At 43.8% G+C, this 276,887-nt stretch overlaps 1 protein-coding gene and 1 pseudogene across 3 annotated transcripts; one reads left to right on the top strand and one right to left on the bottom strand.

The window, feature by feature from the left end:
* Positions 1 to 34,499: 34,499 nt before the first annotated feature.
* AJAP1 (adherens junctions associated protein 1) lies at positions 34,500 to 220,059 on the top strand. Of its 3 annotated transcripts, XR_012236418.1 has the most exons (5): positions 34,500 to 35,240; positions 97,821 to 97,908; positions 132,969 to 133,214; positions 172,478 to 172,610; positions 219,559 to 220,059. XR_012236418.1 is itself a non-coding variant. In XM_073603695.1 (4 exons), the coding sequence occupies exons 1-4, from the start codon at positions 34,556 to 34,558 to the stop codon at positions 219,578 to 219,580; spliced, it is 1,041 nt and encodes a 346-aa protein (XP_073459796.1). In that variant the 5' UTR covers positions 34,500 to 34,555; the 3' UTR covers positions 219,581 to 220,059. The 3 variants fall into 3 exon arrangements, 2 of the variants coding, with proteins under 2 accessions (XP_073459796.1, XP_073459795.1); XM_073603695.1 differs by lacking the exon at positions 172,478 to 172,610; XM_073603694.1 differs by lacking the exon at positions 219,559 to 220,059 and having other exon boundaries at positions 172,446 to 172,569.
* Positions 220,060 to 272,633: 52,574 nt separating this feature from the next.
* Positions 272,634 to 275,426, bottom strand: LOC141110191 (ATP synthase subunit d, mitochondrial-like; annotated as a pseudogene).
* Positions 275,427 to 276,887: the final 1,461 nt, after the last annotated feature.

The raw sequence follows: 276,887 nt of genomic DNA, 5'->3' as shown, positions 1-276,887 counted from the left end.
TTCAGTTCATTTTAAACCTTTGCTGTCAGCAATGACCTGAAATTCTTCTCCCTGGTCCTTCCTTCCTCTGTACATCGCCCTTCACTGCTAGTCAGGAGCATCATATTATTATTATTATTATTATTATTATTATTATTATTATTATACACGATTTATATAGCACCAACAGTTTACGCAGCGCTTTACAATCTATAAGAGGGACGGCACAATTACTATACTGTTCAATACAGAAGGGACAGGAGGGCCCGGCTCGTAGCGCTTACATTCTAAAGGGAGGGGGTGGTGGTACAAAAGGTAATAGATGAGGGGAATGATTTGATGGGGGGTGGCTCGGGGAGAGTTGTTAGGCGGGTGTGGGATAGGCTTCCGTGAATAAATGAGTTTTCAGGGATTTCCTAAAGGTGGACAGGTTAGGGGCTGATTGGATATACTGGGGCAGAGAGTTCCAGAGGATGGGAGAGGCTCTGGAGAAGTCCTGGAGGCGAGCATGGGAAGAGGTAACAAGGGAGCTAGAGAGCAGGAGGTCCTGGGAGGAGCGGAGGGGACGATTTGGGCGATATCTGCAGATGAGGTTGGTGATGTAGATGGGGGCGATGTTGTGGATGGCCTTGTAAGTTGTGGTTAGCATTCTGAATTATAGAAATATAGAAAAGAATCCTGTCATATGGCATAAATACAGTCAATTAAATAAAGAGACATCACATATCACAGCCTGCATTTATTCTGTAGCATTAAATGGTGCTTCTATACATCCGTGTTAATCAGTGTCATATCAGAGCCCCTTGGGGGGCAGAAAGATGCTTCATCCCATATGGCTACAAACTGGAGTATGTAGTGGAGGAGAGGCGGCTACATTTGGACACATTTCACAATTCACTTCTCCTGAAAACACAGCCATGAGCTATAATGACATGCAAATAAATCACATTAGTTCTTATATAATAATACATTGTAATAAATATGAATACTGTAGATAACAATACATAGTGATACATAGTAATACATAGTAATACATAACAATACATAGTGATACATTACAATACATAGTCATACATAACAATACATAGTAATACATAGTAATACATTACAATACATAGTAATACATAACAATACATAATGATACATAGTAATACATAACAATACATAGTAATACATTACAATACATAGTGATACATAACAATACATAGTAATACATTACAATACATAGTGATACATAGTAATACACAGTGATAAATAACAATACCTAATAATACATAATGGTAAATAACAATACATAGTAATACATAGTGATAAATAACAATACATAATAATACATAGTGATGCATAGTAGTACATAACAATACATAGTGATACATAATAATATATATTGATACATAGAAATACATAACAATATATAGTAATACATAATAATACATAGTGATACATAACAATAGACAATAATATATAGTGATACATAACAATACATAGTAATACATAACAATACATAGTAATAGATAATAATAATACATAACAATACATAGTGATACATAATAATACATAATAATACATAGTAATAATACTAAGTGATGCATAGTACATGGAAAGGCAAACAGAGCTTTTATTCCTCAGACTTCTTTACATTATTACTTACTGAGAATAAAGTTATATTAAAACCAAAAACAAAAATGCTATATATTGCAGCTTACCAATTCTTAGATGTGATGGCTGCATTAGTTGTCTTATTTATTTTGTTTTCTTTATTTTAGCTTAGCGGTCCTGTTAGTAAATCTGTTATATTTCAGCTTCTTTTACCAGACCAAGCTGTCCAGACAAAGCAGCAGTTGAAGGGTTGAGACAAACCATTTGCCAATGACAGGGGTGCTTACAATGATCAGCTTTTATTTATTTATGTAAAACCCTTATTACAAAAGAAAAAAAAAAAAGATAACTGTTTGCTGGAACCGGTTACAATGTATTGGCTGGAGTTTGGCTTCAGTTTGCTAGTGTATCTAAATCTGCTAGCCCATGATCTAACACTCCCCTCCCCCCAGACTGACGATGCTGCGGTCCAAAGGTGCCCCTGTGCTCCTTCATCCAGAATGGGGGGGGGGGGTCTAATACAGGAGATGTGTAACTGGCTGGATTGATGAAAACAGAGGAGAATAAAGCTTAAAAAAGAAAACGAATGCAGCCACCACATCTATTGATTGCTAAGCTGACATATGTGACATTTTTGTTTTGGGGTTTAAAACTATTTTAATGTGTGTATGTACTGTATCACAAAAAAAGGGGGGTAACACTCCCTAGCTGGGCCCAAAAGGGGGGGGGGAGAGAGATATGCAGATGGCTGGAATCGCAATATATATAATCATTTCTTTTTTGTTATCGCACAAAATGATAAAACTCATCCTTACAGATCATATTAGTAAAGAAAGAATACGTGGATTAGATCTCACCCACCCTATTGAGGCCAAGTCATTCCATTTTAGTCTCATCTGACCACAAGACCTTATTCCATGTGGCCTCAGAATCTTCGCGGTACGTTTTGGCAGAGCTCAGTGGTGGCTCCATGTGGCCTCAGAATCTTCGGGGTTCGTTTTTTGGCAGAGCTCAGTGGTGGCTCCATGTGGCCTCAGAATCTTCGTGGTACGTTTTGGCAGAGCTCAGTGGTGGCTCCATGTGGCCTCAGAATTTACGCGGTGCGTTTTGGCAGAGCTCAGTGGTGGCTCCATGTGGCCTCAGAATCTTCGGGGTTCGTTTTTTGGCAGAGCTCAGTGGTGGCTCCATGTGGCCTCAGAATCTTCGCGGTGCATTTTGGCAGAGCTCAGTGGTGGCTCCATGTGGCCTCAGAATCTTCGCGGTACGTTTTGGCAGAGCTCAGTGGTGGCTCCATGTGGCCTCAGAATCTTCGCGGTGCGTTTTGGCAGAGCTCAGTGGTGGCTCCATGTGGCCTCAGAATTTACGCGGTGCGTTTTGGCAGAGCTCAGTGGTGGCTCCATGTGGCCTCAGAATCTTCGTGGTACGTTTTGGCAGAGCTCAGTGGTGGCTCCATGTGGCCTCAGAATCTTCGGGGTTCGTTTTTTGGCAGAGCTCAGTGGTGGCTTCATGTGGCCTTTCTTGAGTGGCTTTTTTCTTGCACCCCTCCCCCCATACAAGCCCCATTGGTGGAGATTGGGTGATCTTGGTGTCCCATGCACACAATGACCACTCTTTGTCAGAGTTGCTGTAGGCCTCTTGGTCGCCTCTCTGACCAGTTTCCTCCAGTTTGGAGTAACGTTCTGATCCAGGGAGGGTCTGGGTTCTACCAAATACCTTCCCCTTCTCAACCACTGGCCGACCAGCCGCCACAGTTATACTGCAGCAGGTTGGCTCGACTGGGCAAATCGCCGTAGCTTTACGTCGTTTCTCTAAGACGTGACAGCAGGCGCACGATCGCTGCTGGAGGCGCATGTCCCCGGAGCCGATGCACGTCCCCGGTGGGTGCGATAGCCACTGGGCTCCCGCGATCGCTCATGACAGAGCGAGAACCGGGATCTGTGTGTGTAAACATCCCTGTTCTCTCAGGGGAGAGGAGACAGACCTTGTGTTCATACTAAGTACGAACACCGATCTCTCTCCTCCCCTAGTCAGTCCCGTCCCCCCTACAGTTAGAACACACCCAGGGAACACTTAACCCCTTGATCGCCCACTAGTGTTAACCCCTTCCCTGCCAGTGACATTTATGCAGTAATCAGTGGCTATTTTTAGTTCTGATCACTGTATTATATGTCAATGGTCCCAAAATAGTGTCAAAAGTGTCTGATCTGTCCGTCGCAATGTCGCAGTCCCGATAAAAATCGCAGATCGCCGCCATTATTAGTAAAAAAATAAATAAAAAAATTTAAAATGACAAAACTACCCCCTATTTTGTAGACACTATAACTTTTGTGCAAACCAATCAATAAACGCCTATTGCAATTTTTTTTTTTTTAACAAAAATATGTAGAAGAATACGTATCGGCCTAAACTGAGGAAAAAAATGTTATTTTTTTTTTTAATTTGAGATATTTATTATAGCAAAAACTACAAAATATTGTGTTTTTTTTTTTTTCAAAATTGTTGCTCTTTTTTTGTTTATAGCTCAAAAAATAAAAACCTGTAGAGGTGATCAAATACCACCAAAAGAAAGCTCTGTTTGTGGGGAAAAAAAGGACATCAATTTTGTTTGGGAACCATGTCGCACGACCACGCAATTGTCAGTTAAAGCGACGCAGTGCCGAATCGCAAAAAAATTGCTGTGGTCAGGAAGGGGGCAAATCCTTTCCGGGGCTGAAGTGGTTAATAATAGACGTCACTCTGCTTCTAGGCATTGATGAAGCCTTTGTATCCATCTCCTGGCTTGTGCCTGTCCACAACTTTATCCCGGAGATCCTGGTGACAGCGCCACCCATAGGTGATTGCTTGCTTCAGTTGCACGACCAGGGACTGAAATGCTCCAGGAAAGCACCTTTCATGCCGAGCTAATCAAAATAACCACAGCATGATCACAGGTGAAAGTCAAATGGCTTTGTGTGCCATCGAGGAGGTGATTAGCTACACCTGATTGAGTTTTTCTGTACTTGCTGAAAATGTTAATAAAACGAATCTAAGAGCTGGAAAGCGGCAAAAGATGACATTTTGGATTTAGGTTTAGATACAACGTAACAGACTCAAAGGGTCCAATAAGAGACATCTATTGTTGGGCTGACATTGTAACAATAATGTAGCTGAGTGTGTTGTTGTCTTATCAATAATTACTTCGTACATGGCTCTTGGTCGCCGTGGCGGCATGGCGGCCATTGTCCGGATGCGGCGGCACGCCGGCTGAAAAAGGAAATCTGTGACATTTAGTCGATTGTGCAGAATCCCGATCTTCGGAGGTTTTAGAGGTTCTTTTATAGAACATGCTGTTAGCATGAAAGTGACTTTTTAAAGGTCAGCGTCTCCCATGTCAGAAGACATTTCTCATGCTTTGCTTGGCTCAGTCAGTTTTTTTTTTTTGGGAGCTGATATATAGAATCCCAAATCCCATCTCTATACCATCTCTCCTATTCTACAACTGTATACCAGAGATGAAGTGTAATCTGCTTACAGGGCCTTGAAAAAGTATTCATACCCCCTGACATTTCCCACATTTTGACATGTTACAGCCAAAAATGTAATTTTATTGGGATTTTATGTGATAGACCAACACAAAGTGGCTCATAATTGTGAAGTGGAAGGAAAATGATAAATGATACAAATAAATATGTGAAAAGTGTGGGGGGGGGATTTGTATTCAGCCCCCTTTACTCTGATACCCCTAACTAAAATCTAGAGGAACCAATTGCCTTCAGAAGTCACCTAATTAGTAAATAGAGTCCACCTGTGTGTCATTTATTCTCAGTATAAATACCGCTGTTCTGTGAAGCCCTCAGAGGTTTGTTAGAGAACCTTAGTGAACAAACAGCATCATGAAGGCCAAGGAACACACCAGACAGGTCAGGGATAAAGTTGTGGAGAAGTATAAAGCAGGGTTAGGTTATAAAAAAATCTCCCAAGCTTTGAACATCTCACAGAGCTCTGTTCAATCCATCATCGGAAAATGGAAAGAGTATGGAACAACTGCAAACCTACCAAGACATGGCCGTCCACCTAAACTGACCGGCCGGGCAAGGAGAGCATTCATCAGAGAAGAGCCAAGAGGTCCATGGTAACTCTGGAGGAGCTGCAGAGATCCACAGCTCAGGTGGGAGAATCTGTCCACAGGACAACTATTAGTCGTGTTCTCCACAAATCTGCCCTTTATGGAAGAGTGACAAGAAGAAAGACATTGGTGAAAGAAAGTCATAAGAAGTCCTGTTTGTAGTTTGTGAGAAGCCATGTGGAGGACACAGCAAACATGTGGAAGAAGGTGATCTGGTCAGAGGAGACCAAAATTCAACTTTATGGCCTAAAAGTAAAACGCTATGTGTGGGGAAAACTAACACCGCACATCACCCTGAACACACCATCCCCACCGTGAAACATGGTGGTGGCAGCATCATGTGGTGGGGATGCTTTTCTTCAGCAGGGACAGGGAAGCTGGTCAGAGTTGATAGGAAGATGGATGGAGACAAATACAGGACAATCTTAGAAGAAAACCTGTTAGAGTCTACAAAAGACTTGAGACTGGGGCGGAGGTTCACCTTCCAGCAGGACAACGACCCGAAACATCCAGCCAGAGCTACAATGGAATGGTTTAGATCAAAGCATATTCATGTGTTAGAATGGCCCAGTCACAGTCCAGACCTAAATCACATTGAGAATCTGTGGCAAGACTTGAAAATTGCTGTTCACAGACGCTCTCCATCCAATCTGACAGAGCTTGAGATATTTTACAAAGAAGAATGGGCAGAAATGTCCTCTCTAGATGTGCAAAGCTGGTAGAGACATCCCCAAAAAGACTTGTAGAGAAAGGGGGTTCTACAAAGTATTGACTCCGGGGGGCGCCATACAAATGCCCCCACACACTTTTCACATATTTATTTGTATCATTTATCATTTTCCTTCCACTTCACAATTATGTGACACTTTGTGTTGGTCTATCACATAAAATCCCAATAAAATACATTTATGTTTTTGGTTGTAACATGAGAAAATGTGGGGAATTTCAAGGGGTATGAATACTTTTTCAAGGCACTGTATATTTTTATATCTATGTAGGCCATTGGTATCAGTGGTCCCACAATCAACCTTTTATACTGATGTTTGGTTGTGTGTCCTGCTGGGTCTGCGATCCCTGGACAGTGTTTTTGATATCGCTGATCTGTCTGCATTTGCTCGCCTCCGTTGGCTGCGGTGTTTCATGTGGGTCTCCTACCCCTCTCCCTGCCCGTGGTTGTCAGGGAAGGGGCGGATGCATGGTCCTTCCCTCTCTGCGTCACGTCACATCCGCCGGTCGCAGGGCGTCCTTGCGGCGCTATGTTTCCGGCGGTGTGTCGCTGTTCGGTGGACACACTGGGGAGATGGACTGGCGCTAATCGCCCGACGGCTGAGCCGCCCAGGTGAAAGTGCTCCACTCCCAGGTGTTGTCTGCTGACTTGATGTGGGGGGCTGGGCCATGATGGAACACCTATATAGGCATCTCCAAGGCTGGCCTCCACACACTGCACTTTCCTTCCTGTTCAGCATCACACTCACATGCATGGAGTTGTCCACTCTGTGCACCCCAGGTAATATTCCTTCCTTCCTTTTTTTTCTAATTTTCCTTTTTATTTTTGTTTTTTCTCCACCCCTTCCTAACCCACTCTCTCTCCCTTTTTCAACCTTTGTCCCCACATCACTCTTTTTTACATTTTTTTCACACACCTACACACATCACTATGATTTGTTTCATCTAGATTTCCCACACGGAGGTCCGCAGCCCACACTCATTGCACCCACCAGCAATGGTTTTGCCTACGGCTGTTGTTCCCGTTCCCGCAGACCACCCCGGCGTCGGGCGGCTTTGCATTGCAGCTCTCTGCCATTCTGGATACTGTTTCACTGGATGGCTGATGCAGACGTGAGTTTGGACGCACAGCCTTTAATTCATTTTATACAAGTAAAATATTTGTATACAAAACCTTTTTTCATTTCCTGTTTACTTACTGAAAATATATATATATATATATTTTTTTTTTATAAAAATATATTTTTTAGAATTATTCCATGACGTATGCTCCTGATGAGCGGTTGCTATACCGCGAAACGCGTGGAGCTTTGATTATTACCAATCTTCACATATCATGGAATACCAAGATTTCAATGATTCCATTTACCTCCATAAGTATCTATCATGGCATTAAATCCTTTTTATTATTTGCATTATTTGTCCTAATTTTCATGGCTCTCTTTGGGTCTAATCACAGTAATAATTGTACACATGTATGTTTGATTGTTATCTTTGCTCTTTGTGTGACAATGGATCATGGCTTATTGTGCAACTTATGTGTATCTTATGTATAATCAATCCATGGTTTATTATATAGAGGCTTGATGCCCACAGCATTTTAGAGGTCCTCCTCTCAAGGCTCATCAGTCTTGATATAAGCAGTGGGATGGATCTTTGGTGGAGTTGGGCAAATATCAAAATGCCTTGATGGGTGGGTGACTATCTGGGGGAGCGAGCGTTCCTAGGTAGATTGTTTTTGCATGCAGACTGGCCTAGATAATGACCACATATAATGCTGGGCCTCCATGATCAAAAGAACTGAAATCCAAAGAATGATAGGGGGGAGCCAGGAACAGTCAGACAGGGGAAGAAAGAGCTAGATGATGCTGGACATTCTCCAGCCAGTAAATGATGAAGCGATGTTGGACTCAGGATGGGCACCAAGAAAGATCCGGCTCACTATTAGCATTCCAAAGGTGTTCAGTAGGGTTGAGGACAGGGCTCTGTGCAAGACAGTCAAGTTCCTCGACACCAAACTGGTCAAATCATGTCTTTATGGAGCTAGTCCAAACTGGTCAAACCATGGGGATGATTTACTAAAGGTAGATAGTCTGTGCACTGCAAGTGCTCTCGATCTGAGGGAAATATGCGAGGAAAATTAAAAAAAATGCATTTTTGCATGCATATGATTGGATGATAGAAATCAGCAGAGCTTCCCCTCATTTCAGCGCTTCCCTCAGATCTAGAGCAACTACACTTGCAGTGCACTGTATATTTGACTTTAGAAAACCAACCTCTGTGTCCTTATGGAGGTGGTCCAAACCAGTCAAACTATGTCTTTATGGAGGTGGCCCAAACTGGTCAAACCATGTCTTTATGGAGGTGGCCCAAACTGGTCAAACCATGTCTTTATGGAGGTGGCCCAAACTGGTCAAACCATGTCTTTATGGAGGTGGTACAAACTGGTGAACCATGTCTTTATGGAGGTGGTACAAACTGGTCAAACCATGTCTTTATGGAGGTGGTACAAACTGGTCAAACCATGTCTTTATGGAGGTGGTACAAGCTGGTGAACCATGTCTTTATGGAGGTGGCCCAAACTGGCCAAACCATGTCTTTATTGAGGTGGTACAAGCTGGTAAACCATGTCTTTATGCAGGTGGTACAAACTGGTCAAACCATGTCTTTATGGAGGTGGTACAAACTGGTCAAACCATGTCTTTATGGAGGTGGTACAAGCTGGTGAACCATGTCTTTATGGAGGTGGCCCAAACTGGCCAAACCATGTCTTTATTGAGGTGGTACAAGCTGGTAAACCATGTCTTTATGGAGGTGGTACAGACTGGTGAACCATGTCTTTATGCAGGTGGTACAAACTGGTAAAACCATGTCTTTATGGAGGTGGTACAAGCTGGTGAACCATGTCTTTATGGAGGTGGTACAAACTGGTCAAACCATGTCTTTATGGAGGTGGTACAAACTGGTGAACCATGTCTTTATGGAGGTGGTACAAACTGGTCAAACCATGTCTTTATGGAGGTGGTACAAGTTGGTAAACCATGTCTTAATGGAGGTGGTATAAAGTGGTCGAACCATGTCTTTACAAAGCTGGTCCAAACTGGTTAAACCATGTCTTTTGTGGAGGTGCCTTTGTACACAGGCGGGGCAGCCATGCTGAAGCAGAAAAGGGTCTTCACCAAACTGTTCTCACAAGGTTGGAAGGACACAATTGTCAAGATGTCTTCATATACAGTGGAGTGTGGGGGTATCCACATATTTTCGGTCATATAATGCAGATTGAGGGTATATGTGAAGACCATCGTATAGTAACTCAAGGTTAATAACTCCATAACACAACTGATCCATTTGAGGTTCCCCTTAAATATATAAGATACATTCACATGACAGATTTGTAACAGGTGGGATGCATGGAAGGAAATAAAAAATTGCAATGTATCGCTATAAAATTGGAGCTTGAAACGTTTAATGATTACTGAAGCAAGATAATTGTTAGTAGACAGTAAAAGACAGTGACTCAGAGAGGAAACAGAGCAGAGATAATGGGAATCAGCAACCTTATTGAGTCTTAACAATCAAAAACTGCAGTTCTGTCTGCGACTTCAGTGAGTCACCAGCAGTACTGCATGAGTGTGCTGTCAGTAACTATTACCCTGAACACTGATTCATGCGATCCAAGGAAGCCCGGCTCCGATATTTAGGGCAAAGTACTGTATTCTCCACTACTTCACAGTGAAATACATTTCCAGTTTCCAACACAACCTGGGCTCATGTGTTCTACGGGGGGAGTCATCGCAGGTGGAATTCACCCAGCTGGACTGCAGGGCATATTATATGAATGGAGGAGGAGGAGTCTGTAGATTAAATTACAATTTTGAATCCTGCAGACCACTAGCATGAATTATACATGGCCCCCCACCGCCCTCCCCCGGCGCACTCTGCATCACACTGCTGCCTTACACAGACTCATTATTGGATCTCACCTCCTTATCCAGCCATGTGCTCGAGCCCCACGCTCCCTCCCGCAGTCTGTAATCAGTGATGTCATTGTAAGTCTCCTCCTTCTTCACCTCCCACTCTCTGCACTACTCCCAGCACCTCCCTCTGAGTTCACAGGAGCCGGAATGACAGGGGAAGCATTAAGTATCTCATTGAGGACAGCACTAGAAACGACATTGGGTGGTTTACATCCGCCACAGTGTTTAATTGTGGCAGAACCTCTGGGGACCACCAACATTTTCCACAGACCACTGGTTGGTGACCGTTGGTCTAGATTGGAATATATGTTTTTTTTTTTTTATTTTTTTTTTTTATTGGTTTTAGTAACATTTTAAATCTGAAGTGTAATTAAAACATTTGTTTTTCTACAGCTTTAGTTCCATTACTTACCTGTAATGAAGGATGTCCCATGATGTGCAGGCTGCTGGATTCTGTAGAAATCTTCACTACAGGGCTGCCCCGTCTTCTTCCTGTTGCTGAGCTTCCAGTGCTGTGGGCTGCCCGTCCTCTTCCTGTTTCTGAGCTTCCAGTGCTGTGGGCTGCCCCGTCCTCTTCCTGTTTCTGAGCTTCCAGTGCTGTGGGCTGCCCCGTCCTCTTCCTGTTTCTGAGCTCCCAGCGCTGTGGGCTGCCCCGTCCTCTTCCTGTTTCTGAGCTCCCAGCGCTGTGGGCTGCCCCGTCCTCTTCCTGTTTCTGAGCTCCCAGCGCTGTGGGCTGCCCCGTCCTCTTCCTGTTTCTGAGCTCCCAGCGCTGTGGGCTGCCCCGTCCTCTTCCTGTTTCTGAGCTCCCAGCGCTGTGGGCTGCCCCGTCCTCTTCCTGTTTCTGAGCTCCCAGTGCTGTGGGCTGCCCCGTCCTCTTCCTGTTTCTGAGCTCCCAGCGCTGTGGGCTGCCCCGTCCTCTTCCTGTTTCTGAGCTCCCAGTGCTGTGGGCTGCCCCGTCCTCTTCCTGTTTCTGAGCTCCCAGTGCTGTGGGCTGCCCCGTCCTCTTCCTGTTTCTGAGCTCCCAGTGCTGTGGGCTGCCCCGTCCTCTTCCTGTTTCTGAGCTCCCAGCGCTGTGGGCTGCCCCGTCCTCTTCCTGTTTCTGAGCTCCCAGCGCTGTGGGCTGCCCCGTCCTCTTCCTGTTTCTGAGCTCCCAGTGCTGTGGGCTGCCCCGTCCTCTTCCTGTTTCTGAGCTCCCAGCGCTGTGGGCTGCCCCGTCCTCTTCCTGTTTCTGAGCTCCCAGTGCTGTGGGCTGCCCCGTCCTCTTCCTGTTTCTGAGCTCCCAGTGCTGTGGGCTGCCCCGTCCTCTTCCTGTTTCTGAGCTCCCAGCGCTGTGGGCTGCCCCATCCTCTTCCTGTTTCTGAGCTCCCAGTGCTGTGGGCTGCCCCGTCCTCTTCCTGTTTCTGAGCTCCCAGCGCTGTGGGCTGCCCCGTCCTCTTCCTGTTTCTGAGCTCCCAGTGCTGTGGGCTGCCCCGTCCTCTTCCTGTTTCTGAGCTCCCAGCGCTGTGGGCTGCCCCATCCTCTTCCTGTTTCTGAGCTCCCAGTGCTGTGGGCTGCCCCGTCCTCTTCCTGTTTCTGAGCTCCCAGTGCTGTGGGCTGCCCCGTCCTCTTCCTGTTTCTGAGCTCCCAGCGCTGTGGGCTGCCCCATCCTCTTCCTGTTTCTGAGCTCCCAGTGCTGTGGGCTGCCCCGTCCTCTTCCTGTTTCTGAGCTCCCAGCGCTGTGGGCTGCCCCGTCCTCTTCCTGTTTCTGAGCTCCCAGTGCTGTGGACTGCTTCGTCCTCTTCCTGTTTCTGAGCTTCCAGTGCTGTTGGCTGCCCCATCCTCTTCCTGTTTCTGAGCTCCCAGCGCTGTGGGCTGCCCCGTCCTCTTCCTGTTTCTGAGCTCCCAGTGCTGTGGGCTGCCCCGTCCTCTTCCTGTTTCTGAGCTCCCAGTGCTGTGGGCTGCCCCGTCCTCTTCCTGTTTCTGAGCTCCCAGTGCTGTGGGCTGCCCTGTCCTCTTCCTGTTTCTGAGCTCCCAGCGCTGTGGGCTGCCCCGTCCTCTTCCTGTTTCTGAGCTCCCAGCGCTGTGGGCTGCCCCGTCCTCTTCCTGTTTCTGAGCTCCCAGTGCTGTGGGCTGCCCCGTCCTCTTCCTGTTTCTGAGCTCCCAGTGCTGTGGGCTGCCCCGTCCTCTTCCTGTTTCTGAGCTCCCAGCGCTGTGGGCTGCCCCGTCCTCTTCCTGTTTCTGAGCTCCCAGTGCTGTGGGCTGCCCCGTCCTCTTCCTGTTTCTGAGCTCCCAGCGCTGTGGGCTGCCCCATCCTCTTCCTGTTTCTGAGCTCCCAGTGCTGTGGGCTGCCCCGTCCTCTTCCTGTTTCTTAGCTCCCAGCGCTGTGGGCTGCCCCATCCTCTTCCTGTTTCTGAGCTCCCAGTGCTGTGGGCTGCCCCGTCCTCTTCCTGTTTCTGAGCTCCCAGCGCTGTGGGCTGCCCCATCCTCTTCCTGTTTCTGAGCTCCCAGTGCTGTGGGCTGCCCCGTCCTCTTCCTGTTTCTGAGCTCCCAGCGCTGTGGGCTGCCCCGTCCTCTTCCTGTTTCTGAGCTCCCAGTGCTGTGGACTGCTTCGTCCTCTTCCTGTTTCTGAGCTTCCAGTGCTGTTGGCTGCCCCATCCTCTTCCTGTTTCTGAGCTCCCAGCGCTGTGGGCTGCCCCGTCCTCTTCCTGTTTCTGAGCTCCCAGTGCTGTGGAATGCTTCGTCCTCTTCCTGTTTCTGAGCTTCCAGTGCTGTTGGCTGCCCCATCCTCTTCCTGTTTCTGAGCTCCCAGCGCTGTGGGCTGCCCCGTCCTCTTCCTGTTTCTGAGCTCCCAGTGCTGTGGGCTGCCCCGTCCTCTTCCTGTTTCTGAGCTCCCAGTGCTGTGGGCTGCCCCGTCCTCTTCCTGTTTCTGAGCTTCCAGTGCTGTAGGCTGCCCCCTCCTCTTCCTGTTGCTGAGCTTCCAGTGCTGTGGACTGCTTCGTCCTCTTCCTGCCTGTTTCTGAGCTGTGGGGGGTTAACAGCTTCAGGTCTCCAGGATCAGCTGCTCTAAAGATGTTCCAATGAGGACACCCCCCCTGCGTCCACTACAGGACCGCCCACCGCACTTATTCTTCGGCAGGGCGGGCCCAACTGCGCCACATCACGCACGTCTACATGACTTTGTACTTTTGGGTACGGGGTGCGCTGCCCCGGCTGCGCGGTCATTTGCCACAGCACAAGTTAATCAGCAGGTCCCGGACAATGATATATGGCCGAAACCTGCCGTTCAAATGACAAATGACAGCAAAGAGCTCTGTGTAGGTAAACAACACAGAGCTCTCAACAGACAGCAATGATGTGCCATTTTTTTTCTCTCCCTGCAAAGCAAGTAGTAATAACTGGCACATTGCACAGTAAAAGCACCACACATTACACATAGTTACTAGTGGCGGCCCGTCCCCTTTGATCCATGCGCCTCGACCCCTAATCTACATGCGGGGGCACCGGACGCATGGATTTCTATAAGTTTTTTTTTTTTTTTTTTTTTAAGCACGTGATTACAGCCTGAGGCTCTAATTGGCTTCAAAAAAAGGGAGGGCTCGGGGTGCAGTGCTTGTGTGACAATAGAGAATTAATACTCTCTATTGTCTTCCTGATTCTCCTCCCAGCCAATCAGGAAGCGGGTCCTGAGACCCGTCTGGCAATGGGAATGTCTTAGGACTCCCGGCCAATCAGGAAGCAGGTCCTGATACGCGACTGGCAATGGGAATGTCTTAGGACTCCCGGCCAATCGGGAAGCGGGTCCCTTAGACCCAACTGGCAATGGGAATGTCTTAGGACTCCCGGCCAATCAGGAAGCAGGTCCTGATACGCGACTGGCAATGGGAATGTCTTAGGACTCCTGGTCCAATCAGGAAGCAGGTCCTGAGACCTGACTGGCAATGGGAATGTCTTAGGACTCCCGGCAAAATCAGGAAGCGGGTCCCTTAGACCCAACTGGCAATGGGAATGTCTTAGGACTCCCGGCCAATCAGGAAGCAGGTCCTGATACGCGACTGGCAATGGGAATGTCTTAGGACTCCTGGTCCAATCAGGAAGCGGGTCCTGAGACCTGACTGGCAATGGGAATGTCTTAGGACTCCCGGCCAATCAGGAAGCGGGTCCTGAGACCCGATTGGCAATGGGAATGTCTTAGGACTCCCGGCCAATCAGGAAGCAGGTCCTGATACGCGACTGGCAATGGGAATGTCTTAGGGCTCCCGGCCAATCAGGAAGCGGGTCCTGAGACCCAACTCAGGGATGTTAACCCCTTCCCAGCCAGTGTCATTAGTACAGTGACAGTGTATATTTTTAGCACTGATCACTGTATTAGTGTCACTGGTGATGTCAGTGTCAGTCAGTCCCCCCCCCCCCCAGCGTCAGTTAGTGTCAGATTGTTCGCCACAGTATTGCAGTCCCATTATAATCGCTGATCACCGCCATTACTAGTATAAAAAAAATAAAATGAATACAAATTCCAGTATATATCCCATAGTTTGTAGCGGCTATAACATTCACGCAAACCAATCAATATACATTTATTGGGATTTTTTTAACCAGAGACATGTAGCAAAATACATTTTGGCCTAAATTTAAGAATTTTTTTTTTTCTATGGTATCTGTGTTATAACAGAAATAATTTTTTTTTTTTTTTTGGTATTTTTTCATTTTTATCACAAAAAATAAAAACCCCAGTGGTGATCAAATACCACCAAAAGAAAGCTCAATTTGTGTGGAAAAAAAAAACGCTGATATAAATGTTATTTGGGTACAGGGTTGTATGACCGTGTAATTACCAGTTAAAGTAGCGCAGTGCTGAATAGAAAAAAATCATGAAGGGGGGTAAAACCTTCCACAGCTCAAGCGGTTCAATTTGAATCAAAGAGATAAAAAAAAAAAAAATGAATAAAAGTTAGAAAACGAACACTTGTGTGGCGAGCCGGGAAACTCTCGTTCTGTGTTTTTACCTTTTGTAATATTTGCAGTCTATTTTTTGTGAATGCCGTTAATCTGTTTTCTAATTATGTTTTCTGATTAAAGTTTTGTCCTGAATTAAAAAAAAAAAGAAAAGAATGCAGCATATAAAAGCGAATCAAATATTCATGAACTCCTCTTTAAATAAGTAATGAAGCAAATAATAATAATATGATCATTTATTTATCTTATTATTATTATCATTTATTTATGAACTATTTCCTGTAGTCTGTCGCTTCCAATCTTGCTGCTGCCAGTAGATTGGTCTTGGGGGTGGGGGTGGGGGTGGGGGGGGGTTTGTAGCGGTTGATGAGCTTTGGGTGGTGAATGTAGTCTGGGCAGCATGTGCCCCCCTTAGTAAAGACACTTTCCTGTTCATAGTACATATACATAAAGGAAGAAGCTGATTGGCTATTGGGGCTAATAGAAAGAACAACACTTATTTATTGAATTTTTTTCTTAGATTTCTGATTATTATTATTGTTGTTATTATTATCAGGGCCGCTGATATGGTGGTATCACCAGTCTTCCTGTACGGGGTCCAGGCCCCATCAGTTCAGCAGGGGGGGTTCAAGCAGCAAGAGGAACCGAATCATAGACAAGAGGGGGTGACTAGTGTGGTGGTGGTGGGGGTAGGGGGGCAATTACTGACACTAAGACTTAGCTCAGAGGGGCGGAGCGAAACGCGTTGGGAGGGTGGCCTGGTTGGAGGAGGATCTACACACCTCACTCTAGAGAGCCTGAGCGGCACACCGAGTTGTGTTATTAGATAACAACATCTAGATGCTCTCCCTGCAGCAGCTGAAAGCCGCCTTCTCTTTTTTTCCTTCCCGCTGGCTTCCAGCTGCTGCAAGGAGATCCATACAGGGGATCGGTTCCACTAATTGCTCCCCTGCTGAACCGATCACCCCCTCCTGTCCATGATTGGATCTCCCCTGCCTCAGCTGCCTAGCCCCCTCCTGTATGACACCCCCTGCCCCCCTCACCTTCCTTGTACTGCTGGCTTCATCTCCTGTCCCTCCCACCAACTTTCAGCTGCTGCAGGGGAAAACTACAGCGGACCTGTCCTAGCCCCCCCCCCACAGCACAGATCACCCCTCTAGTAGATAATCTCCTTCCCCCTACTGCCGGGCCCCTCCAGCAACGCTGGCGGCATCTTCTCTTCTCCCTACCGCCGGATGCTGCAGGGTACAAGGGATCGCTTCAGGATGGAGAGACGATCAGGTAGGCTGCACTGGGCCCCGTGATTTCTAACAGCAGCCCTGATTATTATTATTATTATTTGTGTTGGATTCTGGCTCACCCAAAGTATAGCTAGCACTAGATGTAACTTATAACACAACTCAGTGTGCCTTTTAGGCTCTCTAGAGTAAGGTGTGTGGATCCCCCTCCAACCAGGCCACAATACCTACGCGTTTCGCCCCTCCCTTCGGAGGTTAGTCATGGATGTTGCTATGTCCAAGCATGCTGAGTAATGTCATTGTAACACTTCCAATTTTTTTTTTTTTTTTTTTTTTTTCACATCAAAAGAAGTTTATTCAGAAAATGTAATATCATTACAAATCAGAAAATTCCACAATTAAACTTGTAGCCAAACATATGTTTCAGTAAATCGACCTGAGTTTACATTTATCTATGGTGAACTTGTGTAGAACACAACATAAAGTAAATTCTGTACTATCGGTTGTGACCATCAATGGAATGCTTTCTCAGTATTAATACACCTTTACTGCCACATCCTATCTTGTCTAAAACCTCTTAATCTAATATTTGTGTTGGTAGGATCAACCCTCTGATTTGTTCGCTATATCAAGGAAAGAGGGAAAAAAAACAAAAACAGTAACACAAGAAGGAAAGTTAGAATTTATGACCAGTGTATCTTCTAAAGTGTGTCAGTATGAGAAGGAGACCATCCACGCCATCCATCTGACCATTCCATCGCAATTCTAATGTTACACCTAAAGCAGAACTAGCTCCGACCCAGTGCCTGAGTCTGAACATTGATAATGTCGGTGAAGGTTTGGGAATATTTAAAAACAATCCATGGGCGCCAGGTTTCAAGAAAGCTTTCAACCTGTTCGTTCGCTTGTGCCAGAGTGTCTTCCATTTCATAGAGTTCTGTGACCCTATGGAGCCAATCCGCCACTCTTGGTACCCGACTTGATTTCCAGTGAATTGGAATGAGGGATTTGGCAGCATTCAACAAATGTTTTGTGAGCGAACGCTTGTATTTCTTTAAAGGCCAGCTTGATATGTGCAGTAGACAACAAGCAGCATCTAGTGTTAGAGAAGTTTCTGTGATTGTTTTTATGAGATCTCATATAATGGGCAATCAAGGGGGCAATGCCACCAAATGTGCAGCAGGGAACCACTATCACCCAGGCATCTCCAGCAACGGTCCGATGTCTGAGGGAACCATTTATTTAATTTTGCTGGGGTTAAGTACCATTGAGTCAGCAATTTGTAGGCTGTCTCTTGTACTTTGGTGCTGATAGAGCACTTATGTGATAAAATGCAAGCGTTCCTCCACTGTTTAGGGGTTATGTTTACCTGTAAAGCATCCGACCACCGCTCTCTGAGTCTGTCATCAAGGGGCGCTTTTGCATTCTGTAGCCACGCATAAATAATTGAGGTAGCTCTACTGACTGAGTCTCCCAAGTGGCACACCGACTCAAAGTCCGTTAGAGGTCTGGAAAAGTCACCCACCTTGTGATTGCTGCTAATATAGCTTCTGACTTGTAAGTAGGTCCAAAAGGGTAAGTTAGTCACGTTGTCATTCTGTTTAAGTGTCTGATAGTCTTTCATTTTGGCCTGTTGGTAACAGTCTCCTGCCAAAAGGGGTCTGTCATTTTGGGAAGACTTGAGGTGAGAGTTACTTACCCCCGGGATAAACTCCAGGCTGTCCCTCAGTGGGGTTAATGGGCCTAATGCAGACGTAATCCCTGTGTCTTTAGGTATTTCATGAATCAGTTTCAAGGTAGCCCCTGTTAAAGGGTGTTGCTTTAGATCGTCAGGGTATGTATGCCAATGTCGCCAAGGAGCAAAAGTGAGTGGTGAGGTATGAAGGTCCATATCTAGTTTCACCCAATCTTTAGTGTCACGATGGCAATGCCAATCTATGACCCTCGTTAAGTGGGAAGATCTGTAGTAGTCCCTTAAAATGGGTACTCCCAACCCCCCAGACACCTTCACTCTCTGTAAGGTTTCAAATTTGATTCTTGGTTTTTTATGTGCCCAAATGAATTTCAAAAACATAGCTCTCAGAGTCCCGAACATGACGGCCGGCAATTTAATCGGCAGTGTACGCATTAAATATAAGAGCTTAGGCAGAACTGCCATTTTGATAATGGCAGCTCTTCCGAACCCACGAGAAGGTTCCAGAATGCCATTTGCGTAGGTCGCTGTCAATAGTTTTTAGAAGAGGGGGAAAATTTTGTTCGTAAATTGCCGCTATTTGGGGCGTCAAATTCACTCCCAAATATTTCAGTCTTTTATGATCCCATTTGAAGGGCGAGTTCTCCATCACAGATGTAAGTGAATGGTTGGACAGGGATAAATTCTTGGCTTCCGATTTTTAATAATTTATCTTTAAGTTTGATACATAACCGTAATGTTCAAAAGCTTTCATAAGATTGGGGAGAGTGATATGAGGTCTAGAAATAAAAAATAGCAAGTCGTCAGTGTAGGCGGCCACCTTGAACTCCCGTTCCCCCAGCTGAAATCCTCTTACCGAGGAGTTTGCATTGATCTGTCTAATAAATGGTTCCAGGGATAAAATAAATAAGAGGGGGGAAAGAGGGCATCCCTGTCTTGTGCCATTCGCAATATGTACCCGTTCTGACAGAGTGCCGTTTATTTTTAATCTTGCCGTAGGGTTGTGATAAAGTGCAGAAATCCAAGCCAACATCCTATCACCCAATTTAATATGTCTACAAGTAGACAGCATGTAGTCCCATGCCACACGATCGCAGGCCTTCTCCGCGTCCGTGGACAGGAAAAGGCCCTCTGTGTTGTCGGAACCAATTTTGTGGATTAGTAGCAGGGACTTGGTGACATTGTCTTTGGCTTCGCGGTCAGGCATGAATCCGACCTGTTCTGGGCCAATTACTTTTTGCAGGAAGGGTCTCAGTCTGTCGGCAAGTATTCTCGCGAAAATTTTCACGTCCAAGTTCAGCAAGGAAATAGGACGATAGCCGGCACATTCAGAAGGATCCTTGCCCGCTTTCGGTATGACTGTTATGTAAGCTGAAATTAAGTCTGGAGTCGTAGCCCTAGAGTCAGACATGGAGTTCAAGGCCGCCGCCAAGGGATCAGCCAACAGATCTACAAACGTTTTATAATAGATGGCCGTGTACCCGTCAGGTCCAGGACTCTTACAAAGCTTCAGATTTTTAATAGCCAGTCTAATTTCAGTCGTGTCTATTGGGCCCTCGAGGGTGTTGGCTTCTGTGATATCAAGGGATGGGAGGCCACTCTTACTTAGGTAGTCTCGAATGACCTGCGATCTGTCTCCCTTCATTCCCGGCTGTTTGTGCTGTTGTGGTAAATTATAGAGATCCGAGTAGAACGTGTGAAAGTGCTTAGCAATCACCTCTGTGGTGACGTCTAGTGTACCATTTTTTTCGTCTAATGCCTAGAATGTTATTACTGTGAGTGTTTACTCGTAATGCCCTCGCCAGTGTCTTACCAGGTTTGTTACCCTCCTCATAATAGATCTTTTTCTTGAAAAATAAAAAGCGTTTGGCTTTTGCGTTGAAAAGTGTCTGTAGCTGTTTCCTGGCTTCTAGTAACTCCGTAGCGGTATCCACTGCGAGGGATTGTTTGTGTAGGGATTCTAGTTTATGGATGCGATCGATCAGATTTTTGGTCTCCCTTTCCCTATCTTTTTTCCGTCGGGCTCCTATCGAGATCAACTCCCCCCTCAGGGTGCATTTATGGGCCTCCCAAATCATCAATGGATCCATCCCTGGGGTGTTGTTTTGGACAAAGAAATTCGTCAGGGACTCCCTGATTTTGGGTAAGTGAATGGGATCTGAAATTATCGAGGAATTAAGTCTCCATGTCTGGGACTTTGGCGGCAACTTCGTCAAGTCTAAGGTTACTGCTACTGGTGCGTGATCTGAAATGGATTGTGTACCTATGCAAGCTTCTGTAAGAGCGGAGAGATCCTTCTGGGTTATGAAAAGGTAATCTATCCGCGTATATTTCTCGTGGGGTGCTGAGTAAAATGTGTGTAATCCCGACCGTGTGGATTGAGAAATCTCCATGAGTCTATCAATCCTGAGAGAGTGGAGAAGATTTTTAATGCCTTTCAGGGTTTTGTACCTAATGCTGGTGTTTCCGTTTGAAGTGTCTGTCAAAGGATTCAAGGGGATGTTGAAGTCCCCTCCTAGTATCAAACACCCCGTGGAAAATTCCTGCAGCTTATGGATCATCTGTTTACAAAATACTAAGTGAGCCGAGTTCGGGAAGTATGCATTTGCTATTGTGATGGGTACCCCACCCTGTATCTACCTCAGGGTCTGTCATTTGTTCTGTCAAGTTCAATGGTGAGTTCTTACTAACAAGGATTGAAACCCCTTTAGTTTTAGCATGGTCATTTGTGGCGTGATAAGCCCTCGTGAAGTTTGAGTCGGTGAGCCTAGGCACATGTCCAGTCTTGAAGTGAGTCTCCTGTAGCATTATAAAATGCGGCTTACCTTTTTTAATTTCTCTGAGTAGTGTAGTTCGCTTTTCAGGAGTGTTCAACCCCTGCACGTTGTGCGAGATTACTGTGGGATTGCGTCCTAGTAATGAGTAGGCCATGATGCAGACTCAGGAGGAGCGGTAATCTGAAAAAGAAACACTAATACTCAGTTAGAGTGCTCTTAAAAACGGACAACGTGGATGGTCAACAATCTAAATAAAAAAAAAAAAAAAAAAGAGAAAAGAAGAAATAAAAAGAGAATTAATTTCAACCTCTAGATAGGGCCCTATCTAGAGAACTGTAGTGAGTCTGTAATGCTACGTGCAATGCCAGACCACTTGTGGGGTAGGGGGAGGCGGCCGCCTGGTATGAGAACCAATAAATGCAGTATACTAAGTCTAAAATTTAAACTTAAGGAAAATGTAACTGGCAGAACCGTGCCTCCAATGAACACACAGCCTATAACTGGAAAAAATACTTTTTCTCTTATCTGATATATGATTGATCCACCCTAACGGTCAAGGGATCTTCCCAGCTCTCAAGTAAGAGGGCCAAGAATCCCCAGCCGCTACTGTCCCCTTTGAGATTGGTCATTCCATTTGGTCACCACCTCTAAAGTGTCATGACCACTTGGGTTCCCTCTACACAATGGGTGACAACATTGTTATCATTAAGTCCAATGCTCAATGCAGCGTGGTAAGAGCTGCAGACTGATAGCACGCTTATATCTGCCTGTGCATAACTTGAGTCAGAAGGATAATACACTAATAATAAGTGCATTAAAAAAAAAAAAAGGAAACAAAAAGTGCAAAATAATAAAATAAAATAAGGCAAAAAGGACCCCCTCTGATGGCTGTGCTCGCAGTCAGTCCACAGTGGATGGTTTTGAAATGTTCAGCCGAACTTTAATCCTCTGCGTGATCTTGGTCCCACAAAGGTCTTGGATTCGGTGTGCCTGATTTGGATCCTCCTGATGTGCCATGTCTCATTTTCTTGGAGAACCTTTTTTCCGGTGTGGAGAATGGCGATCCGGATGGGCTCCTGTCATGAGGTGGTAGTGTAAAATCAGCGTACCACTCAGGTAAATCCACTAGGTCTAGGCCAAGTCCTGCGCAGAAATCCAGAAGATCCAATGGGGTGCGTAGTACATGTTGGTGGCCATTTGTCGCTACAATAAGTGCAAAGGGGAAGCGCCAAGTGTACCTGAGTTCCCTTTCTCTGAGTTTGTCCAGTAGGGGACGCAGAGCCCTGCGGTTTTTAAGAGTGATCTGGGACAAGTCTTGCTCTGCACATTATGTCCTCCTTTAATTGAAAGCTCTGAAGACAACAGATTATATCACGCGGCGGCGCAGTGTCAGGGCTTCTAGGCCTAAGAGCTCTGTGTGCCCGGATGAATTCAATCACAGTCTCCTCTTGTCTGTCCAGGAGGCTATTAAAAACTCTCTGGAGTGCTGGGGCTATTTGGTCTGCCTCCACAGTTTCAGGGATCCCCCGCACCCTGATATTATTCCTCCTGCCTCTGTTGTCGAGGTCTTCCAGGTGTCTGTTTATGTCTATGAAGTGCTGTGCGTGCGAAACTGCGATCTTATCCATCCTGTCAAGGGCTTTATCCCTCTGTCTCCCTGCATGCTCCGTCGCTGCTAGTTTCTCAGTAAGGACAACAAGGTTCGTTTTGAGATCGGTAATTGCGTCTGAGAAAGCTGATTTGATGTCCGCAGTGAAACCGGACATATCCGCATAAGTCAGGGGTTTGTTGAGTCTCGATTTCCCCCTACCTGTGTCCTCACTATTTTCTGAATCGCCACTGAGATCCTCCTCGTGGAGCTCTGCCTGTTGCGTCGGCGCTATCTTGGATTCGGCCTTGCTGCTCTCTGCCGCCGACTTTTGTCTTAACAAATCCACAATATTCCTGGCTGCGGATGGCGTCAGCCCTCTGCGGGAACGGGTTTGTGGGGTGCTGTGAAGCTTTCTGGCCTGCATTGAGGGTTCTTTGAAAGGGTGTCAGGCTGTAAGGCTGTGTGTCTGACGGAGCTCCTCTAGTGTGCTGCCATCCAAGCCGCGCGCCAAGCCACGCCCTCCAATTATTTATTACCTCTCACAGAGATTACAGTATCCAACCTGACAAAGCCTTCGTCTGCTTTTCTCTCCTGAAGGACAACGCCATATTTGTTCAGGCATCATCCAGGGCCACCATCTGCTTCCTGGACTGAGATGGCGGCTCGGAGATGATGCAATCATGTAAATCCCGGTGCCTGTGCAGCTCTTGGTTGTGTTCACAAATGTCTGACACAGATTTGCAGCCTGTCACCTTGTGACAAAGTTACAATGTACAGTCTGATCACTGAGGGAGGGGAGACTAATGAAAATGTTTCCTCCTGTCTGCAAACTGAGGGGCCTCTATTACAAAGTTACAATGTACAGTTTGATCACTGAGGGGGAGGAGACTTAGGGAATGCCTGCAGTCTGATCACCAGGGTACCTACAAAGATACAATGTTGCAGGCTAATCACTGGGGGGAGGGTTGAAACAAAAGCGTTCAAAAGCCAAGTGCATTATCAACAGCACTTTTCATGGATAAAAAAGTACATTCTCACAAAGGCAATGGATGTGACAGCGCTGTACGTAAACTCAAGAACCAAGGGTCTTCAGCACAACGGAACTCCAAGTGAACATCGTGAACCAGCCTACGCGTTTCAGGTTTGCTCGGAAGAATGGGGTATATCCCCAGGCTTAAAAAAGAGGTGGTGCCACCTTGAAATGCGCAGCTCGTTTTACCATACTGATGTACAATAGGACTATGGTAAAACTGACCTGTCACAAACTGACTACACGTTTCAAAGCGACATCACTTCTTTTTCAAGCCTGCCTATCAGCACGTCCCCTCCATATATGCTTATAGGCAGGCTTGAAAAAGAGGTGGTGCTGCCTCAAAACATGTAGCCACACTCTCGGTGACTATGACAGCTCGTTTTACCATACTGATACGGTAGGACTATGGTAAAAACAAGCTGTCACAAATTGACTACGTGTTTCAAAGCAGAACCTCCTCTTTTCCCAAGCCTGCCTGTCAGCATATATAGAGGGAATGTGCTGATAGGCAGGCTCAAAAAAGAGGTGGTGCCACCTTGAAACGTGAAGCCAGTTTGTGGCAGCTCATTTTGCCATATTGATGTATAATAGGACTAAGGTAAAACCGTGCTGTCACAAACTGACTATGCTTTTTTGAAGCGGAATTTCCTCTTTCTCAAGCCTGCCTATCAGCACATCCTCTCTATATATGCTGATAGGCAGGCTTGAAAAAAAGGTAGTGCCACCTTGTAATGTGCAGCCATGCGCTCGGCATCTAACGTCACTCAGAGGTTTCCCACTCTGTTTGTGACAGCCCGTTTTACCATACTGATATACAGTAGGACTATGGTAAAAACAAGCTGTCACAAACTGACCAGCATATATAAAGGGGATGTGCAAATAGGCAGGTTTTAAAAAGAGGTGGTGCTGTCTTGAAACGTGTAGCCAGTTTGTGGCAGCTCATTTTGCCATACTGATGTACAATAGGACTATGGTAAAACCCAGCTTTCACAAACTAGCTACGTGTTTCAAAGCGGCATCACCTCTTTTTCAAGCCTGCCTATCAGCATGTCCCCTCTATATATGCTGATAGGCAGGCTTAAAAAAGAGGTGGTGCCACCTTGAAACATGTAGCCACGCTCCCGGAGTCTGACATCACTCAGAGCTTTCCCATTCTGTCAGTTTGTGACAGTTCATTTTACCATACTGATGTAGTCACAAACTGACTATGCTTGCTCTTCTGAAGCATTGCCTCTTTTTCAAGCCTGCCTATCAGCACATCCTCTCTATAAATTTGCTGATAGGCAGGCTTGAAAAAGTAGTGCCACCTTGCAATGTGCAGCCATGCTCCCGGCATCTGACGTCACTCAGAGGTTTCCTACTCTGTTTGTGACAGCCCGTTTTACCATACTGATATACAGTTAGACTATGGTAAAAACAAGCTGTCACAAACTGACTACATGTTTCGAAGCAGAACCACCTCTTTTTCTAGCCTACCTATTAGCGTATATATATATAGGCGATGTGCAGATAGGCATGCTTGATAAAGAGGTGGCTCCTCCTTGAAACACATAGCCAGTTTGTGACAACTCGTTTAACCATACTGATGTACAGTAGTACTATGGTAAAACCCAGCTGTCACAAACTAGCTACGTGTTTCAAAGTGGCATCAACTCTTTTTCAAGCCTGCCTATCAGCATTTCCCCTTTATATATGCTGATAGGCAGGCTTAAAGAAGAGGTGGTGCCACCTTGAAACATGTAGCCACGCTCCCGGAGTCTGACATCACTCAGAGCCTTCCCATTCCGTCAGTTTGCGACAGCTCATTTTACCATTACTGATGTACATAGGACTATGGCAAAAACAAGCTGTCACAAACCAACTACGTGTTTAGAAGCAGAACCACCACTTTTTTAAGCCTGCCCATCAGCATATATAGAGGGGATGTGCTGATAGGCAGGCTTGAAAAAGAAGTGGTGCCACCTTGCAACGTGCAGCCAGTAGGACTATGGTAAAAACAACCTGTCACAAACTGACCAGCATATATAAAGGGGATGTGCAGATAGGTAGGCTTGATAAAGAGGTTGCGCCACCAACCAGTTTGTGATAGCTCGTTTTACCATTCTGATGTACAGTAGGACCATGGTAATACCGAGCTGTCACAAACTGGCTACGTGTTTCAGGGCGGCGTTGCCTCTTTTTCAAGCCTGCCTATCAGCACGTCCCCTCTATATATGCCTTTAGGCAGGCTTGAAAAAGAGACCGTGCCGCCTTGAAACGTGAAGTCACACTCCTGACGTCTGACATCACTCAGAGGTTAACCACTCTCTCAGTTTGTGACAGCTCGGTTTTACCATATTCCTGCTGCTTGTACATCGGTGCCACTTATACTGAAACACCCATCAGCGGCTCTGCGCTGTTCATTTAGATTAGAACCCTCTGTTGCCTGTGACCTGGATGACTAGTTGGTGTACATGATTTTCTTGCACATCTCCTACAAAACATGAGTGGATATATTATTTCTTTTAATCACTCGATTTTCTATTGCTGCACTTAGAGGCGCCCTCTTGTGTTTCCTTAATACTTGTCTCATTCCATCACATATTCCATAAATAAGGGGCCTGTGATGGTTCCTCGGTGGTCGGTATCCTTCGAAGAGAAATAACCGTAATCTGCACATGACACAGGCATGCAGTGGGCATCAGACATTTCTCGATTTTCCCGCGAAAAGGCTTTCTATCAGCATGCGGCTGCGTCTCTAGTCATTTTTCAGCAGCTGCCGGGGGGGGGGGGGCGCAGAGGAAAGGACACATTCAGCAAAAAAGTACACTGCTGCTAAATGAGATAATATCAGCTGTTCTCTGTCGCTCCTCAGCGGCGTTTTAATACGCCGTAGGCCAACGCAATATTGAATTGCCATATACACATCATCATATAATATTACAGCAAAGAAGGTCTATGGAATGTTCAGAAAAAGTTAGACAACGGTTTGTAGGAACATATTTTTTTGCCATATCTATGTAATTCAGATGTCTATAGCCACCTATTGATCCAAATTTGTAATTGTTTATATTTCAATACATTTTGTATACTCCTTTTACACACTTTTTGTGTACTACTACTTGGCCCATTAAAGTCCCGTAAGGGGGATTTCCTTCTCCAATCTACTGTCTTTTTTTGGGATGTAGGCCCAGCCCAATCGGTCAACCATACCACCCCTCTCCTCTTTGTATGGTTCAGGAGGGAGGAGGGGGCGGGGGCGCTCGCTCGTCCTCCCCCTTTCTTGACCCGCCATGCTGCATGCCCAGATAAGAGTCTGATATGGATTTTTTTTTTTTTACATTTCGGTATCGAATTCCCCTTAAAATCCAGAAACAAAGGGCTTGGTATTGATAGGCGGACCCCCTTGCTGTTTTTAATTTTTTTTTATTTTTAATGCCGGCACTGGTGTGTTTATAATCTGCTGACAGCAGAGGAGTCATGGTTGTTAAGGACACGGCGGGCCACTCTGCTCCTTAGCCACTTCAATACCGGGCACTTTCACCCCTTCCTGCCCAGGACAATTTTCAGCTTTCAGCTCTGTCACACTTTGAATGACAATTGCGGAGTCGTGTAACATTGTACTCATATGACATTTGTATCATTTTTTTCCCACAAATGGAGCTTTCTTTTGGTGGTATTTGATCACCTCTGGGGGGTTTTATTTTTTGCTAAACAAGGTAAAAAAAATAAAAACTTTTGAAAAAAAAAAGTTTTTCTTCGTTTTGGTTATAAAATTTTGTTTTTTCCTTCACTGACGGGCACTGATGAGGACGCACTGATATGCAGACTTGATGGGCACTGATAGACGGCACTGACAGGAGGCTGTGATGGGCACTGACAGGCGGCTTTGATGGGCACTGACTGGCACTGATAGGCGGTACTGACAGGTGGCACTGATGGGAAGCAATGATGATGAGGTACAGATGAGGTTCTGCCAGGTGTTACTGTAGGGTACTGATTGGCAATGTGATGAGCACTGACTGGCACTGTGGTGGGCACTAATTGGCACTGATTGGCACTTTATTGGGCACTGACAGGCGATCCTGAGGAGGCACTGACTGGCAGCTGATGGGCACCTTTTTGGCAGCTGTGGTGGCCGTTCTGATAGGGGCTGTGCTGAAATCAATGTGCTAATTATCAGCACAGACCCTCAATATGACAGGGAGAGCCAATCGAGTCTCCCTGTCAGCGCGAAACGAGAAATGCCATTTACCGGCACTTCCTGGTTCACACGATGATCAGCTGTGATTGGTCACAGCTGATCACGTGGTAAGAAGCCTCTGTTAGAGGCTTCTTACCACGATCAGAGATGCGGCGTGTCGCGATCGCCGCGTGCCCCAATGGGGGCACGGCGGCATGTTATCCTGCTGGACGTCATATGAAGCCTAGTCAGGATAACAGAACCCCTTCCCGGCCATCAATCTGCTATAAGCTGGGTGGGAAGTGGTTAAAGTGGATGTAAACCCGGGACAATTAAGGCATGCACCTTGTACAGTATAGGATTTCATGTCATCTGTGCCCAGTCTTGCCACGAAGAGTGAATCCAGCCCTAAACAATCCTCTTATCTTTTTTCAGTGAGATAAAAACTGACACACAGAGGAATAAGAGTCTGTCCCCCCCCCCCCCCCGTGACCGACAGGTGATTTACATATCTCATGCACAAGCCTGAGAGAGACATTCCGTGTACTTCCGATCCCCTCCTCCTTTCTTCTTCAGCTCTCCCAGGATTGGCTGCTCCACACCTCATCATGATTGGGCATGCTGAAGTCATGAGGTGACTTTTCTGGGTTTTTCACTGGATGTTAGAGATCATAGCAGAAGTTCAGTGTAAGAAATAAACAGAGGAGAAAATGCATGTTGACAAAGAGAGTGTAGAGATGGGCGGGGAGTCTGACATCACTGCTCTGCCCACCGAGCTCCAGACAACAGACCCGCCCACAGAATTTGCAGTTTTTCGGGAGGGGGAGACATTTAACAGGAAAGGATACATGCAGGAGGCGTGTCTATCCTTATCCACTTCAGCCCCGGACCATTTGGTTGCCCAAAGACCAGAGCACTTTTTGCGATTCGGCACTGCCTTGCTTTAACTGACAATTGCGCAGTCGTGCGACGTTGCTCCCAAACAAAATTGACATCCTTTTTTCCCCACAAATAGAGCTTTCTTTTGGTGGTATTTGATTGTCTCTGCGGTTTTTATTTTTTGCGCTTTAAACAAAAAAAGAGCATCAATTTTGAAAAAAACGCATTATTTTTTACTTTTTGCTATAATAAATATCCCCCAAAAAATATATAAAAAAACATTTTTTTTCCCCAGTTTAGGCCGATACGTATTCTTCTACATATTTTTATTAAAAAAAAGTCACAATAAGCGTTTATTGATTGGTTTGCGCAAAGGTTATAGTGTCTAAAAAATTGGGGGATAGTTTTATGACATTTTTATTAATAATTTTTTTTTTTTTTACTAGTAATGGCAGCGATCAGCGATTTTTATCATGACTGTGACATTACGGTGGACACATCGGACACTTTTGGCGCGATTTTGGGACCATTGTCATTTATACAGCGATCAGTGCGATTAAAAATACATTGATTACTGTGTAAATGTGACTGGCGGTGAAGGGGTTAACCACTAGGTGGCAGTGAAGGGGTTAAGTGTGTCCTAGGGGGTGATTCTAACTGTGGGGGGGGCGTGGCTATGTGTGACATGACACTGATCACCGCCCCCGATTACAGGGAGCGGTGATCAGTGTCCTGTCACTAGGCAGAACGGGGAAGTGCTTGTTTACATCAGCCTTTCAGCCCGATCACACTCATGGAGGTCGTGGTGGGCGTGCGTGCCTAAGGCGGCACGCGTGCGCCTGCGCCTACGGCGGCACGCGTGCGCCCGCAAACCGCTTCTTTAAGGGCAACATACAGGTACTTTAATCTGCCTGTACGTGCCCTTTTGCCGACGTATATCGGCGTGAGCCGGTCGGCAAGCGGTTATAGATCACCACTATGGCGGGAGTTTAGAAAGGACGAGATTGGCTTTACATCCACTTTAACAACCGGCTATTCTTCACACAGAATTCAGATTGGATCGATATTTTAAAATTGATTTGAATCCTTCTGAAAAGTGGGACTACGAATAAACGAAATGAAACAACAAATCAACAAAACAAATTTAGTAACATAACAAATCTATCCGAAACGAAACAATTTTTTCCGTTCCGCACTTGTCTCCTTGTGAGTTATCGGGGGAATCCGGCCTGAATGCCGTTTTTCCTTGTTGCGTGCGGTAGGTTCGTTGGTTCCTTGGCCCTGGTATGAGAGATAGAGACCTTACCCTGTTTCCCCCGAAAATAAGACCTAGCGTGATTGCCGGTGATGGCTGCAATATAAGCCCTACCCCCCAAATAAGCCCTAGTTAAAGTCCTTGTAGGTCTTATTTTCAGGGTAGGGCTTATTTTTGGGGAAACAGGGTAGGGCTTATTTGGGGGGGTGGGGCTTATATTGCAGCCATCACTGACAATCACGCTAGGTCTTATTTTCGGGGAAACAGGGTAGATTGTAGGTGCCTTAAGGGCACAATGTGTATGGATGGACAGAGGGGGCGGAGCCAGAACCAGGGAACTCGTTGCTCGGCTATCATTCAGAACAGCGGCCGGATTAGGCCGGATTCGTCTGTCCGATTAGGATGAACATTGGCACCACTCAGCGGCTAAATGACATTTTTTGGATGACGTGAACCTTTAAGGTTAATTGAGGAGACTTTGGCATCATTGGAATGTTTCCTGGATGGCGATGGCGGCATGTAAATCCTTCTTCTGCTCCAAAACACGATGCATGGCACGCCGCATATGTCCAGCCCCTGCTGCACCGCTCGACCAGGACTGTCAGCGACGAGCAGAGAGAAGGAACGTAATTCGGGGAATTGGTCCAATATGAGGAAAACACAAAGGAGCGTGCCAGGGACATGAATTTCGAGAACAGATTTTGAAAACAACGAGCCGGGACAGCCGGGGACAATTGGCAATCACCGAATGTTCTTTTTTTCCGATCCGATAGACTGGAAGTTTGTCCCAATTTGAGGAGACCTTTGTGTAACGAGCAAAAAAATGTCCTTCTCCTTTGTGACGTGAAACGTGTTGGGTTTTTTGTGGTTTTTAGCTATTTTTTTTGTATTTTGAATTGATTTTTATACTGAAGTTCCTTTCTGCGGTTGGGCTGATCTCAGGTACCATTCGGCACACATTGAGGCTCCTGGCACACAGTACGGGTGAATTTTTACGTCGGATCTTTTTGGCAAAAAGTTTTTGAGTAAAAAAAACGCCGGTATGGTCCATATATAGTGCTTGCCTTTACGCACGTATAGATGCCAATCCATGTCACGGAATGGGCAGGCACGCTCTCCCCCTTCCCCCCCCTGAACCCTACCAGGCTTCATGCCCTCATCATCAAGCAATGTAGATCTATGATGAATGACCCCTCCCCCCCTCCTCCTCCTGACCTGCCAAAACCAAACACCGCTCCTGCTGCACTCCTAGCTGCAACTGACAGACCCCCCGATCCGGCAGCATGGTTGGGGGGTGTTGGCTAATGTCATTGTCCAAATATGATCATGGCCCCGTTTGGCCAATGATTCCAACCAGCATCCCCGTCCCTTTGTTTACATTCAGCCAGGAATCTCCCAGCTAACAGATAAATGGTGCCAGGGCTGCATCATGCGTTGCTAGGACGCTGGTGGCAGCTGACTTCTTAGCAACCAGGGACCCTGAGTGGGAAGCTGTCATGTTTAGAATGTATAATTCTTACGTCATTACCTCAGACAGGTATAAAAGGTCACATCAGGTGAGACTGAATAGATAATCAGCATACAAGAACCTCCAAGAGACCTGAATAATCGGCCATCAATCGTTATCCTGTCTACTCAATAAACCTGAAAGTGTTAAAACTGCGTTTGTGAATATTCCGTGTCCGGACTACAGATCAGAACGCAGCGCGCCAATAAATGGATTCTGCAGCTTTGAAAAATAAAACTGTAACATGCCTCAGCATGACGAGCGGATCAAAGACAATAAAAGCAAGCCGGCACGTCTCCCATCCGTATCCTGGTATGAGAACGGGGCGTAGAGGAGTGCCCAGTCCCTCCGCTCAGCTCTTCTTCTCTTAGGCATCATTTAGATACAGATCATTACTTGTAATAATGTCATTTCATTGTTACTATTTCATCTTCTCTTCTCGTACACAATGCTAATAAATAGAATATCGCTCTTCCCTTATTATGCTAATTACATGACAATGAACACTTGTGTTCTGTAGAGGCGTTCAGCTACCATTTGTTCATAAAAAGATATTTGGGGAGCCTTTTAAACAGACAGCAAAGCCCTCTGGTGATTGCAGCATTTAAGTCCCCATGTTAAAGCTGAATACAGATTTATGGGAGATATTTTTTTTTATTATTATTATTTTATATTTTATTTGTATTATTTATTTATTTTATTATTTTATCACTCATATTACTATTATCATTTTTTGCATTTTTTTTTTTTATTTTATTATTTTATATTTTATCATTTGGATTATTATTATTATCATCATCATGATTAGTATTAGTATTCTTCTTCTTATTATTATTATTATGCAGGATTTATATAGCGCCAACAGTTTGTGCAGCGCTTTACAACATCGGGGAAGACAGTACAGTTACAATACAAATCAATACAGGAGGGATCAGAGGGCCCGGCTCGTTAGAGCTTACAATCTAGAAGGGAGGGTCAAGTGGAAACAAAAGGTAACAACTGTGGGGGATGAGCTGATGGAGACAATGAAAATACACATAGGTTGGACTTGATGGACTTGTGTCTTTTTTCAACCTCACCTACTATGTAACTATGTAACTTGTTAGGTGTGGGTAGGTATTATTATCTTATTAATAATAATAATACTTTATTGTATTATTACTATTTATTTTAATACATTAATTGTATTATTTTATATTTTATCATATGTATTATTATTATTCATTTTTATTATTATTTTGTTTTATTATTTTATTTATTTTTTATGAGAGCTGCCTTACCATTTGCGATTCTCTACAGCTAATCCTGAGTTTTACACGGCTTTGCCAGGTTGGTAGCCTGATTTTTTTTTTTTTTTGTGCTTCACTTAAGGGATACAGCTTGGTTACCATCCATTATTATTATTGGGCAATAAAGGAGCAGCTGCTGTTATTGGGTAGTAAAGGAGCAGCTGCAGACTGATGAGCTCATCCTTCTGCTCTCTATTGCTGTCAGCAAGTTCCTTGACAGAAAAGGAGCACTGCACCAGAGAGCTTGGTCACCTCCAATGTTATCATTTGTATTATTATTATTATTATTATTATTATTATTATTATTATTATTATTATTATTATTATTAATAATAATAATAATAATACTTTATTTTATTATTACTATTTACCTTATTATTATTTTGTAGTATTATTTTATTATTATTTTATTGTGTATTTTATATTTTATGATTTGTATTATTATTATTATTTATTTTTAATACTATTTCATTTTATTTATTTTTATGGGAGCTACCTTACCATTTACAATTCTGTACAGCTAGTGTTGAGATTTACACGGCTTTGCCAGGTTGGTAGCCTGATTTTTTTTTTTGTGCTTCAGTTAAGGCAGTGGTTCTCAACTCCTGTCCTCAGTACCCACCAACAGGCCAGGTTTTATGTATTGCCTTGGGGGGAGATGCAGACTAGAATACAGCAATCACTGAGCAGCAAATGATATCACCTGGGGATACAGCTTGGTTACCGTCCATTATTATTATTGGGCAGTAAAGGAGCAGCTGCAGAATGATGAGCTCATCCTTCTGCTCTCTATTGCTGTCAGCAAGTTCCTTGACAGAAAAGGTGCACTGCACCAGAGAGCTTGGTCACCTCCAATTTTATCATTTGTATTATTATTATTAATAATAATAATAATAATAATACTTTTATTATTTATTATTTTATTATTACTGTTTACCTTATTATTTTGTAGTATTATTTTATTATTATTTTATTGTTGTGTTTTATTTTATATTTTATGATTTGTATTATTATTATTTATTTTTAATACTATTTAATTTTATTTATTTTATGGCAGCTACCTTACCATTTACAATTCTGTACAGCTAGTGTTGAGATTTACACAGCATTGCCAGGTTGGTAACCTGATTTTTTTTTTTTTCTGCTTCAGTTAAGGGATACAGCTTGGTTAACGTCCAGCCCCCAGCCTGTTATTGTCCCAATTTGGACATTTTCACTTAGGGGTGTACTGACTTTTGTTGCCGGCGGTTTAGACATTAATGGCTGTGTGTTGAGTTATTTTGAGGGGACAGCAAATTTACACTGTTATACAAGCTGTACACTCACTACTTTACATTGTAGACAAGTGTCATTTCTTCAGTGTTGTTGTATAAATATAAAACAGACATAAAGAAAAAATAATAATAATAAAAAATAAACTATATATATATATATAAAACAAATGCCGTTACAACATCTAAGGACTGCAAAGCTGCAATTTTTGACATTTTCTCTTTTGAGTTGAGATCCGTTTTAATAATTTCTGTTAAGATAATAAATAATTCAATGAGCTGTTTTTCCTTCTCTGGTGTAATTAATCGCATCATGGTGTAACAAAGTTTTGATTAAATAGTGTGAAATATTCATAAAAAGCTGATTTCTGTGGGGATGTCTTCAATTAATAACGATGGATCAATGTAAAGATATGCAAAAATAAAAAAGAAAAGATTTTTTTTGGACCACGCATGCTATAACCTGTTCCATGTCTCTCCGCAGATCAGGCCCTCCGATAGGAAGCCATGCTTGGATATTGATAGCCATTTTTCAACTAGCCATGGATTTTATAATTTGCGAATCGGGGTCACCGAGTACGGCCTACAGATACCTCCAGCGCCCCTCGCTGGAACGTAGGATACAAAACACAGCATTATGGAACCCAAAGGGAAGGCCAAAGCCAAGAAGTCGGAGGTATTTTTGGAGTCTGTTTACAAACTTACAGCAGGGCGGGGCTTCTGTAGAATCGCAGCATTTAAATTTGTACCACAAAGACTCGGGCAGCAGTTTTTCTAGACACGTGCCATTACGGGACTCCACGGGAGCAAAAACAGTTCCTTCAAGGCGAGGACTAAGAGACTCGCTTCCAATTCCTCATTTGAGGAGGGGGAAGAGGCAGCTCCAAAGAAGAAGTTGGAATAATGTCAGGCCTTTCTTGGAAAGTCAGCCCACCACCGTTTCGGAGTTTATTTTATGGGGGCCGACTGGGGATGATGACTATGTGGAGTCCAGCACCATCCCTGGGATTTACGAGACCACAAGAACCTCCACGACGCAAGCCAGGGCGACGCCGGTGGGGACCTTGATATCCACCACCGGCTCCACCACCACGCAGTCTAAGGACATGACGTCACAGAACCCCGTGGTACACAAGGGCAAAGTACCTGGAAGGATTAGCACAACAGAACCGTACCCTGGGAATGGGAAAGCTGCTAGACCACCAAGGATACCCAATGAAACCTCAGGTACAGTACACAATTACATGGGTTCTTCATTCTGCCATTTGATTTAAAGTGGTTGTACCCCCTCCCATATTTTCAGGCCCAGACTGGGACAAAAAACAGGCCTGGGCATTCGAGACTGAGTAACCAATTCCTCCATAGCCCAAGGGGTTAGGTGGGTTTTATGGGACACCCATGGAGCCACACACTGCCCCCCAAAAGACCCCTACCCCAATTACCGCCCCCTCCCACCACTGACAGACCCCCTCCCCCAACCTCCGCTCACAGACCTTCACCACCCAACTACCGACCCCAACCCCCACTGACAGACCCCCCAATCACCCCAAATACCAACCCCTCCCTGCACTGGCAGATCCCCTCCCCCAGCCCCACACTCAAAGACCTTCACCACCCAACTACTGACCCCCCAACCCCCACTGACAGATCCCCAACCCCCTAAATACCACCCCCTCCCACCACCACTGACAGGCCCCCTCTCCCAACCACCATTCCCCGCTCCCAGACTTTCACCACCCAACTACCGAACCCCACTGATAGGCCCCAAATCCCCCCCAAATCCCACCCCCTCCCTCCACTGACAGACCCTCTCCCCCAACCTCCTCTCACAGACCTTCACCACCCAACTACCGACCCCAACCCCCACTGACAGACCCCCCAATCACCCCAAATACCAACCCCTCCCTGCACTGGCAGATCCCCTCCCCCAGCCCCACACTCAAAGACCTTCACCACCCAACTACTGACCCCCCAACCCCCACTGACAGATCCCCAACCCCCTAAATACCACCCCCTCCCACCACCACTGACAGGCCCCCTCTCCCAACCACCATTCCCCGCTCCCAGACTTTCACCACCCAACTACCGAACCCCACTGATAGGCCCCAAATCCCCCCCAAATCCCACCCCCTCCCTCCACTGACAGACCCCCTCCCCCAACCTCCTCTCACAGACCTTCACCACCCAACTACCGACCCCAACCCCCACTGACAGACCCCCAATCCCCCCAAACACCACCCCCTCCCTGCAATGGCAGATCCCCTCCCCAAGCCCCCCACTCACAGACCTTCACCACCCAACTACAGACCCCCAACCCCCATTGACAGATCCCCAACCCCCCAAATACCACCCCCTCCCACCACCACTGACAGGCCCCCTCTCCCAACCATTGTCCCCCTCTCCCAGACTTTCACCACCCAACTACTGACCCCCACTGAAAGGCCTCAAATCCCCCCAAATACCACCCCCTCCCTCCACTGACTGACCCCCTTCCCCATCCCCCTCCCACCACTGACAGATCCCCTCTCCCAGCCCCCTACTCACAGACCTTCACCACTCAACTACTGACCCCCCAACCCCCACTGACAGATCCCCAACCCCCCCCAAAAACCACCCCCTCCCATCACTGACAGACCCCCCTCTCCAAACCACCCCCCCCCCACTCACAGACCTTTACCACCCGACTTCCGACCCCCATCCCCCACCGATAAACACCCCAAATCCCCCCAAACACCATCTCCTCCCTCCACTGACAGATCCTCCCGCCACCCAATCTTCATGCTACAGTTTCTGACTCGTGCCGTGTCCCCACCGACCATTCAGCATGTGAGGAGTTACAGTGCCTTGAAAAAAGTATTCATACCCCTTGACATTTTCCACATTTTGTCATTTTACAACCAAAAATGAAAATTTTATTGCCATTTTATCTGATAGACCAACACAAAGTGTCACATAATTGTGAAGTGGAAGGAAAATGATAAATGATACAAATAAATATGTGAAAAGTGGGGGGGGGGGGCATTTGTATTCAGCCCCCTTTTCTCTGATACCCCTAACTAAAATCTAGTGGAACCAATTGCCTTGAACTTTTTGGCCTAAAAGCAAAACACTATGTGTGGCGGAAAACTAACACTGCACATCACCCTGAACACACCATCCCCACTGTGAAACATGGTGGTGGCAGCATCATGTGGTGGGGATGGTTTTCTTCAGCAGGGACAGGGAAGCTGGTCAGAGTTGATGGGAAGATGGATGGAGACAAATACAGGACAATCTTAGAAGAAAACCTGTTAGAGTCTACAAAAGACTTGAGACTGGGGCAGAGGTTCACCTTCCAGCAGGAGAACGACCCGAAACATCCAGCCAGAGCTACAATGGAATGGTTTAGATCAAAGCATATTCATGTGTTAGAATGGCCCAGTCACAGTCCAGACCTAAATCACATTGAGAATCTGTGGCCAGACTTGAAAATTGCTGTTCACAGACGCTCTCCATCCAATCTGACAGAGCTTGAGATATCTTACAAAGAAGAATGGGCAGAAATGTCCTCTCTAGATGTGCAAAGCTGGTAGAGACATCCCCAAAAAGACTTGTAGAGAAAGGGGGTTCTACAAAGTATTGACTCCGGGGGGCGCCATACAAATGCCCCCCCCCACACTTTTCACATATTTATTTGTATTATTTATCATTTTCCTTCCACTTCACAATTATGTGACACTTTGTGTTGGTCTATCACATAAAATCCCAATAAAATACATTTATGTTTTTGGGTGTAACATGAGATAATGTGGAGAATTTCAAGGACAAGACAAACAGCTAAATGCATATAAAGTACATACGTGAGAACTGTTTTACCTGCCAAGGATTTCTGTCCTTCCAGTCTTAAGATTTACACAGCTCTGCCACAGATCACAGACCTTAGACATCATCCACAGGCAGCCTAACTCTTCAATAAGAGCACGATTTTACTTTCGATAATTGCAGTACAGAGGATGTGTTTCCAGTCTTTTGAAGTGTAAGAAGACAATGACTTTCTTAAGTCCTGTCTCTGCAAAAAACAAACACTGACTGAGGGAGCTTGGAAGAAGAGGGGAAGGTCTAGCTAGAACTGAACCAACTAGCAGTGAAGGGGAGGACATAAGAAGATACAAAATCACAGTGTAAACATGTTGCAGTGGCTTAAAACTACCTCTAGATGGCAGCATCTGTGAACTCATTTTTGGGATCTTTCGTTGGAAAACTAAAGGTTTGTACAGTTCAGGTCAAACGTGTCTGACATTTTGATACAAGATACAATAGGGGCATTGGTGTCAGTGGGAGGAATAGTGTCCCCTTATTGGTGTCAGTGGAAGGAATAGTGCCCCATCATTGGTATCAGTGGGAGGAATAGTGCCCCATCATTGGTATCAGTGGGAGGAATAGTGCCCCATCATTGGTATCAGTGGGAGGAATAGTGCCCCTTCATTGGTGTCAGTGGGAGGAATAGTGTCCCATCATTGGTGTCAGTGGGAGGAATAGTGTCCCATCATTGGTGTCAGTGGGGGGAATAGTGCCCCATCATTGGTGTCAGTGGGGGGAATAGTGTCCTATCATTGGTGTCAGTGGGAGGAATAGTGCCCCATCATTGGTGTCAGTGGGAGGAATAGTGTCCTATCATTGGTGTCAGTGGGAGGAATAGTGCCCCATCATTGGTATCAGTGGGAGGAATAGTGCCCCATCATTGGTGTCAGTGGGAGGAATAGTGCCCCATCATTGGTGTCAGTGGGAGAAATAGTGTCCCATCATTGGTGTCAGTGGGAGGAATAGTGCCCCATCATTGGTGTCAGTGGGAGGAATAGTGCCCCATCATTGGTGTCAGTGGGAGGAATGGTATCCCATCATTGGTGTTAGTGGGAGGAATAGTGTCCCATCATTGGTGTCAGTGGTAGAGATAGTGTCCCATCATTGGTGTCAGTGGTAGGGATAGTGCCCCATCATTGGTGTCAGTGGGAAGAATAGTGCCCCATAATTGGTGTCGGGGGGGGGGATGGGGGCCTATCACTGGTGTCAGTAGTAGGGATAGTGCCACATCATTAGTATCAGTGGTAGGAATAGTGCCCCATCATTGGTTGAGAAGAGCAGTGCCATATTTTTGCTGCTAGTGGGAGGAATAAGACCCCATACACACTAGATTTTTGTCTTCAGATTTACCAAAACCATATAATATGAGGTCAAACCTTAAGTTTCAATTTGTATGCAATCAGGCAGGCCCTTGCACTACATGTTTTTGGTAAATCTGAAGACAAAAATCTGCAGAAAATTTAATGGTGTGTATGGGGGTCTTAGAAATGTTACTAGTAGTTGTACAAGTTTATAAAACGCTTTCAAAAAGGATATAAAAAAAGCCATTTTACTGTAAATATAATGCATATGGACCAATGTGAATACCATTTTCCTGGAGTTTGTATTCTAAAATGTAACAAATAGTTCCTTCCAGAGTCTATAAAGTCTCTTTAGACTACATACCAGATATATTGTGTGCTTTACAAAAAATACTGAGTTTTGGGGATATTTACCTTGCAAAATATGTATTTTTTTTTTTTTTTTAATGAGCAACATTTATTTCTGGAAAAAAAAACATAAACTTCTAAACTGTATTGTATACTGTTGGGAAAAATGTTTAAATCAAGCCCTTCCCATACATACACTATGAGACACATGGAGTTTTAAAGGTAACAAAACGTCAATCACATATAGAAAACAACCAAGAAACGTATTACACTTAGAAGGACCTCATCAGGAGATACTTATAGACCTGTTGGATCATCTGGGACTATATTTGTGTCAGAAACCATGAGATCAGGCCGAGACAGAAGTACAGTTAAATCACACTTGTTTAATAATAAAAGTAAAAAAGAACAAATGTAGTCAAAACAAAGCCAAAGTTCAGTAACTGGAACGAATAGTCAGCCAGGCCAGAAGTCAGGGATCAATGTAGTGGAACAGCAAGCAGGATCTGGAGCCAGAAGGGATGTTAGCAAAGCAAGTCTTCAAACAGGAACGCAGGAGATAGTTTCTTGTGATGTGACCAAGGGAAGGCAGATCCTCTGGACTGGACGGCTTAAGTAGGCAGGACTGACGAGCAGGTTATCATCCACAGCTGAGTAACTGTGGAGAGATAGGAGCTGGCAATTAGCTGACAGCTGAGCGGCCAGCTCAGAGAAGGAAGGGCTGAGCCCAGCCCTGACAATTTGACAACTCTATAACCTGATAAACAGTTTAATCATAGTCCTTTATGGACGTGGTCTGGGATTCTATCTATTGTTATATAATACATCTGTGTAGGATACATTCATGGCCCCCTTTACGATTGTGGTATTCTTGGTGGTTCATTTCCCCATCTGCACTAGGCAAAATGATCTCTGACCTCTTTTTCCTGAAGAAGCAGATTTATAATATGGGAAACGTGTTGGGAGGCGATCTCCTCCCTCTGCAAGCATCAGCTGGAAATGTGGACAATAATTTAACATCTATGGATTAATAAATAGATGACGTGTATATGTGCCGATCTTCAGCACCTTATATTTCTATAGATGATTGAGCATCCTGAGAGCCTACATCTTTAGGCCTCATGCACACTGGGCATTTTTACAGCTGTTGGTTTGGACATCAGACTTTTTTTTTTAAATTGCCTCTAAACTCCCCTGCGTGTTATCATATGTGCTCATGTACAGCCGTGGCCAAAAGTTTGGAGAATGACACAAAATATTAATTTTCACAAAGTCCGCTGCCTTGGTTTTTACGATGGCAATTTGCATATACTCCGGAATGTTATGAAGAGCGAGCAGATGAATTGCAATTAATTGCAAAGTCCCCTCTTTGCCATGAAAATGAACCTAATCCCATAAAAACCATTTCCACTGCATTTGTGAAGAAGGCTTCAGGGCGCCCAAGAAAGTCCAGCAAGCACCAGGACCGTCTCCTACAGGTGATTCAGCTGCGATATCAGGGCACCACCAGTGCAGGGGGGGGGGGGGGCACCACCAGTACAGAGGGGGTTGGTAATCGGGGCACCACCAGTGCAGAGGTTGCTCAGGAATGGCAGCAGGCAGGTGTGAGGACATCGGCACACACAGTGAGGAGAAGACTTTTAGAAGATGGGCTGGTGTCAGGAAGGGCAGCAAAGAAGTCACTTCTTTCCATGAAAGACATCAGGGACTGACTGATATTCTTCAAGAGGTCCAGGGATTGGACTGCTGAGGACTGGGGGAAAGTCATTTTCTCTGATGAATTCCCTTTCTGATTGTTTGGGGCATCCGGAAAAAACCTTGTCTGGAGAAGAAAAGGTCAGCGCTACCATCATTCCTGTGTCATGCCTCCTGAGACCATTCATGTGTGGGGGTTGCCACTCTGCCAAGGAAGTGGGCTCGCTCTCACAGAACACCGCCATGAATACAAAATTCCTATTTCTTCCAACCATCCAAGGACAGTTTGGTGATGAACAATGTCTTTTCCAGCATGATGGAGCACCTTGCCATAACCAAGTGGCTTGTATTGAAATTTTGAGTCCATGGCCAGAAAACTCCCTAGTTCTCAATCCCCTTGAGAACTTGTGGTCAATCCTCAAGAGGCAGGTGAACAACCCCCCCACCACCACCACCACCACCACCACAAACTCAAAGCATTCATTATGCAAGAATGGGCGGCCATTAGTCAGGATGTGGCCCAGAAGTTGAGTGACACCATGCCAGGGGGGAGAATTGCAGAGGTCTTGAAAAAAGAAGGGTCACCACTGAAAATATTGACTCTTTGCATTAACTTCATATCATTGTCAATAAAAGGCTTTGACACTTATGGAATGCTTGTAATTATACTTCAGTATCCCATAGTAACATCTGACAAAAAGATCTAAAAACACTGAGGCAGCAGACTTTGCGAAAATTTAATATTTGTGTCATTCTCAAAACTTTTGGCCACTGCTGTACACATCCTGTAGGCAAAGAAGCTGATAGCTCCTCTACTAAACTTTCAAAAACTGCCCAGGATTTTTTTTCTGTAAGTGGAGGCCACCGGCCTCCTTAACAACAGGTGTCTGGAGTTCAGATTTTAGGCACAGGTGACTTAACAAACCATTATTTTTGATCAGAATCTTAAAACGGCTTGAGGGCCAACCAAACTTCCAGTTCAAACAGTGCGAGAGAAGACATTTCTGAATGATAGAACACTTGTAGTAGACATTCTACAGCTGATGTTCGGTCAAGGTCCACTGTTCTGTTTCGAATGCCACTTTATTCAATGACATTTCGATTTCAGATCACCTGCCAACATGTCACCATCCGCAGGAAGCTCAGGTCTGCGGGTCTGGTATGGATTTTAACCACTTCAGCCCCGGAAGGATTTGGGTGCTCAATGACCAGGCCATTTTTTGTGATACGGCGCTGCATCGCTTTAAATGACAATTGCGCGGTCTTGCGACGTTACACCCAAACAAAATTTTTGTCCTTTTTTTCCCCAAAAATAGAGATTTCTTTTGGTGGTATTTGATCACCTCTACGCTTTTTATTTTTTGTGCTATAAACAAAAAAGAGTGACAATTTTGAAAAAAACACAATATTTTTAAATTTTTGCTATAATAAATATCACAATTTAAAAAAATTAAAAAACGTCTTCCTCAGTTTAGGCCGATATGTATTCTTCTACATATTTATGGTAAAAAAAAATGGCAATAAGCCCTCAACATGAGGGAGTGCTTTGGGGCAGGGGGGCTCTGCCCCTTCCGAAGCACCTTGTCCATATGTTGATGGGGACAAGGTTTCTTTCCTACAAACCTGGCCAGTGGTTATGCGTGTCTCCAGGCAGGGAGCTTATCGGAATCTGGAAGCCCCCTTTAACAAGGGGGCCCCATATCCTGCCCCCCCATGTTAATCTATATACCCTGAACTGTATTATATATACTACACTAACTGCACTATATACTCTGAACTGTATTATATATACTACACTGACTGCACTATATACTCTAAACTGTATTATATATACTACACTGACTGCACTATATACTCTGAACTGTATTATATATACTATATGGACTGCACTATATACTCTGAACTGTATTATATATACTACACTAACTGCACTATATACTCTGAACTGTATTATATATACTACACTGACTGCACTATATACTCTGAACTGTATTATATATACTACACTATATACTCTAAACTGTATTATATATACTACACTGACTGCACTATATACTCTGAACTGTATTATATATACTACACTGACTGCACTATGTACTCTGAACTGTATTATATATACTATATGGACTGCACTATATACTCTGAACTGTATTATATATACTACACTAACTGCACTATATACTCTGAACTGTATTATATATACTACACTGACTGCACTATATACTCTGAACTGTATTATATATACTACACTGACTGCACTATATACTCTGAACTGTATTATATATACTACACTGACTGCACTATATACTCTGAACTGTATTATATATACTACACTGACTGCACTATATACTCTGAACTGTATTATATATACTACACTAACTGCACTATATACTCTGAACTGTATTATATATACTACACTGACTGCACTATATACTCTGAACTGTATTATATATACTACACTGACTGCACTATATACTCTGAACTGTATTATATATACTACACTGACTGCACTATATACTCTGAACTGTATTATATATACTACACTGACTGCACTATATACTCTGAACTGTATTATATATACTACACTAACTGCACTATATACGCAGAACTGTATTATATATACTACACTGACTGCACTATATACTCTGAACTGTATTATATATACTACACTGACTGCACTATATACTCTGAACTGTATTATATATACTACACTAACTGCACTATATACGCAGAACTGTATTATATATACTACACTGACTGCACTATATACTCTGAACTGTATTATATATACTACACTGACTGCACTATATACTCTGAACTGTATTATATATACTACACTGACTGCACTATATACTCTGAACTGTATTATATATACTACACTGACTGCACTATATACTCTGAACTGTATTATATATACTACACTGACTGCACTATATACTCTGAACTGTATTATATATACTACACTAACTGCACTATATACGCAGAACTGTATTATATATACTACACTGACTGCACTATATACTCTGAACTGTATTATATATACTACACTGACTGCACTATATACTCTGAACTGTATTATATATACTACACTAACTGCACTATATACGCAGAACTGTATTATATATACTACACTGACTGCACTATATACTCTGAACTGTATTATATATACTACACTGACTGCACTATATACTCTGAACTGTATTATATATACTACACTAACTACCTGCCTAATCTCCATTCATTCACTATAAATGGCCGTGTAAGCAGCAGCCTTATATAGTGTGGGGCGTGGACTCAGCCCCCTGAGCCATGATTGGCCAAAGGCACCGTGCCTTTGGCCAATAGTGGCTCTCACAGCACATCGTGCTGTGATTGGCCAAAGCATGCAGGTCATGTGTATGCTTTGGCCAATCAGCAGCCCTCAATGCACTGCGATCTCGCAGTGCATTATGGGGCGCTCTGCGGCGGGAGAGAACTGCTGATGTTCGAGTCGAGCCCATCCCTAGTGATAAAGTTACTTTTATTCAAAAAGACGCTGCTTTAAAAAAAAAAAAAAAGCGCAGTGATAAAATATTGGATGTTCTCGGTGGATGTCGGTGTTTATTTCTTTAGGTTCCGGGGATATTGTCATCCTCACCGCCTAAGTCCAAGTGATAAATAACGCGTTCCAGCAAGCGGCGTGTTGTTAATTTTCTAAAGCGCTGATATATGGACTGTCTGTGAAGCTCAACCGCTTTGAAGCTTATCAAAGAAATGCAAATTCACGCTAACCATAATTTAATAGATTTATTAATGATGCACTTCCTTATGTAATTCCGAAATGTATGCACAAGAAAACTTCTTCAAAGACACCAGCAGATACTCCTACGTGTGTCTGTACAGCGTGGCCATGGACACACACCGGTCCCACTTATCTGGATGGTCAGTGCCGGGATAAGGTCATCATTTGCGCTCAACTGGGTGGGCTCGGGGCGCAGTGCTCCGCCCCACCCCCAAGCCCACCCTTTTTTTAAGCCTTTTAGAGCCTCTGGCTCGAATCACGTGCTTCTAAAAAAAAAATATTGGAATCCGTGCGTCCGGCGCCCTGCATGTAGATTAGGGGGGTGCAGTGCCCCTGCGCCCCTAATGGATGGGCCACCATTGGTAGAAGGTCATTAAAGCAGACATAAAGGCTAAAAACGCAGCCCCATGGGGGGCTCTATAACAGTGTTTCCCAACTCCAGTTCTCAAGACGCCCCAACAGGTCATGTTTTCGGGATTTCCCTCCGATGAAACGGCCGTGATAATCACTAAGGCGGTGAAACTGATCAAATCACCTGTGCAAAATAATGGAAATCCTGAAAACATGACCTGTTGGGGGCGCCTTGAGGAGAAACACTGATCTATAACATAGCCAATAACTGATTGTTCAGAAATAAAATTCTAAATGACTGGATCTCCAGCACTTCCTGGAAAGATCATTAAAGTGGTGCAGTGCCTTGAAAAAGTATTCATACCCCTTGAAATTTCCCACATTTTTTCATGTTACAACCAAAAACGTAAATGTATTTTATTGGAATTTTATGTGATAGACCAACACAAAGTGTCACATAATTGTGAAGTGGAAGGAAAATGATAAATGATACAAATAAATATGTGAAAAGTGTGGGGGGGGGGAACATTTGTATGGCGCCCCCCGGAGTCAATACTTTGTAGAACCCCCTTTCTCTACAAGTCTTTTTGGGGGTGTCTCTACCAGCTTTGCACATCTAGAGAGGACATTTCTGCCCATTCTTCTTTGTAAAATATCTCAAGTTCTGTCAGATTGGATGGAGAGCGTCTGTGAACAGCAATTTTCAAGTCTTGCCACAGATTCTCAATGTGATTTAGGTCTGGACTGTGACTGGGCCATTCTAACACATGAATATGCTTTGATCTAAACCATTCCATTGTAGCTCTGGCTGGATGTTTCGGGTCGTTGTCCTGCTGGAAGGTGAACCTCCGCCCCAGTCTCAAGTCTTTTGTAGACTCTAACAGGTTTTCTTCTAAGATTGTCCTGTATTTGTCTCCATCCATCTTCCCATCAACTCTGACCAGCTTCCCTGTCCCTGCTGAAGAAAACCATCCCCACCACATGATGCTGCCACCACCATGTTTCACGGTGGGGATGGTGTGTTCAGGGTGATGTGCAGTGTTAGTTTTCCCCACACATAGAGTTTTGCTTTTAAGCCAAAAAGTTGAATTTTGGTCTCATGTGACCAGATCACCTTCTTCCACATGTTTGCTGTGTCCTCCACATGGCTTCTCACAAACTACAAATGGGACTTGTGTGAAATCCCCGGTGTCCCTGCCAGTCCATCTGCTTTCCTATTAAAAACTGACCACACTAAGCAGGAGAGCACAGCATGGTCAGTTCTCTAGCTATGCTGGGAACTCAGCCTGTTCTTCTCCTCTGATCAGACTGACATGCCCCCCACTGCACAGCCATTCACTGGGAAGCTCAGTGTACTGCATACCCCCCCCCCCTCAAGCTCTTATGCAGCTGAGCACAGAGGGAATGTGATCACTAATTTTAAAAAAAAAGGTATTTATAATGTTTTTTTTTTTCATATCTATACACAAATGTTTTGACTTTCACTTCTATTTTAAACTGAATGGGTTGTTTTACAAGGTGATCACTTACAATCACTTTAGGTTTACATGTTATGAGGAGATTTGGGGGTCTATTTACAAAAATGTGTGGAAGCATTGGCACAGGTATCACAAATGTGTTCCCTGTTTATTTCCTATGATCGTCAGCTCCATCTAGTGGCCATAATGCATTATCGTCTTTCTTCGTTTTTTTGTCCAGTTTGAAAAACTGCTGCACAAATATCGTATGATATAAAAATATGCAACGCTCACCATTTTATTCTCCAGGGCCTCTATTTAAAAAAAAAAATATATATATATATATCTATATATATAATGTTTGGGGGGTTCTACATAATTTTCCAGCAAAAAAATGTTTTTACATGTTGTGAGATGTTCTATGTGCCCTTTTGGTTTTGTTTGTCTTTAAAGTCCCAAGAGAGCATTTTTTTGTAAAGTTTGTTTGCTGGTGTCAGTAGGGATACAGTGGGAGGAGTCTGTGATGTTTATGTACATGGGAGGAGTCTGTGATACTTATGTACATGGGAGGAGCCTGTGATGTTTATGTACATGGGAGGAGCCTGTGATACTTATGTACATGGGAGGAGTCTGTGATACTTATGTACATGGGAGGAGCCTGTGATACTTATGTACATGGGAGGAGCCTGTGATACTTATGTACATGGGAGGAGCATGTGATACTTATGTACATGGGAGGAGTCTGTGATACTTATGTACATGGGAGGAGTCTGTGATATTTATGTACATGGGAGGAGTCTGTGATATTTATGTACATGGGAGGAGTCTGTGATACTTATGTACATGGGAGGAGCCTGTGATACTTATGTACATGGGAGGAGCCTGTGATACTTATGTGCATGGGAGGAGCCTGTGATACTTATGTACATGGGAGGAGTCTGTAATACTTATGTACATGGGAGGAGCCTGTGAGACTTATGTACATGGGAGGAGCCTGTGATAGTTATGTACATGGGAGGAGTCTGTGATACTTATGTACATGGGAGGAGTCTGTGATACTTATGTACATGGGAGGAGTCTGTGATACTTATGTACATGGGAGGAGCCTGTGATACTTATGTACATGGGAGGAGTCTGTGATACTTATGTACATGGGAGGATCCTGTGATAGTTATGTACATGGGAGGAGTCTGTGATACTTATGTACATGGGAGGAGTCTGTGATACTTATGTACATGGGAGGAGTCTGTGATACTTATGTACATGGGAGGAGTCTGTGATACTTATGTACATGGGAGGAGCCTGTGATACTTATGTACATGGGAGGAGTCTGTGATACTTATGTACATGGGAGGAGCCTGTGATACTTAAGTACATGGGAGGAGCCTGTGATACTTATGTACATGGGAGTAGTCTGTGATACTTATGTACATGGGAGGAGCCTGTGATACTTATGTACATGGGAGGAGCCTGTGATACTTATGTACATGGGAGGAGTCTGTGATACTTATGTACATGGGAGGAGTCTGTGATACTTATGTACATGGGAGGAGTCTGTGATACTTATGTACATGGGAGGAGCCTGTGAGACTTATGTACATGGGAGGAGCCTGTGATACTTATGTACATGGGAGAAGTCTGTGATACTTATGTACATGGGAGGAGTCTGTGATACTTATGTACATGGGAGGAGTCTGTGATACTTATGTACATGGGAGGAGTCTGTGATACTTATGTACATGGGATTTTTTTGTTTTTTTATTTTTAATAAATTTGCAAAGGTTTCAAACAAACTTCTTTCATGTTGTTATTATGGGGGATTGTTTGTAGAATTTTGAGGAAAATAATGAAGTTCATCCATTTTGGAATAAGACTGAAACATAGCAAAATGTGGAAAAAGTGAAGCGCTGTGAATACTTTTCAGATGCACATATATTTAGCTATTTTTGAGGACCAGGTTGAAAGACAATGACAACAATAAAAGATCATAATCGAGACAATGAGCTACGTGGAAAAATGTCCTTCCTTTATCCTCCTAACAATAACTTTCTATAAAAGAAACGCGTCGCCTCCAGCGGCTTTGGCTTGTGTCGCTCGTCTGGGTCTTGAGGAATAATGATGAATGACTGATGTGACGCGTTCTGACAAAAAGTGTATCATGGAGTGTAGATGGAGGCTGGAGGCCGATATGGATAGTGACACATCAGGACGGGTTCTGTCTGAGTCGGGATTCACTGCCCAGTTGGATGTTGGCTCGTATCAGATCAGCCATGTTTACCGTCGGAGTCAGGCAGATGTTCTGTATTTAGGAACACTCGCACTACCATGGCTGCCAGCTTTGAGGAGGAAAGGAGGGGCCATCAGAGGTTCTCTTAAGGCCGTTATGACATTTCTGTATTCTGTATAGTGAACCTGTTGGGCTGTTTATAGGAAACCCGTCCTATGACCACATGTAGGGCGCCATTGCTGACATCTTGTTTTCCTGGCTACATACATCATGTATCAATCCTCCCTCCAATGCCAATCTGTATTATACTGCAATCACTGAGCCTCCCTGGCTAACAGCTGCTGAGATAAAATTTTAGCAAAGACAGAGATTGAAGTGGCACTCCACCATTTAACCCTTTTGCTGCCAGAGTTGTTTCTGCAATTTGTTTTTGTTTTTCCACACGGGACTGAAGATTATGTGAAACTCCCTCAAATCTGATATCATTTTCTGAAAGCAGAAACCCTGGAGAATAAAATAGTGGTAGGTCCATTTTTTTGGTCACACGAAATTGTCACAATGGTTTATACAGCAGGGGGAAATACTGATTTGATCCCCTGAAGATTGTGTAAGTTTTGCCCACTTACAAAGAAATGAAGGGTCTATAATTTTTATCATAGGTGTATTTTTTATGATAGAGACAGAATATCAACCAAAAATCCAGAAAAAATACACATCATACAAATGTTATCAATGGAGTTGCAGTTCAATGAGTAAAATAAGTATTTTAATCCCCAAGCAACACATGACTTAGTAGTTGCTGGAGAAACCCTCCTTGGCAAGCACAGAGGTCAGACGTTTCTTGTAGGTGGTGTGCAAACCTGATCACATCTCAGGAGGGATTTTGGTCCACTCTTCTTTACAGATCTTCTCTAAATCCTTAAGATTTCTTGGCTGTCTCTTGGCAACTCGAAATTTCAGCTCCCTCTATAAATGTTCTATAGGATTAAGGTCTGGAGACTCCATGACCTTAATGTTCTTCTTCTTAAGCCACTCCTTTGTTGCCTTGGAGGTATGTTTTGGGTCATTGTCATGCTGGAAGACCCATCCACGATCCAACTTCAGTGTTCTGGCTGAGGGAAGAAGGTTCTCATCCAATACATGGTCCATCCATTGGCCCCTCAATGAGGCAAAGACGACCTGTACCTTTGGCAGAGAAACAGCCCCAAAGCATCTTGTTTCCACCTCCATGCTTGACTGTAGAGATGGTTTTCATCCTCCAAACACGGCGAGTTGAGTTAATTCCAAAGAGCTCAATTTTGGTCTCATCTGACCACAGAACTTTCTCCTAATTCTTTTCTGAATCATTTAGATGTTGGTTGGCAAACTTCAGATGGACCTCTACGTGCGCCTTCTTGAGGAGGGGGATTTGAGGTGTTTGAAGGAAGAAAAATGCTGAGTATGCCCATTATGCCGCGTACACACAAGCGGACTTCTCGTCGGACTGAGCTCCGTAGGACTTTTCGACTGAGTTCCGACGAAACGGACTTGCCTACACAGGATCCCACCAAAGTCCGATCGTTTAGAACGTGATGACGTACGACCGGACTAGAAAAGGAAGTTCAATAGCAAGTAGCCAATAGCTGCCCTTGCGTCGTTTTCGGCCCGTCGGACTAGCATAAAGACAAACGTTTTTTTCGATAGGAATCGAGTCCGTCGGAAAGATTTGAAACATGTTCTATTTCTAAGGTCTGTCAGATTTTTCGACAGAAAAGGTCAGAGGAAGCCCACACACGATTGGAATGTCTGACGGATTAGTTCCGTCAGACCTTTTCTGCCGGAAAGTCCGGTCATGTGTACGTGGCATAAGAACACTAAATCGTTTTTAGAAATTTTATTTTTGCTGTAGCCTGTTCTATATGTGCTACAGGTGACAGAGACCAGCGAAACCTTCATTTCTCAGCATTTCTCAGCCTATTTACCATGGGGGAATAATTGAAATAACTTTCAGATCTCGGGGGATCTCTGCTTATATTAACATATCTGCAGCTTATGAGACATTAGAGTGATCACTGAGTTGTAAATATAAGGATACATGAAAGAATAAGAAATGTATGGCTGCCCTATATGACTATATTGATTCAGTATTATTAATGAAACAGAATAATAATAATAATAAGTGCCAGAAGAGAGTGAAAACTGTAGTCACCCCTTTCTTTGCAAAAGTGGAAATGTGACCCCCTACATAGATGATTATGGTAGCATTGCTCTCTACAACTGCTGATCAGTGTGAAGAATGTTCCTTACATTGGTGATCAGTGAGAAGAATGTTCCTTACATTGGTGATCAGTGAGAAGAATGTTCCTTACATTGGTGATCAGTGAGAAGAATGTTCCTTACATTGGTGATCAGTGAGAAGAATGTCCCTTACATTGGTGGTCAGTGAGAAGAATGTTCCTTACATTGGTGATCAGTGGGAAGAATGTTCCTTACATTGGTGATCAGTGGGAAGAATGTTCCTTACATTGGTGATCAGTGGGAAGAATGTTCCTTACATTGGTGATCAGTGAGAAGAATGTTCCTTACATTAGTGATCAGTGAGAAGAATGTTCCTTACATTGGTGATCAGTGAGAAGAATGTTCCTTACATTGGTGATCAGTGGGAAGAATGTTCCTTACATTGGTGATCGGTGAGAAGAATGTTCCTTACATTGGTGATCCGTGAGAAGAATGTTCCTTACATTGGTGATCAGTGAGAAGAATGTTCCTTACATTGGTGATCAGTGGGAAGAATGTTCCTTACATTGGTGATCGGTGAGAAGAATGTTCCTTACATTGGTGATCCGTGAGAAGAATGTTCCTTACATTGGTGATCAGTGAGAAGAATGTTCCTTACATTGGTGATCAGTGAGAAGAATGTTCCTTACATTGGTGATCGGTGAGAAGAATGTTCCTTACATTGGTGATCCGTGAGAAGAATGTTCCTTACATTGGTGATCAGTGAGAAGAATGTTCCTTACATTGGTGATCAGTGAGAAGAATGTTCCTTACATTGGTGATCAGTGAGAAGAATGTTCCTTACATTGGTGATCAGTGGGAAGAATGTTCCTTACATTGGTGATCAGTGGGAAGAATGTTCCTTACATTGGTGATCAGTGGGAAGAATGTTCCTTACATTGGTGATCAGTGGGAAGAATGTTCCTTACATTGGTGATCAGTGAGAAGAATGTTCCTTACATTGGTGGTCAGTGGGAAGAATGTTCCTTACATTGGTAATCAGTGAGAAGAATGTTCCTTACATTGGTGATCAGTGGGAAGAATGTTCCTTACATTGGTGGTCAGTGGGAAGAATGTTCCTTACATTGGTGGTCAGTGAGAAGAATGTTCCTTACATTGGTGATCAGTGGGAAGAATGTTCCTTACATTGGTGATCAGTGGGAAGAATGTTCCTTACATTGGTGATCAGTGGGAAGAATGTTCCTTACATTGGTGGTCAGTGGGAAGGAGGAGGAGGACACACCCAAAGAGCTCTCTGTGAGAACCAGCCTTTTTTCAAGCCTGGGCCTTGCCTGCTAGTTTGGCCCAGGAACAATGCCTGATCCTGGGGGAGGCCCAGGGAGGGATCCCCCTGATGACACGGGGCCTAGTGAGGAGGAGGTGGAGGATCTGACTGTGGGTCCAGGCCCTGGTATGGATGCGAGTATCTTCAGACAGAAGATTGTTGATCGTTTTAGGGAAATTGGAAGGGCTGAAGAGAAACTTCAAGTTTTGAAAACTGAACATAAAAACTTTAGAGCCAAATACTTCCAGGCATGGAGTAGAAATCGCACAGCCATGAAGCCTGAGTTACAGGAATTAGAGGAAAAGGTAAAGCAGCAAACTTTATTGTTGGAGAAGTTAAAAGCCAGAAGTGGAGCTTTTAAAGAAAAGTTTGACAATGAGAAGAGATTTGCCAGCCAGTCGTCAGTAAGTTGCATGGATCAGCGGCCTCAGGTTATGGATGACCCGGGTCCATCTGCCACTGCACCTCTCCCCCCATGTAAGACCTTGGAATCGCCAGCGGCAACCAGCCAGGGGGTTGAGAGTGAGCATGGCACCCTGACCTTCATCCAGCAGATGGAGTCACCCCTGAGAGCAGACAAGGTTGCCATTTCTGATGATCCATCAGAAATCCCTGAAGATGAGGAAAAAAATAAAGCAGGGAATGAAGATGGACCTGCACCAAACACCCTGAACATGGATGTTTCTACTCCTGCATTTGCTGAGACCAGTAGTTCCTCTACCAAGTTTTCTCCATGTGTTTCACACAGTATGGCTGACACCAGCAAAGAGATTGCCTCACCTGAGCCTCCCTGTGTTCCAGCAGAGCTGATTGATGCTGATGGGGGAGGGGATCAGCACATTGCACCATGTGCAGTGGAAGCCATGGATGTGTCAGACCAGCCTGCTGAAAGTCCTGTCCTGATGGAAGAGAACAGGCCAGCTGAAGATTCCACCAGCACAGCAGTGGGAACTGACACTGTTGGGAAGACTACAGGAACTGTGAATATACCAGCAAGTATTAAGAATGACAGTAATGATAAAACAATGAATGTGGTGGGTGGTGGTGAAGGGGTTAATACTGCTGGGGAAAATAAAAATGACATTGCTCTCCCTGCTCAGCAGAGGAAAGACTCATTGATTGTGCAGACCAAATCTGTACAATCGATATCTGCTAGGAATGTGTCAGACGGTTCAAAACTCACAAATGTTTCTTCTGCTGAGAGAAATGTGGGCAGTTATGCGTCTGTTCTGGGGAGTCGCACCAAGGAGGGTGGAGGGAATTTTGTAAATATTAGTGGTCACAATTTGGGGAGGCTTGGTGGTGGGATGGTTGGTGGGTACAGGAGGAGGAATGTGGTTCAATTGAAGTGGGAGGGGGAGGGGACCCCACCAGTAAGGGGGAGGGTGGCTGAGTTGGTTCTGGAAATGGGGTTTAAAGCATCAGATATCTTTGCTTTGATTTGCCCAGTGGGGAGTTATGAATTTGATTTGTCCTTTGTAAAGCCTGAGGGTCTGGATTTATTTTGGGAGCGATATAGGAGGTGCAAGGGCCTTCCGCAGTGGAGTGGTTTGGTGCCAAAGGTGATTTCCAGGCAGCCTCCGATAAAGTCGGTGACGATCTTGGTGCACAACGAATCCATACCAGAGGCTGATTTGATAGTATGGCTACGCCGATATGGTGAGGTCCTCGCTCCACTGCGGAAGGTCCTTGATGAGCATGGGATATGGACAGGGGCCTGGACAGTGTCACTAAAATTGGGGGTGCTTGGAAATGTAGTTCAACACCTTCCCTGTTCAGCCTTTCTGGGGAGAGATAGGCTGACTATTTTTTACCAGGGTCAGCCTAAAGTCTGTAACAAATGTGGAGACAAAGGCCATTTTGCATCTACTTGTACCCGTAAGAAATGCTCACTATGCCAGGATCTGGACCATTTGGCTAAGGATTGTACTGAAATTCGGTGCAATTTGTGCCAAAAGCTTGGTCATCCTTATAGCCAGTGCCCGGAGGCATTACATAACTTGCCAGGATTGGAGGCTGAGTTGCAGAGACTTGATAAGGAGGATGAGGCCGCTAAAACTGTTATTGCCCCTCCTGTTTCTGTTACATCTGTTTCGGATTCTATTTCCCCCAGTAATGTGGTCCCTGAGTCTGTCCCCCATGTGGTGGTCCCTAATCCTACTGTACGTAGATCCTCCAGACTGGCAGAAGCTGCTGGGGGGGCAGGTTTGGCAGATCTTCCCTCTCGGCCTCCAGTCCCTGTCCCTCAGCGGCACAAACGTGGTCAGGGGAATGTGGGGGTGCTGGATGGGGGAGGGGTTGAGGGAAAGGTGTCCATATCCCATGTCTCACCCTCTGTTGAGGGGGATTCGGATGATGAGGGGTGGGAGAAGTTTAGGAGGAAGAAAAAGAAGAAGAGGAAGACAAGTAAAGTGGTCATTTCTTCCTCAGGGTCGGACCCAGGAGGGGTTCCTCTTGGTAATACCTTTTCAGTTTTGTCAGGTGATGAGATGTCTGATATATCTTTCTCTTTATCATCCATGAATGAGGGGGAGTCACGTAGTCTGAAGAGAGCTGTTTCTGGTGATGAGAGTGTGGTAAAGGTTAAGAAACGACTACCCCAATCATCCTGATGGCAGTTCCCACTCCGATAAAGGTGGCGACCATTAATGTCGCCAGCATTAAATCTGCAAGAGCTCGTGATATTGCCTTATTTTTGCTCAGCGAGTTTGATGCCGAGATTTTATTTTTGCAAGAGACCTGGCTCAATACTTTGGCCAATGTCCATCTTGCAAAAAGGGAGTGGAGATGCGGTCCCTCCTTTTGGTCTCTTGCGGCTGAGCCCTGCAGCGGAGTTGCGGTCCTTTTTAAAACCGATATGGTAACGTGCCGGCGGATAATTGAGGTAGAAATGGGGAGATGCATGGTCTTGGACGTCTCTGTTAGGGGGCAGGACCTGCGCCTAATCAATATCTATGGACCGCAGTCAAAATGGGGCAGGAAATGCCTCCTCACAGAGATCAAGCCCTTCCTTTTTACGTCCCAGCAGGTTGTCTTTGGAGGTGATTTTAACACCATAATTAGGCCTGAAGACAGGAGAGGCTCCATAGACAGGTTGGGTTATGATAGCGTTTTTCTTAGAGATATGGTGAGACAAGCAGGCCTGGTAGATGTGCATATTAAGCACTGCCCTGGCAGCACGGGATTCACATTTCAGAGAGGGAATAGTCAGAGTAGGATAGATAGGTTTTTTTTTAAAGGAGAACTCTGCTTTCTCGGCTCCTAAGTTGAGGGCGGTGGAGTTCTCTGACCACTGTATGCTGTCTGTGACTCTGAATGCCTCGGACACTCCACCCAGGGGAAGGGGTACCTGGAAACTGAATTCTACTCTCCTGGAAGATGTAGAGGTAAGACAATCCTTTGAGGATTTTTTTCAGGCACAGGTTTCTATTCTGGACTTTTGCAGCAGTAAGTCAGAGTGGTGGGAGCTTGTGAAACAAAGGGCAATTGGACTTTTCAAGGCCATAAGTAAGAAGAAGCAGCTTGGTATGTACATTGCCTACCAGCATTTGCGGAGGAAGCTTGATCGTCTTGTCTCGTATAGAGGAGATCCAGGGGAGATCTCTAAGGTGAAGTTTCTTCTTAGGAAGTGTCAATATGACCGGCATGCCTCCTTGGTTCTGGAGAGGGATTATGGAAAATATCACTCGCCTGATCCTTACCAGAACTGTAAGAAAGGCATAGCAGTTGTCATAGGCCTGAGGGATAGTACGGGTTCCCTGGTGACGTCCAGATCAGGGATCCTGGAGATCTTCAGCTCATATTACGCAGACCTTCTGGGAAGAAAGGACCTTTGTCGGGACAGGATGGAAAGCTTTCTGGATTCTACTCCAGGATTGGGAAATGGTACGTTGCCTTTGATGGATTTGACAGAACCAATTTCAGTGGATGAGGTAGTTAATGCTATAGAGAAGCTGGCTACCAAAAAATCGCCTGGGCCAGATGGGTTGACAGCTGAATTCTACAAGTGTTTTAAGTCCATTCTGGCTCCCTTTTTAGCAGAGGTTTATAACAGCTGTCTAGAAGAGGGTTCGCTCCCTCCCTCCATGAGGCAATCCGCTGTGATTCTTCTGTCAAAAGGTAAAGACCCCTCAATGATTGAGAACTGGCGCCCCATCAGTCTTCTCAATGTTGATAGAAAGATCCTGGCGAAGATTCTTTTTTGGCGCTTGTCGTCAGTAGCAGGCGATTTGTTGTCCAGTCATCAGCACTGCTCAGTCCAAGGTAGAAGTACCTTTTCAGCGGTTTTAGCTGTCCGGGAGGCTTTGGAACGATGCAGGGCTGCTGGATGGAGAAAGTACTTGCTGGCATTGGATCAGGCGAAGGCTTTTGATAGAGTCAATCACGAGTACCTGTATTTGCTACTTGGTAGATACGGCCTGAAGGGGAGGTTTATAGATTGGCTGAAGACATTATATAGAGGGGCTGAGAGCTTCCCACTGGTTAATGGTTGGGTTGGACGGCCTTTTGAGGTTGGCTCTGGTGTGCGCCAGGGATGCCCTCTGAGCCCCCTGTTATATGTACTCGCAATCGACCCCTTCATAAGAAGGCTAGAGAGTGGATCTTTGTGCGGGGCGCCTTTGGGCATTGCTGGTGTGCCGCCTCTGAAGGTCGTGGCCTATGCCGATGATGTGTCTGTTATTGTCTCTGGGACAGAGGAGGCGCAGGAGGTGGTCTCTATGATAGAGCAGTACACGGAGGCTTCTGGTTCTAAAGTCAACCATGAAAAGAGTGAAGTTTTCTGGATGGGTGAGGAGGGTGAAAGCTTCGAACTTCCGGATGCCTTCCCAGAGCCCCAGCAGGAAATTAAAGTGTTGGGCATCAAATTTGGTCCTGGTGACTATGGTCATCGAAATTGGGAAAGCAGGTTGGTGTGTGCCAATGCCAAAGTAGCAAGCTGGAAGAAATGGAAGCTTTCCTTGAGGGAGAGGGTTGACTTGATCAAAACGTACCTGGTCCCAATCTTTTTATATGTCAGCTTCGTCTGTATCTTGCCAGCATCTCTCTATGCAAGGGTGTACAGCTGTTTTTTCCAACTGTTATGGGGAAGTAGGCTGAACCTGATCAAACGCAATGTAACTTACCTGTCTAGGCGGGAGGGTGGCCTAGGAATGGTCAACCCAATAGTTTTCTTTTCTCTGCTCTTTTTAAAGTACAATCTTGGTAACATGCTAGCAGAGAACCCGCCGGGATGGGTGGGCATTTTTCAATCTTGTTTTAGGTCTTTTCTGCGATGCTGGGAAGATGGCGGGCCAGTGAAAAGTCTGAGAGTCCGACATGGCAAGCTCCCGGCTTATGTTGCCCCGTGTCTGAAAATACTTCGGCAGTGACAGGTGACAGTGGAGGATATCAAGTCCCTCCCCAGGAAGCTTCTGGAGAAGAGGATTTTGAGCTCTGCTTTCAGTGTGTCACTGGCCTTAAGGGATTGCCCAGGCTCTGTAATGAGGGAGGGGTTGCGTTTAATCAATTTAGAAAGAATTCCCTTGAAGTTTAGGGATCAAGCCTGGCTCGCTTTCCATGGAAGGCTCTATGTCAGAGGGAACTTGAAGCATCGCCCTGTGGATGATCGGGATTGTCCTAGAGCGGAGTGTGTTGGTAAAGTGGAGTCTATGGACCACTTTTTGCTGCAGTGTCCCTTTAACATAAAGGTGTATAAAAGGGTGGGGAGGGCTCTAGGCATCCCCTTTTTCTATTGCATGAGTTATGCGGAGTGGGTGTACGGGGCATTCCCGACTTGCTGGGATTTTGATTTGGATACACTGTTTTTAGTTAGTATAGTTGTCCGTTACTTCACATGGAATGCACGGTGCCAGATTACCCTGCGGAAAAAAGTCCTCTCTGTTGAGGTGGTGGTGCACGATATTCTGGGTGAGGTTGGGAAAATTCGGGGTCTTGAGAGGGGCAGGGAGCCTCGGGCGGTCTGGAAAAGGGCGTGGAGGAATATCAGACCTGCCTTTGGTGAACTGCCCATCTCTGGGTGAGGTGCTCTTTTCTTTTTCTATTTCTTTCACTCCCTTAGTTTTTGTTGGTTAGTAGCTTCTTTTTGAAGAAGGGCTGCATGCATAATGGGTGCGGGTTTGTTTCTTGACCTCACAGTTTAGATGTCTGCTGTATTAGTGTGAGTTGTAGTGAGATTATCCCCAATAATGACATGTTCATGATGAGTTTTGTTTTTGCTGTAAAGTCATTTTTTGTTTAAGAGCAGATTTGCTATATTTATTTTCATTTATGTAAATATGTATATATTTATGTATATTATATATAGTGATTTTATGCTTATTGATTGCAAGACTTTTAATAAAGAAAAATTGGGAAGAATGCACCTTACATTGGTGATCAGTGAGAAGAATGTTCCTTACATTGGTGATCAGTGAGAAGAATGTTCCTTACATTGGTGATCAGTGAGAAGAATGTTCCTTACATTGGTGATCAGTGAGAAGAATGTTCCTTACATTGGTGATCAGTGAGAAGAATGTTCCTTACATTGGTGATCAGTGGGAAGAATGTTCCTTACATTGGTGATCAGTGAGAAGAATGTTCCTTACATTGGTGATCAGTGAGAAGAATGTTCCTTACATTGGTGATCAGTGAGAAGAATGTTCCTTACATTGGTGATCAGTGAGAAGAATGCTCCTTGCATTGGTGATCAGTGAGAAGAATGTCCCTTACATTGGTGATCAGTGAGAAGAATGTTCCTTACATTGGTGATCAGTGAGAAGAATGTTCCTTACATTGGTGATCAGTGGGAAGAATGTTCCTTACATTGGTGATCAGTGAGAAGAATGTTCCTTACATTGGTGATCAGTGAGAAGAATGTTCCTTACATTGGTGATCAGTGAGAAGAATGCTCCTTGCATTGGTGATCAGTGAGAAGAATGCTCCTTGCATTGGTGATCAGTGAGAAGAATGTCCCTTACATTGGTGATCAGTGAGAAGAATGTTCCTTACATTGGTGATCAGTGAGAAGAATGTTCCTTACATTGGTGATCAGTGAGAAGAATGTTCCTCATATTGGTGATCAGTGAGAAGAATGTTCCTTACATTGGTGATCAGTGGGAAGAATGTTCCTTACATTGGTGATCAGTGAGAAGAATGTCCCTTACATTGGTGATCAGTAGGGATGAACTTCGTGTTCGAGTCGAACCCATGTTCGACTCGAACATCGGCTGTTCGATCGTTCGCCGAATTGCGAACGTTATGGGCCGTTCGCGCTAAATTCGTGTGGCGCGTCACGGCCCATAATTCACTGCGGCATCGCAGTGCATTGCTGGCTGATGATTGGCCAAGCATGCACTATGACCCGCATGCTTGGCCAATCACAGCGCTGTCAGTAGAGAGAGCTGTAATTGGCCAAAGCCAGGGTGGCTTTGGCCAATTACGGCTCAGGGCATTTAGTACACACCCCACACTATATAAGGCCGCCTGCACGGCGGCCCTGTGTAGTGTGTGTTCCGGTGTGCTGAGAGATAGAGAGAGAGAGAGACAGTGTCATTTGATTTGAGTTAGATAGATTAGGCAGAACAGTCAGTCAGTTAGCTGCACTTACAGTGTATTGTGTATATATATGCATCCCAGGTGTTGCATATATATATATACACTGTATTCAGTTTAGCTAGATCCGTTCCTGTTATCTTCTATCTAGACTATTTACATTTAATGCAGTGCGTCCTGCTCACAGTGTTCAGCTAGATCCGTTCCTGTTATCTTCTAGACTATTTACATTTAGTGCAGTGCGTCCTGCTCACAGTGTTCAGCTAGATCCGTTCCTGCTATTTACATTTAGTGCAGTGCGTCCTGCTCACAGTGTTCAGCTAGATCCGTTCCTGTTAAATTCCTACTGACCGGCAGGCTTGTCTGGTTACAGTATATAAAGCTACCTGAAGAAAATTACAGGTGTTCTATTTGATCCTATTAGTACCACGGTCAGGCAGCTAGACTATTTACATTTAGTACAGTGCGTCCTGCTCACAGTGTTCAGCTAGATCCGTTCCTGTTATCTTCCTACTGACAGGCAGGCTTGTCTGGTTACAGTATATAAAGCTACCTGAAGAAAATTACAGGTGTTCTATTTGATCCTATTAGTACCACGGTCAGGCAGCTAGACTATTTACATTTAGTACAGTGCGTCCTGCTCACAGTGTACAGCTAGATCCGTTCCTGTTATCTTCCTACTGACAGGCAGGCTTGTCTGGTTACAGTATATAAAGCTACCTGAAGAAAATTACAGGTGTTCTATTTGATCCTATTAGTACCACGGTCAGGCAGCTAGACTATTTACATTTAGTACAGTGCGTCCTGCTCACAGTGTACAGCTAGATCCGTTCCTGTTATCTTCCTACTGACAGGCAGGCTTGTCTGGTTACAGTATATAAAGCTACCTGAAGAAAATTACAGGTGTTCTATTTGATCCTATTAGTACCACGGTCAGGCAGCTAGACTATTTACATTTAGTACAGTGCGTCCTGCTCACAGTGTTCAGCTAGATCCGTTCCTGTTATCTTCCTACTGACAGGCAGGCTTGTCTGGTTACAGTATATAAAGCTACTTGAAGAAAATTACAGGTGTTCTATCCCAGCTTAGTGCAGCTACAGGCCATTAGTATGTCTGGAAGGCCAAGAAGGAGAGGCAGACAGTCACAAGCCAATAAGAGAGGGCAAGCAGGCTCTGTGTCTAGTGCTGGTCGTGGAGACGGTGCATCCTCATCAGCACGTGGCCATGGGACACGCTTGGCCTTTTTTTCGGCAGCTGGCCATGTTGAGCCGCAACATGCGGAAGACTTGGTCGAGTGGATGACCAAGCCGTCCTCATCCTCCTCATCCTCTCTCACCCATGCCCAGGGTGCTTTGTCTGGCAAAGCAGCGGCCTCTTCCCTCAGCTCAATGTCATCAGTGACTCCTTCCCTAGCTCCACCATGTCCTCATGAGGATTCCCTCGAACTGTTTGACCACAGTGTTGGGTACATGCTCCAGGAGGATGCCCAGCGTTTGGAAGGCTCTGATGACGATACTGAGCACGATGAAGGCAGTAACATGAGCGCGGACAGAGGGGGTGCCCAAGAAGGACAGCAATCTGGCAGTCATGCTCCCCCTGCTGCAGCATACTGCCAGGTTTGCTCCAGTGATGAGGAGGGAGGGGATGATGAGGTCACTGACTCAACGTGGGTGCCTGATAGGAGAGAGGAGGAGGAGGAGGAGGAGGAGGAGGAGGAGGAGGCGGCAGCACATCACCAACGAGGCAGGATGCCCTCCAGGGGCCAGCCTAAGGGCAACACATTGACTGCATCACACCCCAAAGCTCCACATGTGCAGGGCGCTGCAGTCTCTGCGCGTTATTCAAAAAGTTCTTTGGTGTGGGCCTTTTTTGAGACGAGTGCATCAGATCGCACCGCTGCTATTTGCAACATATGTCTCAAGCGTATCTCGCGTGGCCAAAATATCTCCCGCTTGGGTACCACATGCTTGACCAGACATATGTTGACCTGCCATGCAGTTCGTTGGCAAGCGTATCTAAAAGACCCACACCAAAGAACAAAGAGGATCTCTCCTTGCTCCTCATCAGCTGAGATTTCCAACCCCACTAGACCTTCAGTCCTCTCTGAGACCTGCAGTGAGAGGAATGAAGGTGTAGAATTAGGTGTGTCACAGCCAAGTACTTGTGGGCAATCTGCTTTTGGTACACCGACGTCAGATTGTACCAGGCAAATTTCCCTGCCCCAGCTGCTGCACCGCCGAAAGAAGTTTGCTCCCAGCCATCCACATGCCCAGCGGTTGAATGCTAGCTTGGCAAAATTGCTAGCACTTCAACTGCTGCCTTTTCAGTTGGTAGACTCTGCCCCCTTCCGTGAGTTTGTGGAATGTGCGGTTCCTCAGTGGCAGGTACCCAAACGCCACTTTTTCTCACGGAAGGCGATTCCGGCTCTCTACCGGCATGTGGAAGGCAATGTCCATGCCTCGCTGGACAGGGCGGTCAGCGGTAAGGTGCATATTACCGCTGACTCATGGTCCAGCAGGCATGGACAGGGACGTTACCTAAGTTTCACGGCGCATTGGGTGACTCTGCTGGCAGCTGGGAAGGATGCAGGACAAGGTGCAGTAGTGTTGGAGGTTGTTCTGCCACCACGCCTCCAAAATGCTGATTGTGACACACCTCTCTCCTCCACCCCCTCCTCTTCTTCTTCCTCCATGGCCTCTTCCTCGGAACCAGCGGTGCTCCGTAGGCGTTCAAGGGGCTACGCAAGTACGCAGGCCAAAAGATGCCATGCGGTGCTTGAGCTGGTGTGCTTGGGGGACAGGAGCCACACTGGGGCAGAGGTTCTGTCAGCTCTGCAGGGGCAGGTTCAGAGGTGGTTGACGCCACGCCAACTTAAGGCAGGAATGGTGGTTTGCGACAATGGCACCAACCTCCTCTCTGCCCTCCGACAGGGACAAATGACCCATGTGCCCTGTTTGGCTCACGTCCTTAACTTGGTGGTGCAGCGGTTCTTGGGCAGGTACCCGGGCTTACAGGATGTCCTGAGGCAGGCCAGGAAAGTCTGTGTGCATTTCCGCCGGTCATATAATGCCAGTGCTCGGCTGACGGACCTCCAAAAGGAGTTTAACCTGCCCAAGAACCGCCTAATCTGTGACATGCCCACCAGGTGGAACTCAACGTTGGCCATGCTGCAGCGGCTGCACACGCAGCAGAGGGCCATCAATGAGTACCTGTGCGACTATGGCACCAGGACAGGGTCAGGGGAGCTTGGTTTTTTTTCCCCACGCCAGTGGGCCATGATCAGGGATGCATGCACTGTCCTGTCACCATTCGAGGAGGCCACGAGGATGGTGAGCAGTGACAGTGCATGCATCAGTGACACTGTCCCCCTTGTCCACCTGTTGGAGCACACGCTGCGTGGAATAATGGACAGGGCACTTGAGGCAGAACAGAGGCAGGAAGAGGAGGACTTCCTTAGCTCTCAAGGCCCCCTTTATCCAGACAGTGTTCCTGCGTGCCCGCCGATCACACAGGAAGAGGACGAGGAGGAAGAGGAGGAGGAGGAAGATTGTGTCAGTATGGAGGTGGAGCCTGGCACTCAGCATCAGCAGCAGTCTTTAAGGGATCAGTCCCAAGAAACACATGGACTTGTACGTGGCTGGGAGGAGGTGGCTGCGGACCATGTCGTTCTTAGTGACCCAGAGGACTCCGGACCGAATGCCTCAGCAAACCTACGCTGCATGGCCTCCCTGATCCTGCAAAGCCTGCGTAAGGATCCTCGTATTCGTGGTATCAAGGAGAAGGACCAATACTGGCTGGCAACCCTCCTTGATCCACGTTACAAGGGTAAGGTTGCGGACCTTATCTTGCCATCGCAGAGGGAGCAGAGGATGAAACATCTTCGGGAGGCCTTGCAGAAAGGTCTGTGCAACGCGTTCCCAGAGACTGGGAGGTTACAAACTCCTGTTTCTGGACAACGTGTTGCTGAGGCTTCGGTCAGTCAAAGAAGGAGCGGTGGAGAAGGTGGCCGTCTGACCGATGCGTTCAGACAATTTTTTGGTCCGCAGCCCCAAGGTATGATCGGTTCCAGCAACCATCGCCAGCGTCTGTTTTACATGGTGCAGGAATACCTAGGGGCAAGATCAGACTTGGACACCTTTCCCACCGAAAATCCTCTGGGTTACTGGGTCTTGAGGATGGATCACTGGCCAGAGCTTGCACAGTATGCAATTGAGCTACTGGCCTGTCCTGCATCCAGCGTTCTTTCGGAACGCACATTCAGTGCTGCTGGAGGCGTGGTAACCGATCACAGGGTGCGTCTGTCCACCGACTCGGTCGATCGGCTGACCTTCATAAAAATGAATGAGTCTTGGATCACCACCAGCTACCAAGCACCTGATGCTGATGTAACCGAATAATTTTTTTTGAAATCTCAGATCCCTTCAAAGACTGCCTATGCTGATGCTGAGTGACTATCCCTGAGTAATTATCCTCTTCCTCCTCAATCATCACGCTGATAGCTTGTAAGAACATTTTTGGTTCTGGGCGCCACCACCAGTGCCTAAGGCACAATTTTTCAGCCCCTGTTTAACAGGGGCGTGTAATTACAATTTTTGATGTAATACTTTGCAGCAGGGCTCGTTCCTGCATTCCAACTAGAGTGTCTGTGAGGGGTTGCAGTGTTGTGGCACCAGCACCAGTGCCTAGGGCCCAATTTTTCTGCCCCTGTCTAACAGGGGCGTGTAATTACAATTTTTGATGCAATACTTTGCAGCAGGGCTCGTTCCTGCGTTCCAACTAGAGTGTCTGTGAGGGGTTGCAGTGTTGTGGCACCAGCACCAGTGCCTAAGGCCCAATTTTTCTGCCCCTGTCTAACAGGGGCGTGTAATTACAATTTTTGATGCAATACTTTGCAGCAGGGCTCGTTCCTGCGTTCCAACTAGAGTGTCTGTGAGGGGTTGCAGTGTTGTGGCACCAGCACCAGTGCCTAAGGCCCAATTTTTCTGCCCCTGTCTAACAGGGGCGTGTAATTACAATTTTTGAAGCAATAATTTGCAGCAGGGCTCGTTCCTGCGTTCCAACTAGAGTGTCTGTGAGGGGTTGCAGTGTTGTGGCACCAGCACCAGTGCCTAAGGCCTAATTTTTCAGCTCCTGTTCAACAGGGGCATGTAATTACAATTCTTGATCTAATATTTCACAGCAGGGCCCTGTGAGGGCTTACAGTGTTGTGGCCACAGCAACACCTAAGGCCCAAATTTCTGCTGAGTATATAGGGCAGGACCCTACTTTCAAACATCTAACTTACAAACGACTCCTACTTGCAAACGGAAGGAGACAACAGGAAGTGAGATGAAATCTACCCCTAGGAAGGGAAATTCTCTCCTGTAAGAGTTAATATGGGAAAACAATTTCTCCTTTCCACTGATGCTTTCCAATCCTTGTTCCACAAAAAAACCCAAATTTTCAAAAAACATTTTTCATTGGGACAAAAAAGTGAGGTGAAATCTTCTGAAGAGGAGGAAAGACAGCAAAACAAATGTCACAGGGGTGATAACCCTTCCCTATGTTTTCCAAAAAGCTTAGAAAAGATTTTTTGGCTGGAGCTAAACACGTTAAAAATGTTCAAAATTACAAACAGATTCTACTTAACAACAAACCTACAGTCCCTGTCTTGTTTGCACCGCCTGTATACTGCTGTTCAGAGTATATAGGGCCTGGTGGCCCCACACCTTTCCTTATTTTAATTTGGGTGCGGGGTTCCCCTTAATATCCATACAAGACCCAAAGGGCCTGGTAATGGACTGGGGGGTACCCATGCCGTTTGTCTCACTGATTTTCATCCATATTGCCATGACCCGACATGACATTAAACCCGCAAGCAGTTTTAAATGAGATTTTTTCCTTTAAAAATGACATTTGGTGCAGGGACTGTTCTAAACATGGGAAACACGCGTCACTTTACAGGCATACTATAGACACCCCCCAGGTACGATATTTAAAGGAATATTTCACTTTTTTTTTTTTACTTTAAGCATCATTAAAATCACTGCTCCCGAAAAAACGGCCGTTTTTAAAAGTTTTTTTGGCATTGATACATGTCCCCTGGGGTAGGACCCGGGTCCCCAAACCCTTTTTAGGACAATACCATGCAAATTAGCCTTTAAAATGAGCACTTTTGATTTCGAACGTTCGAGTCCCATAGACGTCAATGGGGTTCTAACGTTCGTGCGAACTTTCGGTCCGTTCGCGGGTTCTGGTGCGAACCGAACCGGGGGGTGTTCGGCTCATCCCTAGTGATCAGTAAGAAGAATGTTCCTTACATTGGTGATCAGTGAGAAGAATGTTCCTTACATTGGTGATCAGTGAGAAGAATGTTCCTTACATTGGTGATCAGTGGGAATAATGTTCCTTACATTGGTGATCAGTGAGAAGAATGTTCCTTACATTGGTGATCAGTGAGAAGAATGTTCCTTACATTGGTGACCAGTGGGAAGAATGCCCCCCTTGCTTATACCTGAAAATATCATTGCTGTGAGTGATAGTTATTCAGAAATTGCAGTTTGCTCATGGAACCCCCAGCAACTTGTGGATGAGCCCCTGGGGTTCCACACAGCCTTGGATGAGGCTGCACTAATCAAACCATTCGCTGTATATACAGTCAGATGAATGTCGACAGCTTTAGATCTGTATGTAAATTATCAGGTGAAGTCAGAGATTACAGGTGAATGAATTATGAATTCCCTCGGTTCAATCATCATTTGCATTGAAACTTGTTGGGGAGCCCAAAAGAAGACAAACCTCCATCTCTACATTGTAATAAAGTGCGCAATTCTAAGAAAAATATGACGGTTTGAATTGAAAAGATTCCATGTCAAGGACCTTGCAGTTTTTTCCTCCCTTTTAGTGCTGCACAAAATAAACTTCCAGATGTTGAAATGCCTATTTCAGGTCCTCCTGGGATTCTGGCGAGATCTATATTTTTCCTTGATGTCTGTCTTCTTGAATTATTCTCACTGTCATAAAAGAGTAACACAGATATCTGATGCTTCGAGGCGAGATGAAGGTGTTATGTGTAGGCTCAGATAAGTGGTAGGAACACAATCTGCTGAATTCCGCTGCCAGGGTTCCAAAAAAGACGTTCTACAAACTTTTCCATGTATTTGTCCTTAAATAATGTCCGGCTTCACATTCTGCTTCTACAATTTAAAGTGGACCTGAACTCAGGAAGTTTTTACAGAACAGTTTTTATTCACCATGACAGAGCATAAAAAGCACAAATAGTAATAATCATATCAAGTTCCACATTTTTATATATATAGATATATAGATATCGATATCTATATATCTATATATGGGTCTATAGGGGATCCAATGGTAGCACTAAGCATGTAACAGAATTATTTTAATTTCACATATCTATTTATTTATTTATATTTATTTTCAAATTATTTATTTATTTATTTGTATTTTTGTATACTGTATATTTTTTTGTATTTTTATATTTTACTTATTTATTTATATTTATGTTTTATTTATTTATTTATTTGTATTTTTAGATTTTATTTATTTATATTTATTTTTTTTATGTATTTATGTATTTATTTATTTTGTATTAGATTTTATTTATCCCCCCCCCTTTTTTTTTTTTTCTTTTTTGTGTCCATTATTGGGATTAAGTTCACGGTGATACCTCGCATGTGTGGAACGATCGCTGCTTGCGTGCATGCAGGACTGACGCGCGCATTCACCTTTACTTTTTTTTTTTTTCATTGGAAAAACAAACTTTATTGAAAAAAAGTATGCATGGTACATAAATCAATATAGACCAACATAGCCTTGACAATAGTACATACATGAATGTAATGAAATGTCTGTATAGCCAACAGTAAAACACATCAATGGAAATGGCGTTAATGTACAACATATATAAAAGAAAGAGAGAATACAAAAAGGGAAGGGGGTAAATAGGAGGTGAGGCTATTAGGTGCACGTTTCACCGTCTGCTAACCATCTGCTCCAGACCTTTTCATATTTAAGCAAACACCCTCTATGGAGATAAATCAGTTTTTTATATGGGAGAGTGTTGTTAACCTCCTTCTTCCAGCATTGAATTGTAGGGGGCAGGGCCTGCATCCACATACGGGCTACCACTTTCCTTGCCAAGAATAGCGGGGTTTGTCTGTGTCTAAGTCCGGCAGCAGACCGAGTAGGCACATTTTTGGGTCTAGTGTAGCAGGAGAGCCCATCTGATCATGCAAGAAGCGGATCACCTGTATCCAGTATGTTTGTATAGTTGGGCAGGACCATATAAGGTGGTAGAAGGAGCCTGGGGTGTGGTCGCATCGGCGGCACCCTGGATTGTACATGGGTTTAAAACACGCTATCTTCTGGGGGGGGGGGGGGGGGTCAGATACGTCCTATGTATGATATACAACTGCGTGAGGTGGTCTGATAACTTAGGGGATACCTTTTTTCAGGTCTTCCAAAATCTCATCCCAATCCTCATCCTCAATCCTCGTCCGATGTCTGCCTCCCACCTTGTCTTGGCAGCATAGGCCAAGGCCATGGTACTGGGGAGACGGATAGCGGAGTATAGAGTGGAGATTAATTTGGCAGACTCAATATCAGTGACTGTGTCTACTATAGAGGGAACTGCCAGGGAAGGGTTAAGGCCGGTAAACTGGGATTGTATAGCGTGACGAAGTTGTAAATATCTAAAGAGAAGACAGTTAGGGAGAGAATATTCGTCCTTTAGCGTTTGGAATGTTTTAAGTCCCATAGTGGTCATGACCTGATGTAAGTACAAAATCCCATGGCGTATCCACACCGCAGGGTCTGGGATGGACAACAGTTCAGGTAGATGCGTGTTAAACCAGAGAGGTGTATGGGAGTGGATCCGCGGGGTTCCGAGTTTTTGTAGCACCGCTCGCCATACCCTCCGGTGGTGTGTCAGCATGTCTGTGTTGTGGTGGGGGGAACGTCTTGTCAAGGGAGCTCTAAGGACTGATTGAAGCGGGGTGTGGGCTAGGTCATCAGGGTGCTCACATAGTAGTGACTGGTATCGAGGTCGCTCACTTTTGTCAAAATGAAAGAAATGGGACGGTTGGGAAGCAAGGTAATACTCCTGAAAGTCTGGAATGGCAGCTCCTCCCAGTGTCACCGGGTTTTTTTAAAGTTTTCCAAGATAATTTGTGTCTACTGTGCTCCCATATAAATGAATTAAGAATAGATTCGATGGTCTTGAAGAATTTTTGTGGTATGTATAGGGGGGCATGCCACACCAGATAAAGTATCTTTGGGAGGAGTATCATCTTGACTAAACTGATGCGTCCCATAACACCTAGGGGAAGTCTGGCCCAAACCTGAGTTTTGGTCTTGATCAGGGGCATTCACCTTTACTTACATTTTTTTTTTCATTATTAATTTATTTTATTTTGACACTGTTGCCTTCTTTTTTGATCACATTTATTGCTGTCAGAAGGAATGTAAACATGTATTATTTATTATTATTTATTTGTACATTTGGCACAGGAATGAAACCTGGGGGCCCTTAGGGACATGGGGCCTTAGATAATTTCCTGGTGTACCTTCTGCCTACAATAACATTTATGATGCCACATCAGTGGCGAGTGGACCAACATCACCATCACCAGTGGACTATCTTTCTTTCTTTGGAGCCCTTTGCTTTACTGCACAACAATAACATTTGATGTAAACTGTAACCTTTTCCTCGTTCTTCACAACAATCAGAAAACTCTGAGCGGGGCATTAAACGATCCCTTTTCTTGTAACGAATGTCCGATATCGAGCGGTATTTAATACAAGCCATTTATTCCACTCCGTGCATTCCGGTGGTAGATGGAGCTGTAGAACACGGTAATCTACCTGCTGACAAGTACCAGAGTGTGAAATCATTTGCCGTCCAAAGAGGTAATTTAGAAGAGCCATCTGGAAGGATTGGCACCGGCCAAAAGAGAGCCGAAGACGCCGGCCAAAATCCGTGTCTCTATGTCCCAGCCATGTGTACATCCATGCAGTGTGCGGATTTCATACATGTGGCTTTACTCTACTTCTCACCTTTTTAGTAAATCATATTCAAAACTGAAGGACCTTTAAACAATAAAGCAGAACTATACTTTTTGAATCAACATGAACTATTTTAATAATTCTTATGCTGCTAGCATTAGTAACTAGACGGGAAAGTATATTAAAGGGCCAGGACAAGGGGTGGGCGGGAGGGGTGGCTGCCCTGGGTGCAATGGTTTACTGTAAGGATGGGGGTTCCTTTCTTCTGTTACAGGCTGACAGGAGTAGTGACAGCGGCCATGATTTGTAGGGATGGGGGCGCCTTCCTTCTGTTACAGGCTGACACGAGTAGTGACAGTGGCCGTGATTTGTAGGGATGGGGGCGCCTTCCTTCTGTTACAGGCTGACAGGAGTAGTGACAGCGGCCGTGATTTGTAGGGATGGGGGCGCCTTCCTTCTGTTACAGGCTGACAGGAGTAGTGACAGCGACCATGATTTTGACAAGCGAGTGACTGCTGGGTGTGGGATCCCCTAATGCCTTGTACACATGTTAAGAATATCGGTTCTTCCAAATTTAATCACATGTGCATCTAGAGTCGAATCGCCCCACCTCGTACACACATTAAGAATATCGTACAAACGTTCTTCCAAATTTAATCATATGCGAGTCTAGAATTGAACCACCCTCCTTGTACACACGTTAAGAATATCGTATGAACGTTCTTACAAATTTAATCATATGCGGGTCTAGAATCGAGTCACCCACCTTGTACATACGCTAAGAATATCGTACGAATGTTCTTCCAAATTTATTCATATGCGGGTCTAGAATCGAATTGCCCTGCCTCGTACACACGTTAAGAATATTGTATGAATGTTCTTACCAATGTAATCGTATGCGGGTCTAGAATCAAATTTCCCGTCTCTTACACACGTTAAGAATATCGTATGAATGTTCTTCCAAATTTAATCGTATACGTGTCTAGAATCAAATCGCCAGCGTAGTATATATCCAAAAATTTCTGTATGATCTACTCCAACAACCTACGCGCGTAGGCACGTTCTGCAGCGTGGAGTCGGAAGTGATGTCAGAACTTGACCTTGTGCATGCCACGCCTTTTGGTTCGGGGAGATCGTTGTATACGGATACGCGTGTTCGTTCGCGTGAGGAATATTCATTATAGACGACAGTTGTCTATGAAAATTCACTTTTACATGGAAGACCAAACACTTCCACTGGTCATGCTTGGAGTTTTGGCCATCCAATGTTTTGGAAAAAAAAAAAGAAGAAGAAAAGGAGCACATGGTCAAAACAGAACCGAGAGAACTATTCTCATGTGTCGCTGCTGCGTGAATTACAAGAGAATAACCCTGATGATTTCAGGAATTACCTCAGAATGGATGATGATGGATGCTTACAAGCATTGCTGCAGCTTGTGATGCCAGTCATTAAAAAACAAACAACAACTATTTGTCCGGAGCAGAGTTTAATCGCAACACTATGCTATCTGACGACAGGGAGAAGTCTGCAGGACCTAAAATTCTCAACAGGAATTTCACCACAATCACTGGGGAGAATCATCCCAGAAACCTGCAAGTCCCTCATCGATGTGCTACAGAGAAACTATGTCAAGGTAACTTACCTCCATATATTATCATATTTTTTTATTTAGCAGTTTATATAGTGTGTGTGTGTGTGTGTATATATATCTATATATATATAGATATATACACACACACACACTATACTATATATACACACTCTATAGTTCAGTAATGTAGTATATAGCAGTAGTAAAGTAGACTATTATATTCTAATCCAAAGTTAAAAAGATAAAAAAAAAACAGTGTTAAGTCAAGTGCTTATTACTTAGTTTAGGTATGAAATAAATATAAAATATATTAAAACACTATATTTTTTTCCTGTTACAGTTTCCAAGCAACCCACCTGAGTGGATGAAAGTTGCAAATAAATTCAAGGACCTGTGGAATTTCCCTAATTGCGGAGGAGCCATCGACGGAAAACACGTGCGCATCGTACCACCACCAAACTCCGGATCCTATTACTTTAACAACAAGGGTTTTTTTTATAGCATCATGATGCTCGCTATAGTTGATGCCAAATATAATTTTCTATATCTGGATATAGGAAAGAATGTCCAGAACTCTGATGGCAGTGTAATCCAGAAGATGGAGTTCTATCACCGTCTGCAGAATGGAACCCCTTAACCTGCCCACACGTGACGACACATGTGAAAACATGAACTTTGCGTTTGTGGCTGATGATGCCTTCGCATTGATTGAAAACATATTGGAACCGTTCCCTATGCGTAATGTGACTCTCAACCAAAGGATCTTCAATGACAGACTATCAAGGGCCTGCAGGGTGGTTGAAAAAGCATTTTGGATCTTGGCCAACAGATTCCACCTGTTTTTAACAAGCATCAATATGTCAATGCATAAAATAGATATCATTGTGCCATGTTGTTGTGTCCTACACAATTATCTAAGGCAGCATTCCCCAGCATACATTACCCCACCTCCAAGGGATCCCAAGACAATAACACTCCCCAGTGGTAGTGGCATTGGAGGACAGGAAAGTATGGAGGAGGTGCTCACAACACTGAGCAGTGGACATCCGAGGCTGCCTACACTGAATGCAAGGCAATGCAGGCTGGACTATCTTAACTATTTTTCCGGAATTGGGGCAGTGCCCTGGCAGTCTGATATGTAAAAAAAAACAGGCTTGATGAATTGATTTGTCACATTTCAAATACCCTATCACAACTCTCTATTAAGATGTTACCGTTTATATTGTTGTATTTTAAAATGATTTGACTTGTGTGAACAATGCCATTGTGATTTATTGGACTTTAAACTGTCCAATAAATGTTATATTGTTTGTAGTGCTGTAATTGTTAATTTGTCTGTGCCAGTTTCCTCTCCCGTTAGACCAACTGAAACATTGCCTTAAAGGGGTTGTGAATTATAAACGGTTTTACTGAGGTGGCACCTCATTGGTGCCACCTCAGTGCCGCCTCATTGGTGCCACCTCAGTGCCGCCTCATCAGTGCCCATCAGTGAAGGAGAAAATGTACTAATTTACAACATTTTGTAACAAAAACAAAGAAAAACTTAAAAAAAAGTTTTGGTATTTTGTTATTTGTTTAGCAAACAATAAAAACACCAGAGGTGATCAAATACCACCAAAAGAAAGCTCTATTTGTGTGGAAAAAATGATAAAAGTTTTATTTGGGTACAGTGTTACATGACCGCGCAATTGTCATTTAAAAAGTGATAGTGCTGAAAGCTGAAAATTGTCCTGAGCAGGAAAAGGGGCAAAATGCCCGGTATTGAAGTAGTGAAAAGGGATATTAATTAACCTCAAATAAAGATATATTATACACGGATATTCTGCTCAAGTACCACGCATGTTGTAAAATTGGTTTAATGCCAGATAACAATGGAAAAGAAGGTTTGATTTGTCTCCCACGATCATTATTCACTTTTTGTGGTTTTGTTCCCGGTTTGTTCGTTTATTTCCGATCTTGCGCACTTTACTATTGATACGATGATCATTCTTTGTGTTCACAAACAGAAAAAAATTTCAATCTTGTTCCTTCTATAAATTTCGTACGACCGGATACGAAAGCCGTGTACTAATGATTATTTTATTGAACGATCTATCCAAAAGCGGTAATTTTCATATGATTTTCTCATCGTGTGTATGGGGCTTAACCCTGCACATCATGAATGGGGTGGGGGGGCGCAGGTTGGCATCTTTTCCCTGGACACTGGATGACCTTGCTCCGGCGCTCATTATATTTATTATATAATTATTAGAAACACAGGGGTAACTGGAGACACAAAATATCAGTGGGGGACAATATGTCAGTGGGGGGGAATAGTGCCCCATCATTGGTATCAGTGGGAGAAATAGTGCCCCATCATTGATATCAATGGTAGGAATAGTGCCCAATCATTGGTGTCAGTGGGAGGAATAGTGTCCCATCATTGGCGTCAGTGGGAGGAATAGTGCCCATCATTGGTGTCAGTGGGAGGAATAGTGCCCCATCATTGGTATCATTTGGAAGAATAGTGTCCCATCATTGGTATCAATGGGAGGAATAGTGTCCCATCATTGGTGTCAGTGGGAGGAATAGTGCCCATCATTGGTGTCAGTGGGAGGAATAGTGCCCCATCATTGGTATCATTTGGAAGAATAGTGTCCCATCATTGGTGTGAGTGGGAGGAATAGTGTCCATCATTGGTGTCAGTGGGAGGAATAGTGTCCATCATTGGTGTCAGTGGGAGGAATAGTGCCCCATCATTGGTGTCAGTGGGAGGAATAATGCCCCTTCATTGGTGTCAGTGGGAGGAATAGTGCCCCATCATTGGTGTCAGTGGGAGGAATAGTGCCCCATCATTGGTGTCAGTGGGAGGAATAGTGTCCCATCATTGGTGTCAGTGGGAGGAATAGTGCCCCATCATTGGTGTCAGTGGGAGGAATAGTGCCCCATCATTGGTGTTAGTGGGAGGAATAGTGTCCCATCATTGGTGTCAGTGGGAGGAAAAGTGTCAATCATTGGTATCAGTGGTAGTATATATATATATATATATATATATATATATATATATATATATATATATATATATATATATATTGTAATTAAGGATTTTTAGATAACCAATGCACACTATTGCTGCTAGATTCAGTCTGGACATCCAGGCTTCGCTGATTCCAGGACATAAATGGGTTAACGGTGAATTTTGCAGTGAAGAGCTCTGGCTGTTGCCCTTAGATGGCATTTACCGCATAGAAGAAATCTAGTTTGAGTTGCGGAGCTCTGCCTTCACCTGAACGGAATATATTGCTTCCTAATATAATATTTCTTCCAATTTTCCTCTTTCTGAACGGAGTCCAGGCATGTCCCATATCGAGCCGCTCTCCGGAATACTCCCAGCCTGAAAGTTTTCTGAAAACCTGGCTGGATCTCGTTTCGTGACTCTCCGCCAAACGCGGAAAACCGCACGCCAATTAATTATCGGAGTGGCATCTGGTCTCACATAATAATGGTGGCAAATGAGCTTTTCCTTTGATTCCTATAGAAATCGATGGGAGACGGGCTCCTTTCTATAAAATTCTCTTTTTTTTACCCTTAATAGAAAACTGTAGCAGGAGCTTTTATTGACATTAGACTTTAAAATAAGGAATGTGATTACTGGCACGGCAGAGATTGGCATTAAACCTTTCCCCGGCTCTGCGTGTCACATCCACTCAGCATTGTATGTCTGATGGAGGTAAGTCGGCTCTACCTCCCGTAGACAGATATCGTATTCCGCCGGTCTCTGCACTCCATTGGCTCTCATCCTTTGTCACCGACACAGTATGCCTCTCAAATTGCTTTCAACCTCCTCTAAACACTTTGACATAATCACAGCGAGGATGTTAACACAGGCGAGTGCCGATGAGCGCCGTGCGGCGCGAAGATGGCGGAAATCATCGTGTATTTTACAGGATCTGAATAGGTGTGATCTGGAGGAAATTTGACAGTTTAGAAAACATAAAATGTTACAAAGAGTCCATTTTATTCTTGTTTATGTAATAATAATAATCACATCTAAGGATCGTTCACACCATAAGGTGCGTCTGAGCGTGCGCGCTCGCCACGCGTCCCCGCGTGGCGAGTTTTGTTAATTAAAGTGATATTAAAGACTTGGATTTTTTTTTTACAGTAAAATAACAAACATGTTATACTTGCCTCCTCTAAAGCATCCCCGATCCTCCTCTTCTTGGGTCACCTGCTCATGGCCCCTCCCTCCTGCCGACTGCCCCTCCCAGAGCAAGCAACTCTGCACCCTGGCAGGCTTTCTTCCGAGCCACTGATTTGCGTATCCATTCACACACAGTGCCGCGGTTTCGGCCTGGCACCTTTCTCTCTTCATTGGCTCACTGGTTGTGATTGACAGCAGCGGGAGCCAAAAAAAATGCATGAAAGTAAAAAAAAACTTTGAGCCTTTAGAACCACTTTAATTCTACCTCACCCTGTGCTAAGAAAATATAGATAAATGTGTGTAAAAACAAAAAAAACAAGAACAAAATATCAAACCCTCACTGCTGCTACTCTGACTAAGCCACCCCCGATGAGGAAGTCAGAGGACGAAACATGTTGGGGAGTAGCTACATGGCAACTGGAAGTACACTCAGGAAATAAATATACAAATGTGTAAAAAAAACAAGAACAAAATATCAAACCCTCACTCTGCTGCTACTCTGACTAAGCCACCCCCTATGAGGAAGTCGGAGGACAAACATGTTGGGGGGTAGCTACATGGCAACTGGAAGTACTCTCAGGAAAAAAATATACAAATGTGTAAAAAACAAGAACAAAATATCAAACCCTCACTGCTGCTGTTTTCGACTAAGCCACCCCCTACGACAGGGGGTGGCTTAGTCGCTCTGCCCTCCAGCTGTGGTGAAACTACAAATCCCATCATGCTTCTGCCTCTAGGAGTCATGCCTGTGATTGCCAGGGTCTTGCAATGTCTCATGGGACTTTTCGTTTTAAAACAGCTGGAGGTTACCTACCCCTGCTCTACGATGAAGTCGGAGGACGAAATGTGTTGGGGAGTGGCTATGTGGCAACTGTAAGGACACATATATATATAAAAATGTGTAAAAAAAACTAAATATCAAAACCTTACTGCTGCTGCCCTTTATAGCAAACAAACAGAGTAATAAACCAAAAATAAGAAAAAAAAATAAAAATAAGAGTGAAAAACATAAAACAAAGTACCCAAAAAGTCCTTTGAAGTGCAATATAGCCACTCCCCAACATGTTTTGTCCTCTGACTGAGCCACCCCCTATGACAAAGTCAGAGGACAAAACATGTCCGGGTGTGGCTACGCAGCAAGCGGAAGTGCGCTCAGGAAATAAATATTTAAATGTGTAAAAAAACAAGAACAAAATATCAAACCCTCTCTGTTACTGCCCTATATATATCAAAACTTAACTAGTGAAAAATAAAGAGTGTAATAAACCACTACTCCCATTTTTTCAAGCAGTGCTGTGCTATATAGATACATAAAATAAGAGTGAAAACAATAAAACTAAAACAGAGTGTCCAAAAAGTCCACATTCAATAAAACTGAAAAACTTTTCAAGTGCAATATAGCTCCAATGTGTTTCGTCCTCCTACAAAGCTGTCCCCTATGACGAAGTTGGAGGACAAAACTTGTCAGTGTGTTGCTACAAGCAACTGGAAGCGCCCTAAGGAAAAAATATAAAAATGTATTAAAAAACCCTAAATATTAAACCCTCACTGCTGTTGCCCTGAGTGAAAAAGATCAAACTAAAACGGAGTGTCCATATAGTCCACATGCATTATAAGACTGAAAGACCTTTCAAGTGCAATATAGCCACGCCCCAACGTGTTTCGTCCTCTGACTGAGCCACCCACTATGACGAAGTTGGAGGATGAAACATGTCGGGGTGTGGCTACGTGGCAACTGTAAGTACGCACAGGAAATAAATATGAAAATGTGTAAAAAAAAAACAAAATATCAAACCCTCACTGTTGCTGCCCTATATATCAAAACTTAAAACTAGTGACAAATAAAGAGTGTAATAAACCACTATTTCCAATTTTTCAAGCAGTGCTGTGCTATATAGCTACATAAAATACGTGGTCTAAAAAGTCCACATGGAATATAAGACTGGAAGACCTTGGAAGTGCAATATAGCCATGCCCCAACGTGTTTTGTCCTCCAGAGACATCCCCCAAAAAGACTTGTTTCACGGTGGGGATGGTGTGTTCAGGGTGATGTGCAGTGTTAGTTTTCCCCACACATAGCGTTTTGCTTTCAGGCCAAAAACTTGAATTTTGGTCTCATGTGACCAGATCACCTTCTTCCACATGTTTGCTGTGTCCTCCACATGGCTTCTCACAAACTACAAACAGGACTTCTTATGACTTTCTTTCACCAATGTCTTTCTTCTTGTCACTCTTCCATAAAGGGCAGATTTGTGGAGAACACGACTAATAGTTGTCCTGTGGACAGATTCTCCCACCTGAGCTGTGGATCTCTGCAGCTCCTCCAGAGTTACCATGGACCTCTTGGCTCTTCTCTGATGAATGCTCTCCTTGCCCGGCCGGTCAGTTTAGGTGGACGGCCATGTCTAGGTAGGTTTGCAGTTGTGCCATACTCTTTCCATTTTCCGATGATGGATTGAACAGAGCTCCATAAGATGTTCAAAGCTTGGGAGATTTTTTTTATAACCAAACCCTGCTTTATACTTCTCCACAACTTTATCCCTGACCTGTCTGGTGTGTTCCTTGGCCTTCATGATGCTGTTTGTTCACTAAGGTTCTCTAACAAACCTCTGAGGGCTTCACAGAACAGCTCTATTTATACTGAGATTAAATTACACACAGGCGGACTCTATTTACTAATTAGGTGACTTCTGAAGGCAATTGGTTCCACTAGATTTTAGTTAGGGGTATCAGAGTAAAGGGGGCTGAAAACAAATGTCCCCCCCACACACACACACACTTTTTACATATTTATTTGTATCATTTATCATTTTCCTTCCACTTCACAATTATGAGCCACTTTGTGTTGGTCTATCACATAAAATCCCAATAAAATACATTTACGTTTTTGGTTGTCACATGACAAAATGTGGGAAATTTCAAGGGGTATGAATACTTTTTCAAGGCACTGTATATTTTGCAATCTGTAGCCATCAGCGGATGTTGCAATAGACGGACGTTATACTGAGCCGATAGAATGTAACTCTTGTAATCAATGTTGGTTGTTACCGCCTAAACGATGATTATGAGATTAGCACATGTTTGGGATGATGAATAATTCACAGAGAATGGCGCTAACGACGCTTCATTTTGAATTACAACGCGGAATCTTTATTGCGGCGCCTTTTTCGTTTTTTATTTTCTTTGGCTAATGAGTAATCATGACGAGCCTATGAAATGTTATTTCATGAAATGTTAAAGGCAGCAAGCGCTAATTAAACATGAATTATATATGATCCATAAAAAATATCGCCACCAGTAATGAATATTAACAGGAAGATGCCATTGATTATTTTTTTTTTTATCCCGTCCTGACAGCGAGGATCAGCGCTGATTTACAGCAAAATTAAAGGGATTTTTTTTTTTTGTTTTCTGTTTATATTATTGTTGTTGTGTGAAGCAGATGGCGGATGTTCAATTAACTTTTACTTTTATTTTAATGAGTTGACAACGCTGGCAAAGAATGGCATTTCTCCCTGTATGTAGGTAAATGCCCAAAGAGTACCTGTCATCTGATAGGACCAGAGATTCCGTACAATTCACAAGCGCGGGGGGGGGGGGCGAAGTTTTGGTGCTCGAAGATCAGAATTCAGTATCGTTGTGTAATGAAGGTGAATCTAAAGTGATTGTAAGGCTTCGATTATTAAAAAAAAAATATATCATACTTACCTCCACTGTGCAGTTCGTTTTGCACAAAGTGGCCCCGATCCTCCTCTTCTGATGTGGGCTCTCGCGGTTCCTCCCCACATCAGATAACCGCGCGGGCGCGCTCCCGAGTCTAGCATCTGTGTCCATAACTGCCGAATGTGTGACTCGGCCCCGCCCCCCGGCGCCCGCGTCATTGGATTTGATTGACAGCAGTGGGAGCCAATGGCTGCGCTGCTCTCAATCTATCCAATCAAGAGCCCATCTACACTGATTATCAGTGCAGCCCCATCAGTTCCAATCAGTGCCCATTAGTGCAGATTATCATTACCAATCAGTGCAGCTTACCAATGCCCATCAGTGCCACCTATCAGTGGCCATCAGTTCCACCTTGTCAGTGTCTCCTCATCAGTGCCCATCAGTGCAGCTTATCAGTGCCCATCAGTGTTCATCAGTGCAGCTTCATCAGTACCCATGAGTGCAGTCTTATCAGTGCATATCAATGAAGAAAATGACTTATTTGCTACATTTTATAACCAAAACTAAGAAAAAAAAATTGTTTTCAGAATTTTCGTTCTTTTCTCATTTATTTGTTGGACTTGATGGACTTGTGTCTTTTTTCAACCTCACCTACTATGTAACTATTTAGGAAAAATAAAAACCCCAGCGGTGATTAAATACCACCAAAAAAAATCTCTATCTGTCTCAAAAAATTATAAAAATGTCATATGGGTATTATTATTATTATTATTATTATACAGGATTTATATAGTGCCCACAGTTTGCACAGCGCTCTACAACATGAGGGCAGACAGTACAGAGACAATACAAACCAATACAAGAGGGATCAGAGGTCCCGGCTCGTTAGAGCTTACAATCTAGAAGGGAGGGTCAAGTGGAATGAAAAGGTAATAACTGTGGGGGATGAGCTGATGGAGAAAATGAAAATACAGTTGTTGGGTGTGGGTAGGGGAGGCTTTTCTGAAGAGAAGGGTTTTCAGGGATCGTCTAAAAGCTAATAGAGTAGGAGATAACCAGACAGATTGGGGTAGGGCATTCCATAGGATTGGAGAGGCTTTGGAAAAGTCCTGGAGAAGAGCATGGGGGAGGTGATGAGGGAGCTAGAGAGCAGGAGGTCTTGACAGGAATGAAGAGAACGTTTAGGTTGGTATTTCGAGACTAGGCTAGTGATGTAGCTTGGGGCAGAGTTGTTGATGGCTTTGTACGTAGTGGTTAGTATTTTGAATTTAATTCTTTGGCTGACCGGAAGCCAGTGGAGGGATTGACAGAGAGGGGTGGCAGACACGGAGCGATTGGTAAGGTGGATGAGTCTGGCAGCAGCATTCATGATGGACAGAAGAGGTGATAGACTATGTAGAGGTAAGCCAATGAGGAGGGAGTTGCAGTAGTCGAGGCGAGAGATGACCAGCGAGTGAATTATGAGCTTTGTTATGCCATTGGTTAGAAAGGGGCGTATTTTGGAGATGTTGCGGAGGTAGAGGCGGCAGGATTTGGACAGTGATTGGATGTGGGGCTTAAAGGAGAGTTCAGAGTCTAGGACTACACCTAGAACCTTGGCATGCGGGGGATGGGCTTATGGTTGTGCCATCGATTTTGACAGAGAGATCAGGGGAAGAGGCACAAGGGGAGGAAAAATGATAAGTTCAGTTTTGGATAGATTAACCACTTCCCACCGGGCCTATAGCAGAAGGTTCTTTTATCCTGACTGGGCATCATATGACATCCAGCAGGATAACATGCCGACGCGTGCCCGGGGGGGGGGGGCGCAGCACGACGATTGTGTCAGTCTGACACGCTGCATCTCCGATCATGGTATGGCTCCCTACCACATGATCAACTGTGACCAATCACAGCTGATCATCACATGAACCAGGCATTCCTTGGTTCGCACTGACAGGGAGAGCCAATCGGCGGCGGAGGGGGAGTCTGTGCTGATAATTGATGTGCCACCACAGCTGCCACAAAGGTGCCCACCAGCTGCCAGCTCTATTTGTGAGAAGAAAATAATAAAAATTTTGTTTGGGTACAGTGTTGCATGACCGCGTAATTGTCATTCCAAGTGCGACAGCGCTGAAAGCTGAAAATTGTCCTGGGCAGGAAGGGGGGTGACAGTGCCCGGTAATGAAGTGGTTAGGTTTGAGGAAGTGGTGTGACATACAGACTGATATATCTGATAGTAAATTAGTGATACGTGAGGAGACTGAGGGGGTGAGCTGAGGGGTAAAGAAATAGATTTGGGTATTGCAGCATAGAGATGGTATTGGAAGCCGTGGGAAGCTAACAGATGACCCAGGGAGGAGGTGTAGATTGAAAATAGGAGAGGTCCAAGATCAGAACAGAGATCAGATCAGAGAAAGGAAGAGGGGAGGAGGAAGTAGAGTTGTAAGTAACGCTAAAGGTGCGGTTGGATAAGTAGGAAGAGAACCAGCGAAGAGTACAATCACTGAGACCAAAGGCATGGAGTTTTTTGAGGAGGAGGGGGTGGTCAACCATATCAGAGGCAGCAGAGAGGTCCAGGAGTAGGAGTACAGAATAGTGTCGGTTGGTTTTGGCTGTTAGATCGTAGATCGTTTGTTAGTTTTAGGAGAGCAGTTTCTGTGGAGTGTTGAGGACGGAATCCAGACTGAAGGGGATCAAGAAGGCTATTATCAGCAAGGTGGTCACTAAGTCGGTTGTAGACCAGACTTTGAAGGAGTTTGGATAAGAAGGGGGAGCAAGGAGATGGGGCTAGGTTGTTAGGATTGGATGGATCCAGTGAAGGCTTTTTAAGTATGGGGCTGACAAGTGCATGTTTTAGAGAGTTGGGGAAGATGCCAGAAAAGAGGGAGAGATTGAAAATTTGGGTTAGAGAGCGTACAATAGAGCCAGCGGGTGAACGTAGCATTTGCGAGGGAACAGGATCCAGAGGGCAACCTCGTCTATAGTGGTGGGGTTGAAAGAGGGAAGTAATGGATTGTACCTGTGGGCATGAAGTGTAAAGCGTGGAGGGTACCTGAACAGTAGAGATCTCCTCGCGAATTGTATCAATCTTCTGTTTGAAGTGATTGGCGATCTCCTGGGCAGTGAGTGAGTTGGCAGGTGGAGGCGGTAGAGGACAAAGCGTTCAGTGTACATGACTACGAAGGGTACAGTGTTGTATGACCACGCAATTGTCATTCAAAGTGTGACAGCGCTGAAAGCTGAAAACTGGCCTGGGCAGGAAGAGGGTGACAGTGCCCGGTATTGAAGGGGTTAAATAATGTATAAGGGGGTGTCCTAAACCTGCCTGTGAAGGGGCACATCTCCATCATGTCCAGAAAGTGCTGCAGCAGCGCTGACATTAACAAAGTGAAAAATTGTTTTGCCAGCAACTTACATTTTCCTTCTGGCTGAAGAAAATAAAATGTCACACAGACCCCTCCAAAGAACCTCCCAAATTCATATCAGACCTATGAGAGCCCATAGATCCTTCCAGAACTGCTATGTATTTTGGGCAACCTCTGGAAGGGCCTGTGTGTTTTTTTTTCTTAAAGAAGCTGATAATGAAATGTCAATTGTTGGCAATTTAAAATGTATATATACATATTTTTTAATACAGCCAGAAACCACGGCTTCCTTAAGAACCATTGTGTATACCATACTGTACTGTATATAGCACCAACAGTTTATGCTGCGCTTAACAATATAAAAGGGAGACAATACAGTTACAATACAATAAAATACAAGAGGGTTAAGAAGGCCCTGCTCAGAAGAGCTTACAATCTAATAGGGTAGGGCAGGTGGTACAAAAGGTTGTAACTGTGGGGAATGAGCTGATGGAAGCAGTAGAAGATTAGTTGGAGACGTGATCGGCTTCCGTGAAGAGATGAGTTTTCAGGGATCGCCTGAAGGCAGCAAGAGTAGGAGATAGCCGGACAGGTTGAGGCAGAGAGTTCCAGAGGATGGGAGAGGCTCTGGAGAAATCCTGAAGATGATCATGGGAGGAGGAGACAAGAGAGATTGAGAGTAGGAGGTCATGGGAGGAGGAGACAAGCGAGCTTGAGAGTAGGAGGTCTTGGGAGGAAGAGACGAGGGAGCTTGAGAGTAGGAGGTCATGGGAGGAGGAGATGAGGGAGCTTGAGAGTAGGAGGTCATGGGAGGAGGAGACGAAAGAGCTTGAGAGTAGGAGGTCATGAGAGGAGGAGACAAGAGAGCTAGAGAGTAGGAGGTCATGGGAGGAGACGAGGGAGCTTGAGAGTAGGAGGTCATGAGAGGAGGAGATGAGACAGCTTGAGAGTAGGAGGTCATGGGAGGAGGAGACGAGAGAGCTTGAGAGTAGGAGGTCATGAGAGGAGGAGACAAGAGAGCTTGAGAGTAGGAGGTCATGAGAGGAGGAGACGAGAGCTTGAGAGTAGGAGGTCATGGGAGGAGAAGACGAGGGAGCTTGAGAGTAGGAGGTCATGAGAGGAGGAGACGAGTGAGCTTGAGAGTAGGAGGTCATGAGAGGAGGAGACAAGATAACTAGAGAGTAGGAAGTCATGGGAGGAGGAGACGAGGGAGCTTGAGAGTAGGGGGTCATGAGAGGAGGAGACGAGGGAGCTTGAGAGTAGGAGGTCATGGGAGGAGGAGACGAGGGAGCTTGAGAGTAGGAGGTCATGAGAGGAGGAGACGAGAGAGCTTGAGAGTAGGAGGTCATGAGAGGAGGAGACGAGAGCTTGAGAGTAGGAGGTCATGGGAGGAGGAGACGAGGGAGCTTGAGAGTAGGAGGTCATGGGAGGAGGAGACGAGAGAGCTTGAGAGTAGGAGGTCATGAGAGGAGGAGACAAGAGAGCTAGAGAGTAGGAGGTCATGGGAGGAGGAGAGGAGGGAGCTTGAGAGTAGGAGGTCATGGGAGGAGGAGACGAGTGAGCTTGAGAGTAGGAGGTCTTGAGAAGAGCGGAGAGGACGGTTTGGGTGATATTTGGAGACAAGATCGGTGATGTAGCTCGGGGCGGAGTTGTGAATGGCTTTGTATGTTGTTAATATTTTGAATTTAATTCGCTGGGTGATCGGGAGCCAGTGTAAGGATTGGAGGAGAGGGGTGGAGGACACTGAGCGGTTGGTAAGGTGGATAAGTCTGGCATCAGTTATCATGATAGACTGCAGAGGGAATAGTGTATGGAGAGGTAAGCCAATGAAAAGGGAGTTTCAATAGTCAAGGCGAGAGATAACAAGGGAGTGAATGAGGAGCGTGGTGGTTTCATTTTGTAAAAAGGGGTGTAATGAGGAGGAAAGGGGGACAGAGGAACTTTGTTCCAAATCAGGGACATTTGGGAGCTATGGGTTGTTGTGAGATAGAAGAAAAGCACAAAGAAACAATTTCATGAAGATTAGATTGTAATTGGCCATCCATTAAGCAGAGGATGTGTATGGATTATTTTTGACAGCTAAGGATATTGCTTAGTGTTAATTTAAGCATGCTCCATTTTTAAGTGTTGAATAAATCATTGCCATGGACCTCTACCATCCCAATCCCACATGGCATCTACTGTACATTGTGTGTACGGGCAGTTCATGCTAATTTCCTCATTTGCACACACACACAAGTATTTGCCCCCATGCAGAATGCGGGGGGGGGGGGGGTTTGGGAACCATTCTCTTGTATTTTGTGCCCCATTGCAAAGCTGGGAAGGGCTGAACATCGCTTGTCTACAGCTTAATCAGTTTATTTAAAAAAAAAAAAAAGCCCAACACACTAATAACTTATCTGCTTTTTATTCCTTTCACTGTGCTTCCTAATGTTGCTGAAAAATGCATTTTTAATCACCAATTCAAAATAAATTGACTTCGTTTGGATGAAGTTTCAATAAGGATCCTCAACATTGTAATTAAAGTTGATTGAGAATTAATTGGTGTCTTCTCTTGAACAGCAATGAGTAATTCACATTAGTTGGCTTATTATAAGAGAACGAGATGGACCTAAAAGTACAGCTGTTCTTATCACGTTGTAATTACCTGAATAAAAGGGCTCACGGCTGAACTCATTTAGCTTTAGGCTGGAGGGAACACACATTTGTTCACTATTGTAGGTTGGCTAATGCCATACATAGAGAGATTTTTTGTTCTGATACTCAGAGTAGTAATTTGCATTACTGTGGTGACTGCAGTAAGGAGGCAACTCCAGGGTCTCAAGACTGGCAGAAGAGGTGAAGGAGCTTTTCTTTGTAGGCAGGTGCAGTTTACCTTCTCCGTTGCAGGTGGCGCTCTTCCACAGCAGCACTTCATTTGGAGAGGAGGCCAAGAGGAACATGGTTCCTCCATGGTTTCTTGGGTCACTGGGAAAGCTATTCAATTGGATGCTGCTTGCCCCATGTGACTCTGGTGGCCATCTTTGGTCAGGCAGAGCCTATTTAATAAGGATTGTCAAGGCTGAAGTTTTTTTACCTTCATGCATTCTATGCTTGAAGGTAAGACATCTTCTGTGTGCTGCTCCCCCCCCCCCCCAATAATCGCCTTAGCCCCCTCTCCTCTTGTGTCAATCACAGCCAGTGAGCCAGTGATTGGGGAGAAAGGGTGGGGCCAAGCCTCGGCTCTATATGTCTTATGGACACATAAAGCATGGCTCAGGAGCAAGCATGCACCAGTGCCCCCCATAGCAAGCGGCTTGCTATTGATGGCACTGGTCAAGGGGGAGGAGCCAGGACTACTGGCGGGGGACCACAGAAGAAGAGGATCAGGGCTGCTCTGTGCAAAACCATTGCACAGTGTAGGTAAGTTTGACCTTTTTATTTTTTTAAAGCCAAACATTTAATAACACTTTAAGGCCCTGACTCTCAGGCTTGGGGTTTTGTAAGTAGGTAAACTAGGGACAGGTACCCCGCCTGGTAGGGACAGAATTAGTGGCAGGGAAAGGTTCCTGCCGAGGAAGGAAAGCATAGGGTTTGCAACTTCTCTGAACGTCTCCCCACTTAGGCATGAGGGTGGCCAGGCTTCATTCTGCCCCCCCCTCCCCCAACAGGCGCCATCAGTTTGGCTGAAACCTACTATTTACATGCCATTGGACCTGTGTTCCCTGTTGGGCTGTCTTCCCACCGGGTTTGCTGTGAACTGTCTTTGCATTATTTCAATATAAGTTCTTTCATCCCACTTGGATTGTGTGCAATGCAATCAAAATTGCACGCAAATATGCGGCCTCTTGGTGCCAAGGGCCATCCACCAGGAGGCCACATATTTGCATGCTGTTGGTGCCAAGAGGTTAAAGAGGAACTTCACTCCTCTGTACATTTTTTTAGCCCCACTTACCTTTTCCTTTTCAGTTATCTTCACACACCCATGAAACCCCACTGCTCCACTGCCACACACCTAGTCCCGTGTCGCCATCTTCTTTGTCATATCATTGGGAGCAAGCTATATCTTCCAGGTTCTTGCAGGTGGGCCCTGTTGACCAGGTTGCCTATCCAGCCACTGTGCATCCCTAATCCTGAAACCTCCTGCAATACATGACGGGGATATCCCAGTAGGCTGCAGGAGCAGGAAATTGCATTCTCATCTAAGCATGAACAGATGAGGAGGCGGGCCAGAGTTAAAATAAGAAAAAAAAAACATCTTCTTTTCTGTAGCATCCTCCTAGATAGGTTGCTACGATGTTAAGTAAATGTAGTTCCTTTTTTTTGGGCTTCTCTGTAGTCATTGCAGCAGCTTTTGTGTCAGGAAAGGTTCCACCCATTAATGACACTGTCTGACATTTGGCATGCAGTGCTGATGTCCACCAGTAGGTGTCTCCTGGCAGTCTGGAACTGTCAGGGGAGCTTTCCCCTGCTGGTGGTGCTATGTGATCTTTGGGCCGCAGTACTGGCGTCCGCCAGCGGGTGGTTCCTGGCAGTGTGGAGCCGACATCATCTCCTGCGATCAGGCGTCACCTGAGCCTGATTGCAGGAGATCTGTATAAATACCCGGCAAGCACACACACGCCTTGCCATGGTATCTTTCTTACTCACTGACCCTGTACCTGACAGCTATGTACCTGTATCTGAACCTGATCCTGATCCTGTCTGTATACCTGAACCCTGGACCTGAACCCTGTCCCTCCTGTGATCCTGTTACCCTTACCTTTGCCTTGCAGCCTGATACATCCATCCTCCCCTTGTCCTGTTTGTTCCCTGTCCCCATCTGCTGACCTCCCGTTGATGACCTTATCTTAATAAATCATAATATTTTCACTTACATACGTCTGGGTTCCTCTGTTACTGTCCACACAGTTCTGGTCACACCTGATACATGACTTTTTGATTGCTTTGGGCTGTTCTCGACCTCACAGACTGTGGGTTTGATTGTGTTCCCTTGCATTCTAGAGGCTTCCAGAACATAGTGGGTGGGAAAATCAGATGAGCGGCCTGGAATTGTATTGTGCTTCACCCAATCCCTGGGGAGGTGTGCCTAGTGGGTGGCTAAAGAGGCTGAAAAATAGTCTGAGCTATAGAACAGCAGGGTATTCCTGCTGAAGGGATTCCACCCATTGGGGTGGGGATGGCTACTCCCCCCCTCCCACCAACCCCCTATTTCCGCAGCAGTTCTACTGTTTCAAGCTGAGGTTCATCAAGGTCCCAGCTGTGGCAGACCCAGGGAGCCTAAACCTGAAAGTATCTCTGATACTCTGGGACTTCACCTAAAGGATCGATCCAGTCCGCACAGCCTCACTAGAAGGTATATGGAGGAAGCTGGATGGACACAGCTGCTCCCCTGGCCTCGAGAACTGACTTTATTACAGGATCCTGGTGACTGCGTACTATTTGGGATAGCTGGGCCAAGTAGTTCCTCTACTGAGGGGTCCCTACCTCTGCCTTTCCCTAATCACTAGCGGGGAAGAACTCTAGTCATCATCATTTTTGGTGCTGCAAACGTTACCACTGCTTGTGCTTAACCCACTTCATGGTCCCCAGCCATGAACCTGTATGACTTTTCCAAAATTGAAAAAGAAAAAAAAATTGCTGAATGTCTGAGAGTCATCAGCACCACATCCCTCAATTGATAGATGCACAACAAGAGAACAGAATATGGGATTTTTAGGGTGCCAAAACAGTGACAAAAATGATAAAATACAGCAATTTTTTTTTTATTTTAGAAACATCTAAAAATAAACAAATTGTTGTCATAAATAACCTAACCATACAATACATGGAACAGATGCAGCTGATTCTATTCCCTACATGTTTCGCCCAAATGATGGCTTCTTCGGGAGAAATTTTGTCAGGTACTGCATATATGCATATATGATCACTATAAAATGATCTACTATAAAATGATCACTAAAAAATGATTAGTATCCTAAAGATAGTGATATTTATGATAACACGTGTTTATATCTAAATATTTCTTTGTCTATATCTCAAAAATGCGTGAAGACCTGTACATTGTTCACGGGCCTCCATTACCTGAGTGTTGATGAATATTTTGCTTTAAAATCCAATAGATATTTGGCTCCAAAACCACTTTGGGGTAAACAGATATGGAGATATGGTGAAATCACAGAGGGAGGGATAATGACGCCCCTTATTGGCCCATCTGGGAGGGAGATTACAGTATAAATAATCGATAAGAAACATACTAATTATTTTCTGCCTACCTTGATTGTCAGCAAGCAGCCATACAATCCAAATAGGGAAGCAATCAAATCCAGAAATCCCCAGCTATTTCCTTTTCCCAAACTGAAGAAAAGATGGGAGAGGTCGTTTTCACCCGGACTCACTGTCCAAGAAAAACCGCCAGCATAGAGATAGGATGTGAACCAGTTATACCACCAGGACATCTACTAATAACATCAGGAAAAAGTCCCTTTTAGGTCAAAGGCTTCTTACAATACCTGATATTTTTGAGAATCCCATGCCACTCCAATCCCCCTCTGTTACAAATTCTACAAATAAAAATATTAAAAAGACATCCCCTAGACTGTTTATTAAGCCAGAGTGAATGGACTGTTGCTGTGTGCCTGGCTGCCTCCGCACTGTTCGGGAAAGAACCTGTTACATTCAGGGAGTAGCTCTACAATTAAATAGCGTAAGAAGGAAGGAGTTGCAAAGGAGAAAACGTAATTTTCGGAGTGAAGCCCACTTTGAGATAAGGAGGTATGGAACACACAGGCCCCATACACATAACACCCCGCTGGGAATCAAACCCACTCCGCTTTCTCAACAGCACTTAGTGAATGTGGTGTCCTTGGTGTGTGCGCACCATTGCCGGTCTTTGCCTACTAGACATGTGCGTTGCCATAAAATGTGTTTGTTTTTGTTTTCGTTACATTCGTTTGTTTTTTTTTCCCAGTCATTCGTTATGATCGCAATTCATAAATTAGTAAATTCGTAAATTCGACAATTCGAACATTCGTAAATTCAAAAATCCAAAAATAAGAAAGAAAATCTGAAAATTTGAAAGAATAACTAACTAATAATAACTAATTATTAAATTATAGATATTGCAATTTCCTTTTTTAAATTTGGCTGTTATTGAACGCAAGGAATACGAGTTTATCCGAAGTTACGAATTATCTGAAATAACGAATGCCGCATCTAAACAAATGGAACAAATTAATAATAAATAATAATAATAACAAGTTTTTATTATTATTGTTTTTAGTATTATTAATTTGTTACGTTCCATTCGTTTAGATGCGGCATTCGTTATTTTGGATAATTCGTAACTTCGGATAAATTTGTTACGTTCACTAACAGCCAAATTTGGAAAAAAAAATTCCAATCCCTATAATTTAATAGCAATAGTTAAGTTGTTATTAGTTAGTCATTATTTCAGATTTTCGGGTTTTCGAATATCCGAATTTCCGAATTTACAAATTTGCTGATTTTCGAATATTCTAATTTATGAATATTTGGAAAAATTCGTTCAATGGGTTTTCATTAATTCGGATATTTCCGAATTAACGAATTTGTCATTATTCTTACAAAAAAAGAACGAATTCGGAACTAAACAAGTTACGCATGTCTATTGCCTATGTCTATGTAACTACACAATGACCGCCTTCATTGATAATTGAAATATATATTTCGCTGTCAGTTTCCATATCAACAAGCATGCTAAGTGCAGTGATGTAGCAAAATCCACATTAATCCGATCTCTAATGTAAATTGAATTTGCGCTGAGGTCAGAGGTCGTGCAGCAAGACAGGAAACAAAAATTAAATTAATCTGCTTCTTAATCTCAGTATGGGTCCGTTATTATTTTTTTTTTTTTCGGTGAATAATACATTATATTTAGTTTAATGATGTATTTTTTTTATTTTTTTTTATCAGAATATGAAATAGCTTATTGTGTGAGATACAGACAGGTGAGGATGAATAGTCTGGCTCTGAGCTGTATTGTGTTAAGTTTTGCGAAATGATTAATTAAACCTGAAAGGTCAGGAGACATTGTGCAGCTGTTCATATTTTTGCTTTTATGACACAAATGCCTTTTTTTTTTTTTTTTTTTTTTTAAAGTTAGTACAACACGGTGAACAAAAGCCTAAGAAAAGATCATATTAAAGCCCAAGTCAGAGATATTGTTTTAAATGTTCCATAAGAAGGTTTACAAAAATTGTTGCAGCAATGTTATTGTTCTTCAGTCATTTAGTCGTGTCCGACTCTGCGTGACCTCATGGACCATAGCATACTGGGCTTTTCTGTCCTCCACCGCCTCCCGGAGCTTGCCTAACTTCACGTTCATTGTTTCAATGATGCTATCTATCCATCCTGTTTTCTGTCGTCCTCCTGGTGGCCAAAGTATTCGAGTTTCAACTTCAGGATCTGTCCTTCCAGTGAATATTCAGGGTTGATGTCCCTCAAGATTGACTGGTGTGATCTTCTTGCTGTCCAAGGGACTTTCAAGAGTCTCCTCCATCACCATAGTTCAAAAGCATCAGTTCTTTGGCGTTCAGCCTTCCTTATGGTCCAACTTTCACAGCCATAGATTGCTACTGGGAACACCATAGCTTTGACTATACGGCACTTTGTCGGTAGGGTGATGTCTTTGCTTTTTATAATTTTATCTAGGTTTGCCATTTCTTTCCTCCCAAGAAGCAAGCGTCTCCTAATTTCATGGCTACAGTCACCGTCTGTCGTGATCTTGGAGCCTAGGAAGATAAAATCTGTCACTGTTTCAATTTCTTTTCCTTCTATTTGCCAAGGAGTGATGGGACACTCTTGGTCACTGGAAGTCCAACATGGCACCTCATGACAAAGAACTCTCTGAGGATCTGAAAAAAAGAATTGTTGCTCTACATAAAGATGGCCTAGGCCAGTGGTGGTGAACCTTGGCACCCCAGATGTTTTGGAACTACATTTCCCATGATGCTCATGCACTCTGCAGTGTAGTTGAGCATCATGGGAAAGGTTTTTGAAAACATCTGGGGTGCCGAGGTTCGCCATCACTGGCCTAGGCTATAAGAAGATTGGCAAGACCCTGAAACTGAGCTGCAGCACGGTGGCCAAGACCATACAGCGGTTTACCAGGACAGGTTCCACTCAGAACAGGCCTCACCATGGTCCACCAAAGAGGATGAGTGCACGTGCTCAGTGTCATATCCAGAGGTTGTCTTTGGGAAATAGATGTATGAGTGCTGCATGGCTGTCATCCCAGAAGGAAGCCTCTTCTAAAGGTGATGAACAAGAAAGCCCGCAAACAGTTTGCTGAAGACAAGCAAACTAAGGACATGGATTACTGGAACCATGTCCTGTGGTCTGATGAGACCAAGATAAACTTATTTGGTTCAGATGGTGTCAAGTGCAACCAGGTGAGGAGTACAAAGACAAGTGTGTCTTGCCTACAGTCAAGCATGGTGGTGGGAGTGTCATGGTCTGGGGCTGCATGAGTGCTGCCGGCACTGGGGAGCTACAGTTCATTGAGGGAACCATGAATGCCAACATGTACTGTGACATACTGAAGCAGAGCATGATCCCCTCCCTTCAGAGACTGGACCGCAGGGCAGTATTCCAACATGATAACAACCCCAAACACACCTCCAAGACGACCACTGCCTTGCTAAAGAAGCTGAGGGTAAAGGCGATGGACTGGCCAAGCATGTCTCCAGACCTAAACCCTATTGATCATCTGTGGGGCATCCTCAAATGGAAGGCGGAGGAGCGCAAGGTCTCTAACATCCACCAGCTCCGTGATATCATCATGGAGGAGGGGAAGAGGACTCCAGTGACAACCTGTGAAGCTCTGGTGACCTCCATGCCCAAGAGGGTTAAGGCAGTGCTGGAAAATAATGGTGGCCACACAAAATATTCACACTTTGCGCCCAATTTGGACATTTTCACTTAGGGGTGTACTGACTTTTGTTGCCAGCGGTTTAGACATTAATGGCTGTGTGTTGAGTTATTTTGAGGGGGCAGCAAATTTACACTGTTATACAAGCTGTACACTCACTACTTTACATTGTAGACAAGTGTCATTTCTTCAGTGTTGTCACATGAAAAGAGAGAAGAAAATATTTACAAAAATACGAGGGGTGTACTCACTTTTCTGAGATACTGTATATAATGTTTGGGGGTTGGGTGTAATTTTATAGCAAAAAAAAGTGATGATGTTTACATGTAGGAGAGAAATGTCAGAATTGGCCCGGTTGAGAAGTAGTTACTGTTGTGATTCTGTAATCAATAAATTGTTAAACTTTTAACTTAATATGTTCATTTTTTGGTACCTAAAACGTTTCATGATAACATTTTGTTTGTTTATAAATAAATATGGTGGGGACAATGGTACCCTGATGCTGTTCAATGAGTTTTACGTTAGTACGGTAGAAGCTGCAATATAATATATTCTTGGTGTTGCGATTTAATACTGCTTTAATTATTTATTTTACTCAAATCTAAAAATTGAAAATGATAAAAAAAAATGTTTTTTGCTCTCTCTCTCTCTCTGAAAGATGATGGTTGCATCTGCAGTACTTCCTCTTTTGATGTGCATATTAAAAAAGAATTAATAATAATTAATTAATAATTAAAAAATAATTTTCCTGTATAAATAAATCTAAAACAAACAATAAAAATAATCCTGACCTCAACCCATTATAGTCTCTCTGTAAAATAAAAAAAGTCCATATCGCTATAATAACTGCACAGACCCCAGGCACAGATAATTCTGCATTTTTATCTTATTTAGAAGGGAATTTGCATAACCTGAAAATCCATTTTTACTTTTATTCATCCGGTAGAATCTCTTTTCAGAATGTTTTTTTTTTTTTTCTCAGTGATAATAGGGCCGTCTCTGGAAATGTTTTTACAGATACACGAAGCAGACTCAAAGTTCCCCCAGCAGCATTATTAGAATTCCGACCGCTCCTCTGTTTCCAGCAGATTATATCAGCGATGAGGCGGTGTATAATGGCATGTGGCACTAGAGGAGGAAATGAGATATGCCACCTCTTGTTCATCCAACGTACTTACATGGGCTGCCAATAGATGAACCATTGAAAAAAAAAAAAAATGAGAAAAGCCGGAGAGTCAATTTTCAGATGAGCTATTTATGGACTTTCATCGTTGCTTAAGAAGTTCTTCTTTGTAAATGAGAATGTAGAATCTACAAAATGTATTGGAGACTCCGAGTCTTTTTGTAACTCCTCTTCTACAAACGGATTGCTGACGATTTGCATGCCGCTGAAAATCTAGTTGAGGGCGATTCATGTTCTCAGTGATAAGGAGAGGAATAACTGACTGTACCTGCCTCGTTTTACCCCCTTCATGACCAGGACATTTTTTTACTATTCAGCACTGCGCTAATTTAACTGGTAATTGCGCGGCCATGCAACACTGTACTCAAATGTAATTTATACCATTTTTTTCACACGAATAGAGCTTTCTTTTGGTGGTATTTAATCACCTATGTTTTTTTTTTAATTATTATTATTGTGATTGTTTAGCTAGATTATACAATTGAAACGGAGCAAATTAATAATAAGTAATAATAATAATAAAACATTATTATTATTATTATTATTGTTACTTATTATTATTAATTTGTTAGGTTCCAATCGTGTAGATACGGCATTCATTATTTCAGATAATTTGTAACTTCAGATTAATCCGTATATATAGCTCAGCATTACAGATCAGGCTATACAGCTCAGCCTCACAGATCAGGGTATATAGCTCAGCATTACAGATCAGGGTATACAGCTCAGCCTCACAGATCAGGGTATATAGCTCAGCATCACAATGATCTGTGAGGCTGAGCTATATACCCTGATCTGTAATGCTGAGCTATATACCCTGATCTGTAATGCTGAGCTATATACCCTGAACTGTGAGGCTGAGCTGTATACCCTGATCTGTAATGCTGAGCTGTATACCCTGATCTGTAATGCTGAGCTATATACCCTGATCTGTAATGCTGAGCTATATACCCTGATCTGTGAAGCTGAGCTATATACACTGATCTGTGAAGCTGAGCTATATACCCTGATCTGTAATGCTGAGCTATATACCCTGATCTGTGAGGCTGAGCTGTATATCCTGATCTGTAATTCTGAGCTGTATACTCTGTCCTCTGATGCTGAGCTGTATACTCCTGACACTATTGGTGGAAGCAAGCGGAATACAGGGGACGGAGTGGGTGGATTCTATAAGGGATGGGGCTTATGAGAAGTAGGAGTGGTCAGAAAAGGGTAAGGTCTGGCGCCCCCCATCCTAAAACTTCACCAGCCATTACTGCCTATAGATGCTCCAATGGGCTCTCATAGGAGCTTACACGAGGGTGAGGACCCTCTTCCCATCCCCATGTGACAGTGGTCAGCCAATCACCAAGTGGAGTGAATCACATGTTCCTTTATTCCCAAAAAGCGTGACAGAGGAGCAAAAGAAGGGTGAGTATGTCCAACTGGTTGTAAAAAAATTGAAAATGTACCCCGTGTTTATTACATCTATGTGGTGCTGATATAATATCACGGTCAGGGGTCAGGCTCAGAGACCAGTTGCTATAGCAGTAGAGAAGCTCCCACCAACCAGCTGGAAAGGTACACAAGCAGGTTACCCTGGCAGATGGCGGGGGCTTACCCAAGGTGCGAGGTCTAAGCACTTCAATTGTAATTGGTGATAACGAGCACAGGGATTTTAGATCACCTGTTACAATATAAAAAAAATTAAAGGTACAAAAGCAGCTACCCCATATGCCCGCACCTCCCTATTGATACTTTCTTAACATCCCTGAGGGACCCAAATGCTCTGATATGCAAAAAGTGACTTTAGGAAGCAAAGTCATGGGCTGGTCATTCACATCCTTCTGTTGGCTGCAGCATATTTTATTCTTGTGGCTCTGAAAACAACTGTACTGAGGGAAATAAGGGGGTTGCCAATGCTGGCCTCTTCTTTTGAAAATGCTAAGTTTTCTGGCTGTTTTGCTAAACTGAAAAGGTATTATTACTTTGTACTGACCCCGAACCGAGAACAAAAGCTCTGAATGTATGCATGTGTTTTCTTGATCAGTGACTTAGAAGGTAGCCAGGTAACTAGAACTTTCAGAAGGAGGTCAACCATGGCAGACTAACCACAGCAGACCAACCATAGCAAACCAATAATAGCACACCAACCATGGCAAACTATCCATAACAGACCAACCATAGTAGAACAACCATGGCAGTTCAACCACAACAGCCCAATCACGGCAGACCAACCATTGCAGACCAACCATGCAGATCAACCATAACAAACCAATCGTGGCAGACCAACCATAACAGAACAACCATGGCATACCAACCATGACAGACCAACCATGGCAGATCAACCAGAACAGACCAACCATGGCAGATCAATCATGGCAGACCAACCATAGCAGACCAACAATACCAGACCAACCATAGCAGACCAACAATACCAGACCAACCATAGCATACCAATCATTGCCGATCTGAGAACAAAAGCTCTGAATGTACGCATGTGTTTTCTTGGTCAGTGACTTAGAAGGTAGCCAGGTAACTAGAACCTTCAGAAGGAGGTCAACCATGGCAGACTAACCACAGCAGACCAACCATAGCAAACCAATCATAGCACACCAACCATGGCAAACTATCCATAACAGACCAACCATAGTAGAACAATCATGGCAAATCAACCACAACAGACCAATCATGGCAGACCAACCATACTAGACCAACTATGACAGACCAACCATGCAGATCAACCATAACAGACCAATCATGGCAGTCCAACCATAACAGAACAACCATGGCATACCAACCATGATAGACCAACCATGGCAGATCAACCAGGACAGACCAACCATGGCAGATCAATCATGGCAGACCAACCATAGCAGACCAACAATACCAGACCAACCATAGCAGACCAACAATACCATATCATCCATAGCATACCAACCATACAGACCAATCATGGCATGCCAACCATGGGAGACCATTCATTTCAGACCAATCATACCATACCAACCATGGCAAACCAGTCATAGCAGACCAACAATACCATATCATCCATAGCATACTAACCATAGTAGATCAACCATACAGACCAATCATGGCATACCAACCATGGAAGACCATTCATTTCAGACCAATCATACCATACCAACCATGGCAAACCAGCCATAGCAGACCAAACATAGCAGACCAGCCATAGCATACCAACCATAGCAGACCAGCCTTAAAACACCAACCATAGCAGACCAATCATAGCATAGCAACCATGGCAGACCAACCATAGCAGGCCAAACATGGCAGACCAGCCATAGCATACCAACCATAGCAGAACAATCATAGCATAGCAAGCATAGCAGACCAACCATACCATAACAACCATGGCAGACCAACCATATCAGACCATCCATGGCAGACCAACCATAGCAGACTAAACACAGCAGACCAGCCATAGCAGACCAGCCATAGAATACCAACCATAGCAGACCAATCATAGCATAGCAACCATGGCGGGTTTAACTATCCAGCAGGCACAAAAATCCTAATTTTTAATTCATTTTAGGGCTCGATCATCTGTACACCTGCAGCCAATCAGAGCGTTAGATGTATTGCTTTAAGTACCAGGTAATGTATCTGGATGTTCACACCACCAGGTTCAGTTGTGTTATACTTTATCGCACTGTCGTTAAAAGTACATTGTTAGTTTTTTTTTTTTTTTTTTTTATCCCAGCTTTCTATGAATGAACAAATCTGAGTCATAAAAAATGATCCCAAACCATTGAGAGAGCTTTTCACATCTTAATGGCATTTCCTGCTCTTTTTCTGGATTGTTCTTGATGTAGTTTGTTTGCCCGCTCATTTATCACATTGCTTTGCTTTCTGTCTCTGCCTCTCTGTACAGGTCTTGCGGTCCACCAGATAATCACCATCACTGTCTCCCTAATCATGGTCATTGCAGCATTGATAACAACTCTCGTCCTGAAAAATTGGTAAGGATCCCTCCTAATCCTTTTATTCCTGATGGCTTTTCTGACAGTTGACATGATGGTGGTTGCTACTATTTTGTACATCGTTTTATAGAATGATATCAGGTTTATCAGTCGAAGGTTACAATAAGTTGTTTTGAAGAAAAGAGCGTGCTCCTTAGACGGGGGGGGGGGTCATTGAACAGTCCGCTTATTAGACACGTGCAATTTGTTTTGTTCCGAATTTGTTTTTTTCATGAATTTTGATAAATTCGTCAATTCGGAAATATCCGAATTATGAAAGCCCATTTAACGAATTTTTCAGAATATTCATAAATTAATAAATACGTAAATTTGAAAATTCGGAAATTTGAAAATTCGGAAATTCGAAATTCAAGAATCCGAAAATTTGAAAATCTGAAATAATAACTAACTAATAAATTATAGGTATTGGAATTTCCTTTCAAATTTGGCTATAACAAATATGGGAGAAAAGAAACAGGCGCCTCGAGGTTTGAACTGTAACATTTTAATATCATACAGGTGCAATATCCACTTACACTGAAGTTTTGAAGGTAAGGCACATGTCCATCCACACTGGCGTGGCATCCGTCCCATTCGCACAGCTAACTTAGCCTGGAGGAGGGGTATCCTGACCAGCAGGATCTCCGCAGCCGGGGAGGTGAAAACTGAGGCTTGGATTGCGGCTGGTGGTTGATAGTGAGGGCTGGAACTCGGCGCCAGGCGTCATGACATTACTGGTGGGTTGGCAGCTTGAAAAAAAGAGCGTGCCCTGTGTCCAATTGTCCAGTGAGCATGCTCCGAAAAAAACATTGTCGCAAGCCGCCAGTGACGTCATCATGCCCGACGCTGCGTTTTAGCCCTCCCTAACGGATGGTCCTACCTAGTGCTCTATCAGGTCCGGTAGACCTGTCAAAGATCTCTGTGGTATATCTGCACACGAGCCGAGAAATTAATTCAAGATGTACCAGAGAGGAGCAGAGTAGGGAGAACTTTCCAGACCAGCAGGACAATGAAACACATGTCATTTCTGGGCATGCACGAGAACCCGCGATCTGCCACCCAGGACAAGTAACCTAGAAATCCCCTGAGGCAGCAAGCAGGACCGCCCATGTGCAGAAAGGCCATAACAGATCCCAGAGGAACGTGCGGTATTCTGTGCAGGGTCAAGGCAGGGCCAGTGCTAGACTATTTTGCGCCTAGGCAAGACCAGCTTGAATAAGCTGGTGGTTAAGGAGCAGGCAGCCGCCGCGTCCTTAACAACCAATGAGTCATCAGCTGTCAGCAGGGTTTTCCGCTGACAGCTGAATCTAATAAAATAATTGCTGGCATTAAAATATCACAGAACAAAATGGTGTGGGTTCCTCTCAAAATCCGTACTAGACCCGAAGGGACTTTTGTGGATTGGGGGGGGGGGGGCCCACACCATGCCAAAATTGAAAAAAAAATGGCTTGGTGGTCTTTCGAAAACCATACCAGACCCTTATCCAAGCATGCAGCCTGGCAGGTCAGGAAAGGTGGGGGGATGAGTAAGAGCCCCCCCTCCTCCTGAACCATGCCAGGCCACATACCCTCAACCTGGGGAGGGTGACCCTGCCCCCTTACTGGTTGTTAGGGGCGCTGGCTGCCACCAACATTAAATGAACACAGTGTTTCTGTACTAAAATACCGCATCATACCGCTTTGCGAATGGAGCCCTGTGTGGGGAAGCCAGCGGAGGGTTAGGAAGCTGGCAGACAGTAGGGAAACCAGTGGCCGTGGCTGAGCCCTAGGCGGCTGCCTATATCGCCTAGCGGTAGCACCGCCCCTGGTTCCAGGTATGTCATCTTCACCTAGGTGAGAATGACGGATTTAAACCTTAGGGGGGGGGGGGAAGATGTAGTTCTGCAATACATTTGTAGGGAGGGGAAAACAACAATAAAAAGGGGTAAATGCTCATTTTCATGCATTAATGCTTATATTTAAATTGACCTTCATTTGTTGCAACTATGAGCTTACACAACACTCAGGAGACTTTCTCTACCCTCATGTGACAGCGTTTGGGGCCCGCAAAGGCAATCAGCATGGACTAGCGATGCCGCGCTGGATTAAAGTGAATGAATCACATGGTCCTCTATACCTGGAATTACTGGGCGTGTTACCAGAAAGGGGGAGGCGTGATTGGAAATTATGTATAGGAAGCTATGGAGGCCACCATGATGGTCAACCCTTTGGTTTGCCCTTCTTGGGAAGAGCATGGGTTCGCTATAGGGGCACCAACACAGCTCATAGGGGCACTTACACAGGGGCACTTACACAGCCCATATAGTAGTGTTTAGCAGTCATGTGTTTAGAGGGGCAGGCAAGGTAAGTATACTGGAGAGCTTACTTTGTTATCTTCCATCAGAAAGAAATATGATTCATTTCTGTTGGCATTCTTCTTATTTTAAGCCCTCATGAGATTTTTTTTTTTTTTTAATTCAAGTTTTTTTTTTTTTTTTTGTTCTTAAGAAGAAAAAGAAGACTTGATGGCAAGTTATTCATGAGTGCATGCAAATGCATATGGGATTTCATTTTCTCTAATCCATATTTCTTTTTCTTCCCTATTTACGCATCCTTAAATAAACCCTTTGATTTTGCAAAAAAAAAATACTGCAGGGAAAAAATAAATTATATTTTCCTCAACAGTGTTCTCAAAGACTACCTGTGGAGCTTTTTATTGGAAATTGCAGTATGTCTGCAAACATGAAAAAAAACACAACGTTACAGTAATTACAGAGCGTGGTTGGCTTGCGGTATCTGGAAGGCTTAAAGAGTTCTGTTAATAACAATAAAAAGAAAAGCAAAAGTCAATGTGGACCTTGAAGAGAGTTCACACGAGAGGCTGACTTAACAAGATCTTCCAATAAATGATATAGAAATGTTAAACTCAGAAATAAATGTGTGTGTACACTGTATACGGTTAATGATTTGTTCCCCTGCAGATTGTGTAAGTTTTGCCCACTTACAAAGAAATGAAGGGTCTATAATTTTTATAATAGGTGTATTTTATATGATAAAGACAGAATATCAATCGAAAATCCAGAAAAACACATGATACAAATGTTATAAATGGAGTTGCGGTTCAGTAAGTAAAACCTCCCGTTAGACTTGCCGGTAACGGTATTTCCATGAATCTTCCAGGACAGCTACTTGAGAGATGATTGGCTCCACCCTCTACAGGAAACACAAATCAGACACAATTTAACAGGCCCCTCCCTCTCCCCTGATCCTCAGTTGTTAGAAGATCAAGTAAACCTCCACCAAAAGCGCACTCGGCAGAGCAATAACAGAAACTCACTAAAACACCACCACCAGGTAAACAAAAGATGACCAGAGAATACAGAACAGGGTGGGAATATGGACGCTGTCCTGGAAGATTCATGGAAATACCATTAACGGTAAGTCTAATGGGGGTTCCCCCCCCCCCTCATCTTCCAGGACTTGAGAGGATAAGCGAGATTCTATACCTTAAGGAGGGACGACAGCCTGAAGCACTTTCCTACCAAAGGAGAGGTCTTGGCTGAAGAGCATCTGGACTTTATAATGCTTGATGAACGCATGAGTGGAGGACCAGACAGCAGCTTTAGAAATTTCTTCCCATGATGCTCCCGCTTTCTTTGCCCATGACGCGGCCAAAGATCTCGTTGAATGAGCTCTAACTCTGGAAGGAGGGATGTGACCTGACGCTCAGTAAGTTTCACAAATTGCTTCCCTAATCCATCTGGAAATGGAACTTTTAGATGCTTTGGTCCCCTTCTTGGGGCCATTGAACAAAACTAAGAGTTGGGAGGATCTCCTAAACTCACTAGACCTTTCTAGATAAAGCAGAAGGCATCTTTTCACATCCAAAAATCAAAATCTTTCCTCTTCTGCATTCTTGGGGGAGGAACAAAAACTAGGAAGAACTACCTCCTGGGACCTGTGAAAGCTGGAAGAATCTTTGGGTAAGTACAAAGGATCGGTCCTAATCACTACCCTGTTCTCTAAAATGCTCACGAAAGGGTCCTTACAGGAAAGGGACTCTAGATCAATCCTTCTCCCTGACGTTATAGCCAAAAGAAAGGTAAACTTTAAGGAAATCAGTTTCAGAGAGGCCTCATGCAATGGCTCAAAAGGAGCCCTAGTCAGAGCATTTAATACTGACAGATCCCAGGGAGGAATCTGTTTATTAGCCCTGGGTGTATGCCTAATTCTGGCTGAAAGAAACCTCCTGACCAAAGGGTCCTCAGCTAGTCTTTTTTCTGCAAACAGAGACAGGGCAGCAACCTGAACCCTAAGGGTGCTGACAGAAAGTCCTTTCTTCACTCCCCTCTGTAAAAAATCTAATACATAGGGAGTAGAAAAAGAATCTATTCCTGACTTCTCGTGCCAGGAAACAAAATTTTTCCAAACTTTCCCATAGATCTTTCTTGTGACTAACTTACGGCTGTCCAGGATAGCCTCAATAACCCTCTCTGAACACCCCCTTAGCTGTAGGATGCGCCGCTCAGCCTCCAGGCCATCAAATGAAAGGTCTGAGGGTTTGGATGGAGCACCAGCCCCTGACAGAGAAGATCCCTCAGCTCCGGCAGGGGCCAGGGGGGTTCTATTGAGAGAGCTCTCAGCGAGGAGAATCAACTCCTCCTGGGCCACCAAGGGGCAATCAGGATCATTTCTGCTTGATCTTGAACAATCTTCTGAACTACCAGCGGTAAGAGAGGAAATGGAGGGAAGGTGTAGGCTAGAGTGAAATTCCACGGGAATGAGAGTGCATCTGTTCCTAAGGACTCCGTCTCTCTTTCCAGCGAGAAGACAACTGGTAGTTTCTTGTTGAGACTGGATGCAAAAAGATTCACTTTGGGAACACCCCACTTTAACACGAACTCCTGGAACGTGTCTTGATTCAGTTCCCAACTGCTGGCACTGATGTTTATTTTGCTCAGATAGTCCACCAGAACATTCGCCGTCCCACTGATGTGCACCACTCTGACTGAAGAGACATTGTTCTCTGCCCAGGACAGAATCTGCTGGGTTAACAATAGAAGAATATCCGAGCAAGTGCCCCCTTGATGGTTTAGGTATGCCACGGTCATGGCATTGTCTGAAAAAATCAACAGGTCCTTTGAATTGACCCTTTCCTTCATAGCAACTAAAGCCTTCCCCACTGCTAACAGTTCTCTGAAATTCGATGAGTGGCATGCCTCCTCTGGCAGCCAGGCTCCCTGGGCCTGCCAGTCCCCTGAGTGAGCTCCCCAGCCCCACAGACTGGCATCTGTAGTCATTTTCATTGGGGAAATCTGTGCCCAGTCCTTCCCTCCCTGCAGATGTTCCCGCTGCTCCCACCAGGACAGATTTAGAAAATTCTCTCTTGGAAGCTGTATGAGCTGATTCAAACAGCTTTTTCTACGATCCCAATGATGCAGAAGAAAGGGGCCTGGAATGCAATTGGGCCCATGGCACCCCTGGAACGGCTGCAGTCATTAAGCCCAATAACTGCATGAGCTGACAAAGGGAGGCCTGTGGGAGAAACCTAAAGTTCTGCACAGAGAGAAGAACCTTTAAAATCTTTTCTTTCGGAAGAAAAATCTTTTGGGCAACAGTGTCTATTAGGTAACCCAAAAAGGACAAGCTCCGGGAAGGAACCAGGCAAGACTTCTGCTGATTGACCTTCCACCCCAATTTCTGAAAGGTCTGTTAGATCATTTGTAGATCCTGAACAAGGCTCTCTTCCTCTCGGGCAAAGACCAAAAAATCGTCTAAATATGGAACGATCGTTTCTTGCTAAAAAAATATGGAACGATCAATACCCTCTGTATCCGAAAATAGGCCATGACTTCGACCATGATTTTCGAGAAAATCTTTGGTGCTGCCGAGAGACCAAAAGGGAGGGCTCTGAACTGCCAATGACTTGGACCGTTCTCCATGAGAACTGCAAATCTGAAGAACTTTTGATGACTCTGGCAGATTGGTACATGAAGATAAGCGTCCTGAAGATCCAGGGTTACTATCAATACTCCTGGTATTAACAGATTCCTTACAGAATAAATGTTTTCCATCCGGAATTGTCTGTAGACTATGAATCTGTTCAGGACACTTAAATTGATGACCATCCGAAACCCACCAGACGCCTTCCTTACCAGAAAGATGTGAGAATAAAATCCTCTGAATTTTTGATCTTCCGGAATGGGAGAAATAACACCCTGTTTCCCACATCGCAATCAGATTCACAATGGCCTGCTGTCTCCCTTGGTCCCTTGGCAGATGAGTAAGAAAAAACCTCTGGGGTGGGGGGCTTTTGAATTCCAACCTGTAACCTCTTTCTATCATTTGGAGGATAAAAGAATTGCTGGAAATCTCTGACGATTCCTTGATGAAATGGGACAATCTCCTGCCTACCCCCGTTCTGGCATCACTGCGAATTTTTGGTAGGGGCTGAAGGAGCAAAGAGTGCCCCCCCCTTTTTGCTTGTCTTTGTTAAATGACCACTTCTACTTTGCCTGTTGTCTATTGGCCTTAAAATTGACTTTGTTCTGAAAGCCACGAAAAGGCCTCTTATTCTGGGGCTTATTCTTTTGGGAAGATGGAAACCATTTGCTCTTCTCGGAGGAACGAGCTAGGACTTCCTCTAAGTAAGAACCGAATAAGAGTTTGCCCTCAAAGGGTATGCCGCAGAGTTTATTCTTAGAGGTAAGATCACCTTCCCAAGATTTCAGCCAGATGGCCCATCTAGCTGAATTAATTAGGGCTGAAGTTCTGGCCACAGATTTTACAGAATCTGCTGTTGCATCAGCCAAAAAAGCAACTGACTTGGCAGTAAGGGGTAGAGAATCCCTGATCTCCTCTATGTGGGTGTCGGAGGAGAGAAGGTCATCCAGACGTTGGGCCCACACATCTAAACTCCTAGCAACACAGGTGGATGCTACAGCTGGTCCTAAAGAAAAGGCAGAGGCATCCCAGGCTTTCCTATCCATCTGTTTCTTAAGGACTCCGGAGTCCTCAAATGAACGATCTCACTTTTTAGATACTTGTGACATAGGAGCATCTAATCTAGGACATTTGAAAAAACTTCCTCAAAATCAGACTGAAAGGGAAACTTTCTCTTGTGTCCTCTAGACTGGAACAACCTTTTTTCCACTCAGAAAGGATCATGTCCTTGAGTGAATGATGCACAGGAAAAGACCTAGTTTTCCATCCTTGCAGACCTCTGTACATTTTATCCTGAACAGACTGGGCTTGCTGAGGCATCTCAATCTGTTCAGAAGTATATATTGACTTTAATAGTTCGTCAATATCTTCAACTGGAAAAAGATACCTAGTTGAGCTACCAGTATCCTCATCCTCTGATGCAGACTCCTCATCAGACATAGATACCGGATTCTCACCTTCTTCCAGGTCAGAAACATCACGTGAACTACTGGTCTTTGATACTAAAAGAGGTAGAGACCTACCTAAGACTGAAGGCTCCTGAGTCACAGGTTTAGAAGTGGAAGGCCCTAGCCCGGCTACTCTGTCATTAAAGGACCGAAAAGAGGCCACTACCTCCTTCATAGAAGTCATCAACTCCTTAAAAGAGGCAGTAGACCCAAAACTTGTCTTTGACGGAATACAATCCTCACAAAATTGTTTTTAAAACTATCAGAAAGCCTGGCTCTACAGTTCCCACATTTTTTTTTTTTTACAGGTTTGTCAACCTAGAAAAAAACAGAAAACAAAACCATAAAAAGGCTTATACAGACCCCCCTGCAACAGTAGCTCTTTATGCACAGACAAGGGCTTACCTTGGGGGCAGTATTGGACCCGGATGTCACCATTGGCTCAACTCGAGCGGGTTCTCCATCCTCGGTCCTGTCCTTAAGTTCCATAGAAGAGAACGTAGGCCGGCTGGTGAGACTCTGACCGCCGCTGCACTGCTAAACTAGCCTGCCCTGCATCTGAGATCCTTTAAGAAAACAGCATCCCAGAAGTGCATCATGTCACTTCTGGTTCCGGCGCCATCTTGTGGCGTCACCGGAAGTCCTCAGATGCCATTTTGGTACACCCAACGGGGGGAAGACACGAGGCAGATGCCTCTCCACACAGCTAGACGCTGGACCTGGAAGGGAGTTGCCGCTGCTAAACCACCAGGGAGGCAAGAAACCCAATACATACAGGGGGCCCTTCTTGGTCTAAAAACATAGAAAAACACCCCAGACATGGCCACAACCAGTCCTGAATATCACTACAGAAGGGGGTCCACCAACCACAGTTACCAGACCTATAAAAAACAACAAACATTACGGTGTGCCCCTGGAGGGTTTGGAAACACAAAACAACTGAGGGTCAGAGGAGAGGGAGGGGCCTTTTAAATTGTGTCTGATTTGTGTTTCCTGTAGAGGGCGAAGCCATTAATCTCTCAAGTAGCTGTCTTGGAAGATGAAGGGGGAAAATAAGTATTTGATCCCCAAGCAAAACATGACTTAGTAGGTGGTGGAGAAACCCTCGTTGGCAAGCACAGAGGTCAGATGTTTCTTGTAGGTGGTGACCAGGTTTGCACACATCTCTGGAGGGATTTTGGTCCACTCTTCTTTACAGATCTTCTCTAAATCCTCAGGCTGGGTTCACGCTGCTGTGCGGAGCGGCTCACAGCAGGGGTCCAGTGTGTCCCTATTCTCCGTTTCAGGGATGAATCAGACCCCAAACTTTTGGCTGGATTCAGACCTGAAACGGACCAGAGGACGCATAAGACTCTTCTGCAAACCGCTCCTCAGCCATCCCGGTACTGTGTGAACCAGCTCCATTGAGAGCCGGTCACAGTCTCCTGACATGCAAATTGGATGTGGGGAAACCACTAGTGTGGGGAAACCACTAGTGTGAACCCAACCTTAAGGTTTCTTGGCTGTCACTTGGCAACTCGAAGTTTCAGCTCCCTCTATAAATTTTCTATAGGATTAAGATCTGGAATCAGCATTTTTCTTCCTCCAAACACGGCCAGTCCCCCTCCTCAAGAAGACACATGTACAGGCCCGTCTGAAGTTTGCCAATGAACATCTAAATCAGGGGTCTCAAACTGGCAGCCCTCCAGCTGTTTCAGAACTACAAGTCCCATCATGCCTCTCCCTTTGAGAGTCATGCTTGTAACTGTCAGCCTTGCAATGTATCATGGGACTTGTAGTTCTGCATAAGCTGGGGGGGCTGCCAGTTTGAGACCCCTGATCTAAATGATTCAGAGAAGGATTGGGAGAAAGGGCTGTGGTCAGATGAGACCACAACTGAGCCCTTTGGGATTAACTCGACTCAACGTATTTAGAGGAATAAAAATGCTGACTATGACCCTAAGAACACCATCCCTACAGTCACACGCAGAGGTGGAAACATGATGCTTTGGGGCTTTTTCTCTGCTAAAGGTACAGACTAACTTTGCCGCATTGAGAGACCAATGGACGGGGCCACGTATTGTAAAATCTTGGATGAGAACCTTCTTCCCTCAGTCAGAACACTGAAGATGGGTCGTGGATGGGTCTTCCAGCATGACAATGACCCAAAACATACCGCCAAGGCAACAAAGTAGTGGCTCAAGAAGAAGCACATTAAGGTCATGGAGTGGCCTAGCCATTTTCCAGACCTTAATCCTATAGAAAATGTATGAAGGGAGCTGAACCTTCGAGTTGCCAAGCGACAGCCAAGAAACCTTAAAGCGGTGTTCCACCCAATAATGGAACTTCTGCTTTTCCGGTCCACCCCCTCCAGTGTCACATTTGGCACCTTTCAGGGGGGAGAAGATACCTGAGTAATACAGGTATTTGCTCCTGTTTCCGGTGATAGATTGGCGCAGAATTCACGGCAATCTATGGCATGTCCGGCCCCTCCTCCATCTCTCTCCGCTGTCTTCTGGGAGGCACACAGGTCCCAGAAGATAGCAGGGAACAGTCAGGACACGCAGCGCAACTCGCACATGAGCAGTAGGGAACCAGGCTGTGAGGCCGCAAGGCTTCACTTCCTGATCCCCTTACTGAAGATGCCGGTGCCTCCACCAGGGAGCCAAGGGACAGATCGGCTTCGAGGAAGGACATTGCGGGTGCCCTGGACAGGTGGGTTTCCTAATATTAAACGTCAGCAGCTGCAGTATTTGTAGCTGCTGACTTTTAATTTATTTTTTTGGGCGGAACTGCGCTTTAAGTATTTAGAGAAGATCTGTAAAGAAGAGTGGACCAAAATCCCTCCTGAGATCAAGAAGAAGCACATGAAGGTCATGGAGTGGCCTAGCCAGTCTCCAGACCTTAATCCTATAGAAAATGTATGGAGGAGCTGAAACTTCGAGTTGCCAAGTGACAGCTAAGAAACCTTAAGGATTTAGAGAAGATTTGTAAAGAAGAGTGGAGCAAAATCCCTCCTGAGATGTGTGCAAACCTGGTCACCACCTACAAGAAACGTCTGACCTCTGTACTTCCCAACAAGGGTTTCTCCACCAACTACTAAGTCATGTTTTGCTTGGGAATCAAATACTTATTTTACTGAACTGCAATTTAATTTATAACATTTGTATCATGTTTTTTTTTCTGGATTTTTGGTTGATATTCTGTCTCTATCATATAAAATACACCTATGATAAAAATTATAGACCCTTCATATCTTTGTAAATGGGCAAACTTACAAAATCTGCAAATCATTCTTTTCCCCACTGTATATAATGATTGGGGTTGCTAAGTAGTTTTCTAGCAAAAAATGTATGGTTTTTACATAGACTTTTTACAGAAAGATGGTGAGAGAAAATTAAGTAAAAATATATATTTATTACAAAATTTGTTAAAAACACTCATAAAACCATATAGGGAATGCTTAGTTGGATGATGTAAGCCATACAATCAAAACTGTAACAATATATCTTTGCTAGCTATTGCTGGAGGTTGACGCGTTTCACAAAAGGCCGCTTCCTCAGGACCTCATTATCTTGTTATCAAAGAACATTAGGTATGCACTCCCAAGAACCCACTATTGAGATGGTGGTATGCTGTATAACGGAACGTCCCACACTCCGCTTGAGTGCTTCCGTCATATATCGCTTTCTCCAGTCTGAATATAGATATTAGATATTATAGCCGCATATTACAACCAAGAACTAGGCAGGACTCGTTTGGCTGCAAAGCTGGAACTGTTTATTTGAACAAGAATGCAGGCTTTTATACACTTGAGAAGGAGGTTCCCCTTCCTGATCATATTATATAGCTAATTAACTAGTCATTTAACCAGCCTAGGTGACTCGGAGGTCTGGCCTTTCGGGTCAGACTTGCCGTCTTCTAGCTCAAAAGACACAATACACATTATCATAAGTATAAACATAGAACTCCCTCAGACAATAGCAGACCTACTTACAAAAAACACATTATGGCAGGGGGCTTGCTGATGACATCACAGTCTGCGATGAATCCCACACTGGCAGAGACCATCATGGCCTTTTTAATAATGTCCTTTTGCATTACATACCAGAACATCTCCCTAAATGCTTGTAGCGCCCTCAAATGCCAGGGCCCATAGTCGGTAGGTAAGAGGCTAGCATTCAGTCCCCTCCAAAAGCCTCTGTCCGGGTGAGTCTATCACATGCTGCATGGTGCAAAGCACAGATTTATCTATCACAGTGTAGTGAAATTTTCCACACAATGTAGTGCAATCGTCGTAGTTAATAATTCCTCAAGAAAGTAGCAGCCTATATAGACCACAGGCAAAGCACCATATCCGGATATCCAATTCCCACAAAAAATAATAATACAGCAATCCGTCTTCAAGAAGCTATAGTATGTAGCCAACGCAAAGCCTTCAGTTTTTCCCAGGTGCTAATTGGTATAACAATGCATATCCACAGTCTAGGCTGACCAAGTATGACAAACCATTGACGAGCTTGTAGCCGCTCTTCTCCGCCATCCCCAAAAGATGTTTTTTACATGTCAGAATTGGCCCAGACTGGAAGTAGTTAAAATATATTTATTATTAAAGGTAAAACTGGAAGACAGGTGGATGTTCCTTAGATATATCTTTAGAAAGTTACAAGGACACTGGAATTCTGGGAAGATCAACAGGTAGTAAGACTTGTGAACCTGCCACTGGTAAGAACTAATCATCAATAGGATCGCTATTCTTATTAAATATTCCTCGGATGTATGGAAACAAATAATGTCATTGGTGGAAGTACGGTGTGCAAATGTTAGTTACTTGGAGAGAACGGCAGAACTTGGCTGTGGAGAGGAAGGCTTCTTCTACAGTCCCGGTCATTTTATTGTATTGAATATAATCTAAGGAACGTCCCATAAATACCGTGTTCCCAGTACACCAGAATCTTGTCTGGATTGTTATCTCTGAGAAACAAATTCACCGAAATCCTCCATCACGTTATCCGCCTGGTAGCATTTGAGTTATTGGAGACGGATGGAGTAAAATTGCTTGTTCTTTTCTATAAATCCCCTGAGTGGGTCTCTATCCTACAGCTACAGCTAAAAAGTGACACCCGGCTTTCTTCGAATGTCATAAAGTATTTGAGGACTTTGTTAACAAAAAAACTTTAGCATATAAGGAGTAAGTTAAAAAAAAAAAGAATCTGCTTCTAGATATGTGCAGAACGAAAATATGTGTTTTGTTTGTTTCAGATCGATTTGTTAAGTTACTCATTTTGTTTTGTTGCATTTGTGATGAAATTTATTTAGTTTAGCTCCCTTTATTGGTTTTCGACCGGATTCAAATTTTTCCAATGGAGTCGAAGTATTTGAATCGAAAATATCAAATCCATTCAAATTCATTATGAAGAATAGTTGATGCTTGAAGTGTAACTAAAGGCAAAACTTTTTTATTTTTTTATTCTGTATAGAGTGGGGAAGAATTAGAACATCTGTCAGTTTTTATTGCTGTCTGTGCCCCCACTGGGGAGATTCCTCCTCTCTATTTGTCCTGTTTACCATTATCTTTGAAAGTAAAAGAAAATCTCAAACTTTGGGTTGTCCCCAGAAAAGTAATAGAGGGGCCCTGCGCCCCCCACCCCAAAGCACCTTGTTCCCATGTTGATGAGGACAAGGGCCTGTTCCCGACAACCCTGGCCATTGGTTGTTGGGGTCTGCAGGCAGGGAGCTTATCGGAATCTGGAAGAACCCTTTAACAAGGGGGCCCCCCGATCCCAGCCCCCCCCCATGTGAATGAGTATGGGGTACATTGTACCCCTACCCATTCACCTAAAAAAAAAGTGTCAAAAATAAAACACAGTACACAGGTTTTTAAAGTAATTTATTAGGCAGCCCTGGGGTCTCTTCTGACGTCTTCTCCCCTCTCCGGTTCTTCTCCCTCTTCTGGCGATGTCTTCTGCCTCTGCCGGTTCTTCTCCCCTCTCCGGTCTTCTCATCTCTCTGCTGATGTCTTCTAGCCCTCTCCGGTTCTTCTCCCTCTGTCCGCTGTCTTCTGTCTCTGCCGGGTCTTCTCCACTGTCTTCTCGCTCTTTTGACCGGTCTTCTTTGATGTCTTCTCCCTCTGTTCTTCTTTCGATGTTGACTCAACGCTCTCTCCCGCTCTAATGCTGGGTGCGTGGTGTGCCACTACTTTTATTGGCATGAGGTCACCGGAGGTTCGCGCCTTATGATGTCACCGCCCATCATGCCCCGGGTGGTGACGTCATAAGGTGGGCATGCGGCCTGGTACGGCTCAGGAGGGAGGGGCCACTTGCTTGTCCCCACCCCCTTTCCTGACCTGCCGGCTGTGTGCTCGGATAAGGATTTGGTATGGATTTTGGGGGGACCCCCGTGCAGTTTTTTCAGCGTGGGGGTTCCCATTAAAATCCTACCAGAGTGAAGGGCCTGGTATGCTCTTGGAGGGGGAACCCATGCGTTTTTTTTATTAATTTGGCGTGGAGTGCCCCTTCAAGATCATCAGAGCACAAGTTGCATACCAAAGTCGGATCAGTTAAGACGGTGATCCGACTTCAGTGATATTCAATGGGCTGAAGTAGCATCAAAGTCTGATCAAAGTATTGCAGGGACTACTTTGAAGTTGGCACAACTTGAAGTCGCACTAGTATGAATGGTAGTCATTGGAAATCATGGGGAACGACTTGTCATGCGACTTTGCAGTCCCAAATCGTAGGACAATTCATACAAGTGTGAAAGGGGCCTTAGGTCTGGACTGTGATTGGGCCATTCTAACACATGAATACGCTTTGATCTAAACCATTCCATTGTAGCTCTGGCTGGATGTTTCGGGTCGTTGTCCTGCTGGAAGGTAAACCTCCGCCCCAGTCTCAAGTCTTTTGCAGACTCTAATGCCGCGTACACACGGTCGGACTTTCCGGCATACTTGGTCCGGCGGACCAGAGTGTGCCGGACAATCCGCCCGTGTGTGGGCGGCGGCGGACTTTTCCGGCGGACTTCTTCCCAAAAGCCCGCCGGACCTAGATTTTAAACATGTTTGAAATCTTTCCGTCGGACTCAGTTTCGGGCGGAAAGTCCGCTCGTGTGTGTGCTGGTCCGACGGAAAGCCCGCTCGTGTGTAGGCTGGTCCGACGGACCAAATACGACACGAGGGGATGGTATTGCATCTCGCGCTCGCTGCAATAGGAAAAACAAATCTTCCTATTGCGGCGAGCGCGGGGCATACCAGGCCCTTAGGTCTGGTATGGATTATAAAGGGGAACCCCGCTACGCCGAAAAAACGGCGTGGGGTCCCCCTAAAATCCATACCAGACCCCGATCCGAGCACGCAGCCTGGCCGGTCAGGAAAGGGGGTGGGGACGAGCGAGCGGCCCCCCCCCTCCTGAACCGTACCAGGCCGCATGCCCTCAACATGGGGGGTGGGTGCTTTGGGGGAGGGGGGCGCCCTGCGCCCCCCCCCCCCAAAGCACCTTGTCCCCATGTTGATGAGGACAAGGGCCTCTTCCCGACAACCCTGGCCGTTGGTTGTCGGGGTCTGCGGGCGGGGGCTTATCGGAATCTGGGAGCCCCCTTTAATAAGGGGGCCCCCAGATCCCGGCCCCCCACCCTATGTAAATGAGTATGGGGTACATGGTACCCCTACCCATTTACCTAGGAAAAAAGTGTAAGTAATAAAACACACTACACAGGTTTTTAAAATATTTTATTAAACAGCTCCGGGGGGTGATCTTCCTCCGGCTTCGGGGGTCTTCTTCCGGCTTCGGGGGTCCCTCCGCTTCATCTTCTCCCGGCGTCCGGTTGGTTCTTCTCCGCTCTCCGGCCTCTTCTCCCGGTGTCGCAGGTCTTCGGCCGGCCCCTCCGCTCTCTTCATGTAGCTCTATTGCGAGCGGAGGTCCGGACTTCTTGGCTTCTTGGCTTCTTGGCTTCTCTTCTCTTCTCTTCTCTTCCCCCAGATGTTGACACGACGCTCTCTCCGGCTGGACTGGTCTCTGAGGGCTGCGTTGTGACTTATATAGGCGGAGACCCCGCCCCCATATGATGTCACAGTCCCTGGGCATGCTGGGACTGTGACGTTTTAGGGGGCGTGGTCGACCACGCCCCCTAAAACGTCACAGTCCCAGCATGCCCAGGGACTGTGACATCATATGGGGGCGGGGTCTCCGCCTATATAAGTCACAACGCAGCCCTCAGAGACCAGTCCAGCCGGAGAGAGCGTCGTGTCAACATCTGGGGGAAGAGAAGAGAAGAGAAGAGAAGCCAAGAAGCCAAGAAGCCAAGAAGTCCGGACCTCCGCTCGCAATAGAGCTACATGAAGAGAGCGGAGGGGCCGGCCGAAGACCTGCGACACCGGGAGAAGAGGCCGGAGAGCGGAGAAGAACCAACCGGACGCCGGGAGAAGATGAAGCGGAGGGACCCCCGAAGCCGGAAGAAGACCCCCGAAGCCGGAGGAAGATCACCCCCCGGAGCTGTTTAATAAAATATTTTAAAAACCTGTGTAGTGTGTTTTATTACTTACACTTTTTTCCTAGGTAAATGGGTAGGGGTACCATGTACCCCATACTCATTTACATAGGGTGGGGGGCCGGGATCTGGGGGCCCCCTTATTAAAGGGGGCTCCCAGATTCCGATAAGCCCCCGCCCGCAGACCCCGACAACCAACGGCCAGGGTTGTCGGGAAGAGGCCCTTGTCCTCATCAACATGGGGACAAGGTGCTTTGGGGGGGGGGGGCGCAGGGCGCCCCCCTCCCCCAAAGCACCCACCCCCCATGTTGAGGGCATGCGGCCTGGTACGGTTCAGGAGGGGGGGGGCCGCTCGCTCGTCCCCACCCCCTTTCCTGACCGGCCAGGCTGCGTGCTCGGATCGGGGTCTGGTATGGATTTTAGGGGGACCCCACGCCGTTTTTTCGGCGTAGCGGGGTTCCCCTTTATAATCCATACCAGACCTAAGGGCCTGGTATGCCCCGCGACGGGGCTAGCAAGGTGTCAATCTCGCCGATAAAAGCGGCAAGATTGACATCCTTCTCTAGTCCCGTCGCACCTGAGTCACGTTCAAAATGAACGGACTTGTCCGTGTGTGGGCAAGTCCGTTCATTCTGAAAGTCCGCCGGAACTCCGGCGAAAGTCCGTCGGAAAGACGGGCGGACTTAGCCCGCCGGAAAATCCCGGCGTGTGTGGGCAAGTCCGTTCGTTTTAAAGTCCGGCGCACCTGGCGGACAAAGTCCGTCGGAAAGTGTGCCGGACCAAGTAGGATAGAAAGTCCGCTCGTGTGTACGCGGCATAACAGTTTTTCTTCTAAGATTGTCCTGTATTTGTCTCCATCCATCTTCCCATCAACTCTGACCAGCTTCCCTGTCCCTGCTGAAGAAAAGCATCCCCACCACATGATGCTGCCACCACCATGTTTCACGGTGGGGATAGTGTGTTCAGGGTGATGTGCAGTGTTAGTTTTTCCCCACACATAGCGTTTTGCTTTTAGGCCAAAAAGTTGAATTTTGGTCTCCTCTGACCAGATCACCTTCTTCCACATGTTTGCTATGTCCTCCACATGGCTTCTCACAAACTACAAACAGGACTTCTTATGACTTTCTTTCACCAAAGTCTTTCTTCTTGTCACTCTTCCATAAAGGGCAGATTTGTGGAGAACACGACTAATAGTTGTCCTGTGGACAGATTCTCCCACCTGAGCTGTGGATCTCTGCAGCTCCTCCAGAGTTACCATGGACCTCTTGGCTCTTCTCTGATGAATGCTCTCCTTGCCCGGCCGGTCAGTTTAGGTGGACGGCCATGTCTTGGTAGGTTTGCAGTTGTGCCATACTCTTTCCATTTTCCGATGATGGATTGAACAGAGCTCCGTGAGATGTTCAAAGCTTGGGAGATTTTTTTATAACCTAACCCTGCTTTATACTTCTCCACAACTTTATCCCTGACCTGTCTGGTGTGTTCCTTGGCCTTCATGATGCTGTTTGTTCACTAAGGTTCTCTAACAAAACTCTGCGGGCTTCACAAAACAGCTGTATTTGTACTGAGATTAAATTACACACAGGTGGACTCTATTTTACTAATTAAGTGACTTCTGAAGGCAATTGGTTCCACTAGATTTTAGTTGGGGGTATCAGAGTAAAGGGGGCTGAATACAAATGCCTGCCACACTTTTCACATATTTATTTGTAAAAATGTTAAAAACCATTTATCATTCCACTTCACAATTATGAGCCACTTTGTGTTGGTCTATCACATAAAATCCAAATAAAATACATTTATGTTTTTGGTTGTAACATGACAAAATGTGGAAAATTTCAAGGGGTATGAATACTTTTTCAAGGCACTGTATTTGTAGTTCAAATCAACAGAGCAGCATAGGGTGACAGCACTGCTCTTCAATAGATACCCTACAGTGAGTGAGTGTTGTCACCTTTGAACAGGAAGTGTGCTACTGGCTGGATCATCAGGTGAAAATAAATAAAGGACAAAGAAAAAAACATTGCAGCCATCATATCTAAGGACTGCTAAACTGCAATATATTGCATTCAGTACTATGATTAATGAGAGAATACAGCGCCCTTGGTGGACTGACGCAGCATATTTAGATAGCATCCCATGTCTTCACTGCTACTCTGATATCCCTCAGAAGACGTTCTGTAGGACGAAACGTGTAAGGGTGGAGCTACACAGTAAAGTCATCATGCCCACCCAGACAGGCGGTGTTTGTTAGTTTTTGTGCTTATTTACACTCCCTTGCTTGTGATTATTTAACTTTTTTTAATAGATTGATTGGGAAGATTGTACACTATGTTGGTTCTTCTTTCTTCCTCTGTATATGAGACTTGCTTCTAGTATATGTGCTCATTTACAACACAGAGGAGAGGACCATCCATCTGTGGGCAGCATAGAGCCAAATTTGACCTCCTAAGCATTAAGGATTTGATTGGTGGTGGCCAGGGCACTGGAACTGGTGAAGGTGGTTAAAGGATTACGTTTCACCTTGGACTTTTTATTTGGAACTCTATTAATTGTGGATTTATTTTCACAATTCACAGTTGAGTTGTTTGAATGTTGTACCTAATTTTCAAAATTACAGTTGTGCTCATAAGTTTACATACCCTGGCAAAATTTATGATTTCTTGGCCATTTTTCAGAGAATATGAATGATAACACAAAAACGTTTCTTTCACTCATGGTCTGTGTTTGTCTGAAGCCATTTATTATCAATCAACCGTGTTTACTCTTTTTAAATCATAATGGCAACACAAACTACCCAAATGACCCTGATCAAAAGTTTACATACCCTGGTGATTGATAACATGCACACAAGTTGACGCAAAGGGGTTTGAATGGCCATTAAAGGTAACCATCCTCATCTGTGATCTGTTTTCTTTTCATTAGTGTGTGTGTGTATAAAAGTTCAATGAGTTTCTGGACGCCTGACAGACCCTTGCATCATTCATCCAGTGCTGCACTGACGTTTCTGGATTCTGAGTCATGGGGAAAGCAAAAAAATTGTCAAAAGGATCTGCAGGAAAGGGTAGTTGAACTGTATAAACAGGAAAGGGATATAAAAAGATATCCAAGGAATTGAGAATGCCAATCAGCAGTGTTCAAACTCTAATCAAGAAGTGGAAAATGAGGGGTTCTGTTGAAACCAAACCACGGTCAGGTAGACCAACTAAAATTTCAGCCACAACTGCCAGGAAAAAGCGTTCTAAATGCAAAGAAAAGACCACAAATAATTTCAGGTGAAATACAGAACTCTCTGAAAACATGTGGTGTGGCTTTTACAATAAGGAAGCACTTGAAGAAAGATGGGCTGCATGGTCGAGTCGCCAGAAGAAAGCCATTACTACGCAAATGCCACAAAGTATCCCGCTTACAATACGCCAAACAGCACAGAGACAAGCCTTCTGGCACAAAGTCATTTGGAGTGATGAGACCAAAATTGAGCCTTTTGGCCACAACCATAAACGCTACATTTGGAGAGGAGTCAACAAGGCCTATGATGAAAGGTCCACCATCCCTACTGTGAAACACGGAGGTGGATCGCTGATGATTTGGGGATGTGTGACCTACAAAGGCACAGGAAATTTGGTCACAATCGATGGCAAGATGAATGCAGTATGTTATCAAAAAATACTGGAGGAACATTTGCACTCATCAGCCAGGAAGCTGCGCATGGGACGTACTTGGACTTTCCAACATGACAATGATCCAAAACACAAGGCCATGTGGTCCTCTCATTGGCTACAGCAGAATAAAGTGAAGGTTCTGGAGTGGCCATCTCAGTCTCCTGACCTCAATATCATTGAGCCCCTCTGGGGAGATCTCAAACGTGCCGTTCATGCAAGACAGCCCAAGAATTTCCAGGAACTGGAAGCTTTTTACCAAGAGGAATGGGCAGCTTTACCATCTGAGAAGATAAAGAGCCTCATCTACAAATACCACAAAAGACCTCAAGCTATCATTGATGTTAAAGGAGGCAATACACGGTATTAAGAACTGGGGTATGTAAACTTTTGATCAGGGTCATTTGGGTAGTTTATGTTGTGATTATGATATAAAAAGAGTAAACACAGTTGATTGATAATAAATGGCTTCAGCCAAACACTAACCATGAGTGAGAGAAAAGTTTTTGTGTTATCATTCATATTCTCTGAAAAATGGGGTAGGATATGGGTATGTAAACTTATGAGCACAACTGTATTTTTAACAGCGCACCACATTGCTTGTTTGCAATATATGACTTTTTTTTTTTTGGGTTTATAATGCTTGAACATTGATGGAACGAGTATATCCTTTATCAGACTCGATGAACCAAGTGCGTCAATGCCACCGGCTGACATCCTGCAGCACATGGCAGGTGGCAGTTGCTGCCGTCCATGTAACAAGCTCCATCAGGAATGGGAAACAAATGAGCGGAATCAGGTCAGAGAGGCAGGAAACCATCGGTGGTCAGGAGATGAAGGATCAATCTATAGTGAAATGAGATCAGAGACGGGCTCAAAGATAGCGGGAGAATGGCGTGCGGCTCGGGGGGGTCGCTCTGCGGAGAATTATCCAAATAATACATGATTCTCTTGTTTTGTTGGGTGGAAATACACAGGCGAGCTCCAGGAAGCCGGAAGAGCAGGGCGCTGATCTGTTCTCAGGATAATGGCATAATTGCGAGCAGATGTCACGCAGCCAGGACATCAATCCAGTTTTACTTTACACAACGTGGAATGGAAGACGCACAGCATGACTGGAGCACAACACGCTCGGCTTAAAGGGAAACTCAAATCTTTAAAAGTAGAATCATGGTCAATGCTAAAAAGTGCCGATATGACGCCATCGGTCAGCAGTAACAGTACACCGAATTGACTTTTTTTCTGAGCCCCACCACCAACTTTTACTGCATTTTACTAGGTGTTGATGCCGACAGTAGATCTAGTGATGGGGGGAAATCTAGTCTGCTTGATTTTTGAACTATCTATCTATCTATCTATCTATCTATCTATCTATCTATCTATCTATCTATCTATCTATCTATCTATCTATCTATCATGTTATTATGTAATATTATTATCACTATTATATTATAATATTTATTTATGTGTTTGTTTGTTTTTATATAAATATTTTATTTATGTGTTATCTATTTATTTTACTTCCAACTTTCTTCAGCAACAGTGGAGGAAATTGCAGATTGTGTAAATCTGCCCACTTACAAAGAAATGAAGGGTCTATAATTTTTATCATAGGTGTATTTTAAATGATAGAGGCAGAATATCAACCAAAAAAAAAAAAAAAAACCCAACGTGATACTAATGTTATAAACGGAGTTGCCGTTCGGTGAGTAAAAAAGGTATTTGATCCCCAAACAAAACATGACTTAGTGGTTGGTGGAGAAACCCTTGTCGGCAAGCACAGAGGTCAGACGTTTCTTGTAGGTGGTGACCAGGTTTGCACACATCTCAGGAGGGATTTTGGTCCACTCTTCTTTACAGATCTTCTCTAAATCCTTAAGGTTTCTTGGCTGTCGCTTGGCAACTCGAAGTTTCAGCTCCCTCCATAAATTTTCTATAGGATTTTCTTCCTCAAAAACATGGCGAATCCTCTTCCTCAAGAAGACACGTACAGTCATGCCAATGAACATCTAAATGATTCAGAGAAGGATTGGGAGAAAGTGCTATGGTCAGAAGAGACCAAAATTGAGCTCTTTGGCAACTCAACTCGTTGTGTTTGGAGGAAGAAAAATGCTGACTATTAACCCTAAGAACACCATCCCTACAGTCACACATCATCCCTACAGTCACACACGGAGGTGAAAACAGGATGCTTTGGGGCTGTTCCTCTGATAAAGGTACAGGCCGACTTTGCCGCATTGAGGGGCCAATGGACGGGGCCATGTATTGTAAAATCTTGGATGAGAACCTTCTTCCCTCAGCCAGAACACTGAAGATGGGTCATGGATGGGTCTTCCAGTATGACAATGACCCAAAACATACCGCCAAGGCAACAAAGGAGTGGCTCAAGAAGAAGCATATTAAGGTCATGGAGTGGCCTAGTCAGTCTCCAGATCCTAATCTTAAAAAAAATGTATGGAGGGAGCTAAAACTTCGAGTTGCCAAGTGACAGCCAAGAAACCTTAAGGATTTAGAGAAGATCTGTAAAGAAGAGTGGACCAAAATCCCTCCTGAGATGTGTGCAAACCTGGTCACCAACTACAAGAAATGTCTGACCTCTGTGGTTGCCAAAAAGGGTTTCTCCACCAACTACTAAGTCATGTTTTGCTTGGGGATCAAATACTTATTTTACTGTACTGTACTGGCACTGACCTAGATCAAACCTTGACCTAGGTATATTTTTGTATTTTTTTAAAACTATTTAATTATTATTATTATTTTATGGGGTTTTTTACACACACGCTTTTTTTTCTCTGACAGGAGAGAGAGGGAGAGATACAATGTATCTTTCACCTCCATTCACAAAGAGAGAAAACACAAGGGCCGAATTCACAGTGACTGATCTCTGTGGTAGCCAATCAGAGGCTATCACAGAGATCAGGTGACTCAGAATCAGGAGTTCTGGGTCCATACGGGGCCCGGGGCTCTTGGTGAGACCCCGGTCTCTGTGCTAGGAGTGCGCCACACAAAGGAAGTTACGGAAAAAAGCCCAGTTTAGTTGGGCCACATATTTGCATAGGCTCTGTGCCAAAGGGGTTAAAGACCACCAACAAAGAATGCGCCAAGGGGTTTAATACCACCTACAAGGACTGCGCCAAGGGGTTAAATACCACCAACAAGGACTGCGCCAAGGGGTTTAATACCACCTACAAGGACTGCGCCAAGGGGTTAAATACCACCAACAAGGACTGCATCAAGGGGTTTAATACCATCTACAAGGACTGCGCCAAGGGGTTAAATACCACCAACAAGGACTGCATCAAGGGGTTTAATACCACCTACAAGGACTGCGCCAAGGGGTTAAATACCACCAACAAGGACTGCGCCAAGGGGTTATATACTACCTACAAGGACCACGCCAAGGGGTTAAATACCACCTACAAGGACTGCGCCAAGGGGTTAAATACCACCAACAAGGACTGCACCAAGGGGTTAAATACCACCTACAAGGACCACGCCAAGGGGTTAAATACCACCTACAAGGACCACGCCAAGGGGTTAAATACCACCAACAAGGTCTGCTCCAAGGGGTTAAATATCACCAAAAGAAAGCTCTGTCTCAAACAAAATAAAATTATATAAAACTCAATGTTGCATAATGGAGTCATTATCAGTCAAACTATCACAGCACTGGAAACTGGTGATGAAAGGGTATCGGCTGGTACTCAAGTGATTAAGCTGTCTGCGTGTCTGGATTGAACCTGGGACAGGTTTGCTTCGAGGACTTGTTCAGAATGATTGGATTTTAAAACCTAAATTAAAAAAATAAAAAGTGCTGCGGTACATTCTGTAATTCTGTAATTGAATTGAATATTATGGTCCCTACAAATTAATAATTTACTTGTACTGAATCCAGGTGAAGACGGCTGTTGGAGAACTCATAAACGTTATAAGGAGTATTCCTCCGAATGTTGTAATATATTAGAATATTGACTCATATATAACCTTGCGTTTCCATTAGAAGAATTGCTCGGATGTATGGAAATAAATAATGTAAGTGGTGGAAGTACGGCGCGCAACTGCTAATGACTTATAGAGAGGAGGGCAGAACTTGGCTGTGGAGAGGAAAGCTTCTTCTACAGTCCCGGTCATTTTATTGTATTGAACGAAATCTAAGGAACGTCCCATTAATACCGTGTTCCCAGTACACCAGAATCTTGTCTGGATTGTTATCTCTGAGAAACAAATTTACCGAAAAGCTCCATCGCGTTATCCGCCTGGTAGCATTTGAGTTATTGGAGACGGATGGAGTAAAATTGCTCGTTCTTTTCAATAAATCCACTGAGTGGGTCTCTTTTTTTTTTACAGCTACATCTAACATCTACATCTGTCAGTGACACCCAGATTTCCTCAAATGTTACAAAGTATCTGAAGATTCTCTTAACAACAAAAAAGAAAAAACTGTTTAAAACTTTATCATACATCAGGAGCAAGATAGTAACAGTTTCTTTTTTTTTTTGGGTGATCTTTTAATGCATTATTGCACCTGGAACTGATATGAAGCACCCCCTTAGGCTGCTAGGTAATGTAATTTTGGGCTTCAGAGCCAAACTTGGAGCAGTGATTGATTGTTTTTGTCTGTTGATGGTTCCCTAAACCAGGTGTTTGATTTCTGCCACCTGTCTTTGGGAGAAGCTTCCAAACTATAGGGCAGATGACCAGTATGAATATTTAGTATTCATTATTTATTATTATTTTTTTATGCCCCAGCCTATCCCCAGAAGGAGGTGTCCATAAGGTGGCTTGGGATGTGAATGTTTGGGAAGTTCTGGGTGACTCCTCTTCGAGGAGGTTTCCAGTTTCCTAGGGGGTTCAGAGGTGAGTCAGGAGGAAGTAGACAGGAGACATTGCTGGAAGTTGCAGCAGAGGAGCTTTGAATGGAGGAGAGTGGAGGATATCAAGGAGGATAAATATCTACAGTGGAGTTTCCTTTCCAACATTTGGGATATACTCGATCTGGCTGGATCCTCCAAGGAAAGGAGTCTGCTGCTTTGCCCATCAAGGATATTTAACAGCAGAGGGGTTACTAGACCTGCAGGGGAGCGTCCATCCCAGCGGCTCGCTGAGAGGCTGAGACTGCCATCAGTCAAGGCAGCTGGCGGATCCAGACTTCGGAAGTCGGGATGATGCGCTGCCTCGACTCATAGCAGTGATGTAAGCGGAGAGAGCGGACTTCAGACCGCTCCCCGCTGAAAATGGGTCACAGGAGTGCAAAACGAATGACTAAAAAGCTCAGGCTGGACTTCTCCTTTAAGCATAGTATTGTTTTCTTATACAGTTTTGTGGTGTGATTGCAACCTTTGCGCATGTTTTTCATTTTCATGGGCCCCTCTTATTCTCACTCTATACCTCTTCCCTGGGCCAGTTGATAACCTCCCATGGCTTCCAATACCACTTCTACGCCGATGACACCCAGATCTATCTCTCCACTCCTCAACTCACCACCTCAATCTCCTCACTCATCTCGGTATGGATGTCACACCACTTCCTCAAACTCAATCTTTCTAAAACTGAGCTTGTTATATTTCCTCCTTCCCGGTCCCCCCCCATGACTTTACCATTAAGATCAACAGCACAACCATTGGTCCCTCCACACACGCCAGGGTACTGGGTGTAATCCTTGACTCTGACCTCTCCTTCAGCCCCCACATCCAATCACTGGCTAAATCCTGCGCCTTAACCTCCGCAACATCTCCAGAATTCCACCCTTCCTGACTAATGACACCACAAAGCAACTTATTCACTCCTTGATTATTTCCTGCCTTGACTACTGCAACTCTCTCCTTAATGGCCGACCCTTACACAGACTCCTCCCCCCTTTAGTTTATTATGAATGCTGCTGCTAGACTAATACACCTCACTAATCAATCCGTGACTGCTGCTCCTCTCTGCCAATCTCTTCACTGGCTTCCCCTCCCCCACCGTATAAAATTCAAAATGCTAACCACAACATACAAGGCCATCCGCAACATCGCCCCCATCTACATCACCAACCTCATCTGCAGATATTGCCCAAATCGCCCCCTCCGCTCCTCCCAGGACCTCCTGCTCTCTAGCTCCCTTGTTACCTCCTCTCCATGCTCGTCTTCAGGACTTCTCCAGAGCCTCTCCCATCCTCTGGAACTCTCTGCCCCGGTATGTCCGATCAGCCCCTAACCTGTCCACCTTCAGGAAATCCCTGAAAACTCACTTAATTCAGGGAAGCCCATCCCACACCCACCTAACAACTGTCCCCGAGCTACCCCCATCAAATCATTCCCCTCATCTATTACCTTTTGAACCACCACCCCTTCCTTTAGATTGTTAGCTCTACGAGCCGGGCCCTCCTGTCCCCTCTGTATTGAACTGTAATTGTGCTGTCCCCCCTCTACATTGTAAAGCACTGCGTAAACTGTTGGCGCTATATAAATCGTGTATAATAATAATAATGATAATTTTCCATTTATGTGGACTGATTTAATTACCCTCTTGGTGCATTTGCACTTTATGTTGTTCATCTCTTATTAAATAAGCACCACATTATCATATTTACTCTTAGGGGGCTGCTACCCCTAGGAGAGTTTCTGAGACAGGAAATTGCAGTCTGGGTCTCAGCAGGACCTGGGCTGAGGACCCGGGAAGACTGTTAAAGGAGTATTTGCTGATCAGTATCAGAGTCACTGGCTCTCATGAAGACATATCAGCATGCAAAGTTTAGAGCTGTCAGCTGCCATTTGCAGCCACTTTTTGTTGACCCTGTGGAGGGCGTCACTAAGTCAACTTTCATCCAATGAAGAGAGCTGATGGTTGTGATGTAGGAGTCCTGAAGTGTGTATGATATTTCGGTGCACACTTCCTCGGTGATAGTTATTTTAGATGCATGTTTCCATATGTTTATGTTTTACAATGTGACAATTAAGGTATTAAACAGAATGAAATCACAACTTGATAGATATCAAATATAATAATTGTGACAGACCACTTGGCACCCCGCTTGGGTGCTTCCGCCAAACAGTGTCTCCTGCCCTTCAAACCCTTCCAGCAGAGCTAATACCACCCCTTTTACCCCAAGCATCGCACACACACACAAAATATTGGGATAGAACTAAAGGAAAGACTGTTTATTGAAAAGAAATACAGTAATAAAAAAAGAAGGGTCAGTCACCAAAACATCACACAAAGGTTAGATAACAAAGTAGAGTTGACACCAGACTAATTCCATCATGTAGGAACCTCCAAAAGTTAGCCAAATTAGCCAACAGACAGAAACAATAGATGACTTAATTAACTCAATTAACAATGGGAATGCATACCTAGGAGGCACCCAATGGGAGAGACGCACTTAATAAACAGACTATAGCAGGAGACCCCCAGCATCAGGTTGCTTGAGCTGATTATATTTCGACCGTGTGTAGGCTCCATCAGACATTTTCCATCAGAATTTCCGATACACAAAATTTGAGATGTGGATCTCAAATTTTCCGACAACAAAATCCGTTCTCGTAAATTCTGACCATGTGTACACAATTCCGACGCACAAAGTTCCACGCATGCTCATAATCAAGCAGAAGAGCCGCACTGGCTATTGAACTTCATTTTTCTCGGCTCGTCGCACGTGTTGTACGTCACCGCGTTCTTGGCGATCGGAATTTCCGACAACATTTGTGTGACCGTGTGTATGCAAGACAAGATTGAGCCAACATCCTTCGGAAAAAAATCCATGGATTTTGTTGTCGGAATGTGCGATCGTGTGTACAGGGCATTAGAAGCAGTTAGAGGGTTCAACTGCCCAAAACCGGTTTTGGGAGTGAGAGCAATATTTCTAGAGCCATATTCCTGTTTAACTCTAAACTGATAACCTGTAAAGGCTTTTAAAGTGTCCCCTATGGACAAATGTAAGTACTGTAGTTTGTTGTTATTTCACTGGCACATGCAATGTTAAATCTTGACATGTTTGGTATCAATTTACTCAACACAACGTCATCTTTTATATTTTGCCAAAAAAAAATTGTATTTTGTGCTGTACAGAATGCCAGGGACAGTATATTTCCCCACTATTTGGGTTTGGCCTCTTTAACCACATGCCGACCGGGCCATAGACGAAAGACGGCTACAGCGCGGTCGGCTTATTCTGGGTGGGCGTCAATGGATGTCCTCACAGAATCGCGTGCCCTCTGGGGCGTGCACCCGGGAACATCCGTGATAGCGGAGCATCACTTGTAAACAAACCGGCTTCATGTCATGACGCCGGCTCCTCCCTCCCCTCTCTGTACCGATCGGTACAGTGTGAGAGTAGAGAGGGAGAGATCGGTTTCAGCGCTGTGGGCACTACAGATCCAGCCCACAGCGCTGCTCAGTGCCTATACTATGGCAATACTATGGCAATACTCTGCAATACTATGGCAATACTCTGCAATACTCTGCAATACTATGGCAATACTCTGCAATACTCTGCAATACTATGGCAATACTATGGCAATACTCTGCAATACTCTGCAATACTATGGCAATACTCTGCAATACTATGGAAATACTCTGCAATACTCTGCAATACTCTGCAATACTATGGCAATACTCTGCAATACTCTGCAATACTATGGCAATACTCTGCAATACTATGGAAATACTCTGCAATACTCTGCAATACTCTGCAATACTATGGCAATACTATGGCTATACTCTGCAATACTATGGCAATACTCTGCAATACTCTGCAATACTCTGCAATACTATGGCAATACTGTGGCAATACTCTGCAATACTATGGCAATACTCTGCAATACTATGGCAATACTATGGAAATACTATGGCAATACTATGGTGATACTATGGCTATACTCTGCAATACTATGGCAATACTCTGCAATACTCTGCAATACTCTGCAATACTATGGCAATACTATGGCTATACTCTGCAATACTATGGCAATACTATGGCAATACTCTGCAATACTATGGCAATACTCTGCAATACTATGGCAATACTATGGCAATACTCTGCAATACTATGGCAATACTCTCCAATACTATGGCAATACTATGGCAATACTATGGCAGTACTATGGCAATACTCTGCAATACTATGGCAATACTATGGCAATACTCTGCAATACTATGGCAATACTCTGCAATACTATGGCAATACTATGGCAATACTATGGCAGTACTATGGCAATACTCTGCAATACTATGCAATACTATGGCAATACTATGGCAATACTCTGCAATACTATGGCAATACTCTGCAATACTATGGCAATACTATGGCAATACTCTGCAATACTCTGCAATACTATGGCAATACTATGGCAATACTATGGCAGTACTATGGCAATACTCTGCAATACTATGCAATACTATGGCAATACTATGGCAATACTCTCCAATACTATGGCAATACTATGGCAATACTATGGCAATACTATGGCAGTACTATGGCAATACTCTGCAATACTATGCAATACTATGGCAATACTATGGCAATACTCTGCAATACTATGGCAATACTCTGCAATACTATGGCAATACTATGGCAATACTATGGCAATACTATGGCAGTACTATGGCAATACTCTGCAATACTATGGCAATACTATGGCAGTACTATGGCAATACTCTGCAATACGATGGCAATACTATGGCAATACTCTGCAATACTATGGCAATACTCTGCAATACTATGGCAATACTATGGCAATACTATGGCAGTACTATGGCAATACTCTGCAATACTATGGCAGCACTATGGCAATACTCTGCAATACTATGGCAATACTATGGCAATACTATGGCAATACTATGGCAGTACTATGGCAATACTCTGCAATACGATGGCAATACTATGGCAATACTCTGCAATACTATGGCAATACTCTGCAATACTATGGCAATACTATGGCAATACTATGGCAGTACTATGGCAATACTCTGCAATACTATGGCAGTACTATGGCAATACTCTGCAATACGATGGCAATACTATGGCAATACTCGCCAATACTCTCCCATTTCTCGCCAATACTCTGCAATAAATTTTAACAGAAACAAAGATTTTTTTTTTTTTATTTACTGAATTTTTGGTCTTTTTTGATTTATAGCGCAAAAAATAAAAAACCCAGAGGTGATTAAATACCACCAAAAGAAATCTCTATTTGTGTGAAAAAAGTTCAAACATTTCAAATGGGTACAGTGTTGCATGACTGAGTAATTGTCATTCAAAATGTGAGAGCACTGAATGCTGAAAATTGGTCTGGGCAGGAAGGGGGTTTAAGTGCCCGGTGGTCAAGTGGTTAAGGAAGAGGGTTTGGAGGTAATGTTGAGTACTCGGGGGTTCTCACCCATGGAGGGTAAGGTGTTACAAGGTTGTCAGGCTGTAGAGAAGAAGACTGACTGTCAGTACTCTCTGTGTTGCTTAGTCCTTATTAGAAATTTTGGAGGTGCGAATAGTTTTGGTGGGAAGAACCTCTAAACCCTGATTACAGGTTCTCTGAGGGTTCAGGTAACCCTGAAGGAGATACCTGGAGTCCAAAAAAGGAAGAGGAAACAGCTGTCAGTGAGAGAAAATGCTGGACACACCTGAGTGAGCAGGTTGAACTCAGCTTGGGATTTCCCAGAACACACAAAAAAAATGGACCAGCGCTGTTCCCATAAGCAACACACAAAATATGTCTGTATAAAAAGTTCTTTTAGCTCTAGGTACTGCAGATCCCTCAAGAATCCACAGGGTGGCGGACTTGATCTGAAATGTACAAAGAAAAGAGAGCGCAAGGCTGCCCTAGTGTGATATTGTTTAATGCTAAAAATGTGAATTCAAGTTAAAAGGGTTACACTCACAAACACGGATCTGAAAATCGCATGTACAGCAAGGTGGATGTCTCCTCTCCTGGCCTGAATGAATGGGTTGGCTCCCAAAGGCGAGTGATGTGGATGGGGGATGTCATCGTGTCAGGCTGTGTTTGCTGTGAGACACGCGCACGGTCCAGCCGGCGCTGCGTGACGTCACTCGCGGCCATGAATGGAAGACCCAGTGAGTGAAGTAACTCCTCCTGGCTAGCAGAGCGGTTGCCACGACAACATGTTTCGGAGGCACGGCCTCCTTCTTCAGGACCTGAATTCGCATTTTTAGCATTAAACAATATCACACTAGGGCAGCCTTGCGCTCTCTTTTCTTTGTACATTTCAGCTTGGGATCTGGCTATGGTTCCTGAATTGTGAAAACCTCCTCCCTGATGACGGGAAACCCGAAAACCCCGGAGCAGGGCTGGTATGGTGGTGGTGTGCCATTGCCTTGTTTTTGGCCATTTGAACCAGACTTTCGGACTGTTTTGTGTTCATTTTGCTGCAAATAAGCTGTTTGTTTTCTGGTATGTTTACATGTTCAGTAAAGACCGTCACTTTTAGAAGCGGCTGCTGGTGAACTCAGCCCCTCCACGTGATAATGCACTAGCGTATTGTTTTCTAAAAATCTGCGTTTGATAAACGGCTGCGAAAATATCGTGTGACATAAAATATTGCAACAGCCACCATTTTATTCTCCAGGGCTTCTGCTTTCAGAAAATAAATCATGTTCCGGGAGTTCTATGTCATTTTCTACAGAAAAAAATGCTGATGTGTGTGGAAAATTAAAAAGTTGGCCCAGTCAGCATGTGATTAATGTAATCCGCAGCTGACTGCAACATCAGCCAAACCCAAAGTCATGTGAAGGCTTCATAAGGCCCCATACACACTATTAGATTTTCTGCAGATTTTTGTCTTCAGATTTACCAAAACCATATAATATGGAGGTCGAACCTTAAGAGTATCAATTTGTATGCAATCAGGCAGTCCCTTGCACTACACGGTTTTGGTAAATCTGAAGACAAAAATCTGCACAAAATCTAATAGTTTGTATATGGGGTCTAAGTACGGTCCTGAGACTCAAGCTTGAGAAATCCCCACTAGGTGCTTATATACAATTATCAGAATGCTATCAATGGTAAAGGTTTTAATATATTATTAGAGCCAATGGACATAGCGTAATCCAGGTGTCTGAATTTCAGCACCATCGTTAGGTTCAGTTACTTCTCAGTCCAGGACTATTGGATGAAACATTTAGCTCAAGGTAACTATTAGGCCAATACTTTGGATAAATTTATTTTAAGCATCAAGGGTTCATGGGTAAAATCCTACAGGCTGGTTGTACCCAAGTTGATCGCTCAATCAACTTGGTACATTCGGCCTGCCCATACATGGCTCGAATCTTGGCCTGTCCCTCCTGAACTGGCCAAGATTTGAACCGTCTATGGCTGGCTTTAGGCTGGGAGTTAAAGGTTCAGTCTACTCTATCTTACCTTGCCTTTTGATAAATGATGTAAAGTTGAACCCCTGGACATTTTATTATTTTTCACAGCTACTCTATCAGTGAGATCTTTGTGTTTGCGTGTTTGAATGAATACCTGCTGTGGTCATGGTGGGAGGTTCCCAACCCCCCTGCTGGATTTGTTATGTATTATATATGGATATTGTGACAAGGATGCAGCAGTTTGGTGACACCTAGGGTTCTCACCCATGCAAGTTGAGGAATTCCAGCATGTGTGCCTCATTGGAAGAAAAGTGACCTTTCAGTTTTCTACAATATTAGTACACTCTGGTTATGGGTCCTGCAGTCCCGAAGGCTTTATAGAGTATTGAGATTAGTAAATCCTGGTATGGATCCTGGAGCCCTAAAGCTTTGTAGAGTATTTAGTGGGGTGAAGCCTCCAATGCTGGGTCCATGTTTATATAGCTATTGCTCCATATAACTATTGTGACAGGGATGCACTGGTTTGGTAGCACCTAGGGTTCACACCTATGCAAGGTGAAGAGTTCCAGGATGTGCGCCTCATTAGAAGAAAACTGGCCTTTCAGTTTTCTCCAAGATTAGTAAATCCTGGTATGGGTCCTGCAGCCCGAAGGCTTTATAGATCATTGAGATTAGTAAATCCTGGTATAGGTCCTGGAGCCTGAAGGCTGCATAGAGTATTGAGATTAGTAAATCCTGGTATGGGTCCTGGAGCCTGAAGGCTTTATAGAGTATTGAGATTAGTAAATCCTGGTATCGGTACTGGAGCCTGAAGGTTTTATAAAATATTGAGATTAGTAAATCTTGGCATCAGTCCTGGAGCCTGAAGGCTTTATAGAGTATTGAGATTAGTAAATCTTGATGTGGGTCCTGGAGCCTGAAGACTTTATAGAGTATTGAGATTAGTAAATCCTGGTATGGGTCCTGGAGCCTGAAGGCTTTATAGAGTATTGAGATTAGTAAATCCTGGTATGGGTCCTGGAGCCTGAAGGCTTTATAGAGTATTGAGATTAGTAAATCCTGGTATCGGTCCTGGAGCCTGAAAGCTTTATAGAGTATTGAGATTAGTAAATCTTGAGGTGGGTCCTGGAGCCTGAAGGCTTTATAGAGTATTGAGCTTAGTAAATCCTAAGGTGGGTCCTGGAGCCTGAAGACTTTTTAGAGTAGTGAGATTAGTAAATCCTGGTATGGGTCCTGGAGCCTGAAGGCTTTGAAGAGTATTGAGTAGATTGAATCCTCCAACGCTGGGTCCATGTTTTGATAGTGACCAGCACCTGTTGATCATGCAGGGTCTGGTCACAATAAAAACATGGACCCAGTGTTAGAAGCTTCATCTCTCTCAATACTCAGGCCTTATGTTATTGGAGCTCTTCAAAGATTGGGGCTTCTCCCTCCCAAGGAGACTGTTGTTCTTCCAGGGAGCAACAGGTGTTTGCAGGCACACTGGGAGTCTTTCCATCTCGACCTGTCTGACCGGAGAGAGATTAGACCTGACCAGCCTGTAGCGTAAAAGTTGACTGTCCATATGGAAAACAGGCAGAGGGTCTGAGCTCAACCATATAACCAGGAGGCTGAAATCGGGTATAATGATGTGAGGCTGAAAATCACTACATAGGAGAATCATACTTTTTTAAAAATTTTCAGCTGCTTCCTGGTTTCTGGCCTAGGCCAAAATGATGTCATACATCCCAGGAGTCTTCATGGGAGGAGGGGCCTTCGCAGCTAAGCGCGCCCTCCCACATGCATGCCTGAGCTAAGGGCAGATGGATTCCAGGAAGTAAATATTACATGAATCATCTGAACTTACTCAAGATGGTTTTAGCTAGAAATGCTAGGGGGGTGTTTTTCAAAGTGATTTCAAAGCAAAATAAAGCATAGAGACATGGATGGATGGGGAAGGTGGAAGGATGGATGGAGACATGGATGGATGGGGGAATAGAAGGATGGATGGAGACATGGATGGATAGGGAAGTGGGAGGATGGATGGAGACATGGATGGATGGGGACGTGGAAGGGTGGATGGAGACGTGGATGGATGGGGAAGTGAAAGGATGGATGGAGACATGGATAGAGACATGGATGGGGAAGTGGAAAGATGGATGGACACATGGATGGATGGGGAAGTGGGAGGATGGATGGGGAAGGGGGAGGATCGATGGAGACATGGATGGAGAGGATGGATGGGGAAGTGGAAGGGTGGATGGAGACATGGATGGATGGGGAAGTGGAAGGATGGATGGAGACATGGATGGAGAGGATGGATGGGGAAGTGGAAAGATGGATGGATGAGGACGTGGAAGGGTGGATGGAGACATGGATGGATGGGGAAATAGATGGATGGATGGGGAAGTAGAAAGATGGATGGAGACATGATCAATGGGGAAGTGGAAGGATGGATGGAGACATGGATGTTGAAATGGATGGATGGGGAAGTGGAAAGTTGCATAAACACATGGATGGATGGGGACATGGAAGGATGGATGGAGACATGGATGGATGGGGAAGTGGAAGGATGGATGGAGACATGGATGGATGGGGAAGGTGGAAGGATGGATGGAGACATGGATGGATGGGGAAGTTTGGATGGATGGAGACATGGATGGATGGGGAAGTGGAAGGATGGATGGAGACATGAATGGATGGGGAAGGTGGAAGGATGGATGGAGACATGGATGAATGGGGGGGGGGTTCTTGCTTTGAGTAATACAAATGAATGACATGGCGTTTTTGGTGCTCAGATGCAGTTTAGTTCCGCTCTTTTTTTTCAGGTAATAAATAATGTTTTACTTTATTGAGTCTTTGTTGCTAATTTAATGTAATAGATGATTAAAGTTTGCTGTCTATTATTTTGAAATCCATTCAAACCCTGTCCAAGGCATGCCGGAGTTTGGGAGGGAGAGAAGGAGCACCTGGAAGGGATGAAATCTGCGATTAAGCGGTATCCTGCGTCCTCCTAATTATCCCAATCTAAGTCAGACGTAAACTGACACAGCGGGATCCGCTTATCTCTAGTAGCTGCTCTTCTGTAAGGAAAACAATAATACAAAATCCAAACTATCAACTCAGAACATAAAATGTATCCTACGGAGACCCCCTGACCCTGAGATTACCTAAAGTCACCCCGCCATCCCATCCCCCCCACCCTTTGTACTCCTCACTGTAAAAGTTTTCCTTCTAAATCATCCGAAGTTCTTTTTGTAACTATTTATTCTTCTTTTTTTTTTCCCTCTCCAGCTGCGCACAAAGTGGAAACGCTCGGCGGAACAGCCACCAGCGAAAAATTAATCAGCAGGAAGAGAGCTGCCAAAATCTAACGGACTTTACCCCGGCGCGGGTCCCCAGCAACATCGACATCTTTACCGCCTACAACGAGACCCTGCAGTGTTCCCACGAGTGCGTCCGGACCCCCGTGCCTGTATATACCACCGAGGAGACGCTACACCAAACTGCGGCGTACAAGACGGCCTTCAATGGCAATAGGTAAGAGGCTGATCGTTTGGGGCGATTCTCAAGACGTTTTTTTTTTTAATGAATCTGTTATCGTTCAGTATTTGTGTGTATTATTAAATAAAGTACGGTAGCTTTTTATAGTGTTTATAATTTTTTTTTGTATATACGGTATATATCCTCTATATGTTTGTTTATATATTTATATACATGTTATATGTATTATATTTGTATTTACAGTATATATTTATATAGTAGAATTACGAAGTAGCATTATATAGTATTTATAAGTATTTATTTTTTATATTTATATATACTCTATATATTTATTTATATATAAATATATATGTTATATACATTATAGTTGTATTTACAGTATATATTTATATAGTAGATTGAAAAGTAGCATTTTATAGTATTTATAATATTTCATAATCAGTATCATTAAAGTATGATATAAATCTATTATTTATACATAAATCTATGCAGATGAACTCATATGAGTTGATCTTAATTCTTACTCTAAACTATCTATCTATCTATCTATCTATCTATCTATCTATCTATCTATCTATCTATCTATCTATCTATCTATCTATCTATCTATCTATCTATCTAGGTACAATCTATGTATCTATCCATCCATCCATACAGGGCTGGGACAAGGGGTGGGTAAGAGGGGTGGCTGTCCTGGACACTGTGGTATCATGTGAGGTGGGGGTGGGGGCCGCAAGAAGATTTCAGGGGAAGGGATTTGTGTTGGTAGCGGGAATGTTGGGGGGGGTCAGTAGGGGGTAAGTATTGTTCCAGGAGGGGAAATTTGGGGGTGGGGTGCTAAGAGTGGTGAGTAAGGGGGATTTGTGTTGGGGGGGGAGATGGGGGGGGATTTGTGCTAGGAGGGGGGGTTAAGGGGGAATAGTGCTGGGAGGGGGGATTTGGGGGTCATTAGTGTTGGGAGGTGGGATTTGGGGGTCATTAGGGCTAGGAAGGGGGATTTGGGGGTCATTAGTGCTGGGAGGGGGGATTTGGGGGTCATTAGTGCTGGGAGGGAGGATTTGGGGGTCATTAGGGCTAGGAAGGGGGATTTGGGGGTCATTAGTGCTGGGAGGGGGGGTTTGGGGGTCATTAGTGCTGGGAGGGGGGATTTGGGGGTCATTAGTGTTGGGAGGGGGGATTTGGGGGTTATTAGGGCTAGGAAGGGGGATTTGGGGGTAATTGGTGCTGGGAGGTGGGATTTGGGGGTCATTAGGGCTAGGAAGGGGGATTTGGGGGTCATTAGTGCTGGGAGGGGGCATTTGGGGGTCATTAGTGCTGGGAGGGAGGATTTGGGGGTCATTAGGGCTAGGAAGGGGGATTTGGGGGTCATTAGTGCTGGGAGGGGGGATTTGGGGGTCATTAGTGCTGGGAGGGGGGATTTGGGGGTCATTAGTGTTGGGAGGTGGGATTTGGGGGTCATTAGGGCTAGGAAGGGGGATTTGGGGGTCATTGGTGCTGGGAGGGGGGATTTTGGGGTCATTAGTGCTGGGAGGAGGGATTTGGGGGTCATTAGTGCTGGGAGGAGGGATTTGGGGGTCATTAGTGCTGGGAGGGGGGGATTTGGGGGTCATTAGTGCTGGGAGGGGGGATTTGGGGATCATTAGTGCTGGGAGGGGGGATTTGGGGATCATTAGTGCTGGGAGGGGGGTTTTGGGGGTCATTAGTGCTAAGAGGGAGGATTTGGGGGTCATTGGTGCTAGGAGGGGGGATTTGGGGGTCATTGGTGCTAGGAGGGAGGATTTGGGGGTCATTGGTGCTAGGAGGTCATTAGTGCTAGGAGGGGGAATTTGGGGGTCATTAGTGCTAGGAGGGGGGATTTGAAGTGGGGGTGAGAAGATGTGTACTAGGAGGGGAAATTTTAGAGGTAGAGGATTTGTGCTAGGAGGGGCAAACATTTTTTTTGGGGGGGGGGCATTTGAACTTGGGGGGATTTAGGGATGGAGGGTGCATTTTGGCATGTTCGCCCTGGGCTCTTGATGACCTTGTCCCACCACTGTATTTATCTATTCATATCTATCTATCTATCTATCTATCTATCTATCTATCTATCTATCTATCTATCTATCTATCTATCTATCTATCTATCTATCTATATCTTGAGTTTAGAATTGAAGTTCTTCTTATATTTCTTTGTGAAATCCACTAGAAGGGATCTCTCCATGAATAACTAAAGGCAAATAGACGGTGCAGTTTGCAAGTGCAGTTGCCCCAGAGCTTAGTAAAGAAGATGAAGCTTCACTTTGCAAAGAACACCCAATCACACGCAAGGAAAAAAAAAAAACAGCATTCCCCTCATTTACTAAGATCTGGAGCAACTGCACCTTCTAGAGTGGGACTGCACTTGCAAAGTGAACAGTCTATTTGCCTTTAATAAATCCCCCCCTTAGAGAAGCACTCTGGGCCGTGTTTTATTTTAACACTTCAGCTCCACACTCAGACTACATTGTAATTATTATTTATCTTTACTTCCTCCCTGGATAATGACTGTATACAAGTTTTATTTAATGGAAGAAGAATTTAATAGAAGACAATTAGCATACAATTAAAAATTTGATGTGTAATTGTACTTAGAAATAGAACAAGAGCGGCTTTAATGATTAGACATTAATGTAATTATTTTGTAGCGCTTTCCTGTCGTAATTCACAAACGCTGTTTAGCAGGCAACAAAAATAATTAATTTGATTAGAAATTGTACATATACACCGTATGTATGTATATATATACACACACACATTACACCGTATATATTGCTCATTTGTCATATTTATAGAAGATGGAAAATCTAGACAATACAGCTGATCCTGGAACTAGTATTGACATTTCTTTTAAGATTTTAAATATTCTTATATCTATTTTTACATTTAAGCTATTAAATGAGTGTATGTGAATCTATGAATGGTGCATATGTAATGAAGTAATACAATTCATGTTTTTTTTCTCTTGATCAACAAATAGTAATAATAATAATAATATTAATAGTAATAACAACAATAATGATAATAAATAATAATAATAATAATATGATCATGATGATTGTTGTTATTATTATTATTATTATTATTATTATTATTACTACTATTATTAGTATTATTAGTAATAGTAATAATAATAATATGATTATGATGAGTGTTGTTGTTATTATTATTACTATTATTATTAGTATTATTAATAATAATGATAATAATAATAATTACAATAAGATGACTCTTATTGTTATTATTATTATTATTACTATTATTAATAACAATAATAACAATAATAATAATAGTAATAATAATAATAATAATAATAATAATGCTATGATTATGGTGATTGTTGTTTTTGTTATTATTAATATTATTATTTTTATTATTTTAAAAACTACATTTATTAATGCAAAAATGGTGCAACCAGAATATTCACAGCTCAGTATCGATTTTTTTTTTATACAATTTCTGTCACAATTTTTTTATCGTAACATGCATAATTTTTCACTTGAAATGGAATTACTTCTCCTTCTCATTTATATTAAAACCTTTTTGTGACTTAACTATAACACCCAACAAAAAAAACCTGATAACATATTATCTATGTTGTAAACACACTACTCCACTATTGGCATCTCTGCACTTGAGTTCCACAGGCTGCACACTGGGGTCCTTTTATAACCCCGCACTTCCTGCTGGATTTTTAAATTAATTTTCTGTTTTGTTTTTTTTTTTATTTACATTTTGAGAATGCAGCTGGAGGAGTAGAACGCTCACTTTGCTGCAGGAAAATATTAGGAACCCATAGGAAAGAAAAAAAAAGTTAAAAGGCTTTGTATTAATTTTATTTTAGTTGTAAGATGATATAAAGTCCTTTTTTTTTTACACAACAATGCCACTTAGACCTATATACAATGAACCTTTTAGTGTAGATGTACAGTATCTCACAAAAGTAAGTACACCCCTCAGTCACATTTGTGTAAATCTTTTCTTCTATCTTTTCATGTGACAACACTGAAGAAATGACACTTGTCTACAATGTAAAGTAGTGAGTGTACAGCTTGTATAACAGTGTAAATTTGCTGTCCCCTCAAAATAACTCAACACACAGCCATTAATGTCTAAACCGCTGGAAACAAAAGTCAGTACACCCCTAAGTGAAAATGTCCAAATTGGGTCCAATTAGCCATTTTCCCTCCCCGGTGTCATGTGACTCGTTAGTGTTACAAGGTCTCAGGTGTGAATGGGGAGCAGGTGTGTTAAATTTGGTGTTATCGCTCTCACTCTCTCATACTGGTCACTGGAAGTACAACATGGCACCTCATGGCAAAGAACTCTCTGAGGATCTGAAAAAAAGAATTGTTGCTCTACATAAAGATGGCCTAGGCTATAAGAAGATTGCCAAGACCCTGAAACTGAGCTGCAGCACGGTGGCCAAGACCATACAGCGGTATAACAGGACAGGTTCCACTCAGAACAGGCCTCGCCATGGTCCACCAAAGAAGTTGAGGTCACGTGCTCAGCGCCATATACAGAGGTTGTCTTTGGGAAATAGACATATGAGTGCTGCCAGCATTGCTGCAGAGGTTGTAGGGGTGGGGGGGTCAGCCTGTCAGTGATCAGACCATACGCCGCACACTGCATCAAATTGGTCTGCATGGCTGTCCTCCCAGAAGGAAGCCTCTTCTAAAGATGATGCACAAGAAAGTCCACAAACAGTTTCCTGAAGACAAGCAGACTAAGGACATGGATTACTGGAACCATGTCCTGTGGTCTGATGAGACCAAGATAAACCTATTTGGTTCAGATGGTGACAAGCGTGTGTGGGGGCAACCAGGTGAGGAGTACAAAGACAAGTGTGTCTTGTCTACAGTCAAGCATGGTGGTGGGAGTTTCATGGTCTGGGGCTGCATGAGTGCTGCCGGCACTGGGGGGCTACAGTTCATTGAGGGAACCATGAATGCCAACATGTACTGTGATGTACTGAAGCAGAGCATGATCCCCTCCCTTCAGAGACTGGACCGCAGGGTAGTATTCCAACATGATAACCACCCCAAACACACCTCCAAGACCACCACTGCCTTGCTAAAGAAGCTGAGGGTGAAGGTGATGGACTGGCCAAGCATGTCTCCAGACCTAAACCCTATTGATCATCTGTGGGACATCCTCAAACAGAAGGTGGAGGAGCGCAAGGTCTTTAACATCCACCAGCTCTGTGATGTCGTCATGGAGGAGGGGAAGAGGACTCCAGTGACAACCTGTGAAGCTCTGGTGACCTCCATACCCAAGAGGGTTAAGGCAGTGCTGGAAAATATTGACACTTTGGGCCCAATTTGGAGATTTTCACTTAGGGGTGTACTGACTTTTGTTGCCAGCGGTTTAGACATTAATGGCTGTGTGTTGAGTTATTTTGAGGGGACAGCAAATTTACACTGTTATACAAGCTGTACACTCACTACTTTACATTGTAGACAAGTGTCATTTCTTCAGTGTTGTCACATGAAAAGATAGAAGAAAAGATTTTCAAAAATATGAGTAAGGGGTGTACTAACTTTTCTGAGATCCTGTATGTAGATAACTGATTAAGCCAGACAACCCCACCTCTGTGTGGATAGAAAGAGGGAGTGGCTGCATTTTCTTGCAGTCTGTGTAATCTGATCTCCCTGCTGTAAGATCTGCTAGTTAGCAGAGCTGTAGAATGAGATGATTCTTTGATTCCATCACCTGCTGGGGTAATTTGTTGTATCAATACAGTATTTAATACAGAATGCACCCATGACACAGGGTTCCCAGAGCATTATGGGTTAGCTACAGAGACAACAAAGCGAACTTGCTAACTTTTAAATCTTCCCTCTCTGATTAAAACTTCTTATTGAACCCGCTTATCAGGCAGACGTGGAGGGGGCAGGGAGCAGAGGAGTAAACGCTCTGACTTATTCATCATAATTAATTCAGCCTGAGCTTTTGAGCTCTGTAATCAATAGACAACCCAATACAGGCTCAAACAAGTAAACATGTAAAAAATAAGCCAAGAGCTCCATCTGCTGGTTTGCTGTGAGAATATAAAAATATGCAACTGAAAAATTTTATAACTATATATATATATATATATATATATATATATATATATATATATATAATTTTTTTTTAAACTGGTAGTTATATATATATATATATATCTATATATATATATATATATATATGTATATATATATATAGATATATATATATAAATTTTATATTTTTTTTTTTTTTTTTAATGCATGTTTTAATCTGGACTATAATAAATAATGTAAAATATACTGTCCCCTTAATAAGGATGAACTTTTATCCATATTATTTTTTTCCCCCAATAACTGCTGTTCCGGGTAACTTTCAAATCACGGAGACAGTGAGATATAAGTTTGGTTGCGGAGAGAGAAGAGCGCGCCATGAAGGTTCATTTTATAGATATGATGTAGTGTGTATCTCGCTCTGTCCTCTGCAGGAAATGAGCTGCGAGCGGTGACAGGCTCATGACAGTAATTTTCTAGGATAGACAGCCGGGCAAAAAAAAAAATCAAGGCCGTTCCATCTGCAGCTTACAGGAGAAAAAAAAATCCTTTCTGACTGTTCTGACCTTACGGTGTGTTTGTGCCTTCGGTGTGTCAGGCGTTTGGTTTTCAGTATTATTTACGGTTTCTTAAACTATTGCCAATGAAATCCATTTTCAAAGCAAAGTCATAACATTGTTGCAGTTGTTATTAAAGATACTCGGGGGGGGCTTCAATTAAAGCACTACCAATAACAGTTTTCTGGCGCTATTCAAAAATCACTACCGTGGGTTTCGGTATCTTTACCAACGTGTGCTGCAGATTAGCGTAGTAATAGCGCCACTTTGTAAAAGTTAAATTAAGGTAAAAGGTCAATTATTGCATCAAATGAAAAAAATAATTACCTCCAGATCATAGAAACCAAGGTGAGGCATCTAAGCACTAACCAATATTCACCAGAGCCCCTGATGGTGGGGATGGGTTTTGCTGTCTGTTAGTACCAGGTTGCGGATATCAGGATCACCCCACCGGAAGGTGAGCAAGCCGGGGCGGGTTCAGTAGCAGATATAGCAAGTTGGGATCAGGCAGAAGCGTAGTCAGTAAACAAGCCAAAAGGTCAGTAACAAGTGGTTTTAGGTTGGGATCAAGGGGAAGCATAGCCAAGCAACAAGCCAAAGGTCAGTAACGAGTGGTTGCAGGTTGAGATCAAGGGGAAGCATAGTCAAGGAACAAGCCAAAGGTCAGTAACGAGCGGTTTCAGGTTGGGATCAAGGGGAAGCATAGTCAAGCAACAAGCCAAAGGTCAGTAATGAGTGGTTGCAGGTTGGGATCAAGGGGAAGCATAGTCAAGGAACAAGCCAAAGGTCAGTAACGAGTGGTTGCAGGTTGGGATCAAGGGGAAGCGTAGTCAAGGAACAAGCCAAAGGTCAGTAACGAGTGGTTGCAGATTGGGATCAAGGGGAAGCGTAGTCAAGGAACGAGCCAAAGTAAAGAGTGATAAGGACAGCTGCAGGTACACAAAGGAGAATATCGACTGGAGAGTGCACAATAATCTGGCAAACAGGAAGTGCAAAGGCCTTCTTTAAATAGGAAGTTGATAGGAGGAGCAAACAGTTCAAGGTTCACCAGTAACAAGGCACAAGGCAGGATTATCCAAAGGGTCAGGTCAGAGATGTCCAGGACCATGGGTTCAGTTCTCAGTCCTGACATTGGGTGTCCCCAAACCTAGGGTAATGTAATAGGTTACTCCAACTTACCCCAACATTTCATGGTTTAATTCTAATCTGTCACCACCTATCAGGTATCTTAGGTGCTTGAGACCAATGAAGAGTGGGCTTCCCTTGCAGATAAGTTCCAGACTCTCCTGGAGATGGGACAGGAAGAGTCAGGCCCAAAGTAGCACAGGTTGCCTGTACAGTTGCTTGCAGACAGGGTTCAGAAACACAACTGAAGAGCTTCGGGGCTGCTGCAGGCAGATGGCGCCTGTGAGATGTAGCAGGTAACTAGGGTCACAAAGACAGAGGGTAGTCAGTACAAGTCAGAGTTCGGTGCCAGGTGGGTAGCAGAGGAGACAAGGTCAGGCGGAAGCCGAAGTCAAGATAGGTAGCAAGCTGAGGAGATTTGCTAAACAAGCTGAGGTCAAGGTCAGGAAGCAGGCAGGTCTGGAGCAAGCTGGGTCGGTAATCAGGAATCACAGGAAACAGCAAACATGGGAATGTTGTTAACAGCTGAAGATCAAACAGCACTTCAGCCAAGGGTTGACTATCTGATAAAGGCCCAGGTGATGTGCTGGCCGAGATGCTGGGTCCTAGAGCCCCTCTCTCCTGCTCTCACAAATGCTGGGTCCTAAAGTCCTCCTGCTCTGACAGATGCTGGGTCCTAAAGTCCTCCTCCTCTGACAGATGCTGGGTCCTAAAGTCCGCCTGCTCTGACAGATGCTGGGTCCTAGAGTCCTCCTGCTATTGGTGCCCTGACACCACCATTTACTTCCAGTGAGGCAACTCAGCATCATGACGGGCCAATAGGAAGGTGCGAAAGTTGAGAGGGGCAGTCTCGATCTTTCCATTTTGCTATAACGCCATCAAGCAATTCATGATTAATAATTAATGAGCTGGAATAACAAGGCCAAAAGAAAACGTCTCTCTGTTCACATCTGAACGCCAAAAACACTATTTGTTGATCAAGATAAAAAAAAACAAAAAAACATGGTAATAAAAATAATACGTGCTCCATCTCTGTGGATGTGTGATTGTTGTGATTGGACAAATAGTACTTACCTAATGTGCAGTGTGTATTGAAAGCCTACAGTTGATAGGTGTCTGGTGCTACTTAAATGGTTTTCGAGGGAATTTACTCCCCATTTAATCGTCAGTTAATACGTTCATTAAAACTATTGTGTCTATTCAACGGAAAATGCTCAATGAATCTTCCAAATCAGATCGAAGTCAAAAGGTGTTCACAACAGCAGAACTGTTTTTAATGGTTTGTATATTTTTTTTTTTAATCTTTATTTATACATTTGAAAAATAACAAAGCAGGACAGCGGAGACACGATGATAACATAGGCCAGCCTGTACATGATCCCATAGGTGTTAGCCAACCAATCCCCCCAGAAGAATCACGTCTTCAAAGGTGCCTCGGGAGAACCACTTCAAATGACAAATCTAGTATATTGGGCATCGGTGTCATAAGGAACAATAAATAATAAACATCAGCGGAGGAACTCAAAATGAGGGTCTACGTAAGTCTCTGTAAATATAAATTGAAATTTTCATTTAAGGAAATAACAGAGACATGTGCGGTTCGTTTCGTTCCGAATTGAAATTTGGACACATTTTCATTTTTTAATTACAATGGTACCGAATTTAAACGAATCCAAAATAACAAAAAAAAATTCCAACGGAATTCAAATTTGAATAGTTTTCGAATTAATATATGTTTTCGAAATCAAATTGTTTTTCAAGTTTCCCTAGAGAATAAAATAGAATAGAAAATAATGGAATAGAATAGAAAAAAAAAAATAATAGAATAGAAAAGAATATAACAGAAAATAAAAGAATGGAATATAATAGAGTACAAAGGAATATAAAGGAATAGAATAGAAAAAAAAATTGAATAGAAAAGAATTCAAATAAGTTTTTGAATTCGGGTAAGTTTTTGAATTTGAATCGTTCTTGAAATCAAATTGTTTTCGAATTTCCATAGAGAATAAAATAGAATAGAAAATAACCGATTCCCGACCGGCGCATGCCGATGTACGTCGGCAGAATGGCACGGCTGGGCAAATGGACGTACCCGTATGTCCCTTTAAATTTGCCACCGTGCCATTGCGTGCGCGCCACCGGACGGGAGCTCCGTGAGTCAGGTCGCGGGCCCCGCGGACTCGATTACCGTGGGGATACCCACGATCGACTCACGGAGAGGAAGGACGGGGAGATGCTAATGTAAACAAGCATCTCCCTGTTCTGCCTAGTGACAGTGTCACTGATCTCTGCTCCCTGTCATCGGGAGCAGAGATCAGTGACGTGTCACACATAGCCACGCCCCCCCCACAGTTAGAAACATTCCCCAGGACATACTTAACCCTTACACTGCCCCCTAGTGGTTAACCCCTTCACTGCCAGTGTCATTCACACAGGAATCAGTGCATTTGTATAGCACTCATTGCTGTATAAATGGTCCCAAAATTTGTCAAACATGTCATAATGTCGCAGTCACGATAAAAATCTCTGATCGCCGCCATTACTAGTAAAAAAAAAAAAAAATATTAATAAAATGCCATAAAACTATCCCGTATTTTGTAAACGCTATAACTTTTGCGCAAACCAATCAATAAACGCTTATTGCGATTTTTTTTTTTACCAAAAATATGTAGAAGAATACGTATCGGCCTAAACTGAGGGAAAAGAAATGTTTTTTTAAATATTTTTTGGGGATATTTATTATAGCAAAAAGTAAAAAATATTGCGTTTTTTTCAAAATTGGTGCTCTTTTTTTGTTTATAGCGCAAAAAATAAAAACCGCAGAGGTGATCAAATACCACCAAAATAAATCTCTATTTGTGGGAAAAAAAGGGCATCAATTTTGTTTGGGTGCAACGTCGCATGACCGCGCAATTGTCAGTTAAAGTGACGCAGTGCCGAATCGCAAAAAGTGCTCTGGTCAGGAAGGGGATAAATTCTTCTGGGGCTGAAGCGGTTAATTGAATAGAACAGAAAAAAATAGAATAGAAAAGAATATAATAGAAAATAAAAAAATGGAATGTAATAGAATACAACAGAACAACATAGAATAGAAAATAAAGGAATAGAACAGGAAAAAAATAGAATAGAAAATAATAGAACTGAAAATAAAAGAACAGAATATAATAGAGTAAAACAGGACAAAATAGAATAGAAAATAACAGAACAGAATAGACTAGAATATAATAGAAACAAATAGAACAACATAGTAAGAATATAACCATATAATGAAATTCGAATTTTAAATAAAATAAATTTGAATTTGAATACATAAGAAAATAATAGAATAGAAAAGAATAGAATAAAAAAAAAGAATAGAATAGACTATAATAGAATAGAAAAGAAAAGAATTAAACAAAAAAACAATAGAATAGAAAGACTATAGGCATTTCCCAAAATTCAAATAGAATCTTTTCGAATTTAAATAGAATAGAATAGAAAAGAATATAATAGAAGATAAAAGAATAGAACAGAATAAACAAATAGAAAAAGAATACAATTAAAAAAACAATAGAATACAATATAATAGAAAGAATATAACTGTTTCCCAAAATCCATATAGAATCGATTCAAATTGGCATAGAACAGAAAAGCATTCATTAGAATAGAAAGATGAATGTTATTTTCTATACTATTGTGTTATTTTCTATTCTATTCTACTCTATTCTTTTCTATTCTATTTAAATTCAAATTGATTCTATTTAAATTTTGGAAAATGATTATATTTCTATTCTATTCTATTCTATTGTTTTTTTAATTCTATGCTTTTCTATTCTATTCAAATTTCAGAAGATGGTTATAATCTATTATATTCTATTCTTTTTTTCTGTTTATATTGTTTTCCATTCTATTTTTTTCTATTCTATTCCTTTGTTTTTTATTCCATTTTATTTTGTTTGTTAATTGGAAAATGATTCAAATTCGAAAAATATTCGAATTCAAAAACTATTCGAAATTGACTAGAAAGGTCTTCGAATCGATCCGAATTTGAAAATTTGAATGCAAATAAACTAAAGGAATTCCAAAAACAAATTCAACGGATTAAACAAACTTAACTAAACTAATTTAGTTTTTTCGTTCTGCACATGTAAAGTTTCCAGTTGCTGACTTCCCCCCTCTGGAGATGTTGGCCCCCTGGCTGTCATACTGGTCCTTTGGCTTCAATACTCTGACCTGGAACAAAGACATGCTGGAAGGCTAATTGGCTCAGCTGAGCGCACTCAAGGCGTCTGCCTCACCCCTTAAGCATTTTGGGTCCCAAGAGAGAAAGGGGTCCCAAGGCGTGCAAAGGGGAGGACGTCTATTGACGGCGTGCAAAGGGGAGGACGTCTATTGACGGCGTGCAAAGGGGAGGACGTCTATTGACGGCGTGCAAAGGGGAGGACGTCTATTGATGGCGTGCAAAGGGGAGGATGTGTATTGACAGCGTGCAAAGGGGAGGACGTCTATTGACGGCGTGTAAAGGGGAGGACGTTTATTGATGGCATGCAAAGGCGAGGACATCTATTGACGGCGTGAAAAGGGGAGGACGTCTATTGACGGCGTGCAAAGGGGAGGACGTCTATTGATGGCGTGCAAAGGGGAGGATGTGTATTGACAGCGTGCAAAGGGGAGGACGTCTATTGACGGCGTGCAAAGGGGAGGACGTCTATTGACGGCGTGCAAAGGGGAGGACGTCTATTGACGGCATGCAAAGGGGAGGACGTCTATTGACGGCGTGCAAAGGGGAGGATGTGTATTGACAGCGTGCAAAGGGGAGGACGTCTATTGACGGCGTGTAAAGGGGAGGACGTTTATTGACGGCATGCAAAGGCGAGGACATCTATTGACGGCGTGCAAAGGGGAGGACGTCTATTGACGGCATGCAAAAGGGAGGACGTCTATTGATGGCGTGCAAAGGGGAGGACATGTATTGACAGCGTGCAAAGGGGAGGACGTCTATTGACGGCGTGTAAAGGGGAGGACGTTTATTGACGGCATGCAAAGGGGAGGACGTCTATTGACAGCGTGTAAAGGGTAGGACATCTATTGACGGCGTGTAAAGGGGAGGACGTCTATTGACGGCGTGCAAAGGGGAGGACATCTAGTGACGGCCTCCCGGCAAAGTAGATCCGCTCTGTAGCTGTCATTCGGCTATAGCGGGGATCTGAAGGGGTTAAATAAATCTTTAGGCTGAGTATCCCCGCATCCAATTCGCAATAGCAGGAGATTTTGACCGGCTCTCTATATTATAACAAATAATTGTGGCGCTTTATAAATATAAAAAAAATAATAAAAATATCTAAAAACGTGCAATTAATTTTCATATCCCCAAAGAACCTAATATAAAAAACAATTACTTGGAAAATACAGAGGGAAGGATCCAAATAAATACGAACATCCTAAAAATGTATCTCTCATATAAATTGTATAGCAAATGATTAACAAACCAATGCTATAACAATACATGAATCAATGTGCAAAAACAGCATTTGGCTTTCTAAACAATGTTCAATAATGTCCTTAAAAGGTGACTATACTTCGCATATATGCAGGTAAATCCAATTCAATAATAAGTCCAAACAATGGAGGTAGTCAATAAGTGAATACAAAACATGCATCAGTGGCATAAACGCATGTGCAAAATAATGTGCAAACAAAGGTAAATGATGTGCAAAAAACAATTAATACGCAAGAATAATTGTGCAATAAATGATGGTAATCTGTGCAAATATATAACAATATAAAGTGCAAAAGGGCAATGGAATAAAGTGCAAAAAAGTGCAAAAAATAGATAAATAGATAAATATTTAGATCACAAGTTCAATGTGCATATAATCATATACACAGTGCAAAATCAGTCCAAGCAGGAACACTGTGCAGCAACAAACGTCCACAAATAAAAGTGCAATGTGCCACCATCCACAGAAGGGTCCCCACAATCCACTGTGTAAATCGTTTTCCCCAGCCTCTCACCTCATAGGCTCAGCAAGTAAGCCTTAATGATAATACCACACTGGTCAGTTGATTCCCCGGATCTCCTCAGCGTTGTCACAAGATGTACAGGCCCACAGACATGTGAAGAAGAGAGGAGGACTCCAGAGTGCAGTATAAGCAATGATAATTTTATTAAATAACAAGTAACTTACAGTTAGGTTAATAATCAGCAGCGACCGGAAGTGACGTCACCTGGCTCTTTTCCCTGACGCATTGCGTCACTGTTCACGTGACTTTTTCAAAGGGTTGAACGGTGACGCAACTCGTCAGGGAAAAGAGCCGGGCGACGTCACTTCCGGTCCAGTTTTGGGATATGAAAATTAATTGCATGTTTTTAGATACTTTTGTTAAATTTTTTTATGATATTTATGAAGCGCCACAATTATTTGTTATTTATTAGTAAGCGCCACATTACCTGCTATTACTATCAATCATATTATTATTATTATTATTATTATTATTATTATTTCCTTCTTCCTGGATACCATCGAAAATGCAGTTAATTTTTTGTATAGCTTTTTAATTTTTTTTTTACTTACCATAATATTATTATTATTTCCTTCTTTGTCTCCATTAGAGAATGAATAGCAATCACAAAGCATAGAGTAGCGTTAGAATACATTTATAGGTAGAATTTTTGTATATTTTCAATGAATAGACTTTTTGCTTCTTGTACGGTTAACCTTCAATGTGACTTTGAGTATATAGCACCTAAAATAGGAATCTATTGTTATTACATATATCTATATCACATATAGTTTTATTACTCCTTGTAGATCTTCCCTTTATTGGCTTCTTGAAAGACAGCTGAGATAAAATTAGTTGCAGGATAAATCACCTGGAAGGTCTCAGCTGGGCAGTGTAGGAACTACTAATCACAAAGCACAGGTGTATAGGGGATTAGAAGATACTATTAGGACACCTATAGACATGCACAGAAATAAGGTGCAGATACGGAGAAGGTGACTTTGTAGTTTATACTCAGAATAAGAATTGCAGACAACATTGTTGGTTCCCTCTGAATATTGCAAACCTCAATATGTGAATTCTAGAGAAGGAGCAGATAGGAGTACAGCTGGGCACATCTGGTGGTTGCATTATCACCTTCCCCATCAGAAATTCAGCAGCCATCATCTCCGACCCGCCATCTGTCTCCTTCCAGCCAACCGCTGTCACCATCATTGAGGAGATTTAGGACTCCGCCACCCCTAGTCTATAGAATGGGGGGGGGGGGGGTAATATTTTCCCCCAACACCCCGCTGCATTCAGAGATGTCTGATACAGGAATAGTCATGTTACTATGGGCACCGCCGAACGAATCCATCACCGTCTGCACCGAATATAACGGAGACAATGTCAGAGAGCTGCATCTGTGTGAGCATTGTGTGATTTTCTGATAAATCATTTACATTGTTCTAGGTGATAGAAAGATCGATTGATAGATAGATCTGAGAGAGACCGATCAATGAAAAATAGGCAGATAGAACCAAGAGAGATCTCAGATAGAAATGGATGGGATGGATGAATGGACAGATAGATAAGTATACGTTGTAGATAAGGATAGGTAGATAGCTAGATCAATAGAAAGATAGTCAGTATATCTATCATATGTAATTACCCATCTACTGTATATTTATCTAGCTATCTGCCTATCCATATCTACAACATATATCTATTCATCCATCCATTCCTATCTATCTATCTTTCTAATAGATTGTCTCTTTTCTATTTATATATATATAGTGGGGACGGAAAGTATTCAGACCCGCTTAAATTTTTTACTCTTTGTTATATTGCAGCCATTTGCTAAAATCATTTAAGTTGATTTTTTTCCCTCATTAATGTACACACAGCCCCCCATATTGTACACACAGCACCTCATATTGTACACACAGCACCCCATATTGTACACACAGCACCCCATATTGTACACACAGCACCTCATATTGTACATACAGCCCCCCATATTGTACACACAACACCCCATATTGTACACACAGCCCCCCATATTGTACACACAGCACCCCATATTGTACACACAACACCCCATATTGTACACACAGCACCCCATATTGTACACACAGCACCCCATATTGTATACACAGCACCCCATATTGTACACACAGCACCCCATATTGTACACACAACACCCCATATTGTACACACAGCCCCCCATATTGTACACATAGCACCTCATATTGTACACACAGCCCCCCATATTGTACACACAGCACCTCATATTGTATACACAGCCCCCCATATTGTACACACAGCACCCCATATTGTATACACAGCACCCCATATTGTACACACAGCCCCCCATATTGTACACACAGCACCCCATATTGTACACACAGCACCCCATATTATACACACAGCACCCCATATTGTACACACAGCTCCCCATATTGTACACACAGCCCCCATATTATACACACAGCACCCCATATTGTACACACAGCTCCCCATATTGTACACACAGCTCCCCATATTGTACACACAGCACCCCATATTGTACACACAGCTCCCCATATTATACACACAGCACCCCATATTGTACACACAGCCCCCCATATTGTACACACAGCACCCCATATTGTATACACAGCCCCCCATATTGTACACACAGCACCCCATATTGTACACACAGCACCTCATATTGTACACACAGCACCCCATTTTGTACACACAGCACCCCATATTGTACACTCAGTACCCCATATTGTACACACAGCACCCAATATTGTACACACAGCACCTCATATTGTACACACAGCCCCCCATATTGTACACACAGCACCCCATATTGTACACACAGCACCTCATATTGTACACACAGCACCTCATATTGTACACACAGCCCCCCATATTGTACACACAGCCCCCATATTGTACACACAGCACCCCGTATTGTACACACAGCCCCCCATATTGTACACACAGCACCCCATATTGTACACACAGCACCCCATATTGTACACACAGCCCCCATATTGTATACACAGCACCTCATATTATACACACAGCCCCCCATATTGTACACACAGCCCCCCATATTGACAGAAAAACACAGAATTGTTGACATTTTTTGCAGATTTATTAAAAAAGAAAAACTGAAATATCACATGGTCCTAAGTATTCAGACCCTTTGCTCAGTATTTAGTAGAAGCCCCTTTTGATGAGTCTTTTTGGGAAAGATGCAACAAGTTTTTCACACCTGGATTTGGGGATCCTCTGCCATTCCTCCTTGCAGATCCTCTCCAGTTCTGTCAGGGGGGATGGTAAACGTTGGTGGACGGCCATTTTTAGGTCTCTCCAGAGATGCTCAATTGGGTTTAAGTCAGGGCTCTGGCTGGGCCATTCAAGAACAGTCACGGAGTTGTTGTGAAGCCACTCCTTCGTTATTTTAGCTGTGTGCTTAGGGTCATTGTCTTGTTGGAAGGTAAACCTTTGGCCGAGTCTGAGGTCCTGAGCACTCTGGAGAAGGTTTTTGTCCAGGATATCCCTGTACTTGGCCGCATTCATCTTTCCCTCGATTGCAACCAGTCGTCCTGTCCCTGCATCTGAAAAACACCCCCACAGCATGATGCTGCCACCACCATGCTTCACTGTTGGGACTGTATTGGACAGGTGATGAGCAGTGCCTGGTTTTCTCCACACATACCGCTTAGAATTAAGACCAAAAAGTTCTATCTTGGTCTCATCAGACCAGAGAATCTTATTTCTCACCATCTTGGAGTCCTTCGGGTGCTTTTTAGCAAACTCCATGCGGGCTTTCATGTGTCTTGCACTGAGGAGAGGCTTCCGTCGGGCCACTCTGCCATAAAGCCCCGACTGGTGGAGGGCTGCAGTGATGGTTGACTTTCTACAACTTTCTCCCATCTCCCGACTGCATCTCTGGAGCTCAGCCACAGTGATCTTTGGGTTCTTCTTTACCTCTCTCACCAAGGCTTTTCTCCCCCGATAGCTCAGTTTGGACGGACGGTCAGCTCTAGGAAGGGTTCTGGTCGTCCCAAACGTCTTCCATTTAAGGATTATGGAGGCCACTGAGCTCTTAGGAACCCTTAAGTGCAGCAGAAATGTTTTTGTAACCTTGGCCAGATCTGTGCCTTGCCACAATTCTGTCTCTGAGCTCTTCAGGCAGTTCCTTTGACCTCACGATTCTCATTTGCTCTGACATGCACTGTGAGCTGTAAGGTCTCATATAGACAGATGTGTGGCTTTCCTAAACAAGTCCAATCAGTATAATCAAACACAGCTGGACTCAAATGAAGGTGTAGAACCATCTCAAGGATGATCAGAAGAAATGGACAGCACCTGAGTTATATATATGAGTGTCACAGCAAAGGGTCTGAATACTTAGAACCATGTGATATTTCAGTTTTTCTTTTTTAGTAAATCTGCAAAAATGTCAACAATTCTGTGTTTTTCTGTCAATATGGGGTGCTGTGTGTACAATATGGGGTGCTGTGTGTACAATATGGGGTGTTGTGTGTACAATATGGGGTGCTGTGTGTACAATATGGGGTGCTGTGTGTACAATATCGGGTGTTGTGTGTACAATATGGGGTGCTGTGTGTACAATATGGGGTGCTGTGTGTACAATATGGTGGGCTGTGTGTATAATATGGGGGGCTGTGTGTACAATATGGGGGGCTGTGTGTACAATATGGGGTGCTGTGTGTACAATATGGGGGGCTGTGTGTACAATATGGGGTGCTGTGTGTACAATATGAGGTGCTGTGTGTACAATATGGGGGGCTGTGTGTACAATATGGGGGGCTGTGTGTACAATATGGGGTGCTGTGTGTACAATATGGGGGGCTATGTGTACAATATGGGGTGCTGTGTGTACAATATGGGGTGCTGTGTTTACAATATGGGGTGCTGTGTGTACATTAATGAGGAAAAAAATGAACTTAAATAATTTTAGCAAATGGCTGCAATATAACAAAAAGTGAAAAATTTAAGGGGGTCAGAATACTTCCTGTCCCCACTGTATCTATCTAATAGATAGATAGAAAGATAGATTAGATTAAATTAGATAGGTCAGAGAGAGACTGATCAATGAGGTCATATAGAATATAGAGATATATTAGGGAGACAGCTTGATTAGAAACTTGTAATTAAACAGATAAACTAGATAGATAGAAAAAAGACATCCAATCTATTAGATAGATCACCAATTAGACTGATCATTAGACAACTATTATACTGATCACCAATGTAAGGAACATTCTTCTCACTGATCACCAATGTAAGGAACATTCTTCCCACCGATCACCAATGTAAGGAACATTCTTCTCACTGATCACCAATGTAAGGAACATTCTTCTCACTGATCACCAATGTAAGGAACTTTCTTCTCACTGACCACCAATGTAAGGAACATTCTTCCCACTGACCACCAATGTAAGAAACATTCTTCCCACTGATCACCAATGTAAGGAACATTCTTCTCACTGATCACCAATGTAAGGAACATTCTTCTCACTGATCACCAATGTAAGGAACATTCTTCTCACTGATCACCAATGTAAGGGACATTCTTCTCACTGATCACCAATGTAAGGAACATTCTTCTCACTGATCACCAATGTAAGGATCATTCTTCTCACTGATCATCAATGTAAGGAATATTCTTCTCACTGATCACCAATGTAAGGAACATTCTTCTCACTGATCACCAATGTAAGGGACATTCTTCTCACTGATCACCAATGTAAGGAGCATTCTGCACACTTTAGAATGGCCTCCTTCCCCACCTTATGCCCAGGAGGGCAAGCCCCCCCCCCAACCGGTGTCTCCTCCAGCAGGCTTGATCCAGGAACACTGCCCTACACCCACAAGCTGCCCTTATAGACTCTTCCCCACCACCTGGGCACACCTTTCCAAGGATTGGCTAAAGTCCAGTGGTGGCCCATCCATTAGGGGCGCCCAGGCGCCACCCCCCCAGACCCATTTCAGGATTAGCCAAAAGGAGAAGCGTCCTGGTTGGCCGCCGAGGAGAAGGGAGGAGACGGAAGCCACTGCTAGCCGTGATACCCTCATAGAGCAGGGGAAGGGGAAGCTGCCGGCATCGTCGTGATGTCCGCGGAGAGCAAGGGAAGGAGAAGCCAACGCCGTGATGACCACGGAAAGCAGGGAAAGCCGCCGGTGAAGCCCCGGAGAAGTGCTGCCCGCCATAGATGGGGAAAGTGCTCCGGACCTGACTGACCAGATGGGGTGGGGGGGTGGGAGGTGTCACTGTGTGCCCCCTCCCAAAAAAAATGACCACCAGCCACCACTGCTGAAGTCCTATAAATATTCAGAGTGCAGTCTCTGCCCGCCCTCCCATTATGTTCTAGAAATCTCTAGAAGACGTGGGGGAAGTAGCAGAACGGTAGCCTGTGAAACCCTGAGCAGCCCCAATTAATCAAGCCCTGCTCCACCGATTGCAGGGGAGCTTAAACTAAATTTGGCCTAGCAGCCTACCTTGTCTAGAAGGGTGCTACAGGGGCATTTTTCTCATTGACCCCCAATGAATTGGTTTGTTTAGGGATTCTCAAAGACCTGAAAATTATTTTAGGGGGTTCCTCTGTGGTAAAAAAAAAAGGGTTAAAGGACTGGAGACTTTTGTTTATGAGGATTCTACTGTGTTTTTGATTAATTAAGTAGTGGGGGGGATTTCGGTTCATTTTTGCTCACCTTACCATAATGTGTCTGATAGTTCCAAAAATACCCGTTCTGTGGATTGAAACATACAATATTTTTTTTTTAAAAATACCATTTAATTTATTTGATATGAAGAAAACATTTAATAAACATCAGTTGCTCTCATTCGGGTCTATAATTTGTCCTAATTTTCCGTTGAATAGAGTCAACAAAAGTTTTAGAATGTGAAGGAGCTGCCGTTTGGCAGCAAACAATTGGCAAGAACTTTCAAACCATTTCACACATGCGTTGGTGTGCGCCGCGGCTTCCCGGTGTGGACCAGTCACCGAATACCGGCTGTGAAGTCTTTAACATTGGATTTATTTTTTCTTAGGTCTCATTTGTGCTTCGTATGTGTATTTATTTCACTGTTACTTTATCCATGAATGTATTGCATTAGTTGAAAAGAAAAAAAAAAAAAAAAGTCATTGCTTTTTGTTTTGCCCTAAACAAATGCTTTAATGGATCCATTGGCCTCGAACAATTGACACGTATTGGAGCATCTTTGTAGCAATGGTTACTCCTCGTCCATTAGCGATTTTTCCAAACATGTATTTTTTCTTTTTTGTTAAATGTAACCTTTGCCTGGCCGCACGGTACGCCTGTAATTTCTGATTATTGAAACGCATTCAAATGCTTGAAAACAATGTATAATTAGGAGACTCAACGGCACTTAAAACATTTCATTTACGTGATTGTGATTCTGAGATTTGCTTTCTACCTACCTGACTTGTTATTATTCTTTTCAACTCCTGTCCTTACCTATTATACAATTACAGACAATATAAAAAGGAAAAATAGTCTGAGGCTTCACAACATTAGGGATGAGCCGAACTGCCCCGGGTTCGGTTTGATTAGTGTTCAGTGAACTTCAAAGATGTTTTGGATGCTGAAGCCAAACCACACTAAAATCAATGGTGACCAAGTCTGTCAAATTAAAAAATGCTAGACATGTGCACTGACAAAAAATTTGTTTATTTTTCGTTTCATTCGTTTTTTTGCTTTTTTCGGAAATTTGGAAATTTGGAAATTCGGATTTTCGAATTTCTGAATTTTCGAATTTCTGAATTTTTGGATTTTCAAATTTTTGAATTTTCAAATTTTCACATTTCCGAATTTTCGAATATTTCAAATTTTCAAATTTCCAAATTTTCAAATTTTCGATCTCCGAATTTTTGAATTTCGAAATTCAAAAATTCAAAAATACGAAAATTTGAAAAATCAAAAAAAAAAGAAAGAAAGTCAGTAAAATTCGAAATAATAACTAACTAATAATAACTATTAAATTATAGGTATTGGAAATTCCTTTCAAATTTGGCTGTTTGTGAACGAATACAAATTTTATCTGAACTTACAAATTACCCGAAATAACGAATGCCGCATCTAAACAAATGGAACGCAACAAATTAATAATAAATAATAATAATTAAAAGGTTATATTATTATTATTGTTGTTTATTATTATTAGATCGTTACGTTCCCATTCTTTTAGATACGGCATTCGTTATTTAAGATGATTCGTAACTTCGGATAAATTCATACTCATTGCATTCACCAACAGCCAAATTTGAAAGGAAATTCCAATACCTATAATTTAATAGTTATTATTAGTTAGTTATTTCAGATGTTCGACTTTTCGAATTGACAGATTTTCATTATTTTGAATTCTCAGATTTTCATTCTTATTTTCGGATTTTCAAATTTTCCAAATGTCAGAATTTTCAAATTTTCAAAATTCCAAATTTTTCAAATTTCCAAATTTTCGAATTTACTCATTTCGAATTTCCAAACTTCCGAATTTCGGAACTTCCTAATCGATGAAATTTCGAATTTCCAAATTTCGGAAATTTTGGAAATTCGGAAATTGAAAAATTTGGAAATTTCGCAATTAACGAATTTACTCATTTCGAATTTCCGGACTTCCGAATTTTGGAACTTCCGAATTGATGAAATTTTGAACTTCCAAATTTCTGAAATTTTGAACTTTCGAATTTCTGAAAATTTTGAACTTCCGAATTTCTGAAATTTCCAATTTCCGAATTTTGGAAATTTCGGAAATTCGGAAATTGAAAAATTTGGAAATTTCGGGATTAACTAATTTGTCATAATTCGTTAAAAAACAAATTTGGAACTAAACGAAATGCATATGTCTAAAAAATGCCCATTTTGGGGGCTAATAGGCAAGGGGGTGTCATAAGAATAGCTTGGGGTGAACACTGTCCCAGGGAACATGTACCAATGCAAAAAAAAATGTTTTTTGTTTTTTTAATTCATAGGTTCACATCCATGGGTAGATCCTCAGTGAGGTTAATAAAAAGATCCTTCTCCAGACCCAGGACCTCAGGACTGTGCCCTCCAACAAATACAATCCTTTAGCAAACTTCCCCAGGCTCTTAACCCAGCTTCTGCTGAGGCCCAGACTGCAATCTCCTGTCTCAGGAGCTCTCTTGTTCTCCTAGGGGCAGCAGCCCCTTAGGACACTGCAACCCTCCTTACGGAGGAAAAAAATACTAAAACATTTATCACCTCCCCAGTCACCTTCTGCATGCCTCCTTCCAGGAATTGGGTGGGGCATGATAAATATATTTATGCCAGTCATCTACATCTCTGCCCTGCCCTATATTCTGGAAGCTTCTTCCAGAAACAGGTGGGAGAAATGATAAACCCAGCTTAGGAAACCCTGAACAGACAAAAACGATCAATCACTGCTCCATTTAATATAGTGAAGCCGAAAAATACAATTAACTTGGCAGCCTAACTAGAGGAGGGTGCAACATATATTTTTCGGGGGGGGCCTTGGAGTGGTCTTTGTGCTGTTTTTTTTTTCTTTGCAGCACACTTTTCCTGCAGCACATTCAACAGAAAGAATGAATACAAAAACGTGAGGGCCCCCCCAGGAAATCCATACCAGATTCTTAATCTGAGCATGCTGCCTGGCTGGTCAGGAAAGGGTGGAATGAGCAAACGTCCTGAAACATACCAAGCCACATGTTCTCAGTATGGGGACACCTCCAGGCAAAGCGCCTTGTATCCATGTTGATGAGGATAAGGGCCTCTTCCCCACAACCCTGGACAGTGGTTGTGGGGGTCTGCAGGCAGACAGTAAACCCTCTTTAATAATAAGGGGACCTCCAGATACCACCCCCCCATGTGAATGTTAATGGGGACTTACTGTCTGCCTGCAGACCCCAACAACCACTGTCCATTGTTGTGGGGAAGAGGCCCGTGCTGCCCGCTGACAAGGCCCATCATCAATCGTGCTGCCCGCTGACAAAAGAATACAGATGACCCGCACATGACCAATCCCGATGGTACCACTATCCAAATGACAGCTGGCTGAGCATTAAAATTTATTTTTTTCTGCCCCCCCACCCAGGAAAACCAATCCAAAGGTGATTCCCTTACCAAGTAAACAGATCTGCTCCCACCACAAGGGGGTGAAAGGTGAAGGGGATCACCTGTGGTTTGGATTTCATGCACAGAGGAACTAAGCACAAGGTGGAGGAACTTGTTGCTATTGGGAACTGAGAGATACACAGAAGGAGGAAAAATTGATTCTTTGAGGGAGATTTACTAAAACTGGAGAATGCAAAATCTGGTGCAGCTCTGCATATAAACCAATCAGCTTCCAGATTTTATTTTTTTTTAAATTAAAGGAGAAGTCCAGCCTGAGCTCGTTTGGCTGGACTTCACCTATGGGTCATAGGAGTGCAATTCATTTTTCACTCCTGTGACCCGTTTTCAGCAGTCTGAAAGCTCTCCGCTGGTGTCACAGGAATCAGTCCAGGGGACCGCATCATCCCAACTTCCCAAGTCTGAATCCGCCAACTGCCCTGACTGATGGCAGTCTTATAAAGAGAAAAAAGTTTTTGCCTGGATCAACCACCAATATATAAGTTCTAGATAATTAATAAGATCAGATATTCATCCACAATTGGATGCAGTTTGGGTTGCCTTATAAAACATACAAAACAACTAGGAAAAAGAGTTTCCCCCAAAGAAGGCAAATTACCCAAACACCATCTGCAAAAAACAATAAATTTATTGAGCTACAAAACACCACACAAAAGTACAAAAATTGGGCAGATTAGGAAATATACCATAGACCAAATTAAAACAGATAACGTTATCATTAAAAACAACGGAGCCGCGGCCAAGCATACCCCATACACACACCAATCACCACAGCAGATTCCTACTATATTGGGCAATATCGTGTAAATTACATCCCGAATCAGTCCAAGTATTTAATAGTAAGGTGGTGTGAGGGCAAGGGTGGATGAATGAATGATTGAATATAAATTGCGAACTAATTCAGCACATCAATGTAAATTAAGGCAGTCCGGGAGCTCGACCCATATCATGGGTAAAGCAACAGCAGTGACCGGCAGTATTGCTGGAAATGGCAGTAGATCCAAGGCACACAAATAAAGCAGCTATATTCATAGAAAGCAGCAGGGGGAGCGGCTCAGGCTGTACTGTAAGTATAAACTGGAGTAATACTTTTCTCACCAGATTGATGGTTCAGTAGCTCTAGAGATCGTAGGCTCTACCCCCAGAGGATAACTGCAGGTGTCAGTCCGAACAGCATTAGCCGTCAATAGGAAATGTCCCGCTATGTCAGCGCCTTCGGTTAACTGATGTAAGCCGGCTGTTGGTTCCCGGTCAGATATTCAAACACCATAGGCTCGCGGCTCCGAGGTGACGTGCTGACGTCACATGCTGACGCGTTTCACCAGCCAATCACCGCTGGTTTCCTCAGAGCTTTCTATGAATATAGCTGTTTTATTTGTATGCCTTGGATCTACTGCCATTTCCAGCAATACTGCCGGTCACTGCTGTTGCTTTACCCATGATATGGGTCGAGCTCCCGGACTGCCTTAACGTCAATAGGAAATGTCCCGCTATGTCAGCGCCTTCGGTTAACTGATGTAAGCCGGCTGTTGGTTCCCGGTCAGATATTCAAACACCATAGGCTCGCGGCTCCGAGGTGACGTGCTGACGTCACGTGCTGACGCGTTTCACCAGCCAATCACCGCTGGTTTCCTCAGAGCTTTCTATGAATATAGCTGCTTTATTTGTATGCCTTGGATCTACTGCCATTTCCAGCAATACTGCCGGTCACTGCTGTTGCTTTACCCATGATATGGGTCGAGCTCCCGGACTGCCTTAATTTACATTGATGTGCTGAATTAGTTCGCAATTTATATTCAATCATTCATTCATCCACCCTTGCCCTCACACCACCTTACTATTAAATACTTGGACTGATTCGGGATGTAATTTACACGATATTGCCCAATATAATAGGAATCTGCTGTGGTGATTGGTGTGTGTATGGGGTATGCTTGGCCGCGGCTCCGTTGTTTTTAATGATAACGTTATCTGTTTTAATTTGGTCTATGGTATATTTCCTAATCTGCCCAATTTTTGTACTTTTGTGTGGTGTTTTGTAGCTCAATAAATTTATTGTTTTTTGCAGATGGTGTTTGGGTAATTTGCCTTCTTTGGGGGAAACTCTTTTTCCTAGTTGTTTTGATGGCAGTCTTAGCCTCTCAGCGAGCCGCTCCACGCCCCCTCCACAGCTCAATGCTCCAATGAGCATGGAGGATCAGAGCAGGAGAGATGCTGACTGACAAGCAGCATCTCTCCGCTTGGGGAGGAGTGAGCACCAAGCCATCAGCGATGTTCGGTGGCTCGGTTCTCAGTTCAGAGACGTTGGGGGACAGATGCAGCATTGGTCTAATGCTGCATCCACCTAGGTAAGTATTATTATTAAAAAAAAAAACCCATACTTCTCTTTTAACCACTTCTGGACCTCCCACCATCGTTATACGGCGGCTGTTTGAAGAGGAGCATCTTTGTTATGGCAGCAGCTAGCTTCAGTGAGCATAGGTGGATTCACCGCAAGATCACTTTTATCTGCGGCGGGAGAGGACCCCCCCTCCTGTTGCGCTCCGGTGCCCTCCGCCGCCTACCGGATCCGTCGGCAGCGGCGGAGGCGATCGGATCTTCACCCTGGCTGGGCATGGAGACGAGTGAGGGGAAGATGGCCCCCACCCGTCTCCATGACAATGCAGGGTGGAAGCAACGTCACTTCCGCCCATAGCTCTTTAACCTCTTGGCATCCGTGCTATAGCTGAATGATGGCCACAGCGCGGACCTGAATTTCCGGGAGGCCGTCATATGGAGGCCTCCCCTGTGCATGCGCCCTGCAGGGTGTGCGCGGAGTGCGCTGTGATCACCGAGTTACTGAGACTCGGGGTGATCACCGATCCGAGTAAGGGGTCAGAGCCGGCCCCTTACCATGTGATCAGCTGTCAGCCAATGACAGCTGATCACATGATGTAAACAAAAGCTTGGTAATCTTTTTTTTTTTCTCCTCACGCTGACAGCGTGAGGAGAAAAAAGAGCCGATCACCTGCTCATCTGAAAGGGACATCGGTCCCGAAGAGGCAATTATCATCTGTGCCACCTGCCATTGCCACCTGACAATAATGGGCACTGATAGGTTACACTGATAGGCAGCACTACTAGGTGACACTGATTGGAACCACTGGTGGGCATTGATAGGTGGCACTTGTGGGCATTGATAGGTGGCACTCATGGGCACTGTCAGGTCCCACAGAGGAAAATAGCTAAGGGGGTACCACATCCATATATAGACTGTTTAAAAGATATAGGACAATTTGAGTGGACTTTACCGGTACCAGAAAAGGAACACTACATAATCTCATGAAATTCAATTTATTACAAATAATATATTACAAAAGTAAAAATCGGTACAAGATAAAAACAAGAAAATTAGAGTTCTCATTGATATAACCGCATAACGTATATGACATATTGGATCCCTATTACTGCTGGGTCAGAGAGGTTGACGTTTCGCTTTATGCTTCCTCAGGACCTTCCTAAGGTCCTGAGGAAGCATAAAGCGAAACGTCGACCTCTCTGACCTAGCAGTAATAGGGATCCAATATGTCATATACATTATGTGGTTATATCAATGAGAACTCAAATTGATCAGCTTCACAAAAGGGATCTTCAGAAGTAGCCCCCAGCTATGCCATAGCTTGGACCTCTAAGAACAGAGCAGTTTGCTGGGAACTCCTCTAGAAGGACGAGAACCTTGCTGCTCCAAGCCCTAAACTATGTATGTGCTCTCCAGCCACCTACTAGGTATACTTCTCCAGGGATTGGCTGAAGAGAGGTGTGCCTAGCAGGTGAAAAAATGGGCAAATGCTCAGGTTGCCCATTTGCCTTGCCCAACCTTCTATGTTCCAGAAGCCTCTAGAAAACAGGGGAGACCAGTCAATCCGGCAGTCTTTGAGGTCCAGAACAGCCAAAAACAATCAACAACTACTCCACTGATTTACAGAGGAGCAAAAAAATAAACATTTGCCTAAATTCCTAGCAACCTAACTAATAGGAGGGTGCTACATTTTGTTGCAGGTCCTGATATGATCAGTCAATAAAGATTAACTCCTCTCTGTTGCTATACCCGGGGCCAGATTTGGCGGCCCAAAATATACAGGATGTCCTTGGATCTTGCATTTTCTTCCCCTCTTGTTTTGACAGAATTGGATATTTTTGCTCACCAGCAAAAACTTTTTCAAAAACACGTTCTGTCAAAGCATGAAAAGCCTTTACGTGTGCATTCGTTAATGTTATTAGCTGTTCCTTTCTATAAGTTGTCACGTTTTTGAGGTTTAGTGGACCTGCAGTAATGTTCTTGATTGGATTTTATATGCCATTTTACCTTTAAATACATTCCAAATGCACTTCAATGCCTTGACATATGCTTCCAACTTTCTCTCGTGTTCATTTTAGCATAAAGTGACAGCAGATAATTCTTCCAACAGATTGGGGGGGAAAAAAAATATTTCTGTTCCAGCGGCTCCGATTAAAATTCCAGAGCTGTGAAAGAACAGACACATTCTACAGTCTCACATACAGCAACATTTAATTAACTCAGTTGTGGTTGAAGACATTGACATTTACATTTGATCACACCAAAGTTTTAACGTGAAAATATTTATGAATACTAAAGTTTGCCAATGAATTTTATTAAGAGTGCAGCCAGTCAAACAATGAAGGCGGTTTTTGATGGGGACCTCTGATAAGAAGCTGCAGCCGAAATAATGTAATGAGGTTTTGAGAAAAATTCTGGATAGTCGCACTCCAAAAATTAGCCTTTATTCGTTCGAAGGAATCCAAAAATACATGCCACAGCAGAATGGACAGAAGAGCTGACGCGTTTCACACTATCAAACAGTGCTTAATCAGCTATCAGAGTGCGGCTGTCCCAAATTTTTCTCAAAACCTCATTGCTATATGCATTGCCAGCACCTGTGGCTTTCAAACAAGAGGAGAGGTTCATTCCAATCTGACCTGCCTGGAGCGGTGACATCCCTTTCTCAACTGAAATAATGTGGTTTACGTCTTCCCTTATAGTCTTGGGAGAGATGGAATACACTGTGTGGCCAAAAATGATGGAGTTCAGGGATCTCCAGTGAAGGGTACAGGAAAGCTACAGCCCCCAAAGACATTGTAGACAGTTGTGCTCTTCTAACCTTGTGGTAACAGTTTGGTGAAGACCCTTTTCTGTTCCAGCATTACTGTGCCCCCCGGTGTACAAAGCCAGCTCCAAAGTCTTGACTCATTTTATGTGAAGGAACTTGAAAGCCTTACTGAACACCTTTGGTATTGAGTGGTGAGCCAAGTCCAGTGGCATAGCGTGGGGGGGGGGGGGGCAGCCGGTGCTGTCGCCCCAGCACAACATTTAAAAGGGCACAGACAGGGCCGGCTCCACCATAAGGCAGCCCAGTCAGTCGCTTTAGGACGGCAGCATGGGGGGGATTTAAAATCCAAATTTACCTGCTGTTTAGCTGCTGTCACCGAGAAAACAGGGAGAACTGATCCAAGCATGCAGAGGAGGGCAGAGCCCAATCCTGAGTGTGTGCAGGCAGTGAGCTCCATGCTGTGCGCAGGGGAGGGTAAGGCCGGGGCTGCCGGCGGTGGAGGAGGCTCCACGCTGGTTGCTGCAGCTACCACCGCCACCAGGGATCCTGCTGGAGATATTCTCCGGCCTGCGCAGGACGCAGCTAACCCTCCTGTCCCAGGTGCTGCAAGACCGGTGAGATATGGGGAGGGGGGTATCTGGGGGGTGTGATCAGAGTTGAGGGATGGGGGAATCTGGGGGTGTGTTCAGAGTGGAGGGATCTGGGGGATCTGGAGGTGTGATCAGAGTTGAGGGATGAGGGGGATCTGGTGGTGTGATCAGAGTAGAGGGATGAGGGGGATCTGGGGGTGTGATCAGAGTGGATGGAACCTGGGGGGGATGATCAGAGTGGATGGAACCTGGGGGGGGGGTGATCAGAGTGGAGGGAATCTGGGGGTGTGTTCAGAGTATAGGGATGGGGGGATCTGGGGGTGTGATCAGAGTGGAGGGATGGGGTGGATATGGGGGTGTGATCTGAGTGGAGGGATGGTGGGGGGGATCTGCGGGTGTGATCAGAGTGGAGGGATGGTGGGGGGGATCTGGGGGTGTAATCAGAGTGGAGGGATTGGGGGATCTGGGAGTGTAATCAGAGTGGAGGGATTGGGGGGATCTGGGGGTGTGATCAGAGTGGAGGGATGGGGGGATCTGGGGGTGTGATCAGAGTGGAGGGATGGGGGGGATCTGGGGGTGTGATCAGAGTGGAAGGAACATAGGGGTGTGATCAGAGTGAAGGGAATCTGGGGGGGTGATCAGAGTGGGTGTATCTGAGGATGTGATCAGGGTGGAGTGGTATCTGGGTGTGTGATCAGGGTGGGGGTATCTAAAGTCTATGTGTTCGAGGGGTGCAAAATTACTTGCCCTGGACGCTAACAACGCTATGCCACTGGCCAGGTCTTCTCATCCATCATCAGTACCTGACCTCACAAATGTTCTTTTTGATGACCTGGGTTCTAGCCTTCCCATGTACTTTCAGTGTCATGGCAATGTTGGAAATGTTATATATATTTTCAGTTCCAGCATGACTGTGTACAAAGGTCTATAAAGACATGGTGTGATCCGTATGCTGTGGAGAATCTTGAGTGTCCTGTAGAGAGCCCTGACCTCATCCCTACTGAACAACTTTGAGATGATTTGGAATTCTGATTGTGAGCCAGGTTTTACGTACCTGATAGGAATAGAGCTGGAGAGGGGGCTACACTTGCACCTCTTATCCAGCACCCCTGGTAGTGATGGCAGGAGGTATGAGGACACAGAGTGGCACAAGTAGTTGACCGTAGATCAACAGGCGAGAACCAGGAACTGGAACACAGTGACACTTGATCAGCAGGGAGGAGCGTAACCCGAACTCAAGCCAAAAGGTTGTCAACAGCTAGGCAGCACGGTACAGGAACATCAGGCAGTGGCAGAGTCAGGATGCAGGTTGGGTACAGTACACAGTCAGGTAGTGAGGTACAGGAGCAGAGTCAGAGGACAAGCAAAGGTCACAGCAAAGCAGGCAGGAATCCAGAGACTGGTCAAAGGTAAGCCGGGTCATGCACGAGTAGGCAGATATAGCAGATCAAAGCGCAGGTTAAACAGGAGCTAGCTGAAGGCCACTCAGCAATCTGTTCATGCCATAGTCCAGCTTAAATAGGCCACTTGGCGCCAGTATTGGGCGTGTGTGCACCATAAAGTGACAGACACGACAAACAACATAAAAGTGGGAAAAAGGGAAGTGGAGAAAGTGCTAAGTGCCATTGTTCAATACAATGGTCGGCCTTCCGGCCAGGAATAGGAATTCCTCTGATCCTAGCCAAAAGGCCCGGCCCAAGAGGCAGCTGTGAAAAAAGTGTGATAGTGCAGTATGGGCACCCCGGTTTCAGTTGCTACTGATACTAACCTTCTTATTGCTGTTTGTGTCCCCATTGGGGAGATGTGCCCTCGTTGGGGAGATTCGCCATCTCTATTTTCCTGGTACAGAAAATGATAAAAAACTTACATTTTCTGAGTTGCAGCAGAAGGTGACGGGAAATCTTCCAATAAGGACACCTGCCATGGTGACAACTACCTAAAGAGTGGATCTCCCCTGACTTTGGAGGCATCCTTTCTTACTTCCTGGTGTGTCTCTGGAACAGGAAATTTCCCAAACAAGAAACTAGACATGTGCAATTTGTTTCGTTCCGAATTCGTTTTTTAACAATTTTCGACAAATTTGTTCATTTGGAAATATCCAAATTAACGAAAACCCGTTTAACAAATTTTTCCGAATGTTCGATAATTCGTAAATTATTAATTTCAAAATTTGAAAATCTGAAAACCAGAAAATTCGAAAATCTAAAATAATAAGTGACTAATAATAACTTAACTATTGCTAACTATTAAATTATAGGTATTGGAATTACCTTTCAAATTTGGCTGTTAGTGAACATAATGAATACAAATTCTTCCGAAGTTACGAATTTTCTGAAATAACGAATGCTGTATCTAAACGAATGGAAAGTAATGAATTAATAATAATAGATAACAATAATAATAATAATCATAAAAACTTTTATTAATATTATTTTTTTTTATTATTAATTTGTTCCATTCTATTTGTTTAGATGCGGCATTCCTTATTTCGGATAATTCGTAACTTTGAATAAATTCGTATTCGTTACGTTGACTAACAGCCAAATTTGAAAGGAAATTCCAATACCTATAATTTAATAGTTAGCAATAGTTAAGTTATTATTAGTTACTTATTTCAGATTTCCGGGTTTTCAGATTTTCAAATTTCGAATTTACTAATTTTCGAATATTCTGAAAAATTTAAAATGTAATAGTTAGTTATGTATATATATATATATATATATATATATATATATATATATATATATATATATATAATTTTTTTTTAGTTTTAAAATTTTACAGAACATCCACAATCACAAATACCATTCCTACATCCTCACATACATATAACATATAACATTCCTAGATACCCCAGCAATATTTAAAACCTCCTTTAATATATAATTGTTCCCAGCCTTCTCTCTCAGGAAAAAAAACATTGGTAAAATAATTTTTGTGTTTAAATCCCCCCCTCCTCCTTCCCTTCCATAGGGGTGGATACCAAGATGGCTGCCCATTGATATCCACCCGATTCACCTAAGTGAATGTGTCCCTTTACAAAATCTTATCCCAGTTACAATGACTTTTTAGTGAAATCCTAACACAAAAAAAGGGAGGGGGGTGGAGGAAAAACCCCCAACACCCCCCCCCCCCTTTCTCCATTTCCTTCCTTTTTGCCCCTAAACACTCCATACAATATCATGTTTTTAATTTTGTTTATTTAAGGGTGGATACTGTGACAGCCCATACAGCCCGATTCACCTGACTACCGTGTGTCCCGTTTCAAACTTTACACACACCCAAAAATAAAAAATAAAAAATAGTTCTTTATTATTAGTAGTTAGTTATTCTTTCTTATTTTCGGATTTACGAATTTACGACTTTTCTAATTTACGAATTGCAATCATAACGAATGACCCGGAAAAAAAAACAAAAACGAATGAAAACGACAACAAAAACAAACACATTTTTCGGCAGTGCACATGTCTACAAGAAACAGGAAAAAAAAAAAAACTGACATTTCCTAAAAAAATAAAAAGTTTTTTGCTCTAAATAAATAGAAAGAGGGATGGGTTAACCTGAGGAGCTACTCCAAAAAAAAATTGCCCAGTAACGCCTGTGGTGATGGAGGGACTATCTCGGTACCCAGTAATTGGAGACAAGTTATATTATATTAAAAAAAATATACATTTATTAGAGAAAATACATAAAATATAGTCACAAATATAGTCACAACAAGACAGGTTGAAGAATTGTTGTAAGCAATGGCATTGTGTTACCAAATATATGTTCTAAAACCAATCTGGTGGATAGGGACAAGTTGATGCAGGTGGAGACGAGTCCTCAACAAGTTTCGCAACGTGTGTCGCTTCTTCAGGAGGTGTCAACCAGAGCATCTAGAAGTAGACAGATACAGTCTCATAGTTACACAAGTATTGCACAGGTTTTACAACTTAATAATGGCTAAGCTACCAGATGGAACTAAATTGATGGAGTTTGATAGACAACAGCGTAGCTCACCAGTGGAAACCCCAAGAGCACCCTGAAGCGCTTCTAGTTGCTCTGGTTGACACCTCTTGAAGAAGCGACACACATCGCGAAACTTGTTGAGGAATCGTCTTCACCCACATCAATATTTTTTTTTTTGGAGTAGCTCAGGTTAACCCGTCCCTCTTTCTATTAACTTAATTAGGATGATGGTACCCACCCCTACCCGAATCTCACATACCAAGTGAGGCATCACATACTTCAACTTGCTTTAAATAAAGATAAAAAAGTGTAGCGCTTGTCTTATCTTCACTCTTACCTTGCACTTTGTTTTTAGTGTTAGCTGCTGTACACATTTCATTACTTTGGTAATGGTTTGGTTTAGCGCAGCAATTTTCCACACATTTTCACTTTTGCTTTAAATACACTTTAATGTTCAGATGGCCAAATACAAATACATTTTAAAACCTAAAGAAATGTTTAAGACGGCGAACAATTTCTTCCTTTTATTCGAACAAAAGATGTTTAAAATTCCAAAGCCGATTCAGGAAACTCAATAAAGAAAATGTTAAATTCAGCTGAAAATTCATTCATCATCACACAAAGACATTTAAATGTTTAGAAATAACTGAAGGCAAAAAATTGATTCTGCAAAAGGTTAGACAAAACGATATTGACCGCGCATTGACGCCGACAAAATACATTTATTGTTTCGGGTTTTTTGTTTTTTTTCTTACATCGGAGGCAAACGTTTTGTCAGCTAAGCCATGGCAGCTTGTAAATTCACTGAAAATAAATCATTTAGTATCGAAAGGACCATAGGTTACATTTTATGCTCCTAGAAAAGCTTTGATGTATTGCCTTAGCTCTCAAAAAAAAAAAATGGCTGCACCATGGCTTCCAATAGGACTGGTCACTGATCGTGAGTGAATGCCACACACCAGACATGTGCAATTAGTTTCATTCCAAATTCGTTTTGTAACGAAATTTGACAAATTTGTAAATTCAGAAATATCCAAATTAACAAAAACCCGATTAACAAATTTTTCCAAAAATTTGTAAATACAAGATCCAAAAATTCAGAAATTCGAAAATCCAAAAATTCAGAAATTCGGAGATTTGGAAATTCAGAGATTCGAAAATCCAAAAACTCAGAAATTCAAAATTTCGAAAATTTGAAAATCCAAAAATTCCGAAATTCGGAGATTTGGAAATTCAGAAATGAGAAAATCAGAAAACTCAGAAATTAGAAAATCCAGAAATTCAGAAATTCGAAAATCCAAAAATTCAGAAATTAGAAAATTTTAAAAATTCGTAAATTCGAAAATTTGAAAATCCGAAAATCTGAAAATTCAGAAATTTGGAAATTCGAAAATCTGAAATAATAACTAACTAATAAATAACTAAACTATTACTCACTGTTAAATTATTGGTACAGTATTGGGATTTCCTTTCAAATATGGATGTTGGTGAACATAACGCATACGAATTTATCAGAAGTTAAGAACTTTCCAAAATAACGAATGCCGCATCTAAAAGAATGGAACGTAACAATTAATAATAATAAATAATAATTAAAAACGTTTTATTATTATCATTATTAATTATTAATTTGTTCCGTTCCATTTGTTTAGATGCAACATTCGTTATTTCGGATAATTCAAAGTTTCGGATAAATTTGGATATTTTCGGATTAGTTCGTTATTTAGAATTTCCGGATTTTGGACTTTCCAATTTACGAATTTTCAAATTTATGAATTTCGATCATACCGAATGACCTGAAAAAAAAAACGAAAATACAAACAAACAAATTTTTCGGCAGTGCACATATTTTTTCGGTTTGCAGCACACATGTGAGGTAATCGCGGCGATCGGTAGCGCGAGAGAAATACTTCTAGCCCTAGACCTCCTCTATAACTCTAAACATGTAACCTGTAGACATTTTTAAACTTCGCCTATGGAGATTTTTAGGAGTCAAAGTTTGTCGCCATTCCACGAGCGGGCGCAACTTTGAAGTGCGACATGTTGGGTATCAATTTACTCGGTGTAACATTATCTTTGACAATATAAAAAAAAATTGGGCTAACTTTATTGTTGTCTTATTTTTTAAGTCAAAAACGTGTATTTATTCCCCCAAAAAGATTGCGCTTGTAAGACCGCTGCGCAAATAGGGTGTGACATAAAGTGTTGCAACAACCACCATTTTATTCTCTAGGGTGTTCGAAAAAAAGAAAAAAAAAAAAAAAATATATATATATATATATATATGTGTATATATATATATATATATATATATATATATATAATATTTGGGGGTCCTAAGTAATTTTCTAGCAAAAAAAAAAGATTTTAACTTGTAAACAACAAATGTCAAAAAGAGGCTCGGTCCCTAAGTAGTTAAGGCAAGTTAGGGTTTGCCTGAAATTCAGCTTCGACCCCTTGGTGGCGGCCACAGGAAAATATGCGTCTTGGCGCTGAGAGGCCGCATATTTGCAGTCAATATCGTTGTGCCAAGAGCGGGTGGCCGGCTCGCTCCCGGAACAGTTACCGGTCGCCAAGCTGAAAGCCCCCGATCGCAAGCTGTTTTCGTATCACGTCACCGCCGTGACAGCCAGTCACATGATCTTAGAACCTGCCTCCCGCCATCCTAAACCTCTTTGGGTACCCAAAACTTTGGGTGCCAAATTTTAGGATAGTTAAGGAAAGTGGAAATAAACATTGGACCCGTAAAGTTATCTTATTGGTATCTTATCTTATCTTATCTTAGTTATCTTATCTGAAGGTATTGATGTAGGTGATCTGGTTCCTGGGCAGGAGGCTTCCAAAAGCCAGCTGCTAACAAGACCTGTGGTTGTGATCATGCTAGAAGAAAAACCATTGAGCCCTGATTCACATGTCAAATCGCATGCCAAAAGCTATTGCGGCAATGGCCCCGTCCGAATCGGTGCGATGCCGCATCTGCGGTGCCGCGCCAATTCCCAAAAGTAGTTACTGCACTACTTTTGGTGACTTCGGGGTGCGATTTCAATAGACATCTGTTCAGAAACCCGCCCAGATGTCTCTGAAAATCGCCCCCCCCCCCCCCCCCCAAGTCGGAACTGACATGCGGGAATTAAATTGTGCAAATTCAGCTGAACTCACATGATTTAATTCCCACTGTCAGTGTGAACCCGGACTAAAGGTCTAAGTCACTTCTAGACCATTTGTATTGTTTTCAATCCCAAGCCCCGATGAAGGGGTGGTTTTGGATCCCCAAAGTGCATTAGATACTTTTTTGATGGTCCCCCCTGACCTTCATTGGAATAAAGTTGTATCCGGATCTTTTACCAGTGGTGTGGCTCTTCAGTTTACATTTCTGTTATATTTAGATTTTAGTCAGCAAGTAAAGTATCAAGATTTTTTTTTAATTAAAAGTTCCAACGTGTTTTCGGGAGGTTCCAGAAGACCCCTTCTTCGGGGCTCAGAACCTGAGAGCTGCTGGATTGGGGCCAGTGATTGCTTGGGTGATATCACCTATATTAAAAGGGGGAACTGTAAGGAGCTGTCTAGCACTCTATTCATATGTACATATATGTACCAAAACAGGTAGCTATCAGAGAATTCTTCTAACCTCCTGAGCCCTGAAGGAGAGGGAGTTAGGGCCCCTGAAACACATTAAAAATACTACCCGATACTTTACTTGCTCACTAACCTACCAATCTGGTGCTCCAAGTTTTGAGTTGATGTCCACTCCAACAGCAGCCATGGTTTGTTAGGTGTAGTCTACTAAGCCTCTTTCATACACAGGATTTTGCCATATATTATCTAGATCAGCCTTTCTCAACCTTTTTACCCCAGAGGAACCCCTAAAAATATGTTTGATGTCTCTGGGAACCCTTATAATAAAACCAATTCATTAGGGGTCCATGGGAAAAATGTCCCTTACATCGGTGGCCAGTAGGAAGAATACAACTATTACAGGCAGCTAAAAAGATCATTGGTGTTATATTGCTGGCTTTGCAAAGTGGTGTTGGTCCTGGAACTATGCAAATAGGATCAAATGGAAGGTCAATCAGCAGCAGCTCAAGGAACCCTGGTAAAACAAATTCATTGTGGTCCAATGGGAAAAATGTCCCTTACATTGGTGATCATTAGTTTGAGCTAGAGACCATGCTAGACCTGTAGAATGGTCCATGATAGATACTAAATGATGATGGTGTTGATCTCCTCTTGGAGATATGGGTTGCTACCTTGCTGGTACGACAGAGATGTGGCTTCAGCTGAGAAGATACTTGCGTAAACAGAGAAGAACATCTGGTGTCTAGAATAAGGAAACTCTTTCTGAAGAATATAATTGTTTATTGGAGGTACATGTTTTACCTCCAATGAACAATTATATTCTTCATCAAGAGTTTCCTTAGTCTGGACACCGGGTGCTCCTCTGTCCTTACTCAAGTATTGGTGGTCATTAGGAAGACTGCAATCCTTACAGTGTTGGCCCAGGAACTATGTATTTACTATAAAATGGAACGCTAATTAGCCACAACTCAAGGAACCCCATGGAAACATCTGGAAGAACCTCAGGATTCAATGGAACCCTGGTTGAGAATGGTCGATCTAGATCAGTGGTCTCCAAACCGTGGCCCAGGGACCAGATGCGGCTCTTTGCTTGCTGTCTGGCTCTTGGGGCACTATTTCATTCACTGACCCCAATGAAGGGGCACTATTCCTCCCACTGACACCAATGATGGGGCACTATTCCTCACAATGACACCAACAATTGGGCCCAATTTTTTATTTTTTTTTGAAAGCCCATGGCGTGTGAAACACACTCAAAAACTTCACCCAGTTCCAAAAAAGTGCACACACATAGGGAGTAAAACACAGAAAAGCGCAACGGGTGTACACAGAGGGCCTTGCCCTGGTCCCCCGGTGCGTGAGGCTCCAGACGGGGACTGGGGTACTTTACACTTGGTCCATCTGGCCAAAACCAGACGGACCCCTTTCTCTGGAGGGTCTGCCAAAACAGACCCACCCAAGTACTCGGTGGGGCTCCCCCGAAGGGAGACCCCATGAGAGAGGGCGAACTAAGCCAGAATGACATGTACACCCCCTCCCAAGACTTCCAGGGTAGGCCCAAGGACCTACACCGTACCAGTCATACGTGCAAAAACGTGTACAAACATAAAAATACAAAAAAAGGGGCAATTGGACCAAATGGCACCAACGAAGGGGCACAATTCCTCCCATTATCACCAACTATGGGGCACAATTCCTCCCAAAGACACCAAAGAAGTGTTTTTTCCCCACTGATGTCAGGACCTCTTCTACTCCCAATGGCCACAGACTGAAGCCCCCTGATCCAGATCAACCCTAGGGATCCAGCACTACCATTTACCTAATTTTGTGAGAAAATAATTAATAACTGATACATGAATCCCAACACGTCTGCTCCACAGCATAGAAAATGTCTACATAACTACATAACTTATGGGAAAAAAAGCAACAGAATCACATTACTTTAAAAAAAAACAAAAAAAAAACAAAAAAAAAACATTGTTTGTTACTTTATGTGCCTTGAAAATTTGAATAATGTACTATGTGCCTTTGAAAATTGGAACCAAAAAAAAAAAAAATTAGATATATGAAAAGAGGCCAGCTTGTCAATAAAGCATTGGTTTAGAGCATGTTTCTTTTAATTAGCTATTTTTTTTGCAGCAGGCCTGACTAGGCTTGCTTGTTTTGTGTTACGTACCAGCACGCGCAAGCCCTCTTTTCTGCTCGCTGCAGACCTACTTCCTCTGATCGGCACCTAATTCCTGTGGCCTTTGTGTCTGAGAAATGGTTTGAAATCTCCTGCTGACTGGCTGAAGTCTGTTTTTCTTCCTTGAGGGCAGGGCAGACGCCATGTTTCAGTTTACTGGTACGTACTGCTTTTTTTTTTTTTTCTTTTTTTTTAGAAAGTTTTTAACCCCAAAAAAAAAAAAAATATTGCACCACACAGCCTTTGACTGTTTTTGTGAAAGCATTTATGTAAAAAAGAAATTAATGACGGGAAGTAGCCACTTGTGAACTGAACTAATGTATTAGCGACCATGTTTTATCCTGCTTGGTGATGGCTGCTCGTTCCTGGTCAATTGATAAGCTGGCTGATGGTTCCTCCCTTAAAAAAGGCTCTGCTACGTCTACTGCAGGTATAAAGTAAAAGCCCCCCCAGAGGAGCATGTATCTGGAGCCGCATCCCAAGCCTTTCTTGGTTAGATCCTCTCTGGTTTTTCGACACCTCTGGGTGGTATCGTAGCTTCTATCTAAGCATTGCCTCCCACACATTTCTAATGGCCTAGCTCTATGATTGGGAGCCTCGTTGGCTAATATGAATGTGCAGGAGGCAAGAAGGGGCGGGCAAGTTTTGGCACTTTGATGAGGTGACGGAGCTTTAACTGCCTTGAAAAGAGTCCAAAAGGTGTTGTGTTCAACTAAATAGTTCAATAAAAGTCTGTGAGCCCACCCACTTTTTTCCAGCCCCCTTCACCGGGGCTTAGAAAAAAGTGGGTGGGCTCACAGACTTTTATTGAACTATTTATTGAACTATTATTGAACTGCTCTGTCACGAGCGATCGCGGGTGGCCGCCGGACATCACGGCAGCTGGGCATGCGCATCGGCTCCTCCCCTATACCACCGGGAAGCCGAGGATGTCATATGATGCCCGCCCAGGATGAGAGATCACATCTGCGGACATCATATGACAATGGACGGGATGGGAAGTGGTTAAATACAAATGTCTTGTGGGACTAGTCGCCATGCTTCACAGCAGCAGGTGGTTGATGGCAAGCATCAAAAGACTAACTTCATAGCTTTCTCCCTTACAGTCCATTTAATATTATTCAAGACCTGATGAAGGGGGATATTGAGAGCCCCGAAACACATTGGTTATGTTCAAATACTTTTATTGGACTATTTAAAGCGGAAATAAACCCAATGATTTAGCACATGCCGGGAATGTAACTGTCACATTGATTGTGCTCTCCACCAAACTGTCAAACCAAACCAATATAACAGGAGGAATGTCCATGTGTCACACAGTGTAACAAAACCCATAGTAAGAGGATGAATGGCAGCCTCGGCCTGGACGAAACGCATTGGGAGCGTGGCCATTTATCCTCTTACCATGGGTTTTGTTACGATGTACAGCACATGTACATTCCTCCTGCAATGTTAATAGTAATACATATTTATTCCATTAAATAGTCAATTAAAAGTCTATTTTTATCATTATTATTATTATTATTTTTAATAAGAAGAATAGGAATAATAATAATAAGAAGAAGAAGAATAGGAATACAAATAAATGTTTATTCCTTTAAATAATCAATTGAAAGTCTATTGTATTGTTATTATAATTACATATTTATTCTATTAAATAGTCTGTTAAAAGTCTATATTATTATTATTATTATTATTATTATTATATAGTAATAATATATTTATTCCATTAAATAGTCCATTAAAAGTCTATTATTACTATTTATATTATTATTATTAATAATAATAATATTATTATTATTATTAAGAAGAAGAATAACAATAGGAATAATAGAAATAAGAAAAAGAATAGGAATAAGAATAAATATTTATTCCATTAAATAATCAATTGCAAGTCTACTATTATTATTATTTATATTTATTCAATTAAATAGTCCCTTAAACGTCTATATTATTATTATTATATAGTAATAATATATTTATTTCATTAAATAGTCCCTTAAAAGTCTATCATTATTATTATTATTTTTATTTATCATCATCATAATATAAAATATTATTTATACAAGATAAATGTTGGACCCTCACCTTTAAGGGTGGCAGGTCCACTATCTTGTCAGCTTCTGAATTTTTAGGCTCTTCTACATGGGAGCCACCTACCAAGTGCTAACACTCCACATTACAGCATGGGAGCAGACATGTGTAGGCACTCCAGTTCCACCTGTTCATCTTCTCTACTGCACTTTATACCTGCAGCATTTTTTTTTAACTTCATTATCAGTGTCTTTTTAAGGTGAACCTTTTGCTACATTTAAAAATTGAGATGTAAATTATGAGCAGGCACCGGAAGACACCTGCTGTTTCCTGCTAATAACCAGAAATAATATTTGGATGATCATATCTGATTTGGGTTCCCCCAGGGTCCGACTTCCTCTGACATCATGGCTAAGTCCCGCCAAATGCCATTCTAGTGTCCAATGAGAATGCATCAATGGCCAGTAGAGGTGCTCTCAAAGGAGGATGGCAGTTGGTAGAGCATAACCATTAAGGCAGGGGAGTTCAGATTCTGGTACGCCAGTGAAACAAAATCAGAGAGGGACACAGAAAATACTTTCTGGCACCACAAGATGCCAACAGAAGGCATCTTGTGGTGCCTGCTTTTGGGCAGGGCTTTAACCTCTAAACTTTAAAATGAAGATCACGTTAACTTTAAGATGACCATCTCTTGGGGGATAGGTGACATCCCTTTGTAGATGTAGATGAAGCACAGGTTAACTTTAAGATGACCATCTCTTGGGGGATAGGTGACATCCCTTTGTAGATGTAGATGAAGCACAGGTTCACTTTACCATGGCCATCCTTTGGGGGATAGGTGACATCCCTTTGTAGATGTAGATGAAGCACAGGTTCACTTAACCATGGCCATCTCTTGGGGGATAGGTGGCATCCCTTTGTAGATGTAGATGAAGCAGAAGTTCACTTTACCATGGCCATCTCTTGGGGGATAGGTGACATCCCTTTGTAGATGTAGATGAAGCACAGGTTAACTTTAAGATGACCATCTCTTGGGGGATAGGTGACATCCCTTTGTAGATGTAGATGAAGCACAGGTTCACTTTACCATGGCCATCCTTTGGGGGATAGGTGACATCCCTTTGTAGATGTAGATGAAGCACAGGTTCACTTAACCGTGGCCATCTCTTGGGGGATAGGTGGCATCCCTTTGTAGATGTAGATGAAGCAGAAGTTCACTTTACCATGGCCATCTCTTGGGGGATAGGTGACATCCCTTTGTAGATGTAGATGAAGCACAGGTTCACTTTACCATGGCCATCTCTTGGGGGATAGATTACATCCCTTTGTAGCTGTAGATGAAGCACAGGTTCACTTTACGATGGCCATCTCTTGGGGGATAGGTGACATCCTTTGTAGATGTAGATGAAGCACAGGTTCACTTTACCATGGCCAACTCTTGGGGGATAGGTGACATCCCTTTGTAGATGTAGATCAAGCACAGGTTCACTTTACGATGGCCATCTTTTGGGGGATAGGTGACATCCCTTTGTAGATGTAGATGAAGCACAGGTTCACTTTACGATGGCCATCTCTTGGGGGATAGATTACATCCCTTTGTAGATGTAGATGAAGCACAGGTTCACTTTACGATGGCCATCTCTTGGGGGATAGGTGACATCCTTTGTAGATGTAGATGAAGCACAGGTTCACTTTATGATGGCCATCTCTTGGGGGATAGGTGACATCCCTTTGTAGATGTAGATGAAGCACAGGTTCACTTTACCATGGCCATCTCTTGGGGGATAGGTGACATCCCTTTGTAGATGTAGATGAAGCACAGGTTCACTTACAATGGCCATCTCTTGGGGGATAGATTACATCCCTTTGTAGATGTAGATGAACACAGGTTCACTTTACGATGGCCATCTCTTGGGGGATAGGTGACAACCCTTTGTAGATGAAGCACAGGCCATCTCTTAGTGGATAGGTAGATCCTTCATATATCTGTCATATGACTAGATTCAAACAAAGTCATAAACCTGAGTTTTTGGTTCAACTCACTCAATATCTGCCTCCTTTCCCTAGTGATAGCGTGTCCTATCATAGACCAAACCAATTTTTTGGTTCCTAATGCTCCTGTGAGGTTGCTAATTTCTAGCAAATTGTCAAGCTGCAGATTGGTTCAGGTCGCAAAATGGCTACCTCCTTTATGTATAAATGGCAGGTACAGTTATGATAATTGTGTACTTTATGATATATAGAACTTTTAACCCTGATTATTTTTTTTTCTTATATGTTCCAAGCTATAATGATTTTCACAGTTTACATTATGTACATTTTTATATATTTGTTACAATTTTATGTTTGTAAATTTGTGTATGTGATGTACAGTTTTGATTTTATACGATATGTTTTATATCTTGTGTGGAACCTGCAAAGTCTTACATTGTTCTAAGGAATTTTAAGCATGAAAAGCAAATATCGATTTTTACAAAGGATTGCTAAAAGCATGTTTACTTCCCTTTCCCACCACATACCTTTCACGTAGGACCAGGCTTAAGATCTGTGGCAGGTTGAAAACAGAGTGTTGGTTTGGTGGATTTTAATTTAAAGTGAAGCTATCACAGATCTTGGCAAGTTTAATTGAGAACATCTGGGATAATGTCTAAGCAGAGGTTTCCTTTAGTGAAATATTACATGTAAAACTATAAAGACCAAGCCATACTGTATATAAGTGGAGGACTTCAGTATCATGAGAGCTGTATATGTCAACCAAACCCAATCTATTTTAATGCCTCGACTCTATCCATGAGGGAAGCTATACAGACCAAGACATATATATGTGAATTATGTTAGCTTCTGGAGAGCCTTCTATACCAGGGAAGCCCAATCTATCTTCGTTCCCTAACTCTGACTAGCTGGAAATTATAAAGTCAACTTCAGGAGAGCTGGGTATGCCAGAGACACCTGTTCTGTTTTATGCCCCACCTCTACCCAAGAAGAAAATATAAAGACCAATAAGCAAATGGGGTGAACTTCAGGAAAGCTGGGAATACCAGGGAAGGCTAATTTGTTTATTGCCGCATCTCTTCCAAGGAGAAAAACCAAAAGGACCAAGCCCTATGTAAGTAAATGAGGTCAACTTCAGGAGACCTGGGTATACTAGGGAAGCCTGCTTGTTTAATGCTCTACCTCTGCCCAAGACATAAACCAAGTCCTAAATAAATTGATGATGCCAACTTCATGGGATCTGCGTGCTCCAGGAAAGACAGATCTGTTTCATGGCCCACCTGTACCCAAGAAGAAAAGTATGAAGACCAATTCATATATAAGCAAACAGGGTGAACTTCAGGAAAGCTAGGTATACCAGGGAAGCCTGATTTGTGTTATACCCACACCTCTTCTCAAGAGAGAAACTGCAATAACCACACTCTATATAAGTAAATGAAATCAAGCTTAGGAGAGCTGGTTGCTCCAGCGAATCCTGACCTGTTTTATGCCCCACCTCTGTTCAAGAAGGAAAATATAAAGACCAATTCATATGTACACCAAGTAAACTTCAAGAAACCAAAAGGACCAAGCCATATGTAAATTAATAAGGTCAAATTCAGGAGAGCATGTGTTACGTCAGATTAGGCAACCCATTCAGATTTTGTAACTGAAGTAAGCGGACATCATGTTACACCCACTGGAGTCTTGCATTTCAAACTCAGCTTATATAGTGAAATACAGGATTTTGAAATCCGTCAGACTGATGTTGAATTGTAAAAGCAGCAGTGTTCTGTCAGATTAGCAAACCTGTGAGATCAGCAGGCTTGCCGCTGCTTTTAAAATTCAATATCTAAACTGTCAGACGGATTTTTAAATACTGTATTTCACTATATAAGCTCAGTTTACTGTTAAAAATAAGTGTGAAATGCAAAACTCCAGGGGGTGTGACGAGATGTCCGCTTGCCACCTTCTCACTGTATCCTTACTGTGGACGAGTGCAGGGTGTAGCAAGATGGTGGCGAATGAACATCACTTCTGTTACAAAATCTGACGAAACACTGGCTATACCAGGGGAGCCTGATCTGTTTAATGCCCCACCTCTGCCCAAGAGAGAACCAATAGGGAGCAAGCCCCATATAAATAAATTAGTTCAACTTCACGAGAGCTGGGTATTCCTGGGAAGGCTCTTCCTAAGAAAAAAAATATCAAAACCAATTCATATATAAGTAAATTATGTGAACTTCAGGAAAGCTCGGTATAACAGGGAAGTTGATTTATTTAATGCCTCTCTTCAGCCAAGGAGAGAAACCATAAGGACCAAGCCAATGAGGCCAATTTCAGGATAACTGTACATGTCAGCCAAGCCTGATCTATCGTTATGCTGTGCCTCTCCACAAGAGACAACCCATAAAAACCAAGACGTGTATACGTAAATTCATATATAAGCAATCGGGTGAACTTCAGGAAAGCTGGGTTGTACCAGGGAAGCCTGATTTGTGCAATTCCTTACCTCTTCCCTAGAGAGAAACCAAAATGACCAAGCCCTATGTAAGTAAAGTCAGTTTCTGGAGAGCTGGGTATACCAGGAAGGTCTGACCTGTTTAATGTCCCACCTCTGCCCAAGAGAGAAAACATATGGAGGAAACCCTATATAAATAAATGAGGGCAACTTCATGAGAGCTTGGTATTTCTTGGAAGTCTGAATCTGTTTCATGCCCCACCTCTTACCAAGTAAAAAAATATGAAAACCAATCCATATAATGTATAAGTAAATGATGTGAGCTTTGGGAAAGCCGGGCATGCCAGGGAAGCACAATCTGGTTTATTCCTCACTTCTTCTTAAGAGAGAAACCAAAAGGATCAAGCCCTGTGTAAGTAAATGAGCTCAGCTTCAGAAGAGCTGGGTATACCAGGGAAGCCTCATCTGAGTAATACCCCACCTCTGCCCAAGAGAGAATCCATATGGACCAAGTGGTGTATAAATAAATGAAGTCAGCTCTATGAGATCTATGTATTCCAGGGAAGCCTAATCTGTTTCATGCCCCACCTGTACCCAAAAAGAAAATGATAAAGACCAATTCATGTGAGCTAGGTATTCCAGGGAGGGCTCTTCCAAAAAAAAAATATATAAAATCAATTCATATATAAGTAAATGATGTGAACTTAAGGAAAGCTTGGTATACCAGGGAAGTCTGATCTGTTTAATGCCCCACCTCTGCCGAAGAGAGAAACCATAAGAACCAAGCCCTATACAGTATAAGTAAATTAGGTCAACTTCAGGATCACCGTGCATGTCAGCCAAGACTCATCTATCTTCATTATCTACCTCTCCACAAAAGAGAAACCAATAAAAACCAAGCCATGTATAAATATATACATTCATATATAAGCAAATGAGGTGAACTTCAGGAAAGCTAGGTGTAATAGGGAAGCCTGATTTGTTTAATGCCTCACCTCTTCCCAAGAGAGAACCCAAAAGGACCACGTTCTATGTAGGTAAATGTGGTCAATTTTGGGGGAACTGGGTATACCAGGGAAACCTGATATGTTTAATGCCTCACCTCTGCTCAAAACAGAAACCGCAATAACCAAGCTCTATATAAGTAAATGAGGTCAACCTTAGGAGAGCTGATTGCTCCAGCGAATCCTGATCTGTTTCGTGCCCCACCTCTGTCCAAGAAGGAAAATTTAAAGACCAATTCATATATAAGTAAATGGGGTAAACTTCAAGAAACCAAAAGGACCAAGCCATATGTAAATAAATAGGGTCAACTTCAGGAGAGCTGGGTATACCAGGGAAGCCTGATCTGTTTAAAGCCCCACCTCTGCCCAAGAGAGAATCCATATGGACTAAGCCCTATATAAAATATGAGGTCAACATCATGAGAGCTGAGTATTCCAGGGGTGTCTAAACTGTTTCACACCTCACCTCTTCCCAAAGAAGAATTATCAGAATCAATCCATATACCATATATGTAGATAGATGAGATTCAGGAATCTTGGGTATACCAGGGAAGCCTGATCTGTTTAATGCTCCACCTCTGCCAAAGAGATCATCCATATGGACCAAGCCCTATATAAAAACATGAGAACAACTCCAACTTGAGCTGGGTATTCCAGGAAAGCTGGAACTGTTTTATGCCCCACCTCTTTCCAAGAAAAAAAATGATCAAAACCAATCCATATGCTGTATAAGTAAATGATGTGAGCTTGGGGAAGGCTACGGTATACCAGGGAAGCCCTATCTGTTTAATGCTCTACCTCTTCCTAAGAGAGAAACCAAAAGGACCAAGCCCTATGTAAGTAAATGTAGTCAACTTCAGGAGAGCTGGGTATACCAGGGAAACCTGATCTGTTTTATGCCCCACCTCTTCCCAAGAAGAAAACTATAAAGACCAAATCGTATTTGAGCAAATGGGGTGAACTTCAGGAAAGCTGGGTACCTGATATAACATACCAGGTGTGAGGCCGAGGTGCTGAGAGGGTTCCCCTTGAGGATGAGTGCAGCACACCCCTGAAAGTGGTACAGGGAATGCAGTGCTCAAAAAAGCACTGAGGTCTGATGAGCTGATCACCAGAGGGTAGCTAGAACAGGCAGGATGCACCATAGGGCAGGTGTGCTTGGGTGGCACCAGGTGTACTTGGCAATGGAGCAGACCGTGAACAGAACCAAGAGCCAGGCCAGGGGTCATACACGGTAGATCAGCCAGAGATGGATTCAGATAGCAGAACTGGAACAAGCCCGGGGTCATACATGGTTAGCCTGGTAGTCGGTGAGGCAAGCCGACAGTGGGTCAAACGTTATGAAGAAGACAGGAGCAGAGTCAGAAGTACAAGCCAGGAGATCAGAATAAGCAGGTTCAGTAACGGGAGGTCCAAGAGTCAGACTACACAGGAGCACAGGAAACAAGGGGGAGCTGACGATAATCCAGCAATGTAGTGCTCACAGCAGCAGGTTTAAATAGGCCAGTGGGTGAGAGCATCTGCCATACCGTATGCATGTTATTGAGCAAGCGCGTTCGCTTGTGTTTGTGCCGTCGCGCATCTGGGTGCGCCGGTTTGTGCTGTGTGTGCCAATGCGCACGGAAGTTCGCCAGGTGCGTCCATGATGGATATTGGCAACATTGCCAGTTCTTCTATGGCCATTTCCCTAACACCTGATTTGTGGAATGCTTCCCAAGAGGGAAAACCAAAAGGGCAAAGCCCTATATAAATAAATGAGGTCAACCTCATGAGAGGTGGGTATTCCAGGGAAGCCTAATCTGTCCAAGAAGAAAATCATAAATACCAATCCATGTATAAATGGGGTAAACTTCAGGAAAGCTAGATATATACTAGGCAAGTCTACTCTTTTTAATGCCCCTCCTCTGTCAAAAGAGAGAAACCAGAAGGACCAAGCCCTATGCCTTTATATAAGTAAATGTGGACAACGTCAGGATAACTGTGCATGTGAGGGAAGCCTGATCTATCTTGATGCCCTACCTCCCCCATAAAAACCAAACCATGTATACACAAACAGGGTCAACATTAGTGCCTAGTGCTGCTTCAAGGTTTTCAAAATACATTAACTTAGCATTATTCTTCATTGTTTTTTTTTTTTTTTTTTCGTTTTTCCAAATTCATGTTCAACGAATAGCTGAAAAACAAGAAATAAGTTGTTTTCAATACTACAAAATAAATGTTCTTTAGCTTTATACATTGTATCGATGTTACCTCCACAAATGAAAACATCTTACTTATATATTTAGCTCGCTGTTCCGTTAACCATTTTTTGCATCTAACCTTGTTTTTGTGGAGGGAAGTCCATTGTGTACACCAAGGTCAGCTTGTTTGTCTGCTGATTTTTTTGTAATTTACGATGAGTCAGACAAGCATTTATTTGTCGGGTTATGGCTGTATGCACGGCACAATGGGGCTGATTGAGAAGAATGGAGACATGCTTGTTTTGTTTGCTGTTTTTCTCCTTCTGTCAAGGCGTATTTCTTTTTTGTACTTAAGGGTCTAAGAGAAAATCGAGGCGAAGTCTGTGAAATATTACCACCGACATGGAAAGCTAACACTGGCCTCGCGGCAGCAGTCATCATGGCTGCTCAGTTGGCCTACGGAGGATCTGGGATTTCGTCCAAGTTGGTCATGCACACATTTGGCCGTCCCTGAAGGATCCAACTGTTTGGCATCCGGAGCGAAAGCGTGAAATCGCGTAGGAAACAATAGATGCGTTCCTATTATTTGCTGAATATGCCGACAGATGTGGTCCTCTTATGGCCAATTTTTTTTTTTTTTTATCGTGCCCATCCAATATATGGTTGTTGCCAGGTATGACTTGGCAGTTTTTTGTTTTTTTTAATTAAATCTCATTGTAAACATTATCGTTAGTTTATAAACTTTTCAATTTGAGAATTAAAGTGTAACTTTATGAAAAAAACTTTTTTTTTTTTTTTTAGCTGTGGCAAAGTGGAGGGATAGATTCCCAGAATGTTTTTTTTTTTTTATTGCGGAATATGTATGTACAAGAATGGGATTTTTAGAGTGCCGTAATAAACATAAAGTATTTATAAAACGTCAAATTGTATTGTAATATACAAAAATTAAAACCATAGATTCTCTAATCATCTATTACCTACTTATACCCTTATTTATAAGGTTGGGCACAAGGTTAGGCAGCCTTCAACAGGTTACTGGTTTTACATATTACAGTCCAATATGCCGTAATAGTAACTATCCCGAAATAGCCAAAATTCAGCAGGCCACGAGATGGAGTCAGCGTGGCATTACCCACCTTCGCCATATCTTTCATAATGGCTCATTGTGTTCCTTCGAGGTGCTGGATGTGAGGTTCTCCCTACCTAGGTCTATGCTATTCTACTACTACCAGCTTAAACATGCGGTTGCAGTGCAGGGTCCGGATGGTGGAGTGGCAGCTGTCCCCGACTCCGGTGTTCAATATGGTGACCGAAACTGTCTCTACTAAGGGATTTATATCCCGATGCTACGCAATGATGTTGACTAACTCCCTGACTTCATTTCCTTTGAAGACACATGAGGGCTGGGAGAGGGACGTGGGCTTTTTCATGGATGACCAGTGGGGAGAGGCCTTGGAGGCAGTACCACAATGTTCTCTCAATGTTTCGCAGAGAGTCATAAAATTGTACATACTTCTGAGAGCTCATTTTACCCCCGTTAGGCTACACAGGATGGGTATTTTGGATTCCCCTACATGTGGCAAATGCCTCAGGGAAAATGGCGACTTAATCCATCTGACCTGGAGATGCCCAAAGTTGCATAGATATTGTGTGGAGGTGTTTGGTACCATAAACCTGGTGTTTCAGATTTCTATACCATTAGACCCCAAACCATGTCTTCTGGGCATCTTGGATGACCTTCAGTTGCAGGCTCATACGAGAGAAGCTGCTACTAGAGCTTTTTTTCAAGCCCAAAGGGTTCTGCTTAGACAATTGAGGTCCCCTGACCCGCCCTCCCATAAGGAATGGCTGAACTGTGTGGGAGAAACTCTCAGATTGGAGAAATATATCTACCAGCACAGGGTTAGACTCCATAAATTTGATAACTTGTGGGGTCCGTGGCTTGTCACACCAGGTTTGAGCCCACTGGAATTGGTGTTGGACAGAATACTAATAGGCCAAGGATAACTCACTTGTTTAATACCTTTGAATATAGGACAGCTACTACATACATTGAACTATGTATATTTTGGTCACCTTCAGTACTGACAGCAAAGGCATAGCTCCCCTTAGTTTTTTATGCACATATCATTGTCTTTAATGTACATGACCTATATGATGTCATTTATCAATTTCTATGGAAGTTATAGATGCCGTCTTGGAAAAACCTTCTGTAACAATGCTGTTATGTTTTTGTTTCTTTTTCTAAATAAAATCTTTTCTGATTTAAAAGAAAAAAAAGATTCATATAAACCATCACAAAACATCTATGAGGCCATAATGTAAGTGCAGCTCAACATGTTTCATCAAACACTGACTTCTTCAGGAACCATGTGAAGCACTGCAAGAAGTATCACTACAGGTAATAGAGACAACACATAATTAACCACAGTACATATACCCATAAAATTATACATAATTTGTTATTATTGAGAATTTACTGTTATGTTTACTGTGGTTAATTATGTGTTGTCTCTATTAACTGTAGTGATACTTCGTGCAGTGCTTCACAAGTCGCCTGAAGAAGCCAGTGTTTGGTGAAACATGTTAAGCTGAAGTCACTGCACTTACATTATGGCCACATGGATGTTCCTTGATGGTTTTTATGAATCTATAATGTTACAATAACATTTTATAAATACTTTGTTGTGTTTATTATGGCACCTTAAAAATCCCATTGTTGCACATACATATTCTGGATTTAATTGGTGGGATGCGGTGTCCTGACCCTCAGACATCTGGCTGACCACATTAGCACTAGTTTTTTTTGTTTTAGTATGGTTTATGGCTCCGATGGAAAGAAATGCCCTTCCTGTCCCACTTACATTGACACCATGGGTGGGGGGACCTTTATTTTGTGGGGAGAACTCCACACTTAAGGCTTACCGCACGGCCTGGAACACCTACTGCAGGTTCCCAGCCGCTTGTCCCGGAACCACAGCAGATGACATCACTCACACCCTAGCCTTCATATCTTATTGCCATACACAGCTGGCTCTCACTCATAACACTATCAGGCTGTACCTAGCAGGTATTCAGCATTTCCTCTCCTTACAGAATCCCGGAGAGCCATCTGTGTTCACAGCCCATACAGTGAAAGCCCTGCTGTGCGGAATTCAGAAGCAGCAGCCCATCACAAGCGCTATCTTCAGGGGCATGTCCGAAATCCTCACACGCTCCCCCTTTGGGCTCTTGCCCAGCCTGGTCATCCAGGCGGCCATCTACCTCGACTTTCTACGGCTTTGTATGGCTTCCTACGACCTATCGAGTTCACCTCTGACAGACACCTGCTGACTCGCTTCCCAAACCATTATGTCCTTCATCTTACGGTCTCCAAAATGCAACAAACCGGACCTGGAGTAGATATCAACTTCTTCGGGACCAGCAGCGCCTGATGCCTAGTAACGATCCTTGACCGTCTGCTCTCTCACTTACCCAGCCAGTCAGTCTCCAACCCCTTACTGCCTTTTCCAGTCCACCCCCTGACTCAAACATGTTAGGGTCCTACTGCTCATCTTAGGCCTAGACCCCGGGCGGTATTCTGGACATTCCTTCCGGATCGGGGCAGCCTCAGCAGCATCTCAGCATGGAGTACCAGACCATGTGATTAAGTAGCTAGGCAGATGGAAGTCTGCCTGCTTCACCAGATATATTCCGAACCCTCAAGTGGAGATGGCACTAGCCTTCTCCAAGCTTGCTCAATGAGCTTAGAACCAATAAAGATATACTCCCTATACCTGCTTATTTTTGGCCCCTTGGTCATCTCTTGGCTTACCTACCAGACGACCAAAAGCCACACCTCAGGTCTATTTATGTTGTAAGTCTTGTCACGTTCTTATGTGATCCACATCTATCTCGGTCTTAGGGCCATGACTATATATTAGAAGGCCAGTATGGTGGCCTGAATTTATGGGAGAAGCCCGGCGGGTATTTAAGCTGGCCGCTCGCCCTTGCTCTCTGTTGGTTCCAGTGCGGGATACCCCCCCATTCCCCTTTTTACAGCATTTCTCAGCACATTCTCCTCCACAATTATCTATTACTTATCTTGGGTATGGCCCCCTTTCTTGGCTTACCTACCAGACGACCAAAAGCCACACCTCAGGTCTATTTATGCTGTAAGTCTTGTTGCGTGTTTATGTGATCCACATCTGTTTCGGTATTAGGGCCACGACTATATATATATATATATATATATATATATATATATATATATATATATATAATCTCACAAACACACCCCTCACATTTTTGTAAATATTTCATTCTATCTTTTCATGTGACAACACTGAAGAAATGACACTTTGCTACAATGTAAAGTAGTGAGTGTACAGCTTGTATAACAGTGTAAATTTGCTGTCCCCTCAAAATAACTCAACACACAGCCATTAATGTCTAAACCGCTGGCAACAAAAGTGAGTACACCCCTAAGTGAAAATGTCCAAATTGGGCCCAATCAGCCATTTTCCCTCCCCGGTGTCATGTGACTCATTAGTGTTACAAGGTCTCAGGTGTGAATGGGGAGCAGGTGTGTTAAATTTGGTTATATCGCTCTCACTCTCTCATACTGGTCACTGGAAGTTCAACATGGCACCTCATAGCAAAGAAGTCTCTGAGGATCTGAAAAAAAGAATTGTTGCTCTACATAAAGATGGCCTAGGCCAGTGATGGCGAACCTTGGCACCCCAGTTGTTTTGGAACTACATTTCCCATGATGGTCAACTACACTGCAGAGTGCATGAGCATCATTGGAAATGTAGTTCCAAAACATCTGGGGTGCCAAGGTTCGACATCACTGGCTTAGGCTATATGAAGATTGCCAAGACCCTGAAACTGAGCTGCAGCATGGTAGCCAAGACCATACAGCGGTATAACAGGACAGGATCCACTCAGAACAGGCCTCGCCATGGTTGACCAAAGAAGTTGAGGTCACGTGCTCAGCGTCATATCCAGAGGTTGTCTTTGGGAAATAGACGTATGAGTGCTGCCAGCATTGCTGCAGAGGTTAAAGGGATGGGGGGTCAGCCTGTCAGTGCTCAGACCATACGCCGCACACTGCATCAAATTGGTCTGCATGGCTGTCGTCCCAGAAGGAAGCCTCTTCTAAAGATGATGCACAAGAAAGCCCGCAAACAGTTTGCTGAAGACAAGCAGACTAAGGACATGGATTACTGGAACCATGTCCTGTGGTCTAATGAGACCAAGATAAACTTATTTGGTTCAGATGGTGACAAGTGTGTGTGGCGGCAACCAGGTGAGGAGGACAAAGACAAGTGTGTCTTGCCTACAGTCAAGCATGGTGGTGGGAGTGTCATGGTCTGGGGCTGCATGAGTGCTGCCGGCACTGGGGGGCTACAGATCATTGAGGGAACCATGAATGCCAACATGTACTGTGATATACTGAAGCAAAGCATGATCCCCTCCCTTCAGAGACTGGGCCGCAGGGCAGTATTCCAACATGATAACCACCCCAAACACACCTCCAAGACCACCACTGCCTTGCTAAAGAAGCTGAGGGTAAAGGTGATGGACTGGCCAAGCATGTCTCCAGACCTAAACCCTATTGATCATCTGTGGGACATCCTCAAACAGAAGGTGGAGGAGCGCAAGGTCTCTAACATCCACCAGCTCCGTGATGTCCTCATGGAGGAGGGGAAGAGGACTCCAGTGACAACCTGTGAAGCTCTGGTGACCTCCATGCCCAAGAGGGTTAAGGCAGTGCTGGAAAATAATGGTGACCACACAAAATATTGACACTTTGCGCCCAATTTGGACATTTTCACTTAGGGGTGTACTGACTTTTGTGGCCAGTGATTGAGACATTAATGGCTGTGTGTTGAGTTATTTTGAGGGGACAGCAAATTTACACTGTTATACAAGCTGTACACTCACTACTTTACATTGTAGACAAGTGTCATTTCTTCAGTGTTGTCACATGAAAAGATTTATACAAATGTGAGGGGTGTACTCACTTTTGTGAGAAACTGTGTGTGTGTGTGTGTATATATATATATATATATATATATATTATATATATATACACACACACACAATGTATATATATATATTTTTTTTAATTTCTTTATATATATATATATATATATATATATATATATATATATATATATATATATATATATATATATATGAAAGAAAAAAAATATTTTCTTTCTTATATATATATATATATAAAGAAATTATATACATATATATATATATATATGAAATATATATAAGAAATAAAAAATATATACTGTGTGTGTGTATATACTGTGTTTGTGTATGTATATATATATATATTTTGTAGTTCGATTTCAAGTCAGATTGATAAAGTCAATCAGTGGTTATTTTTACCTGTAGCCCCCATTTAATTAGCAGAACTCTCGGGAATCGGGATGACAGGTCAAGCAGCAGCAATTTCTTTTCAAAATAGAAATCTCACCGTTGATTCCCTTATTCAGAGTCAAGTAGGACAATACATTTTTAGCACTAGTCACGGATGATTTATACTTCAGCTGGCTGAATGTAAAGTGAACAGAAGAAAATGACCTTTGAAGTGTCTTACTGCAGTCTGCCTAGGACTTGAGCGGAGCATTTTTTAGGGACAGAACGAGTACAAGAGCATCTCTTGAAAGAGAACCTAAATTTAGCCTGAATCTCAGATGTTGCAGTGCTCTGTGCAGTCTCTGAGAAGACAATATGACCCACATTGTCGGAGGCTAGTAAATATATATATATATATTTATGTGTGTGTGTGTGCATAACATCATGTAAAAAAAACCCAGAAGTAACATAATTCCATATATACTGTATATATAGGACTTGCCAGGAAAATCAGTTAAAAAAAATGCTGTTTTTATTTTTTATTATTTGAACCACAATGCTGGATCTTAAAATATGTCCAGTATATTAACCATTTGTTGTCCAGGGCAATTTTTTTTAAAATTTTCGCACACCTGCTAAAAATCTGGATTTTTTTTATTTTTTTATAGAAAATTACGTTGAGGCCTTGGAGAATAAAATGGCAGCTGTTGGAATTTGTGATGTCACACAATATTGGTGCGGCTCTTTATCACACACAAATTGTCAGGAATAAAACACACTTGATTAAATATCAGTGCACACAAACACAATATTGTACCCAAGTTGTTGGTAAAATGTGAAAGATGAGGTTGCGTCGTGTAAATAGATATCCAACATGTTAAGATTCAAAATTGCGCTGCCCGTGAAATGGCGTCAAACTACGGTACTTTTTAGACAGTAGGTGATGTTTTAAAAGCCTTTACAGGTTATCCATGTAAAGTTGATCGTGAATAATGGCCCTAGAAGTATTGCTATCGCTCTCACGTTCGCGGTGACACCTCACATGTAGGGTGCACTTGCTGTTTACATACACATGTGAGAAGAGATCTTCTGGTGCTTGCCAACATCCCCCAAAAATCTCTACAATACAGTCTCTACACATATGGGACTTTTGAGGCACATTCACAGAGGAAGGATCCTACAGCTCCCATTGGGTCCAACTGGTCCAGTTTGTATGCCTGGGGCTGCCCCACACAGATTGAGACCTTGCATACTATCTCATTTCTGGTCTGGTTCTCCTGGGTCCTTCCCACCATTGTCCAGGAATCCTCAGGTCTACAGCTGAGATTGCTTTTATCATTTGGCTGATGAGTATCTATCTCACCCTACAACTACATGGTCTCACTTTAAGATAAAGAGTTATGCCCTGTACACACGACTGGACTTTTCGAACGAACTGGTCCGACGGAACAAATCTGTCGGACAATTCGATCGTGTGTGGGCTTCATCGGACCTTTTCTGTCGTAAAGTCTGTCGGACTTTAGAAATAGAACATGTTTCAAATCTTTCCAACGGACTCGAGTCCAATCGAAAAATCCACTCGTCTGTATGCTAGTCCGACGGACAAAAAAGGACGCGAGGGCAGCTATTGGCTACTGGCTATGAACTTACTTACTCTAGTCCGGTCGTACGTCATCACGTTCGAAACGATCGGACTTTGGTGTGATCGTGTGTAGGCAAGTCCGTTTCATTGGAACTCCATTGGAACTCCGTCCAAAAGTTCAGTCCGACGAAAAGTCCGGTCGTGTGTACACAGCATTATTGAAACTTGTCAGTCTTCTGTTTCCACAGATGCAGCATTGCAGCAGATCTGACTATACAATGTGAGGAAATGGATATGAGATATGAGATGTGGTGATGGGATATGGTGATGAGGTATGGATATGGGATATGGTGATTAGATATGAGATGTGGTGATGAGATATGGATATGGGATATGGTGATTAGATATGAGATGTGGTGATGAGATATGGATATGGGATATGGTGATTAGATATGAGATGTGGTGATGGGATATGGTGATGAGGTATGGATATGGGATATGGTGATTAGATATGAGATGTGGTGATGGGATATGGTTATGGGATATGGTGATTATATATGAGATGTGGTGATGAGATATGGATATGGGATATGGTGATTAGATATGAGATGTGGTGATGGGATATGGATATGGTATATGGTGATTAGATATGAGATGTGGTGATGGGATATGATGATGAGATATGGATATGGGATATGGTGATTAGATATGAGATGTGGTGATGGGATATGGTTATGGGATATGGTGATTAGATATGAGATGTGGTGATGAGGTATGGATATGGTATATGGTGATTAGATATGAGATGTGGTGATGGGATATGGATATGGGATATGGTGATGAGATATGGATATGGGATATGGTGATTAGATATGAGATGTGGTGATGAGGTATGGATATGGTATATGGTGATTAGATATGAGATGTGGTGATGGGATATGGATATGGGATATGGTGATGGGATATGGATATGGGATATGGTAATGAGATATGAGATGTGGTGATGAGATATGAGATGTGGTTATGAGATATGAGATATGGTGATGAGATATGGATATGGGATATCGTGATTAGATATGAGATGTGGTGATGGGATATGGATATGGGATATGGTGATGAGATATGAGATGTGGTTATGAGAAATGAGATGTGGTGATGAGATATGGTGATGAGACATGAGATGTGGTGATGAGATATACAGTAGACATGAGATATGAGATATGAGACGTGGATATGAGATCTGGTGATGAGATATGGTGATGAGATATGAGATGTGGTGATGAGATGTTCAGTAGACTTGAGATATGGATATGAGATGTGGTGATGAGATGTTCAGTAGACTTGAGATATGGATATGAGATGTTGTGTTGAGATGTACAGTAGACTTGAGATATGAATATGAGATGTGGTGATGAGATATACAGTAGATATGAGATATGGTTATGCAATATGCTGATGAGATATGGTGATGAGATATAGTGATGAGATGCGGTGATGACATATGGATATGAGATAAGGTGATGAGATGTGGTGATGAGATATACAGTAGATATGAGATATGGATTTCCAATTCCAATATGCTGATGAGATATGGATATGAGATATGGGGATGAGATATGGTGATGAGATATGTATATGATATATGGTGATGAGATATGGTGATGAGATATGGTGATGAGATATGAGATGTGGTGATGAGATATGGTCATGAGATGTACAGTAGACATGAGATATGGATATGAAATATGAGATGTGATGAGATATACAGTAGATATGAGATATGGATATGCAATATGCTGATGAGCTATGGATATGAGATATGGTGATGAGATATAGATATAAGATATGGTGATGAGATATGAGATATGGTGATGAGCTGGTGGTGATGAGATATACAGTAGACATGAGATATGGATATGAGATATGAGATGTGGTGATGAGATATACCGTAGATATGGGATATGGATTTCCAATATGGTGATGAGGTATGGATATGAGATATGGTGTCGAGATATGGATATGAGATATGGTGATGCGATATGGATATGAGATATGGTGATGAGATATGGTGATGAGATATGGTGATGAGATATGGATAAGAGATATGGTGATGAGATATGGATAAGAGATATGGTGATGAGATATGGTGATGAGATACAGATATGAGCTATGGATATGAGATATGGTGATGCGATATGGATATGAGATATGGTGATGAGATATGGATATGAGATATGGTGATGAGATATGGTGATGAGATATGGATAAGAGATATGGTGATGAGATATGGTGATGAGATATGGTGATGAGATATGGATAAGAGATATGGTGATGAGATATGGTGATGAGATATGGTGATGAGATACAGATATGAGATATGGATATGAGATATGGTGATGCGATATGGATATGAGATATGGTGATGAGATATGGTGATGAGATATGGTGATGAGATATGGTGATGCGATATGGATATGAGATATGGTGATGAGATATGGTGATGAGATATGGATAAGAGATATGGTAATGAGATATGGTGATGAGATATGATGATGAGATACAGATATGAGATATGGATATGAGATATGGTGATGAGATACAGATATGAGATATGGATATGAGATATGGTGATGAGATACGGATTTCCAATATGGTGATGAAATATGGATATGAGATATGGATATGAGATATGGTGATGAGATATGGATATGAGATATGGTGATGAGATACAACTTGCTGGTTGGATGCTAATCAGTGAAAACTTTGAGTGGAGAGTGAACAAGTTTTTGCTTTTGACTGCTGGTGATTGCTGGGTTTCATTTTTAGTTTCTTTTTGGGGGTTTTCCTTGCAGCTTTTTAACACCTTTTGAGTCACTTTTTAAACAGCCTTATTTTGTTTTTCTTCCTCCAGACTACTAATTAGGGGGATTGGTTAATTGGTCACAGGTGCTTGAGGCCTATATATCTTTCTGTAGAACTCATTTTTAGCCTGCCACCTATTTGCTTGCTGGAACTTAGACCAAGTGGAACTGGACTAAGTGGTGAGTTAAAAACCAGAGTTGAAAACAGGAGGTTATAACAGGAGTCATCAAACCTGTACGTAGCATATGCAATTTCCTGTTAGTAATATCATTATTGTAACCGTAGGGGTGACCGTAGACACTGACAAGCCCTGCAAGTGTGAGATTACATGGGAGATTGAGCAGAGCAGTCATAACACGTTAACATTTAAAAAAAAAAAAAAAGACTGAATGTGTCTAGTGGACGCTGTGTATTGTGGAGTAACTATTTTTGTTGAGTATTGTGAGTACACGAGTGCTGCGAGTGCACGTGGGCTGTATTGTTGAGTATTAATGTCAGGAAGCTAGTTGTTAGGTAATTTGGACAGGATAAAATCCCCAATCCTCAATAAATTAATAGGTACGATGCCCGGCGGGTGTGGAGAGGCGACTCTTTGTACATCTTGCTGCATGTACACGTTCCTTGATCATCCGATCGAGGGCGAATACTGCTGTGCAAAATGTAAGCACATTGTTTCCCTGGTTCTGAATCTGGGGAAGCAACTGTCAGCATTGAGAAGTCCCTCCATACTAAAGGAGAGCCAGGAACGTACACGGCAGGTGCCGGCAGGGGCCAGCACAGAGGCGGGTGGAGACAAAGAGGCGCAGGCACTAGCAAAGAGTAGATGGGTGACAGTCAGGAGGGGTAGAGGGGGAAGTGCCAGGGAGGCCGATCCAGGGCTGGAGCATCCAAATAAGTACGCTCCATTGAGTGACATTGGTGAAACCAGTCAGGGACCAGCACTGCTGGAGCTGAGGGACTCTCCTAGCTGCCAGGGGAAGAACTCCTCTAGTGAGAGGGGGGGGAAGCGAAGGGAAAGGAAAGACAGATTCTGGTGGTAGGGGACTCAATTCTTAGAAGGACAGAGAGGGCAATCTGTGACAAAGACCTGTGGCGCCCAACTGTATGGTGTCTACCGGGTGCTCGGGTTCGGCACATCACTGATCTGGTGGACAGATTACTGGGAGGGGCTAGGGAAGACCCAGCTGTCATGGTGCACGTTGGCACCAATGACAAAGTCAGAGGCAGGTGGAGTGTCCTAAAGAACGATTTTAGGGACTTAGGAGCTAAATTGAGGAAAAGAACCTCCAAGGTAGTATTCTCAGGAATACTACCGGTACATCGAGCCACACCAGAAAGGGAGATTAGGGAAGTAAACAAGTGGCTGAGGAGCTGGTGTAGAAAGGAGGGGTTTGGGTTCCTGGTGAACTAGGCTGTCTTCTCAGTCGGTCACCAGTTCTATAGAAGATCTGCTAGGAGTGAAGGTGGCTGAAAAGTTGGAGGGGCTTTTAAACTAGGTGATGGGGGGGAAGGTCCAGAGGTAGAGATACTGTAGTCAGCGTGGAACATATTCCAGAGGGTAGTATTGGGGACATTAGTGGTAGGTTGACTAAAGCACATAAACCCAAGATAAGTATAGTAACAAGTCCTATTTGCAACTTTGGAACACCCAATAAGAAGATGGTATGCGACTGGTCTAAACTACGTGGCATGTTCACCAATGCCAGGAGTCTGGCAGACAAGATGGGAGAACTAGAGATACTGTTGTACGAGGGGGATTTAGATTTTGTGGGAATTTTAGAGACCTGGTTCAACAGCTCTCATGATTGGCTGGAAACCATTCAAGGGCAACCATTCTTTATCCCGGGGATAGAGAAGGTAAAAAAGGGGGAGGGGTATGCCTGTATATCAAGAATAATGTACAAGTGAATGTGAGAGATGACATAACTGAGGGAGCTAGGGAGGAGGTGGAATCCTTATGGGTAGAGCTCCAAAGGGATGAAGCTAAGGGGAAAATAATACTGGGAGTATGCTATAGGTCCCCTAACCTGAGGGAGGAAATGGAGACAGATCTCCTATCACAATTTGGATTGGCAGGAAGGATGGGAAGTGTTATCATAATGGAGGATTTTAATTATCCAGACATAGACTGGGCGGAGGGAACCGCGCATTAATCTAAGGCTCACCAGTTGCTAAATGTCTTGCAGGACAATTTCATGGGTCAGATGGTAGACGCACCAACTAGAAATAAAACATTACTAGATCTACTGATTACCAACAATACAGACCTGATCACGGATGTAGAAATACGGGGCAATTTAGGTAACAGCGATCACAGGTCAATTAGCTTCAGTATAAATCACAAAATAGGAAACACAAGGGGAACACAAAGACACTGAATTTCAAAAGAGCCAACTTCCCTAAACTACAAACCTTGCTAGAAGATATAAATTGGGATAAAATATTAGGAACAAAGAATATGGAGGACAGATGGGTTTGCTTTAAGAGCATATTAAATAAGGGCATTAGCCAATGCATCCCATTGGGTAATAAATTTAAAAGAGCGAACAGAAGTCCTGGATGGCTTAACTCCAATGTGAAAATGCATATAAAAGCAAAGGAGAAGGCCTTCAAAAAATACAAGGCTGAGGGATAATCATCAGCATTCATACTTTACAAAGAATGCAACAAGAAATGTAAGGGTGCAATTAGCTAAGATAGAACACGAAAGACACAAAGCGGAAGAGAGCAAAAAACCCCCCAAGAAATTATTTAAGTATGTAAACAGTAAAAGAGAGAGGACAGACCATATTGGCCCCATAAATAATGAGGAATGACATCTGGTTACAAAGGATGGGGAGATGGCGAAGGTATTGAATTTATTCTTCTCAGTCTTCACGAGGGAATTGGGGGGCTTCAGTAACCAAAACTGCAGTGTTTATCCTCAGGACTAGGGATGAGCTTCGAGTTCGAGTCGAACTCATGTTCGACTCGAACATTGGCTGTTCGCAAGTTTGCCGAACAGCGAACAATTTGGGGTGTTCGCGGCAAATTCGAATGCCGCGGAACACCCTTTAAAAGTCTATGGGAGAAATCAAAAGTGCTAATTTTAAAGGCTAATATGCAAGTTATTGTCATAAAAAGTGTTTGGGGACCTGGGTCCTGCCCCAGGGGACATGGATCAATGCAAAAAAAAGTTTTAAAAACGGCCGTTTTTTCAGGAGCAGTGATTTTAATAATGCTTAAAGTCAATCAATAAAAGTGTAATATCCCTTTAAATTTCGTACCTGGGGGGTGTCTATAGTATGCCTGTAAAGGGGCGCATGTTTCCTGTGTTTAGAATAGTCTGACAGCAAAATTACATTTTGAAGGAAAAAACTCATTTAAAACTACCCGCGGCTATTGCATTGCCGACAATACACATAGAAGTTCATTGATAAAAACGGCATGGGAATTCCCCAAAGGGGAACCCCGAACCAAAATTAAAAAAAAAAAATGACGTGGGAGTCCCCCTAAATTCCATACCAGGCCCTTCAGGTCTGATATGGATATTAAGGGGAACCCCGGCCAAAATTAAAAAAAAAAAATGACGTGGGGTTCCCCATGGATTTTAAGGGGAACCCCGCGCCAAAAAAAAAAAAAAAACGGCGTGGGGTCCCCCCAAAAATCCATACCAGACCCTTATCCGAGCACGCAACCTGGCAGGCCGCAGGAAAAGAGGGGGAGACGAGAGTGCGGCCCCCCCCCCTCCTGAACCGTACCAGGCCACATGCCCTCAACATTGGGAGGGTGCTTTGGGGTAGCCCCCCAAAACACCTTGTCCCCATGTTGATGAGGACAAGGGCCTCATCCCCACAACCCTGGCCGGTGGTTGTGGGGGTCTGCGGGCGGGGGGCTTATCGGAATCTGGAAGCCCCCTTTAACAAGGGGACCCCCAGATCCCGGCCCCCCCCCTGTGTGAAATGGTAAGGGGGTTCTTACCCCTACCATTTCACTAAAAAACTGTCAAAAATGTTAAAAATGACAAGAGACAGTTTTTGACAATTCCTTTATTTAAATGCTACTTCTTTCTTCTATCTTCCTTCATCTTCTGGTTCTTCTGGTTCTTCTGGCTCTTCTGGTTCTTCCTCCGGCGTTCTCGTCCAGCATCTCCTCCGCGGCGTCTTCTATCTTCTTCTCCTCGGGCCGCTCCGCACCCATGGCATTGGGGGGAGGCTCCCGCTCTTCTCTTCTTCTTTTCTTCTCTTCTTCTTTTCTTCTTTTCTTCTCTTCTTCTCTTCTTCTCTTCTTCTCTTCTTCATTTTCTTCTCCAGGCCGCTCCGCAATCCATGCTGGCATGGAGGGAGGCTCCCGCTGTGTGACGGCGCTCCTCGTCTGACAGTTCTTAAATAACGGGGGGGCCCCCCCGTTATTTAAGAACTGTCAGACGAGGAGCGCCGTCACACAGCGGGAGCCTCCCTCCATGCCAGCATGGATTGCGGAGCGGCCCGGAGAAGAAAATGAAGAAGAGAAGAAAAGAAGAAGAGAAGAGCGGGAGCCTCCCCCCCATGCCATGGGTGCGGAGCGGCCCGAGGAGAAGAAGATAGAAGACACCGCGGAGGAGATGCTGGACGAGAACGCTGGAGGAAGAACCAGAAGAGCCAGAAGAACCAGAAGATGAAGGAAGATAGAAGAAAGAAGAAGCATTTAAATAAAGGAATTGTCAAAAACTGTCTCTTGTCATTTTTAACATTTTTGACACTTTTTTCGTGAAATGGTAGGGGTACTTATGTACCCCCTTACCATTTCACACAGGGGGGGGGCCGGGATCTGGGGGTCACCTTGTTAAAGGGGGCTTCCAGATTCCGATAAGCCCCCCGCCCGCAGACCCCCACAACCACCGGCCAGGGTTGTGGGGATGAGGCCCTTGTCCTCATCAACATGGGGACAAGGTGTTTTGGGGGGCTACCCCAAAGCACCCTCCCAATGTTGAGGGCATGTGGCCTGGTACGGTTCAGGAGGGAGGGGGGCCGCACTCTCGTCCCCCCCTCTTTTCCTGCGGCCTGCCAGGTTGTGTGCTCGGATAAGGGTCTGGTATGGATTATTGGGGGGACCCCACGCCGTTTTTTTTTTTTTTTTGGTGCGGGGTTCCCCTTAAAATCCATACCAGACCTGAAGGGTCTGATATGGAATTTAGGGGGAACCCCACGTCATTTTTTTTTTTTAATTTTGGCCGGGGTTCCCCTTAATATCCATACCAGACCTGAAGGGCCTGGTATGGAATTTAGGGGGACTCCCACGTAATTTTTTTTTTTTAATTTTGGTTCGGGGTTCCCCTTTGGGGAATTCCCATGCCGTTTTTATCAATGAACTTCTATGTGTATTGTCGGCAATGCAATAGCCGCGGGTAGTTTTAAATGAGTTTTTTCCTTCAAAATGTCATTTTGCTGTCAGACTGTTCTAAACACAGGAAACATGCGCCCCTTTACAGGCATACTATAGACACCCCCCAGGTACGAAATTTAAAGGGATATTACACTTTTATTGTTTGACTTTAAGCATTATTAAAATCACTGCTCCTGAAAAAACGGCCGTTTTTAAAACTTTTTTTGCATTGATCCATGTCCCCTGGGGCAGGACCCGGATCCCCAAACACTTTTTATGACAATAACTTGCATATTAGCCTTTAAAATTAGCACTTTTGATTATTCATGTTCGTGTCCCATAGACTTTAACGGTGTTCGCGTGTTCGAACGAACTTTTTTCCTGTTCGCATGTTCTGGTGCGAACCGAACAGGGGGGTGTTCGGCTCATCCCTACTCAGGACACATCACAGGAAGCACCTCCATGGCTAACAGAGGACAGAATTAGAAAAAGACTTGAAAAACTTAACATTAATACAGTAGGTGCTGCCGATATTGTGTCAATCTTGCCGATTGACACTCGCGAGCCCCGTTGCGGGAGCCAGCACCGAGCTTCGCCACCCCCAATACATTCCTATGGATACACTGCATCTCATGGGGGTGGTGAGCATGAGAAGCACAGCCTCGGAGCGGTGAAACACAATATCGGCGGCACGTACTGTAAGTCACCAGGACCAGATGGCTTGCACCCGAGGGTCCTTAGGGAACTCAGTTAAGTAATTGCCAGACCATTGTTCCTAATTTTTACTGACTGGAATGGTACCAGCTAATTGGAAAAAAGCCAATGTAGCACCAATATTTAAAAAAGAGCCAAAATACATCCCTGGGAATTACAGACCAGTTAGTCTAACATCAATAGTATGTAAATTCTTGGAGGGGATGATAAGGGACTATATACAAGATTTTAGTAATGAGAACGGTATCATTAGCAGTAATCAGCATGGATTCATGAAGAATCGTTCTTGCCAAACCAGTCTATTAACCTTCTATGAGGAGGTGAGTTGCCATCTAGATAAAGGAAGGCCCGTAGACGTGGTGTATCTGGATTTTGCAAAATCATTTGACACAGTTCCCCATAAACGTTTACTGTACAAAATAAGGTGCGTTGGCATGGACCATAGGGTGAGTACATGGATTGAAAACTGGCTACAAGGGCGAGTTCAGAGGGTGGTGATAAATGGGGAGTACTCAGAATGGTCAGGGGTGGGTAGTGGGGTCCCCCAGGGTTCTGTGCTGGGACCAATCCTATTTAATTTGTTCATAAACGACCTGGAGGATGGGATAAACAGTTCAATCTCTGTATTTGTGGACGATACTAAGCTAAGCAGGGCAATAACTTCTCGGCAGGATGTGGAAAGCTTGCAAAAAGACCTGAACAAATGAATGGGGTGGCAACTACATGGCAAATGAGGTTCAATGTAGAAAAATGTAAAATAATGCATTTGGGTGGCAAAAATCTGAATGCAATCTATACACTGGGGGGGAGAACCTCTGGGGGAATATAGGATGGAAAAGGACCTGGGGGTCCTAGTAGATGATAGGTTCAGCAATGGAATGCAATGCCAAGCTGCTGCTAACAAAGCAAACAGAATATTGGCATTAAAAAGGGGATCAACTCCAGAGATAAACAAGACTCTGGTCCGGCCGCACCTGGAGTATGCTGTCCAGTTCTGGGCACCAGTCCTCAGGAAGGATGTACTGGAAATGGAGCGAGTACAAAGAAGGGCAACAAAGCTAATAAAGGGTCTGGAGGATCTTAGTTATGAGGAAAGGTTGTGAGCTCTGAACTTATTCTCTCTGGAGAAGAAACGCTTGAGAGGGGATATGATTTCAATATACAAATACCGGACTGGTGACCCCACAATAGAGAGAGAACTTTTCCGTGGAAGGGAGTTTAACAAGACTCGTGGCCACTCATTAAAATTAGAAGAAATAAGGTTTAACCTTAAACTAAGTAGAGAGTTCTTTACTGTAAGAGCGGCAAGGATGTGGAATTCCCTTCCACAGGCGGTGGTCTCAGCGGGGAGCATCGATAGCTTCAAGAAACTATTAGATAAGCACCTGAATGACCGCAACATACAGGGATATACAATGCAATACTAACACATAATCACACACATAGGTTGGACTTGATGGACTTGTGTCTTTTTTCAACCTCACCTACTATGTAACTATGTATATTTAACTATGAGATATGGATATGAGATGTGGTGATGACATATGTTGATGAGATATGAGATGTGGTGATGACATATGGTGATGAGATGAGAAATCTGGTGATGAGATATGGATATGCAATATGCTGATGATATATGGATATGAGATATGAGATGTGGTGATGAGATAAGGATATGAGATATGGATATGAGATGTGGATATGAGATGTGGTGATGAGATGTGGTGATGAGATGTGGTGATGAGATGTGGATATGAGATGTGGTGATGAGATATGGATATGAGATGTGGTGATGAGATGTGGTGATGAGATGTGGTGATGAGATGTGGAGATGAGATGTGGTGATGAGATGTGGTGATGAGATGTGGAGATGAGATATGGTGATGAGATGTGGTGATGAGATGTGGATATGAGATGTGGTGATGAGATGTGGTGATGAGATGTGGTGATGAGATGTGATGAGATGTGGTGATGAGATGTGGGTGATGAGATGTGGTGATGAGATGTGATGAGATGTGGTGATGAGATGTGGGTGATGAGATGTGGTGATGAGATGTGATGATGAGATGTGATGATGAGATGTGATGATGAGATGTGGTGATGAGATGTGATGATGAGATGTGATGATGAGATGTGGTGATGAGATGTGATGATGAGATGTGATGATGAGATGTGGTGATGAGATGTGATGATGAGATGTGGTGATGAGATGTGGTGATGAGATGTGATGAGATGTGGTGATGAGATGTGGTGATGAGATGTGATGAGATGTGGTGATGAGATGTGGTGATGAGATGTGGTGATGAGATGTGGGTGATGAGATGTGGGTGATGAGATGTGATGAGATGTGGGTGATCAGATGTGGTGATGAGATGTGGTGATGAGATGTGGTGATGAAATATGGACTTGGTGATCTTACAAAAAACTGTAGCAGCCAATATTTTTATGTCATAAATAGTTTTATGATTGCCATTTAAATAAAATAACGTTTTTTAAATGGTTCTGTTTGGTAAATGAGCCTCCAAAGTCCCACATGTGTATAGTTTGTATGTCAGCCGCACAGGAGGAGTGCTACCATACAGCTCCTCATATTTTAAAGCCGACACATGAGAACGTCTGTTAATGTCACGAAGAACACATAAGCCGTAATATTTATTTTCCACAGAACGGGTTCCTCTGAGATGACGTGTTCCGTCCGATCATTGTAGATGAAAACAATGCCTATAGGGGTTCCTCAAGCATCGATTTTAGAGTTTTGTTTTCTCCTTTGGTTCTCTTCCTGTGGAAATAAAAGTGACAGCCATCAATATTAAATGAATGTTGGGGAATTGTGCTGTCAGTAAATGTAGAAGGAAGGCGGTGAGATTGTAAGAATGGCCGGTTCCTGGACAATCCCCTGACACCTCCGGAGCATTCCTCCACACTTTGATCAATCATGTACAGAACTCTCCTTAGTCCTGAAATCCACAATATTTTCTATGTACATTTTACATACAATCCACCACTTCTAGAATACCTGGTTATTGTTAATCCATTTAAAACCAGAACATTTTTTTTTTTTTTTTTCTAATATGCTTTAATTGCTAAAACTATAAATATCATATCAGCCTTTCCACATTGCGGTAAGTCTGAGCTGAGGGTCGGACATATGTTGCCCAGTATAGGATACAACTACGTTCTACATATAGTGTCCAGTACAGAACATGGCTCCATTCTACATATGATGTCCAGTATAGAACATGGCTCCATTCTACATATGGTGCCCAGTAGAGAACATGGCTACATTCTACATATAGTGTCCAGTACAGAACATGGCTCCATTCTACATATGATGTCCAGTATAGAACATGGCTACATTCTACATATGATGTCCAGTATAGAACATGGCTCCATTCTACATATGGTGTCCAGTATAGAACATGGCTACATTCTACATATGGTGTCCAGTACAGAACATGGCTCCATTCTACATATGATGTCCAGTATAGAACATGGCTCCATTCTACATATGGTGTCCAGTATAGAACATGGCTCCATTCTACATATGGTGCCCAGTAGAGAACATGGCTACATTCTACATATGGTGTCCAGTACAGAACATGGCTACATTCTACATATGGTGTCCAGTACAGAACATGGCTACATTCTACATATGGTGTCCAGTATAGAACATGGCTCCATTCTACATATGGTGTCCAGTACAGAACATGGCTACATTCTACATATGGTGTCCAGTATAGAACATGGCTCCATTCTACATATGGTGCCCAGTAGAGAACATGGCTACATTCTACATATGGTGTCCAGTACAGAACATGGCTACATTCTACATATGGTGTCCAGTACAGAACATGGCTACATTCTACATATGGTGTCCAGTACAGAACATGGCTACATTCTACATATGGTGTCCAGTACAGAACATGGCTACATTTTACATATGGTGTCCAGTATAGAACATGGCTCCATTCTACATATGGTGTCCAGTACAGAACATGGCTACATTCTACATATGGTGTCCAGTATAGAACATGGCTCCATTCTACATATGGTGTCCAGTATAGAACATGGCTCCATTCTACATATGGTGTCCAGTATAGAACATGGCTACATTCTACATATGGTGCCCAGTATAGAACATGGCTCCATTCTACATATGATGTCCAGTAGAGAACATGGCTCCATTCTACATATGATGTCCAGTAGAGAACATGGCTACATTCTACATATGATGTCCAGTACAGAACATGGCTACATTCCACATATGGCACCCAGTATAGAACATGGCTCCATTCTACATATGGTGTCCAGTATATGACATGGCTACATTCTACATATGATGCCCAGTATAGGGCACAGCTACATTCTACATATGATGTCCAGTATAGGGCACAAATACATTCTACATATGGCGTCCAGTATAGAACATGGCTACATTCTACATATGATGCCCAGTATAGGGCACAGCTACATTCTACATATGATGTCCAGTATAGGGCACAAATACATTCTACATATGGCGTCCAGTATAGAACATGGCTACATTCTACATATGATGCCCAGTACAGGGCACAGCTACATTCTACATATGGTGTCCAGTATAGGGCACAGCTACATTCTACATATGATGCCCAGTATAGGGCACAAATTCATTCTACATATGGCGTCCAGTATAGGGCACAGCTACATTCTACATATGATGCCCAGTATAGGGCACAAATTCATTCTACATATGGCGTCCAGTATAGAACATGGCTACATTCTACATATGATGCCCAGTATAGGGCACAGCTACATTCTACATATGATGTCCAGTATAGGGCACAAATACATTCTACATATGGCGTCCAGTATAGAACATGGCTACATTCTACATATGATGCCCAGTATAGGGCACAGCTACATTCTACATATGATTCCCAGTATAGGGCACAGCTACATTCTACATATGATTCCCAGTATAGGGCACAGCTACATTCTACATATGATGTCCAGTATAGAACATGGCTACATTCTACATATGGCGCCCAGTATAGAACATGGCTACATTCTACATATGGTGCCCAGTATAGAACATGGCTACATTCTACATTTGGTGTACAGTATAGAACATGGCTACATTCTACATTTGGTGTACTGTATAGAACATGGCTACATTCTACATATGGCACCCAGTATAGAACATGGCTACATTCTACATATGATGTCCAGTACAGAACATGGCTACATTCTACATATGGCGCCCAGTATAGAACATGAATAAGTGAAAAACCTTGTGAGCTGCTAAAATGTATCAATAAATTGAAATACAATAAAATGAAATAGACATCTGCCAGCACTCCCCACACTTCCCTAAATGTGACACTGCAAAATTGAATAACAATATATGCGGCGGGGAGACCAACCAGTGAATAGATGAAAAAACAAATAAATAAATAAATACATAAAAAAATGAAAATGCAATATACTAGGGTGAATAACTATAGGAATGACCTAGTACACAAATCTAATAATAAATAAATATTTTGAATTGTTAATAAATTAACCCTGCGCAGATAGTCCAAAAACGTGCAGATAAAATTCAAGTATTATAACATCCAAAATAAAGTGCAATTGCTCCGTGTGCTGCACACTATCCTTAATATATTCAGTAATAATCTTGACTGTCCCTCATAAGAAGATGGATAAAAGTGATGCTGGTGCCTTCATGCAGTGTGACAAAACCTTGGTGTACCCCTCCACCGGATGTACCCTCACCTTAAGGGCTTTTTGAAAAAGCCTGTAGTTTGTGTATAATAACTTAGGGATTCCTCCTGTGGTTCCTCCTTCCTGTAGTAACTATTTGGCTACGATTTCAGATAAAAAACAACTCCTTCCTCCTGGTTAACAGTCACTCATATATGTCACATGTAGAAACAACAGAGGCTTGCAATAGTGTGATATCGTTTTTAAAATATTTATTACGAATTACACTCCATACTCTCACAAGTCATGATAAAAAAACAAGCCTTGGTATACTCGTGTATATTAGGGCGATGGTGTCACCTGAAGCCGGATCTGCAGCCCCGGTCAGTGGAGTTATCACCGTCCTAAGCCTGTACTCCAAAGCACTTCCTGATTCCGCGTCAGCCGATCAAGCTCCTCCTACCGGTTTTGTCACTACCTCGTGACTTCCTCTGGGAATTGCCGAGGTTGTGACAAAACCGGTATATTATACAGTATATTGCATTTTTTATTTATTTATTTATCTATTCACTGGTTGGTCTCAGCGCCGCACATATTGTTAGTCAGTATTTGACATGGCTACATTCTACATATGATGTTCAGTACAGAACATGGCTACATTCTACATATGATGTTCAGTACAGAACATGGCTACATTCTACATATGATGTTCAGTACAGAACATGTCTACATTCTACATATGGTGTCCAGTATAGGGCACATTTACATTCTACATATGGTGTCCAGTATAGGGCACAGCTACATTCTACATATGATGCCCAGTATAGAGCACAGCTACATTCTACATATGGTGTCCAGTATAGGGCACAGCTACATTCTACATATGGTGTCCAGTATAGGGCACAGCTACATTCTACATATGGTGTCCAGTATATGACATGGCTACATTCTACATATGGTGTCCAGTATAGGGCACAACTACATTCTACATATGGTGTCCAGTATATGACATGGCTACATTCTACATATGGTGTCCAGTATACGACATGACTACATTCTACATATGGTGTCCAGTATAGGGCACAGCTACATTCTACATATGGTGTCCAGTATAGGGCACAACTACGTTCTACATATAGTGTCCAGTATAGGGCACAGCTACATTCTACATTTGGTGTCCAGTATAGGGCACAGCTACATTCTACATTTGATGCCCAGTATAGAGCACAGCTACATTCTACATATGGAGTCCAGTATAGGGCACAGCTACATTCTACATATGGTGTCCAGTATAGGGCACAGCTACATTCTACATATGGTGTCCAGTATATGACATGGCTACATTCTACATATGGTGTCCAGTATAGGGCACAACTACATTCTACATATGGTGTCCAGTATATGACATGGCTACATTCTACATATGGTGTCCAGTATACGACATGGCTACATTCTACATATGGTGTCCAGTATAGGGCACAGCTACATTCTACATATGGTGTCCAGTATAGGGCACAACTACGTTCTACATATAGTGTCCAGTATAGGGCACAGCTACATTCTACATTTGGTGTCCAGTATAGGGCACAGCTACATTCTACATATGGTGTCCAGTATAGGGCACAGCTACATTCTACATATGGTGTCTAGTATAGGGCACATTTACATTCTACATATGGTGTCCAGTATATGACATGGCTACATTCTACATATGGTGTCCAGTATAGGGCACAACTACGTTCTACATATAGTGTCCAGTATAGGGCACAGCTACATTCTACATATGGTGTCCAGTATAGGGTACATTTACATTCTACATATGGTGTCCAGTACAGGACATGGCTACATTCTACATATTAAAACATAAATACTCACGCTAGGTGACAAAAAATATTAGAATAAACCTGCAGCAGCTGTCCACAGAGTGCTATAACCCAGAATATAAATATACATATAAACAGAGCTTAGCAGAAATAAAATACATATGCTTATATACTGTGCCTAAGTGCTCAAAGATATATATATATAAGTGTTGAAGTGCTACAAGTATGACACACTCAATATATAATACAAAAAACAGTCTCTAGTAATGTGCTGAGTGCTCCAATGATTAATCCAGGTGCTGTGTGCTTCGCTCCCCTCTTATGACTCCACTCACCAGAGATAATGGACCCTCAGCTTTGCAGTCTGTGGGTCATACATGCTGAGATCTAATGATCTGATAAGATGGGAAGAACTCCTCGGAAAACAAGTGTATAAGCGCTGCAACCTTCCCACATAAAAGCTCTGCCCGGTGCTCAGACCTTGAGGCTGCCGACACCTCCAACGTTCCAGAATAAAGGGAAGGGAAGGTCGGCACTCAGGATGACATCCAAAATAGTTTTTCTTTATTAAATGCATGTACAGAGCTGTAAAACAGCTTACGCGTTTCGGACGTTAGTCTAATACCACGTACACACGATCGGATTTTCCGTCGGAAAAAACTTGGATGGTTTTTCCGATGGAATTCCACTCAACCTTGGCTTGCATACTCACAAAAGTTCTCTGAACTTCCGACCGTCAAGAACGCGGTGACGTACAACACTACGACGAGCCGAGAAAATGAAGCTCAATGCTTCCGAGCATGCGTCCAATTGTTTCCCAGCATGCGTAGGAATTTTGCGCGACGGACAGACAATCGGAATTTCCGATCGGAACTTTTTCTGACCGAAAAATTGAGAACCTGCTCTCAATCTTTTGCTGGCGGTAATTCCGAGCTTCCGAGCGTGCGTCGAATTGTTTCGCGTAGGAATTTTGCGCGTCCGAATCGGTACAGACGATCGGAATTTCCGATCGGAACTTTTTCCGACCGAAAAATTGAGACCATGCTCTCAATCTTTTGCTGGCGGGAATTCCGCCAGCAAAAGTCCGATGGAGCATACACACATCGGACGTTTGCTGGCAGAAAATCCGATCGCGTGTACGCTGCATTAGGCTAAGGACTAACGTCCGAAACGCGTAGGCTGTTTTACTGCTCTGTACAAGTATTTAATAAGGAAATACTATGCCGACCATCCCTTTCCTTCTCCTCGGAAACTCTCCATACAAAGCAAAGGGGGTCTTGGAGAAAAAAAAAACAGACCCACCAGGCTCAAAAAACAAAAAGAGAAGCTGATAGCGAAGTACTGCGAGGTAAAAACAATAAACGTAATCTAGGTGCCACTTATTAGAGAATAGAAGAAAACAGGCATCCGTGCAGAGAAACAACTCTTCCGGGGTTCGTCGCTGCTCGGCGTGCGTTCCACAGAGGGCGGAAAAAGCCCCTCCTCCCATGAAGGCTCCCGGGATGGATGACATCATTTTGGCCTAGGCCAGAAACCAGGAAGATACTGAAGAAGTGTAAAAATAAAAAATAAATATTTTTTTACTAATACTAGAAGCATAACAATAATAAAAAAAAAAAATAAAATAAAATAAATCGTTAATTATTATAAAAAAAATAAAATAAATAAATCATTAATGTTGATTGAGAGAGTTTTGTTCCACATTAAATAATTTCCTGTTACGTCTATAAATAAAATTCGTCCTCGCCGTTCACCCGTGACTTCTGCGGAAGGCGGTTTACCTCCTCGCTCCCGCCGTGGAGAGCAGGTTGGGAGGACAATCTTTTCTCTGACAGCTTTTCACACCTTCCCGCTGCACCTGCCGAAATGTCAGGCCACGGAGATGAGATCTGAAGACAGCTGTTGGGGGAAACTTTCCCACCAATCTTCAAATCAGCTGTCACCGCATCACCTCGAATGCACCGCTTTGTGCCGATAGTAATGGGAAAAAAAAAAATGACTGTCGGTGTTGCTCCCATGAGTGAGCCGAGTGTTTGGATTGTTCTAATTAAAAAGAAAAAAAAAAAACAAAAAAACGTATATTATATATATGTACTGATGTGAATGTGCAATATATACAGTATCTCACAAAAGTAAGTACACCCCTCAGTGACATTTGTGTAAATCTTTTCTTCTATCTTTTCATGTGACAACACTGAAGAAATGACACTTGTCTACAATGTAAAGTAGTGAGTGTACAGCTTGTATAACAGTGTAAATTTGCTGTCCCCTCAAAATAACTCAACACACAGCCATTAATGTCTAAACCGCTGGCAACAAAAGTCAGTACACCCCTAAGTGAAAATCTCCAAATTGGGCCCAATTAGCCATTTTCCCTCCTTGGTGTCATGTGACTCGTTAGTGTTACAAGGTCTCAGGTGTGAATGGGGAGCAGGTGTGTTAAATTTGGTGTTATCGCTCTCACTCTCTCATACTGGTCACTGGAAGTACAACATGGCACCTCATGGCAAAGAACTCTCTGAGGATCTGAAAAAAAGAATTGTTGCTCTACATAAAGATGGCCTAGGCTATAAGAGGATTGCCAAGACCCTGAAACTGAGCTGCAGCACGGTGGCCAAGACAGGAGGCACTGACAGGCATTACTGATGGGCACTGATTGGCATCCTTGATGGGCACAGGTTGGCATCCCCCATGGGCTCTAGTGGGCATCCCTGGTGGGTCTGCACTGATAATCAATAAGCTGATTTTCAGCACAGACCTTCACACCCCGCCCCCCCGTCAGGAGAGCCACTGATTGGCTCTCCTCTACTCGTGCCTTGTCAGCGCGAATAGAGGAAAAGCCGATAATCGTCACTTCCTGGTTATGATGTGATTGGACACAGCTCATCACATGGTAAAGAGCCGCGTCTTTACCTAGATCGGAGATGCGTTGTGTAGGAGCGACACTCTGCACTACCGATCACTGTGCTGCGCATTTTATCTTGTTGGATGTCATGTGACGCCCAGTCAGGATAATAGAACCACTGATGGCACTGATAGATGATACTGATGGGCGGCACTGATAGATGGCACTGATAGGCGGCACTGATGGCACTGATAGATGATACTGATGGGCGGCACTGATAGATGGCACTGATAGGCGGCACTGATGGCACTGATAGGCGGCACTGATAGGCGGCACTGATGGACACTGATAGGCGGCACTGATGGACACTGATAGGCGGCACTGATGGACACTGATAGGCAGCACTGATGGCACTGATAGGCAGCACTGATGGGCACTGATAGGCGGCACTGATGGCACTAATAGGCGGCACTGATGGGCCCTGATGGGCACTGATAGGTGGCAGGAGCTACTAACAGGCATTAATAAATGGCATCTGAAGGGCACTGACAGGCATTACTAATAGGGCACTGATTGGCACTGTTGTGGGCACTGATTTCCACTTTTATGGGCACCGGCAGGTGTTATTTCTATGGCACAGGCTGGCAGGTGTTGGGCACTGATTGGCAGCCGATTGGCACATCTGATGGGGGCTGTGCTGATAATTAATGTGCTGATTATCAGCACAGACCCCCTCCTCCTCTGATAGAGAGAGCCGGCCGATCGTCTCTCCCTGTCAGCATGAACCGAGGAAAGCCGTCTAGCAGAACTTCCTGGTTCACGCGATGATCAGCTGTGATTGGTCACAGCGGATCACCTGGTAAGAAGCCTCCGTCAGAGGCTCCATACCACAATCAGAGTTGCGGTGTGTCAGACTGATCGCCGCGATACGTGCCCCCCCTGGCGTGCCGGCTCCTTGTCCTGATCACGTCATATGACGTCCGGATATCACAACCACTTTGCCGCCCTCATATTGCTATATTGTGGGCGGCAAGCGGTTAAATATCATCAAAAGAAATCTCTATCTGTGTGAAAATAATGATACAAATGTCCTATGTGTACAGTAATACACGACCGTGTAATTGTCATTCAAAGTGTGAGAGCTGAGAATTGGCCTGGGCAGCAAGGGGGTGGAAGGTATTGAAGGGGGTTAAATCAGGGGGTCTCAAACTGGTGGACCTCCAGCTGTTGCAAAACTACAAGTCCCATCATGCCTCTTCCTGGGGAGAGTCATGCTTGTACCTGTCAGCCTTGCAATGCCTCATGGGACTTGTAGTTTTGCAAAACAGCTGGAGGGCGGCCAGTTTGAGACCCCCTGGGTTAAAGGGCCCCCAGGCACAGAAAATATGAGTTGATCTGCTGGGAATCCCCTCAGCTCCTGTTATGTCCTGTTATGAGTTGATAATATAATACTTTTTTTGTGGACTGAGTGGTGTCAGCCCTGCCCAGTTGCCTTTTGCTAAACCACTGATTCACTCCCGTTCTTTTTATCTCCAAGACAAGTGAAATAATTATTCTGTGGTGCAATGATGAGGACTGTAGGGGGATGGGGAGCTGATCAGGTTCCTTGGGGTAACACAGGGAGTGAGGAGAGGACCACACACAGCTTGGTTTGTGGACTTTGCCTCCCAGGTGCCTTTTGCCCTTCTTCTCATCTCCACTATAAATAGAATAATTATTTTGTGGTTCATAAGATAGGAACTGGGGGGAGGGGGGGGGGGGTAAATTCCTCGGGATAACACAGGAAGTGTGGACAGGACACGGGACCTCATCTGGAATGTGAAGTTCAGTTTTGGGCTCCAGATCTGAAAAAGGATATCAGGGAACTGGAGAAAGTGCAGAGAAGGGCAACCAAACTGATAAGAGGCATGGAGGAGCTCAGCTATGAGGAGAGATCAGAGGAACTGAATGTATTCTCTACTGAGAAGAGGAGAATAAGGGGGGATATGATCTCCATGTATAAATACATAAGGGGGGATATGATCTCCATGTATAAATACATAAGGGGGGATATGATCTCCATGTATAAATACATAAGGGGGGGATATGATCTCCATATATAAATACATAAGGGGGGATATGATCTCCATGTATAAATACATAAGGGGGGATATGATCTCCATGTGTAAATACACAAGGGGGGATATGATCTCCATTTATAAATACACAAGGGGGGATATGATCTCCATGTATAAATACATAGGGGGGGATATGATCTCCATGTATAAATACATAGGGGGGGATATGATCTCCATGTATAAATACATAAGGGGGGGATATGATCTCCATGTATAAATACATATAGGGGGGATATGATCTCCATGTATAAATACATAAGGGGGGATATTATCTCCATTTATAAATACATAAGGGGGGATATGATCTCCACGTATAAATACATAAGGGGGAATATGATCACCATGTATACATACATATAGGGGGGATATGATCTCCATGTATAAATACATAAGGGGGGATATTATCTCCATTTATAAATACATAAGGGGGGGATATGATCACCATGTATAAATACATAAGGGGGGATATGATCTCCATGTATAAATACATAAGGGGGGATATGATCTCCATGTATAAATACATAAGGGGGGATATGATCTCCATGTATAAATACATAAGGGGGGGATATGATCTCCATGTATAAATATATAAGGGGGATATGATCTCCATGTATAAATACATAAGGGGGGATATGATCTCCATGTATAAATACATAAGGGGGATATGATCTCCATGTATAAATACATAAGGGGATATTATCTCCATTTATAAATACATAAGGGGGGATATGATCTCCATGTATAAATACATAAGGGGGGATATGATCTCCATGTATAAATACATAAGGGGATATTATCTCCATTTATAAATACATAAGGGGGGATATGATCTCCATGTATAAATACATAAGGGGGGATATGATCACCATGTATAAATACATAAGGGGGGATATGATCACCATGTATAAATATATAAGGGGGGATATGATCTCCATGTATAAATACATAAGGGGGAATATGATCTCCATGTATAAATACATAAGGGGGGATATGATCACCATGTATAAATACATAAGGGGATATTATCTCCATTTATAAATACATAAGGGGGGGATATGATCTCCATGTATAAATACATAAGGGGGAATATGATCTCCATGTATAAATACATAAGGGGAGATATGATCACCATGTATAAATACATAAGGGGGATATGATCTCCATGTATAAATACATAAGGGGGGGATATGATCTCCATGTATAAATACATAAGGGGGATATGATCTCCATGTATAAATACATAAGGGGGATATGATCTCCATGTATAAATACATAAGGGGGGTATGATCACCATGTATAAATACATAAGGGGGGATGTGATCACCATGTACAAATATATAAGGGGGGATATGATCACCATGCACAAATACATAAGGGGGGATATAATTGCTTTCTAACCCCTCAGTGTCAGTCGGATTGATAATTTCACATCAAAATATTGCCATAATTAATAATTAAAACAATGGGTACTATGGTAAATCTGCCCATGGCTAAATCACTTTGAACCCCTTACTAAGACCTAAAAAAAAAAAAAAAAAAAAAAAAAAAAACCCTAAAAGATAGGAAAGAATAAAAGCTTTCTAAGGCTAAATCACTCCGAACTCCTTACTTAAACCTAGAAAAATGACCTAAAAATAGGAAAAAATAAAAGCTTTCCATGGCTAAATCACTGGGAACTTCTTACTAAACCTCCCCCCCAAAAAAAAATACCTAAAAAATAGGGGGAAAAAAAGCTTTCCATGGCTAAATCACTCTGACCAACAAATTGGAAAAATAAAAGCTTAAATCACTTTGAACTCTATACTAAAACCTAAAAAAAAGGAAAAAAAATTAAGACCTAAAAAATAGGAAAAAAAAACAAAGTCAAAATCAGCTTGAGCTCCAATTTTAGAACTATGCCCCACCCTTGGCAGCCCACCATCCAATGTGAGTGCCTTATGGCCACTAGGGGCACTGTTATTGGATAGGGGCAAGTTAATGGCTGAAACTGGTTCTAAAATTCAAGCATGACATCCTCCAGGACGCGGTCCGCCGGGCAGGCTGGGATTTGTGGGGGTTGCTATAAATCTGACTGCAGATTGGCTTGTGAGACCCAAAGTGCCTTCACTTCTGGCACTTAGCTACATCTCACTTGTAATAACGTACCTGCACATTCATTCCATTGTACTTCTTTACGTCTGAGTGTGTAATTTTATTCAGGGGTGCATCAAAATTATTATTTTTTTTTTTTCCCTTTTTTTGGTTGAACTAGATGAACTTCCATCTTTTTTTCACTCTGACCTCCTTACTAAACCCATAAAAAAATAAGACAAAATAAAAACTTTCCATGGCTAAATCACTCTGAACTCATTACATCTTTTTTTTTTTCAACCAGACTGACTATGTAAAAATTACAAAAATGCACGTACTGCTCATCATTAATTTTACCTAAAAAGAAAAGCCCTTCAAAATAGAAAAAAAATAAAAGCTTTCCATGGCTAAATCACTCTGAACTTCTTACTAAAACCTGAAATATATATGAAAAAAAAAAAAAAATTAAAACAAATAAAAGCTTTCAATGGCTAACCCACTGTGAACTCCTTATTAAAACATGAAAAAAAAATTAAAAAGTTTAAAACAAATAAAAGCTTTTCATGGCTAAATCACTGTGAACTCATTACATCTTTTTTTTTTTTTTTCAACCAGACTGACTATGTAAAAATTACAAAAATGCACGTACTGCTCATCATTAATTTTACCTAAAAAGAAAAGGCCTTCAAAATAGGAGATATACAAAACACTGCGCTCTAATGTGTAAAGCAAAATAAAATAAAACAGCAGCCGCATACGTTGTGACAAACAGTGAAATGAAAAAGGAAAAAAATGCAGCGCTATGAAAATAAAATGAGTATATGACAATATATCAAGTCCATAAGTATTAACCCTGGTGATGGATCATGTGATCAATAAATGATGAAATCTTATTCAAAAAGAAGTGAGATAATGAATGTCCACTTGTGTCAACACACTAAGAAAACCGAAGTGGATGATAGAGGTCCCGGAAGACCTGAGAGGGATGGTGTAAGTCCGTAGATGGAAGGCAACGTCAATGGTACTGAACATCAAAGAGTAGACAAGGATGGGTACTCCTACCGGATAAGGTGGACTCCCCGGTCTGTGACATGGAGTCAATAAAGCAGTAAGCCCCAACCCGGGCTATAGAGGGATGTCCGGAAGGCTGGAACTGGCAGAATGCACTTCAACCAACGAACCTCCAAAGATCATCAGGATGGGTCATCAAGGCGGGAATTCCAAAGCCGTGTACCACAGATAGGCCAAAAATATGCAACCTCTCTCATCAAGGTGATATGTAAGAGAAAAATCAAAGCTTCCGCATGGTGCAGGTAAAAACAGGGATTTTTATTGCTAAAAAAAGCCATACAAATAAAATAGTGATCACTGAAAAAACAAACAAAGGCAGCATGGAGAGGGGGTAACCGCCCTTAATGATCCCCAAAGCATATCCTTCATCAACAAGCTGTAACAGGGCCTTTTTATAGGCAGTGGTGGGGTCTATAGAAATGGGGCTGTAAGTGTCTGTGTCACTCAGTATTCTACCCATTTCTTTCAAATAATCTGTTTTGTCTAGGACCACAATCCCACCCCCCTTTGTCAGCGGGGCGAATTATGAGATTTTTCCTTTCACATAATGCTTTAAGTCCCATCTTGATGTCGGGTTTGATATAAACCCTTTTTCCTGAACAGGATAGTTTCTCTAGATCAGGGGGTCTCAAACTGGCGGCCCTCCAGCTGTTGTGAAACTACAAGTCCCATGAGGCATTGCAAGGCTGACAGTTACAAACATGACTCCCACAGGCAGAGGCATGATGGGACTTGTAGTTTAGCAACAGCTGGAGGGCCGCCAGTTTGAGACCCTTAGATCCTCCAAAACAAGGTTTTTAAAAACCTGCACAGAGGGCGCTAGAGAACCGGGGGGGTTGAACAAAGAGGGATTGCATAATCCCAAGTGTAAAATAGTGTTTTCTTCAGATGAAGTAACTGTAATCATAGAGGTAGTTGAATTGGTCGAAAGGGGTTTGGGTGGTTGGGCCAAGAAGTGTCTCTGAACACTGAGTTTGCGTGTATACTTAAGGACATCTATAAAGGTAGTGAACCTATTGAGGGGTCTGGGGGGGAACAAATTTGAGCCCCTTATTCAGAACGGTTTGTTCCGCCCTGGTTAATGTGGTGGAGCTCAAATTAAAAATACCTGCCCCCCCAAGTCCTTTTTCTTTTGGCCTTGGACCCTCCACCCCCCTCTGGACCCTCTTTCCTTCTAAATTTCCTGGGTGTCCTTCCATGGGTCTCTGAAAACCCAAGGTTTGAATAGGGCCAGAATGATTATGATTATAATGATAAGGTGTTCTGTTATAGGGATCATCATCCCTATCGTATTGGGAATATGAGTCCTGATAAGTTCCATAAGAATCGTTATCTTGAAGCGAAGTGTAACGATTATTTTAACGAACCGGGTTACGGTAACCATAATCGGGATCATATTGTGATCCCTGACTATTGGATACATTACCTCTGTTGGGAGGGGGACCTCTAAAGTTGTTTCTAGAATAAGGGTCATTTGGATAACTACTTTGTTGACCTCTCCCTCTACCTCTGGAGTTTGCACCACCTCGTAAACGAGGGGGAGGAGGAAGGAGGGGAAGGGGGGGGCCCCAAAAGACTGGGGGGGGGCACCTGTCTGGATCCTTGTTTGTTGGATATAACACGCTTGGATCCTTGAGTCTGAGGAGGTTCATAAACTAACCTTCTATCCCGGTATGTCCCAGGGGGAATGGAGGTATCCATAGGGAGTGATTCACCATTGGCGGACGGAGTTGACAAATTCTTCTTCTGCCAATTAAAAAACGAATTGTTAGTGTAATCAGTGAAATCCCTATTGTACTTTTTTTGTTTTTTATTTCTTTGATCTTTCTCTGAATCACTCCCTATGGATACCTCCATTCACCTTTGGACATACCAGGATAGAAGGTTAGTTTATGAACCTCCTCAGACTCAAGGATCCAAGCGTGTTATATCCAACAAACAAGGATCCAGACAGGTGCCCCCCCCCCAGTCTTTGGGGGCCCCTCCCCCCTTCCCCTCCTTCCTCCTCCCCCTCGTTTACGAGGTGGTGCAAACTCCAGAGGTAGAGGGAGAGGTCAACAAAGTAGTTATCCAAATGACCCTTATTCTAGAAACTAGTCCCCCTCCCAACAGAGGTAGTGTATCCAATAGTCAGGGATCACAATATGATCCCGATTATGGTTACCATACCCCGGTTCATTAAAATAATCGTTACACTTCGCTTCAAGATAACGATTCTTACGGAACTTATCAGGACTCATATCCCCAATACGATAGGGATGATGATCCCTATAACAGAACACCTTATCATTATAATCATAATCATTCTGGCCCTATTCAAACCTTGGGTTTTCAGAGACCCATGGAAGGACACCCAGGAAATTTAGAAGGAAAAGAGGGACCAGAGGGGGGTGGAGGGTCCAAGGCCAAAAGAAAAAGGACTTAGGGGGGGCAGGTATTTTTAATTTGAGCTCCACCACATTAACCAGGGCGGAACAAACCGTTCTGGATAAGGGGCTCAAATTTGTTCCCCCCAGACCCCTCAATAGGTTCACTACCTTTATAGATGTCCTTAAGTATACACGCAAACTCAGTGTTCAGAGACACTTCTTGGCCCAACCACCCAAACCCCTTTCGACCAATTCAACTACCTCTATGATTACAGTTACTTCATCTGAAGAAAACACTATTTTACACTCGGGATTATGCAATCCCTCTTTGTTCAACCCCCCCCCCCCCCCCGGTTCTCTAGCGCCCTCTGTGCAGGTTTTTAAAAACCTTGTTTTGGAGGATCTAGAGAAACTATCCTGTTCAGGAAAAAGGGTTTATATCAAACCCGACATCAAGATGGGACTTAAAGCATTATGTGAAAGGAAAAATCTCATAATTCGCCCCGCTGACAAAGGGGGGTGGGATTGTGGTCCTAGACAAAACAGATTATTTGAAAGAAATGGGTAGAATACTGAGTGACACAGACACTTACAGCCCCATTTCTATAGACCCCACCACTGCCTATAAAAAGGCCCTGTTACAGCTTGTTGATGAAGGATATGCTTTGGGGATCATTAAGGGCGGTTACCCCCTCTCCATGCTGCCTTTGTTTGTTTTTTCAGTGATCACTATTTTATTTGTATGGCTTTTTTTAGCAAAAAAAAATCCCTGTTTTTACCTGCACCATGCGGAAGCTTTGATTTTTCTCTTACATATCACCTTGATGAGAGAAATTGCATATTTTTGGCCTATCTGTGGTACACGGCTTTGGAATTCCCGCCTTGATGACCCATCCTGATGATGTTTGGAGGTTCGTTGGTTGAAGTGCATTCTGCCAGTTCCAGCCTTCCGGACATCAATCTATAGCCCGGGTTGGGGCTTACTGCTTTATTGACTCCATGTCACAGACCGGGGAGTCCACCTTATCCGGTAAGAGTACCCATCCTTGTCTACTCTTTGATGTTCAGTACCATTGACGTTGCCTTCCATCTACGGACTTACACCATCCCTCTCAGGTCTTCCGGGACCTCTATCATCCACTTCGGTTTTCTTAGTGTGTTGACACAAGTGGACATTCATTATCTCACTTCTTTTTGAATAAGATTTCATCATTTAATGATCACATGATCCATCACCGGGGTTAATACTTATGGACTTGATATATTGTCATATACTCATTTTATTTTCATAGCGCTGCATTTTTTCCCTTTTCACTTCAAAATAGGAAAAAAATAAAAGCTTTCCATGGCTAAATCACTCTGAACTCCTTACTAAAACCTGAAAAAAAATAAAAAAAATAAAAAAATTAAAACAAATAAAAGCTTTCCATGGCTAAATCACTCTGTACTCCTTACTAAAACCTGAAAAAAAATTTTAAAAAAATTAAAAATTTAAAACAAATAAAAGCTTTCCATGGCTAAATCACTCTGAACTCCTTACTAAAACATGAAATAAAAAAAAAAATTAAAAAATTTAAAACAAATAAAAGCTTTCCATGGCTAAATCACTCTGAACTCCTTACTAAAACCTGAAAAAAATAAAAAATAAATAAAAAATGTAAAACAAATAAAAGCTTTCCATGGCTAAATCACTCTGAACTCCTTACTAAAACCTGAAAAAAATAAAAAAAAATAAAAAATGTAAAACAAATAAAAGCTTTCCATGGCTAAATCACTCTGAACTCCTTACTAAAACATGAAATAAAAAAAATTTAAAAATTTAAAACAAATAAAAGCTTTTCATGGCTAAATCACTCCTTACGTCTTCTTTTTTTTTTTTTTTCAACCAGACTGACTATGCAAAAATTACAAAAATGCACGTAGTGGGCAGCATTAATTTTTAAAAGTGTAACTTTGTACATAATTTTAATTAATTGAATATTGTGCAGCAGCGATAAAACAAAGTCAGCAAATGGCATTCATTGTCTTTTTGTTTTGTTGTATCCGTATGATCTGTAGATTGTGTCCAGTAAGGAATATTAAAAAATTTCTATGGTGTGTTTGCTGTGGTGTAAAATTTATGAAATTTTTTAAAAAAAGATAAAAAAGTTGATTGAAATGGATGAAGCAGAGAAAATCCAATGTGCCTTATTCACCAGTGTCCCTGATTGTGAGTACACCACAACCTCCGAGGAGACATAAATAAATACTCATATCTGGAAAATCACAAGTCTCAGAGGTAGCGGTTGACAAACGTCTTGGCGGATCAGTAAAAAGGACTAAAAATAAAAAGAAATAAATACAACTGAATATCCTTGGGTTTCTCTTGTCAACTCTGTTCAACTCCTGATATTTGCATGACTGTAATATTTTATTTGTTCATTTTTATTTTATTTTAAATTTTATAACATTGATGACTGTAATATTTAATTAATTTTTTTTTTTTTTTCGTGTTTTTTTTTCCCTGATTAATTTTTTAATTAATAATGTTGATGGAAAAAATATATTCCTAATGATTAAATGAATTCATGATTTTTCTCTAAATAACATATTTCTATTTTTATTCTCTTTTCACAGGATTCCGTTAGTGAACCTGTAATTAAAAAAAAAAATAAAAACAAAAACAGGTGTCTACTATTTTTGTTTACCACTGGGACTCACAGAGCTGAACTCTACTGGACAAATATATTTTTATAAAATGTAAAGAGACTGATTTTTTTTTTTTTCTGTTACGGAATATGTTTTTTTTTTGTTTTTGTTTTTTTTGTTTTCTTTTGGATAGAAGACAAATGTGAAATCTAAATTTTGACAACTAGAGGAAATTCTTAAGCATAGGACTGACCATACAAACATTTTTGGATTTGGACTGTGATTTTTTGAACCTGTGCCAATAATACCAATATGTGCCATGAATTGATGACGTAGAAAAACTTCCATAGAAACTGATTCTAAGTGAATTCTTTAAGAAAAAAAAAGAAGAAGAAGGATTTGGTGACTTGTTTATAGGAAATAAAATATTGTATAGAGTTATTCAAACTTTCTTTGTGAAGTAACATTTAAACAGTTATTGTTTTATTACACAGAGGATTTTGATTTTCGAGAGATATTGCCACTGCAACTGCTTTAAAAGAAAAAAAAAAAAGTCAATATTTAAATTATTTCCGCGTTGGAAATATTTGCTTTTTATGGGATCAATATTTAGGGTCGTTCTTAATTAAAGGTGTTGGATTGCCTTTTATTACTGTAATACTGAAAAAAAAAAAAAACTATATGCAAGGAAACTTTATATATTTTTTATTTATTTTATTTTGAAAAATTACTTGTGTCATTTTATTCCAAAATTTGTATTTACAAATTTTATGAGCCAGGAAATGCAACTGGTGGAACTGATGTCATGGAAAAAAATAAATAAATTATACATTAATGCATTAAAAAAAAATTGACAAGTGTTCCCTAGCCACGGAGTCGTGAAGAAAATCATATCCAAGATAGCCCAACTGAATAATTAAAAGAGAGCTCTTTTTTTTAATGTATTATTCATATTAAATAATAGCAAAGCTGGAAGATAACTCATTAACCTAATCAAAAAGACAAATCTGTTCCACAGAAGAAAACTTGGCATATGTTACCTACAGGGGTGCCCGAGATTGGGGGAATTTTAGACATTATATACTGTGAGTTTGTATTGTAAAATAGAATTCAACAAGGGCACCTTTGTGTTAATTATTCAGTTATCTGTACATTTAAAAATGAATTTAATAAAGCACAGTTACGAAAGCTATATCATAAAAATCCCATACTATTTTTAGTTTGCTCAGTTAAAAAAAATTGTTTTTTCTTTTTTTTTTCTTTTCTTTTTTCTTTTTTTTTTTTTTCACTGACATTAAATCGACTTACGGTTTTGAATTAATATTTGGAGTACAGTATTTTTTACTTTTTATTGCGTGTTTTACGTTTACTTTCTGTTTGCTTTTTGCTCCCAAGTTGTGAATTGTTTGTGCCGTAATTCTATCTTTAATCATAATAACATAATTCATGTTTTAATTTAACATGTAAACTTTTCAAATATACATATAGTCAAAATAAAATAAAAAAGATTTTTATATAAACACTATTCTTTTTTTTTTTTGTGTTGGTGTAAGATGCAACAGTAAGTAACAAATTAAAGGGTACTTTATGAAATAACCTGTTTTATTTGTTTATATATAAACCTAAAGGTCTTCAGTTTATTAAAAATATATATTATGACCCATAATAAAAAAATTGCTAAATATGTAGATTTTTTAAATTGTTTTACAATGTCCGAAAATATCAACGGCTTAAATCTTGATTACATTATAACAGAAGATTTTTTTTTTATATTTTTTTTAATCATTTTCCAAATGGTACAATGTCAGAAAATATTAACAGCTTAAATCTTGATGACATTATAACACGTAATCATTTTTTTAAATTTTTTTTTTAAGGAATAAATGGAAAAAAAAAAAAAATATATATATATATATATATATATATATATATATATATTTTTTTTTTTTAAGGAATAAATGAAAAAAAAATATTATGCATACACTATATTTATCACAAATATCAAAGATTATAGTTCCATAGACATAGACATATACTAACAAAAATAAGAAATGTAGAATTTTAACTTCTGCCTAAAAATATTTATTAAACATTTTTGCTGATTGACTTTACACGGTTGCTAAATTATATAATATATGTATGAGCTTTTATTAATCATAATAGCATAATTCATGTTTAATTTAGCCTAAAGGTTTCCATCTGATTAAAAATATACATTATGACCCGTAATAAAAATGCATTAAATATGTCAATTTTTTAAAATTATTTTTTAAATCATTTTCCAAATGATACAATGCCAGAAAATATCAAAGGCTTAAATCTTGTTTACATTATAACACTTACAGCTGCTAAAATATATAACACATATATGAGCTTTTCTTAATCATAATAGCATAATTCATATTTTCATTTAACATGTAAACTTTTCAAATATACATATAATCAAAATTAAAAAAAAAAAAGATTTTTATATAAACACTATTCTTTTTTTTGTGTTGGTGTAAGATGCAACAGTAAGTTACAAATTAAAGGGTACTTTATGAAACAATATTTTTTATTTGTTTACCAATAGATTTTTTTTTAAAACTCATTTTTGAAATCATTTTCCAAATGGTACAATGTCAGAAAATATCAACGGCTTAAATCTTGATATTTTTTTTTAATAAAGAAATAAATTAAAAAAAATGAAAAAATGATTATGCATACACTGTATTTATCACAAATATTATAGTTCCAACAAAACGTATACTAACAAAAATAACAAATGTAGAATTTTAACTTCTGCCTTTAAAATACTAAACTGCTTTCGCAATTGACTTCACACAGTTGCTAACTTATATATAACATATATAAGCTTTTCTTAATCATAATTTATATATATATATATATATATATATATATATATATATATATATATACACACACACACACACACTATATTATCAAAAGTTTTGGGACGCCTGCCTTTACATGAACTTTAATGACATCCCAGTCTTAGTCAGTAGGGATCAATATTGAGTTGGCTCCGCCCTTTGCAGCTATAACAGCTTCATCTCTTCTGGGAAGGCCGTCCACAAGGTTTAGGAGGGTGTCTATGGGAAGGTTTGACCATTCTTCCAGAAGAGCATTTGTGAGGTGAGGCACTGATGTTGGACGATAAGGCCTGGCTCACAGTCTCCGCTCTAATTCACCTCAAAGGTGTTAAATCGGACAACTATTAGTCGTGTTCTCCACAAATCTGCCCTTTATGGAAGAGTGACAAGAAGAAAGACATTGGTGAAAGAAAGTCATAAGAAGTCCTGTTTGTAGTTTGTGAGAAGCCATGTGGAGGACACAGCAAACATGTGGAAGAAGGTGATCTGGTCACATGAGACCAAAATTCAACTTTTTGACCTAAAAGTAAAACACTATGTGTGGGGGAAACTAACACTGCACATCACCCTGAACACACCATCCCCACCGTGAAACATGGTGGTGGCAGCATCATGTGGTGGGGATGGTTTTCTTCAGCAGGGACAGGGAAGCTGGTCAGAGTTGATGGGAAGATGGATGGAGACAAATACAGGACAATCTTAGAAGAAAACCTGTTAGAGTCTACAAAAGACTTGAGACTGGGGCGGAGGTTCACCTTCCAGCAGGACAACGACCCGAAACATCCAGCCAGAGCTACAATGGAATGGTTTAGATCAAAGCATATTCATGTGTTAGAATGGCCCAGTCACAGTCCAGACCTAAATCACATTGAGAATCTGTGGCAAGACTTGAAAATTGCTGTTCACAGACGCTCTCCATCCAATCTGACAGAGCTTGAGATATTTTACAAAGAAGAATGGGCAGAAATGTCCTCTCTAGATGTGCAAAGCTGGTAGAGACATCCCCAAAAAGACTTGTAGAGAAAGGGGGTTCTACAAAGTATTGACTCCGGGGGGCGCCATACAAATGCCCCCCCCCCCCACCACTTTTCACATATTTATTTGTATCATTTATCATTTTCCTTCCACTTCACAATTATGAGCCACTTTGTGTTGGTCTATCACATAAAATCCCAATAAAATACATTTACGTTTTTGGTTGTAACATGACAGAATGTGGGGGATTTTAAGGGGTATGAATACTTTTCAAGACACTGTATACAATAGGTAAAATAAGTATAGAACACGTCACCATTGTTCTCGGTAAATCTATTGGTAAAGGTGATATTGACATGAAACAATCCATCCAATCCGTACATACAAAGACACCAAAACAAATCCGTTCAGAAATGAAGTTCTGTGTAATAAAATGGAAGGACACCGGGAAGAAGTATTGAACCCGCCAACTGAAATGTATTTAATACTCGGTACAAAATCCTTTGTTGGTGATGACGGCTTCAAGACGCAGGTTCCTGTATGGAGAAACGAGTCGCAAGCGTTGCTCAGGTGTGATTTTGGCCCCATTCTTCCACACAAACAACTCTTCAAATCTTGAAGGTCCTGAGGGCCTCCTCTATAAACTCCGATCTTTAGTTCTTTCCATAGATTTTCTTTCGGATTTGAGTCAGGTGATTGGCTGGGCCATTCTAGCAGCTTTATTTTCTTTCTCCTCGGCTTTGTGTTTGGGATCATTGTCCTCCTGAGTAGGGATGAGCTTCGACTTCGACTCGAACATCAGCTGTTCGCCAGTTCGCCGGACAGCGAACAATTTGGGGTGTTCGCGGCAAATTCAAAAGCGGAACACCCTTTAAAAGTCTATGGGAGAAATCAAAAGTGCTAATTTTAAAGGCTTATATACAAGTTATTGTCATAAAAAGTGTTTGGGGACCTGGGTCCTGCCCCAGGGGACATGGATCAATGCAAAAAAAAGTTTTAAAAATGGCTGTTTTTTCGGGAGCAGTGATTTTAATAATGCTTAAAGTCAAACAATAAAAGTGTAATATTCCTTTAAATTTCGTAGCTGGGGGGTGTCTATAGTATGCCTGTAAAGGGGCGCATGTTTCCCGTGTTTAGAACAGTCTGACAGCAAAATGACATTTCAAAGAAAAAAAGTCATTTAAAACTACTCGCGGCTATTAATGAATTGCCGGTCTGACAATACACATAAAAGTTCATTGATAAAAACGGCATGGGAATTCCCCACAGGGGAACCCCGAACCAAAATTAAAAAAAAAATGACATGGGGGTCCCCCTAAATTCCATACCAGGCCCTTCAGGTCTAGTATGGGTATTAAGGGGAACCCCGACCAAAATTTTTTTTAAAAATGGCGTGGGGGTCCCCCTAAATTCCATACCAGGCCCTTCAGGTCTAGTATGGGTATTAAGGGGAACCCCGACCAAAATTGAAAAAAAAAAATTGCGTGGGGGTCCCCCTAAATTCTATACCAGACCCTTATCCGAGCACGCAACCTGGCAGGCTGCAGGAAAAGAGGGGGGGACGAGAGAGCGCCCCCCCTCCTGAACCGTACCAGGCCACTTTGTCAAGATCGGGGAAAATATCTGGTAACGATCCTTAGCGATTAATCGTGCAGCTCTAGGGTCTTACAAATCTCATGTTATATAGGTGTAGTGGTTGGTTGCCACGGATTGACTTTGCTCCAGATGTGAGGACCAACTGTCTCCTCCAGCCCCTGTTCCAGGACACCTCTCCATGACCGTGTAAAGGCCCCCTCCCAGCTCCCAAGCTCCCCGATGGGGGTTCCCTCAGGCGTGACAGTCTAACACTCCATCATCCAGTTCACCCAACCGACAACTCCCCCCTCCCCCCCAGAAGGCTGACCATGGGTATATGTAGGAGGCCCGCCCCCTGCCAATCCTAGTTGGGGATTGGTCAGAGCTCCTCACATGCTCCCCATGTCACTCCAGCTCTCAGCCCTACCCCTTTTCAAGAACATTCTCTCTGGAAACAGAGGAGGCGCCCAAAAGCTGAAGTACGTGTCAGTCACCCGCTGCTACACTAAACCACTCCCAGTCCCCAGATCAAAAACAAACAGGGCTGCTTAAATTTACCTGCGCTGGCAGCTTACACAAAAACCCTACACTTAGCACCTACCTAAGGTAGAGGGTGCTACATAGGTAATCTGGTTAAAAAAAAGACATAAGTCTATCCAGTTCAACCAACATGTAAAGGGGGGCTGAGGACTCTCATGTGAATGGGGGCGGGCAGATGTAAATGGGGGGCTGAGCATTCTCATTTGAAAGGGGAGGGAAACGGGAGACTCCGATGTAAAAGAAAAGGGAGTTTGAGGACTCTCATGCTAAAGGAAAGCAGCACTGAGGATTTTCATGTGAAAGGTGAGAGAAACTGAGGACTATAAAGTAGGGAAGGGTGGGGGGGGGGCTGAGGACTCGTGAAAGGTGGAGATAGATCTAAGGACTCCTATTTGAAAGGTGGGGGGGGGACTGAGGACTCCAATGTTAAGGGGGCAGAGGACTCTCATACGAAAGGGCTAAGGGAACTGAGGACCATAAAGTGGGGAAGGGTGGGGGGGGGGGTGATGACTCATGTGAAAGGTGGAGATAAATCTAAGGACTCCTACCCTGTTTCCCCGAAAATAAGACCTAGCGTGATTATCAGTGATGGCTGCAATATAAGCCCTACCCCCCAAATAAGCCCTACCCTGTTTCCCCGAAAATAATTTCTACAAGGACTTTAACTAGGGCTTATTTGGGGGGTAGGGCTTATATTGCAGCCATCACCAACAATCACTCTAGGTCTTATTTTCGGGGAAACAGGGTATTTGAAAGGTGGGGGGGAGAACTGAGGACTCTAATGTGAAGAGGGGGGCAGAGGGCTCTCATATGAAAGGGCTAAGGGAACTGAGAACTCTGATGTGAAGGGGGGACTGAGGACTATCACACTAAAGGGGGAGGGAGACTGATGACTTTCATGTAAAAGGTGGAGGGTGAAGACTCTCATGTAAAAGAGGAACTGAGGAGTGAGTACTTAGGTGGGGGATGGAGGACTCTCATGTGAAATGGGGAGTGGGGGGGGGGGGTGAAGGACTCTCATGTAAAAGGGGGGAGGAACTGAGGACTTTCATGTAAATGAGGGCTGCTGTCACAGTCATGTGAAAAGGGGGGTCTTAGAAAACTCAAGTGAAGGGGGAGCTGAGGACTGTCAGGTGATTTGGGGGGGCATTATATGAATGGGGGGCTGAGAACTCTCATGTAAAAAAGGGGGCTGAGGACTCTCAATTGAAAGGGGAGGGGAACTGAGGACTCTGATGTGTAGGAAAGGGGGGCTAAAGACTCTCAGGTGATTTGGGGGGGCCATTATGTGAATGGGGGGCTGAGAACTCTCATGTAAAAAAGGGGGCTGAGGACTCTCAATTGAAAGGGGAGGGGAACTGAGGACTCTGATGTGTAGGAAAGGGGGGCTGAGGACTCTCAGGTGATTTGGGAGGGGAGCCATTATGTGAATGGGGGGCTGAGGACTCTCAGGCGATCTGGGGGGAGCCGTTATGTGACTGGGGGGCTGAGGACTCTCAGGTGATTTGGGGGGGAGCCATTATGTGAAGGGGGGGGCTGAGAACTCTCATGTAGAAGATGGGGCTGAGGACTCTCATTTGAAAGGGGAAGGGAACTGAGGACTCTGATGTGTAGGAAAGGGAGGCTGAGAACTTTCATGCAAAAAGCAGGGGAAACTGAGGAGTCAGGTGAGGGATGAGGACCATCATGTGGAAAGGGTGGGGGTGGGGGGCTGAGGACTCTCATGTGATGGAGGGGAACTTAAGACTCTCAAGTAAAGGGGGGTGGGGGGGGGACAACACTTCATAGATATAGTACTGTGGATTTTTGTTATCACTGTAGGACAAAAGGTAAAAAACGAATGCAGCCACCACATCCTAGGCCCGGCCAGCTGCAATATGTTACATTTTTGTTTACGGCTTTGGATCTGCTTTAAACTGATAAAAAAAAGCATATTTATGAGAATATACTGTAATAATACAAACAAAATAATATCATCCTATCTACAAATAATGTCCTTCAAAGTCCCAGCATCCACACTATTTAATGAGCATACAAAGTACGCGTAAAATAAAATAAAAAATAAAAATAAAAAAAGATCCTTTGAAGCTTTGGTCACAGTAGCCACATGAGGACAGGCAGAGGCTCCTTGGCTTTAGATACTCTTTAAACTGCCGAAAAAATCAGCACCTGTATTAGAATATAATAAAACAACAAAAGCGTGGCATTCTATCTACAAAAAAATGTCTTTCAAAGCCACAGCGTTCACATTACTCGATGAGCATACAAAGTACATGTAAAGATAGAAAAATAAGAAGATCCTTTGAAGCTTTCACAGCGGACACAGAAGACAGGCAAAGGCTGGAGGTTGAGAGACTCTCCTTACATCTCCTCCTCAGCAAGCTGAAAATTTGGCATGTATCTATGGGGTACACCTACCATACCCATCACAGGGAAATGCCAGGTATAATTGCATAGTGGCCTTGCTTTGAACATCGCTCATGGAATTGCAACCGATTGAATAAAGGATACATTTTTTCCTTTTTTGATTCCTGATTTCTGATTTCATTATTTGCAAGTGAATTCTGGTGGCCATAAAGAAACCTTGGCTGTGTAATTGCTTTTCAACAAAATTCCATGTATGCCAGATACGTAGCATGTGTCTGCATGAAGGCCATCAATAGATCATTTTATAACAAATGGAGTGGGTTAGGTTATACATCACAGCAATAAAAAGTCTTTATATAAACTGAGTAGGATTAGCTCTACAGGGGATCATCTGGTGGACCCAACTATGCAGGCATATTACATAGAGACGTGGATATGTCTGCCACGTACCTGTATGAAGGGCTTGAGATGATTAGGGTGGCTTCTTGGACAATTCCTATACCTGCACCCCTGGAAGTTGAGGCAGCGACTCCTAGGGCAGCGGAAGGGGGAAGGTGCCAGGGAGCTGGAACAGCAGAGTAGAACTTGGGAGCACTGGTGTCAGGTAAGTAGAAGCGCAGTGATGGGGGCATCCTGTCCTCACCCAGGCCTGTAGAGAGCAGAGGCGGGTCATAAAGTGAATTCGGTAACCACTGGACAGAAAGTCATCTAATCATGAGTAGGATCAAGGCCAGAGGTTGTCAATGTTTGGGCAACAAGGCCAGAGGTTGTCAATGTTTGGGCAACAAAGCCAGAGGTTGTCAATGTTTGGGCAACAAGGCCAGAGGTTGTCAATGTTTGGGCAACACGGCCAGAGGTTGTCAATGTTTGGGCAACAAGGCCAGAGGTTGTCAATGTTTGGGCAACAAGGCCAGAGGTTGTCAATGTTTGGGCAACAAGGCCAGAGGTTGTCAATGTTTGGGCAACAAGGCCAGAGTTTGTCAATGTTTGGGCAACAAGGCCAGAGGTTGTCAATGTTTGGGCAACAAGGCCAGAGGTTGTCAATGTTTGGGCAACAAGGCCAGAGGTTGTTAATGTTTGGGCAACAAGGCCAGGGGTTTTCAACATTTAGGCAACAAGGCCAGAGGTTGTCAATGTTTGGGCAACAAGGCCAGAGGTTGTTAATGTTTGGGCAACAAGGCCAGGGGTTTTCAACATTTAGGCAACAAGGCCAGAGGTTGTCAATGTTTGGGCAACAAGACCAGAGGTTGCCAATGTTTGGGCAACAAGGCCAGAGGTTGTCAATGTTTGGGCAACAAGGCCAGAGGTTGTCAATGTTTGGGCAACAAGGCCAGAGTTTGTCAATGTTTGGGCAACAAGGCCAGAGGTTGTCAATGTTTGGGCAACAAGGCCAGAGGTTGTCAATGTTTGCGCAACAAGGCCAGAGGTTGTCAATGTTTAGGCAACAAGGCCAGAGGTTTTCAATGTTTGGGCAACAAGGCCAGAGGTTGTCAACTTTGGGCAACAAGGCCAGAGGTTGTCAATGTTTGGGCAACAAGGCCAGAGGTTGTCAATGTTTGGGCAACAAGGCCAGAGGTTGTCAATGTTTGGGCAACAATGTCAGAGGTTGTCAATGTTAGGACAACAAGGCCAGAGGTTGTCAATGTTTGGGCAACAAGGCCAGAGGTTGTCAATGTTAGGACAACAAGGCCAGAGGTTGTCAATGTTTGGGCAACAAGGCCAGAGGTTGTCAATGTTTGGGCAACAAGGCCAGAGGTTGTCAATGTTTGGGCAACAAGGCCAGAGGTTGTCAATGTTTGGGCAACAAGGCCAGAGGTTGTCAATGTTTGGGCAACGAGGCCAGTGGTTGTCAATGTTTGAGCAACAAGGTACAGAATTGCCAAAATTGCAGTAAATATCCCATAGTTTGTAGACGCTATTATTATTATGCAGGATTTATATAGCGCCAACAGTTTGCGCAGCGCTTTACAACATGAGAGCAGACAGTACAGTTACAATACAATTCAATACAGGAGAGATCAGAGGGCCCGGCTCCAGAGAGCTTACTTTTGCGCACACCAGTTATTATAAGCTTATTGGGACTTTTTTTTGTTTTTTTTACCAAAATATGTAGCAGGATACATTTTGCCCTAATTTTTTTGAAGAAATTTGAGTTTTATTGGATATGTTTTATAGCAGAAAGTAAAAAAAAAAAAATTTGTCGCTCTTTTTTTGTTTATTGCGCAAAAAACCCAGTGGTGAAATATCACCAAAAGAAAGCTCTATTTGTGGGAAAACAATTACATACATTTTATTTGGGTACAGTGTTACATGACCGCACAATTGTTAGTTAAAGTAACGCAGTGCCATATCGCAAAACAATGGCCTGGCTATGAAGGGGGTGGGGGTAAATCTTCTGGAGGTCAAGTGGTAAACTAGCCTTTATGGACCAGTCAAACAAGTTCATTAGCATCTGAATAGAGGGAGCCTAGCTTCTGAATTTTAGAAGGTAGCTAAAATGTATTATTCCTTTAATTCCATAGTAATGATACGTATTGTTATTATTAATATTATTATTATTATGATAACAATACAAATAATAATAATAATAATAATAATAGTGCTATTATTATGTATTATTATTTATAATTTATATTATAATTTGTATTCTAAAAAAAAATTCTAAAATATAATAATATATAATAATTTCCTTATCCTTATATAGCGCCAACTATAAAAAAAAAGCTCTAAAATATAAAAATATAATATATTCCTTATCCTTATATAGCACCAACTATAAAAAAATCTCTAAAATATAATAAAATATAATACTTTCCTTATCCTTATATAGCGCCAAGTATAAAAAAAAAATCTCTAAAATATAATATATAATAATTTCCTTATCCTTATATAGCACCAAGTATAAAAAAAAGCTCTAAAATATAATATATAATAATTTCCTTATATAGCACCAACTATAAAAAAAATCTCTAAAATATAATAATATATAATAATTTCCTTATCCTTATATAGCACCAACTATAAAAAAAAATTCTAAAATATAATAATATATAATAATTTCCTTATCCTTATATAGCACCAACTATAAAAAAAAATGTTTAAAATATAATAAAATATAATAATTTCCTTATCCTTATATAGCGCCAACTATAAAAAAAAATCTCTAAAATATAATCATATTTAATAACTTCCTTACCCTCTCCTCACTGTATCCAAAAATATCTTACATTTTTATTTTCATGCAAAACACAAAATACATTATTAAGTTGTGTTGATTGCAATGCATGTGGAGAATTATGTTGGCATCGTTCCTGTAGGTGGGGCACTGAGATGTCTGCTGAATTGTTTGACTGGTTCTGGTTCTTCACAATTGGCTCACATATAAATCTGCATATAGAATCATTTACTTAAAGGGCTCATTCATACTAGCTTTGCTTTCTGAAGAGCAATCCACATTCAGAGAGATTTTTTGCAGGCAGCGAGGAGGAGGTGCTGGATCACCCCCCCCCCCCAATCGCCTGCTTTAACTATTTGCCTGCCGGGCACTGTTTATCATTTTTATTTACACAAATAGAGTTTTCTTTTGGTTTTATTTAATCACAACTGGGGATTTTTAAATTTTTTGCTAAGTAAACGAAGGGCACTGATAGGCAGCACTTATAGGTGGCACTGATGGGCACTGAGGAGGCAGCACTGGTGGGCACTGTTGAGGCTGCACAGATAGGTAGCACTGATGGACTCTGATAGGCGGCACTGAAGGGCACTGATGAACACTAATAGGTGGCACTGATGGACACTGATAGGCACCACAGATAGGCTCTGATAGGTGGCCCTGATGGACACTGATAGGTGGCACTGAAGGGCACTGATAGGCAGCACTGATAGGTGACACTGATGGGCATCGATAGGCAGCACTGAAGGGCACCGATAGGCAGCACTGATAGGTGGCACTGAAGGGCACTGATAGGCAGCACTGAAGGGCACCGATAGGCAGCACTGATAGGTGGCACTGGTAGACACTAATAGGCAGCACTGATAGGTAACACTGATGGGCATCGATAGGCGGCACTGAAGGGCACTGGTAGGCAGCATTAAAGGTGACACTAATGCGGAGGCACTGGTAGGCACTGATTGGCAACACTGGTGGGCACTGTTGGGATTGCACTGATTATAAGGACACTGATTATCAGGGTAGATGTCCCTTTAACACAAGCCGGTTATCAGCTCTCTTCTCCTCTCCTCATACTGTCAGCATGAGGAAAGGAATGCAGACAACCAGCTTGTATTTACATCCGCGATCAAGTATGATTGGACACAGTAGCTCATGTGGTAAAGAACCGCTGATTGGCCCTTTACTCTAAACTGTGATCAGCTGCATCCAGCGGGCATGATCATGGGAGGACATCATAGGCCAGCCCCAGTCACTTGAATTAGTTGCGTCTGATGGGTGGTAGCGCCCACTGAAAGCGACAGGGTATAATTCTTGCCTTCTCAGCGTTGCTTTGTGGCAATAACATGTGTAAGCCCCTGGTAGCGGCTTGGTGGGGTGGAAAAAAGCGTAGCTCTGCTGCAGGGTTTTACCCCCTCCCCCACACACACACCTGCTAGTGAGAATGAGCCCTAAAGGAGTTCTATGATCACAGCATACATGTGATTGTATAACAACATTGTAATAACAATACAAACAATAGTTATATTTGATAGACCAATATAAGATGACATGAAAATCCCCTTTCATGTTGTGAGTGCTCTCTATCTCTCTGTATGTCTCTCTGTCTGTCTGTCTCTCTGTCTGTCTGTCTGTCTCTCTGTCTGTCTCTCTGTCTGTCTCTCTGTCTGTCTGTCTCTCTGTCTGTCTCTCTGTCTGTCTGTCTCTCTGTCTGTCTCTCTGTCTGTCTCTCTGTCTGTCTGTCTGTCTCTCTGTCTGTCTGTCTGTCTCTCTGTCTCTCTGTCTGTCTCTCTGTCTGTCTGCAGGGGTGTTGCTAGGTGGGAAAAAGACCAGGAGTTTCAGCCCGAAGGTTAATTTTGATAACCCCTCCCACATTTTCAAGTAAGTTTAGCCCAAACCCATCATCATGGAGGGGGGGGTTAGGCTTACTTGTTGGTTTCTGCACCAGTGCCCATCAATGCAGTCTGATAAGTGCCCATCAATGCAGCTTCACCAATGCCCATCAGTGCAGCCTGATCAGTGCCCATCAATGCAGCCTGATCAGTGCCCATCAATGCAGCCTGATCAGTGCCCATCAATGCAGTCTGATCAGTGCCCATCAATGCAGCCTGATCAGTGCCCATCAATGCAGTCTGATCAGTGCCCATTAATGCAGTTTGATCAGTACCCATCAATGTAGCCTGATCAGTGCCCATCAATGCAGTCTGATCAGTGCCCATCAATGCAGCTTCACCAATGCCCATCAATGCAGCCTGATCAGTGCCCATCAATGCAGCCTCATCAGTGCCCATCAATGCAGCCTCATCAGTGCCCATCAATGCAGCCTCACCAGTACCCATCAATGCAGCCTCATCAGTGCTCATCAATGCAGCCTCATCAGTGCCCATCAGCTCGGCCTCACCAGTGCCCATCAGCTCGGCCTCACCAGTGCCCATCAATTCAGCCTCATCAGTGTCCATCAATGCAGTCTTATTAGTGCCCATCAGTGCAGCCTTACCTGTGCCCATCAATGTAGCCTTTATCAGTGCCCATCAATGCAGCCTCATCAGTGCCCATCAATGCAGCCTGATCAGTGTCAATCAGCTCAGCCTTACCTGTGCCCATCAATGCAGCCTGATCAGTGCAACCTTGCCAGTGCCCATCAGCCCAGCCTTGCCTGTGCCTATCAATGCAGCCTGGATCAGTGCCCATCAGCGCAGCCTTGCCAGTGCATGGGGAGATTAGAGCCGCCGGTTCCTATGATGGACGTCACACGTCCGGCATTGGACCAGCCTTACCAGTGCCCATCATCACAGCCTTGCCAGTGCCCATCAACGCAGCCTGATCAGTGCCCATCAGCTTAGCCTCACTAGTGCCCATCAGCGCAGCCCTGCCAGTGCATGGGGAGATGAGAGCCGCCAGTTCCTATGATGGACGTCACACGTCCCGGCATTGGACCAGTGTGACGTCCATCTTAGGAGCCGGTCCAGGAGGCGGGACTTCACTGCGCCGGGTAAGTGGGAGATCTCCGCTCTGTGTAATCCGACAGCGCTCGCCCCCTTCCCTTCAGAGGCAGCCCGTGCACCCCCAGGATCGGCCCTGCAATGCGGCCCCAGGGCAGGCAGCCTACTGGGAAATTTCCCACTATCCCGGTAGGCCAGTACAGCCCTGTATAGCCCTGAGTTCCCGGCCAACCCCAGGCCTTGGGACGAGGGGCTAATAATTCTGAAGTAGCAATACGAGACCCAGGACTTTTTGTGGGCCCACTCGGGGGTATAGCCCTGGTCAGCCCCATCCCTCCCGACAGCCACTGGCTGTCTGTCTGCTGGTGGTCTCTTTCCACAACGTCCTGGATTCCCAGCATGCTTTGAAACGTCTTCTCTATTTCTAAGGACTACATATCCCATGGTACCTTGCTACTTGCAAGCAGTGATTCCTAAAGGAGACACCAGAGGGCACCGACTAAGTGCAGTATATAGGAAAATACTTTATTAAAAATCACAAGTGGTAACTTCAAAGGGACGCTTTGAAGTCTGGAAACTTTGGGTGTCATGCTGGTATTATGATATCAATTTCCAGATTGTGATTGGATGTCCTAGGAGGGTGCATATGCACAGTGCCAGGACAAGATCAACTAGAGCCCAGGGCGAACATGCCAAGTTGTGCCCCCCCCCCCAAAAAAATGTATGATTAAATGTTACAAAACCCCCCCACCAAAAAAATAAGCATGCTCCCCCCTAAGCATAAATCCCCCAGTACAAGTCCACACCCTGCTGAAATCTTCCCTCCTGGCACATATCTTTGCCCCCCCAGCTCAAATCCTCTCTCACCCCATATGCCCCCATCACAAATTACCCCCCCCCCTCAAAAAAAAAAAAACAACTTCCTCCTCCTAGCACAAATCCTCTACCCCTAAAATTTCCCCTCTGAGCACAAATCCTCTTCCTTCCACTCCAACCCCCCCCAGCACAAATACCCCCCAATCATCCCTACTAGAATAAACCCCACCCCCCAAAAAAATGTTGATCTTAGCACAACACCCCCCACCCCCTTACCATATTACCTTTTCTAGTACAAACCCCCCAAATCCCCCCTTATTCCACAAGTCCTCTTCACCCATCCCCCCTCCCAACACAAAATCCCCCCAAATCACCACTTCTAGCACACCCCCTGCCCCCCCTAAATGCCCCCTCATCTCCACGTAGTGCCCCCACCACCTCACATGATACCACAGTGCCCAGGGCAGCCGCCCCTCCTGCCCACCCCTTGTCCCGGCCCTACATATGCAGATGGAAGTTGGCCAGTCCTATGAAAAAAAGAAACAACTTCCTGAAAGCGAAGCACGTTTCTTCTCACTTGCCATGATGTATTTTTTTGCTGCATGGGTGGTCTATCAACATCGGCAAGAAGCACAGCCATACCGTTACGTTAAGTTTATGTTTTCAGGGTTCCCGGGTCGCTCTGGAGGATTGAAATGTAAAAGATATCTTTTCATATGCATGCACAGCACGGATCCCGCTTGATGGATTGGTCCAGCGTGGTGTGGCAGGCAGTAAACACTCACAGTCCCGGTGTCAGGAGGAGTGTGTGTGCCCCTGCTCCGCCATAGCTGCTGGTTCCTGCATCCTGGTTTTGGCCTTCTCCTTGTCTTGTCTGTCCACCTGCAAGGTGATTAATGTAGCCAGTCTCCGGGTGGAGACCAAACCTGATTTAAGCCAGCCAAACCTTTAGCCTTATGCTTGTGTTAACCAGTTCCTGACCGCCTCACGTACATTTACTGTGGTGGGGAGGCCCGCTCTGCGCAGATTTACATACAGGTACGCGATCCTGCACCTCCGGGGGTTTGGGGCGAGCGTGTGTGCGTCGCCAGCGGCCTGCTCCCGCTGTGATTGGACACAAACAGAACGGCAGTCTGCCTGTGTAAACAAGGCATATTATAAAAACTGCGGATGAACAAAAATAAAGACGCCCACACCTGTCCTTCCACCACTGCGCTCTGAATATTGAACCTACAGTGAGCTGCCAATTAAAAAAAGAAGTAATGAAATCTGAAAACACCCTATAGATGAATAATGGCGCTACTCCCCTGGACAAAGGAGTGAAATAACCAATAAATAATAAATACACCCTGAACGTTAATGAGTAAGTTGCATGTGCTCCAACTGACCCTAGAAGATCCTAAAAACACATGAAAAAATAATAATAATAAACTAAAAGTGGACAATATATATATATATATAATTGGTGCAATCCACCATTCCTACAAAATATATATATATATATATGTGGAATATATCCCCTGGTGCGATATGACACCACATCAAGGTGACTAGGTAAACATCAAATCTAAATCTCAATATATAAAGTGACAGTATATAAATAATACATAATACACTTCGTGATAATGAAATAAAATAAATTAAATTAAAATCGTGATCATAATTTAAACTGCCTTAAATAACAAGGCTGCAAAATATAATGATAATATAAGACAGTTCTTTGAGTGAAAAGCCAGATGAAGTGAATATAACAGTGAGTAGTCCACATAAACTGTGCAATCGTGCCAAAACGAAGAAGACGTTCCAGAAAGTGAGTGTCTCCAATTCACAATCCTGTGCCGAACTGTCCACCACACCTCAGTGACGTGAATCCACTCCCTTACGAATGTCAAACTCACCAGCTGTTGAGGCCTTACACTCTCGTGTTTTAACCCACTATCATGGGGGTTACCATGCGGGCATAGATATCCACTGCTCAGTGCACCGGACACTTTTCTTGGGATAGTGATTCCACATAAAGGATGAAACAAAATGCTCCAGAAAAAAAGCCACGCCACGACATGTTTCGTCATACGGACTTAGTCATGGGCAGGGGCATTGCTAGGTCTACAAAAAAATCTGGGGCTAGAGCCCATAGCAGCGTAGTAAAGTCATACGCTTGGGCGGGCATACACATGTTTATACAGTAATATACGTGTGTGTGTGTATATATCTCCAGAGAGCCCCCCACTTACATCAGGGTTCCCAGAGAGCCCCCTTACATCAGGGTCCCCAGAGAACCCCTCCTAACATCAGAGTCCCCAGAGAGCCTCCCCCTTGCATCAGGGTCCCTAGAGAGCCTCCCCCTTGCATCAGGATCCCCAGAGAGCCCCCCACTTACATTAGGGTCCCCAGAGAGCCTCCCCCTTAAATCAGAGTCCTCAGAGAACCTCCCCCTTGCATCAGGGTCTCCAGAGAGCCTGCCCTTGGAGACCCCTGCAGAGACTCGGGGCTATGGGCCCCAGATTCGGGGCTGTAGCCCCAAAAGCCTCCCCCTAGCGACACCACTGGTCATGGGGTTGACTAAGTCCGTATGACGAAACATGTCGGGGCGTGGCTACGCGGCAATCCCATACTAGTGCTAGAGGAAGGAGAGACAGGGCTGCCTGAGCGGGGTGTAGCGGGGAGCAGAGAGGAAGTGCCAGCGGCGAACCGGTGAGGTGATCGTCAGGCATCCACACCCCACACTCCCTGGGTCCGCCGTGACCATCGGGTCTTTGACCCTTTTGTTTTGCTGCATGCGTTTGCTGTATTTATCCTGGCTGCTGTGAAGTGCTATAAAGCGTCATGCCCATTGTTTTTTATGGATCATGTGAGTGCATTGGTTTTGGTTTTAGTTTTGTTATTAAACTTTTTTTATACGATAATACACTATCTGGAGCATTTTGTTTCATCCTTTATGTGGAATCACTATCCCAAGAATAGTGAACCTTTTGATCACCCCTGATGTCAACCCCTTCTCTGCCAGTGTCATTAGTACAGTGACAGTGCGCAGGGCTTTTTTTTTTCTCAAACAATAGGTGCAGGTACTCTCTCCACCCTGACTTACCGTCCCTTGTCTCTGCCCCCTATCCACCTCCTAGTGCCACTCCTTTTTTGAGAATACAATGACAAGTATCATTTATCATTGGTGTTAATTAATTTGTATGGAATTGCTTAACCATATTAGACCTGCCCCCAGCAGCTACAGATCACCCAAGCAACAATAGATCCTTCCTAGCAACAACAGACCCCCCCCCCAGAAATAATAGACTCTCCCCCCAAGAACTAAATACACCCCAGCAACAATAGATCCCCAGCAACAGTAGATTTCCCCAAGCAACAATAGGTCCTTCCTAGCAACAACAGACCCCCCTCCAGAAATAATAGACCCCCCCCCCCCCCCCAAGAACTAAGTACACCCCAGCAACAATAGATCTGCCGCAACAACAAAAGACCCCTGCTGGCAACAATAGATCCTCCCTCTTCAACCCTCCCCCCCTCACACCATAAGAACCCCAGAGCAAAAGATCCCCTACCAGCAACAATAGATCCCCCAGTAACAGTAGATTCCACAAAGCAACAATAGATCCTTCCTAGCAACAACAGACCCCCCCTCCTCCAGAAATACTAGACTCTCCCCAAGAACTAAATACACCCCAGCAACAATAGTACTGCCGCAGCAACAAAAGACCCCTGCTGGCAACAAAAGATCCTCCCCCATCAACCCCCCCCCCCCTTCAAACCATAAGAACCCCAGAGCAAAAGATCCCCCACCAGCAACAATAGATCTCCCAGCAACAGTAGATTCCCCCAGCAACACTACATCCCCCCAGCTACAATAGATCCCCAGCAGTCAGCATCAATAGACCCTCTAGCATAACCCAACCCCCTTTGCCAATACATACATTCTCTGCTGAAGGTGCCAGGACTGCGTTCCCCCCACATTCCCCCTAAAAAAAAAAACCCTGACAGTGCATATTTTTAGCACTGATCACCATATTAGTCTCACTGGTCCCAGAAAAGCGTCAAAAGTGTCACTTCGTGTCCAATTTGTTCGCCGCAATATCGCAGTCCCGCTATAAGTCGCCGATCGCCGCCATTACCAGTAAAAATAAAAATAAAGATCTCGTAGTTTGTAGACGCCATAACTTTTGTGCAAACCGATCAATATTCGCTTATTGGGGTTTTTTCACCAAAAATATGTAGCAGAATACATAGTGGCCTAAATTGATGAAGAAATTAGATTTTTTTTTTATTCTATTTTTTTATTGGTTGAAATGGAAAAAAAAATATTGTTTTTTTTTTTTTCAAAATTGTTGCTCTTTTTTTGTTTATAGCGCAAAAAAACCCCCCAAAAAACGCAGAGGTGATCAAATACCACCGAAAGAAATCTCTATTTGTGTGCAAAGAGAAATACCCCCTAAATGGGACTTTGAAAGACCAACCAAATCTGATGTAAAAATAAATATCTTTAATATTGAGACGTAAATCTATACAAATGAGTAAAAAGACGTACAACGTCTGCACAATACATGCATACATTAAACAAAAAAACAAAACAGAAAAAAATATTGTACAAAATGACATCAATACTCTCCAATGGGTAGTGTACCCTGATACCCGACGCGTTTCCAGTTTTTTTTAACACCTTCATCAGGGGTAGAGAGTGGAGTATAGTAGTCAGATATATTTTAGTTCAATTGGAATGATTTCATGATTTCATGTTCAAAAAGGCATAAGAGGCAACTGTTCCAGTGGGCACATAGACGGTTGCTGGATGCTTGCAATACAATGCGTTTTCAAAATCTGTTTGGCCGTGAGTGTGCTGGCAGCAATCAGACTCCACCCATAGACGGTCAATACTTATGAAAGATAATGAGGACAGGATATCGCTGTAGCCACCAGTAAGCGGATGGAATCCAAGAATCCCTAATTTCATACGTCCTGTGGAAGTCAAGATCCCGCGTGGAGCGTCACCCCTCCATGTCAGGGCCGTCTCAATACTAAAGATATTTATTTTTACATCAGAGTTGGTGGTCTTTCAAAGTCCCATTTAGGGGGTATTTCTCTTTGTTCTATTGCACCAGGGATGGGACCACCACACTCTCTATCTGACATGGTAGAGGCAGTGGCGTCGCTAGGGGGTGGCTTTTGGGGCTATAGCCCTGAATCTGGGGTCCATAGCCCAGAGTCTCTGCAGGGGTCCCCAAGGGAAGAGGAGGCTCTCTGGGGACCCTCATGTTAGTGGGGGGCTCTCTGGGGACTCTGATGTAAGGAGGAGGCTCTCTGGGGACCCTGATGTAAGGGGGGGGGCTCTCTGGGGACCCTAATGTAAGTGGGACTCTCTGGGAACCCTGATGTAAGTAGGGGGTTCTCTGGGGACCCTGATGCAAGGAGGAGGCTCTCTGGGGACCCTGATGTAAGTGGGGGGGCTCTCTGGGGACCCTGATGTAAGAAGGAGGCTCTCTGGGGACCCTGATGTAAGGGGTGGGCTCTCTCGGGACCCTGATGTAAGGGGGGGCTCTGTGGGGACCCTGATGTAAGGAGGAGGCTCTGTGGGGACCCTGATGTAAGGGGGGCTCTGTGGGGACCCTGATGTAAGGGGGGGCTATGTGAGGACCCTGATGTAAGGAGGAGGCTCTCTGGGGGACCCTGATGTAATTAGGAGGCTCTCTGGGGACTCTGATGCAAGGAGGAGGCTCTCTGGGGACTCTGATGCAAGGAGGAGGCTCTGTGGGGACCCTGATGTAAGGGGGGCTCTCTGGGGGACCCTGATGTAAGGAGGAGGCTCTCTGGGGGACCCTGATGTAAGGAGGAGGCTCTCTGGGGACTCTGATGCAAGGAGGAGGCTCTCTGGGGACTCTGATGCAAGGGGGAGGCTCTCTGGGGACTCTGATGCAAGGGGGAGGCTCTCTGGGGACTCTGATGTAAGGAGGAGGCTCCCTGGGGACCCTGATGTAAGTGGGGGGCTCTCTGAGGATATATACACACACGTATATTAGTGTATATACATGTGTATGCCAGCCCAAGCGTATGACTTTCTTTACTACGCTGCTATGGGCTCTAGCCCCAGATCTTTTGTAGACCTAGCAACGCCCCTTGGTAGAGGTCTCCTTTTCTTCTATTTGTGTGCAAAAAAGGACATACATTTTATTTGGGTACAGCGTCGCACGGCCGCGCGTGCGCATCATGTCCCCCCTGCTGTACAGCGGGCGCGCCTGCTACGGCTCCTTTAGAGAAGCCAACGTACACCTTACAGCGATTTGCGGGAACGCGCCGACTTGCCCTGCCGTATAATGGCGGCGGCCAATCAGCAAAGTGGTTAAAGAAACGCAGTGCCGTATCGCAAAGAAAAAAAACGGCCTGGTCAAGAAGGGGGGGGGGGGTAAATCTTCCAGACGGGCAAGTGGTTAAACATATGCGCAAAAAAGGCAAGAGGGCTCTGACAGGGATAGGATTAGAAAATGACATCATTGCGTTCCTTCTGTGCCTTGCCTGGAATGGTGTTCTCCTTTAAGCTTTGTGTTTTTTGTTTGTTCTTTTTGTTGTTTTTTGTTCTTTTTTCAAATTTATTACATTAAATTTTTTTAACACTTTGAAAATGTTTCCACTTACAATGTTCTAAGGAGCCGGCATCCAACTTGACATTAATGAATCAACAAAACATAGAATGAAAAAAATGGATTGTAAATACAGTGTGGGGGGAAAAAAAAAGAAAAGAAAAGAGCACTCTGCAAAATGCTGGAACAAAAAAATAACAGTTATTATTGCATTTGTCATTTTAACAATCCGTACAATGTATCATTTTTATCATTTCCTCCAACACAAACACTGTCTAGGTCATGGCTTGCAACACTTACCAGAGACACAGTCTGTGTTTTTTTTTTGTTTTTTTGTTTTTTTTTTCATCAGCTGGAAATATCTCTACTAATGTGCATTAGGCTAAATTCACTAAGCTCTCACACCAGGATATGGACACTTCTTTTCAAAGAAAGAGACAGTTATTTTCTAGCCCAGGAGTGGAGGAAAGATGGAACCAAGCATCAGAGCAGTGCCATGATTCCCCGCCCAGGGCCAAGAGAACATATCGAGAGGAACTGAACTGGAAGCAGCCAGAATCCGGGAACAGCTGTGCATGGCAGCCAATCCCTTTCTATCTTCGGATTGTTCCGGGGAAGCTTTGAAAATGATGGAACCCGATGGGTTGTCATGGACAGCTGCTCCATTTTCAGTACATTTCACCCCATTATGTACAGTGTTTTGAAAAAGTATTCATACCCCTTGACATTTTTAGCGCCTTTACCAATATATTTACCTAGAAAAATGGTGACGTGTTCAATGCTTTTTTTACCCGCTATATACTGTACAATGCCTTGAAAAAGTATTCATACCCCTTGAAATTTCCCACATTTTGTCATTTTACAACCAAAAACGTAAATGCATTTTATGTGATAGACCAACACAAAGTGGCTCATAATTGTGAAGTGGAAGGAAAATGATACAAATAAATATGTGAAAAGTGTCTGTGGGGGGGGGGGGGCATTTGTATTCAGCCCCCCTTTACTCTGATACCCCTAACTAAAATCTAGAGGAACCAATTGCCTTCAGAAGTCACCTAATTAGTAAATAGAGTCCACCTGTGTGTCATTTAATCTCAGTATAAATACAGCTGTTCTGTGAAGCCCTCAGAGGTTTGTTAGAGAACCTTAGTGAACAAACAGCTTTATGAAGGCCAAAGAACACACCAGACAGGTCAGGGATAAAGTTGTGGAGAAGTATAAAGCAGGGTTAGGTTATAAAAAAATTCTCCCAAGCTTTGAACATCTCACGGAGCTCTGTTCAATCCATCATCTAAAAATGGAAAGAGTATGGCACAACTGCAAACCTACCAAGACATGGCCGTCCACCTAAACTGACCGGCCGGGCAAGGAGAGCATTCATCAGAGAAGAGCCAAGAGGTCCATGGTAACTCTGGAGGAGCTGCAGAGATCCACAGCTCAGGTGGGAGAATCTGTCCACAGGACAACTATTAGTCGTGTTCTCCACAAATCTGCCCTTTATGGAAGAGTGACAAGAAGAAAGACATTGGAGAAAGAAAGTCATAAGAAGTCTTGTGTGCACCCCCACAGAGTGTACCATACATCAGGTGCCCCCCTCAGAGCAACCCCTTACATCCGGTGTCCCCATGAGAGTGCCTCCATACATCAGGTGCCCCCCTCAAAATAACCCCATAAACAGGAACCCCAATCAGAATACCCTCATATATCAATTGCCCCATCAAAGTGCCCCCATATATCAGGTGCCCCCATCAGAGCACCCCCCATACATCAGATGTACCCATATATCAGGTGCCCCCATCAGAGCACCCCCCATACATCAGATGTACCCATATATCAGGGGCCACCATCAGAGCACCCCCCATACATCAGATGTACCCATATATCAGGTGCCCCCCTCAGAGCACCCCCATACATCAGATGTACCCATATATCAGGTGTCCCCATCAGAGTGTCCCCTTACATCAGATTCCCCCAGCAGAGTCTCACTGTAGATCAGTAGAGTCCATTACAGCCGGGCAAGCAGGGGGCAGGAGCTGGGAGGAGAAGCATGCTGCAGGGGGTGGGGCACACACGTGGTCTCATTGATGACTGCAACTTACTGAGGATCCAGCACAGCAGAATGGTGGGCTGGTGGGCTGGATTGGGCTGTGAGTCGGTCTGGATCCGGACCATGGTCCACCATTTAGTGAAGAAATGCGTGATGGGTTGTCTATATGTACTTCATCTTTACACTACTCATTCACCATCCTTTGCACAACAGCTGAAGTTTTAAATCAGCCTGCCAGTCCACCAGCAGTTAAAATGTGAAAGAAGAACCAGAGTAGAGGTGACCCTAGGGGACATCATCCATGACCATAAAATGACCTTTCATGGTCAATGATGTCATCCAGGGATCCCTTGGAATTCCCAGAGTCAGATAATGTTCAAAAATTAAAGTACGCATTTATAAAGAAAAGAGAAAAATATAGTGTGAGGTTCCCCCTACCATACCAACCAGACTTTTCTCCAGGAATTCAGCCCGAGTGGCCAGAAAAAAAAAGAGGTCAGCAAGCTTGAAGCTCCCACCCTTCTTGTACCAGACCAGGCCACATACCTTTTATCAATGGGTGGGCACCTAAGGGGGTGGGGGGTGGGGGGAGAAGGCATCTATGGCAAAGCCTTCCTACCTTTACAGAATACCATTGTCTCAATGTAGAGAGAAAAGGACCTCTTCTCCACCTTGATGTGCCCTCAAAAAAGAGGTGGTGATAATATGGGGGGGGGGGTGGAATCTGGGGCAACCACATACCTACCCCAGGGGAATGAGTATGGGGGTCAGTGATGCTGGATTTACTTCATGTGATATTAATAATAAAGCGACATTAAACCCAAAAGCCAAAATGTATTATATCTCAGCTTACCAATTATTAGATGTGATGGCTGCATTAGTTTTCTTTTTTTTTTTAGGCGTTCTTTCTTTTATTTTTACCTGGAGATTCAGCCAATAGGTCTGTTGTTTTTCAACAAAACAAGCTCTCCTGCAGATTTATCAGTTAGACAGCGACAGGAGAGCCGGTAACCAGCAATTCTGACAGGGGACATCCACACTGATTATCAATGCAGTCTATCAGTGCCCATCAGTGCAGTCTATCAGTGTCCATCAATGCAGTCTATCAGTGCCCATCAGTGCAGTCTATCAGTGCCCATCAGTGCAGTCTATCAGTGTCCATCAGTGCAGTCTATCAGTGCCCATCAGTGCAGTCTATCAGTGCCCATCAGTGCAGTATATCAGTGCCCATCAGTGCAGTCTATCAGTGTCCATCAATGCAGTCTATCAGTGCCCATCAGTGCAGTCTATCAGTGTCCATCAATGCAGTCTATCAGTGCCCATCAGTGCAGTCTATCAGTGCCCATCAGTGCAGTCTATCAGTGTCCATCAGTGCAGTCTATCAGTGTCCATCAGTGCAATCTATCAGTGCCCATCAGTGCAGTCTATCAGTGCCCATCAGTGCAGTCTATCAGTGCCCATCAGTGCAGTCTATCAGTGCCCATCAGTGCAGTCTATCAGTGTCCATCAATGCAGTCTATCAGTGCCCATCAGTGCAGTCTATCAGTGCCCATCAGTGCAGTCTATCAGTGTCCATCAATGCAGTCTATCAGTGCCCATCAGTGCAGTCTATCAGTGCCCATCAATGCAGTCTATCAGTGCCCATCAATGCAGTCTATCAGTGTCCATCAGTGCAGTCTATCAGTGCCCATCAGTGCAGTCTATCAGTACCCATCAATGCAGTCTATTAGTGCCCATCAGTGCAGTCTATAAGTGTCCATCAGTGCAGTCTATTAGTGCCCATCAGTGCAGTCTATCAGTGCCCATCAATGCAGTCTATTAGTGCCCATCAGTGCAGTCTATTAGTGCGCATCCCTGCAGTCTATTAGTGCCCATTAGTGCAGTCTATCAGTGCCCATCAGTGCAGTCTATCAGTGTCCATCAATGCAGTCTATTAGTGCCCATCAGTGCAGTCTATTAGTGCGCATCCCTGCAGTCTATTAGTGCCCATTAGTGCAGTCTATCAGTGCCCATCAGTGCAGTCTATCAGTGTCCATCAATGCAGTCTATTAGTGCCCATCAGTGCAGTCTATCAGTGCCCATCAATGCAGTCTATTAGTGCCCATCAGTGCAGTCTATTAGTGCGCATCCCTGCAGTCTATTAGTGCCCATTAGTGCAGTCTATCAGTGCCCATCAGTGCAGTCTATCAGTACCCATCAATGCAGTCTATTAGTGCCCATCAGTGCAGTCTATAAGTGTCCATCAGTGCAGTCTATTAGTGCCCATCAGTGCAGTCTATCAGTGCCCATCAATGCAGTCTATTAGTGCCCATCAGTGCAGTCTATTAGTGCGCATCCCTGCAGTCTATTAGTGCCCATTAGTGCAGTCTATCAGTGCCCATCAGTGTAGTCTATCAGTGCCCATCAATGCAGTCTATCAGTGCCCATCAATGCAGTCTATCAGTGCCCATCAGTGCAGTCTATCAGTGCCCATCAATGCAGTCTATCAGTGCCCATCAGTGCAGTCTATCAGTGCCCATCAGTGCAGTCTATCAGTGCCCATCAATGCAGTCTATCAGTGCCCATCAATGCAGTCTATCAGTGCCCATCAGTGCAGTCTATCAGTGTCCATCAATGCAGTCTATCAGTGCCCATCAATGCAGTCTATCAGTGCCCATCAGTGCAGTCTATCAGTGTCCATCAATGCAGTCTATCAGTGCCCATCAGTGCAGTCTATCAGTGTCCATCAATGCAGTCTATCAGTGCCCATCAATGCAGTCTATCAGTGTCCATCAGTGCAGTCTATCAGTGCCCATCAGTGCAGTCTATCAGTGCCCATCAATGCAGTCTATTAGTGCCCATCAGTGCAGTCTATTAGTGCCCATCTGTGCAGCCTATCAGTGCCCATCAATGCAGTCTATCAGTGCCCATCAGTGCAGTCTATAAGTGCCCATCAGTGCAGTCTATCAGTGCCTATCAGTTTAGTCTATCAGTGCCCATGAATGCAGCCTATCAGTGCCCATCAGTGCAGTCTATTAGTGCCCATCAATGCAGTCTATCAGTGCCCATCAGTGCAGTCTATCAGTGCCCATCAGTGCAGTCTATCAGTGCACATCAGTGCAGTCTATCAGTGCCCATCAGTGGAGCCTATCAGTGCCCATCAGTGGAGCCTATCAGTGCCCATCAGTGCAGTCTATCAGTGCCCATCAATGCAGTCTATCAGTGTCCATCAGTGGAGCCTATCAGTGCCAATTAGTGGAGCCTATCAGTGCCCATCAGTGGAGCCTATCAGTGCCCATCAGTGCAGTCTATCAGTGTCAATCAATGCAGTCTATCAGTGCCCATCAATGCAGCCTATCAGTGCCCATCATCAGTGCAGTGTATCAGTGTCGATCAATGCAGTCTATCAGTGCCCATCAGTGCAGTGTATCAGTGCCCATCAGTGGAGCCTATCAGTGCCCATCAGTGCAGTGTATCAGTGTCGATCAATGCAGTCTATCAGTGCCCATCAGTGCAGTGTATCAGTGCCCATCAGTGGAGCCTATCAGTGCCCATCAATGCAGCCTATCAGTGTCAAGCTGTTTTTTTTCCTTTTGGGATGAAGGTTTTAAATAAATAACAGCTGATCATTGTAGGCATCCTTGTCAGTGGTAAATGGTTTGTCCCATCCCTGTAAACGGATAACATCTGGAAAAGAGCGTGTTCTTTTGAAAAACAACAGACTTTCTGGCAGGATCACAAGATGAAACGAGGAGAAAGAGAGGCTAATAAGAAAAGGAATGCGGCCGTCACATCTAAAGCTTGGAAAGCGGCAATATAATAAATGTTGGCGTTTGGGATTTTTACCACTTTAATTATTAGTCTGTAATGAAATGTACAGCAGACAGTTTGATCCTTGAAAAGTTTTTACACCCGATTTATTTATTTCTTTTATTATAAAATGTTCTGATATTAGTTCTGACATAATGTACTTAATACAATTCATATCATCTGACAATGGAGACAACGTTGTATCCATGGTAACATTTACTGCCTGGTATCCATGGCAACATATCTATATCGGCAACTCAAAAGTTCCTGAAAGTAGAAGTATGACCGCGATTGTGTCTGTGAGAACGGTCGCTGATCATTAGGGGCGCCTGGGCGCCGCCCCCTCTATCCACAGTCGCCACATCCAAATTAATGCTCTATGATTCCCGGCTGCTACCCCCTATTCATGTGTCCGGCCCCTCACAGGACGCCGAGCGCATGAATTACAGTGGCGGGGGCTCTAATAGCTGGCTTAAAGATAGGGTGGGCTCGGGGGGCAGAGCATTGCGTCATGAGCCCACCCAGGTGTTACAACAGCGAATGAATATTCGCTGCTGCAACACTAATCCTCCTCCTGATCTGATACCCATTATCCTATTGGACGCCTGGGAGGAGGGGAGGAGACGCATGGCAGAAGCGAGAAGGAGAAGACACAGGAGCCGCAGCCTGATGTCCGCCGATGACTGATCCCCGCCGCTGCCCGATGTGCCTGCTGATGCCCGATCCTCACCTGTGCCTGATGTGCCCGCCAATGCCTGATCCCCACTGCTGCCCAATGTGCCCACCAATGCCCGATCCCCACTGCTGCCCGATGTGCCTGCTGATGCCCGATCCTCACCTGTGCCTGATGTGCCCGCCAATGCCTGATCCCCACTGCTGCCCAATGTGCCCGCCAATGCCCGATCCCCACTGCTGCCCGATGTGCCTGCTGATGCCCGATCCCCGCTGCTGCCCGATATGCCTGCTGATGCCCGATCCCCGCTGCTGCCCGATGTGCCTGCTGATGCCCGATCCCCGCTGCTGCCCGATGTGCCTGCTGAAGCCCGATCCCCACCTGTGCCCGATGTGCCTGCTGAAGCCCGATCCCCACCTGTGCCCGATATGCCTGCTGATGCCCGATCCCCGCTGCTGCCCGATGTGCCTGCCAATGCCCGATCCCCGCTGCTGCCTGATGTGCCTGCTGATGCCCGATCCCCGCTGCTGCCCGATGTGCCTGCCGATGCCCGATCCCTGCTGCTGCCTGATGTGCCTGCTGATGCCCGATCCCCGCTGCTGCCCGATGTGCTTGCTGATGCCCGATCCCCGCTGCTGCCCAATGTGCCCGCCAATGCCCAATCCCCACTGCTGCCCAATGTGCCTGCTGATGCCCGATCCCTGCTGCTGCCCGATCCCCGCTGCTGCCCGATGTGCCTGCTGATGCCCGATCCCTGCTGCTGCCCGATCCCCGCTGCTGCCCGATGTGCCTGCTGCTGCCCGATCCCTGCTGCTGCCCGATGTGCCTGCCGATGCCCGATCCCTGCTGCTGCCTGATGTGCCTGCTGATGCCCGATCCCCGCTGCTGCCCGATGTGCTTGCTGATGCCCGATCCCCGCTGCTGCCCAATGTGCCCGCCAATGCCCGATCCCCACTGCTGCCCAATGTGCCTGCTGATGCCCGATCCCTGCTGCTGCCCGATCCCCGCTGCTGCCCGATGTGCCTGCTGATGCCCGATCCCTGCTGCTGCCCGATCCCCGCTGCTGCCCGATGTGCCTGCTGATGCCCGATCCCCGCTGCTGCCCGATGTGCCTGCTGATGCCCGATCCCTGCTGCTGTTCGATGTGCCTTCCGCCTAGACGGGGTAAGTGTCGTTGGACCGGCAGACAGAGGAAGGGGGTTTTGAGGTGCCGCGGGGGGGTGGTTGTTTGCTGCCCCCCCCAAACAAAAAACACTGATGGACACTGATAGGCAGGACTGATGGGCACTGATAGGCGGCACTGATGGGCACTGATAGGCTGCACTGATGATGAGTGTGGGTGTCCCCTGTCAGAATTGCTGGTTACCGGCTCTCCTTTCACTTTGACAATGTGTGAGGAAAGGAATGCCGAAAACCGGCAAGTTTGTTTGCAAGTGCTCAGCTGTAATTGGACACAGCTAATCATGTGGTAAAGGGCCTCTGTGATTGGCCCTTTAGCACAACCTGTGATCAGCTGTGTCTGAAGGGTACATCGATCGCAGAGCGCACCGAATGTGGGCTCCAGGGGGAGCGCGGGGGGCGTGGTTCTCAGAGGACGTCCATGGACGCCCTCCCAGAATTGGATGACCGCACTGTAGCCGTCTTTTGGCTATGGCACGGTTGGGAAGAGGTTAAAGAAGAAATCTAGCTATGGCATTTTTTACATAGTTACATTATATACCCCCTTCCTGCCCAGGACAATGTTCAGCTTTCAGTGAGGTCACACTTTGAATGACAATTACCCGGTCATGTAATCTCCTTCACTGATGGACACTGATAGGCAGCACTGATGGGCACTGATAGGCAGCACTGATGGGCCCTGATAGGCAGCACTTATGGGCACTGATAAACGACACTGATGGGCACTGATAGGCGGCACAGATGGGCACTGATAGGCAACACTGATGGGCACTGATAGGCGGCACAGATGGGCACTGATAGGCAACACTGATGGGCACTGATAGGTGGCACTGATGGGCCCTGATAGGCGGCACTGATGGGCACTGATAGGTGGCACTGATGGGCCCTGATAGGTGGCACTGATGGGCACTGATAGGCAGCATTGATGGGCACTGATAGGTGGCACTGATGGGCCCTGATAGGCGGCACTGATGGGCACTGATAGATGGCACTGCTGGGCACTGATAGGCAGCACTGATGGGCCCTGATAGGCAGCACTGATGGGCACTGATAGGTGGCACTGATGGGCACTGATAGGCAGCACTGATGGGCACTGATAGGTGGCACTGATGGGCCCTGATAGGCGGCACTGATGGGCACTGATAGGTGGCACTGATGGGCACTGATAGGAGGCCTCAGTGCCACCCCTAGCAGTGCAGCATCATCAGTGTCCATCAGGGAAGACGAAAAATTACTTATTTGCAACATTGTATAACTAAGAAAATGTTTTTTTTTTTTCAAAATTGTCTTTTTTGATAAGATTAAATAAGAAAAACAGCGGTTGATTAACCCCTTCAATACCGGGCACTACCCCCCTTCCTGCCCAGACCAATTCTCAGCTTTCAGCGCTGTCACACTTTGAATGACAATTGCGCGGTCATACAACACTGTACCCATATGAAATTTTTATCATTTTGTTCACACAAATAGATCTTTCTTTTGATGATATTTAATCACCACTGTGTTTTTATTTTTTTGTTTTTTGCCAAATAAGCAAAAAAAATGTTTTTCTTTGTTTCTGTTATAATATTTTGCAAACAAATAATCTTTCTTCATAAATTTAGGCCATAAATATATTCTGCTCCATTTCTTTGGTGAAAATAACCCAAATCAATAGGCAGCACTGATGGGCACTGATAGGCGGCACTGATGGGCCCTGATAGACTGCACTGATGGGCACTGATAGACTGCACTGATGGGCACTGGTAGACTGTATTAATGGGCATTGATGGGCACTGATAGGCAGCACTGATGGGCACTGATAGGTGGCACTGATGGGCCCTGATAGGCGGCACTGATGGGCCCTGATAGGCAGCACTGATGGGCACTGATAAACGGCACTGATGGGCACTGATAGGCGGCACAGATGGGCACTGATAGGCAACACTGATGGGCACTGATAGGCGGCACCGATGGGTCCTGATAGGCAGCACTGATGGGCACTGATAAACGGCACTGATGGGCACTGATAGGCGGCACAGATGGGCACTGATAGGTGGCACTGATGGGCACTGATAGGCAGCACCGATGGGCCCTGATAGGCGGCACTGATGGGCACTGATGGGCCCTGATATTTAATCACCACTGCGTTTTTATTTTTTTGTTTTTTGCCAAATAAGCAAAAAAAATATGTTTTTCTTTGTTTCTGTTATAATATTTTGCAAACAAATAATCTTTCTTCATAAATTTAGGCCATAAATATATTCTGCTCCATTTCTTTGGTGAAAATAACCCAAATCAGTGTATATTATTTAGTCTGTAGGAAAGTTATAGAGTCCACATACTATGGGAATTGACCAATCCTGATGTACTGACATCCGATCTCATTTTCTGAGGCCCATAAAATGCCAGGAAAGTACAAATACCCCCCAAATCACCCCTTTCCGAGGTAATTAGTAGGAGGCCTGGCGAGTTTTTTGAAGTTGTAAATTTTTTTGTCAGAATTTTTTGGAAAATTAAGAAATAAAAAAAAAAAATAAAAGTAAAAATCACGGGGGCGTGGCCAAGATGGCGACCTGAGAGGAAGCAGGTTTTAGAGCTCTGCTGGAGATCCGTCTTAAATCCTTTCTCCTGGTGGATTTTTCTCACTACAAAGTGGTCAGAGCAACTCCGGATGCCATACAAGACAAGACACAGGGGGAAGAAGCTTCGTTTTCCACCGGACGAGGAGAAAACAGCCCCACAAGAGACTCCCCACGTGCGAGCTTCTCCTGGCCGGGCAAAGAACATGGCGTCCCAAACGGACATGGAGGAGCAGTCAGACGCGCAGAGACTTGGCTTTCAAGAGGTGATGGCTGCGATTGCCACATGTCAAATTGCCCTGACTAACAAAATTGAGGCCGTCCAACTTGATGTTAGCCTCATTCGGCAGGACTTTGATAAACTTCGTGCTCGAGTGTCAGAAGCGGAGCAACGTGTGGGGCTGACGGAGGATACGGTCACAGAGCACACAGCCTCGATCCGCACCTTACAAACGAAGGTCAGAGCGCTGGAATTTAAGGTCGACGACGCAGAAAACAGGAATAGGAGGAACAACCTCCGCCTCGTGGGTATGCCGGAGGGTGCAGAGGGAAAGAACCCCACGATTTTTGTAGAAGAGATCCTAAGAGAAATTCTGCCGACGGCCCAGTTTTCACCATATTTTACGGTGGAGCGCGCCCACAGGATCCCTCCAGTTCCGGGACCACCAGGATCTAACCCCCGCACTTTGATCTTTCGGGTTCTTAATTTCAGGGATCGGGACGAAATACTCCGTACAGCCCGCAGAGCCGGTGAGCTAAAATATCAGAATGCTACCCTGATGTTTTTTCCCGATTTCTCATTGGAAACTCAGAAGCTACGCAGGTCCTTTGACCAAATCAAAGTGGGGATACGGGCGCGAAATATCAAGTATAGTATCCTGTTCCCTGCCAAGCTGAGGGTGCAGGATGGGGAAACAGTAAAATTCTTTACCGCGCCTTGTGATGCTGCCGCATGGTTGGATTCTTTACCTCCACAACGCTAAGTGTAAGTTCAAACACACTGCTATATGCTCAAGCAACTTATGATATACCTGTGGTTTTTGTTTTATTTTTTCTCTTTTTGAGTTTTTGAAGCAGACTAATTATTCCGTCTTTTACTTGGAATGGGGATCGGAATTTGATATATAATAGTTGCGGTGCTGGGGCTCTACTGTGCAATGTGCTGTGTGGGGGGAAGCAGTGGGGTCACCCTCATACAAGCTGAGTGCCGAATGCCGAATACCAGCTGCAGCTCATTACCTCAGTCTGGAAGCTATAACTTGTACTATAGAATTGGAGAGGTGAAAAGTGACCGACGTACTTTGTGATGCCGTCGCATGTCTACGATCCTTACCCTTGCTCGGCAAAGCACAAATTCCAAGCCCGCCGGTCATGTGCGCACGTGGGCTACAGCACCTCTCAACAGGTTCTACAGGGGTCTGAAATGGAGAAAACTCCCCCTTTTTTTCAGGACAACGGCCTAATGTGTGTAGACGCAGTTAATCAATCATATCCTGATGCATGCATCAGATCATTGCACATGGACTGATGGTCACTACAAATCTGGATGTCTTATTTACCGAGACGAATGCCTGTGTATACTTTAATAAGAAAGTTGTGTGATACATCGGAGCGGATGTTGAGGTGTTGTGGACTTTACCACTCAAATAGTTTCGTCCATGTTGGAGGGAGTAAAACTATACAGAAGAACTGCTTGGCCATGCACCGCTGATGTCTTGGTATGGGGTATTCAGCCCTCTTGTACGGTAACATCGGTTATCAGGGGGGAAATATCCTCAATCACAACTACCTAGGCTAGGCTGAGACACTGTAACCAAAGAACTGAACTTCTTCGATTCCAGTTATAACGCATGTGACAATCCGTAGGGTGGTTGTGTTAGGAGGCATACTTTGGGGAGTTCTTAGCTGTGTTGATGCTATGGACAACAGGTATCCCTGCGTATCCAGGAATAGCTTGCCTTAATATGTCCGAATTACACTGTTAATGGTTATATACAAATCCCCCCCTTTTTTTCTTTTCTTCTTTTTTCTTTTCTCTTTTTATTCTTATTTTAAAAAGACCGTTTTGTAACTAAGATAAGTACCCCTGGGAGTTCCCAGGAGATAAGTTATGCATAATGAACCAGCAACTCTGTTGCCTTGCTAGGTAACACTTCACGCTACAAGTGCTCGCCCTCTTTTAAGTATAGATGTTGGGGGTTCAGGGTATGAAACATCCTCGGTTCAGGAGGGGGATGTGGGGAGGGGGGGGGAAATATCTGCCGTTGCAGGTTTTTGAAGTTGCAGCAATTGCAAGTTTTATAAAGGAGTGGCTTGATTGTAGTTGGAATGTTATTGGCTCACACATACTTATGCATGTAACCAATTCACATAACGTCTTCTTAGACCTAAGGGGAACAATGATATGGATAGAATGTCTGTATCTGGGGGACTGGTATGGGGGGGGGGGGGGGGGGACGTGCGGATCTTGCTTATACAATTGGGTATGAGAAGTGATGGCTGAGATATCTATTGTTTCCTGGAATGTCCGGGGTTTAAACTCAGCCACAAAGAGGTCACTGGTGTTTAAATACCTACAAAGGTACAATCCACACATCTGTATACTTCAAGAGACCCACTTGATAGGCAGACGTGTCTTAGGACTCCGGAAGGCATGGGTGGGAGCTCATCATCATTCCACTTACTCAAATTATGCTAGGGGTGTGAGCATTTTGATCCGCAGGTCTCTACCTCTGCAGATTCTAGATGTTAAGATTGACCCGGGGGGCAGATATGTTATTATTAATGCCTCACTTTATGATAGAGGATTGGTGCTGGTAGGCCTATATCTGCCACCTCCGGCTGATGCACAATTGCTAAACGACATCATGCATTTGGTAATGGGATTTAATGTACCTGAAGTTTTTATTTTTGGCGACTTTAACATGGCTCCATCACAGGATCTGGACAGATTACACATGGTGACCCGTAATGCAGTGGCTTTGGGGGGATGGGCTGACACGTTTGCTCTTACAGACGTGTGGCGTCACTTTCACCCAAATAAAAGAGAATATACGTGCCACTCGGCCTCCTATCGAGCACTCTCACGTATAGACCTTGTTTATGCTTCACCCGGGGCCTTGCGTTGGGTGGGGGCAGTGGAGCATTTGCCTCGTGGTGTCTCAGATCATGCCCCTGTCCACCTTAAAATCTCACTGCTTAAATCTCCGGGGCTTAAACTGTGGCGTCTGTCCGGATTCTGGGCCAAGGATGATAGAGTCCAGGAGACAATGATAGAAAATATTTGTAACTATTGGAATGAAAACGGTGATTTTGCTAACGCTAATGTGTTATGGGATGCTTTTAAGTCAAAAGTGAGGGGGGACTATATTGCCCGTATCTCTTTCTTGCAAAAAGAGGCCTCCAGGACTCGGGAGACATTAGAGGAAAAGGCCGCTAGATGTGAGTCAGACTATATTCAATCCCCTAATGATAACAATTATTATTTATGGCAGAACTCCTTACGTGAATTATCTCTGCATAATGTCGAACAGACTAAAAAATCTATGCTATATACAAAGCAAAAAATATTTGAGCACGGAAATAAGAATGGGCGTCTGTTAGCTTGGCTAGCAAAGAACCAGGCAGCCTCTACCCACATAGCTAGTATCAGGTGTACCGATGGACAACTACTTTCATCACCTGAGGAAATAAATGCTGAGTTCCTGAAGTTTTTCAGGGAGGTATATACCTCTAGAGCCCAGTTTACGCCAGTGGAACTACAGGAGTATTTAGATGCCATCCCCTTCCCGTCCCTCTCTGAGGAACATAAAAATTTATTAGAGGGGGACTTTTCCCTGGAGGAGGTCCAGACTGCAATTGGCAGTTTGCAGTGCGGGAAAACTCCGGGTGCAGACGGCCTTCCCACAGAGTTTTATTCACAAAACATAGAGGTGCTTGCCCCTAGATTGAAATCCCTCTTTTCTGGACTGGATCAGACAGGTGCTCTCCCAGAATCTATGGAAGAAGCTATTATAGTTCTAATTCCCAAACCTGGTAAAGACTCACAGGAATGTGCATCCTTCAGGCCAATATCTTTACTCAACGTCGATGCAAAAATTCTAGCAAAAATTCTAGCTATTCGGTTGTCGTCGGTTATATCCACCCTGGTCCATGTCGACCAAACAGGGTTTATGCCGGGCAAAGGTACCGACATAAATCTTAGACGCCTTTTCCTAAACCTTTCTTTCAGTCATGATACTGCAGGATCTCGGGTGATTGCCTCCCTAGACGCCGAAAAGGCGTTTGACTCTGTAGAGTGGTTGTACCTTTGGGGGGTGTTACAGCACTTTGGGTTTGGACCCAGATTCATACGCTGGTTGCAACTACTTTACAGAGCTCCCAAAGCTAGGGTACGCACTAATGACCGAGTGTCAGACGCTTTTTCTTTACACAGGGGCACCCGTCAAGGATGCCCCCTATCCCCTAGTTTGTTTGCCTTGGCCCTGGAACCACTAGCAATTTTAATTCGTGAGTCACAAGAAATTAAGGGAATCCGGGTTGGCAATCTGGAAGAGAAAATATCTCTGTATGCGGATGACGTGCTACTCTATCTAAATGACTCTGGACCCTCGTTGTCTGCCGCCCTGGTGTTGTTTGATAGATTTGGTGCGTTATCAGGCATCCGAATCAATTGGAACAAATCGGTCCTTTTCTCACTGGATATGCAGTCCCAAGGCCTTCACAACCAAACATCATTACAGTGGGTTAGCGAATTCAGGTATCTTGGGGTCAAGGTATCTAGGGATGTTGCCCAATATTATGCACTGAACCTGCTCCCATTGCTTAAACTTCTAAGGGAGAAATGCCAGTCCTGGTCCGGACTTCCATTGAACTTACTAGGCCGCATAAGTATCCTCAAAATGGTTATCCTACCTAAGTTTAATTATTTTTTCCGGAACAGTCCGATTTGGATACCGCAGAGCTTCTTTCAAGAAATTGATAAATGCATTACCGCTTTTATATGGAATGGTTCCATACCTAGACTGGCAAAAACCACACTCCGCGCACCGACACAACTAGGGGGATTGGCCCTCCCGGATTTCCGGGTGTATTACTGGGCAGTTATGCTGGTCACTGTATACTGGTGGTTTGCGGCGAGTAAATCTAATGCTGCGGTTTGTGTAGAGGCAGCCTGGCTAGGCTCCCTACAGGAACTACAAAATTTGGCGTATAGAGGAGTGGGAGCTTATAAAAACCTCCCCGCCCCAACTAAGGCAACGATAAAGGTTTGGATTGCAGCTAGACGTCGGTTCCTCATAGCGGGCCAATGGTCACCGGTCCAGCCTCTCTGGGGAAATCCCAACTTACCTCATTTTAGGTCAATACCAGACCCCCAGGTGTGGGCGAGATTCGGCATTAAGACACTAAGGGATATTATGCCTACGGGCACACTGCTGTCATTTTCGCAACTAACAAGGAAATATGAGCTACCTGGGTGGATGTTCTTCCGCTATGTTCAGCTGAGGCATGCAGCCAGGGCCCAATTCCAAACGCAGCCTACTCTGAAATTAGACCCCGTAGAGAATTTATTGTCCTGTGAAGACCTAATAAAGCCACTTTCGGCTTTATATGGTATTTTATTTCCAATTGACAACGTAAAAATGGATAGGCTATGGGAACAATGGAAGGCTGATATTCCAGTGTTAGAGAGAGAGGATTGGGAGGACAGTCTTGAACAGAGCCCCAAGCTGGTTATAGCTGCAGGAGATAAACTTATACAGACCAAATTCCTCCACAGGGTTTATTTTACCCCGGTTCGTATGTCTAGAATATATCCAGATAGAGATCCACAATGCCCCAGATGTTTGACGCATCCGGGATCATATTTACACATGTTCTGGGAATGTCCTAGGTTGTCAAACTTCTGGGAGGGAGTATTTGATCATTTAAACGTTCGCCTGGACTTGAATGTTCCCGTGACGCCTGAATTAGCCCTACTGGGTATACATGATGATGATCAGAGATCGCATCATAGTAAATTATTAATTTCATATTTGCTCTTTTATGCTAAGAAAGAGATACTGTGTAGGTGGACCTCCTCTGTCCCCCCGGATGTAGCTACCTGGGAAAATAAAGTAAATGCTGCTCTGCCACTATATAAGTTGACGTACATTAACCGGGGATGCCCATGGAAATTTGACAAAGTCTGGTCATCATGGGCATCGATCTAGACAATGGGACACTGTCAGTAGAGTGGAGGATGTGCTGATTGACCCCTGCTTTCTTCTGGTGTTTCTGGTTCCGCGGCCTCCCCCCCCCCCCCCCCCCCTCCGGGGTTACGTTCCCTATTGTTTTTTCCCCTTCCCTGCCTCCTTTCCTGTTTTCTCCTCCCTCCATTACTCCAATATATGATCCCTGAGCAGGGAATAACGAATACACCGCATTTGAGAATGTTTATAGTCTTAGATTTCCTCTTTACTTGACATTGGTTTACGGTATATGCTTTGTGTGAAATGCTGACAAACCTGTACTTAATATACTTCTTGTATAACAAAATGTGATTATATAATACTGTAAATGTTAATTCTACAATAAAGCACTCCTGGTTGTAAAAAAAAAAAAAAAATCACAATTTTTTTTTTGTCATACTGTCACCAGGGTAGTACAGAATTATCATATAACTGGTGTGGCAGTGATCAGGGACAACTAGTGACAGTACGCAAAAAAAAAAGTGAAAATACCTTGAATTATTTTTATTTTCATATAATTTTTTTTTTTTGTTTGTTTTGATTTTTTTTACACACGATTGCTTATAGCAGTGAATTTCATTGCTATAAGCCAGCATTTTATTTAATGAAAAATGATTGATTCAGTTTGTTTTGTTGGGATTAACTGTGATTGGCCAGAGCTAATCACATGGTACAGATGGGGCTGTGATTGGCCCTGTCTGTACCATGTGATCACATTGACCAATCACAGCTAGCTTTTTTTTTTTCCTTTCCCATTTATTTTTAAAAATTCTTTAATTGTTAGCCCTGCCCCCCCGCTGGACTAGAAAGATATGTACCTGATCCCGCAGCCTCCTGGGATACTTAAATCACATCTCCCGGGAGGCTACAGGATTGGCACACAAAGGGGCTGGGGGTGGGGGGGGGCACTGGCCTGGAGGGCCGGCCAGAGGTGGGTCCTCTTTAACACCCCCCCCTCTCTTTGCCCCCTTTCTTTCTGCTCCATTTAATGTTTTAATTGTTAGCCCCGCCTCCTACCGCCCTTCCGGCCTAGACCAGAAAGATATGTACCTGATCCTGCAACCTCCTGGGATACTTACATCACATGTCCCAGGAGGCTGCAGGATTGGCACACAAAGGGGCTGGCAGCAGTCCTAAGGGCAGGCCAGGGGGTGGGTCCTCTTTAACACTCCCCCCCTCCCCCTCCACAAGAAGAATTGCAGATTTTTTTTCTTTCCGCTACATTTTAAAAAAATGTTTTAATTGTTAGCCCTGCCCCCCCCCCACCAGCTTTGCCAGGCCAGGGGCGGGCCCAGCATTGGAGATGGCTTCCTAAACCTTAAAGAGAGAGTCATATGAAGAGGACCATGATGGTGGCATGGCACCCACTATGTGCCAGATGGACGAAGGGAACAAAGCAATACATGTAAGTGGGAAAAAACCATGGGGGGGGGGGATTGGTACCACTTTAAGAATAGTTAGGGTTTGCCCTTACTACCACTTAAAATCAATGAAAAACATTCGTCCAGCACGGGAAACAGCCTAATACCTTTGTTTTTTTGGGCCCATTAATACAGAGAATGAATGTAAATGCACTTTCACGGGGGGCACATTTTTGGGGGCACAAGTACACCCCTTTAAGTTTTTGAGATGATTTATTCCTATTGACTAAACCAAGGAACGATTGTTTCATAATTTATGATGAACAAGTCTGATGCCAACTCCGCCAAAAAAAAAAAAAGGATAATAATTCTCAACACCGATACGGCAATATTAAACGGCAGTCGTTTGTTAATCATTGATTAAAGCGGCGACATAATGTAATGTTTATCCAGCAATTGCGAGTACATTGGAGGCAAAGGGAATTACAAGGAGACTTGGCAACGGCTCCATAAATATTTTCGAATGCTGCGAGCTCGTTGTATTTAATGTTGCTAAGGGATGATGATTTTAATTTCCCACAAATGTATTGCCCCGAGTATTATTGTCTTAATAAAGCTATATTACTGCGTGCGAGTTAGTATTCCGAATCGATCAATAATGTCGGGGAAATTACTAAACCAAACAGCTGTTCGCGATAACCCAGAAAACCGCAAGTGCAAAATGTAGCCGGGAAACGGAGATATTGTAATAGAGACTTACTAAATATTTAAAGCTTAATGAGCGTCTATAGCCCACACTTTTCTCTTTATTTCGGGAGTAGCGATGAGGTTCCGGTATTGGCTTTTGTGACCTGGGCTGACCAAAGGAATGGCTGCTCATTGCGTTATGGGTTGTCCTTTTTTATGGTGGCAAACCTGCAACATTTTTGGCCAAAAGTTTGCAATTCATACATTTTTACAAATCCCAAACTCATGGTAGCAAGAGATTCCCCGGATGTCACTTACCTGTAGGAGGAGCTCAAGATGATGAGGATGGTCTTTTGCACAATTTCCATGTAGCACAACCCCTAAGGAGCTCCTTGTGAACTTGGTATTATTTTCCCCCCTTTTAAAATGGGGGGGGGGGGACGACAGCATTTTCTTCATTCTTCTACTGGTTTGGGTCAACAGTCTAGGGGTTCTTTTGGGGTTTTTATTGGAACAATGAACTTGGATAAGGGTATGGAGGATGGGATACCCCAATAAACTGCAACTGAACTTCTGGATGCACTTCACAAACTGATGGCTGCATGCTTAACGTCCCTCAGGATTTCTAATGTTGCTGGTGACCTGTACTCCCCTTCAGGAGTTTAAAAGCTACACACAGTCCCTTCCCTTCAGACTTGGGGCTTCATTTACTTAGTTAGCCACCGGATCACCAGCTCCCTCCTCCCAATATCCACCAGGCTCTTCCTAGTGATGGAGATATAGACTCACCACCATAGGACAGTTGGAGTCTTCCCCACCAACTTCCTTCTGGCTCTCTCCAGTGAGTTTCCTCCTGACCCAACTTGATCCCAATGGACAATGGATCTGTGAAAAGCCCAGGAACACTACACTCTGTTGCTCAGGCTATTTATGAGCTCTCCCTCCACCTTCTGGGCACGCCTCCACAGGGGTTGGCTAAAGTCCTATAAATATTCCGTTTATAATGAATAATATTCAGGCTGCCTGTTCTGCTCTTCTTCCTACTATACTTCTAGAATCCTCTAGAACAGTGGTTCTCAACCCTGTCCTCGAGTACCCCCAACAGGCCATGTTTTCAGGTTTTCCTTTATCTTGCACAGGTGCTTTAAATCAGGGTCAATGGATTAGTATTTTGGACAGCTATTTTATCTAAGAGAAATTCCCAAAACATGGCCTGTTGGGGGTACTTGAGGACAGGGTTGAGAACAGTGCCAGCTGGTGCTCAAAATTTTTTTGGGGGGGCGCAAACAAACTGAAAAATACTGACCCCCCCCCCCATCAATTGAAGCCTCACTGTGCCTATAAAATGCAGCCACTGTGCCCATCATATGCAGCCACTTGTGCCCATCATATGCAGCCACTTGTGCCCATCAAATGCAGCCAGTTGTGCCCATCAAATGCAGCCATTGTGTCCATCATATGCAGCCACTTGTGCCCATCAAATGCAGCCACTTGAGCCCATCATATGCAGCCACTTGTGCCCATCATATGCAGCCACTTGTGCCCATCAAATGCAGCCACTTGTGCGCATCATATGCAGCCACTTGTGCCCATCAACTGCAGCCACTTGTGCCCATCATATGCAGCCACTTGTGCCCATAAAATGCAGCCACTTGAGCCCATCATATGCAGCCACTTGTGCCCATCATATGCAGCCACTTGCGCCCATCATATGCAGCCACTTGTGACCATCAAATGCAGCCACTTGTGCCCATCAAATGCAGCCACTTGTGCCCATCATATGCAGCCACTTGTGCCCATCAAATGCAGCCACTTGTGCCCATCATATGCAGCTATTGTGCCCATCATATGCAGCCACGTGTGCCCATCAAATGCAGCCACTTGAGCCCATCATATGCAGCCACTTGTGCCCATCATATGCAGCCACTTGTGCCCATCAAATGCAGCCACTTGTGCCCATCATATGCAGCCACTTGTGCCCATCATATGCAGCCACTTGTGCCCATCATATGCAGCCACTTGTGCCCATCATATGTAGCCACTTGTGCCCATAAAATGCAGCCACTTGTGCCCATCATATGCAGCCACTTGTGCTCATCATATGCACCCATTGAGCCCATCAAACACAGCCACTGTGCCCATCAAACGCAGCCACTGTGCCCATCAATTGCAGCCACTTGTGCCCCTCAAATGTCGCCACTTGTGCCCATCATATGCAGCCACTTGTGCCCACCAAATGCAGCCACTTGAGCCCATCATATGCAGCCACTTGTGCCCATCATATGCAGCCACTTATGCCCATCATATGCACCCATTGAGCCCATCAAACACAGCCACTGTGCCCATCAAACGCAGCCACTGTGCCCATCAAATGCAGCCACTTGTGCCCATCAAATGCAGCCACTTGTGCCCATCATATGCAGCCACTTGTGCCCATCATATGCAGCCATTGTGCCCATCAAATGCAGCCACTTGTGCCCATCATATGCAGCCACTTGTGCCCATCAAATGCAGCCACTTGAGCCCATCATATGCAGCCATTGGGCCCATCATATGCAGCCACTGTGCCCATCATATGCAGCCACTTGTGCCCATCATATGCAGCCACTTGTGCCCATCATATGCAGCCACTTGTGCCCATCAAATGCAGCCACTTGTGCCAATCATATGCAGCCACTTGTGCCCGTCAAATGCAGCCACTTGTGCCCATCATATGCAGCCACTTGTGCCCATCATATGCAGCCACTTGTGCCCATCAAACACAGCCACTGTGCCCATCAAGCACAGCCACTGTGCCCATCAAATGCAGCCACATGTGCCCATCAAATGCAGCCACTTGTGCCCATCATATGCAGCCACTTGTGCCCATCATATGCAGCCACTTGTGCCCATCAAATGCAGCCATTTTTGCCCATCATATGCAGCCACTTGTGCCCATCATATGCAGCCACTTGTGCCCATCATATGCACCCATTGAGCCCATCAAACACAGCCACTGTGCCCATCAAGCACAGCCACTGTGCCCATCAAATGCAGCCACTTGTGCCCATCAAATGCAGCCACTTGTGCCCATCATATGCAGCCACTTGTACCCATCATATGCAGCCACTTGAGCCCATCATATACAGCCACTTGTGCCCATCATATGCAGCCACTTGTGCCCATCAAATGCAGCCACTTGTGCCCATCATATGCAGCCACTTGTGCCCATCATATGCAGCCAATTGTGTCCATCATATGCAGCCACTTGTGCCCGTCAAATGCAGCCACTTGTGCCCGTCATATACAGCCACTTGTGTCCATCATATGCAGCCACCTGTGCCCATCAAATGCAGCCACTTGAGCCCATCATATGCAGCCACTGGCCCATCATATGCAGCCACTTGTGCCCATCATATGCAGCCACTGTGCCCACCAACCCCGCCCCTCCCACTCGCGGGGCTCGCGGCTCTGGCAGTACACCAAACCCCCCATGTGCGCACGACAAACCCCCCTGGCACTTACCTCCAGGCAGCAGCTCCTCTCAGTGCAGTGAGTGCACCAGATTGGCGGGGACCTCCGCTCCAACGTGTGTCTCCTCCGCTGGGTCCTCTCCTCTTCCTAAGTGCCAGGCATCCAATAGGGTGGCTCTCTGCGCCCCGAGCCCACCCTATTTTGCCCTAAATAATAAACTCCTGCTTTAGTGAGTACAGGGGAGTGAAACTAAATTTACCTGGCAGCCTGCCCCAAATTATTAGGGTCCTAAACCCATCCAAGCACCTGAAGGCATCATCCTGGTATAACCAGTGGGTACATTGCTGGTTGGCAAGGGGGTAATGACCTAGTGGAGTGAAACGCGTAAGCAGGTGGGTTTCTCTGGATTCTTTGAAGTTGAGTGGCTCCATTCCCATCATTTCTATATCTTCTACAACTTTTTATTTTATTTTTTTTGCTACCTGCAGCATTTTCTGAATGGATAAAACACGGGAAATGGGGCAGATATTACCCAGATGCATTAAATAAGTTTTTTTTTTGTCCTTATTATACACTTGAAGTGGCTCTTACCCATTACAAGAACTAATAGGAGTTATTAGACACACCGCGCTCATTTTAAATGCCCCTCCACCCCATTTACCAAATTATTAAAAGTCAGTAATTAAAGAATTCCGGTACCCTGTCGCCCCTCCCCCTTATTATTTGTTGGTTGGAACAGATTGTGGCTGTTTCAGAATCAGAAAGCTCTCCTGTTTTGTAAAGCTGTAATGGTAAAATAAATCCTTTACTTACATAAAAGTAAGAGCGAGCAGCTGGAAAGAAAAGTATTACTGTAATGACTGAATTCCGACAGCCTGAGATCCGAATATGAAATGCTGGGAGAGCGATATTCCCTTTCCTGCCATCCAATCTGGGTTACAGAGTATTCAAATCTTTTTTTAATAGCGGCATTAATTTATTTTTTCGATGGCATGTTGATGGCGGTCATTGTACTGGAAAAGGCAGGAAAAGTGGTCGTCTCTGTGGTCTTGAGGGTTTCCTGGACTGGATTTCCACTAGGTGCACCATCTGCATGGAGTTTGCATGCTCTCCCCTTTGCTTAGGTTTAGATTGAGGGCCGGTTTACATGCACATTATGCACTATGGGAATGCATGCATTAACATGGGCATGACTGCAATGATACATGCGTTGATGCATTTTATTGACATTCGCTTTGGCTAGCACCCCAGTGCATCCCAAAAACCCTGCATTTGAGTTGCACTGCATTGCTGCACATAGTAATGCAGCTTAGTGTGCTGCAAAAAAAAAAAAATAAATAATTATAGATTTTTGGAACATTTTGGTGCGTCAGAAGCCCCTTGACTTTAATAGGCTGCTTTAAAAGAGAAGTATGGGAATGTCGTCTTTTTTTGGAATCATACTTACCTAGGTGGATGCAGCATCTGTCCACCGCCAGGTGTAAGACTGAGCGATCAAACACAGCTGATCACTCAGTACGCAGCACACCCTTAGGGTGAGAGCTGGTGACTATCAGTCACCGGCTCTTTGCCCTGACCCTCCCCCCAACCCAACCCAGTGGAGGGGGCGGGAGTGGCCGGCTCAGGCTCTCAGCTCTCGGCTCAGTTCGTTCTGTACTGCTGTGACCAATTTTCAGCAGACAGTGGGCTGAAGTCCGCTGTCAGAGCTGATGTCACAGAGAAAGTGACTTTCAGTCACCGGCTCTCTGCCTGCCCCCCCCCCCTCTGTGAGAGCTTGAGCCGGGTGCCGGTCCAGATCATGACCATACGGTCGGGATCTGCCCACATGCCTAGACCGGCACCCAGCTCAAGCTCTTAGCAAGCCGCTGAGAGCCTGAGCCGGCCACTCCCGCCCCCTTCACAGGGGGGGGGGGGCGAGCAGAGAGCCAGTGACTGACAGTCAATTTCTCTGTGCTCTGAGACGTCAGCTGACAGCGGACTTCAGCCCACTGTCTGCTGAAAATGGTCACAGTAGTACAGAACGGACTGCACACCTGTGATTTACAGGAGAAGTACAGCCAAATGAGCTTTTCCTGTACTTCTCCTATGGATCACAGGAGAGCAGATTGTTCTGCACTCCTGTGATCCGTATTCAGCTGACAGCTGTCGGCTGACGTCACAGAGCCAGTCCAGGCGCGGGCAAGATCACCATCATATGGTCGGGATCCACACACATGCCTAGACAGGCACCCAGCTCAGCCTCTTGGCTCTGTGACGTCAGCTGACAGCGGACTTCAGCCCACTGTCTGCTGAAAATGGGTCACAGCAGTACAGAACTAACTACACTCCTTTGATTCACAGATGAAGTACAGCCAAATGAGCTTTTCCCGTACTTCTCCTATGGATCACAGGAGTCCAGTTTGTCTTGCACTCCTGTGACCCATTTTCAGCTGACAGCGGGCTGAAGCCCACTGACGGCTAACGTCACAGAGCTGGTCTAGGCTCGGGCAAGATCACGACCATATGGTCAGGATCCACCAACATGCCTGGACCAGCACCTCATTAAGCTGCCTGAGCCAGCTGATCCAACCCCCACAGCCCAGCGCTCCAGTGTGCGGGGGGGGAGGCAGAGCAGACAGCGGTGACTGGCAGTCACCAGCTCTCTGCTCGGGGAGCTCTGAGAACCGAGCGATCGGCGGTGTTTTAACTCGGCTCTCAGTCTTAGAGCTGGCGGGGGACAGATACAGCATCCACCTAAGTAAGTATGATGGGGGGGAGGGGGGATCCAATATATCTCTCTCTTTTAATGCAACACATGTAAAGGAATAGAGGAATAGGAGCCACACACCAGAGATCTCTTCCTGCAAAGTGTTCTTTATTGAACCATCCATAATATACAGCAGCTGCTTCCATGATGTCCATGCCCAAGGATCACCTTGACTTAACGCGTTTCACCAACATGGATTGATCACAAGCCGTTGTGCTCCAGTCAATTCAGTGAAATGCATTAAAGTGATATTAAAGAGGAGTTCCACCCAGGGGGGCCGTCAAAAAAAAAAAAATTAAAAGTCAGCAGCTACAAATACTGCAGCTGCTGACTTTTAATTGGACACTCACCTGTCCCTGGGTGCAGCGATGCGGGGGATCGAAGCCTCGCTCGTCCCCCCCCCTCCGCTCGTCGGCGCCGGCATTTCAACTTTGGGCGCCGGGCTGTGGCTTCACAGCCTGGCACCCACTGCGCATGCGCGAGCGGCGCCGCACGCCATGATTGGCCGCTCAATCACCTGGGACCTGTAATGGGTCCCAGATGATTGACAAGAGGGAGGGAGCAGAGCCGAGCCCTTCCTGTGCCGAGGGGGAAGTGATGTCACCAGCCCAGGCAAAGGAACAGGCAGACTACGAGGGACCACCTAGCAACAGGCATTTAGAGGTAAGTGAAAAAAAAAAATATCCAAATGTTTTTTTGTTTTGTTTTTTAGAATTTTTCCAGGTATCTTTGTTTTTTGGGTGGAACCCCACTTTAAAGAGGTAGAAAACTCTCTTGATTTATTTTTGCCTACAGGTATACCTATAATCAAGCTTACCTGCAGGTACATTGAATATCTCCTAAACGTGCACGGTTTAGGAGATATTCTAGTGTGCAGAAGCCAGTGATGTCACACATGCCATCCCTTCAGAGCTGTGCCCAAGACTCTGGCACACATGCGCAGGTGTGATGTCATCATGGCTCAGCTATTCAACCCACGGCAGCCCGCGAACCTGGAAGAAAGACCGGGTGAAGATAGAACCTTCTGCAGCGGAGACAGCGTGCCATTGGAGGGCTTCATTTCAAAGTCTCTTCTGTCTCAACCAATGAGGAGGAAGAGACCCGGGAGAGCCGCCGCTCTCGTACATATCGCTCGATTGAGATGGAGCTCAGTTAAGTATTGGGGGGGGCTGTCCACAGAAGGTGATTTACCTTCATACATAGAGTGCATGAAGTTAAAAAAAAACATTGAGCCTTTATAGGGCAAAGGTAAGGTGATCCTTGGCCAGGGGCATCATGGAAGCAGCTACAGTGCCTTGAAAAAGTATTCATACCCCTTGACATTTTCCACATTTTGTCATGTTACAACCAAAAACGTAAATGTATTTTAATGGCATTTTATGTGATAGACCAACACAAAGTGACACATAATTGTGAAGTGGAAGGAAAATCATAAATGGTTTTCAATTTTTTTTACAAATAAATATGTGAAAAGTATAGCGTGCATTTGTATTCAGCCCCCTTTACTCGGATACCCCTAACTAAGATCTAGTGGAACCAACTGCCTTCAGAAGTCACCAAATCCATCTGTGTGTCATTTCATATCAGTATAAATACAGCTGTTCTGTGAAGCCCTCAGAGGTTTGTTTGAGAACCTTAGTGAACAAACAGCATCATGAAGGCCAAGGAACACACCAGACAGGTCAGGGATAAAGTTGTGGAGATGTATAAAGCAGGGTTAGGTTATAAAAAAATAATCCCAAGCTTTGACCATCTCACGGAGCTCTGTTCAATCCATCATCGGAGAATTGAAAGAGTATGGCACAACTGCAAACCTACCAAGACATGGCCGTCCACCTAAACTGACCGGCTGGGCAAGGAGAGCATTCATCAGAGAAGAGCCAAGAGGTCCATGGTAACTCTGGAGGAGCTGCAGAGATCCACAGCTCAGGTGGGAGAATCTGTCCACAGGACAACTATTAGTCGTGTTCTCCACAAATCTGCCCTTTATGGAAGAGTGACAAGAAGAAAGACATTGGTGAAAGAAAGTCATAAGAAGTCCTGTTTGTAGTTTGTGAGAAGCCATGTGGAGGACACAGCAAACATGTGGAAGAAGGTGATCTGGTCACATGAGACCAAAATTTAACTTTATGGCCTAAAAGTAAAACGCTATGTGTGGGGAAAACTAACACCGCACATCACCCTGAACACACCATCCCCACCGTGAAACATGGTGGTGGCAGCATCATGTGGTGGGGATGGTTTTCTTCAGCAGGGACAGGGAAGCTGGTCAGAGTTGATGGGAAGATGGAGACAAATACAGGACAATCTTAGAAGAAAACCTGTTAGAGTCTGCAAAAGACGACCCTAAACATCCAGCCAGAGCTGCAATGGAATGGTTTAGATCAAAGCATATTCATGTGTTAGAATGGCCCAGTCACAGTGCAGACCTAAATCACATTGAGAATCTGTGGCAAGATTTGAAAATTGCTGTTCACAGACGCTCTCCATCCAATCTGACAGAGCTTGAGATATTTTACAAAGAATGGGCAGAAATGTCCCTCTCTAGATGTGCAAAGTTGGTAGAGACATCCCCAAAAAGACTTGCAGCTGTAATTGCAGAGAAAGGGGGTTCTACAAAGTATTGACTCCGGGGGGCGCCATACAAATGCCCCCCCCCCCCACACTTTTCACATATTTATTTGCATCATTTATCATTTTCCTTCCACTTCACAATTATGAGACACTTTGTGTTGGTCTATCACATAAAATCCCAATAAAATACATTTACATTTTTGGTTGTAACATGACAAAATGTGGGAAATCACAAGGGGTGTGAATACTTTTTCAAGGCACTGTATTTCATGGATGATTTAAAAAAGAACCCTTTTGACAGACGAAAAGTAATGGGGGAGGGGGGTATTTCTTGCCATGCCATGAAGCAAAGCATCAGGTATACCACACCCCATCTGGCTACCTTTGCACCTCAAGTTGGTTGGGATGGAAGGTGTTAAAAATTGAACTCAACTGCCTGTTTTTACCGCCACAATCGTAAACTTAGAGAGGCGACAGCATTAGACCAGGTGCATGGAAGGAGGAAGCCTTATGGAGTCAGAAGTAAGGTAAGTATTACTCCCTATACCTCTACCCCCCCCCCCCCCCCCCCCAGACTTAGCAAGCATTTACCCCTTGCGGTGTGAGGGCCTCCACTGGGTATTTCTTCCAGCCCAGAGTTCAGCTTCAATTTCCACCTTTCTATTTCACACCAAAGCATTTTGCCAAAATGGCCAAATTTCACATGAATGTTATGATTTTACCCAAAATTTTGGGTAATGAAAACCAAATTGGCTCATCTCCTTTGTCAACATTTCTGTAAAAATTGGGATGACACCACCACTTGTCAGGACACTCTATAAGACACGGGAAGGAGCAACTTACTAACGGGGGGATGGGGGACCCTAAAAAGTGGGTTACCTGACAGCAACCATCTTTCATTGCAGATTTGAAAAAAAAAAGCTTGTTTGCAATGAGCTGTCTTGGTCCGAGAGTTTTGTAAATCAGGCCGTCTGTATTTTCTGCATATTGTTTTGTTCCGCTATCAGCGGCGTGGTGGTTTTACGATGTACATCTTTTTATTATATTATCACCAACTGGCTGCACTTTAATTGATTTCCATCATTTGCATTTTATTTCGCCTGGGGAATATATATAATGTTACTTGCATCACTGAAGTATATCATTAACTACAATCCACTCCATCGACAACAAGAGTGGATCTAATGTTTTAACTCCTCGAATGGTCTGATCATCCCTGGCTTCTTAGAGCCTAAAAAGCTACATTAAAATGAGTCATCTCTTCTAATTATTGAGTTCAGGTGCCTCCAGTGAAGGGTCCTGGTAATACCCCATCAAACAAAGACATTGTAGACAATTGGGCTCTTCCAACCTTGTGGTAACAGTTTGGTGAAGACCCTTTTCTGTTCCAGCTTGACTGTACCCCCACCCCCGTGTACAAAGCCAACTCCATAAAGACGTGGTTTGACCAGTTTGGTGTGGAGGAACTTGGGTATCCTTACACAGAGCCCTGACCTCATCCCAACTGAACACCTTTGGAATGAACCAACATAAGTGCCTGACCTCCCAATTGGTATAAATTCCCACTGACACCCTCCAAAATCTTGTGGAAAGTCTTCCCAAAAGAGTGGAAGATGTCATAGCTACAAAGAAGAGAAGGGTTATGGACCAACTCCATATTAACGGCCAGGGTTTTAAGCGAGCAGGACTTTTAAAACTACAGCAAAGACATTGTGGACAATTGGGCTCTTCCAACCTTGTGGTAACAGTTTGGTGAAGACCCTTTTCTGTTCCAGCATGACTGTGCCCCTGTGTACAAAGCCAGCTCCATAAAGACGTGGTTTGACTAGTTTGGTGTGGAGGAACTTGGGTGTCCTCACACAGAGCCCCCTGACCTCATCCCTACTGAACACCTTTGGAATGAATAGGAACATTGATGTTGAGCCAGGTCTTCTCATCCAAGATCAGTGCCTCACCTCCCAAATGGTATAAATTCCCACTAACACCCTCCAAAATCTTGTGGAAAGTCTTCCCAAAAGACTGGAAGATGTCATAGCTACAAAGAAGAGAAGAGTTAGGGACCAACTCCATATTAACGGCCAGGGTTTTAAGTAAGGACGACTTTCAAAACTACAGCAAAGACATTGTAGACAATTGTGCTCTTCCAACATTGTGGTAACAGTTTGGTGAAGACATTTTTCTGTTCCACCATGACTGTGCCCCCCCCCCCTCCCCCCAGTGTACAAAGTCAACTCCATAAACACAGTTTGGTGTGGAGGAACATAAGTGTCCTACACAGAGTCTTGACCTCAACCTTACTGAACACCTTCTCTTTTTTTTTTTTGGAAAGCTGATTGTGAGCCATGTCTTCTCATGCAACATCAGTACCTGACCACACAAATGGGCATAAATTCCCACAGACACAATCAAAAGATCTTGTAGAAAGTCTAATCAGTAGAGAAGAGGATGTTATAGCCACAAAGGGGGGGAAACCATATTAATGACCATGGAGGGAGGGCAACTCCACACTAATGGCCATGGTTTTGGAGTGGGATGTCTAACAAGCTCATATAGGTGGGAAGGTCAGATGTGCCACACACTTTTCGGCATATAAAACTGCAACTTGAATTATAAATACATGGTATAACCAAAGGCTTGTAGACCCCTGATCTGACCCACTGCATGGCCAACTGTGATAAAACTGTGATAAACGCGGCACCAGACCACCATTTCAACTTGTGGCAAATGGCTGGTCAATCTCACACCAAGCTGTCACTGATACTTGACAATGGCACTCTCAGTCTCACCCTGCACAAAGGTTTTCCAGCTTGCTGGATCACAATCTAAGTGAGACTAAGAGCAGTTGTCATTGGGTTTTATTAACTAAACAGTTAACCTTTTAAGGCTTCATTGACACATGTACGACTCCAAAGTCACGCGACTTTGGAGTGCAGCTTTGATGCAACTTTAGGTGGGTGCGACTTGGATGTGACTTGTTGTCCCTCTGCAAAGTCTGACCCACTGTTGCATGTAAAACATTCAGGTATGACTTTCATGCATCTTTTGAGGGTTAACATTGAAGTCTACGGCCCTCAAGTGGCATGAAAGTCGGACCAAAGTAGTGCATGAACTACTTTAAAATCGCTGCGACTTTAAGTCATACGTATATAAAATGGTTATCATTGGAAAACATGGGTAATGATTTGTCATGCAACTTTGATGTCCAAAGTCGCATAACAAGTTGCACAAGTGTGACTCGGACGTAAACCCCAAACTGCCACCAGATAGCTTTGGGCCTATCGACCCTTCAAAATAACAGCAATGACAATTATGAATTTAAATAAATGTCTGTACACACGCTGTCACCACTGACAGGTATATCCAGAGATTTACCATGTAGTAGCACTCTTCAAGAGACAGGGATTCTTTAACTGTAAACTGTAAAGTTTTTGAAAAAAAAACAAACGTTTCATAGTTTGTTATAAAATTTTGCAAACAGGTAATTTTTCTCCTTCATTGATATTCGTTGATTAGCCCTGATAGGCACTGATAAGACGGCACTGATGGACTCTGATAGGTGGCACTGATGGGTGGCACTGATGGGCACTGAGGGGCACTGATAGATGTCACTGATAGGTGGCACTGATGGGCACTGGCAGGTGGCACCAATGGGCACTGGTAGGTGGCACTGATGGGCACTGGTAAATGGCATTGATAAGCAGCACTGGTCATGAGGCACTGATTGGTGACATTTATGGGTGGCACTGTGGGCACTGATGGGTGGCACTGTGGGCACTGGTAGGTGGCGCTGGTGGGCACTGGTAGGTGGCACTGTTGTGCACTGGTAGGTGGCACTGGCAGGTGGCACAGGTGGCCACAGATGACTCTGCAGAGCCTCTCTATGATGGGGACTGATGTCCCTCTCACAGCCGCCAGTGATCGGCTTTTTTTTTTTTCTCCGATTACCGGCTCTGTTTCCATCACATGATCAGCTGTCATTGGCTAACAGCTGACCACGTGGTAAGGGTCGTGATCGACCCCTTACACCAATCTGTGATCAGCCGAGTCTCATAGATCACAAAGCGCGCCGCTCGAGCACGGGAGGACATCTATTGACGCCCTTGCGGCAAAGTAGGTCCGTGCTGTAGCCGTCATTCGGACGGGAAGAGGTTAAAGTTCATTAATGGACTTGTGTGGCCAGTAGGGCTATTTCTCTTTGTCCAACTTGACTTCAGGGAAAGCTTCCACTACATCTTCAACTGTCATCTGATCAAACGGAATCATGTTCTTAAACTTTGCAAGCTCTTTCTCATATGAGGCCACCCTGGCTTTAGATTCTTCAATGAAGACTAAAGCAGATTTGCTAGCTTCCTGTTCCTGGGCATGTATCTTTTCAGATTCGGCAACTTTAGGCTCTAGGATTTGTAAGGGCAATAAAATGGAAAATTGTATACTCACCTTTCCTGTAATTTTCCTTTCCTGTCCTGACTCCGCCCCTCACAACCTGATAGGACTGAATAGCTATAAATTGTAAGATAGGACCCACCTCAGTATTCTCTGTATCTATCACCTCAGAACTTAGAAGGGCGGGCATCTGTATGCTGCCATGAAGATGTGATGGGAAAGGAAAATTATGGAAAGGTGAGAATACAATTTTCTGTTTTCCTGTCGCATCATGGCAGCATACATTTGGGAAATAACTCGCCAGATGGGTGGGCTCAAGAAGAAATTACATTTATTTAACAAGCAATTGATGCATTGGCTTGAATGATTGACCTCCCGAAATCCACAGTCAACAACTGTGCGGAATCTACTTTATAGTGGGCCATAAAAGTGTTTTTGGAAGACCATGTTGCAGCTTTGCGTATAATTTCTCCACGGACACTCTGCAGTACGCTGCCCATGAAGTCGCCACTGCCATAGTGGAGTGAGCTTTTAGGCCCTCAGGTATTTGAATCTGCTGAAGCGAATATGTTTTTTGATGATCTTAACCAACCACGAAGCGATGGCCTGAGAGGATGCTGCCTGTCCCCTTTTAAAGCCGTGAGGAATGACTAGAAGGTTATCTGTCTTCCTAAAGGTACTAGTTACCATGAGGTATGCCGAGATGTTGCCTTTAACATCCAGTGGATGCAGATCACCTTGAACTGTAAGAAGTGCTGGGAGACTTATCTCTCGGTTAAAATGAAATGAAGAGGCGACTTTTGGGATGAATCGGTCCGAAGGCCTTAGGACCACTCTGTCTGTTTAGAAGACTAAATAAGGTTCCTTCGCAAGTAGTGCTTGCATCTCTGAGACCCTCTTTGCTGAGGTTATAGCAATGAGGAATGTGACCTTAAGCGTTAAGTCCCATAAGGAGATGGCTCCGGAAGGGAAAAAAAGTTTGTGAGACAGTGCTTCCAACACAATTGATAGATCCCATGCCGGAAAAGTAGGCCTTTTGGGAGGTCTTATTTTTAGACATGCTTCTTGAAGCTGCATGACGAGAGGGTCTTGGGCCCACTTTACTCCTGTCATGGCCGATAATGCTGAGACCTGAACTTTTAAGGTATTTGAGCCTAGGTCTTTTTCCAGACCAGACTGGAGGAATTTGAGGATTTGTGCCACCTCTAGTGATGATGCGTCCCGACATTGTTGTTGTGAGAATAAAATAAATGTTTTCCAGATTCTCCAGGTGATGTTGGTAGTGGCTTTTCTGGCTTGAAGTAGAGTTTCTACCACTCTCTGGGAACAACCCTGATCTAGGAACCTAGACCTTTCAGTAGAGAGAGTATAGTAGAGACTAAGTTAGTCTTACCTTAGTGGAGGAGCAAGGATAAAGAGGTTAGCAGGCAGTGTTTGCATCTAGTGCAATCCTGATAGGAATCCCTGGTGTCTTGCAGAGACAGGAGATAGAGGAAATGCAGAAGGTTTAAATTTACTGCCGTCGCGGTGGAATGACGTCACGATCGCACATGCGCAATAGCTTGCCGAGGAGCCCATTGCCATGATAGATGCTAGCAAAACAAGCTCCTGGCGGCATCACTTCCCCGCGCGCATGCGTGGAAACGATCAGACGCTCAGGCGCCATCTTAGGGATGTCAGGATGGCTGTGTGGGACTTCAGATCCCAGAAAAACCCCACGAGTGTTTAGAAAGAAAAAACGGAGACCACTGCAAATAATCTAAGCCTATTTAAGGCTTGTAAAGTACCAGTCAACATACTCCTGAGACCATCAGAGTGGGGTTCCTTCCATCTAGCTCGTTTAGAGGCTGTACAGGCAAGAACTTCCACCCAGGAGAGGCTTGAACCTGGCTGGGGCGAGAGTGGTAACGGGTGCTGAGCGTTCCATCCAGTCTTGGACAGGTGAGGAAAAAAAGGAGAATACTGAGTTGGGTCCTATCTTACAATTTATAGCTATTCAGTCCTATCAGGTTGTGAGGGGCGGAGTCACAACCCAAATGTATGCTGCCATGATGAGACAGGAAACTTCTTTTCAAACTCATCCACTAGGCCTGCCATTGCAATTGTGGTTCAGTAATAGGCCCAGTCAATTGTTGGAGGTTTGGCAGGGAGAGATGTTAACTGTAAAGCCACGGCATCACCGCGGGTCTTCAGTTCATTAAGCATAGCTTTTTGATTTGGAGGAACTCTTTCTGCAAATGCCAACCAGTCAATCGCCTTGGTTGCAGCTCTGTGACCTGCCATGATTATAGTCTCTATCCTCCGACCTCCACTCACACCAGCCAGGACACTGCAATGGCCCACACACAGCTTTTTGTGTGCCCAGTACCCATGACCATTACAGAAACCCCTCCAAATTATGGAGTTCAGGTGTTTCCAGTGAAGGGTAATACTACACTATACAAAGACATTGTAGACATTTGTGCTCTTCCAACTTTGTGGTAACACTTTGGTGAAGACCCTTTTCTGTTCCAGCATGACTATGCCCCCCTGTGTACAAAGCCAGTTCCTGGTTTGACCAGTGTGTTTTGGAGGAACTTGAGTTCCGAACCTCAGAACCCAAGTATCTCCCACTGGTCATGTTTTCAATTAACATCAATGGCTTGGTATTTATGACAACTAGTTTATTTAAGAGAAATGAATGAATGAATGAATGAATGAAAAATTTATAGAGTGTTGCAAATGCGAACTGAATCGCCTCAAGGCGCTAATGCGTTGGTGTTGTCAGCTTCTAGAAGAGGAAGGTCTTGAATTTTTTCCTGAAAGCCAGATGGTTTTCTTCCATGCGGATGTGGGGCAGAAGTGCGTTCCAAAGTCGAGGTCCTTGGACTGCGAACCTTCGTTCTCCCTTTGCTTTGTAGCGGTGTTTGGGAATGAGAAGGAGGTTTTGGTTAGATGATCGAAGATTGCGATTGGGTGTGTAGTGTTTTATTTTCTCTCAAAGGTATTGAGGCGTGTTTCCTTGTATGCATTTGTGGGTGAGGCAGAGGGTCTTGAATGTGATCCGATTCTTTACGGTTAGCCAGTGTAGGCTCCTCAGGGATGGGGAGATTGACTCCCAGGGTTTTTTTCCTGTTAACAGTCTTGCCGCTGTATTTTGGATGAGTTGTAAGCGCGCAAGTTGATATTGGGGTAATCCTATATAGAGCGAGTTAGCATAATCGAGTCGGGAATTGATGATTGTTCCAACTACTGCTGCTTTGTCCTCTTCTGGGATGAAGGGGATAAGTCTATGTAACAGGCGGGGAGATGGTGGGATCCACTGACTACCGATCCTATTTGTGCATCCATTGTCATTTCTGAGTCAAAGATAACTCAGAGACTCTTGACTTTGGTGCTCGGAGAGATGGTCTGTCCTAAGATGGTGGGAGGTGTCCACAGAGCCTTATTTTTGGCATTTCGGTTAGCGTGTAGGAGAAGAAGTTCTGTTTTTGAACCGTTGAGTTTGAGGGAGCGAATGGTCATCCAGTCATCTATCATAGTGAGGCATTTTTCTAGTTGTTGATGATGACCAAAACAAAACCAAAAAAATGACCAAAACATGGCCTGTTGGTGCCTCTGAAAGACTGAGGTAGTCTACCCCTGTTTTAGACAATCGTTTTCATCCAACCTTGTGGTAACAGTTTGGTGAAGACCCTTTTTTGTTCCAGCATGACTGTGCTCCCCCGTGTACAAAGCCAGCTCCATAAAGACATGGTGTGAGCCGTTACCTCATCCCTACTGAAGATCTTTGGAGAGAATTGGAATGCTGATGGTG

The sequence above is a fragment of the Aquarana catesbeiana genome, linkage group LG10 (assembly GCF_042186555.1).
Source record: "Aquarana catesbeiana isolate 2022-GZ linkage group LG10, ASM4218655v1, whole genome shotgun sequence".
NCBI lineage: Eukaryota > Metazoa > Chordata > Amphibia > Anura > Ranidae > Aquarana > Aquarana catesbeiana.
The sequence above is the reverse complement of the archived record's forward strand: the minus strand, read 5'-3'. Positions and strand labels throughout refer to the sequence as shown.

Excerpts from the sequence above, each read along its gene's own strand:
- AJAP1 (XM_073603694.1), top strand. The coding sequence starts at position 34,556 with ATGGATTTTATAATTTGCGAATCGGGGTCACCGAGTACGGCCTACAGA. Across the intron at positions 97,909-132,968 it reads ACTCTCGTCCTGAAAAATTG|CTGCGCACAAAGTGGAAACG; the intron begins GTAAGGATCCCT and ends TTCCCTCTCCAG. Across the intron at positions 133,215-172,445 it reads ACGGCCTTCAATGGCAATAG|CACGCGCAAGCCCTCTTTTC; the intron begins GTAAGAGGCTGA and ends GTTACGTACCAG.